This window comes from Phalacrocorax aristotelis, chromosome 13 (assembly GCF_949628215.1).
Source record: "Phalacrocorax aristotelis chromosome 13, bGulAri2.1, whole genome shotgun sequence".
Taxonomy (NCBI): Eukaryota; Metazoa; Chordata; class Aves; order Suliformes; family Phalacrocoracidae; genus Phalacrocorax; species Phalacrocorax aristotelis.
In genome coordinates, this window is record NC_134288.1 from 3838518 (window position 1) to 4126875 (window position 288358).

Genomic DNA, 288358 nt, shown 5'->3' on the forward strand with positions numbered 1-288358 from the left:
TGCAACATGAGCTTGAAATGCTGGATGCTCTCCTGAAGGACTGGTTCCTCTGTCCGGTCTGGGTCCCCACCCCAAGCATTTGGCAAAATAAATGTGAAATTACTTAGTCTGTGCAGGCAAAACTTGTTTTGCAGTGGCTTCTGTTCCACAGGCAAGTCAATGTGAGGTGGTATTTGGAAACAAAAATATCATCGAAACAGCAACAGCCCATCCTCGGTGGGGCTGCTCGCGCCCTGTCTGCAGCAGACGGCTGCCTCTCAGCTCCCTTTGAATTGTGCTCAGTGCATTACTTGGTTTTCAATTTCATTCCCTTTCCTAGGAGCAACCTCAGCTTTATGTTTCCCTTTTAAGCTGATTGAAATAAAGTATTTGAACAAATGTCATGGGCACTTAGAAATCTCTTCTCTGTTTACTCTCCTTTGCTTTCATTCTGTCCACCTTCTGCTGTACCAGCTCTTAAAGCCTTGAGTGCTGTCTATCTAAATTAATGCATCTTGTAGGCAGGATACCGTACAAATTCATTAATTTTTTGTATATTGGAAATATGCCTTTATTAAGTCTCTGTTCATGTTTTTCCGATGGTTGAATAGTTGAGCTGCTTTATAAACCATCAGCAAAGAGATGGTGGCTCCTTGAGATCCATTAGGTATGTACCTCTGGGAGCATGTTCTTCATCCAACAAACATTTACAGTCAGTACAGAAAATAGGCCCAAAGATGAAATTTTTAATTCTCCCAAACTCCCTTCAAAGCACCTGCCATTGCATGCATGACTCCTGGAGGTCTGGGAGGGGAAATCCAGGAGTATTTCCACCTCAGGGAGGTACTTCTGCATGCCCAGCTCCCCCAGGGGTTGCATGCTCCCTGGGCAGCCCCATCCCTGGAGCCAGAGCTGATGGGCCTTCTTTCAAGCCGTGTTGTCACCATAGCCACCCAGATCATCCTTCTCATTCCTTCCTCCCCTCCACCCACAGGAGATGCCTGCTTCTCGGGTACAGAGCTACTGCCCCCCAGTTACATCTGCTTTGCACGGTGGGCATGAGGTCTGCACCCACCTGGGAGAGTGTCCACAAACCCTTGGTTCCCAGGGACAACGGGAGCAGTTCCATGTATTATCCATTTCAAAGATGATTGTCAGGGCACTAATAAGCCTTAATGGCCCTGATCAGCCCCACCTTGAGCCTCCACCCACATCCCTTGGGCCCAGGAGCTCTATTTAAGCTCAGCAGTTGGCCTTCAGTCATAAGCCATGTTAGAGGGGCTGATGGCTTGGTAGGCGTTGAGGCTGGCCCTAAATGTGATGTGAGGGCTGACTCCTAGGGTTGATCTAGGACCTGCTTCAATGCAGTGATATTGCCTTATGAGCTGGACTCTTGGTTGGACCTGGCTACTGTCTCAGGGACTGCTCTGCCCACCTTGTCCCTTGAGGAGCAGCCCTGCTCTTGCTGCTCTCTCACAGTGACGTGGGGACTTGAGGCTTTGCATGGAGGGCTCTAGAGTAAGTTTCCCCATTGCCTGTTCTTTTGCTGATGTTGCAGGTTCTTTTTGGAGACCTACTCCTGATTGCCTGGGGAGGTCAAGGGCAGCAGACTGGGTCACTTGGTGGTGGTGGTGCATGGATGTGGAGGCAAGGGCTGAAGTCTCTTGTCCATGTAGGGCAAGGTAAAGGAGAGGCACCAGCCTCTCCTCTGGACCCTGACTACATATATGGAGCCAGCAGGTGAGCCAGTGATGGTGCAGGCACCCAGAAGTTCCCACCCCACCTGGCTATTCCAGGGCCTGTTATAATTAGCCAAGATATTTTATGCCTCTGGCTCGTGGCACACCTTCAGATGGAGCTGTAACTCATCTAAGGTGTCTTTAGCATGATGAACTGTTTCTCTTTCCTTGTGGATCTTCTGTTCATGCTGCAAGACAGTATGGGAGCTATCTGGTGGGCAGAGAGCAGGTCCCATGCAGGGCAGAGGCCGGAGTGAGTCTGGCCCAGGGTGCTCTTTGCAGCTATCCTGGGACAACAATGACACAGTTCCCTCTCTGAGGGGAGGCTGCCAAGTAAAGTAAGGAGCAGGAAGCCTGGGAGCATGTACAATGTCCCATTTCCCACCACAGAGAAGCATGTGGGGAAGGTAGCATAGGCTGTACAGATGCAGCCTCGAGTACCTAACCCAAGTGGGAGTCCAGGAGTGTCTGAGCCCTCCTGCCAAGGAGGGAGTGAATACCTATATTTCAGGGTAGGGCTTGAAATTGTGCAGCAACATGCTTAATCAGGCATGGGACCAGAGCTCCTGTAGGAAGAAATGAGGCTGAGTTTTCATTAGACTTCAGCTTCAGATCTAGTTTATGCCATAGACTAGGGAGGGGACAAGGTGGGGAGGACACACCACTGGGCTGGGAGGACTTCTTTTTGGGATGGTGGTGTGTTATACCAGCAGAACCTGGATGCAAAGCAAGGGCCCCTGTTCCTGCAAGAATTGATGATCCCAGGGAGGAGAAGGACATGTCTTTGGCAACCTCTCAGACCATGTCAGTGAGGTGCGGAAGGTACACCGTGTGACTGCCACAATCTTCCCACAACCTGTCTGTGGCCTGGGCTTTCAGACTTGCTCAGCTGCTCACACCAAACAATCCTTTCCATGCAATTTGATTCTTCTGAGGCGAAATCTGTCACCAAAAGGGTAATTCTAGGGAAATCCCAGCCTCTTTCAGGTCCATTCCCCCTTCCCAGTAGCACTTGTTTGCCGTTCCCGTGTTTCTGCAGGGACTAATGGAACTACATTAGCACTATGCAGTGCTGGTGATGGGTCTGTCACCTACCTCTCCCTATCCATCCCCAGAAGAGCTCAGCAGAAGGACCATGGTGTTAGGCTGATGGTGAGGGCAAGGGCAGTTGCAACACAGCCTCTGGTGGCTGAAAGGCAGGATAGGAAAGACCATGCAGGATGCCCTATGACACTTCTAGCCACGCTGATGGGTGGCTGTGCTGGCACCGTGCTTCCTGCGCATCAGGCTCCGGGCACCAGGCACCAACCAAAGCAGAAGATGAAACTCTGCATGTTGCTACAACGTCCTTGGTTTGCACCCCGTTCATGCCTCAAGCTGAGGTCCTGATCTACATTGCTTCCTCTAGACGTGGTATTCTTGAGCCCCTGTGTAGATGAGAGCTCTGTTTCTGGACTCTGCAAACCACTCTCGTTTCCCCAGTGAGATGCCCACTCTGCATTTCCAGGGCTCTGGGCACAGATATGTTTATTTAACTGATTTTTATAGCTTTCCTCCAGTGATGCAGAGAGAGTGAAAAAGCTGTGTACACTAAATGAAGGCAGTGTAAAAAAATCAATTTAACTCCCATCTGAGTTGCACAGAGAAGGGAATAAATTGAAAATTATTTTTAAAATGGCAGTTTTGATTGTTCCCACTGTCAGCCAGACCAGTTCCTTCTACTGCAGGAACTGTAACCCTGGCCAGCAATACTGGAGACTTGTCTGGGTCAAGCAGATTCAGAGAACACAAAGAGCATCAGAAATAGTTGAAAACCGCACACATTCATACTGGTTTCAGGCAGGAGTGAGGAGCATTAGCTGTTTGAGCCCATGGCTTGCAGGGGCGGATGCAGACACACATAAAGTATTTACCTTGATAGTCCTTGAGGGTGGGCCCATGGGGAGGAGGCTGGTGTTCAGCTGATTCTGCTTTCCAATCCCTGGTGCTGGTGGCCACACCAAGGGTGTGCAGGTCCCACCCATGGAGCAGCTCCATCGTCATGCAGTCACCACGTTGTCACTGCAGTGTCACATCACAGTGGCTCTGGGCACAGTGCTCCAGGATAGGAACTTAGTGATTAGAAGATATTTGTGACTTCTTGTCAGCACTGTGGAGCTTTTAATGTGAAACTACAAAAGTAACTCCAAAAAAGAATGAGATAATTGTGGTCAGTTTGCTTTTTTATTTTGAACTTCCTTGGTCTCAAGAAGTCTTGAATGTGCTTTTTTCCTCTGCTGCTGTAAAGTTAAATGAAAACACCACGATTTCATTTGAAAGACGTGATTCGTTTTAACAAAAGATTGAATTTGAGTGATTTTCTCTGCAATTTTGGCCTGAAATGCGAAGTGTGATTATTTGTAAGGAAAACAGGCTAATGGCTAAACTAGATGCAGTGACCAGACGCAGAGGTAGCAGTGCTGGATGTGGCATCTGGCCAGCCTTGTCCTCTTGGGCTACCACGGGTGGCAAGGAAGCCACTGTCCCCGTCACTGTGGCATCCCATGGAGGAACTGCTCAGCAGGGACCCATGCCAGGAAAGGAGGGGGTGAAGGGTGCTTCTTACAGAGTGTGTTGGGGTGGGAGTTTGGGATTGAATAAGAGAACCTATGGGTTGTCCAGGACTTCTGGTATGTTTAGGGCAAGGACCAAAGGAGGTGAAAATATCAAGGTGGGTCAGAGAGGCATGAACATGGGGGACAAAACCAGCTGGTGTTGAGAAAGATGATCTCAGCAGCCTGTCCCATTGAGTAGGAAAGAGGTCCGTCAGGACAACTGGGAAAGGGATAACAGATGGAGAGGGGTGTTGATGTTGATCTGGCTTTGCCCATGGGACGGGAGACTTGCAGATCTGGACGCTTCCCTGGAGACTGCTCATCAGCCGAGGGTCACAGCGGGGAGCGGCACGCCCACAACTGCAAACACCAACTGTGGCTGGGTGCTTGAGGAAGCCCAACCGGGGGTCTTCTCCAAGGAGGGTGGTTTTATTTGTTCTTTTCCCAGTGTCCTCACAAGGCAGCAAGGAGGTGGGTGAATGCTGGGCGCACACCTGGCCTTGCCATGTCCATCAGTGGGTTGCAGGGAGAAGGGGCAGGGACTGCAAACAGAGAAGGTAGGAAATAGGAGCTGGAGGGACCCTGGGGACCGGGTGTGCAGGGGAGCAGGGGTGGGTACACTTTGGGAAGGGACATGGGCCAAAGCTGAGCTGTTCCCAGCAGGAGGCACCTGGCAAGTCCTCCACAGGAATGACTGCTTTTCCCGGGAAGGAGACACTTGGCTGCATGCAAGGATTTTAGCTGGAGACCTGAACCCTGTGGCCCCTGCTGCCCCAGGGACCCTGGATTCACCCCACCACATTGCTGCAGAGCCCAGAGCCTGCCCCAGACCTTCTGAGGCTGCTTCTTGCTGTGAGAAAAGGGGAAGTCCCAGGTGAACTTTCTGAGAAACACTGCACATCCTTGCTTCTGCTTATTAGCACATCTCTCACCCAACACGCTGGTTGCAGAAAGCCTGTCCGGCCAGCCTCCGGCCAGCCTGCTGGAGGACTGCAAGGGTGCAGGTGCTGCCTCTGCACTGGCACATGCCTGGGTTGGGTTTCTCACTGCCCTGGTGACCTGGGCGATCCTCCAAGCCCAGGGGACAGGCCGTTGCAGGCAGAGCTTGGTAACCTGGAGTTGATACTGAATGTTCAAAAATCATCATTTGTGACACTCATGGTGGATGACTAGAAAAATCTGTTTTTAAAATAACACATCTTGAGTTCTGGGTACTCAGTTTTGCTTTTTGAGCACACAGCATTTCCATTTTCAGGCTTCCCTCTAAAACCAAAAGGCAAGCTTATTTTTTGCCTTCGTGTAGGTAACTGGACACTAGCCAGAGGAGGGGGTTTGTAGCTGCATGAAAAAGAAAACGCCAAGCCCTGTGATGCAGAGGGACCAGCACCCCATCTTTAGGGATGGATTTAGCCTCAGCCTTTGCAGCCAGAGCGGTAGGTCCAGCTCAACCCTCCTCCCTCGCAGGGCTGTGCTTTGCAGCCTCCAGCCCCACTGGCTGCAGAGCTGGGGGTGACCTTTTTCCCTCCAGGTTCTGCAAGTTAGGGGTGCAGGCTGTTCCCTGGGCTGCTGACTGGTTTCCGAGCTACAATGTGAACCCATCCCTTTGCCAGGGAGGCTGCAGTAGTGACAGGGGAGGCAGGTGGGCTTCACTGAAGTGATGCCAGAGTTTGCTCCAGACCTTCCCTCCATACCTGGGACACCGTTAGGGCAGGAGATGCTTTGGCACCAGAATGATTCAGCCCCAAACCCAAGGCCAATGCTCAAGCACTAACACTTGTTCCCACTCTTTCTCTCCCTTCTGTGAAAAGGCTCTGAGAAAACATCCTACTCACAGGACTCAGCTCTGATCTAAATGGTAGGAATTTGGCTACACTGAGTTGAAATGGGAGCAATCAGGGCACCAGACACTGCTCCGAGAGATGGGCTGATTCCCCTTACCTTGCTATGCTCCATCCCAGTTAAACCAGCACATACTTGTGCATCATCAGCATTTGCACATGCCAGCTGAAGCTTTCCTTGGGCAGTCAAAGCATTTCCCTTGGCTCTATCCCCATCTGGTAACCAAGGGGGGAAGGACTGCAAAGGGTGGAAAAGAAAATGGCAAACTGCGTCTCCTGGAGGGCATGTTCCTTGCTGCCTCGCTCTTTTGAGGACGTTTGCTCTGTGCAACAGGAGGGGACAGGGTGAGAGGTTACAGGGAGCTTTTGGCTGGTGGTGCTGCCCTGTGTCCCAATGGCTGCGCTGTGGCATGGCCCAGGGTTGGAGGGGGGAAGCTGGCAGGAGCAGAGATGGAAGACAAGGAGGTCTCCCACTGTTTCCCTTTGAAAGGGAATAACTGGCAATTCTGGCATATCTCCAACCAGCAGTTGCAGAAACAAATATCTCCTTTTCTCATTTTGAATGGACTTAAAAAAAAAAAAAAGGAGGTTTTGTAAATTTTCTTTTGCTAATAGCTAAGAAGTCAACCTCATAGTAAAACCCTTTGGACCACCACAAACATGTCTGTCTGGAAATTCCCCTTTTAGGGATTTTCTCTTTGCTCCAGTTCAAGATCGCAGAATGTCTTACACTGTAACTCCTGTCCTCCGTGCATCTGGGCACCATAATGACCAACAAAAATCTCACTTGGGCTGGGGTCTGAAACTGGGCATGAACTCCTGCAGGTTTTTTTTGGGAGAGAAAGGATTATGAAACCCTTCCAGTCGAACCATTACTCTTGCTCTGTGGGGTAAGAAAAGTGGGATTGATAATGCCTCATCCTGATAGCCTGGGGCTGACCCATCTACCCTAATCTCTCATGTTCGCTTACCCCCAGACTCAGGTGCCTGTGGGATATTTTGGGGACATTTCTGAGGAGAACTGCCCATCCCATTGTAAACTCCCCCCAATGCACAAGCTCCTTCCCACGTCTGCTCCCAGCACCAGCATTGTTTATGACCACGATGTATTAACCTGATAATGTGTCTTTGCTTATTGAGTTTACATTTGCTCTCTAAAGAGGTAAATTTATTTATGTCCTATAATAAAATCTGTTTGGTGACAGAAAAAAATTGCTTGTAGCGATTAAGCAAAATTGCTGATGTTCCCACAGCAGAAGGCTGCTCTGGGGAGTGCGGCTGGAGAGGCGGCATGGTGGTGCAGGTCCATGGACGTCCTGTCGCTTGGGGCGAGACGGTGGCCAGTGTTGGTGCTGGCCATGCATGGGGAAGCCTGAGCTTGGCCACATTCAGTGGTAGTCTCAAAATCCCCCAGGAAACTCAGATTTCCCCTTGGCTCACATCTTAAAGGAACATGAGATATGGCCGCGAGCATGGGCACGACATGGGGAAGATCCTTTCTGTCTTGGCATGTCACACCCGACAGCCAGTGAACAGCGCAGGCACCTTTTCAGCAAGAGAGCACCTTCAACCAAATGCCAAAGGTTTCTGTAAAATTTTACCAAAGTGGTTACCTTTCTGATAGTTGGGGTGGGGGAGCAATAAGGTTTCAAAGCCAAAACATTTTATTTTTGTAACCAAAAATTCACACTCTCCACCCAAACCAACATTGAAGATCAGGGTATATTTGAGCCTGTCAGCTCTGCTTTGCTCTCTGTTGTTAAAAACCCCCGCCACTCCCCACCTGAAAAATGTCAGAGGGAAATTGAAAAATAACATTTTCCCCTTTTCCTGCTGCCACACCTGCTTTCCTTCGACAGCAACTGGCATTTTTCCAAGCATCTTGACAGGCTCTGCACTGGTGGGTGCTGCCAGAGCTGGGTGCAAGCGGCTGGGGGGATGCTGGCACCCACAGAGCCCAGGGACACCCAAACACATTTGGGTGCTGGTTCTCCCCAGGGGTGTGGGCGAAAGCATGGGACCTCATCTCTGATGAGCTCTTCCTCCATAAAGGAAAAGGAAGGAATGAGTTTGGTACAGGTGTATTGTGAAGATGGAGAGACTCAGATGTGAATCACAAGTGCCCCAAAAGTACTGGAATAACATCACTGTGATACTGAGAGTGGGAGCACAAAGAGTGGCTCAGTGCAGCGGCAGTTGCTTCACCTACTCAACAGCCTAAAAGCATGGAAATAAGTTAAAAGCCAAGTCACTCACACTGTTTATTACCTTGCTATCAGCTGTGCTGCAGGCGCTGCCACCTCCCCAGCTACCTGCAAGGACAGCAGCCTCAGGTTTGCCTGTTTGTGTTGCATGGCTGAAAAAGAAGGGCTGCACCACACCTCCGAAAGTGGCCACTAACAGAGGTGGGATGGGGTACGTACAAGCTGAGCACCTAAAGCGCATCAGGGTGCAGCCAACCCACCCGGCCTCTCTTATCTCATCTCACCTGGCAGTGGATGCTGAGTGCTGCTGGAGCTGGGACAGCCCAGATAACAATGTCCACTAGAAACCCACCAAGCTGTCTTGCTAGTGCTTGTGGACCACGTGCATTATCCAGCTGGGTTGCTTTTCCTGTATGTAAAGGAGCATTGCCCTGCTGAAGTGCTGGCTCACGGTCCCGGAGCTGAGGAAACCAGAGCGGGACCTAGGAAGTGCTTTGCCGGCTCAGGGACAAAACATTACACTAACATCAGGGAGAGTGAAGGCGCCTTGGCAATTACTTCAGAACTGAGCTTGCAAGTCTGCCGGTTTTGTTCGTGTTCATCTGAAAGCCTTTGACACATCCGTGCTGTATGTTTCTTTTATGAATATGCAAATCAAAGCAGTGAAATTACAGATAATGATATGTAGTCAAAACTTTTCAGAAGTTAATGCATATTCCTTATTTTGCAGATTTCTATCACATTTGTATTTGCAAAATAGATGAGATAATGCCGCTCAAGAGAACAGCTTTCCTGTCACCAAAGCAGCGATACACCTTTCAGATCCCACCCTGGAGAGCCGCCAGCTCCCTTCCCGGTGCCAGGGTCCCTCCTGCGAGGATGGGTGTCATGCTGAGTGCCTGGGCAGCGGTGCCCCTGGACCCTGAAGCAGTGCCGAGCTGCCGTGTGGTTTCAAGGGCTACAGGGTTGGACGGAGGCACTGCTGTTCTCCCACGGCCCCACTGCGGTGCCATGGTCCTGCTGTGGATTTGGAACCAAACCCTGTGGGGGAAAACGCATTGTGCCCCAAGCCTTGCAGGCGCCATGGGATGCATCTTCCCAGGGAGATGGATGGTCGCCTGCGTGGGGTGCCTGGCATTTTGGAGATCAGCCACAAGGGTCTGTGCAGCTGGAGGGATTTCTCTTGGAAAAAAAAAATACTACTTGGATAATTTGTTGCTGTCTTGCTCTAAGCCCAACTTCAGATGTGACAATAACATAATACTGATGGTATAAAATACTTCTGAAGCTGAGGATACCTTGCCAGAAAGAAATGAAATATTTTTCCAAAGTGAAGTTTTCAAAATAATGCTGGTCTGGTGGGGTTTTGTGTAAGGGGGAATGTTATATACGATATGGGGAATTTTAAGAAATATTTGGTTTTATTCTGCTTTAGAAGAAATGTCAGAATGCCACCGCATAGTGGAAATACGGGGTTTGACCAGAGTGCTCCTGATTTAGACCCTTTTGCTGCTGTTCCTGTGAAGTTCCCCATTACCAGATGAGACGCAGCACTCACCCCTGTCTGTTCCTCACCGTTTTCACTCCTTCCTGAGTGCTCAGTGCGTGGCAGACACCATTCATTGGGACCTACGTAGGCTGCACTAGCAAAGTCCATCCCTTTGGCCATCAAGTGTTTCATGGCAAATCACAGGGGCTGACCTGCGGCCCCTGGGCCCCTGGCAGCGCCTTGCCCAAGCTCTCTGCATGCTGCTGGGCCTCCTGCAGACCTTTGGTTGCTGGCCTAGTTTAATTCCTCAATTTCATCCTCTCATCCCCCCCCAGCGGCTTCCTTTTGATTTTTTATTTAACTTGATCCCAGCCAAAACCAGGACAGCTGCCATGGAGGATACCCATCACCTGTGGCTGAGTGTACTCATGAAAGCATCTTTGCCCCTCCCAGTCCAGCTCTGGTGGGAATTTGACCCTTTTCTGCTCTTTTCTCCCCCAAATTAATTTCATCACCTGTAATAATGAGCGTAGGCGAGCAGTTTCCAGCAAGTGACACCCGCCGAGGAGCCCGGCAGTGGCTGGTGAGTCCTCCTCCCTTCCCCCTCCTCTTTTTCTTCTTGCAAACACCTACATCCTTCCTGTATTGTTTCAAACCGCAAGATAATAAACTGAGACGCAAACGTTGTCAAACGGTGAGTGGAAAGGTCTGCGGGGGGAGGTGGACCTCTGCACCTCGGGGGCTCCACCTCTCCCTGCAAATATCACCGGAAACCTCTGTCCTGGCACTTGCATAACTGGGGCTGGAGTGTTGGGGTGCTTGCGATGCTTGGTCGAGCCTTTGATCTCCTCCAGCCTTTTTTGGTCATCGTACCCCTCATCGCCTCTCCTGTAGCCCCAGCAGCCGGACCCAGCAGCCCAAGGCTTGTGGCATGGGGCTTTTCTGCTTCTGGAGCCCCTTGCTGGGTTCTCACCAGCAGTTATTTTAGCAAAGAGTTTTTTTCAAGAGTTTGAACGGCTCTTCTTCCTCCCCCCAGCTGTTGTTGGGCCATCTCCGTCCTGGCTCTGTGTTTGCCAGGGGAGAAGGGCTGGATCCCCCATGGCAGAGTGGCGAAGTTGGGAGGAGGGTGCTCCACGCAGCACCCAGGTCCTGCTCGGCTTTGGGGATTTTGGCCTAAGGGTGCTAAAGTGAGCAAGAGCGGCAGCGCAGCAGTGGTGCTGGAGGAGACCGCCGAGGCTGCTGGCACCCACACAGCAGGCAGGGGAGGCACCTCCAGGCAGGCACAACCCAGTGCTTTGGTGCTGGTGCAAAATTCCAGGGAAAAATCAGGAATGCCTCCTCGAGGCAGCTGAGGTCCCCCTGGGTCGGGTGTGGGTCTGGGGGCAGAGCGATCCTTGTCCTTCATTGCACCCACTGTCAAGTTTGGGAGCCTGACTACTGCGTGTGGTCTGCTCCCAGAGAAAGGGGTAAACTGGGGCCTGCCCATCTTGCTACCCCTCGAGATGTCTCAAAAATGAGACCCCAGGTGACTGTGTCCATGCCCAGCAGCTCCAGGGTGGCCAGCTGAGCCGATCCTCTGCTGCAGCACCCAACAGCCTCATACCGGTGTGGCTTTGGGGTTGGATTTATAAAATGCCAGGCTTGCAAGAAGGGAAAGGAAAGGCACTGAAATGCGTGAGGGGTGGACATGGTTGAGCCCCCCGGCACCAGCTGGGCTGGGTGCTGGTCATGGCCCAGCCTGGCTCCTGCAGCGGGCCAAGGACTTGGGACCACTGCAGGATAAGGGCTGCTGCAGGACAGGGACCACCACAAGGACTGGGACTGCTGTAGGAGAACAAGTTTTATTTTCACCCAGGTGTAAACCCAACACAAAAGTGAGCATGGCTGTCTAGGCCACAATAACTTGTGTTTTGGGGGCTGGGAGAGCAGAGCACGAGAAACACTGCTGAACCGTTTCTGTGCAGAAGATGGTTGCAGACAGTCACATATGGTCGAAGCCTGCGAGATGCATTTAGCTCATTTTTTTGGCCTTGTCTCTGTGAAAACCCTGAGGAGTCTGCAAGGCACCTCTAAGTGCTTCTTGCACGCAGTGCGGAGAGGATCAAGAGAGCCACAGAGACAAACTCTGCTTTGAGGAGGACACTTGAGAAATACAGAGCAAACCATGTTGTTGTGACATCAGGTGGACTGAGGTCTCTACACATCCAGTGCTGGGGCTCTGAAATGCTACCTCTCCCCCACCATGAGCAACGAAGAGATGGGATAAGACGTATAGTGACGCTGTGGGCTGTGTGCCCCAAAGCTGCCTGCGAGGTGGGGTGATAGCCCTGCCCCGCATGTCCCCCAGCTCTGCCCCGCTGAGCCCTGTGTACATTCAAAGTCATGTTGGCAGTAGATTATACTCACCGCTGCTTGAAACCCCAGAGCATATTTCATGCCTAAAACATAATTAGGAAGAACAGTGAAGAGCTGTATGAACAGAAGGCTCCTGTGACTCTCCAGGAACTGCCAGCTGAGCGCCAGCAGTTCAGGCATGCACCATATCATCTGGCTTTGAGGAAAACCTTCGCTCAGGCTGGTTTGTCACAGCCAAACAGTTCCCTTGCACCTCCGATCTCAGGAAGCACCTGGGAAGGTCAAGTCAGTTCCCAGACAGGCAGCACATAATGGGGTTTTGTTCTTGGTATACTTGGAGGTTATCTTAGGGCAAATACTTAGGTCGCGATAAGACAAGGCAGGGCTTCAAGGGAGCTTGGAGTAGTGCTGTACTCTACAACTGATATCCCATGCTGTACAGGGTCAGAGAGATGGCTGGTGTCTCCAGAAGCAGTGCTGGGTGAGGCTATTTCGGGAGTGCGCATGGGCCTGGCCGTACCCTGCAGTCCATTCCCCATGTGCTCCACCAGCACCAGCGCCTGCAGCGCTGAGCATGGGCGTGGGAATGCCTCCATTGGCCTCGGTCGCCACTTGTGGGGCTGTTGTCCACCAAAGTCTCTAAGCTCTTTTTAACCCTGGTGGTACCTAATGGTACCAGGACCACACCAACCCCCTTCATGGTAGGTCCTGGGGACGCAGAAAGGAGTGGAGCTGCCAGCCCAGCTGCTAGTTTGCAAAGGCAAACTCTGTTCCCCAAATGAACTTATTTTCTTAAAATGTTGTCCAGAAATGCACAGGGGAGTCCGACAGGCCCATGGCCCACCTTGTGCGCTGGGGTGAGCTGATGCTGAGCAGTGCTCGGTGCAGGGACCCAGAACACAGCCATGAAACCAAGCCCTGCAGTGGTAGATGCTGCTGTAAACACCGGTGCATTTTGGTGCGTTGACTGTGGGCTGACCTACTGCCTGAGCATGCGAATAAGCCTGAGCTTTGTGGTCTGCACCCACTGAAGCTGGGGGCTCTCTGCACTTGTGTCGTGGTTTGGCTTAGTGCAAAGCCGGTGGTTTAAAACTCAGGGCGCTCAAAGGTTACTATGCTACAGCTTAAAGCTGAATTGATCTAAAACCCACCAAAAGCGCTGAAGGATCACCTGTTCCTTGCAGTGCATGTTGAATCAGGCCTGTAGTGCTCAGGCTGGGTCATTATACCCTTAGGCAAGAGAAGTCTGGGGTTTGGGGGAGCAGTCCAAGCAGTGGGGCTAATATGGAGTAAGCGTGGGCATGACCCAAGGACGGACAGGCTCATGGAATCTGGACAGCATCTGATGATGGCTCGTCGCAGGGTGTGCGAAACTAGTGCTGCAGTTACCCTTCAGACCAGCTAAGACCTTCACCTGCTTTTATCTATGTTAAACCAGGCAGGAACATCAGTGGGCTGGCTGCCATTACTGAACCAGGCGAGGGGTGTAGGAGCTGAACTTGCAGGTGGGTTGAGGCTCTGCTGTGTTATCTCCTACAGAAAGTCATCTTTCTGGTTCAACGTCCAGCAGAATATGGCTATTTCCACCTACGAAGGGCAATATGACACAGTTCACTCTAATGAAGCAACCGTTCCCCCCCGGATATTCTTATCCAAGTATGGAAAAAATTACCCATTTTGTGCTCACTCCACTCTTTAAGAGCTGGGCTGATTATTCGCATGGCTGCCCTACCTGGAGCATCCTGCAGAGACCATATCTCCAGGGTGCTGATGTCTATGCAAATCCAGAACAAGAGACACCCCAAAGGGTTTTCAGTCCCTCCCGTGGGAGGCTCTGCAGTCCCCTGCCTCCCTGCCGGGGCTGCGAGGGAAAGGATTTGCATGTCGGAGGAACTGAAGAGAAGGATGCAGTGGAGGTGCATTATTATCTTTTCATGGGAAATTTCTAGATGAAAGGAAAAAAATTAAAGTTTACGTCTCGTTCTGTAGTCACATTTTCTTTTCATTTCAGGTTTTGAGAAAGAAGAAATTATTCATGTCTCCAGTTCCTCCTTTCTCTCTCTCTCTGCGTTGTTTCTCTCTTTCTCTCCCTTTGTGCCAAAAACGAGAACACAAAGGGATGGATGGCAAATATTTATAGGGAAGAGAGGAGGCATTCTCTCCAGGTTTTTAGTCTTTTCAACTCTATAGCTTTAAATAATGCCTGCAACTGTGTAAAAACGGGAACTTGAAATGGAAAAAGTGAAGTGTTGAGGCATTTCAGTACAGAGAAAAGAAAAGAAATCAATTCTTGGGCATTTCTTGCTTTAATGCATTCAGTGTTATGAAAGGGTCAAAGAAAAAAAAAACAACCTAGAAACATGAAACTCTTGATTGAGAGTCTTGAATTGCTGAGGGGGTTTAAGAAATCAACATCTTCTTATCTGTAAAATGGGAACAGTGCATTTGTTTTGCAACATGACTTTAGATTGCTTTTCAATTTTTCAAAATAAGATATTTAGCTATTTGTTCTCATGATATTTGGAGCCCCAAACCTGATGTAGGCTTTGATCTGTGGATGTTTCCTGTGGGATTACTGATTACTGAGAAAGGCTCTGAGTGCCCAGGGTGTTTTGGCAGAAACACCCCCCAAAATTTGGGGAGTTTTTGTGGGTGGGTTTTTTTTCTGCCTGATTTGAGCCAGCATTTTGGCGCCAGGGAAGGGAACAGCCCTGGGAAGTAGCCAGCTCCCCTGTGAGTGCTGCTGAAGCTCCAGCGGGGAAGCTGGGACTTGCCCACCTGGGTGACAGCGGCGAGTGGGACCGTTTGTGGGCTGAAGCTCATTTTGCCCATCCACAGGGCAATTAGTGTGACTTGCTCTGGGCCTTATTAATTCAGCTTCACTTTACAGGCTGTCTCTCCCTAGAGAGGGCAGCAAAGCTGCGGTCCTTCACAACGCCCACTCGGTGACTGAGATGGTATGAGAAACTCCCAGGAGATGCATTTTGAGGGTGGAAAATGCCTTCAAGTCCGTCCTGTCCCACCTTTTTCCTTTGATAATTTTAGAAGCTGAAAGAATCTCTCCATGCGCCATTTCCAGAGTGTTGGCAGGGAAACTGGGGGAGTGCTTGAGGTCTTCTTTTCACTGTATCCCCATCATTCAGGTGAGCGGGAGACAGCGCGAGCCCTCTAAGGGGTAGTACCACTGAAGCCCTCTGCCAAAAGACCAGCCACAATTAAAGCAGTCAAATAAGGTTCTAATTATAAAAACTCCCTGCATAACTACAGAAATATTTTGTGTAAATTGCTAGAGAAAAAATTTAGTATAAACTGTGCTCCAAGCCAATAAATCTACTTGCAGTGTAGTGCTTCCGGAGACGGTATCTAGTGAATGTCTGTGTGTTCCAGAAAAAGAAAAAAGGTTCAATATGTTCTGAAATGCCTTTATCCTGTTTCCCTGCTAACTTCCCCCAAGCCGTTCTGTCTCCTGGAGGAATCCCAAATCCCTGGGACTTCTTCCAGCCCTCCTCTTTATTGTGGGAGTTACAAGCTCCTAATCAGGAAACAGAAATGATTGCATGTTACATGTGTGCCCCAACAGGATGGAGAGAGGCAGCCTGACTTTTGACAGCCAGCTACCAGATTCCTGATGCCAGTGCCGCACAGAGCACAAAGGGATCTTGCATGAGGCTGACTGCAGCAGAGATGGGGCTGAAAGCCCACGTGGCTGTCTCCAGCCAGCTGCCCTTACGCGCTCTTGCTCCCATCAGATGTAGGGTGAAACCAGTGGTCCTGGTGTTCCCCATGGGCCTGAAGTGCGGGCTTGAATCAGGGATGGAGGGAGCCTTATCCCCCTAGACGTGACTGCGGTGAGACAGGACCAGCCCGTGGCTGAACAGGAGAGAATCTAGAGGGGATTTGCCATTCCTGCCTAGATACTTCTCGGAGACCAACAGGCCTTGTGGATTTTCTGCTGTTTATTGCTAATAGCAATGCCATTTTTGCGTAGCCACCGGAGGTGTTGAGGAGCTGCCCGGCTGAACGGTGTCCCAGTGGCGCGGGTGCCGCAGGGCAGGGATGCTCACCCATGGGACGGATGGGTGTAAGGAGGATGAGGACATATCAAAATCCAGAAGACCCTCTAGGATAGATGCATCTCAGGCTCTGTAGTCGGGCTATTTTTCTACTGTTAAATTGTCACCAGACTGGCAGTGCCTCTAACAGGTGGGCTTATTCAGTTCATTTCCTCTGGGCTAATCCCGTCAGCCGCTTCAAACCTCTGGATTTCTGTTAGTGGGATGTTGCTGTCTTGCCTGCGGGTCTCTGGGCCAGACCCAGGCAGCTGCACTCTCCGTCTGCCTTCCCGTTGCAAGCACCAGCCCCGCAGGAGACGGGCGGCACAAGGCACACACGCGTGGCCTCTCAGCTTTGCAGAAGACACTGACCTATAGTCTTTATCCCATCAAAAGTAACTGTCATTTTATAGTCTTAGCTATCTCCCGTGACCAAAAATTCATCTGGAAAGCAATGAAACGTACATTAATTACATATTGAAGAGCAGTAAAAGTGTTGCTCTTTCCCACAGACTGGCAGTGCAAGAGGCTTCATTCATAATAAAATTTTAATGTGATTACAGGCCGAGGAATTGCAGTCTACTGCCGTGACTGAGCGCCATCAGCGACTTAAGGCAGCTGCAGGTGCCTGACCTGGCTGACCTTAAAAGCGAGGCCATGGGGAGGGACAGCGCTGCAACACCTCCTGGTCCTTGCTCCTGCCTCTGGGTGAGGCTCCTGCAGCACGAGGGATGGGGATGTGCCAAGTGACCGGGGGGACGTTCAGGATCCCACCACGGGATGTGTTCGTGCCCCGTGATCCTTCTCCATGGGTGAGCTTGCAGTCAGTGCTGGAGTGACAGATGGGTCAGAGTGCAACACAGATGCTCGCACGCCCCACAGACCATCAGGCCACGATGCAAATGGGCCAGGGCTTGGCCTTTCCTCACATTACCTTCTCATTTAAACCCATCCTAAAGCTGGTCGAAGTGTCTCCCTCCACTGTGGCCACAACCACTGCAGAGCCACGGTGGCAGAGGCGTGGTGCTGGTGGCTGGATGGTGGAGTGGGCTGGGGGCTCCGAGTTGCCAGGAGCTGTGGGAATGGGGGCTCCGAGTTGCGATATGGTGAAGGAGTCAGGGCAGGAGGGAAGCAAGGGGGTCCGCCCTGGCAGAGGCGTGAAGACCCTGAGGACCATGGCAAGAAGAGGGGTTGGGGACTTTGAGATCCAAGGCTTTCCATGCCAAGAGGATATGGGATAGTGAGCAGCGTCTGCCCACCTCCCACAGGGTCCTGGCTGGGAGGTCACAGAAGAACACACAGCCCCACAGCATTTCTTTTTGCTCTAAGAAATCTGATCATCACACGGAGGCAAATAAGCAGCAATAGGCAATGCACTGTCCAGGGAAATTAAACAGAATCCTGGGCAGAGAGTCCCTGGTAGGTTCGCAGCCTTTTGCTGCATTGAAGCCACAATGGGAGCATAAACACAGGCAGAAAAGCAAAGCAGTGTGTTGGCAGGAGCCGTGGAGGTGCTGGGATGGAGGGGCTGAGCACTGCTGAGCAACAACTCATTCAGCTGCACAAATACCTGCAAATGAGCTCACCAGTATCATCTGCAAAAATACCCACCTAGTAAGTTCTGCATTATTTGACCTTCTGTCCCCACAAATAATAATGGCAGAGCAACAGAAAGCTCTCTAATGTGCTTGCAGTGTAATAAAGTAACCCCACTAGGAATAAAATCTACAGCAATTACCATGCCAGGTATTATGCTGATTTATCAAATTGCAGTTGAGTGTCAAGAAGAGTTGAGGATACAGTGATAAAATGTCTGATCTCAAATCTGACGCTAAATTACCCTTCTGGCCAGCATAGTGTTTCATCCAGAAGAATTATTATTCCTCTCATCTCTCTTCTTCAAAAATCATTGTTCAAACCAATAATTTTGCACTCCTTGTGTGTTGGAGTAAGTACTTTGCCTGCACTGTGCGATTAGCTGCTAGGGTGATGCTGAGTATTTTGGACCGGGCCACACAAACCTCCCACTGCAGGGTGGAGCATCACAATGGAAGCAAACTGTGGTTCATTGCCACAGGACACAGTCTCTCTTTTGGGCCCGTCTTCCTCAGAAAGGTGGCAAAGATGCATCGTGTCATGTTTGCTTGATGGGTAGAGTTTGTCCATCGCCTGGTGACAGCAGCGGGCAGAAGGCAGGCAAAGCGCAGCAGGTCCTGCTGCCGAGGCTCGCATCGCAACTACCTCAGCCACTCGCACTGTGCAGCGAGGACCCCGTGCCCGTGCCAATGGGCTGGGACGTGACACAGGTGGAAGCATCTGATGGTGGCCACCACCTTTGTGAAGCACAGGTATGTTCGGGGTGATGAGCTGGGGGTGCCGAGCAGCCAACGCTGAGTCTGACATACAACGTCTTTGCCTTGTTACACGGCACTGCTGAGCCTGAGCTTGGGGGTCCCCGTGCTGTACGTGGGGGCTGTCCCAGGAGCTGGGTCCCAGTGATGTTGTTCTTCCTTCGCCATGGTCTGGCTCTAGGTCTGACCACACTGCTTCCAGTAGGAGCACGGTGGGGACTGCTGCTCTTACCACTAGCACCGCACAGCAGCCCTAATGCTGATGGGACCTTTGGGGAATGGGGACACTTGTCAAGGTGCAAACCTGCCCTGGGTGGAGAATCAGGACCTTTCTGGGGCTGAGACAAGATTTCTGCCCCTAGCACATGCCGCTGCTGTCAGGGTCCTGGGATTTGTCAAATGAAGCCCTTTCCTTTAATCCTTCTTGCGTAAAGTTTTCAGTATTGCTTGTCAGGACTGTTTTCCCTTCCATTCCATCATCTTAATAATAATAACAACACAGGTGTAACAAAGACAAACTGTCCTCCTGGTGCTGCTGGGGCATCTGTGGCCATGGCCCCGTGCTGTGGGGGCAGCTCGGGGTGGTGCCTAAGGCAGAACCACAGGCAAACACTAAGTCCTTTCTGCACACCATCAGCCCATGGGCTGCCCTGGGCATGCAGGAGGCTGTGTTCTGGTGGGGTGGTGGGATGCTGGTGGGTACCCCTGCTCCTGTGCAAGCCGGGTATCACCGACCGGAGATGCCCCATCCCATCCCAGCCAGGGGTGTGTGGGCTAGCCTAGAGCGCTGAGTCCCTGGGCTCGAAGGGTTAATGCTGCTGAGATCCTGCTGATAAGATTTGTTAAACTCCCCATTACATCCTACAGTGCTGCTAATTACGTCTTCATAAACCAAAGTCAATTAGCTAGGTGTCTCCCTGCCCTTGCCTCTTAACTTCCCTCTCCATCATTAGCCTGATGCCTGGGAACACCTGCCTGGGTCCCACCTTCCCCACGGTGCCACAGAGCACGTCTGCCATGTGAGCCCCCTGCCCCAAAGCTGTTTTGGAGCCTTTTGAGGATCTAGCTGGTGCTTACTGACTGAAGGTGGAAGCTCCACAGCTCATCCTGCCTGGGAACATGACCTCTGCAATTGTAAATGCTCAGGCAGGAGGAGAGGAGGGGTTTGTGGGGCCCAATATCCTTCTTCAAATATGGAAAAATTACCTCAACAAGAATAGCAATAAGTTTTTCTCTATGTTCAAAAGGAAGGTATTTGCTTCGTAGGGAGAGAGATTTAAGTTATCTGCCTGGAGTTTAAAGGTTTCTAAAGGGAGGTTAAGTGCACAGGGAAGGTTTAGGAAGAGCTGACCCTGCCCTGAGGTGCAAGGGGTGACTGGATGGCTTCTTGAAACCCAGCTACCACATTTTCTACTACTGTTAATAATAGACCAAGGGTTCCGACCAAGGAGAGACTCACCTGGCCACGCTATCGCTGCCTGGCCATTGCTCCTGGGTGCTCCCCCTTGCTTGCCGTGGGGCTGGGGCTGAACCCGTTAGTGGAGACTGGATGCCTTTTGTGAGCCAGCTGTGATGGTAGATGGGAGGCTAGGCTACCCTGGGAGTTGCTACCCTGGAGCAACTCCAGGTCCACAACAAATAGCCAACATGTGGAATACCGTTTAAGAACAGGTGCCATCATGCAAATTTAGAGATTAGTAGGGATTAAAGTGGACTGGAACTTCTCACAATTTCTCATTAATGCCCCGGGCTCTATAATAGCCAACTGCCCTGCAGCCCCGAGGCGCTCCCACATTGCCACGGCTGGAGATCGGTCGCTGTGCCCTGCACGGATGCCCCATGGCAGCCACCAGCCCTTGCCATTGTCTGCCCACAGACTAGCAGAGACAGCCCACAGTAACACTGGTAGGCTGGCTAGAGAGTCGTTAAAAGATGGGTATTGCTTTGCACAGTGAATCCTAAATTGGCACGGTCACCTTGCCACCAAGGAGACCTTCTTGGTGGGGGCTTTTGAATGGCTTGAAAAACCATCATCACAGCAACAGAAAGAGGAGGCAGCTGGGGGCTGCCTGCTGGGGTGCAGGGCCACGGGGCTGCTCGGCGTTGTGGACAGGCACATTCCTTCAGAAAAGGCAAAGCAGGGGAACCTGGTGTAATGCGATGCTTCCAGTGAAGACCTCTTTCAGATCGCATCCCAGGGCTGGAAACGGCCTCCCTGTGATTTCAAAGTCTCAAAGCCACTTACCTGCTACACACAAAAAAATCAGCATTTCAGAAAGTCTCCCTGGAATAAGTCCTATCTCCTTGCTGGGATAACTCAAGGTAGGTTTTCATCTTTATGTCCTATTTCCGCCCCCCCTAGTTTCATAATTGCATACTTGGAAGAAATCTCCTGGCTCTGATATTGCAAAGTAATTATCTGCTCACCAGTAGCTAGCCAAGCTGGGCTGAGATGTTACTGCTCGTGCTGCTCCTCAGGAAGTTATATTTTGCTCCTCATTTTTATTTTCAAATGGCACAAGATTGCAGAGATAACAGGGGGGCTTCATGACCTTATGCTGGCCACCAGCAACAAAGAGTCCCACATTTATAGCTTTATCCAGCAGCTCTCCTCACTTGCCCATCTCCACAGCTCTAACTGCTGTGTTGGTGAGAATTTTGCTGTGCTTCTACCAGAATAAAATATAGAGTCACCATGGTCAATGGAACAAGGAACAGACACTTTTTTCTGTTTATACTCGCAGAGAGCAGGAAGCTTGGGGTTAAAAGTGTGACTGCTCTAATTAAAGGACTCACAGAGTTACAACTTGATTTCATGTCTCTCTCTCATGCTGAGAAGGCAAATGTTCTCAGCAGAGAGGACTGCCACTCAATCGCCTTGCAGTAACACCATGATGACCTCAGAAATGGAGCAGAACATAGATTTTATGTCAGGCTGATTGCTGAAGGAGTTTGTGACCTGCCTGTACTTCTGTAAGCCTCTACGGGGTCCTGCAGCTCCAGGGACTTACCGTCCCTTGCCATGGTGCCGTTATCTCCACCCCTCCTGGCATCCAGAGTGCTCTGCTGGGGACTGCTCGGTCCAAACCCACCATGTCCCAAGCTACCCCTCCATCTCACAAGGTCTTCCTCATCGCCCCGTCCAGAGCAGGCAGCTTCTGGGTGGGTTTTTGGGGTGGGTCTTGTTTGATGTGCCGGCAGAGTGTGTGGGATGGTGCTACAGCAGGCATCAACCAGAGGACACCACAGGACAACTCCCACCACGTGTTCCTTGCCCTGTCCAGTGGCCTGTGGGCCAGCAGGAGCTGGGGCTTGGTAGTCTAATGGGGACTTATTGCAATAGGCACAGAGCACTGCAGCACATTTTTGTAGCATATGTAAAACCATTAGGTGATGAAAATGACCATTTACCTCGTCAAAAAAACCCTTATGGTGAGCTCTTCCCTGGTTTATTAAAATGGTCTGAAAGCTTAAAAAAGTTATTGCAAGTCATTAGAGGACATAGATGTTAAGGCCACTTTCATCATAGACGCGTAGCAGTGGAGAAAAATAGGACCTTAGGTGCGGTACTTGGACCTGAACAAGACCCGATGCCCCAAATTGCATGGGAAACGCAGCCGTGCCCCAGCTTCATATATTTCCATTTAAATGCACACGGGAAGAAATTGGGCCTTATTGAAATGACAGGAACTTGTGTGCTAGTGACACAGTGTGGTGAGACTCCTACAGCCAAGCTGCATCTACAAACGGGCTTAAAATGGTACATTAATTAAGAGGTTTCCTCCAGGCAGGTGGCTCAGGGTGTGAAATTTCACATCACGTTATTTGTCATGCATTTTGATTTTTCCATCCTTGCTATGGAAAGGATGGAAATGCCAATTCCGTCCTTATGCATTTGAATTTTCCATCCTTTTCACGTCCTTCTCATCCACGCTTCCTAGGACAAGGTGGAAATGGGGCTCTTGTGGGCATTTGCTGGCGCCCACCAGGCAGCTTGGTGACCCCCATGTCCGTGAGGACACTTTGTCTGCTCAACGGTTGGCAGAGGGAGGAGGGTCGACAAGGCTGGGGCACGGGACAGCTTTGTAAGCAAGTGCATAGGGCAAGAAGTTATTCTTTGAGAAAGGAAAGTGCCCTCTGCTGAGTGTCAAGTTGGCATTTTCCAAGAAAATGAAAGAAAAATGCCTGTCTGTGTGCCATGGCTCAGTGACAGCTTTCATGGCTGGGGTGGTCGCAGACTTATTTAATTAAGTAGTATTGGCTCAGAGCAAGGGGGGAGAAAGAGCAAGAAAAAGCAAGTGAGAATGTGACGGAGTGGAGCGAGGGATGGGAAAGCTGAGGAGGGCAAGGACAAGGCAGGGACCTCGCTGGCCGGGACGTTTCCAGGGTGCGCCCCCAGAATAAGACGAGACCGGTTCAGTTCTACTTTTCATATGTTTTATTATAAAGAAAGGTAAGATAAGCATTGTGAACTGAATGTGCCAGGTGCTGCGAAAGCAGCACCATCAAACAAAATAAAAAATAAAAAACAACCCCAAAATGCACCTTATGAGAAACTGTAATTATGCTCTCTAATTTTTCATAAATAGACAAAAATCATTGTCAGCAATTTTTAAATAGATGGACACATGGCAGAAAAAATATAATAATGCCATACAACATGGGTATAAATTGTCCATTTCTTGCTGTACAAATAATAGAAACATGTTTGGCAGGCTTTTTTTTGTTGTTTTTTTTTTTTTTAATACACATCTCCCTTCTATGTATAACTAAAAAATGTGCTACAATTAATATAAAATGCTTTTACTATAAAGTAAACTACTAATTTTTTTCACAAAAAAATCTTAAAGATGTCTTTAGCACAGCTCTAAAACACTTAGTAAACTACTTACAACTATCCAACAAATTATATTTTCATGATCTTTTTCACATTTTCCCTCTCGTATTTTGCCTTCTGCTCTCTCCCCCCACCTACCTAGCAATAGTTTTTATTTATTTTTTTTGTATTTTTTTCGCCAGACATCCAAGGCCTTTGCATGTACAATATTCACACAAACTTCACATTTTCTTGCACAAGGTTTAGTGCTGTTAGCAAGTCAAAAGAGTGCATCCTCCTACTGAGCTGGCCTAATGCTGTAGGACACCAGACCTGGGCCTATGCTGCGTCTAAAAGCAGTTCACTAGGAAAATAGTCTGTAGCTAAGCTGACGGCAAGCAGAAAAATGGTGTCCTTAGTTTTTTTTTTTGTTGGTTTTGTGTTTTTTTTTTTTTTTTTTTTTGTTCTTCATGATTTATGAAGTTTTGGGCTTCCACAGAAAGTAGACTTTAGAGTTCAAAAATAATAAAAGAAAACTGCTCTTAGAGCCTGGAAACGAAGCCAGCGACGAGGTGCAGTGGTAGCTCTCTCGTCCGTACGACTTGCTTGGTGCCTCTCCGTGCAGTCTGTAAGATAGACCTTCTCAAGTGTCCTTCATGTGAGCCTCCTCGGAAAGAAACGTCGGGTTTTAGGTGAGGTAGAGTGCCTTGTCCCTTGGCAGCATGCTGTAAGAGAAACGAGAGGCAGACGGTGAGCTGGACCGGGAAACGGCCAGGAGGGCGCCTGGGGGAGCTGGAGTTGGCGTTGGCACACCCAGCTGCACACCTGTTTTCAGCCGTGCCATGGTTTTTATGGCACTCCATAACGGAAAACGTAAAGTGGTCTGCACCGAGCGGTGGGTGTGCGGAGATGAACCAAGCAGAAGGCACTTAAGAGTGAGAGCCTGGTGCAGTATTACCTCTTCCTGAATTTCAACAACAAGGGCTAAGACATAAATTCCTTCCTGTGGCTTAATTTTTGCTCTTGCTGGGGCTGCAGGGGAGGGCCAACTCTGGATATCCCTGCAGAGCAGCGTGATGGTACCAGCTCCTCCATCGTGATGTGGAGCGTTGTGCCTGGAATCAGCCCCTTGGCCACTAGCCCCCTTCTTCATCACACACTGTGCTTAGGCTACGCCGTGGAGAGTTAGAAAATGTACGCTTGCTTTTGGAAAAATGTGTCATTCTGCCGCTGCGTAAGGAGTAGCGGGGGGTGTCTCAAAAATATGATTGAGGGGCTTATGCATGAAGATGCTTGTGGGTGTCTGGGAGGATTTACATAAGTTTCATGGCTGAGGAGTGTGGGAGTAGGAGACCCCATCTCCTCAATGCCTCTCTCCTTCTCTCCCAAAATAAGTACAACTAGAAAAACTAATAATCAGGAAGGGGGGGGGAATCTTTGGTACAGCAGGATTAGCCAGTCTTTCCCGTGGGTCTGATAAGGACAGCAGGAGGTACAAGGGACCCAGGGAAGACTGCAGTGCTGCCTTACTCACAGGACCAAGGAAGAGGGCTGGTGGGACAGCATCCAGGCTGTGTGGACTGCACATCCCAGGCCCACCAGATCTTGAATTCACGTTATTGAAGCAATGACACTGATTTCAAGAGATCCAGGTGTGTCCTGGAGAGGGAAGCCAGCTTGTGCCACCGAGACACCCCACGTGCAGACACCCCTACAGCAAGGTGTGCAAGTAGGTATCGCCGCTCCCTTCCCTGCTTGTAGTACCCGGCGCTTCAACCCTCCGTGTGGGCTGGCTGGCACTTAAACTTGCCATCAGCAGTGTCCTACGGGGCAGCCCAGATGCTCTTTTTTTTCCAGGATATAGTAGAGAGAGGAGTGGCTGAAGTCCCTCACCCCCGGCTGACGTCCTGTGTGGGTTTTGCTCTGAAATGCAGGCATTTCAATGGGTTTTATGATCTACACAGACCTGATGGAAACTTCACGGGCTCCATAAAGACACCTTGGCCTTAAAAGGTGGTGAATAACATTACAAAGCTTTGGGAGATTCCGGTGTGGGTGTGCTTATGAGTGGAATAATAGCGAAATAACAGACAGCAAGGTAATGCTGCTGTTGCTAGAGCTGTCTTCTGATAGAGTGCAGAAGAGTCCACATGTTGTTTACCTCCACATTTTATAATCTGCATTTAAAATGCAGTGTCTTCTCCACTGCACTCAGCGAAGATTTAATGCCACTGAGCAGGAGCAAGGTATTCCAGTACTAAAACTTCATTAATTTTACAAAATATGCTACAGAACATTTCCCAGTTCATTAGAAAGTATTACCATAAATAATTGAATCCAAACTAAGTGCATTTGTGATGGTTTATCCTTTCCTTTTTACAGTGTTTGTTCATTTAGTTTCTGATTTGGAAAATTCCTCCATCTGGAGAGGATCACTTCATCGTTAGCAGGAATTAGCGAGGTTATATGTGTCCGGATGAAGTGGCCGTACACGATTTTGTGTGTCTGGACAAGGCATAACTGAGAGCATCCCATCTTTTATCCCAAAGGAGACTGGGAATAAAGGAGAAAAGTTGCTAAATGATGGTACCCAAAAAGAACCTGATCCGTGCCTTGCAAATGAGAGGAAGGACATGGAAAGATGAATTCAGTTCAGTGTTATCGCTAAAATACCTAAATGCTAGGAGACAAATGTAAACGAAACCCCGGAGACAGCTTCGATATGGAATGAGCTATAATCAGAAGATAGGGCAGAAAAAACAAGTGAGGTGCCTTGAGGAATTAAGAAAGACCTGCAAGTGATCGTAAACCAGGCTGCACCCTTGATGCAGGCGAGCTAGTTCCCTTGGAGAAAGTCACTGCAAAACACAGGTATTCCTTGGGGAAGAGCAAGTGCAAGAACAAGGCCGTCAGGCGAGGGAGACGGGATTATAAAAGCAGTTTGTGATACGATGGCAAAAAGCAATAAAATTGTATGCTGCCGTTGCTTGTGGGAAGCGGTAGTCATGTACTGAGCAGGAACTGAGAAATGCTACCCATGCCTTTGCTTGCCATCTAGGGCAGCTTGGGCTTAAGCCCAGAGAGCGCTAGGAGAATTGGATGGAAGTCAGTGAGCGCAAAATCATTAAGAATGGGGAGAGCATGAGCTAAGAAACATTTAAAACTCTCTCCCTAACATGGCTGATTTATGAATTAAGGAGTGTCTGCTCACAGGATCCTAGAATTTGAGGGGCATAAGGGAAGAAGTGTCATTTAATGGCATTTTAACTAGCACTGATAGGCTGGGGGAAAACCCAACCTACAGCAGTTCCCTTATTAGGTGGAGAAGGACAGAGACAACCTTGTTAGTTTTTCAGAAGTTGTCTGGATGACAAACACAAAAGAAAATGGAAGATTGGGAGGTTTTACCCCAGCTAACCCAGTGATAGCACATGTTGGAAGCTAAAGAAATATCAAGCTCAGATATAAAATAAAAATCCTAACCCAGAGAGCAAGACAGGACTGCCCACACGCTCAGGAGGTTGGTATGATCCTCTTTTTCAGGAATCTGGGACTCTACAGCTGAGCCACATCACAACAGAAAACAATCCTTTTTCTTTCCAGCCAGTTGCTGATTTTGCTCCTCCGAGCGCTGCTTTAATTGCAATTAAGCTGAATGCAGTTTTGAGGTTGAAATGGGCAATTACATGATCCAGAGACTTCCCGATTATACCTAAAACTGCACTGATGAATCAAACCCAACCAGATCTGCCTTCCCTTTATCACTGCTTTGCCTAAGTCCTGCTGATCGCAGCTCGCCCTGCGTCCTCACGCCCAGCTCATGGCAAAGTGCCGTGGAGGAGCCCAAGGGTAGCTTTTTGAATGTCTCTCGCAAATAAGTGTGAAGTGCATGGGAGAAAGCAGTACGGACAGGAAGGTGACGGGAAGCAGATCCTCTCTTTTCTTGCCATGACTGTAGCCCTGAGGCACACCGGGGCTGCAGTCCTGCAAATGCGTGTGGATGCCACAAGCAATGCAGAGCATGCACTTAGGCAGCAAATACCCATGGCTAGCGGGAGCAGGAGGTGATGGCACTGCTGATGCACCAGGCTTTACAATAAAATGCGAACAAGCCGGCAGCTCATGTGTCTCTGGTCACAGGAGATGGGCTCCTTCCTTAACACAGACTATGATTTTTTTCGGTGCACTAAGCAGTCTCGGCAGTACTGATCTATATCCATCTGAGTTCATTGCTATAATCTACTCTAATAATTATCTGGAAGTCTCTGCATAATCTGTCTGGTTTTAGAATGATTTTTTTTTCCAGGAAGCTGCGATAAACCCATGAAATTCGATATTTCTGCTGTGACAAAGGCATGAAATGCATGAGCTTTGATCATGAATTGCATGGGCACAATACGGCACTGCAGTCAGATGCCACAGAGCTTGTCTTAGCAACCCAAAACCCAATCCTGACTATTACGGAAGCATTTCACCCATTTCTAGAGAGCCCTGAGTTTTCTGCATGGGGCCCGGACAGTGGGATTTGCAGAGGGAATCAAGTGTTTTCCCAGCTGATCCCCCGAGTAATGATGCTTATTTATAGGGGTGCTAATTTCTTTGGGAGCTGCCACTGCTCAGCACCTCTGGAAACTGGGATCCATGTGCCATAACCCTCCAAGCATCTTTAGCTTTTTGCCCACAGCATCTAAAGTGACTTTTATCTTCAAGTCCCAAACAGGTTCCTTCTTGCGGGTTGTCTGCAGAGGCTTGAGGAAGGACCACACAAAGGTCGCTGGCAGAGCCCAGAACAATCCATGTAGCTGAGCCCCCTCAGGCAGGCCAAGAGCAGCAATATTCTAATGGCTCAGCAAGATATTTATTTCCCTGAAAGACATAAATGTCTGTACAGTCTGTGCCCAGCCCAGCAATTGTAAGTGCACTGCTGGCACAGACAGGAGCTGTGCTCTGAAAAGGCTGGGAGCTTGCTATTATCTTCAGTGAAAGCACTATGTTCCAGTACTTCAAGCAAATCAAACAATACTCAGAAGCTACCAAGCCTCCTTCCCTACTTGCTCTCCCAGCAAATCATGTACCTGTTTTACAGAGCACAAAAACAGTCTCCAAACTATTATAACTGAGCCAAGAGCAGTGGATTAGGCGGAGGTTGGAAACGGCTTTCACACCCTTGCTGTTCCCCAGGTTTGAGACTATCCCGATGTTTTTATTTCTTGGGGAATTTGAGCAGACCTTCATGCTGGTCTGTTCATGCCAGAGCTTGCAGGGCGTGAGGGTGAAGATCTGTGCAGAAGATGGTGGCCTTTTCCTGCAAAGCGCAGGGGACCGGAGCATTGTGGGGCTCTTGGGAGGATGAGGCTTCGTACCGTATTGTGGTTAAAACCCAGGACTAATAAGGGACCCATCGCTAGAGACCACTAGAGGAGGTTGTGGCCTCAGCGATAACGGCAATCACTCCAGGAACAGGACATTGCTCAGGGACACGGCCACCCTCAAACCTCCAGAGACTCTGCCTGGGAGACTGGGCTTCCCTGTCCTGCTCTGAAGGAAACAGGTCAGACTCATCCATTGCTAATGGGATGGAAAACTCTTCATGCCCAATGAAGAATTTATCTGTGATTTTTAAGCTACCGGCTTCCGTGGCATCACTTCAGTGAGCCTACGAAGAGGAAACCTTGAACTTCACTGACCATAACAACCCTACCAACGTGCTGCACATTTTAGGGCAGATTCTCAGCTGCTGTACCCTGTCACAGTTCAGATAATAGAAAGTGCATTAGCAATGTGCTATTTTGTCTACTAGCCTGCAGTGGTTAATCCCACACTCTCTGCTGGGGTAGTCGTTGTCCCACTCAGTGCTTCCCGGAGGGTTTGATGCACCAGGCGAACGGGGTCCAACACTGTTTTGAAACTCAGACGAAATATGTGAGAAGTCCTGCAGGGCGGAAAGGAAAGGAGGGCTTACAGGAGTATACACAGCAGGAGAAACAGCAGATCGAATAATCTTGCAGAAACACGTTTACACGCATTGCCCCAACACCACGGCAGTGCAGAGCGCAGCGGGAGCCCCAGGGACCCGAAACCACCGCGGTGGGACCTTTCAGAGTGCGAGATGTCGCAGGCAGGTGTCAATGCAGCAACATCTGTTTTACAACCCTCTTCCCCCGTCTTGTTTCTCAGGACCTCCCTCCTCAGCGGGTGGTGAACGGCTGCAGAAGACGCATGGCCGTGAAAGCCTTTGCGACAGCACGCTGGCAATCAAAATTGTTTTTCCACTTCAAGTGCAGCTCCCTTTGCAGTAATGCGCTACCCCATCATAATGTACAGTAACAAGGCAAGGAACATCCACCCAAGCAGTGCTCTCTCCATCAGCTGTCACTGCCGGCAATTTAACAAGGATGCTGCGGGACTGTTTGATCTGAAAACTGATTAGCTTTCCTATGTTTTGGGGTTGGCTTAATTAGGTAACATTAGCCAATGTATATAAACACGAGCCATGGTAGTTACCTGACCGACAACATGATTTTCTCCAAAACATCCAAATTAGGGCAGTGGGCTTTTTTTTTTTTTTGCCTTTTTTTTTTCTCCTCCCATTTAACTTTTTATTAGCAAACATATGTGGAAGGAAGCTTCACAAAATGCTGCCCTCAGCAACAGCAACCGCCCCAATTAAAGTGATTATGAGGATCCCCCTTCCTGCTCATTTCTGGATTATCACTGAATTACAGAAGCCACTTTTGCTTCTGCAGAGCCAAAGCCCAATCACGGTGCCAGAGAAGTTACTTGGGATACCCTGAGCAGGTTGGAAATTAAAATCTGATTGAGGATCTGACCTTCCCACATGTGCTGTCTTTTTATTATGGCCAGGGATAACTGTCCTTCCACATCCCTGCTCTCCTTTGGTTTTCTTCTATGGCAATATCTGTTCCCAAATTAAAAATTTCTGTTTTCTCAAAGTTAGCCCCATACTGAATCGGTCACATTGTAGGGGAAAAAACCCTTTGTTCATTGCTAAAGCACTGTATGAATTTTGTGATATACAGCTAGCAAATACGTGAAACAATTATTCAGCCAGCTGGGTGACTACAGCTAAAGGTATCATCAAGTAAATGGTAGCAGCTGTGACTTCACAGCATATGTCCTCCACTGTGAATAGTTTGTCCAGTTCATATTCCAGATGGAGAAACTCTGGAAACCACTCATCTCCTCCTTCATATACTGGCAACTTCTCTATAAGGTATAGGACATGCTTTTTGCTATAGCCAGTTTTTACTCCAGATACATTTTCTTAATAGAAGGTTTAAAGAGGAGAGACTTTGACCCTGCAGGCTGGCTCCCTGACCGTGGGCTGCTGGGCTGAGCCTGGGCATGGCTAAGGAGGTTTGCTTCAGCAGGTTTTACACATTCACAGCATCGGGCTGTAAGATTTGCCTTGCTGCTCTGCCGTTAGTACAAGCATACATGCAAGCCCACATTGCACGCTCTTGGCTCTCTGCCACAAAAGTGATTTTCTCCTATTGCCAGGCAGTTTTTTGAAAAATACTGATTTTAGATTTTGTTTGTGACATTCCCTCTATCCTTTTTCTCCTCCTCCTGGCAACCCCTGCCCCCCCAATCCCTGCTACTATCCCATGCCCTTCCAGTACCCCCTTCTCACAGCGATACCACGAGAGGGGTTTCTCACTGACTCTCCAACCCATCATTTCAGATGACCAGACAACGCTGGGGGATCAGGTGCACAAAGAGCTTTTACCAGGGGCATCCCCAATTCCCATATCTACCCCCGCTGAAAGAGCCTTCATTGCTACATTGCACAAATCTGCCCCATTTGTGGGGTGCTTGTGGTCCCAGCTGAGCACTCTTTAAAATGTCACCCCCAAACTACAAGGTCTGCAGGCTGATGGAGCCAGGAGAAGACTCCCCTGGGGACAACATCTACACCCAACATCCCCAAACCACCCAGAAATCAGCAGACCCGACAGAAAGTGGGGAAACGGTGCGATTCATGCCGCAAACCTGCTCTCCTGAGCACCTACCTGCTGCCCAGGAGGCGAGGCGTTCATGGGGGGCTGTACCTGTAGTGCCATGGGGGGGGACAGGAGGGGCTGCTGGGGGACCTGCTGCATGCTGAGGGGCTGGCTGAGGAGGGAGCTCTGTGGGTGGTGCAAGGAGAGCTGCTGGTGGAGGGGGGGGCTGATCTGGAAGGAGGGTGGCGGGGAGGCACTGATGCTGGGCAGCATGGGTTTGGAGGTGAGGGTCCTGGACAGGCTGGGGTGGGGGTGGCCACGGTAGTTCTGCAGGTCCGATGGGGACAGGAACGAGCCCAGGCCGGGATAGGGCGAGGAAGCCTGCGGTGGCATCGAGTACATGGGCTGCTTGGGAGGGATCATTTTGGAAGGTGGATTGCTCTGGGCACTTTTTGTCTCTCCTTGGTCGGCAGAGCTCTGTGGGAAAACAGAATGGAGGGTGATGAGGAAGGGAGAGAAACATCGTTATGTGTCCCGAGACGTCCACCTGTCCAACTGAGCTACCCGGACTCCCCGCAGCTCCTGCTCCTCTTCCACCTGCCAGCACATGCACTTCCAGCCCTGCGGCTTGCTAGGTGTAGTATCCACATCTGGGAAATTAAAGTCACTCAGCAATGCCTGGCGTGGAGGCAAACCGCCCGCCTGCAGCTCACTCCTTAGGTCCACACCGGTGGGTGACAAAATCCCTTTTGCTTCCAACAGAGAATGAACGGGACTGTAACAACTCTGCTCTCCTGATCTTGTGCATTCCTGCAGTCCTGGTGGGGTCTGTAATGCACAGGACAATGGTGGCCTCATTTCTGCAGGAAAAAGGGAATGACGGGACATTTTCTGGCTTGGACAATGAGGTTTTTGTCCTGCGATGGGCTCTGTAACGATACTCCAGATCCTTTCTCACCCAGCAGCCAGGGTGTAAAACCACAGTAAAACACTGCTGTTGTACTCAAAACGAAGTTGCTCTTCTGCAAAGAACTGGTCATTGGAGAAACTGGAAAAAATGAAACCACGGAGCACGGTGACTCCGAGCCTTCCACGCTACCTGCCCCTCACTGCTGCTAAGCACATTCAAGGCAAGACCCTCAGAGGTTTTCAGAGGGACCAAGAAGAGCTTTTAAACCCCCAAACAGTCCTTTCCATTCCCTTTTTCTGTCCTTGCTGCTGTTCTGTTTACAAGTTATGACAGCTAAGAGTTCTCATGTCTGTACAGGGGCCTTGAGCCCTTCCAGCCCACCACCACAATCCCATGGATCCTGCAGATGATGGGTGATTTGGGACATCACGTTATTCCCCATGGCAGCTGAACGCGATGATTAAGTACTGAGGGTGTGGTATAGTACCAAGGAGAAGCTCTGAAGGGAAAACAACCTGATACACATTCTCACAACCCTAGGGCAGCACATTCCCCTGAGCCAGCAAGCCTACGAGCTCCATAGGAGCCACCCCAAATTCACAGGCAGCAAATGCCTGTGTCCCCTCTCTGAAGGCATGGAGGAAGGCAAGGTGGGAGGTCCCCTGGGATGGGCATCCACATTTGGAGGATTGGGGTGGGCAGGCACTTGGCCCATCATTGCTGCCCCAGGTACAGCCTTGCAGCACCGCGAGTTGCTGTATAAACCTGAAATCCCCTGAAAGTTCACTATTGGGCGCCAAAATGGGCCGCAGTGTGTTTCATGTATGAGCTCACGTGCTCATCAACCCACAGTTATGGGTCTTACTCCCTAAAACCCCTCTCAGCTCAGGGTGCACAGGAGAAGCCGGACCCAGGGTCCTGAGCAGCTGGAACAGCCCAGGTGCCCGGCCCGGGGCGCAGGCAGGACGCTAGCGCTTGGCTGCTGCCCAGCACTGGCCAGCGAGCCCAGGGCTGGCCTGTCACCTTCCCCCGGGTCAGTCCCCGGTGTCGCCCACAGCGAGTCCCATCCTCCTGCCCTTGCACGTGCTCCCTTGTTCGCTGCACTCACACCCGGAGAGCTGGCTGAGGAACAGCTGTTGGCGGTGGGGACAGGCAGCAGGGACCCCCTTTGCCCCAGGCAGGGACGCTCCTCCCCTGCGGTGACACCTGCTGATGAAGGTAAGCCAAGCGGTCTCAGTTCGGGGTGCTAGAGGCAGAAAGCAGCCTGGCACCCACCCTAACCATGCTGCAGAGCATTACTCTCAGCTGCTTGGGAAGGAGGCTGACACTGATATCGGTTCTGACAGCACGATTACACTGTATTTCTTATGAACTTGCTCCTCCCCGGAGAGTCCCGCGACTTGCAGCTAATTCAGCATTGCCGCGTCCAGCGACCTTGCGAGCGCGGGCTGTACCTTGGAGACGAGGCTGGCCCGGTACGCTGCCAGGGCTTTCAGGTACTCCTTCTTCGCGGCTTCTGTTTTCCTCTTGTAAGCCTGAAAGGACCAAGCAATGGATAATAATTAATAAAGCAGGATAGGCTGCTGCTGGGCTCGGCTGCACCCCGCAAAAACGTGTGCATGAAAAACTCATTTCTGCTGGAGGGGAATTTACCCCAAATCAAGCGAATGAAGCCCCTGGATTGGACCATGCTGGGATTTTTGGAGGCATCACAGGCCAGAGCAGTCTGCGTGCCTAAGCAGATATTTATGCACGTCTGCTGTAAGAGACTTAGCATGATTTTATAGGGTGAACTCAATGAAATCACTTCCCGAGAGGAACTGGGGGAGAGTGTGATCCAGGCTTGGAAGAGCAAGACAAGAGTCAAAACCCACAAATGATGGGACTAGCTTAAAAAACGGCGAGATGTTCAGAAAACATAAACTACTAATTAATTTTCTTGGCTTTCCCATTATTAAGCCTGTAGAGCTCAACACCCTCCAGCTCTTCTTCACAGTCCTGACAGCTGGGAAGTCCTTTCTCAGCATATAAAAGCTGAGATTTTTGCCTAATCTTATGACTCTGGGAGATGGGGCTTGCAGGGAAACAGCAAGTATCAGGACAGTTTGCTACCCCAAGAAAGAAAAACATAAAGCTTTTTAAGACTTTATTATTGTTTATTCTTCCTTCTCTCCCTGTAATGAGACATATTTCATGATCATTTCACAGTTTGGTCCTCCACATATGTAAATATATCACCGTAATCCAGCCTGTCCCAAGCAGCATGAGTCCCCACGGGGTTAAATAGATTACACTGAGCAAGTGAGAAGAATATTTTAAAATAGAATAAAAATTTCAGCAAAAAGGCAGAAAATCCCCCCCCAAAATACCCATCAGTCCGCTCCTCTGCTGGAACTCAAAGGCCTCCTCAAGTGGCACACCGAACGTTGATTTCAATTAGAACAGATTTGCATACGTTTAATTCTGCTTTAAAAACAATGACAGCTTTCGACAACCAAGACGCTGAAGCCTAGTGGACATATTTAGCTGCTTTCCCCTGCAAATTTCCACGGCCACGGCAGCACCCCAGACTCCCTCCTACCACTGACCTCCGAAGGGAAAATAACCTTCCAGCAGTTAAACTAGCCAGTTATTTGATTTTCAGTTTAAAAACAGTACAGATAAATTCTATTAAAATTGGTTTGGAAACCTTATTTTTATTGCTAAATCAGAGAGATTCCCGCAATGAAACGTTTTGACTTGACACACTGGAGGTGTCAGATGGTAATTCTCCAGAACAGAGCATTTTCCTAAGTTTGTCTTTGGCTTTATGGTACTCGGGAAGTATTATATTTGCTCCATTCAGAACAAAATTACATTTCAAAATGTCAGCCTGAAGAAGAGTTTGCCTGTGAAAAGCAACTATTTCTTCAAACCGTATCAGTTCCCCTAATAAAAGCTATTACCTTTCTCTACAATCCTCACCTCACTTAGGTCCGTAGCCCACCGCAGCAACACCAGTGCTACCGCTACAGTTACTGTAAAGCAGAGATGTGGGGTGTCCACCAGCTCTGCTGCTCACAGCTGCCTGCACAGCCATGAAATATGGATTCCCGTGTCTCAGGCTGGTGTGACAGTGGCCAGAGCTGGCTGCTGATGTATTGAAAACAGGTTTTTTTTTTTTCCCCCTCTGTAACAGCAAAATACAAAGTGCACTTTTGCTTTTATTTTTAAAATCTGGAACGGTAGGAAATCGAAGTATGCACAGCTACGTGGAGACAAATTCAATTATTAGGAAGACTTGTCTGGAGAAAAACCTGCAATTTATGGACAGTGAGAGGGCAGGTAAATGAGCCTTCCTTAACCTAAATGCAAATAAATGAATAACCAATAAATTCCGTGACTATCTTCATCTCTAACACTTGCCTTTCTGCCACACCTATTTTTTTTCCCCACTCTTCATCTATCCTTGTCTTTTTTAGGCAGTGCTGTGCCTCACTCGTATTTGGAAGGTGCTGCCGGGTGGCGTCTGTTGCAGCGGGACTGGGAAGGGGCGGCCGAGCAGCGCGTCCTCCCAAAAGGAGAGGGGGGTCGCGCCCAGGAGCAGCCTCCGTGCTGCTTGGGCCAGCCCCTGCTCCAGCCCTGGCCGCGAGCAGGGCTACGGAGGAGGGTCAGAGGACAAGCGCTCCTCTGATGCTCTCTCCAGCTCTGGAAGTTTCCTGGTGGGTTATCTGGTTTGTGACCACAGAATCACAGAGTGGTTTGCGTTGGAAGGGACCTTCAAGGACCGTCCAGTCCAACCCCCTGCCATGGGCTGGGACACCTTCCACTAGACCAGGTTGCTCAAAGCCCGGCCCAACCTGAGCTTGACCACTTCCAATGATGTGGCATCCACAGCTTCTCTGGGCAACCTGTTCCAGTGCCTCGCCACCCCCATTGTAAAAAAACATCCCTAAGTGTCTCCCGCGGGACTTCTGCAGTCCTGCCCTGCACGCAGGGGGCTTTCTGACCCACACAGTGCTCCGTCGCGGACACATGTGGCAAGAGCGGATCCGAACAAAACTTCTCATGAATCCTCTCCGTAAAGGCAGTTCCTGCACAGTATTTATAACCTTTAAAATTTTAATTTAAACATTGACAAAACCATGTTACTTTCTAATTAAATCTCATTTTCTCCCAGGGATTTTAATTTCAAAGTAATTTATCAGATTTAAGGATCCTCAAAACATTTTGCATGTTTTTCTTTCTAACCTGTCATGCCTGCTGATTTATTTTCCTTATTCGTTAGCAGGAGGATTCATTAGTCATTAAGCGAGTGGGTGGGTTGGGGGGGGAGCAAAAATGGTTAGTGATTATGAAAACAAAAAATCAGAGCTGTAAGAAGCATATGTTGGGATCGTAATCCTGACACCTTTGTGTCTCAGCAAAGCAGCTAGTAATTGTACCGTAATGAAATGTTCTTGTTTGATAACCAGTTAATTAGAGAAGACAATTATTCCAAACCCTGCTGACGCCCACGAACGGCTCCGTGTCGTGCAGGCACTGAATGACAGCCGGAGCTGTTATTGGTAACCTCTGCATCCCGTCCTGCCTCCTTTAGCAGAAACCTGCTTCCCAAGCCTGGGGAATGATGAAAAGAACCCAAACTCTCCCCCCAAAATCAAGGGCTCCACTGATCCCAAGTGAAAAGGTCCCTGCTGCAATCCTAGTTGGAGTTTGGGGCATTTTGCTTCAAAAAAGAGACAGACCGTCAGGAGAGAGGAGAGGAAAAGGGCAACAAAGGTCTCCAGGAGGAGGGCGGAAGGACTCAGTTTGTTTAGCTAGGAGAGAAGACCAAGAGGAGCCACAGCCTCCAAATGCGATGCAGCAAAGGAGGCACTGAACGATCCTCTGCATCTACTGCAGATCGGAAAAGAGGCAATAGGCTTAAATTGTAACATGGGAAATGTTGGCTAAGCAAGAGGTAAAGCATTCCTAGCTAAGGATAACTAAGCATGGGAAGAGATTGCCTGGGGAGATGTGTAATCTCCACCACTGAGGGTTTAAGAACAGATTAGGCACACATCCATCAAGAATGGCATAAGTAGAGATGATCCTGACTTCAGGAAGCAGTATGGTCTGGTTGACCTCTTAAGTCTCTCCTTGCCCTCCTTTCTATGATTCCATGACTGTTTTTTTTTTCCCCCCAAAATGTATAAATTTGGCTTTTTTTTTTTTCTGCCTGTAAACCTGGAGTGTTTTTCTTGTAACTATTATACACTCTCCTGCAATATATCTCTTGGGATCATCATAACTTATGGCTTATTCATAAGATGACCTGAAACTACTTCCTCCTGCATGGCAGTATCTGCCACACCACCCTTCTCTTTGCATACGGCCTCCACATGGCCATTGGAAATGCATATAGCAAACACAGCCACGTCATCCTTATTCCTTCCCAGATCTTCCTCCTCTCCACACACCCTCCCCTGTACCCCTTCTGCTCCCTTCTTTGGGAACACTTATTCTGTCCCTCTGCCCATTAAAACCAACTAATCCAAGCTACGTTTACTGTGTAAATCTCAGCACATCTCCTTCAGACTAATACCTGTAGTCTGGATTGCTAAATCCTGAGGTCAACAAGCTTGGACAGGGGAGGCATCTGTCAATGATGCCCAGCATGAGGTTGCTGGTTTAGCAGTGCTCCAGTCCCCCAGGCTCTGCCAGCTATGGCACGGGAGCTGCTGCACAACTGACGTCCCTGAGGGCACCTACATAAAAGGTTCTGACTATGGGAACTATTTGCATGGTTTGAGGAGAGCTCTTCCTTTACCCTGGGGACGCTACACTGTTGTGAAGGTCCTTTGGAGAATCAATGGGTAAACCCATACTCAAGCAGCAATTGCCATTGATTAAAGCATCTTGAAAGATTCCTGTTTTCCTCTGCCTTGACTTCATGGTGCCACCTGGGAGCAAGTTAACAGTCACTCCATGTGAGGGCACAAGTGTGTTCCCAGGACAATCCACAGAAGACTCCAAATGAAACGGAGGAGGAGGGTGACAAATCCAACCCCTAACCTCCAATGAAAAGCACACAACTTTCATCTTCCACACTTCTGATCTTGGTCTCCAAGAAGAGAAGTCACACTCCTGGAGCTGCTTTTAAGAGCAATTCTGACCCTTCACATCTTCCCTATCATTATCCTGGCCTCCACCAGACCTCTCTTGAAACCTTGCTTGGGATTGGTGCTTTCATCCTTCTCTGGTATTTGGCTTTCCTTGACACTCAGAAGATGCTGAAACCCTACAGGCCAGGGCAACTGGCTGGACCCTTCCAGCCCCTCACTGCCAGGGCTTTGGGGTAGCAGCAGGAAACTGCAACCAGTGGTGGCTCCCCTGCTGACGGCTCTATACAGTGCTGGAAGTGGGCTGTTTGATGGCCATGCTGCCAGGCAGCACCTGCTGCGTGCAATTCCCATGGGATCTCTCCCCTGTGATGGCTCTGCCATAATACAGCTTTACAGCTGCTCCAAGATGCCTCTGTCCCACCGCAGACACATGCAGTGTCCTGTCACCAGGTGATGTATCAGGTTCAATGAGCAGATGGATCTGATTAGATGGGTGATCTATTATTTTCTGCTGAGCGAGTAATTTTTCTGCTGGGTAATTTATCCCTGGAGTGTGAACGCTGTGTTATTCCCCAGGCTGTGCACTGGCATGGGAAAATCACACATGCATTTGGCCATGGAGTGACTTAGCATTACTGAACTGGTCCTGGGGAAACAGGGCTATCGTAAGCAAGAACTCCTCTCCGGTACCTTTGTGTCCCCAGTGAGCCCCTGGCCCATTATCTCAATTGGAAATGCTGATTTTGTCTGACTTTGCTTGTGCTCAGTGAGGATGGGAAGCCCTGGGTTAGCCTGAGGGTCACTCAACAGATTGCTCAGGAACTTCTTGATGACTCTGCTCTGAGTTTCCAGGGTCTAGTGAAACACTGACCCAAATGCTTTGAATTTGTTGCTGGATTTCCTAATGAAAAGAAGCAGGCTCCAGAGACATCTGCAACTGCCAGCTTGGCAGTGTCCTCCGTGCTCCATCATCATGAGGCTCTAAACAAACATCCTTTTCCCCCAAAATACAGTGGGCGACGGGAAGGTGCTCAGAGGGAATAAGAGAAGAGCAAATCCCTCCAGTGACTTCTGAGTATGCTCCGCAGAGTTTCCAGACTTATCACCCAAATGAAATCCTGCTGATGCGGGACAGCCACCCAGGGCTGGGTATCACCTGCTCTTGCACAGGGATGGCCCGCGGCAGGGCTGGGGCCCCTGGAAGGAGTTGGCATGAGCTGGGACCAGGCTCTGAGCACTACATCCGTGCCGGGCAAAAATCCCTCCTAGTGAATTAGCAGAGTTTGCTCCAGTCTAGTGCTCAAATTGTTCTAATTTCTGTCAAATCAAGCAGCCCTTTTAAACCTCGCTGGATAACGCTGCGAACGCTGGTCTGTATCTGCTAATGAAAAAAAATAACACCGAGGCACAGGATTCTGCAAGTCTCAAGTAGGGACCTGGAGCTGCAGGCGGATTACTATGGCAGGTACCCCATTTGATGATAATGGCTGAATTAGCATTTCACTCTCCACCAAAGTCTAAGCTATCTCTACAGGAACAGCTGCTAAACTATTTGCAAAGTTCAAAGAGTACGTATTAATAATTTTTTTTTTCCCCGAGTCACATTCTTCAGATTCCCACGTAAGCTTCTTAGAAAGGGCCACGCCAGCTGTTGAAGAATGAAGATTACAACATCCTGCTAATGCAATGCTGGAGATATTTAAAGGTATTCTTGTTTATTACTGTTGCGTACGCACGGCCGCACTGGAAGGGGTTAAAACGGGGAAGAAAACAGCGCTTTGCCGAACAGGTGTCCTTGAGCAGTACCCAAGGACACAGAGATTGCTAATCCTGTATTCCACAGCATGATCAAATCACCAGGCAACAGATATAAATAAAAAAAGGCAGGAAATAAGGAAATTTAGATACAAGTGTGTCAGAGGGAAAATGAAGATTCATTGTGAAGAGGCTGAGAAGAGAAGAAGAAGAAGGAACAAAATGACAAAGGCACAAATGATAAACCAGTAAGAACGGAAGGAACCGGGGCGGGAAGCCTCTCTGCGAAATGCATGTCTGTGACAGCAGCAGCCAAATCAAAGATGCTCCTAGATTATATGGTTTCTTGCATAATATGTGTTCTGGTTCCCGCTCCGTGTTTGTCTTTCAGCTAGTGCACAAGGAAAAACCGTATCTGAAATGGGACGTGAGCAACCTTTATTTTGCTTGTTTCATCAGGAGGAGAAAGCAAATTTGCTTTGTGGGAGCAGCAGCACCTGCTCAATGGCAAATAAATAGATACAGCTTTGATATTACAGTGCATATAATCATTAGCAGCACAAATGGCAGAGGATTAACCCTCCACGTGCCGGCCTGAGCTACCTGGCAAAGGGGCAGCATCTCCCTTCTGCCTCAGAAACGCTCCGTGCAGCAGCTGTGGGGCAAGCACAGCTGGAGCGGGGCTGAGGCTCTGCCTGCCTGGGGGTGGCACAGGACCACCCTTCCTAGCCCGAGGCACCGGCTGTGTTGCACCAGCAGCGTGGCTACACGCCACCAGCACTGGGCTTCCCCCCGCCATGTAGCGCTGGCCCAGCGGCCACCCCACGCTCTGCATAACTCCTCTGTGCACGATGAAGCTAGGAGGGATAGACGGACACATCTGCAGGCACAGCGGGGCGTGTGCTGGGGACTGCTGACACAGGGTGGGGGAATTACAAGTCCAAAATGCCCTGGCTGAGGTTGGATTTATCAGCCAGCTTGCTTTGAACCCCTTTCCTCGCTGCTCCCTGCCTGTTCTGCCTGCTGTTCTCCCACAAGGCAGGAACCGAAACACACCCGAGGGCTGGGGAAATGCTGTGCCCACTGGAAAGCAGAAAATAACGTTTGTAATCCTCATCTGAAGCAGAAATTAACAGTGATATAAACAAGTGCTTAATAACTGGGCCTGGGGCCTGCACACCGGCCCTCTGGGGATCTCAGGCTCTCAGGGATCCCAGTGCAAAATCACACCCTCCAGCCTCAAATCCACCCTCTTTTCTCATGCCAGGAAGAGCTTTCTTTAGCTAAAAGCTTGATCCTAACTGAGCAAGAGGATTTGACCTCTTGCTTGTCGACTTTGCTGTCGCTCTGTTGGCTTTTCCCTGGGTTGTCTTCTGCACTGAGGATATGAAGATATTCAAAAACAGTCGTCTCTAGAGCTAGGAGCAGCGCACCAGGTGAAATACTTCCCTTTTCCACCTTTCCACCCCTGCCTAGGGCACGAGGCTCCTGCCTGGTGATGAGCCGAACCGCGGCCCGGTGCAGCCACGTGGCAGCCTGGACTCCCAGGTCCCAGCAGGATTTTGGCCAGCGATGACATCACCGCGTTGCTGTCCCCTCCCGAGACGTGCCAGAGAGGGCTTGGCATGGGCTGCTTGCCTTCATCATGAATGCATGCTTCATGTCCTGCAGTCCTCATGTCCTTACCTGCAGGACATCCTCAGCACTTGTTTCACATATTAAAGACAATTTGTTAATGCTTTTTTTTTTCCCTTTTTCCTTTTTTCCTTCCCATTGCATTGCCTTATGAATCTAAACAAACTTGACTGGGGATGCTGGCAGGGGAAAGAAAACCGGGACTAAATACACTCTCTTCCAGCCAAACACTTCAAGAGTGAACGTGCCCCATTGCACAAACCAGCAACACAGTGCCAGAGTCAAAGATAAATAGTGTCCCTCCAGCCGGAGTCCCAAGCAGGGAGGTAGCTGTCACGGGAGAAAAGTATACAGCTGGAGACAAAGCCAGGAAGTTAATATTTAAGCATTCAGACAAGGAACAAATGACTTAATTAAATCAATTACAGAGGGAGAAATGGAGCCACTTAGAAAGCATGTGTAAAGAGACGGCAAGGCTGCTCCTATCTCATAAAAGAGAAGAAGGGAGTTAGCGGGGAAGATAAACGGACTGGTCTAATCCCTGCTGTTAATTAAGAGCTGTGCATCCGCACTGTGCTGAGTCAGGGTTGCTCCAGCACTTTCATTATATAAACCACATTTGCAGCTGAGCTCAGTGCCCAATCTATAGAGATATTTGTAACCAGACGGAGTAAGGAGAGGTAGACTGAGATGTTGGGAGGGATGAAAGCAGGAGAAAGAGGTGACAAAAGCTCTTCCGTGCTTCTGAACCTCCCACACCTTGCACCAGTAGCCCAAACCCAGCCCCTGCCCTGCAGCTTCCCAGGCAGCAGCGTGGGGGTCAACCTGCTGCATAAGGAGGGGACCTTCCTCCCTTCTTCAGCATGAGAAATTCCTGCATGATCCCCCAGTGATCTGTCCAAAGAGGAGAAAAGGGAGGATCATGAAAACATCAAAGCAACACTCTGCAGAGTATGGAGACTCCCAATTAATCAGCGAAAGGGATTTCATCCCAGACGCCTTGCTCTTATTCCCAACTTGGTGCAGGGTGGAAAGCAAGGCTGTTTCCTAGCATGAGTCCCATTTAAATGACTTTTTTTCCTCCCCATACATAGCTGCTTCAAATGCTGGCCATAGACACCCAACGGGAGATAGAACCAGCCTGAAGTTGGCAGCCAGGGTCTATGAGAAGGGCTCACCGCTCATGGGAGGATTGTCAGTTAAAGCATGTTTGGGTTCAGAGACACATCACACACAGTGTCAGAGCTCGCTCTGCCTGATAAAAAGACATACTTGCTACAGAAAGTGTTCCCTGGGGTTTTCTCAATAGGCAACAAGCAATTACAGGCTTTTGTAACTGACTCAGCATCAACAAAACAGTTAAAGCAGGACCTAGAAGTCTCTGTGTAAAGCAGAATGAAAGTGGTTGACAGCTTTGGGGCAGGAAGGTTTCCTCTGCGAGGCCACTTCAGACATCTCCTTCCTAAGCTTTTAAAACCTGAACGTTAGATTTGAGGCCAGCGATGTAGAGAGTTAATAGTTTTTAGCTGGTTTGCTGTCACTCCTTGTAAGTAAATAAGCAAATACAAACCCATCTCCCATCTAGGGCTGTAAAAAACCCTCGTCAGGGAAAGGCCACTGATGTTTTTGCAAAGTATGATCTTATCAAGAATAATTAGTTGTCATAAAAATTTTCTCTTCCCCATGTAGAAACAGATTTTTCTAAAAAGGGGGCAGAGGCAAAGCAAACAGTGCATCCTTCTGCAGCCCCATCCCTGCACTGCCTGTGACATGGGTCAGACCCTCCTTCCTCGGGGCATGTGGGGGGCAAAGACCTGTGCGCAGGGCACCCCGAAGAGGTGTCCCAGGGCCAGGTCAAATCCTGCTGCACCGGCTCGGGGCTGGGAGCGTGGAATGCACACCGCTCCAGCATCTCTCCGAGTGGCAGTGGGCACTTCAGCCCCGCTCCTGAAAACAGCCTCCATTTCTGCACTTCTGTGCATGTACTTCAGCCTGTTTAAGCCCCTGGCCACACTCCGAATGCGCTTGGGGAGACTCTGATGCTCTGCACCATGGGAAAACACATTCCATCTGTTGAAAGAAAGAAAAAAAAAAAAGATCAGCAACTCACCTGTTTTTGTTCTTCTCCCAAACTGTCCCACATTGATGCAACAATTTTCGATACGTCTCCGAAGGTAGCATTGGGGTTTTGCCCTTTGATGGCTGCTTGTGTGTCTCTGAAAAACAGGGCGTAGGCTGACACGGGCTTCTGGGGCTCATTGGGATCCTTCTTTTTCTTCTTCTTTTGGCTTTTGGGCTTTTTGCCCAGGTCTGTCGATGGTCTTTTCTCTCCAGTAACCTGCAAAACCAAGAGATGTCCCTTAGGGGTTAGCTGGGAGCAGTCTGATACGAGTCCTTGCTAGAGCTTCTTAGCAAAGGGGACAAGAGGGGGCAGGGGCAGAGAAGGGCTCCCGGCGTGGCGAGGAAGGCAGCAGCCCTGGGCCCCCAGGAGCCTCCAGGATCATTACACAAACTGCTGATGGGTGCCTGAGCCCGGCTTGGGTACCTCCTCACAGCCCATTCACAGCTTGGGTTCACCCCTTGCTGCTCCGGTGGTCCCTGCTCCAAAGCTGGGGCTTTCCAGACACTCATCCTCGGCCACTCCCCTTCCCCCTCCTCCTCCCTGCCATCACAAGCTCACTCTCTCCTTGATCCTCTTCTGAGACCTCTCCTACCACCTTGCTCCCCAGCCAGGTTCTTTTAGCAGTCCATGAATTTTTTCAAACTCGGCTTCCCCATGGTTTCTGATTTCCAGCCCAATAATCCCCCTCTGCATGCTGCTCCTGACTCTTCTCGCCCCCACCTGTGCCGGTGGCTCAGCCTCGTGCTCCCGAGGCCGGAGGGTTGCGAGCGCCAACCAAGCAGCACCAGCATCACGTTTGCCATCACACTGGAGCCACCCAAAATTTGTTTCACCCTGCTAACAGGTATGTACCCCTACCCAGGAAAAATATCCAGGAATTAAACTATGCATTAAATGCTTTGCATACACCGGGCCGGGTGCAGCCGGATGACTGGGTCCGGCTGTATCCACACTTGGTGCCCTGCGGGTGGTTGAACCAAGGGAAGCAGCACACAGGCAACAGTAGTTGGACTTTGTGGCTGCTCAGCACGAGACACTGCCACCAGGCTGGGAATTGAAACAGCAAGGTGGAAACAAGGATGTTTCCAGTGAAGGTAGCACAGAAAGAAGATCCTATGGCTGAGCCTCCTCTGGGATGCCCCGGGCGGTGTGTTGAATATATGGGGCCGCAGAAGCCTCTGTGTGATGGTGTGCAAAGGAAAAGACCCCTGGGGAGTACTTGGACATGCACCAAAGCTCTCAACACATTCGTGGTGGTCAGTGAAAGCTTGCACCACAGGGAAGTGCCATTATCCTTATTTTATAGCGGAGGAAAAACTAAATACACAAGTGGTTAGACATGGCAGAGAATAAAACCGCTGCCAGCTGGCTGCTGCAGCCTGGATCTCTGCATCCTCGAGGGCAAACAGGGCACCAGCACCTCCGCCTGCAGACCCACTGTGCTCAGGCACCAAGTGCTCAGCCACTACCTGACTTCGGCAGCCCTACTCTACCAGGTGCTAAAAAAAAAGATTAAAAAAAAAAAATCAATTGACACACATCTAAACACTAAGCCGTTGTGAAAACTGTGCCTCTAGGTGAGCTCTGGGAACAAACGTCCTTTTCTCCTGATGGATTTGCTGATTTGATTGCGTGCTTGGAAGTGCCGGGATTTAAGAGGCTTCACTTCAGCTGGCACAGGCCAGGCACGGGGAGAAAAGGGCAGCAGCGCTCCAGTTCTCCGCTCAGCAGCTCTTGACTGGTCATTAAGTTCAGTATCGATGCAGTGACATTTGTCAAACAGACAGTGACCATTAGTGAATGAGCAGAGAGACCAAAAAAATTGCATTTAATTTAAAATTGCCCAATTGGGCTTGAATGGGAGGCCTGGAGGTGAAAGGCCAGCTTATTAGGAGAAAAAGAAATGTATGACAGGGCTTCAGCCCATTAGCAAGTGAGATGGTATTTTAACGAACTGTAATTCTGTTTGATTCACTTAAGTGCCGTGGGGGGGACCTGCTCTCCTCACAGCTGTTGACCAAGCGAAGGAGCCAGGAACAGGCGCAATGCAATCCCAGCCACGACGACGGTTTTGCAGTCGGTCCTGCTTAGGCAGCACCAAAGAGGAAATGGTATTTATGGAAAACAGATGCTGCCTGCAAGGCTGCTTGGAGCCATCCGATCCCAGGAGGCAGCGGAGCAGATCAGGACTTTGCATGGTTTCCCTGGGGTTTACCAGGTGTGACGCAGCCCAGGATGAGACAACAGCCCAGCCCTGGACTGCAGAAGATGCTCGAGTGACCTAAGGGATGAAGTGCACGGTCACCAGCCCCTGCATGGACCTGCTCCGGAGAGGCAGCAGAAGGTATGTTTAACACCAGATGTGGACTGGGCCAATTCACTGGTGACAGACATGATCCCGTAAACTGGTGGCTTGGTGCCTTCTTAGATGTTGAACCTGTGAAGAGCAGGAACCCCATGGGCACTATGATTTTAATAACTATGGAGAGAGATCACTAATCCAACTGGAATCTGGGCTGTAACTACCTCTCCCTCCCGTACATGTGCACACCCCCCTGAAGCAATGAAGCAGGTAAATACATCAGTGAGGCTGGGACACCTCCTAAAATCATAACCTCCCTGGCTCAGAGGAACTGCTGGACCTGGACTACCTGCTGGCATCAGACACACTTCTCTAACGTGTGACCTTCTTAGTCACAAGATTAATTTCTGATTGTTAGATGTTGCTTTGATGACTTGTTGCAGAAAGGCCCTTAATGGTCATATGAAAAATGACCGATGGGTGAATACAGCAGCTGTGTAGACACAGAAAACAAACAGAAAACTGCAGGCCACACAGTGGTTCTGCTGCTTTCTTTACACTCATGATCTCCTTCCTCCATCAAATACATCACTCCTGTTCCACCTGTCTTGCTGGGTAGTTTACCGGGCAGAAAAATGAGGAGGCAAGCCTTTAGGATTAGGAAAAACTCAAATGTCGGCAAGTTGTCATAATATGGACATCTCTAAATTCCTCCTACTCCCACAGGCATCCCTGGCTCAAAGAGGACAGAAGATCCAACCCCAAAGCTGTGTCCTCCCAGGTGACTCCTGCAGCCCCAGACGGCCGGGAGGAAAGCTGTGTGATGCTGAAAGAGGGGCAGAGTGAGAGAACCTGGTGTGTAACTAAGCTGAAACTCATTTTCCATTGAAAGATTTCAGCTCCCAGGTAATTGCCTGGAGCTGTGTGACACAGGCTCTGGGGCATGGCAGGCCGTGGGGTCCAGCGGCACAACCCATCCTGCAGCGTCCCCCAAATGTAGAATCACAGAGGTTGAGAAACTCCATCTATTTTCAATCACGTGTATCCCTTCTTTTGACACTTTTATTCCACTGAAGCTCAGTTTTTGCATCCACGTGTGCACTCTGCTTTGAAAAGTCCCGATTTGGAGGGAAAGCTGCCGACAGATGAACATGTACAGGATTGTTGGGAATACATTTGCCTGGATTTCCATGGAAAGGGAAAGGGGTTTGCTCAGTCCCAGTGTTTTCCTAGTTTTCCAGTCTCTGCACTGTTTGCTGCTCTGGTTATACATTCAAAGCCTGTCACAACCATCTAATTTTGTGGGACAAGGTTACAGTACCAGTACTTCGGGTGTCATCCTTGGATCAGCACCTTCCAGGAGAAGGTTTTCCATGAAAGGCTTTAATCAAAGTCCCCCAGGAGGCCCAGTGATTGATCTGCAGGCACAGAGACCCAGGGGCTGTTGAGGCAGCAACCCTGCGATTGCTGCAACTTGCCCTCAGTAAATAACAGACGGAGACTCGTGGAACATAGAATGTGTTGTTTGCTTTGCTGGTGCATTTTGAGAAAGATGGGCAACAACCAAGATGTCCCCAAAACCCTAGGAAATCCTTGGTCTTCTTGATGCCATGCTCAGCAGAAGTTCAGTTGGCTGCAGAGGCAGACTCTGTGCCACTAAGACACTGCTGACCACCTAAAACACTGCCCGGGTGAACTAGAAGGCAGAAGACTCTTCCTCTTTTAATTTCTGAGGTTTTTCTCCTTAGCAAGCCATGCCCGGTGAGCTCAGTTAAATCCCAGCCTGTGTTATTTTCCTTCCTTGTTTTAGCCTTCTCTACCTGCCACCAGAAATCTAATTTTGCACCCAAGCATTTGCAGAACCTTAGCCTTGAACCTGCTTTGCTCATCAAAACCCTCATCAGAGGAAACTCTGCAGCTCGATGGACCTGGTAAACCCTGGAGAGAAAAGCCCAACTCTCAAGCAAGCAAACTTGCCGCATGCACAACCCAAGCATGCGTGCTAGCCTGCCGTGCTGCACCTCACCCTAGGTTGGAAACAATCTCCACGTCCTTGGGAAAGTCTCCCACCATATACACATTTTAAAAAAAAAAAAGACCAGAAGTCTGTGCTCTTATTTAGTACAATTTATCCCTCACTGAAAAAAACATCATCTGCTGTTTTCTTGCTGTCTGTTAAAACAGGCGTGACTGAACGTACCTTATAATGTGACTCAGTCTCCTCTTCCTGAGTCGAACTGGAGGGAGATGGTGTAGCAGATTTACTTCCCGGGGGCGATGGGGAACCGTGGGTAACACCGCTCCGCATCCCCATCTGAGAAATCAGCTGTGACTGGCTGAGAGCGCTCATGGGGCCGGCTAACATCCCAGGGCGATTGATCAGGGGCACTTGACGGTTGGACTCATAGGATGTGGCGTCCGAGTGGACCATCTCCTGGATCTGAGTTAGGAGAATATCACTTTGTAATTAAAAAATGTATGTATTTATTTAGTATAGTGTCAAATCACTTGAAAATGAACTCCTATTGACTGATTTAAAATTATTCTACACAGCTGGTAAAGTCTTCCTTGTGCCCCCTCCAAACAAGCCAAGAACAAGAACTGAGTACTGTGCACCGAGGGCTCTGCTCCTGCCATCGCCCTGCCCACGGGGACTACAGAGAGGTGCTAAATTGTCTTTGTACATAGGTCTGTGTGTCCAGGAGGTGCCCCTGCCTGCCTCAGGGACCAGTGGTGTCTGGCACCTACCAGGGATCTGAGAAAAAAAGTTCAGAAATCAGCAATTTTTGGCCAAATCACCAGAAGGGAGGGTGTTGCAATGTCCTCGGCATTTCTGGGGCCAAGCCCCGCTGCTGCACACGTGAGGCCATCGCTGAGCACCAGCACATGTTGTGCCAGGGTATTTGGGGCCCACGGCTGACAGGCCAGCCCTGGGACATCAGTGATGCAGCGTACAAGGCCGTAGATCCCAAACATGCTCTTTCTGAGCAGTACTCGGCGTTGACATTTAGTGACTGCATAGGTGAAAAAACATCTGCTTCTCTGAGTTTACGAAGGTACCACAACCAACCCTTCTGCATCATCTGTACAGCTCTGGGCTCGCTAGCGGTACTGGGGTTAAACTGAGAAGTAGTGAGCACAAAAGCAGTCAGTGGAAGCCCCAGGACCCTACTCCCACCACATCAGTCTGCCCAGAGCTGTGGCACCACCATCAAGCCAGAGGTTTGTACGTCCCCGAGCCCCAGAAGCTCTGTGCATCACAACGCGCCCCGAGACGGACCCCAGCGTCTGGGGGCAAGCTCTGCTGGTGGCTCAAACCTCATTACAACTCCTCCTGGAGATGAATCTCCCAACTGTAAATATTGCAATAAGTTCCAATCCCACTCGAAATGAATGTAGCAGAAAAAACCAACAAGTCCAGACAAGGGCTAAGAAAATTATGGGCTGCCTGTTAGGATTCCCCAGCGAGGAAGGAAGCAGAAGCGATGTATGTGTAAGGATGCGTGCAGGTAAGAGACGAGGGAGGTGGCTACATGATAGAGCTGTCCCCAAAAATGAAGAGTTTCCTAACGCTTATTTATCTGTCCTCACAACGCGAGAGCGAGGGGACATCTGATGGGACTGAAAGGCGACTAATCGCACACGGCTGCAGGGACACACGGCCGTGGCACAGGCCACCGGCACAAGCGCTGCCTCCTGAGGCTGCTGAGCCCAACGCTCTTGAAAGATTTGAAAGAAAAATGAAACATAGATATATGGCTAATAAAAATGTGAGACAAAATAAAAATATCTTGCGGAGTGTATATCCCCTCGTGTCATGGACAAGCCAAACTTCAAGCGTTTGGGTCAGGCGGGAGCAGCAACAAACCCTGTCCTTGCCAGGAGGGAAGACGAGATGAGACGGGGACAAACCCGGACGTGCTGTAGGTGCATGGAAGGTTTTGGAGCTGCCCTGCTGCCTGCTGAGCCAAGACCCCATTCCCACTTTGTACCACCTCCCCTGAAAACCCCACTTTCACCCCAGGATCCATCCCTGCCCGGCCATCCCCCAGCAGCAGGGCTCAGCCCCACCGCAGCCCCCGCAGGCAGAGCCAAGCTGCCGCGCAGCCTCATCCAGCCACGGAGGAAGCCAGTGGGAGGGAGAGCAAACCCTGCTGGAAACGTTTTCCAGACTTTTTCCCTTTCGTATTAATCCGATTAATGTTAACATGAGTTTAAAGACCCAGGCTTTATTTATTAACCATCTTCATTTCCGATAAGCCCACTGAGGTGCGATCTCTCATTACCAGGGGAGGCTTGCCAACTCCGCTAGCAGCACATACAGGAAGAAACCCAGGGAAGACCTGCAAGGGCTTGGTAGGCTTCAGAGGAAATAAAACCAAACGCAAAACCAGATTTACTGCTGCAGGTCAGGAACCAAGAGCTTTACACATGCAGACAGCATGTTCTGCTCTCTTTCGGCTTCTCCATCAGTAGATGAGTGTGCGTCAGGGGAACAGATTTTCCTAGATCTGCCCTTTTTCTGTATTAATTACAAAGTGCAGGGATTTAACTTGCAGGAAGAAAATAATGCCTTGCATTTCAACAGCACGAGGAGTATGACCGAGGCTGACTTAGGGGCCATGCTGAATTGCTGTCCTTGACTTTGGTGGTTGCAAGGGAACACCAGCTTACAGAAGCAGCAGGGTTGGCTTTGCTCCGCTGCGGAGCCAAGGAGACTCGCTGCTGCTGAACTACGGCAAGTTTTATGTGCCCTTAAAACCCGCCTTATTGCAGAGGTCTGGCCTCTCCTTGCCACGTGCTGCTGTGTGAGAAATCCCGGCCAAAAGGACATTGCATGCTGCAGCCAAGCGAGACGGGGATGGCCAGCGGGCTTGGGCAGCACAGGAGGCATCAGAGAGGCAATTTTTGCATTTGCAATTGAATTTGCAAATGTCGTGGGAATGGCCAGGGGTGAGCTAGGCAGTGACGGGGAGCCTGCAAGGTGGGGAGACGGGTCAGCACCCATCTGCCGTGTGAGCAGCAAACTCCTTCCCAGATTCCAGTGAAAAAGGTACATTTGTCTTGGATTTTGTCAGTTTAATCCAGACCTTTCATGTTGGAGAAGATCTGCCAGCTGCTAAGGAAAAGAATAATTTATTGTCCTTATTTTAAATTTAAATGAAGCAAAAGTTTAGAAGATGGGTGTTTTAGAAATGGGGAAGGCTATGAAACGTGGCTTAAAAAATTTTAAAATTTAAAACAGCTCGTTCACGTTTCCAGCCATGGCACTCTCTTGGGTAAATACTGTATTAAGACAATTTTTTTGAAACTTTTATTATGTGGCCAATAGACCACAACGGCTCCGTTTATCCATTAAATATGTAATCATACACTGTTTCTTTACAGTGCATGTTATTTATGCATCAGAGCAGAACAAGTCCAGGAGTGCAATTATGGATATGGGACACGTGCTGCAAATGCTTATGAAAATTTGTAGGAAAAAACAGAAACCTGAGCCCGGGCTCAGAGATCCATGCAGAGGCCTCCTGCTGACAGCAACCCAACCACAGCCCTCTCTTAAAAAGCAGAGACTCTGCATTTTTCCTGGGATATCCCTCTCACAAGGATATCTTAGCCCAGAGGCCTCCTCCCAAGCAGCTGCCTGTTTGTTGTCATCATTAAAAACTGGTGGTTTCACTCAATACCTTTGATGAGTATTGCTGGTTCTGACCCCGTCTCTCCCTCTCCCATGTCTCCATCTCTCCTTCCTCTGGCCAGGAGGTTTTGCAGAAGGACATGTACAGCTATGCCCCTCGCACGCAACCCTGCTGCCCGCTCTCCGGAGGGGCAGGGTCTGGCTAGTGCCGCTCACTAAATTGTTTTCCACTTCCATTTTTTTAAAAAAAAATGCAGTTTTGGGAGCAACACACCAGGCTGCCACCTCCCCATAGCACCTGCCCATGGCTCCCCGTGTCCTCAGGAGCGGAGGGGGCGAGCAGTGGAAAGGCCACTTATCTTCTCCAGATGTAAAATGTTCGGGGTGAAAAGGAACGAGCGAGAGCCTCGTGTGCAGCCTTCTTCCGTGGGCTTTAGGGTGACGATGGCCTTTGCTCAAGCTGGGGAAAGGGTTAGCCCTGCTTTCCGCTGCCAGACACTGAGCTATTTCAGGGGCCTTAGTTGTGCACCCAAAATAGACGGTATCCCCTGCCCCAAGAAAGACCCAAGGAAAGAGACACCCAGGAGCAGGATTCAGAGATGCTCCCCTGCAGCAAACGGCCTCAGTAGGCAAGTAAACGATGAATGAAATTGTGATGACGGCAAACTGAAGTGAACAAAGGTAATGAGTGCAACATTCCCCCGTGAAAGCAAACAACCTCTTCTCCCACAGCACTCCCGTCCCGTGGGACGCAACCCCAGCCATAGGCTCGCTGGGGCTGCACCCGCGCCTTTCCCCTCCACAAAGCATTCAGCATCCCCGCAGAGCCTGACTGAAGCACACACGTAATTAAATAACTGCCCTGCAAATGTGATTAGCTCTGTCACCAGGAGGAGCCGCTCCGAGAGCCAGGTCAGATCCTGTCTCCTTCCTGGGCATTCAGCACAACAAGCTTGCCGCGAGGTGCTGCAAAAGGCTCGGGACATGTTTGCAGCCTCCGCTGAAAAGATGTTTTGCATCTCAGAGGAAACATGAGTGAAATGTGATGTAGTCATAGCTAAAGTAATTAAGTGCATCTTACTTAGCAGATTCCCAAAGGCTGTGCTAACTCAAAGACAGCTTCTTTTTTTCCACGTTATTTCAATTTTTTTAATGAATATGCATATCAGGCCTATAAACGCTCCAGCTAATCCTAAGAAGGAGAGAAAAATAGGCTGACAAACGGCACATGCTCTGCGCTCCTTGTTTCTGGGGAGAAGGTTAATCCAGTGCAAGTGACAAAACGCCACGAGGAAGAGCCTGGCTGGGGACCTGGGAGCTCTGCTAGCAAAGATTATGTTTTGAAATGTGTCAAGCTGAGCTTCAACTTAACTGCCCCCCCAAATGCCGATGTAAAAGGCAGCTCTTTCCAGCAGTAAGGGCTACAGCACTAGCCAGCAGACCAGCTTGCCCTACAGAGTTGGATGATCTCCACCGCACTGCAGCCTCCGGAGCTAAAGCTGAGCTGTGTAAAGCGGGACGTGCAAAAGATGATGGCCAAGGCCAGCGGGAGCGGGCAGAGAGTGCAGCTGCAGCCCAGGGGCATCACCCAGCGCACCGGGGAGACCAGCACATGGGGACCACCAGGCTTCCCTGGGGAGAAGGACTTGGGGGTACTGGTGGATGAAAAGCTGGACATGAGCCGATGTGCGCTCGCAGCCCAGAAAGCCAATGTTACCCTGGGCTGCATCAGAAGCAGCGTGGCCAGCGGGGCGAGGGAGGGGATTCTGCCCCTCTGCGCCGCTCTGGTGAGACCCCCCTGCAGCGCTGCGTCCAGCTCTGGAGCCCCCAGCACAGGAGGGACATGGACCTGTTGGAGTGGGTCTAGGGGAGGCCACTAAAATGACCCGAGGGCTGGAGCACCTCTCCTGTGAGGACAGGCTGAGAGAGTTGGGGCTGTTGAGCCTGGAGAAGAGAAGGCTGCGGGGAGACCTTATTGCGGCCTTTCAGTACTTAAAGGGGGTTTATTAGAAAGATGGGGACAGACTTGTTAGTAGTGCCTGTTGTGATAGGACAAGGGTTAACAGTTTTAAACTCAAAGAGATTAGATCTAGACTAGATATAAGGAAGAAATTTTTTATGATGAGGGTGGTGAAACCCTGGCCCAGGTTGCCCAGAGAGGTGGAAGATGCCCCATCCCTGGAAACATTCAAGGCCAGGCTGGACGGGGCTCTGAGCAACCTGATGTAGTTGAAGACGTCCCTGCTCATGGTGGGGGTTTGGACTAGATGACCTTTAAAGGTCCCTTCCGACCCAAACCAGATCCTATGACTGCCACCCTTCTCAGAGCAAGTGCACAGGGGTGGGCTGAGCAGAGCTGGCGGAGCCTTCCCAGGCCAGGGTCTTCCTCCCCAGGTGAGGGGAGTAGCTATCCCAGGGGCAGCCACAAGGCTTATCAGCAGCACAGCTTACCTCTCCTTAGGTTTGTTCCTGAGAACAAGCCATTACAATTACAATCAACCAGGGAGAGAAATTATCTGCTTTGAAGGAAACTTTTCCCAGCAGGCTTTTTCTGTATTGAAGTTTAAATGTAAATGCATCACCATAGCTGAAATGCTTAAAGATGATTTACTTAAAAAAGAGAGAGAGCAGGAGAGAGAGAAGCTGATAAGAAAATATATCCCTAATTACCACCCCTCCTCTTCCCGATTTGTAACTGCTCCTAATAAACTTTCATGGTCTGTGTAAAATGCTTTAGTGCAGTGACAAATTTCTGCTGGAATTTGAGATGTCTTGTTCAGAGTAATAGCTATCTCACACAGGTGCCCAGCTGCTATTGTAAAATCAGTAAGCATTTAATTGAAACAAATGACTATAATAATAGTACATTATCCCTGCAGGCTCATAGCAATAACAGTTTTAATTATTGAGTTAAGAGTCAAACTAATTTATCCTTTAAAGTAACAGCCACATCTTTGGTTCCACCGATCATCCTATTACAAATATGAGGGGAACAGTAGGAAAGGATTTAAAAAGGAAGCAATTTATTTTTTGTAGGGGCGGGGGGCATTTATCATATGGCAGAGGCCTCCTAGATGCAGTGGGGTTCCCAGCCATGGCTGTCGCTCCCTACGACAAGCCCCTCTCCCAGGTGCTCCTGGTCCTCGGAGGGACAATGCACCCCCCTGCCAGCTCCTGGGGATCTGTAACCCCCATCAGGAGATTTGGGCACATGGAAAATTTTTTGAACTACATTGAAATTGCAGTTTTTCTTCATTACACACAGTGCAAAAAAGGTTTTACAGACTCAGGTTTGCAAACGTCATCCGAAGGAGCATCTCTGAACTCAGAGCCAAGGCAGCAAAGAGAAAAAATCCACATTCACGATTTAAAAATATTATTTCTGAGACACAGACATGCCCTAGGGCAGATCTGAAGGCACAGCTTTCCCAGGCCGTCGGCTTCATGCACTTACTTTTGTCCCAGTGGTTGTGACACAGGGGATCTAAAGCACTGCTGTGAGCCCACTGGGCACGACACGGGAACCGCAGGTGGAGGGGACCGAGCGGGACAGGGAAGGGGTGGCTGCAAGGAGGCAGCAGAGGAGAGCAGGCGCTGCCCACTGCCCAAACCCTCCCTGCCAGGTGTGGTTCAAAAGCTGCCCATGAGGCCAGATTCACTTGCTAAATCACACAGGGGGTGATCCCTGGAGCAAGCCCTACGTGCAGCGCGCACGGCCAGCCTGCGCTGGCAGCCCCTGGAGCCCTGCATCCCGTCGCTCGCCAGACTGGAGGGCTCTCACCAGACTGCCCTTCACCAGAGCACTTGCAGATCATAATCAAACCCCCCCTGCTTTGGCCAAAGACACAGAGCAGGCCTCTGCACTCTTTCCAAGTTTTCCTCCCTGCCCATTGCTATGGATGCTTTTTGGACTTCTCCATCAGCCAGCACCCGCCCCGCAGCGTAGCTGTTGCCCGCACCTCCCGTCCCTCTTCCTGAGCCGCCGTCTTGAAGGAGAAGAGTCCTCATCGTGAAAGATTTTTTTTTTCGCTCCTGCAGGTGGGACAATATTGGTTCTCCAAACACATAATCACTACTGGTGATCAGTTTACCAGGCCGTGCTAAAAGCTCTGCATCTCCATCTTCTGCTGCTTGCCTACTCGCTGCATCATTTACAAACTTCACTGGCAACTATGTCATGCTTTCGTTGGCAAAAATGACAAACTCGGGGAAGACAGAGTGACAAGCCGATCCGCCAGACTTGTGTAACATTGATTTTGTATTCTTCAACTTTCTCAATACACTTTGTGCTTCCAAGTCAAATGTCTTGCAGATGTCTAAGTATATTATGTTAACACTGTTACCTTTATCACCCAAACCTGTAATCTCATCAAAGAAGATATCAAGTTAGTTTGACAAGATTTGTTTTCCATCAGCCCATGTTGATTGGCATTAATTATATTACCTTCCCTTGATTCTTTATTAATTGAGGCCTGGATCTGCCACTGCACTATTTTACTGAGGATTGATGACAGACTGACAGGTCTGTAATTACCTGGGCTGTTCTGTTTCCCTTTTTAAATATTTGCACATTAGCTCTTTTCTAGTCCTCCAGAGTTCCCAATATTCCAAGAATTACTAAATACTAGCATTAGCAGTACCAAGAGCTTCTCAGTCAGTTATTTCAAGCCATGTGCAGACAAGCTAGCTCAGCCTGGTGACTTAAAGAGGATTTGAGCAGACATATATGAGAAAAGGTTTTACGGTCTGCTTTAAATGCTACATAATACGAAATCCTGACCTTTCTAATTAATATTGGCAGGTTCAAATGCAATGTTTTCAAACATGAAGTTTTACCGTAAAGCCATACAGCTGACCCCAGACAAGGCTCCCAGGGCTTCTCTCAGTTCAGTTGTGTTTATATCTGTCTCCTCACCCGTCGGGTTTTTTTTCACTCTGCTTCTGTTACTACATAAATCGCTCCATGCCTTTTCCAGCCTTGATCACCTCTGCATGTTTTTTGCCCCCAAAGAGAAGTTCGCTGCAGCCTGCATCCCCCGGGTGCCTGGCGGGCAGGGGGAGGCAGGACCAAGGGCTGCTAGTTTTGGAAAGCACCTGCCTGACAAGCTGAATTCAGCACTTTGACAGGCTGTGATCTTGTGTGACGATAGCCTGCTATTATGGTGGAAAGAATCCTCCAAACACAATTAACACTTCATCACGAAGATAAAGCACTGTAACTTCTGGGTGAGACCGGCGGTGTGAAACAGGATAGAGACTGTGTTTGGCAAATGGGAAATATTTCTCATTAATATTCCCATTGCTCCCAGTGCCGGAAGGGCATGGCCAAAAGAATCAGACCAACTCAGTACAGCATGAACTCAATCTTTTTGTTTTCCTGTGATACAACCCCCCACCATGGTCATCTGCCAATAAGAGCATTATTGTGGACTTGTACAGCCAGTACAAATCCAAATCCGGTACCAAATCCAGTAGCTCCCACCCCCAGGGAGTGCCAGCCACGTAGGAGCCCTACTTCAATGTGTGCTTCCCCCTCTTGGACTAGTGGAGTAGTTATATGGATTGCAAAAGGTTATGGTTTTAAAGCACCTTGAGATGCCAAAAGACAAATCCAAGCTAGGTGGACCTCCAGACCTGCCCTCCACCTCTGCACTGCTGCAGACCTGCACCCCTAGCTGGGATGTTGCTTCTTGAGGCGAAGACCAAAAAGTATTGTACAGTCTTGGCCCACCCTGAGTCCCAAATCCCACCAGCTGCACATGGGACATTCCTGTGGCTGACCTCCTGCAGTCCTGCTGCCCTGCCTCGCCTGCGCTATGCAGACCCCAGGGCTGACCTGGGCTTCCTTCACGCTCTTGAGCTGCCTCATCACCAGCGGACAGGTGACACCATCCCTGTACACCAGCGTCACGCAGTGTCCCTTTGCCTTGAGGGAGGGATAAACCCTGCTGCTTGCATTGGAGGTGCTTGGCAGTAACTTGATGGGATGGACACTGCAGGAGAACTGCAGAAGCAAGCGAGACTGGTGGCAGGACTGCTCCCGGGCACGAGGAGCTCAGACTTCTCCCCTCCCATAAGACACGGTTCTTCCGAGGTGGGTTCCCACCCAACCTGCTGCCTTCGCTGCAGGGAGATGTGCTGCTGTGGCGACCCACCAGGCAGCAGGTCTAAACCGTCCACCCCCAAATGATCCCTTGCTGCTTGCCAGAGCCAGGCACATGATGTGCCAACGCTACACAAAACAGCTTCACTCCCCTCCACTGACTTTTTTACAGGTATTTTGCCTTTTCACTGGGAGCAGCATGGAGTCTTAGAAGGTGATGCATGAAGGAAAGCATCCGTTGTGACTCTTCCCATGGGGAACAGGGGAGGGCCAGCATGTGTCCCTCTCCAAACTCACTCTCCTGAGGTCAGGGATGAGCAAAATGGTGCAGCAAAATGCAAGCAAAGTCCTGGACCACGCATCTGTCTGGAGTAGGAGCAACAGCCCCTGGCCACTGGGAAGCAGCTGGGCCACATGCACGCTCCATCAGTGCTCCTGCAGCTCTCAGCTGGAGAACAGTCTGTAAATAACGTATTCAATAAACTTCATTTTTTTTTTAAGTACATTATTTTACGGATAAAGAACAAGCCTGATAATTCAGTGAACATGTTTGCAAATAATCTATTCCATTAATTTCCAGCATGTTTTCTGAATACATTATTTAGTGATTTTGTAAAAACCATTTGTAGATGAAGGCAATTGCGCTCATCCAGGCATAACACCACCACGTTCCCAAAAGCTGGGGCCAGAATCCCCCTGTAACGGACAGTGGGAGGTAATTAAGTAACACCAGACGGTGAGCCCCCCGCCAACCCATGCCGGGTATAAAACTTAATAAAACTGTCACATCCCCTTTGCGTGTGTTGGCAAGAGGAGGAAGGCCAGTGAGATCCAGCTATGTACAGGAAGAGAAGCAAAGGGGATAGATGAGAAATACCTGTAGGTGTGCAGGTGTAGGGACTGAGGGGGGCAAGACGGTCCTGGGAGAAGGGAAGGGTCTGCACCAGCCCTGACGCGCACCCAGAACAATTTCCTACTCCAGATTTCTGTCTCCACACTTGAGACAGATGGAGGAGCAGACAAACTTTTGTCTTGGGGAGTAGTTTGTTGTATTATATGGGTCTGACAGCAAGGCACAGCTGTCCCCATGGGAAGCAAGGGGAAAACTCTTCAGCATCAGACCTGTTTACACATCAAATTTTCTTTAATTTTTAGCTCTCACTTTTTAATCCCAAAGATACTGGTGGGGAGATGGATTCAGAAGACAGCGTTAAAACCTTCTATGAAAATAAGTATCTCTATAGTGGGACTTGCGTGCCTCCCAGGGCTGGGATGAGAGACCACATGTTACATGGTGCTACAGGTGGTTCCTGGCCACGCTTCCCAGGTCCCCGCTGAACGTGGATCTGATCCTGAGCTGTGCACTCCAGGGGACCATCACCTGCCCAGCAAAGCTGTCCCACAGGTTAAAGACAGGATTTGAGACACACAGACAGATTCCTGAGAAGGAGAGATCTGGTTTCATGCAAATAACCTTAGGGATAAAAAAATGGGAAAGCAGGAAAATACTAGAGCAGGAAGTTTTTCACTTCACGTCTCCAGCTCTACAGAGGCTCCTCAGGGCAGTTTGCTTTTCCTAGTGGATTTACCAGATCCTTGATGTTATCATACATTTAACATCTTGAGTTACAGCTCAGCCTCCTTTTTACAAGATTCTGAACTGCTGAGATGAACAGAAGTCCAACTCATGGGCTGTGCTCCCACAAACGCTTTGGCACTCCCAGCACTCCCAGCAAGGCTGTAGGGCCGGCCAGAAAGCAAGAATTCAATTTCTCAGAAAGTGCAATGGATCTGACATCTACTTCCATTCCCTACACAACAAAGGACAATGCCAAAAACTAAAAATGAAAAAATGAGCAAAATGGAAAAAAGGAGCAAAATGAGCAATGGAGAAAGCCCTTCTACCATCAAGAATCCAGTACCTCGGTGGGAGGCACTGGGGGAGGATGGAATGATTCAGCTCAGGGCTGCCTGAAGGACGAGAGCTCCCGCACCGCAGCCGGCCCAGCCGAGGCCGTACAGAAGCTGCTGTTTTGCAGTCCCCAGTGGGGCTCTGGACGGCCGAGGGCTCTTGGTGGATATGACAAAAAGCTGCTGGTGGATTGGAGGCCGCTCATTTCATTTTTGCCATCCTGCCCATCAAATGGGACAACAGCACGGGCAGAGACGAAGCGTGCTCTGTCATGTGTCCTTGCCAAGGCAGGATCATGCCGAGCCCTTCTCCCTCGTGCCCACAAGGGAGAGCACCCTGGGGGACCCCTCAGCTACATGGCTCTGCATTGCTCGGTGACAGTGGGCTGGGCCTGGAGCCATGTTGGCCCCATCACCTCCCGCAGCATTTGTTGGCCCCTCCCTGTGAGCTCTTGCAGCTTATTGAAGCATTTCTGCACAGGCCGGTTCACTTTGGTTTATGTCTCTCCTGGCTCTTCTCAGACATTTTAGATATTGCATTCACATAAAGCAATAGACTCAAAAGTAATGACAGGCCTCCAAGTTTTCTTGCATGGAGCATTAAAGAAGAATACGAAGAAGACGAAGAAGACAAAGACGAAGAAGAAGAAGAAGAAGAAGAAGAAGAAGAAGAAGAAGAAGAAGAAAAGAAGTAATTTTAGAACACAACAGGAAAATGTGAAGACTACACAGAAAAATCATCCCTGTGGGATAAAACTCTGTGAATGAATTGTAAAAGCTTTTTCTTTTTTGATTGCAAAGTTTAACAGCCCACTTTTCAAGAACTATAAGAAATGTCTGTGGTATTAGAAAGGGTTGAGTCCCCCAGTGTTGATACCACAGCTGCACACAAACCACATCACTTCACTTCTCTTACACGTCTGCAATGAGCTGCCCCCTTCTTGCCCCCCAACTCAGCATCCCTCTGCGGCCAGATATTGCTGGGGTTATTGTGTTGGTTTGTAATAAGTGTTTCATGAGAGTCTATTACTACCGGGAACACAAGCATCCAGTGAAGAAGGATGCTCTGTGGCTGAATATTCGCTGAGAAACTGAGTTTCAAAACCCAGCTCTGCCAGAGCAATCTGAGACAGCAAAATGATGATCACAGCATTTACCTGCTCTGCAGAGGGAACCTCTGAGAGCTGCAAGGTATGCAATGACTTTGCTGCATCACGCAAACTGTTAACAGACGGCACAGTCTATTATCTTCTCGTCTTTAATTATAGCAAATGCTGAACACTTTTAAAAGAGGTGTGAAAAGCCCAAATGACTCTGTATGTACAAAACTAATTGCAGGAGGGAATAGAGAAGAGAAACTCGAGCACCGACTCTTGCCACAGGAGCCAGATGCTGTAACTTCTGTGCTGACTCCCAACAACGACAAACCCTTCTCATTTCTTAACTAGCTAATATAACTGCAGGTGCTATTCCAACACCAATTACAGACATGCAAGAACCTACATAAATGTGGAATTAAAGCCATACAACTTTAGGAAGTGCTTACGTAGGTTCCAGCAGCAACATTAACCTGGGCTCCTCCGCTGCCTGCATTCTGCAATACAGTTTATTAGATTAGCTGTAGTGTATTAAGGAGGACCGGTGAAAGAATATTCAGTCCAGCAGCATCTCTGCCCTCCTGGGCTTCTTCATGATGGATAACAGACACCTCAGAGATTCATTTATTTCCTTCTAACATCAAGACACTCAGTTCCTGGAGGTGAAATATGCCATATTAAATGAGGCTTGGGTCTGCCCAAGACGGGATTGCCTCAATAACAAGCATTCCTATTGCCAGGCTTTATTTAGTCTAGGTAACGGTGGGGACTTGAGCCATCAAAACCACTTCCTTCCCTCCCAAAACATATAACCCCAAGTGGAAAACCAAGAGTAACACATAACCCCATTAAAGGTTTGATTTTTTCCACTGGGATTACATGCTGGCACTGGGAAGCTTGATCAATTGAGTCTTGAGGTTCAATCAATAAGTGTCAACGACAACATACTGCATTACAGCGATGCTATCCATTTATCAACTTAAATAACTCCAGTCACCCAAAGGACAGAGGCACTAAACCAGCAATTAAGGTCTTAGGGGAAGTCTGAGCACTGCCTCTCCTGTGTTGGCGGCTCCCGGGAGGGCCCCGGGTTTTTGGGACTCCCGAGGGAGCTGAAGGCGCTTCCACCTCAGTATCAGGCACGTTACCCTTGGTGCGAAGCTGTTGATTTGATAGATATGGCAGTACTCAAAGGCAATGGAAAACATTTCAATTAGGCTCTTTAAAAAAGTGATCGTTATTTCGTCTTACACATTGTGTCACTGAAACATTTTGGATGGCATGCCACGCTCAGCGCCGCATTTGCATTTCCATCTGATCAGACATCAAGGACACATGCCAAGCGAATGTTTACATTCCAGATCAAATTGCATATCCCAGACATCTCATTAACCTGCTGACCTGGAATTAAACAAAACCACCTGGAAAGGAAGTGCTTTCCTCCCCTGCGCACACCGAAAGACACCTTCTGAGTTTCCCAGCCAAGCTTTGAGCATGGGCAGCTTCACGTAGGTGTAAGGATTTGCATTCCCTGGAATACTTCCCAGGTTTTTTTCTGTCCAGAGAGATTCAGGGCAAGCGTTCAGGTTCTTCAAGAGCTATGGCTGTCCCTACACGTACAAACGGGCTTTACAGCCGAACGGCATGGCAAGGACAGGCGGTTAGGGGAAGCAGGCAGAGGGGAAAGCACAGACAATGTTCATCCACCTGAGGAGCCTGGCATCTCCATGGGGGCCTCACAGCTGATGAGGACCTCAGCTTTTCCTGCTCTTGAAGACATTGCTAGCCCCTTTTTACCACTGGAAGCCAGGGTGGGTAAAGCCATGACAGCTCAGCGCAGCCCCAGCCCCTACGTGCACCCTGGCAAGGGGCTGCCCTCCTCGCCCTAGAGAGGGGCGAGCAGGGGGCTGTGCAGCCCCTGTTGCTATAAGCAAAGGGGCCTGTCTCCCACAGAAAAAGCACTTCACAAACATGCCAAACAGAGAAAAAATATTCCTGTTCTGCTCAAAAAATTTGCAGCAATCTCAGCTTGAACTTTAGGGTTTTGACTGTTATTTACAAACTAAAAAAAAAGCTGCTTATAGAAGACGACTACCAAAAACTATTATCGCTTTCACAGACTCGCTTCCCAGGAACAGACGATATTTCCCAAGTAGCCAGAAGTGTATTGAAGAGGACGTGCCGTAGCACATAGAAGCTACAGCAGGATCCTGGGATCCAGACTTGCAGGAAGGGATTTGATCTCACTTGTCCCAGCTTCCCCAGCTGGAAATGCAAAAAAGTGATTACTCCAGACCGGAGGAGGGCAGATATAAATGCTGTGTCACGATGGACAAGGTTTGCAAAGGTCGGGCTGTTCCACACTTTCAACTTCCTGTTCCTGAGGTGCAGAAGACGTAGAAGAGACAAATACACTATCTGGGTAGAAAGGGTTACTTTTCAATGGAAAATTAATGCACTGAATTCTGAATTAACGTGTGGGATAATTAAAACCATCTTTCCAATGAATTTATTATAGGATATACAAAGCTAATTATAAATTCTCTGTTGCTTAATCCCTTGCAGTTTGCTAATGCAGCGTTGAAATCTCTTTGGCCACACTTGTTTAAATTATTCATTAGACACAGCAACAGTTGTGAACTGTAATTTAAATTGGCATCTCATGAATATTCAATTAATACAATAAACACTGGAATGTTTTACTGCACACTGCTCGATAGTTTGTGCTCCAGCCTGTGTTGACACATTTTTATTAAGTCTTTATAAAGGTGTTACCTATTTATGTCACTGATTACAATGAGAATAAAAAGTCCCACTCATAAATATTTGTGTCATTGTCTTAAGAGAGACAATGTAATTAGGCAAAGCTTCAAAAGTCATAATTAATATCGGGAGGATACCCTTTCCCTCCTGTTTGCCTCTGAACACACGGACTGGCACGTTTGCAAAGCCTGGCACATTTACCCACATCATGGCTTTGGTACCCCAGCTTTCCAAACTGCCCCAGCAGGTCCCCGGGTGACACCCTCGGGGTGCCCCGAGTCACTGTCCACCCGCACCCCCCAGACCCCGGAGACGGCCGCCGACCTGGCATCCCGGTCTGCCACCCACAACGTGCTCTGCCCCCACCGCACAGAAGAGGGAGATATAGAAATTAGTAGAGATAGATGTAAATATTTACTCTCTGATCTCAAGACTTTGGCCTGCCAAAATCAGGAAATAAAATGCAGCTGGAAATAAAATCCCCATGTGTGGTAGCCTGATGGCACTCTGCAGTGACTTACAGTCTTTTAATGGGGCATTTTTAGGAGCAGCACTAAAAAATAATTATCAAGTGGCTGTATAATTCAGTGTGGGTTTCTATTTTAAGACTGATTTTTTCATTTAAAGGCAAGGCCCCACTCTGAGAAGAGACTGTAAAAACAGCATTGTGGGACTCTGCATCTGTGGCTTTTCAGCCGCACCACATAACACTGGCTTAGTTCAGAAATTAAAATATTCCCCCGCGCCCAACTGCCACCCCTGCAAACAGGGCCGGTGACATGAGACCGAAGGTAGCAGAGCTTCACCGTCGCACAGGGCTGCGAAGTATTCCCAGCAATGCGGTAAGGCTCAGGGAAATCCCTAGTACTCAAATACACCCTTGCGGGCGCTGACTTTCACCCGCACAGATCGGAGCTGCCGGGTGAGAAATAACAGCTTTTGCAGGCATTGCTTTATTTCCAGAAAAATAGGGATTTTTTTTTTTTTTTTGAGAAACACCCAGCCATTCTCACATACATGACAAAACCCTCCTGCTTACTTGGGGGATAATATCACTGTCCCTCTGTTGCATGGGGTAATCTTACAAGCAAGTAGATGACCGAAAAGACCAAAGGCCAAGCAGTTTATCCCAGGAGGAGATTTTGCTGATTGCTGATGTGACCACAGAGCGGCTCGTGTCCTGAGGCGCTGTAACACCGCCGGGAGAGCTGGGCTGAGGGCTCCCCATCCGCTCGCAGCTCATTCCCGAGACCCCTCGGCCCCTCCTGGGGGCAAAGCTAATGAATATTCACAAAATGTTTAAACACTAATTACAAATGGATCAGCTGAGCGAACAACTTCAAATGTGCAGAAGTTTAATGAAACAACATTATGATAAAGTTATTACTGTGTCAACACCTTTTAGCTGGCTTGGGGTCATTTGAAGGATGTCACATCCCTTAGAAAGTAACTTCCAATCATGCTTCTCCTATAGCAATCTATTCGGAGTTTCATAACCCCGAAAGGCATTCACAGTAGCTCCAGCCAACACCTAGAAGTATTTTATATACATTTACTTTCTTCTACCAGTGAAGAGAGTGGACTACTCCTAACCACCCATGGCTTCATTGGCAATACTCACCTACTTAACACTCAACATTGAACAGATTCTGGTAAAAGATTTTAAGGCATTAAGGTAATTTTGTCCCTGCTCCTTTTTTAACAATATGCTTCCACCACAGGACTCAACATTCAGCTGGCATTTTCTTGTTGGTATCTGAATTTGATTCCTCATGGGGAAGATTATTCCCTCCTCTATTCCCCTGTGTGCACGGCAGGAACCGCTGTCTCCTCCGTGAACTTTGTATTCCCTTTTTGTGCCCCCTCTAGGACAAAAAGCTGGTTTGGCATCTCTTAATTATGGCTTTGTTGCTGGCAGTTCCTCTGTTCACCTCGAGCTTTATTTCCAGTGACATAAAGCATGCGACTGTTACGCTTTTCTGTTGTGATGCCTCTTGTTCCAGATCAGCCGCCTGTGAGTCAGCGGAGGATGGTGCACCCGTTGTACTTCCCCATAAATTAGTAAGTGATACCTTGGCTTGAATTGCAAGGGTCTTTCAAGAATAATCAGCGCATTTTTGTTGGTGTTTCTTCCAGCTATTTCTCATGTACCACAGCTGGCATCTCGTTTCAACCTTGCGGTAGAACAGAGACAATCATGACACTTTGTACTGCTAATGCCTTTCTTTTTTTGGTCCATGAATAATTTTTTCTGCCACTGTAGCAGCTCTCCCAGAATACTAAAAGCCACGCAGTCTCCTGTAACCATGTCAATTCAGCTCTGACGTGAGTTGGAGAGCTGCAGTGCTCCCGGTGATGTCAATGCATGAATCAGACACGCTTTCCTTTATGCTCCCAGTTCCAGGGCCCGTTCTGCCCCTCTGAGAAGGGGGGAGTTGGCTGAGCTCCTACAAACTCTGCCATAGATTCACCCAACCCTGCAATCTGCATTCACATAAACTGGAAACTGCCACTTTACTCTGTTCGGCTTGAAGCGCCTTCTCCCTGAAGGCCTGAGGAACTGCACCGTGTAGATCCCGGTATCCAGTACTCTAACTGGGATGGATCATTACTGGTGTCCCCTTTTGCTCCTGCAGGACCTCCTCACCTCGGGGACCTTGTGAGAGCAATGGCTCCCGGGGCTGCCTCCGCACCATTAGCACAATCTGCAGAGGCAGGATGGATGGTTCATTGAGAGAGTGAAATTTGGCAGACTGCAGACATAGGAGAAAGTGGGAAAGACGCTCTTAACCTGTGGAAGAATTTGGTTCTTGCCATTTTGGCAACCCCCAGATTTTGTGGGGAAGCGCCAACGCTTCCTTTTAAATTTCTTGCTCCCTGGCATTGATGCAAAGCTCAAGACACCCCTTATTTCCCCCATGGTTACACATGAATGGACGTACTGACGTCGGTGATGCCATCTGCTAGGATGTTCTGCCACTCTTCTAAATTCCTTGGTAAAACTGACTGTCCCAGAGGGCAGGATACACGCTGCGTATATTCATAGCTCCCGTTTGTATGTCACCAGAGGTTACCATCACCCTGTGAACACACAGCTCTATGTGGCTAAACCAGCCAGGGCTGAGCTGCAGTACCATGGTACAGAGTAGGCACCTAGCTGCCTCAGCGCTTCAGGAACACAAGCTGAAGACAAGAAACTTCCCTTGATGGGAAGGGTCTTATCCTGTTGCTTTGCCTTTGCAGTCAATGTTTGCAGGGGGATGATACACCAAGGAATATCCCTTCCCATGATACCAGCAGGAGTGCTGCCATGTTCCTTTCTCGTGTATTGGGTGAAGAGGTTGCAAATGGTGGCTATCCCCTATCCCCCCCAACCCTTCCCTTCTGCATTTCAGCCACTGCTCATCCCACAGCATCGGTGCCTGCCCACTGAGGACCAGGACTGGTTGCCCACAACAGGATCTCCTCACTTTACCTGCTCCTTGTCATGTTCACGTCTGCTAATGTCTCTTCAGTGTGTTGCAGAGACAGAGCGTGAATTATTTTATTACCCTTCACTTTCAACATGCAACTGTTCCTTTCTGCTGAATAGCTGGAAAGATTAACATCTATACAAACACAGGCACCTAAAATATGGACTAATGCATCTGAGCTGGGTGTCCAGTCCTTCCTGAGTCCCTACAGAGACATTTGCTCCATCCCAAGGTAGGTATTTCAGACAGGTCCAATGAATCACACTCCAGAAGAGCCTCTTCACTGTCAAAGAAACCCAGGTGACTAATTCAGGCCTGATGAGCGACTCCCACCCTGGTTATCACTCCACAAAGCTGGCTTATCGATGTAGGCATTTTCAGCATTTGCAATATTTTTAACAAAATGTCCAGATTCAATGCTTAGTATTTTTCATGCTCATGACTCAGTGCTGACACTGACCTGCGCTTGGCAATCTTATTCTTGGCTTCAGCTGGAAAACCTGTTTTTTCATAAACAATTTTTTTTTCCTGAGGGCTCTGTAAGCTACTGTCTCCCAAGGACTTTTCACAACTCCCTTGTCAGACCCTCCGGCAATAAGGGAGCTGTCTATACTCAGTACCTCTGGTCCAATCTCCATCAGGGGAGATTTGTCCTTCTCTATCTCCATGTTCTTGGTCTTTTCGGCTTTGAAGTCACCTAAATGTCTATTTGTACTACGACTGGGTGCCCTCAGTTTTCCCCATGGTGGGCTATCTGGATGTAGGACGCAGGCTGACAGCAGTCAGCTCAAAGGCAATGTCCTCCCTCAATAACACCAACCCTGCAGACCTCAAAGATACTTGCTGCTCCATGCTGCCCTGTTTCAGGTGCCTTGGACTCCTGATATCACACAATGTTTCCTGGCTGATCAAAGCACCATCCTGCAGGACCAGCTTCCCGTTCCCCAGAAAACACGTATCACAGCACCGGCGCCAAAGGAAAGGGCTCACGGAGCCAAGCCTCACAATCCTGTCAATGAGACACATGCTCAAGCCTTGTCCACTTAGCAGCACTGTTGGCCATGCCATCTTCATGCCAAATTCCAAGTGGCTGAGAAGTCCACTCTGCTTGTGTTAAATACCTGCATTTCTACTCAGTGACAATAGAAGAAAGAAGTGAACGAGGAAAAGTTTTCCTGGAGGAAATAGTAAGCCCAAGCTTCCTTCAGCTAATGATGTTTTCCATAACTTCGGCTCTCAGCTCTTGTCAGGACTGACACGTCTTCGTGTAAGGGGGAACGAAGCTCATCAAGTCTGGTTGCAATATGTATTGATTTTAATGATCCATGTTTTTTAAATTACTGTAGATTATATACTACAAAGGACCCATCCTGCTACAGCCATAATTGTAGTTACTCGTCTAATTTTTCCCCAGTGAACCTTTAATGTAAGATATAACTGAAGTCCAGTTATTATTATTCATGGTGTACATGGCATTAGAGTGTGCTAAGTGATTGACTGGGTGTTAAAAATGTCACTGGCTGCTTCCTTATACCTATTTATTGTAATCATATGGCCAACTTCCCCCACAACACAAACACTGCAAAAATGTAAATACAATGGAACGTGATCTAAAATTATTGCAAGAACCCCACTCCTGACTCCTCACAGTGACCTCCAGCTGGAGGGGCAGCTCCAATTCCGTGCACACATCCTCCAAGGACAACTGAATAACAGAGTTCAGCATCACCCAGAGGACATGAGAGCAAAAAATCTGGTTGTAATAACTAAAACCTTTGACCATTCATGGGCAACAGTAAAAATCAACATGAAATTCATGGGCACTAGCACTTCCAGAGAAGTGCAGTACTTCTCGGTGAATGGCTCAAATAAATCAGCATGGCTGAATTGTTGCTGACTGCACTAAATTCATTGTACTGTATATGACTTTTCTACTTCAGCGAGAAAGCAAAGCAAAAGGGAATGAAGCAAGCTGTCACTCAGAATAATTCCAGCTCCGATCAACCGTTATGGATCAGGAAATCCAAATTTTCAAAGGGGCCCTGATTTAGTCCTGAATTTTTAACTCATAAGATCCAAAGCCTAAAATCAAAAGGCAAGATTGCCACAGACAAAAGTTTTCCTGTGCAGACCTGAAGTTGTCAGTACACAACAGCAGCGCATACAGGCATGCTCGTGCAAACCATTCCTTGCTCAGGGAAGGAGCTTGGGAATGCAGCTCTGTGTGATCCTAGCAGATTCAGGCTTTTCCCCCTCCAATTCTTTGGAAATTCACATCAGAGAAGCTCTATCAGGTCACGTTTCATCAATGCTCTGTGACTGTGAGAAGCCAGAGAAAAACTACTTGTAAAAGTCCCACTTGCTGGACCTTGTACTGTTCCACGAGAGTCCCTTCCACAACCAGCTTAATGTTACAGATGTTTACTGCAAAACGAACATCCACCGGGTTAGCAGAGGAAATGTTTGCGGGCCCGTGCTGCTTAGCCACACACGCACACACCCCGTAAATCAGCAGTGGTATTGCTCTTCCACTTGGCATTCATACAGTACCCTCATCAGGGCATAATACTCAATGCTGAACTTTGGCTTCCATCCCTTCAGGAATTGGATATCTGCCTTGTAAAACAGCATGGCAGAGGCACAGATGCTGAATTATGAAAGAAGGGTGTTCAAAATCAGCCGTACCCCGGGTGGGCTGGGTTGCAGATCCCTGACGCAGTCTGTACGGGTCCCTAGTGCAACCAGGACTCCACCAGTTCAGTCTTTGCTTTTGTGGAACGATTAAAAATCCTTTGTCTTTCTGTCTTAGCCTCTACTGCTTGGATTTCATTCTTAGGGCATCTCTTGCTTTGATGCTCCGTAAATGCTGTAGAGCATCTACTGACCGCCACGGAGGGGCTGGATTTCTGCCAGCAAAGGAGAGCCGCTGAAGAAGAAGGACCCCTTGCAAGAGGACAAAGCAGAGAAAGAAGTGCTTTGTCCTCTCAATGAGATGATGGAATGGAGGCAATAGGAGGACCCAACAGTACAGATCTTTCGGTCCTTCATTCTGCAGTGCAGATGTATTAAAATTAAACTGCTTCTTCAGTTGTAGCTGCCTGGCATCTAAGACACCCCGGTGAGAGTCCTGTAGTCACTTCTAGGGCCATAAAGCCAATTCTGCTCCAGCTCAATGCCAAGACCATCTCTGAGCTCCACAGTGTGGGTCATTTCTGGACATTTCTCATGTCCCTCAGAGAGGCATGATTGTACCTTCAGCCCTGTTATAGGAAAAATGAACCCAAATGCATGTTCTTAGGGGACAGCTGCAAGGGGAGCTAGGCTGTGGTACCCACAAATCCTACATGAAACATAAGGTCAAAAAGGAATGGATTTCCCAAAAGACAGAACTTGGCCAGTATTACTAACCAAATCAAAACCAGGTGGCTGTGGAGGCCGAGCAGTGACCCGCCCCATCATGCTGGGTGAGAAGGCAGGTACTTACTATCTCACCATGCCTGCCAAGACATAGAAATCAAAGCAAGAACTCAACTTCATTTGCTGATACCAGCTTTGGGTTTTGCAAGGGGCAGCTTGGAAGGGAATGTGTCCTAGCTATCCCATTTTCACCTCTTTTCCTCTCTTGCCAGAACTGGACGTCCTCAGTTCAGCTCAACATGATTGTGCAAGTTAACAGGACTCATCCTGAAAGGAAAGTGATTTTACTGCAGGTAAGCATGCCATCTCCTCCTTCAGATTAACGCTAAGCAGATGGCCAACTGTCTGTAGACTGTAGCTAAAAAACACAGGCTGAAATAATCAGAGAGTCTCTAGGACAGACATAGAAAACTGATATAGAACTGGAAACATGCCATGAAAAAGCCCAACTAGTGAGAAACTTGGAGCTGTGCACAGGATTGTCTCCAGCACTGGGCAGAAACCTCCTGCGGTACAGCAGGTGGATTGGCAATGCCAGATGGATGTTTTGCACTAAGAACATGAAACCTGCACTGTGTTAACAACTGGAGCTCGGCTCTTCCAGAGACCATTCCTGCACATGCAAACCACGTGCACATGAAAACTACACCTTCAAAGACGCGGCCTGCAAAGCCTGGTCTATCCCAATGGGCTGGCATTAGTACGGACTGGAAAAGAGCAACGCGGCGGACCTTCTCTTTGCATTAGAGAAAATGATGCTGATGAGACACGTTAAAAATATTTCAAGTAATAAGAACTTATTAATGCTACGAGGTTTGATTTCGGAATGTGCCCAAATCTCCACCCTTACTCTGCCAAGGTAAAGAGGCTTTGGATGCAGAGGGAAACCACACAGACCTGGCTCACGTTGCAAGGACAGCAGAGTCAGTAACAATTCGGTCATTTTTTTTTAACAGTGGGCTATGGCAAAATCAGTAGGTGTAAAGTGTTACCAGTAGCCCAGAGCAAACATGGCCCGATTGCACACCCTTTACCCCAAATGAGCCATGACACTGGGGAGGTGGGACCTGGCGCTCCTGAGCTTCAGACTAATTCCAGTTGGAAATTAGCTTTGGAGATATTACATGTAACAGCTACCACCTCCTCGCCACCAACGTGCACTTTAACATTTTCTGGAGCAGCTCCCCATCTTTCTGTTACCTCCATCACCATTTAAGAATATCTTTTTGGTGTTTTCATTTTCACTTTTCTGGGGCAGAGTCCCAGAGTTTGTCCTGGCCTGTGTGGAAAAAAGCATTCCCTTTTACTGCTCTGAACTTCCAAATTGCAATTTCTGTGAAGTTTCCCTGTTAAGGGATATTCCTGACCTAGCTGCTCTGGCTTGTTTGTTCTATGCACTTTTATAGTTTCTGTTATTTTCTTCAACTCCTTCTTAAACTTACCCTCTACCATTGCAGAGGAACTTTTCAGGCCCAGGATAATTTCTGTTTCTATTCTCTGAGCCTCTTTTCTTTTTCCTTCTCTTTCTTGCCTGAGACAGTGTACTGTCTCAGTACTGACCAGCACTGTACGCTGTATACAACTCTCCAAAAATCCCCCATGAATTTCTCTTGCCTTCTAACACCTTGACCCTGCACAGGGTTTTTTTTGGGAGCAGCCTTTGTGCTTTCTGGAATTTAATTTAGAACGTTACAAGCTTTACGAGTAGTGAATATTCTTCTCCCCAGCATGCACTAATTCACATTTATCAACACAGAACAAACTGCCTTAGCAACACTGCAGTCCATTTCCCTCCTATGCTTAAATCTCTCTGAATTCCCTTTCTCCTGTCCCAAATATGTCCAATCTCTTCGTGTCACCCTCAAATTTTATTCCTCACCGCCTACATCCAGCATTGTTAATAAAAAAGCACAACCAACATAGCATCCAGACCAACAACAAAACCGTGAGGCTCCCACAATTCAGGATGTGCATGGGTCTTTAATTACTGCTTTTTTTCTTGTTAACCAGACAACAACATAATAAAGAATGGGAGAAACTAGCAAAACGTGCTGCTTCTCTGCAGAAAACATCCTGGGTCAGGGCAGCCATTCCCTGACTAACCCCACTCTCTGCTCTTTCCTTTTCTTGCTACAACACCTCAAATCACCCCAAATTCATCCACTTCATGCAAGGAGAAGGCATGCTCTTCCCAGCTTGCCAGCTCCCCAGTGATCTCCACTTGCTCTGCTGCTGATTTCTGCAGAAACCAGATGGGAGGGGGATCGCTCAGTGGGGGGAACCATGTGCAATGCAGCCCCAGGCTGCAAGGGCATCATGCCCACCATGGGGCTGCCCGTGTTGGCCACTAGGTATCTGCCTTTGGACTCCAACTCCAAAGCAATAACCAACACAAAAGCAGCAGGCTTCAGACAAAATAACATCAGTGCCTCTGCTGGGTGCCTGCCTTGGGTGCTGCATTGCCGGCGGCTGGAGGGGAAGGGAGCAGATCCTGCTCCCTCTGCCAGCACCATTGTGTTTAACAGCTGCCTACTGCAGGTTACAGGACATCTCGATCCATAATGAGAAATGCCCACTGCAAGAGAGATAAGTGAGAAGTATAACACTGGCAATTTCTGCGGATGTTGAAGAATTGCAGCAATACACTTCTCCCTCCCTCGTGCAGCCGTTCGGAGAGACCAAACAATTTCCATGGTGTAAACGGAAGGTTCCTAATGGGATTCTGCAGAGCTGGGAGACAAATATAACAGCCATGCAGAGCATTAAGGAATGCTTTCCAGCCGGCAGAGCCAAAGTGAAACACTCGGACGTATAACATTACCAACTGGCTCGCTGCCATGCATCAGATGCAGAAACATTTTTCTCTTTCTGTGACAAGCTGCATCTGTAGCAATCATTATAATTTCTCTTGACATTGCATCCCACATCTCTTCACAGAGGCAGGATTCAAGTAGCATTCGTCATTTAAATGGTAACTTTGATTTTTCTGGGCTATGGGGATGTAAAGTGTTTCAGCCTGTTCCACTAGGCAGAGGAGAGGACTGCGGGGAGCTGCGTTTTTCGGGGTGGGCTTCAGAGGTTCAACACTTTTGGTCTTCTGGGAGGGATTGAATTTGGCAGCTGGACCTATCCAGGTCCACCCCCACCCCACGGATAAAATGCAGGTGGAGATTTGGGGGTGTTTGTTGAAGAAAGGGAAATCTGACTCAAGATTCATGTTTGTGTTCTTCCTTGCTCTCCACCATCACTCACACTGACAGCAAACCCCACCGAGTCCACCGGCAGGAGAAAACTCCTCTGAAAAGGCTAGGATTACCATTTATATTTATCAGCTGAGGAAAGCTTACCTACCAATTAGAAACCATTTCTCCCTTCACTCCGAGTGATCGGCTGAGTGGCTGATGTAGCTCTTTGATCTCCTCATTGCATAACAAAGCCCTTACAGCCTATTATTTTTATTGTAAGCACTTTCTGTTATTTGCCTCTAAAAATGGCTTCCATTTAAATAATAAAAAAAGACTTACTCAACGTGCACACACCTACAGCAGTGAACAGTCATCACAACCTCAACAGCTGAAACAAAAGCTGTGGAAATTTCCGTCCTTTTGTGCTCTCCTGCCCCAGGCATGTGCTGGCAGCAGCCGAGCCGTGGGGATGGCACCGGCTCTGCCTCCGAAACCAGCCACCGCAGGGCCATTTGAGTACGAAACTTCTGGAAAGGGGACTGAACGAAGGCCATGTAACGCAGCACGTGTGCTGATTGGAAACGAGCCTCTAAGTCGCATGGACCCTCCTTGTCAGCAAGGGAAATCAGGGCGATGAGTAATTGCTGGAGCAGGTTAATGCAACCTGGTAACATGCAAAGAGGAGGCAAATGACAGCTAAGAGATAAATATGATTGATCTAAGGGATAAGGGCAATTAAAGACGGGCTGCAACATTGATCAAAATGTGCAAGATGGATGGTAAAGAGTTGCCAGACATGCTAATTCGGTGGGATAACTGACAGCACACAGTTTTTCCTGCATCCAAGTTGCTGCTGGTTAGAACTGGCAAAAGCTATTCTATTTACAGCTGTCTGATGTACTTCGAAAAAGACTTTATGTGGCAGTACGGTGTGGGGTGTAAACACACGTGGGAGCATGAAGACTTGACAGTGCAGCAGAGGTTATGATGCAAATTAAAAGCCTTCACTTGTCCTTCGGAGGCTCCTCTGTATGGCACAGACCCACAGCCATCACACCTCCTCGTTATTCCCATGGAAACAAGCGCCCGACGCAAAGAGGGGAGCATCGCACCGGACGGAAAGGAGACCAAGCGAGGGGCGGGAGGGAGGGGGCTCTGTCTCTTTGGCAAAGCGAGCTTCCCCACATTAGACCACTACTATCACTCCAGAGAGGTGGCAATGAAAGCTCAGCTTCGTTTGGCACCCCCACGCTGACAAGCGACGAGCAGCGAGCAGGAACGGGGCACAGGGCAAGGCACAGAGCCATGCACAATTGTTGCTGCCTGGAAATTATTCTGCTTTCCCACGCGTGACCAAAGGCCCGCGTAAGTTCTCACGTAACTTGCACCATTGACCCACGTGCACAAAATAAGGCACGAAGACAGTATTTTGGGGAGGGTGGAAGCAGATTCTGGTTGACCAGCTGCAAGAGGATTGAACACATCCAGTAAGAGGCAGAGGAAGCTGTAAGAAACTGCAGCTCTCACATGAACCTTTTGCAGTGCTGCTACACACGTATAGCCCCCATCACCAGTGAAGCGCAGGTCTTGGTTAGCAGAGAGTCCCTGGAAGCACATTAGCATTAACTTTACTTACCGTTTCCAAAGGGGTCGGGGTCATCAGAAGGTCCAAACTGGACCTAAAACCTTTGCGCCAAAGACCACCAACCTTTGAGCAAAGACGGTCTGACACGGTTTACCTCAAGCTACAATCAAAGGCAAAGACACTTTGTAATGCCCCAAATAAATCTGCATGGGCAAGGGTAATTCTGACCCTTTCTGTCAGCTGACTGGTCAATCTTTTTAGCTTTTCTCATGCTAACTTCTGACGTAATTTCCTACATTTCTACAAATTGTGACAGGAGGGAAGGAGATGGCAGAGATGGTCCCACAAGTACGCCAGAGCCTGGGCTGCTGGGGAAAGCCCATACAGGCACCGTCCCTGGGGCCACGGTGACAAATCCTCCGTGAGGAGACGGGGAATTGGCCATGTCAGGGCACTCTTTCCCCAAAGCCACATCCCAGACTCCAGAGAAACTCTCTTCCAAATCTCTAGTTCATTTTTTCAAAACATGGAGGTTTCATATTATCATTTGCTGGATTTTTTGACGTCGGCAGGATGCGTTTTTAACCTCACCCAGAAACACTGCTGAAGTGGGGTTGTATGGTAAGAAGGGGAAGAAATGTCATCCCGCAGGAGTACGCCACTTGAGTCGGCAGGGTTAATACCGGCTAAGTAACAGGCATCCATCGCATGTCTGCGTACTAGAGACAAACCCATCTTAAGATCAGAATCAGTTCCTCAAAAAGATCCACCCCATACCTTGAACATATTTACTCCAGTTATTCGATAGTGTTCCGAAAACCTCCTTCATCCCGTGTTAATCTTATCTGCTACTGTAATTCACAGATTTTATTTTCCACTATATTTTTAATTTATATCATGTTTTATTTATACTACTGTCTTTTATGAAACCCCGAATTTCAAAACTGACATGAGCATTACACACATAAAGTAGACTTCTTATTATCAACATGGCAGAGGAGACAAAAAATGACAGGAATAAATCTTAGGTTTTATGTTGGCGAGACGTTCTGCAAAGTAAGTGACATTTCTCAGCAATACAAATTGTACATTAAAAGATAATTTTCAGAACATGATACCAGCTATGGAGTGCAGCACCATTACGCAAAGCAATATCGAAGCTGTGCTTTAGCAAATGCTGTTTTTATGTTGTACTAGTTTGGCATCAAGATTGCATCAGATCTTGTGAGCAGACTTTGGAGTGATTAAGTTTACTGTGCACAAAAGCCAGTTATTTGGCAAACTGTCAACACGGTGTAATTGATATTTTAATTACACTACTAATACATACATGCTGTTCACAGCAAGCCTCCTCGTTGGCGTCACACACACGGCGTATTTATAGCACTGATTATTGTTCCAAAGAAGTTTGCTTAAATGCAAACTTAAATGCAACGGGTAATATTTTAAATTGCTATAAAAGCAAACCAAGTCGTTTCGCAAACGCTTAACGGCCGGCAACGTACAGCACAGTGCAAACACTCAGTTGACATATGTTCTGGGGAGAAGATGTGCACCCTCCCCGTGACTATGGCATGGTTATTTTATGGCTGATAAGGTGACTCTTTAACTAGTGGGACCATCCTGGAGCCAACAGCTTATCAGAAACCCAGTGACCAGCTCAAGGAGAGGAAAGGAAAGATTAGGAGGACAAATTTCTATGGAATAGTTAAAAGGCACAGCACAACTGCATCACCACGTGGCGCAGAGATGCCGCTTAATGGGAAGCAGAAGTTACACCACGGTGGGATAGGGCCTGCTGTCTTTCTGGCCAAGCGATGAGCAGGGGGAGATAAGGACCCAGTTTGCCCCACGAAACCAGAAGAGACACAGACAAGAGAGACACTTCTGCAGGCAGACTTACACACACACGTTGGCTCCTTCCGTGCAAGACCCTTCCAGCGTGGTACGATGCGGTGTTGTAGGTAGGAGCACGTTTTAGTGCTTTCCTACAGCCCCTTGTTATGGGACAGAAAGGAAAGGGTGGACATGCGCGCACAGCAGTGGCAGCAGCACGAAGAAGGACGGATGGGGAAGAAGAAATCTAGATCAGGGGTGTGATGAACAGGGAGTGTGGGTGCAAGAGCACTGTGTTTTAAAGGATTCAAATCTCCTGTGTACCTCTGGCTATTGCTTTGCACCTGTATATTATTTTTCTGTCTTGCTTCTGTAGGTAGTAAGTTCTTCAAGGTATCTCCTCCCTGTAGGTTTTGCACTGTGTCAAGCACCTGTGGCTCTGGCTCAGGTATGTATAATATACATGACGTTACAGTTGTAACAGCATGTAACTGTAATAATAACAACAATCATCATCATAGTGACGCAATAATATAGAGAAAAAGTAATTTATAGGTGGATATCATGGAAAAATCTCTTAAGGGTGAGACCTCCTAGAGGCTGCAGTAATCCCATGTGACTCATCCTCTGAGAGGCGCCAGGTGGAGTTTGTCACACTGAGGCAGGACCCCCCAGGCAAGGAGCCGGCACTGGCTGCAGAAGCCTGCAAAGCTCACAAGACCTTTGCTACCTCCCAGGAAACACCAAGTACTTTGTGCGTACTGCAGGTCTCAGAGCCCACCTCCATATAGATATGCCAAAGGGAAACTGGGCCTGAGAGGTGCTGACCATCAGCCAGACCCTTCAGCCTCCCACAAAATTTGGAGGCTGCAGTCAAGCCTCTTTTCTCAGAGCTGTTAGGAGGAGACTGTCTGCAGAGGGGAAAACCCACTTTAAAAAGCACCAGGGAAGAGGTACACAAAGACATGAAGAGGAGCAGTGTTCTCCTCCCCAGGTTGGGCACCTACCTGCCTTCTGGAAAATCACTTCTAGAAAACCCGCTGGCCGTCTCCCTACGAGCAGCAGCAGCACCACCTCCTCATCTCCTCGGCTCCTCCCTGGCCCTCCTCCATGCACAGCCCCGGCCAGGCGCAGGCAGGAGGCATCCTGAAGTAAGGGGACTTCACAGGATTTTAAACTACCAGAAAAAGCAACCTGGCTTACTGCGACGTAAATTAATTTGTTACGTGCCGTTGCTCTGCTGGGGGCTGACCAGAGCATTAGGGGATGGACCAGTGTGAAAGGGGAGCTGGGACGGCATCTGCCCCTGGAGAAGCTGCTCTGGGTGAAGGTTGGGGTGTCACCTCGCTGGGGGTCACCGGAGTCCCAGCAGCCTCTCCTTGTGCCCAGCTCAGCTGCTGAGATGTTCTCTTGTGGGGAGGTGGCTCTGAGAGGTTTTCAGGAAAAAAGGCAGGTTCCCATGTAAGATGCCCACCCTGGCATGTGAAGGTCACCCTCTTCCAGAGCCAAGGTGACACCTTGCCTTCTTCCTTTCCCTTGTTCAGGGAGTAAATCTTGCATTACCAAGCAAAACCCACATCTGCTTTGCTTCTCAGCCACCACAACGGTTCACTTGTGTGAAAAGTGTAGCACGACACCTTACTTTCCTGTATCTCAGAAATGGGATGCCTGTGGGTGAACCCAAGCACCAACCACGCAAGCACACTGATAGGAGCTTGGTCCCTCAGTTCCCTCTTCTCATGCACAGCCCAGTCCTCGGAAGCTCTGCTGCTGTCTGAGCACCGCAGAGCTGGGACCCAACTGTGACTCCATCACCCCGATTCTCTCCCAGCAGCGCTTGGCAGGGACCACTCAGAAGCAACCGCATCAGCTGCGTGAACAGAGGGGCTGCTGCTCTGCATCCTGGTGTTCAGGATGACTGGGAAGCTCAGGGAGGAGCTCTCCCACAGAAGGAAAGGACCCGTATTCCCACAGGGAGTCACACTTCTGCCTGCAGGCACCAGCTCTGCACCTGCATCTCCAGCGTGCAGCCGGTGCTCTGAGAGCACGGGCAGGAGCAGCAGCGTTCCTGCTCTCCCGGAGACAGAGAGCTCAGCCACGGCAGCTAAAACTTCAGAAAGTAACTATCAGAACGCGCCCCTTCCTCTGAGAAAGCGTGTTTTTAAATACACACAAGAACAATTTTCTCTTTGATTGGGAATCTTGTCTCCCAGGTTCCGACCTGGAGGGAAATTTTATGACCAAGCGGTAAAGCTCAGGGGAGGTGTGGAGGGAAGGGGGCTTTCAAATGAAAATGCCAACAGATACTTAAAGCCAGAAGCATGTGTGGGTGTTGCTAAATTAAGCTTGAAAGTAGGTGGGGCAAATGCCTTAAATGAGTTTGCGAAGGTAAAATAACGTTCATTAAAAATAGAAAAACAACTGAAAAAATATCCTTTGTATTCAACTTTACACTCGTACATCATAATGTTCCAGTAAAAGCCCATTTTCCCTTGAGATAATAAAAGAATTGAATTTTTCCTTATCGGTCATCTATTTTTCTAGCTAAAGCTATTACTCCCTCTCTGCGGTTGCTAGGCAACAAGAAATATTAATAGCAGCTTTTATTAGCTTAGCTTTAGCAGTGGAGTACCAGAATGAGAAAATGGAAAACATAAATGTGTTACATAAATCTTTCAACCTTTCAGGGTTTGTGTTAGTCTCTGTTTTCATAATGATTTATTGAAGTGATGGTTCATTTATGAGAAAAAGGAGTGTGAAATAAGAAAACGGAACATTACCCTGAAGGACTGTTTGAAAATAAATAATTATAGGAGGTGAAGAAAAGCTGTTTAAAACCATTTTTCTGAGTTTTATAAAATTTAAAAAGACATATTTCTTTCATTTATTGCCTCTGAGAAAAACACTAGCAGGGAATTGCAAACAGGGCTCTGTTTAATACAAAGAACCCTTCACGTATGGTTGTATTATTACTATTTTCCACCAAGGGCTCATGTCCGGGAGTTTAGTTTTTAAATACTCAACCATTAATAAGTAGAAAGACAAATTAGTCAAAATCTAAAGCACACAACACAAAATTACTGGTGCAAACTTATCCAGGACTGAAACATGGGGGACTCTGCTAAGTTTTTGCTACTGGTGACGTGCTGCCAGCCTGCGGTTTGACGGAGCTGGCTGAGCACTGCCCGACGGCCGCTCCTGCTTGTTTGTTTATTTATTAAGTTGCTTCCCACGAGCGTGAACACGCTCTAAAGGGTACTGCTGCATGTACGTTGCACTGGGAGATAGGTTACTTTAAACAACTTGTTTTAACAGCCAGTGATTTAAAATTATTGAAATATTTATGTATTGGAAGTATTTACCCACAACACATAAGCTGTAGTCCCTACTGGAATCATGTATTTCCAATGACTTAGATTAAAGACTGGCATTCTTACTTGGCTTTTGTACCAACACCTCATTATTTCCTTTCTTATATCCTCTATTGGAAAACTTTTAACACTCGTGGGCCCTGTACAGCCATGTCCAGCCGTGTTGCTGCCCACCGAGACCCCTGACCGCCTGCCTAGGGCTGCACCCTGGGCCATCCAGAGAAAACTGCTGTGATTCCCACTGCCTCTGGCCTAGGCTGCACATAAGAAACGCTGCTGTGTTTGACGGGGAGCAGCGGTCTTGGGAAGGATGGGTGCTGGGGAGAGACCTGCGGAGCCAAGAGAGAGGGCCAGGGGGCTGGTCCTGTGACCTGCTTGCAGCAAAACCTCACCCGAGGTCTTCTGGTGGGAGAGGATGGTTCTTGGAGCCCTATGCCATCCCCACAGCCTGGGCTTGCACACCCCAGCTCTGGGAAAGGGCTATTTTCCTTTACATTTCCCACATGGGAGACAGGCAGGTGGGCTACCGCTGCGCTGTTTTACTGTCTTCCTTCAGCAAAGCCCCGTAGCGTTGGGAAACAGCTATTCACGTTGCAAAGTTAACCAACCAACTCTTCAGGAATTTCTGGGCTGCACTCATCCTTGGTACAACAATTCAGCCCCCATTTACCATTTACTCTTTCTCCTCTACATAAACAGGTTCCACAGGTAACTGGAAAATTGAGAGTTTTACACCACCAATGTGCTTTTCATTACTGGTGATTTTTAATGTTTTTCAAAAATCTGTTTTCACCCAACAAACTGAAACAAAGAACTTCCAAGCTGTGGCTGCAGCCTTCTTTTCACTCAAGCTGATGCTCCAGCTTGCTGCAAGCAGATAAAAGTTATCCCACTGGGCTCAAGGAAATGCTAGTGCCTTTAAAAGAGTCACAAAGCTCTCTCACTGTGAGAAGCACCAGGCAGACACAGACACGGGGATAAATGTCAGCCTCTCCAACCAAACTCTACATACCTGCCACAAAGCCAATGTTTGCTCGTAACAGCTGCCACATGTCCAAAGCGATGCTTCCCCCGTGCAAAAATACACGGCTCTGCCTTAATTTCACCTGGACGCGGCAGAGCAGGAAAGGAGCAGGGCGGCTGTAGCCCCGCAACACGTGCCGTGGGAAAACAGGCTGACTTTTCACACGTCCCAGCGCGGCAATGTCCGTCAGCCAGGCTCGGAGGAGCACAAAGTTTCAGGGTTTCCGAGTGGCGGGGGGGGGGGCTCCGGGCAGCGCTGTGCCCCTGACCAGGGGTTCCCGGCTCCCCCCAGCGCGGCGCAGCACCCAGGTACCGGGCACTGCCCCACCTGATAAGCAGAGAGACCCCCAGCCTGCTCAGCTGCTATCTAATATTTATGGAAATATGTTTGCGCTGCATCGGAGATTCTTGGGCTCTGACCTTGATCACCCTTTGATTCTGTCAGATGTGTTCTGCCAAACCCCTTCTGAAATCTCATTTATTCACAGCAGCTCCTTAACCCAGCGGGCACCCCATCTTGCCAGCGATCGTTGACGATTCACAGCATTTCTCTGCCCCCTCTTCTGCTTCCCCCGTGTCCTCGTGGCCCCCAGGCCCCAGCCCCGGTGTGGCCCCAGCCCAGCAGGTCTCTCTGCGGACCCCCGGAGGGCTCAGCAGCCTCTTGCCCACACCATAATGCTGCTGGGATGTTCACAGTGGGCAAAGTCATTCTCTTTCCAAGGAAAACATCTTTTTGCATCTTTGATTATTTTTTCCTAAATATTCCCATTTCTTAGTGAAAATCACCTCTCTCTTATTTTCTTTCCCTCCTGTCATTCCTCCTGTTTCCTTCCTCTTTTCCCATAGCAATAGAAAGGACAGTAGAAAAAAATATCCACTGTAAAAAAAAAAATCCAATCTATTAAGAATTTTCTGGTTTTCTTCCCACCAACATAGAAAATAACATGCCTTCCCCAGACGAGCCAGCCCTGCCTCCTCCCCAGCATCCCTGCACCCCACTCCATCGGTCTTCCTAACGTCACATCTTCTGCCATCTCTTTGCTTACTCTCGTCCACCCATCCCTGCTTCTCTCCAGCTTCCTGCATCCCACCTTCAGTGTTTGAAAATTCCCTTGACTCCTAAAAACTGATGGGAAAAAAAATAATAGCAAGGAAATAAAGTGATCGAGCCACCAGCAGTGAAGAGCCGCGTTATGTAAATGTAGGCTCGGTCCATGGGGCAGAGCGAAGCATGCAGAGGGGTCAGGGGCATGGGGGGTGCTCTGGGTGACAATGCTGAAGGGATAAGGAAATGTAGAGCTGACAGTGGCTTTGGTTTTCCCCTATCAGGGTCCAGCTCCTTTGCTTGAACGAAGGGCTCCAGCTCCTGACACCCCAGGGACGGGCTGGAGCCAGGAGCAGGGTCCGGCACACAGCAAATCCACCTTCGCTCTCCAGCTCTCAGCCTGCCATGGGAATTTCTGCGCTGATTTAAACCTGCTCCGACTTGGTATTCATCTGCGTAATGGGAGCAGCAGCCTCCTCCCTTGCGGAGGCACTGGGAGGCTTAATTCAGTCTAAGGATAAAGCTGGGACTTCCCAGGACAAGAGACACACAGACGGCAACAGCAACCTGCTCCAGTATTTTCCTTACTCAGTCTCAGCTGTAGAGGAAAATACTGATCCCATAGCTCTCAGTGGGTTGTAGCTTACATATTTTAAGCAGCTCAAAATTTTTTCATGAGGATGCCTTTAAAAAATCCCAAGGCTGAAGATACTTTTATAGAGGAAAAGTCTAACCAATGTCTAAACATTTTACCTTGAACTGTTTGTCATTTGTGACTGTATTCAAACCAAAAGACATGGCAGCCAAGGCAGGAAATAGCTGCGTATGCAAAAACCCGTACGAACTACGGCAAAGAGCAGCAGCAAGGAGAGAGGCTCAGGGCTCCAGCATTTGCATGAGCAACGTCGGCCGTGGGACAGACAAACCCTCTGCATGCCTCCTCTGCAGCACTCAGGCAAGGCTCGCTCCCAGACTGGCTTCCCACCACGACCCATACGGCAATAAATGCCCTCTTTTTGGAAGTGTTAGCAAACAAGCCCTTTTCTTGATCTGGAAGTTTTCTGCTGCAAACACCCACCCGAGGGTGGTTGATTTTGGGGCAGGGTTGTAGCACGTCGCGTGCCCCGCGCCGTCACGCAGCGATGCCTGAAGCACGACTTCACGGGACCACCGCCGAGCAGGCCACGGCTTGCCGGGCATGTGGGCGGGAGGTATTAACCAAGGGTTTAAAAACCTGCTCTGCCTCTGGGATTTTACTGTGTTCTCACGTGCACGTGCTGCTTCCATTAATGCTAACAGGAGTTATATGTGTGCTACGGGATGAATGCTGCCGTCGTGGCCTGGTGCGGGAGAAGGGGAAGACTCGATTAGGGCATCCAAAAAAACCCCAGGGACTAGAAGGCGTTGCCTTCCAGTGGGAGAAGTCTGATGGCACGGAAAAAAGGCTTTGACAACAGGGTACAGCAGGATTTAATTTTGACCTGAAATTGCAACATACTTCACTCCCTGATCTACTTCCTTTGCTGCTGGGACCTCTGAAGATGTATGGCAGCTCCAAGGGTTTCCACTCAAAACTAAACAGTTTCAATTCACTATTGGCTGGAAAATTCTGGGTTCACTGGACTTTTTATTTTTGTGGTAAGGGGCAAACAAATCTTAATCTCTCTATTCTACGTTTACAGCCCACTAAGCCCCTTTCTTATCTTCTCTGGCTCAGTCCTGATTTATTGTCACGGTGCTGCATTTGTAAAACAGTACCATAAAGTAAGAAAGAGAACATTTCCCAAGGACTACTCCAAAATAAATTATTTCAGACGTACAGAAGCTGCTTAATAAATCCCACCATTCTTGTTTCTTTAGGTATTTTAGAAAGTGATTTATAAGTGCAATATCACCTCTCAAAAATGAGACAATCAACACAGGATAAAATTATCGTGTTATGAAAATAGGGGTCAGGCAAAGGGGCTGTGCTTTAAATTAAACCAGCGAAAAATATTTCATCTGAAACGGACTCTTTTTGTCTCAGAAATGAATGTTTTAATCACCTAAGAACCTACAAGCTAACAGAGAGGCCTAAGTAATATTTAATTTCATAGAAATATGCCTGTGTTCAATATTGATGGGCAGAACATGATATTTTTCTTAAACACACCAACAATGAAACTTGGAGACACATCAAGCCTTGGGATTTTCCTAGACTAAGAGATAATATCCCATTTAAATATTTAAATATCAGTACCTTTCAGACTGTTATCTATTCAAGCAATCAACACCAAATGTTCTCCAGCTAGTGCTGTGGCAGACTCGCAGGCATGCTATTTAAGCAAAATTAACTCTGTTTGATATTGATGTCTTCCAACAGCATCCATGAAAATCAATGATCTTAGAGAGAAACAATGTAGAAAACTAACCATAGGGCTAAATCTGCTAAAGAGGAAAATATTATTAAACAGCAACAGTATTAATTCAATACCACTGTCAAAATCAAGTCACAACCTTTCCTCAGTGCTGCTGATACAGAAGCGTCGTAAGGTCTAATTAGCCCTGAAGTTTCCTCCCAGAGCTGCACTTTACTTCATTACCCCTGCCTTATTTATCCCTACAGAAGAGTCATTTGAAACCGCACAAGGTATCCCCTTGCCACGCCTTGAGCCAAGAGGCAACTTGAGTTTGCAAGTGCAAGAGGGATCTTGATCCCCTTGAAATCAATATGACAGCTTTCCCGTCGTGGAGCATCCGTGCCCCTCCTGCTGATGCCACTGGGGCCACCCAGGCAGCAGGACACAGGGGTGGCAGGCTGGGGGCTTTTCCCAGCAGGGGAAAGGATGTAGGGCGTAGGGGCTATGAACTAGGGGCTTTGGCTGGTCCCCTTCCCATGGGGTGGGAGCACACACACTTTGCTCGGTTTAGTGAGGATATTACGTACCCAGAGGAAAACAACCTTCCCCCCTGCTCTTGAGCAGTTAATAAGGCTCAGGAAGACACCAAACTGGAAACGTGAAATTGCCACCATGACAATGGCCATGCAGGTGACTGCAGCATCTGCCACCGCACCCCGACCTTGGTGGGCAGCAGTGCAGCAAGGCAGGGCTGCATGGCCGTTCTTCCCCACCCCCAGTGCAACATCTCATCGTTAACATCCGTGTTCAGTTGAACTCTTAACACGACACCCAGAGCGGCTCTAACAAGAGGTAGTAAGAGGGGAAAGTCACTGACCGTGGGTAGCTGGCTGGAGAGAAGATGCCCGTCCTGACTCAACATGTTGGAGACCATGATGGCCGGCAGGTCCATGTTCTGGTAGGGGTATGCTGGTATCAGGCTGTTCGGAGGGAGGCTGTGGCACAGGGAGTGATAGCCAGTTTCGTGGTCCACCAAGTGCAGGAGGGAAGGGTCGGGGAGATTAGGAGGCGTTATGGGAGGGATCTCATAGTCTTCGTTATTCTCATTCTGACCGTTATACGTCTAAAACATGAAAAAGACATTTTGCAATGTGTCACCGCCTAGTTGCTTCAGCAAAGAAAAACGATTATTTGTGTAAGAAATGCAAAAGCACATTCCAGTGGAAATGGGTTTGTTTAACTAAAAAAGACATCTCCAGCCCTGGACACCAGCAGGTCGTAACTATGTAGGAGCTGGGTAGTGAGTGTGGCAGCGCCGCACCATCCATCAGGGACACCAAGGGTCCTTGCACACCTCGGACCTTCCTGGGGCATCTGCACTACTCCCCTCTCCCACGCGGCATCTCTCTAGCACATCTGTAGCTTGCCAAAACCTCAGCAGAAACCTCCACACCCGGATCACAGCCAGGCAAGCGATGCTTGCAGAGCCCACAGCCATGGAAGAGCGTGGCCATTTCCCAATCAGCTGCTGCATTTTTAAGGCAAAGTCCCTCTCTGATTACCCAGCTCAGCACTTACAGTAGCTACAGTTTGTATTTTCAAGAGTGTTTATGAGAATTAGCTCTGTAGAATTAACTAGTACTTGGGAACAAAATTCCCGTTGATTCCTCACAAACTCCAGCACAAGAGCTACAACCAGGGAGAGAGATTTGCAAACACAGCCATCACATGTTTTTTAAATCCTTTAAAGAAAGCCTGTATGACTCCACCACACACAGAGATTTGTCCTTCCTTATATCCTCATCCAAATTGTATTTGGACAAGCACTCCCTCACCTCCCTATCAACGCTCCCTCGAGGTGACCACGAACACGCGGAGATGTTGGTACTCCTTGCGTTTCCCGTGTTTTCTGGTGGCTTGTTTACTTCTAAGCATTCCAATTTATATGGAGAAAGAATATGTTATAGCACCTGTGCAATCATTTTCACTTCAGACAAAACCATATTCGCGTCATAATGTAAGTGTGAATCTATCCAAAATTATTAATTATCACAGCAGAATACGATGAGTCTCTGGCAGAGGTGGCTTATTCTAAACATCTACTGTTTCACATATTATTACAGCATATGAAATTCTGATTCGCCATAGTATTATACACATGGATTTTAAGCTAAATTTCTCAGATCACCTAGTTTCATGGTTGGATTTTGACTTAATACTTGATTTAAGAGCAAAACGCCAGATATGTGCAAAGCCAGTTAAGCACTGTAGGCTTTATTAATCCATTGCCCCAGAGCTCACGCTCGGATTCATGCTCTTCATCACCCCAAACTGCAGGGGGAAAACTCCTAATAAAATAAAATAAACCCCGTATTTAATCAGAATACAGAAGTCAGCGGGAGAGGCGGCGGGGAGCAAGGAGGTGTCTGTGGATGGGTGGAAGGGCTCCCAGCGGGAGCGCTCCGGCACTGCCTGGGGGAGACGCGTCCCCGCGGGGTGTCAGAGCCGGGGGTCACCCCCGCCTCACCCCTCAGCCAGGGCTGGAAGCGGCTCATCCTCCGCCACGCTGGAGACCCTCACCTCTCGCCTCCCCGCGTCCTGCTGCAAAAAGAGACAGAAAAGAGCAGGTACTGCACGTCCCACCCGAACCTCCACGTTCTCCTGAGATTCCCGCTGACTGTGGGGAAATATGAGTATGCGAGAAATACAAGACGGAGCCCCGACTGAGATAGCTCTGTACCAACAGTTATTGTTCGGGGGAAATTCAAGCCCAGCTCTTTCTCCAGCCAGCTTCTGCCTAGCAGCAGTATTATACGGGGAAGGCAGGGGGCTGAGCGGTTGTACACAACAGCAGACAGATAGATCCCATTTAATATGTCTAGCGGTTAGGTTTCTGTTTAGGCTACGCACTTCGAGGTACACCAATTCTTTCCCAGTTATTTAAGAGGATTTCGCTCCATGCTTTATGGAAAGGGATTTAAATAAATCATTGCACAGCCAACCTGTTCCTCCAACTGGTTTATTTTGGTATCAGGTATATAAGCAAGTGGCTTTGCTGTACTTAACTAAATTATGTAAAACCCACTCAAAGTTTCCTAAAGCTCTCTTCAAAACTACAAGCTCCTTGTGTCGCTGCAGAGCAGCTCACTGAAGGGCTTTGAGGTGGTTTTGTAAGGAGCGCAAAAGCCCCGTTGCCCTGCTCACCCCCTGCACATTTCTGCCTCTGCTCTGTTCAGTGGCGGGGAGGGGGGGCGGGGGGGAACAAAAGACCTGTTTAAATCACAAAGCTTTCCGAATAGCTACAGTATTGTGCAGACATATCAAAATTACAATCAAAGCTGTACACAATCAAAATCAGATTAGACAATATCCAATCAACATAATCAGACTCGGCGCCTGCCAGCTTTTACACCCTATCGCTAAGAACAATTTTCCAAAGCAGGCCGAGTTTATTCTATATATGTTTTAAATAGACCGCTAGAAAGATAAGGAGGGGAGATGAGACAGATAGACACTCGGAAGGGTGGGAAAGGGGGGTGATTTTCTGTCACACACTGTGCCTATTGACACGTTGGAGGTGACGTCTCTGTCCCCACGAAGGGTGGTCTCATGCCGCGTGCACAAAAGCCGTCATCTCAAACCAGTAACATCCAACACCCTTTCTACCACCGTGTGGGCTACGCTGCAAATTATATTTTCTATTCTTATGTTAATTTGAATTAAATTAAACAGCCAATTATACGTTATACGGATACATTACAAATTAGATTAGTGAGCTGGTCTGAACCCATTCATCCCACCAGGACTCCAAATACGAGTGCGGAGAAGCTCAGTCTGCTAAAAGCCTGCCCATTATGGTACACAGAAAACCATGGAAGATCTAGGATTTTCCACTGCTAAACAGATGATAGTTGTTGTGATTACACATTATTCCTCTTCAAATTAAAACACCGACATCAGCTGAAACAAGAAGCCTTTTCTTGCAGACCCTCTCTCGGCTTGCACTGCAGGGCAGACGGGTGCTGCTTGGAGAACCCCTGCTTCTGCCTGCAGCAGGACGGAGCAAGAGGATCGAGCCAAGCACTCTCAGAGAGGGGACAGTGCCTCTTCTCTGACTCCCTCCTTGCCCTCAGACCGCTGTGCATCTCTGTGCCCCTGCTATAGGGGCTGTGCTGCAGGGACAGGCACCGGGCACGGACCAAACTGCCCTGAGCACGGCCCTGGCGCTACGCTTGCGCAGGGATGCCACAGGATGCCATTGCAGCAGGTACGACCAACCTCCAACAGCAGTGAAGTCATATTTAAAAACGAATTTTCCTTCTTGAAATCCAAGTTTGAACGGGGGCCCCTGGACCATCTCCATCCACCTGCAGATTCAGGAGCAGAGGACAGAGAGGTGGAGGGGAGATGGTGTGGCGACATGAAGAGATGCATCCATCTGGCAGCGCTCATGCCACGCACCTTCTCCAACAACCTTTTATCATGTCTTGCCCAGACTTTGGCATGGGGAAGTCTGGAAGGGTCTGTAACGGGGAGAAAGGCTCTGATTCCCAGCAAGGTGACACCCAGGCTACGTCCAGGACCAAGAGGAGTCAAAACAGGCAACCACCTTACCGGCTGCTCCCTCCTAGCTCACAAGCACAGGGCTGCGGACATGCTGTTTGCATTAATTTGAGAGGAAAGTCAGTATTGCCGAACCCCTGGCAAGAGCAGGGGTGACTTGCACAGCAAGGTCCCGTTACCAGAGCTGCAGTGGCACCAGCAGGCACAACCTGTGCTCCCAGAGCACCAGTGGGCCTTGGAGACACCCCAGCGTGGCCTCCTGCCAACGCTGCTCCCCACCACGGGGACAATGTGCCACGATCTCCCAGACTTCCCGTACTCCCTGATGCTTTTCCAGAGAGGGAGACAGAGATGGACAGGAGACACCCAAACCCCCAGGATCTGCAGGTGACCCACAGGAGGCTAGTGGGAGGGAGGACAGGGAAGCGGTAGGGCTGGAAAAGGGTAAAGGAGCTGGCAGGAGCAAGTCCCTGGGGGCAGAACGAGGGAGCGAGAACAGAGGGTGACAAAGCAGAGTCCTGCAGGATGGCCCTGGCCACCCAGGGGGAGCAGCGCTATTTGGGGATGAAGAAGGAGGACACGAGTCCCTGCTTCTTGCATGCATGCTCAAGCAACAGCACTGTGCACATCCTGAGCAAAGCTGTGCTGACTGGGACCCAGGTGGTTCTGTGGTGCATGTCGGTGGGGGAAGAAGAAGCAAGAGTTGCAGTTAAAGGGACATGGAACTGAGAGTGGGTGGAGAACAAGAGCTTTACAGGGCAAGGAGCTGGTCCCACTGCCTGTCTCCTTTGTCCCAGGTATGGGAAGCCTGAATTTCAACAGTAAAACTAGATCTTCTTTTATATGGCTGGAGAAGCACCTGAATTACAAGCTTATCAAGCTGTGGACATCTTCTCAACATGCCCTTAAGCTGCATCTGAAAATTACTGTGGGTCAAGGAGAGAAGTGAGGAGCTCTCACTCGGGACTATCCGCATCCAGCTGATGAGCAAGCTGGAAATAGCGCTGAGCATTTTCATGGCAAGTATCTACCGTTGCTGTAATGCAGTGCAAACGCCCACAACAAAGGAACACGCTTTTGCTGCTGCTCCAGGGCAGGAGAGAAACAATCCCACCTTTCTTCTGCTCTTATCAGCCGGCTGCACCAGGCAGCGCTGGGGGAAGGTCAGGCAAGGGGTGCCAGAGCCGGAGCTGCCTTGCAGCCACCCGGGCTGGATGTGTGGCAGCTTGGGTGGCTGCCCTGGGAGGAGGCAGCAGGGCAGGTAGTGAGAGCTTCAGCCCCGATGCCTTCCTATCTGCTTTGAGAAAGCCAGGCCACATCACTCAGCTGTTTTACAACACCCCTGAGATGTGTTGCATCCGATCATCAGCACACCTGAGACTGATGGGATGGGAATGGAGATGCCTGTTCCCAGCTCCCACTTTGATCTAGTCAAAGGATTGGACCAGATTTCCACTTCTTCTAGCTCATGTATACTGAGCCCAAATATTACTCTGCCTTGCAGCACGCAGAGCCCAGCGCAGGAGAAGGCTCTCAGAAAGGAGGTGGCTTTGGGGACTGGTCTGTCGATGGCAAGCAGCTTGTCTCTGCTGCAAACACGGAGCACATCTGTGGGTTATCAACACGCCCTGGGTGTCCCTCACCTCTGCAATGGGCATTGCGACCCTGCACATCTTCTGCCACTGGACTCAAAACCACACTCAGCATTGCTGCTGCTCTGTCTTTCACTCCTACACCGGATCTCCTCTTGAATTGCAACTAAAGCCAAGTCCTGGTGGCTCCTGCCAGTCACCCACTAACAAAACCACCCTGCCTAACCATGGACCTGAGCCCAGGGTAGCATTCCCTGCAAACACAGTGAAGAGGGGCTGTTTTAGATCCATCCACCCACCCCTGTGCAGTGGCCGGGCAGCTCCACACGTCCAGCTGCTCTGAGACTAAGGGATGTCCTGATGCCTTAACGCAGGGCAGCTCTTGAGGGACCAGCTGTGATTCAGCCAAAGCCATAACCACAGCTGTGTTTTAAAGGACACTGAGAACTCGCGGTGCAGATGACTCGAGAGGGAGCTACAAGTATTGAGCACGTCTACAAATCAAGCCTTTAGCTTTCTCCTGCCTTTCCCCTCTTGGGAGGGGAGGAAAGTGCTGTCCTCCTTTATGAAACACTCCGCAGCCGGCCAGCACCATCTCTTCACTGAGCGTTGGTATTAATCATAGAGGACATGACTTGATCAAGGACCTGGGAAACTTCTCCTCAGCAGCACAGCAAATGTCCAGTGACCCCAATTCTCCACTGAGTCACGTTCCGTGTGATTATCCACACAGATCCAGGTGTTGCAGCCAAGCATTGATTCACAGAAATATTATTCACAGGGAGAAGGATAGAGATTTGCACTATTATTGCAGGTAAATATTTGCTCTGTCAAATAACATTCAACAGTAAATATGAGCCTAAGAGAGAACATTTATTCTTGGTAAGGTACAAAGAAATACGTAGGCCGCTGTGATCCATCCCACCCTAATCATCCAGATGACACAAAACCCCACGGACTTGACGATCCTTATGGGTCCCTTCCAACTCGAGATATTCTATGATTCTGTGATTCTATGACTCTGTACCATCCCTCATCTACTAACTAGGTTATTCCTGCAGCTAACACAAGAGCTTACTGCTGTAGGAATGTGACCCTCTAGACACTTCAGAGATTAGATGGGTCTAAGCAGACTAAAACCAGCCTGGCAGGTCTGCAAAGTGAGGAAAACATTGCTATTTGTGAGGTTGAAAGGTATGAGCAAGGGCTACACCTCAAGCTCCTGGTGTGCATGAAGAGCAGGGAGGACATGGAGATCATGGGCTGCCCACGCTGTCCCACGAGCAGCGGTGGCCCCCCCCTCCCACCCAGGTCTAGCTGGACATGGGGATGGCAGCAGGACCCGGGGGCCCAAGGGCTGTGTCCCCAGGGAGAGCACTCCTCTCCTACGAGCTCTACCAGCACAGCTTGGGAAAGGGGATGCAGAAGCAACCAGGTGGTTTAGGGGGAATCTCAGCTGCACCAAAGCTGGATGATGCATCGGATCAGGTCAGAAGCCAGATAAGCACGTTGCTATTTCATACAGAGACTTCTCCTACTTCTCTTACCTACATACAAAAGGATTCACCGTGTGCTAGTGTTCACACAAGCTGCAGAGCACGCCAGGTTGAGAGAAGATCTTGGGCCATTTAAAGCAGAGAAGAGTCCAAACACAATAAGTGAGTGAAAACCAAAGCTTAATGAAGGTAAGATACCCTGCATTTCCTTGAAAGCCTCCAAACTGCTCTCCCAGCACACACGTTACTCAGCACAGGCACAATCATATTTGCAAGAAGGGGATTTCGATATGTTTCTCCAGCACGTGAGCCACAGAGGTGGCTCTGCACTGAATCCACAGGGACAGAAACGATAGTTCAGGTGGTAGGAGAAGATGGAATTAACTCAGACGTTGCAAACTACAGAGAAATGCTATGGGGCCAGCAATAGAAACAGCCCAGTGCTCGCTGCAGGGTGACCTGGGGGGCAGGGGTGCAGACCCCTTTGGCACCACTTCTCCAGGGGGGATGCCGGAGGGCTTTGCTCACACCTGTGATTCCTAAAGCCCTTTGCCAAGCAGTGAAGTAGCGCTGATTTTCCGCGTCAGCAGCTCTGGGTCTTAGGAATGGAAATTGATTTGCCCCATCTTCGCACATGGAGATCCAGCATGTGAATAGCAGGGCCAATGAATTACTTGGGTAGAGTTGGATAAATACTGTAAAGAAGTATTTATTAAGTCAGTCACATACAATCTCCAAATTGTCTTTGAAGTGTTCCCAGCCCCTTTTACATTAATTTTCACATGCTCAGGTTTTTGACTACGGGAATGTGGTTGAAAAGGGAAAAATGAGTTCTTGCATGAACATAAATGTGCATTGGAAGCGTCTGCACAATATTCAGTAACAAGCAGGAACACCGGGGAGGTTGGGAGCGCAACAGAGCAGCAGGTGACCTGCGGGAAAGCTGAGCTCTGCCTACTCCTGTGCTCCTCTTCTGTACCTGTAGTAGTGGGTTTTTAAATCCCGAACAAATGTCAGTTCACCCAAAGAGCAAGCACGCACCTCCGCATCCCCCATTCCTCACCATTGCCTCTTATCGTGCAGGCATTGCTCTGACGCAGACCCTGCATGCTACGACCGCATGGAGCTCGATCTGGCCTTCTAACTTCACATGAGTTAACCCCACCCCACCTCCTATAGACACACATCCATGCAGTAACACAGCCACGGGTCTTCCAAAAGCTGAGCCTGCCCGATGGTTTCAACCAAATTTGACAGTGCAAAAAAAGTCTCTTTTCTACAAGTTTCATAGAACCACATGTGCACAGAAGGGAGATACCAGGGTCCTAAACATTCCTGCTTGCCCTAATAATCTTTGATATCCTTGGCCAGCTGCTACAGCAGCGAAGAGACGGCTGTGACGCGGTTGGCGTGGTGCTCAGCAGGACGGGGACTGTGAAGGGAATCAGCCAGGAATATTCAGAGGGAACAGAAAATCTCAGTTCACTCAGCAAGATACAGTTTTAGGAGGCATGCACTCAGTTCTGCTGCTCACCGGGGAAGTTTTTCTTTGCCTTATGTGCCACTGAAGCCAGAAACAACATTCTTGGGACTCTCTGGCCTCAGCCTGTCCATTGGTACCTCATTTATGTGGGTTGGAAATAAAGAACAAACTGCCAGTTATTGATACGATGAATCCCCGAGATTCAATCTGGGGCTGAACGGAGGCAGCAGCGGTGCCGGTCCCTGCCCCGTGCCCTCAGGTACAGCCCAACAGGGCCTCTTGGGATTCACGATGTGAAGCAAGTGCGTGCGTTTCTGCCGCATCCCTTTTGATGTAAATAAGAGATTATAGTCAGTTTTTATATTGTCCAAGCTGTGGTTGACCTGCATCACCACTTCACTAAAAAACCCTAAAAATAATGGAGTTCTATGAACAATTTATAGCAAAAGAAATCAGCCCTATTGTAGGCTTTTAAAAAGGCTCCTAACTCCCTCTCTCCCCCCACTTTTTTTTTCAATCAGTATCTTATCCAGAACTGGAATCCTGTCAAGAATAGTGGATAGCAGAGAACTATAACTTCTTATTATGTGTATAGTGATTTTATGAATTCAGTGGGGAATGAAATGCAATTTTGTCAGACTTGTCTGTGTTCATAATGACCAAGTCAAATTAATCATTGTGGATAATACTCCTGTGTCAGCCATTCAAGAGATTTTTTAATAGAATTTTTCTGATTCATGTCTTGCAGTACATCAGATCTGTAGTAATGCAGGCACTTCTAAAAATCAGTGCAATTATGGCTTCTTGTTGGCCTGTCATTTTCCTGGAATAAAAATGTCTCTGCAAAAGTCATATACTGTACATAAACCAAAATGGAAAACAAAAATATAGTTACAATTAGGCTTGATTTTTTTCTAAAGATTTAATATCTTTTTGAGGCCATTATTTACAGGCAATATATAAAGCTACGGTGCATGATGCTGAAGATGGACTGGTTTATCACAACACATACCAATTTTGCCCTGGTTGTCATTCTTCCTTTGATTGCCCTGTGAGTTAGTGGTTTCTGCAGGCATGGAAATGACTATCCCATAGAACAAACAGGGATAGGTAATGGGCTTGCAGTCAAATTATTGTGTATATTAAAAATGTATCCAGGAAAGCCCACATAGATCCCAAAGGGCTCTTGTTCAGGAAAATCTCTGGTTCAAGAAAAGGTTACAGTTACCATAAAGGCAGATATACATGCATGGAGGCAGCAGTGCAGCATGCAAGGGTACATCAAGGACTAGTAATGCTGCGTTTATCCTTCTGAGGAAGACAGCGAGAGGCGGCCCTCTAATTCCCCAGTGACACAGACAAAAATGAGTTTTGGGAGTAGTTACCCCCAGGAATAAAGAGGAAGAAAAAGGTAATCCGCCTCAGATATCTCAGCCTTTCCTCCTTTCACAGCAATTGCCTTGTAAGAGGGTGCAGGGAAGGACTCTGTCCAGAGCCACAGCATGTCCCAGAAGAGAGCTCCACTTGAACCTGCTGGGACAACTGTCCCTCCAGGTCCACCTTCCCATGCCACCAAGTACATCCTGGGGAGAAAAGGTCTCAAACACACGTGCAGGGAGGAATGGAAACCCACGACCACATAGTATCCTGCCATGAACTCAAGACCCACATAAACAATCACGCCAGCAGTTTGACTGGTCAAACATGCTGACCTAAAAACCAGCCAACACCAGCTAGCATTTTGGAGATCTAAAAACCCTTAGTGAACAATTATGGAAGCTCCTCAGAGAACAGAACAATTCATCCCTCCCTTTCACCTACCTCATCTGGTTTCACTGTCCTTCCACCTCCTTGCATCTCTATTATGTTCCTGACATCAACATCTAGCAGCAGGGAGTTCCCCAGGCTCCTTACAAAATTCGCCCGAATCTACCGCTTTGAAGATTTGCTGTTGTTCCTTCTCTGAAATGCCATTTTCACAAGACAGAGCATGTCCAGGCATCGCCTTCCTCTGCCCCAAGCTGTCCTGACCCATGCTGGGTTATTCACATTATAGCACACGTGGAGGTGCTACATTTGCAACCCCCGCCATCTCCAGCTCTGGAGGCTGAACTCCATATGGCAACGCCACGTCCCTGTAACAGAGACCTTCAACTTCTAAACAAGCAGATGGGATATTAAGGCTCAAAGTCTGCTGACAGTGTTTTCAGAAGCATTCCGTATTGGCTTATGCAAATGTCGGCGATAACCTGAGCTCCTGACAACTCTTTGTTGTACCTTCATAAGCAGGGCCAGGACTGTAAGGCATATTTGATGCATTGTTGCTCCTGGATCACCCATAGTGATATCTAGCTTCACCTGTTTTAGCTACCTACCCACACTGTCACAAGAACTGTTTCATTTCAGTATATGTTTTTGTGACTATTCTTCCCTATTTTTTTCAAAGCAAACGTGGCAGTGCTCCAGGGAAAGCTAGGAGATGTGCAAGCTCCACTCCACGTCAGCAAAGTGTACCCTCTGTCATCTGCCTCACAATCAGCCTCCTTAAAATAGTTTATAATGATTTTTGTCTGTTTTTAAAACATATTGAAGGGACTGTACATCCAGCAAGAGAGGAGTGGATGGGGTTTGAAAATTAGACTGATTGGGCTAGACTGATACAACCCCTTTCCTTTCCTTTCCTAGTATCTTGCCCGGAAGCAAGTACAAGGAATATGATAATATTCTACTGAAGAATATCATGCATTTCTGGGAATTATTTGAGAAGTACAGATTTTACATAATTGTCTTTTTTGTCTCATGGCATACTGAACTTGCATAATAAGATCAGTGCACTTCACAGAAATTCATTGTTGGACTGTACGGATTTGGTGTTTTGTGTTGAGCCGAGGGTACATTATATAATGATGTATAATGCACTGTAAGCAGGTCAAGAGATAAGGTGGCCTAAAAACAGTAATGGAGTGCATGCAAGGAAGAATTAGCAAAAAGCACTCTAAGAAATTAATTCAACCTGGCTTCAGTCGAGCAAGAAGGACCCAGAGCAGGAAGGAAACGATATTGTGTACCACACTTGTCCCCTTTCGGTTTTCGTCTTAGAGACTATTTCCCTTATGCTCAAAACTGAAAGTGTGGGGTTAAGGAATTAAAAAAGCCTTTGGGGCACACTTTGCATGGATGCTTTGTAGCAAGTTTTTCAGAGTTTTATCTCAAAGGATATGTCCTTGCCCCCGGCACACGGCCAGCAGAGCCATACTCTGTGCTGCAGGTAGCGTTGCAAATACTGCTTTACGTAGGCACCTGCAGCAAGATCCTCCAGCGAAGCCGCAACACAACACAACCTCTCTCGAATGAAGTCTGTTCTCTCCCAGATGTGCCGTGATTATGTCTTTTTCCTCCCATCAGCAAAGTCAAATTTTCAAACGAAGCCCTGCGTGGCCCTCCCAGCCCAGGGCGCACCTGCAGCCGCCGGCGCTGGGGTTGGCAAGGCGCTGAGACATGCATGTACAGCTGAGAGGGCACGACCAGCACACGGCAGAAGCCAACACTGCAAATCCTTTGCTAGAGCCTAAGGGGGCAAGCTGCAGTTTTTTCCTAAGTGCTCCTACACTACACCTGGTTTTCTTTCATCACTATACGTGTGCACTGTCTTCCCACATGCAACCAAAGTACTTAACCCCAGGCTGTCCCTTTAGCACGAAAACGCATCTTCACAGCTCTCCGAGTGTCGATACTGATCATGATCCCGGTCCAAGCCTACGAAGGCAGAGCAAAGCTACTGTTCAACAGTAACAGCTCTTGATTCTCTTGCCTACAAAGTGAGGCTATCAGCCAGACGAAACCACAAACTGGGTCAGACCCAGTACATTCGCTAAATTTCTAATGTTTTAATGTTGTGAGCCAGGCCAGCACGGCCAGCAGCAGCAGGAATCAGGCTAGGACCTTCGAAGCCCAAAGCATCGCTCCCCAAAAATGCGCTCAGACTTGAGCCCCCGCGCTTCCCAAGTCAGACTTGGGACCCCAAAGCAAATTGACAAGAAAACTACATGCAGGGCCACGAAGCGGGGGAAGGATTTAGAGGGGAAACTGTACAAGGAGCAGCTAAAGTCCCTTGGTGTGTTCAGCTGGAGCAGAGGAGGCCGAGGGCAGCCTCATGGCGCTCTGCAGCTCCCTCCCAAGGGCAGGAGGAGGGGCAGGGCTGGTCTCTGCTCTCTGGTGCCCAACGCCAGGCCCCGAGGGAATGGCAGGGAGATGTGCCAGGGGAGGGTTAGGCTGGGCATTAGGGAAAGGCTCTTCCCCCCGAGGGTGGTGGAGCCCTGGCACAGGCTCCCCAGGGAGGCATCACGGCACCAGCCTGGCGATATTCCAGAAGCGCTTGGCCAAGGCCCTCAGAGACACGGTGTGAATTTGGGGTGTCCTGTGCAGGAGTTGGGCTCGATGGTCCTTGTGGGTCCCTTCCAACTCAGGACATTTTTATGATTCTATGGATCTATATTTAAAAAAAAAAAAAAGTAATAAAATCCAACAGAAGCAGTGGCACCCCCTCCCCATCGCCCAGATTTGACGTGTCTGATTAGCACAAGGAAGGCAGAGATGTGGGGAGAGCTTGCATAATATGGAGCAATCTAGCACCTCCCCCAGGGTGCCCAGCTGCTGCAGAAGCAATTTCACAGCTCATCATCCATTATGAGATTAAAATAATTTTTTTTTCCTCCCGTGAAGTATTAATAAATTGTGCAGGCAGACCAGAGTTAGTGCCATTTACACAAATGGTAGTGAATCACCCACCTAGTTATTTCTTAATGGACTGAGTATCTGTGTTACTCCTTATCCTGTAATTTAAAAAACTAAATACACAAACCTGTTTATTTGTCTCATCAGGCCCCGAGCCAGCTTTTATTAAGCCTGGGGATACCAGGGACAATGGCAAAGCTGCTGCCGCCTGTGGACCTGCCCCAGCACTTTACAAGGGAACAATACCAAAACATCCACATCAATCAATATGAAAGGGGAAATGCACGGCAAAAAAGTCTAAGACACATTGAAATCCCTCCCAGAATTCGCTTACTTTCCCTTCTGGGGGCAAAACTCACTGAGGCATTGCTGATATAATGCAGCTTCCTTGGTAGATATAGTGAAGATGTAAAGCCATAGTCAGAGCTCCACTAATGGCTCTTTGAACATCTCTGCTTTATTATGGTATCAGGCGAAGCAGGCATGTTTAATGTTTAAACTTCCAACGACAAATGCCTTCAGCAAATATGTTTTATGTATTTATTCAGTGCTTCTTAAGCGCCTGTCGCCTTAACAGCTAAGGTGCTGCTTACCTTTTTTTAAAAATTTTATTAAAATTAAGAACATACCAATGCTTTGTAATATGCCACCTTCTTCCCTCCCCTCTCTCCTCTTTATCCCCAAGAGGAGCTTGAAATCCTTTCTCCATCCATCCACTGCAAAACATTTCAGACTGCCAGGAAGTTGCCGAAATGGGAAAAGGAAATTAACTGAAATCACCAGCACAATAAATCAGCCTCCCACGTTATCCCAAAGACCCTCAGCCCCAGAATCTGGCTCCAGCATGTGGGAGAAGTGCCAAAGCCAGACACCCTGAGTCAGCTTTGCCAAAGTAAGCCCTGAGATGAGACGGCAAGAGCATCTACCTGATTTGAATCTCAGTGACTGGGTTTGGGCGGGGGCTGTCTCCAAAGCCAGGGCAGGCAATGCCTGTCTGCAGCTAAGCATGACCTGGTTTTGGTTGGTCAAAGAAGATATTAAAGATTAATTATAAGATCGGGATGCCTTACTCCTTGCAGACCCTAAATATGCAAAACTTATCGTTGTGCCAGTCCTCCCAGTCCATGAGATGTCAAGATAATCACCCGGGATCTCTCTCTACCTCCTCTGCATTTACCGAGCTTCTGAGTGCTGCAATTACAAGTCTTCCTCCACAACCATGAGTGCAAGAATTTTATTCATTTACTCATTTATCCAGAGCAGAAGCTGTCATGTCATGAGAGCGCAAAGGTGCCGGGCTGTTAGGGGAAGCACAAAGCACCAAGAGACGCATGACAAAACTGCGAGAACTGTAACACGCTGCATGGCCAAGTATCCAAATCCCCAGAGTAGGTGTGAAAATCTCAGCCTTAAGCCTCCAATATGTGAATTTTGGAAAAAAAATCCCAGATTTTATCTTTAACAATTTTAACAGTTTTTTTCTTTAATAAAAACAAGCTTATATATGGTATCTAAAAAAAGGCAGGAACACACACGTTGCTGTGAGGGGCTCATTTATGTCCTAAATCACAGATACTCATCAAATAACTTCTAAAGCACTAAGCAACCTGGACAAAATGAATAGTTAGAGCAGGTACCGTTCTTTCAGGACGAAGGCAAAAAGGGAAACCATCAAAGTAGCAATCAAAATAGCAACGTTTTCCTGTAGTAACGACAACCCTCCATCTAGGACAGCCGGGACACCTGTGGCAGCGGTCACCTCCAACACTGGCGGTGAGAGAGGACTGTTGTAGGCACTGGCAGTTCTAGAGGCAATGGACAGCATTTGTTGACACGGGAAAGGGCTTTGCAGAGGTGATGAAGCTGCAAGAGGGCTCACATCAACAGCAGCACAACCTTCATCACATAACCATGAGGGACCCAACCCAACACTCGAGGCATGAGGCGGGAGGCACTCCGCTAGCAGCTGCATCCAAAGAAAACCAGCCCCTATCTGCAGGCCAAAACAACTGAAACATTATATTTGTTAAGCCACCGGAGAGCTTTTTCTATTATTTTTACTAGTTTACAACATGCCAGGTAGAACCTGAATTGATCCAAGGAAAATGGGCAGAGGTGGAAGAGCAAAAATGAGAGAGATGCTAATGGAGAGGCGGGGGAGGTTCTGAGCACAACAGGGCTGCAGGTAACAAAGCCAAAACATCGACCCCATGGTAAAAAAATCATATTTGCCCGGTGTACTCAAGGACTTCAGCTGCCATCTTTCAAACCCAAGCCCACGCAAGTATTTCCACACAAACCTAAGCCCATACAAATATCTCCACAAATCTGTGATGACGCAGAGCTGAGTGCTTCTATTGCTGTACTGGTACCTCAAGAGTCCTACTCGGTGTGAGCAAAAATCACCCCAGTTAGCCCCTAATATGATCAAAATGGGACAGAGCCTTTAAAGGAAGATTACTAGAGAAGCCTGGCTGCCAGCTAAGCTGCGTCAGCTTTCACCAAATAACAAATATCAAATAACAGGAATCTCTTTCCAGACTGGAATAAAGTGAGGCAGAAGTCGACAACTAAGGATCGCACGGACAAAAGAAAAAAACACGCAAGTAGAAGAGAGTAGGTGCCTCTAATACGTATTTTGCAGAGACATCCTTGATGCAGGACTCTGGAAACCAGGGCAAGCAGAAGAATTACACTGGATGTTCAAAACGCAATGTTTCAAAAATTGAGTGCCATAGCATGAGTTGCTCAAAGAGCTTCAGAGTTTTCTGCATTTTGACAAAGTGGCTTTCCCTTTTTGATCCCAGCATCTCTGCGTGAGCATGAGAAATTCATTCCTGAAGCTGCATTCAAGTGCCCAATAATTTCCATCCTTTCCTTGCAGCTCCTCTCTTGACATCTCATGACCAATTTTCTCGGGAAAAACTTCAAGGACTGAGCTCATGGTGTTTTGCTAACTAGTCCTTTGTGCATGCAAACCCACGCACAACTGCACACAGAGCGCTGCACTTGTGCAGGGAGCTGGAGGAAGCATCACACTCGCACAAGCATCAACGTTAACTGCACCTGCAAGAAGGCATGCAAATCTTAATGCAAAAATACACAGCTTTCACCTTTCTAACACTTGGGTAAGCAAACATCCAAACATCCTGCTGACTTTATGAAATGGGGCTCCTACAGGTTTGCTAGTTTCGATGTAAATAATTATGTTTCCCTTTCATGTGTTCGGTGCAGGGAAACCTGCCCTGGGATGAGGGGCGGGCAGGTGAGGACCACGTATCTTCCCTTTGATGCCGGTGTGGGCTCGCAGGCATGCAGCACCCTGACCTGCACGCAGAGGAGCGTGACCTGCTACTACCTCATGCCCCATCCGCTTGCAGAAGTGACGGGCATCCTCCTCCAGCTGGGTCTGTGGGGGAAACAAGCACCTTTTGGGTATTTGCTTCCCAAATGCACCAGGAATTGCTGAGGCCTGGGAAAAAAGGGTTCCTCGTGAGAAAAGCAGCCCCCAGCTTTGAGCACAGTGTGGAGAGCACGAGCCCTCAGCGCCACGTAGGAGTCTGGTTTTGTTTAGAAGTCATCTGGAATTCTTAAAATAAATTTGCTAAATTGTCTTCCAGAGACTGATGACTTTTTTTTTTCTTCCCCCCTTAATAAACTTTCAGGGGTATCTTTATTGTTATGTCTAATTTTAGAGAAAACTAACATTTCCTGAGATTCAATTTCTCTCATAATTGTTGGAAGGAAACTAAATTGTCTGCTGTAAACATTCACTGTATTGTGTGAAAAGTATCTTTATTACAGCCCACTGGGAATATTAATAAAATCCCCAATCCTAGCCCTTCCTCACTTTTTTTTTTAAGCTCACTCTTTTCTCTTATATACCCATTAACGTCAGTTCAAACATTCTGCGTGCGAGATATGAGAACTTAAAATATATTATTTAACAATCAAGGGTAGAATAAAGACTTGTGAGCAGTAAGATCCTTTCTGCCTTCTCTTTCAGTGCTTTCTATTACAGAAAATGAGAATGGCTATTCCATTTGTCTGTGTGCGTGCTTAGAGTTGATGAAAAAAATCTCATTAGTTTAGTCTGACATATACTCAATACGGTCTATGTACATATTTTTTTTCATTTTATTCTACAGCTGCAAAATGATACTAAATTTCATCAGATTGGAACGAAAACTGTGGTCTTGGAACATTTCCCTTTAAGGGTCTTATATTTATTCAGAATTCATGAATCATTTTCCAGTAATACAACTATAATTATTCTTAAAGTGTTATGTTTGAAGGTTTAATATGAAATACTTGCAAAAAGCTCTTTTTCACTTTGATAGTTTGTAATCTTCATGGTAATCAGATCAGTTAGCTCCTTCACACAGCAGCCAGGAAAATACAATTTAATATGAAACTCACACTCTTCATTCATGTTTTAATTAAAGTAATAAAAGCCAAGTCATATTTTGCCCTTTACAGTGTACACAGATGTATAGACCTGAGCTATACAGCATCAGCTCAGACACTTTTGATGGCTGCTGATGGATTTCCTAGTTTGAGGCAAATTTCATTCAGGCTTGCCCAGAGGTTGCTGACCATGAAAGCAGTGCCACCAACGAGCGAGACCCAGCATGGTCCTTGGCAGAACCACGACACGGGTGATGGTTGCACGGGCCGAATGCAGAGCTGTGGGTCAGCTTGGCCACCTTCCACCCCGCTGGCAGGCGCTAAGACTGCTGTAATAGCCGTCCTTCAGCTGGGTCCGGCGCCAGAGCACACCCCCCTGCGAAAGACTAGTGCACCCCTAACTGCCTCTGATTTTTGGTTCCCATCATAGCTCTGAGCAGCCTGGCCTGGTGCATCACCACACAGGGAAAGATGCAAGCCTTCCCCAAAGGAGCAGAACCGCACAGGACTGGCGGCACCCACGCTCCCCACCTGCGGTACGCACAACGCACGCTCGCCTCCTCCCTGTACCTGCATCGCGCACTCCCCCTCCCAGGCACCCATGGTGCACGAGCCTGCAGGACGCGCTCCCCTGCCCGGGCCACCCGCAGCACCCACGCTCCCCTGCCCGAGTACCTGCTGGCTGCACCCGCTCTGAGCCACGCAGCCGTCGGCAAGGGGGATGCCCAGGGGTCTGCTGAACAAATCCCGCAGCAGAAGAGCATAAGAAGCGTAAGAGCTACCACAACCGACCTACCGTGTGCAGGTGCCAAGCCAGCCCATTCTCAGGGGCTGGCTCCCCATGAGGTCCCACCCCCTTCAGCTGGAGCAGCGGGGGGTTGGGTACCACTTCACGCTTGCAGGCAAGCTGCCAGAGCACAGCTGGACACCAGTTTGGGTCCACAGCTCTGCCCAACCGCAGGAGCGATAGAGGCTGGAATGAATGCCTGACTCTGAGCGTGAGGAGGTGGATGGCAGCACATAACCCTCATCATCCTCCAGAGATGCTCTGCTGCGTGGGTCAGGCCACCGTGGGGCTAGAGCAGAGCCCAACCCCGCACGAGTGAAGGGCTCATTCTGCAGCCACCTGAAGCTATGGAGGTGTCTTCTTTTCTGCACAGGCCTTCATCCAAACTCTGAAGTGGAAAATAATTCTTTCCTCCTGGAAGCAAGCGGCTCCCCAGTTAATCATGCTGTTGTGATGGCAGACCCAAACACCGGCTCGGGCTGGGGCTCTGATGAGAAGAGAAGAAGTAATCAATCATTTGGGAAAGGAAATCCCAAGAGCAACAGGCTGGGGCTTTTCTTCGTACTCCTGCAGCCCACAGTGCTACATTTCCACAAATAAACACAATTTTCCAAAGCCACTCCCCAGAGGTCCATTACAGAGGCAAACCAACCTTTGCAGGAGCCAAAACCAAATCCCCCAACAGGACGCAGTAGAAAATCTTGCTCATCACAGCCAACCGACAGTGATGTTATCGCATTATCAGAGCCCACCATCAATCATTAGCATGTAAAGACCTGGCTCCCAATCACACCGTGTCACAGCGGGGTAATTCAGGAGACAAGCGGTGAGGAATTAGCACAGTGCGAGGAGCTGGAGGATCTGAAGGCAGAAACAGCTTGTGCATAAAAGCTCTGGGACTGCCCTTGTCTGAAGTGACAGCCACCACTCAAGGACAAGCCAGCACTCTCCCATGAGCAGCGGTAGCTGACCAGAGGAGCACCGTCAGGGGGTTTAAAGCACACATAAACACCATATTATTATGATACCTATGCTTTGAAGGTGACCTGCTCCCTCCAGAGGTGCCCCAGGTTCCCCCATGGAGGTCTGCACCTTGCCCCGGGCCATGCTGACCATCAAAGGTGGCAGCTCTGCATACACCACGTGCAGTCCCTTTACAGTGGCATTGAGCACAGTGGGTAAGCTTTGATAAAGTGACACTTTGTTGGCTAAAGGATACTGCACACCACCTTTCTCTATATTTTGCTGCTATTTTATGAGCTGTTGGCTTTACGAGCTCATCAGCACTGCTGGACTGCCAGCCCACACGTCCTCACGCCACAGGAGTCACCACACACAGCAGCAGATCCTCTTGAGTTTTATTCAGTCTGACGGGACCTGAGCTGTGCCCCGCAGCGCTCTGAAGCAGTCCCAGTTACTCCATCTCCTTCACCCTGCAGCACACAGTGAGCATTTCTGGAATCTCAGCCCCGCTGGTGGGCATTATGGCACTCTGGCGCCAAGAAACACCCATGTCCGACCCTCTGTCAGAACTCCTCTTGGCACCAATATTTTCTATATGTAAAACTTCAACTCAAGGAGCAGCAGCAGCAAATGCTGCTCCTCAGTGGGATACACATCATCCTGCTGCTCCCCTTGCTCTGTCAGCCCTGGGTACCCACCACCTCCCCAGCCCCCAGGCAGCAGGACCGTGGACTGGAGCTGTGTTGCCTCCAGCTCTGGATGACTCTCCTGCATTGATTGGGTTTTTATTCTTTTTTTCAAATGTTATGCTGCTTATGGACTTCTTCACCGCAAAAGACATCAGAGCTCTGTTTGAAGATGCTCATGCACATTTTGATCACTCCTTGCAGACTGAGGGCTACGATCAGGCATGCTGCTTAATACAGATGCTCTTTAACATTGGGGCAAAAACAATCTCTGAGCTGATTCAGATCACAGAAAACCTGGTAAAGACTTAGGAAAGAGAAGGAAAGATCGCTTATCGGACTGACCTGAGGGCACAGCTGGCTGAGCTCCCCTGGAAGACCTCGGAGGAGGGGCAGATGCTGTGCCTAGCCCTCAGGCTGCCAGCCACAGCGTGTGCTATTCCTCTGCCTTCCGACCATGCTCTGATGCACCCAAGGACCTCCTTCTCCCTCCTGCCTTTCCTCCTAAACCCAAATCTATTTAGGAACCTCAGTTCTTTGACGAAATGTATGTCTACGCACAAAACTCAACCACTGCGACAACCTCAGAGTTTCCTGTCCCTACAAGGTGCTGTGTCACCTTTCAGGTATCTTCAACTGTATGAGATGCTATTTCATTTTTTTCCCCCAGAGTAAATGTAATAGCAACAGAGACTATTCATTTTGGTCTAGGAACCGCTCAGTTACATTAGCTTTTCACTCCCTGATGCTTGGTGGCTGTTTTTCAAACACCCTATTGTTAACAACTTAGGAGTCCTTTGAGATGAAGGGTTGAAAATTATGCTCGTTCTGCTCGTAATACCAAGGGATTTTTTAATTATTGTTTTAATTAAGCACTACAGCCGACCCTACACCAGCAATAGAAGCTTCTCTTGATACAGCTAAGTTAGAGGAATCACTTTCTGACCGCACCTTTCAAAAATGTCACTGTCACATAGGAATTCATGCAAAATTCACGAGCCTGGATCATCAGCTGTAGTTGTGCTCACCTCTACAACCCCTCCTGGATGGGTTTCCATTAGCTGCTGATTATAATAAATGACATATAACACTCTATTGTTCATTCTAAAATAGAACATGAGATTCTTCCTGAATTGTCTGCTGAGAAAGGCATTCAATATCTACCAATGTCTTCCCCCTATTTTTTATTCTCTAGCACAACATACGAAATTATACAGTATTACTCAAAGAACATCAGGGAAAGAGCAAAATGTGTGTCTTAGCATAGGTACCTGCTGCAGCAAGCACTCCCAGCTCCCAGTGCACTGCAAACTCTGCTTAATCCTCTCTTTCAAGCCCGAGTCACTATAAAGCATTCACTTCTCTTTACCAGGGGCCTTCTGTATATATGTTCCATCATTATTTGCAATATATCATTGTAAAGGGATTAGGGAGTCATCACTTTTTTACTTTAAGGTATACTCTGCCCCTGTTGTCGTTGACTTTAGACTTCAAAAATACAGACTATTTGCAGATTGGAAGAGACCAGGATGCTGTACAGGGGCAAGAGAGTCAAGCCCAAGGAGCACAACACTGCTGGAACGTCAGGAGCACCAGAGCTCTCCACCCCTGGGGGAAAGGGTATCTTCTCTTTTAAACCCTTCCACTTATATCAGTGATTTTCTCTAGCTAACCATCCCCTGACCATCATCTGTTCCTGTGAGCAAGCCAGTCAATAGCCAAAATCAAAAGATTTTGAAGACCTTGAGACATGTCTCCTCAAAGTTAAAACAAACAGAACGTTCTTCATATGCGAAGACTGACAAGACTCCTTAGAAACACAAAAGTTCATTAGAGAAGTTGAGTGGAAATTGCACCAAGAATAGCCTCATGGTGGGCTCTAATTTCTCCTCCACGACTCTGCTGTACGGTCTTTTCTACAACAAGACTCGAGAAGGATCGCCCTAAGGTATTGCTCAGCCATGTGCATGGTCTCCTCGTTTCTTCCAGCCTTTCTTCTGGAGGAAACCCAGGTCTGAGACAGTGGCTGTGGCGACCACAAGCAACCTGCTGCGCCTTACGAGCTTCAGGGACAAACAAACTGCTGGAAACTCCTTCACTTTCACACATCCTTGCAGGTCAGGGACCAACCAACATGAGAATACATCATGCTCGAGCAACTGCACACTGTCACTTCACTGCTAGTGACAGAGCACCTCTTCTAAAGCAACTGATGGAGGGAAAACCGTGTCGGGGAAAGCCCACATTCGTCCTGTTTTTCAGCTTCCTACCAGGGAGGAAGGCACAAGAACTAGGGGAGAATGACCTGTGTCTTCATTAGCGGCACCTAATTGTCCTCACGCTGCCTGGGGCTCCATGGCCACTTCGTGCCTGTGCAGTCACTGTGCTCTGGCCCCGCAGCCCCCAGTGGGGAAGGGACCCCCCCCCAGCACTCGCCCTGAATGGATCTGCCCCAGACCCAGGTGTATTTTATCAGCTTGTTGACATTTTGCTGCAATTCAGTCAAGATCGGTGGGCGGCCCAGGAGGTGGGAGGACAACACGTCTGCCAGTATGATGACAAGGTTTGAAGACATATTTTATAGCAGAGGCTGCCAAGATGAGCTCTGTCTAGTCTGGAGCACTAGCAGAACATGAGGAAGGTATCCGTAGCTTCCTGTACTGTCATTAATTCCTAATTATGCTATTGCTTGCTTTCTACATTATTGCTTATTTACCAAACACAGCGTTATTGCACCACCCGGTTCCTTATAACTAGCAAACCCATTGTTATGCTAAAATGAATGTTCTAAATGTTATTTATTATTTGATAAACCTTGTGTAACCCTGAATGAGGACATTAAATGGCAAGAACACTACTTCAAAATCCCATTTTAAATAAGTCACCAAGACAGCTGTGCCTTTATAAAACACATTAGAGTGGCACTCAGAGCACATATGGCTCAGGGATATATACAAATTATACAATTTCTGTCATTCGATCAAATAAGAGGGACGTTTTGACCCCAGAAATGAGTCAAATGTAAGTTGTAATTCAAGCCCCACCGGAGGCCCTGGTGGTAATGTATCCTGACGGCTGATCAAAGAGCCCTGACCATTTGACCCACGAGATCAGCGACTTACTGTATCTATTATGGCTAATACAAACCCAAGCTTGAAGATGTATGGAGATAAACAGATAAAGGGCAATAGACACAGTAGATAAATGTTGATTTATACACATCCGAGCACATGGTTACATACTCAGATGGATTTCATGCATGCAGAAAGGGGCAGACAGGTATAACTCCACACTCACATTTATACAGGGACTCATTTGAAGACAGATGCTGTATATGTGTGTGCGCACGTGACAAATACAATCAACCTCTCTCAACTCCATTTCCCTTAGTGCATCGCTATAACCCCTGCACTCAACCGAGCTCCTGCCAACACACACAGCGAGAGAAAACCTCACCCCCTATTTTATGCACGTGCTGCCACGCACAAGCACGTCTGTGCCCACGGATCTACCTTCTCAGCAGCATAAATCTGAGCAGCTCCATCCAGGAGTTACCCAGTCTTGCCCTAATGCACGCAGCCCAAACCAAAGCCCTCTTGGCTGCTCTCCAGGGTCACCGACATCAGGGGTCTCACCAGGGTTGGGTCAAATCATGCTTTTTCAATGCTGCTGCGCAAACCTGCAGCCCGCCGCCCCCCCCCCCCCCCCCCCCCCATTTCCACAGGACACGTGTGGTTCCTGGCAGCCAAGACCTGATAGTTTTCATGCATAGATGGGCAGTGTGAGCGTGCCAGCAAGAGCCTCTTACAATAGCATTAGGAGAAGGAAATACTGTGCAAATAACGTCCTGTCAATTTAACCATCGCATTTTCAACACTCACAGTTGAAGCAGTGGGGTCCTATCTGTGCTCTCAGATACAAAAGCAGAGAGTTGCTTATGCAGATGTATCTCCCTGGCCTGAATAAACTAGACTGGTGTATAACAGCATTTGCACAAGGAGTCACACAAATTAACTTGTTGGTATAGAAACAGGCATGTTGCTCAGCTGGAATAAGCCGTGCACTGAAAGCTCCTGGGATTAGGCAGGATCAAAAATGCCCAGTGGTAAGTAATCAGCTCTTTCCTCCTTCGAGGCTGCCCATTGTCCTGCCAGCAGCCAGAGGCGTGCGATGGAGAGGAGAAATGAGGCAAACACGCCCCTCTAAGGCTTTCCATAATGTCCCTCCATGGACCGGGACAGTCGCAGTCCGGCTCCCAGCAAGCTGAGGGACAACTGTTCCCAACCCCATGCCAGGGCCTGGCTGTTTCCACGCCCTGCCCGAACACCGCATCACCCCCAGCTCCCTGGCAAGGCATTTCCTGCGTTTGTTTACCCGTAACATGGGATAACGATACCTTATTGCAGGGTATTCCCGGGCGTAGTTAATTCATGCTTATAAAGCACCTGTGGACTTTTCCCGCAAGCGCAAAAGTCTTGATGCCAAACAAAACCAACCTCATTCCTATCCAGCTACATGAAGAATTTCCCAACCTTCCCCTTTCCTGGGGTTATTTTCTCCCTATCACGAAGGCCTTAATAAATGCCTTCTCTTACTGATTTTGCAGTTTTATTTCTTTTAACAGCACCACTGCATTTTCACTCATCTTTCAGAGTACCTCGCATGGTTGGTAATCTGTCCATTGTTTGGGATTTCTGCATTACTTAATTCCTTGTCTTTGTGTGGGGAGGGGGGGGCAAAGAAAGAGAGAAAATTGACAGGGGTGAGGAATGATGCTCTGCTGACTTCATGAGACACAACAGATACCTCACTCATCTCGGGGGTCAAATGTCCGTGATGGTTTGATCAGATGTCAAGTTGCATTTATACTCTGGCCCCTGTTGGGGGTTGAATTACATTTCACATTTGACTCACTCCTGGGGTCAAATGTCCCTCCTATTTGATAGAACAAGAGGAATTATTTTCCCCCAGCAGGCTGTGCCGTCGTGAGTCTGGATCTGTCAGCGTTCTCATTATGTTTTAGGCTCCCGTATTTCTGCATTTCCTTCTCAGCTGAGATGAACCCTTTCTGAGCTGACGAGAAACACAGCCGATAGCACATAAGCAATCGCATCCAGCAAGATGAAGGGAGGGAGCAGATCAGCTGGCCTTCAGATGGTTTTGATGGTGTCTTGTTTGGGTTTTTTTGGGAGGGTTGGGTTTCTTTTATTCTTCTTCCCCTCCCAAGTTAGCAGCTCTGCAGGGTAGGGAGTGATGAAGGAGAAGGAAGCAGACCCTGGTCCTGACTTTACCATGCTCTTGCTATGAGATACCGCAGAAGCTCCTTAGGATCAAAAACTGTACAAGGGGCTGAGATAAGGCTGATGTCAGGGTGCTGCAGGATTGTGATGCTCTCCAAGGACTGCTCAGCACAGGAGGTGCCCTAACCGCACTGTCTCTCTAGCTCCAGTTGTAAAATGAGAATAATCTTATCTGTGTGATGGGAAAGGATGACTGAAGAGCTTAAGCAGTTGCTGGATCTCTGGGCAGAAAGTGTAAAGCATTGCACTGACAGGCAGGAGCCATTTAAACCCCCCTGGGATTAAACCAAGGCAGGGGGGAGAGGTGATAAACTGAATTCTCCTTTCCGCCTAACTCCTTCTAGGTATTTTGAAAGAAAAATCAGAATTTCCTATAACAAAGACTATTGACCTTCTTCCATCTGTGGACCCCTAGAAGTTTTCCAGCTGAAATGAGGCCACATACACAGATGAATTTCTTGCTCTCCCAGCGTTTCCCATCCATCCACCTCGAAGCACAGAGGGGCTGGAAGCGCTGCTGCAGGTCCAGGGGATGTCATCGCGACAGTCTCACCCCAGGCCATCACAAGCGTGCTGGTGCTGGGAGGGATCACTGCGTAGCGCTAAACTGGAGTAAATAAGCAAGTGTGCCCCAAAACACGCAACGTGAAGCTAAGATTTCCCACTGCTAATGCTGGACGTCCCAGCCCCTGTGCCTGAGCTGGGCTCAACATGAAGCTGTGTCTGCTGCCAAGAGCTGCAGATGCCCAGTGCAACCAGTTTAAGAGAAAAATGGGGGAAAAAAACCCAAGCCACCAGGCCCACCTATTACAGTGTGACGGTTTCAGTAATTAGCATGTATGATTTTTCTTTGTCCCCAAGGATCCCAAGGGCTGAGTGATATCCAGCGAGTGCTGTGCAGGCATCTTGGGGTCGGTGATTTAGCAGCCTCTGAAGTGGGACTGTGAAACCGCGCTCCTGCTGTTTAATGTACTCGTTCAGGTTACCACAGGTTTAGCAAACAATAAAAAACATCTGGTACCCCCATTTAAATAGAAGAGTTGTGTTATTAGTAATGAAGTCACGACCAGTGCTATAAAGTGCTTTCTGGTAAACAATCGCTGATGTGCAGGTAAATAAAGGGAGATGACGAACTGATGAGGGTGAGGGAGGAAGGCTGCTCCCTGTCTTCCTCGGCCAAAGCTCATGCTGGGTGTGAACCACACTAACATCCTTGCAGGGTATGAACTGTGATGCTCACCTATCCCACCCACTCCCCTCCTTCTGCCCTGGGTCAGGTATGGGGTTCACTGCAGCATCCCATGGGGGCACCCACCCTGGCAGAGCCCTGGGTGCCACCCCGCACCCTTGCACCCCTTGGTCCCACTCCCAGCTCCTCTCTGACCATCCCCAGCATAGCAGTGCAAGGAGGGGAACCGGGACGCAAGACAAGACAAACTTCCCCAACCAATTTTCCGTGTTGGTCCCCACTCTCCATAGAGCTTTTGCTCCAGGAGATAAAGCAGCTGCATGGCCCTGTGCACAAACCCATCCCTGTAACGGGGGGCACCTGCCCCCCGCCCACCCCCTGCCAAGAGAAAGCGACTTCCTCCCATTCCATCCTTAACTGGTATTTCAAAACAGGAAATAAAGGTCAACAAGTAAACGGAGAACAAATGAAGAGTAAACTTCTACTTCCCAGATTGCAGGGATCTAAGCTGGTTTGGTTTATCCTTCTCCCAGGATCAAACAGTACATGAACCTCCATCACTTGATAGCCTCTATTTTTATTTGGAAGTCAGGCCTCTTCTTACTTGATTGTGGTGCAGCAGGCCATTCCCCACTGTCCTGGTTTCAGCTGGGATAGAGATAAATTTCTTCGTAGTAGCTAGTATGAGACTATGTTTTGGATTTGTGCTGGAAACAGCGGTGATAATGCAGAGATGTTTTAGTTGTTGCTAAGTAGCGCTTGCACTGGTCAAGGACTTTTTCAGCTCCCCGTGCTCTGCCGGGGGCACAAGGAGCTGGGAGGGGGCACAGCCGGGACAGCTGACCCCAGCTGACCCACGGGATATTCCATGCCATGTGCCATCATGCTCAGTGTATAAAGCTGGGGAAGAGGAGGAAAGGGGGGGGACATTGGGAGTGATGGTGTTTGTCTTCCCAAGTCACCGTTCCGCGTGATGGAGCCCTGCTGTCCTGGGGAGGGCTGAGCACCCGCCTGCCTGTGGGAAGCGGTGAATGAATTCCTTCTTTTGCTTTGCTTCCGCGCGCAGCTTTTGCTTTCCCTGTTACACTGCCTTTATCTCAACCCATGAGTTGCCTCACTTTTACTCTTCCGACTCTCTCCCCGATCCCACCGGGGGGGAGTGAGCGAGCGGCCGTGTGGGGCTTGGCTGCTGACTGGGGCTAAACCACGACACCCACCCAGCGGCATCACTTCTGATTTCTCTCCAGCTGCCCACCCGCAGGGGAAGTGGGGTGTGACAGGGGCTGCGAGGCGAATTTTGTCACTGTAGAGGAGGAAACAGAAATGGTCCCGTGGGCCGTGGTTCGGCTCCAGACCAGTCCAGTTATGCGGGTGGGTGCATCACAGCCTGGGAATGCAGCTGGCTGCTGAGCTGGTGCCACCAGCCCTTCCTGAAGAGGCCGTGAAATGGTCATCCCTTGGGAGTTTTCAAAGGCAGAGTATTTAAGACAACTGTCCCCTTTAGCACCCACCACTTGCTCGTAGGCTCTGCACAGCCCTGGGGAGCACGGAGCGGGGGCACAGGGCTGGCCCCCAGCCAGGGCAGCTTGGGGTCACCCCGCTCCTTTCTGTATTTATTCAACCTCTGGCAATTCCTGGCTGTAATGATCAACCACACACCATTGTTGATTGACTACGTATTTGTTTCTGCTGAATCACTCGATAGCACAAAGTCTATGGTTCCTTCCCCACTCTCTGGAAATAAATCCTTCTCACATGAGAAGAGCCCTTTCCCCACACCTTGGTGGCAGCGGCTTTGTGTGCCGTCGTCGAAAGCCAGAGCAGGAACAACTCTCCCGAGCAACAAGCCAATGCACTGCCGCACTCTAAGAAGGCAAATGACAGGTTTTCGTCCTGTTTTTAGTTTAATATGCAGATATTTTAATCGCCACTGGCATCTGGCTTCGATACACCATGACTGCTTCACTAGCCTTACAATTCACAGCGATGCTGCAGCATCAGGAGCACACCGTAACTTCACCCCAGGCCACACGCACAAGGTCCAGGGCAATAGGAAGCCGGCAGCACCTTGGGCTGGATGGAAACCATTACACGGCCACCTTTCAAATTTTGCAATGCATGAAATTCACATGACACAACCCTGCACAGCTCACGATGAGCATGGCTGCGGTCAACAGGGCCCTGCAACGAAACGGCCCGACACAGCCCCAAAAATGGGATGCTGAATAATATTAGTGATGAACTCGCACTTTTCCTCATGAGGCAGCAGGATGTGATGAGACGCTTTGCCCCGAGGGTGCAGCATCAGGTACCTCAAAGATGCACCAAGTCCCCGGCATGCTCTAGCCATGCCAGGCCATCTCAGGGGGATGCTGAATGGGACCATCTCTCATCTCCTGGTCAGGAAGACAGGTAAGGATGTGCTGAAGTCCTCACCTCCCAGCAGGACCTAAGCACAGGCTTAACTTTTTATATGTTTAGGGCTCCACTGAATGCACATTTCTGTTTCATGTGTATCCAAGCCGAGAGCAAGCCCTGAAGGCTCAGGCATCTGTGAGATGCGAGCACTTCTATTCTGGTCCTCCACGTGTGGGTTTATAGCTCCAAAACAGGAAACCTTTGATTCCTTTTTCTCCCCAAGCCAGCTAACTGTTAATCTATTTAGCTACAGGAAATACTCTACGTGAGGGAAGGAGACACCTGAACTACACACAATACTTGGAAACCTCACCGCATCCAGAAACACCAATTATACCTTCATTTCGAGCGAAGGATGCCTTGGGGGAGAGCCGTGGCTAAGCTGGGCTCCAGTGATACGCAGCAGCACGAGCACACAAGCGCATCCCTCTCCCTGTACCAAGCGTATCCGCCACTGCTCCTGGGCAGCAGCCGGGTGGGCAGCCAGCTCTGACCTCCTCACTGGACACTCCTGATGTCCCAGGAGTGTAGATTCATGGAGAGCTCCTAGAATTTGTGCTTAGTCAAACCTTAAGTCTCCTAGAAAAATCTATCCACACTGCCCAGCCGAGCAAATCAGCGCTTACCTGATTTGCCGATAGAAACTCCTGGGCGTTGTCGTTCATTCCCATGTACATGTTCTCCCCATCAAACTAGAAAGACAAAAGAAAGTTAGAGTTAGTGAAATATCACCTGCATGTGAGGGCCATGTGCATACCAAATACTTTCCTGGCTCTTCACACCAAGATTCCCAGAAGAAAATCCTGAGCTGGTCCTTTAAAACTTTTGAGCACGTATGAGCACACACACACATCACTGTTATTGCGATGGGCCATGGTAACACAGCACATTTATGTGAATTTTTCAGCAAAATAATGAACAAATCACTCCAGCTCAAACAAACCGAACCTGTGCAAAACCACAGATCTATCCAGCAGCAAAGATCACCCAGATGAAATTCTTGCTAAAATTCCCACTAGATCGGTCAATCAGCTTTAGATAGGCAATTTCCACCGATGGAAATTTCCAAGACAGGCAGGTCCCACTCCATCCTCTTCCAGACACCCACATCCTCCTTAATCACCAAAGCAAACCTACACCAGCAATGTAGAAAGTCACTCCAGACCATACACGAAGAGGTCTCTACGCAAAGCCTGATTCCCTATCCTGACAGTTTGCTGTTTGCAACTCTGGGTGCAAGAAGGCACATTTCCCCCCATCTATTCCACTACCAGGACCCTGCCTCCACGGCTGGGCTTTGGGGCTGGGCAGGAGGCAGGGCAGCCTGAGCACAGCGCACTCGCCTCTTCCCCTGCAGCTCCCGCAAACACGCCTGCCCCCTTCGCCCTGTTCCGAACCACTAATCCACTTATTAGGCTACAAACCCCCCATGGAGAACTGCAAAACTCTTCTCATTAATTAGCTAGAGCGGGAGCTTTTCACTTGCTCAGATTCCAAACGAAGGAAAAAAAGCCCTCCAGGACTGTCTCTGGCTCGAAGTATGGCCGGGGCAGTTCTCAAAGCTAAGTTCACAAATTAATTATGGCAATAAAATGGGCTATGCCATAAAACACTCCCGAGACAGGGATGAAGGTACCAGCTGTGAATGACACCATCTACTTAACAAGGCAAAGAGCCAACCAACCCTCTTGCCCTTACAAGCCAGATGATGAATTGAAGATTGTTCACCCCTAATGTTTCCTCTTGCCCTCCGATATGAAGCTGATACCAGTTGTGGCTTAGCAGAAATGGACCGTATTAAGAACAATAGAAAAGAAATCTAAATAAAACCAGGTGAAGAGTTTTCAGTGTAGATTATTAATTACACATCCACTTCTCAGAGCGCTACAGAATTAGCCGTTAAAGCCAGCAGAGTTAGTAAAGCCAAGTGGGGGGAACGCAGCTCTGCTCGGCATCAGAGTGCAGACACCCTCTAATTGCCCGACTCTCCTCTGGGATAGCAGAGCAAACCAATTAAAAGCAGCAAAATTAGAGCAGGTACTGTGACACTCGTTAACGAATACTGATAATGGCTGCAGGAGGGTGGAAGGGGATCCCTGCGCAAATGCAGGATTTCGTTAAACCTATCAGTGAGGCAGGAGCCACGGGATGCAGCAAGCATTGGCAGCTCTACGGGTTTGCCAGGACAAGCAGCTCTCAGAAGCCAGGCACGTGCTATCCACTTTAAATGAATTTCCCTCCACCTATAAAACGATCTTTGGCATAGCTGGCTCCTGCTAACATCGTTCCAGCTGGAGCTGCCGTGCTTCCAGGCACAGAGACTCAATTAGCTCTATGGCCTAAATACCCTCCGCCGACCCGACCTACCCCAGCGGAGAAGGCTGAATTTGCAGAAGAGGTGGCAGTTTGGTGGAGATGCTCAGCCCTGCGGCAGCGGGAGCCAGGCTCTGCGGGAAGAGCCTGCCTGACTTGGCACGGGCAGCAGCATGGTTTTGGGGAGTCAATCTTTTTGGAACAGGCAACATTATAGTCCTGAGGTCCCACGCCCAAGCTCTTTTTGGGACCACCCCGGCAAAAAGCCAGCATGTGGGTCCTGGAGCCTGAGCAGACACCCCAAGGCTGTGCGCTGCCTGGGTGGGGGGCCCTTTCTAGTGGTCCGATCCGCACTGCCAGAGCTTTGCGCCGGGTCGTCTGCCCAGACACGCTGTGCGGCACTGCGGGGTGCTCAACGGCTATCGCACCTCGAGACTGCGCTGAGCTGCGGCAGGCGAGCTGCGCTGGAGCTTTGCAGCAAGCCGCCCTGAAGAGACATAAAATATTCCAGTGGGGAGGTAGTTCTGTCCATCCCTGGAACCAGTCAGAAATAAGCACTGCAGAAATATTTATTTCCACACCAGGGAAGGAAGAGCGCTTTCTTAAGTAAAAGCTTTGCCCCTCTGAGAAATTTAAATACGCGTCCATCCATCCACCCCCCTTCCTTGCACACAAGTGCCTCATTTTTGTCCTAGTCCAGCACAGTATTTTGCAGATCTAGACTAAGACCTGTTTGAAACGACTCTTCTTCGGAAAACAAGTGTCACCTGGAAATCTACATTCAGAAAACAAGAAGTATCTTTTACCGGGGAGGCCCAGGGCAGGACAAGCACTCTGCTTTCTCTGGCTCACGCTGTTTGTCAGAATGTATTTTTTTATGGCTTTCTACTATTCCTCTACCTCCGCTCCACACTTCCTTGTGCCTTTGATGACTTCATAATAACTGTAATGAATCCTGCCTTCAAAATTACTGTACCTCTGATTGCCAGTCTGAGCAGTGAGCCTGAAAATCAAGACTCAAAATGCAATGGAAACTTTGGAACTTCCCCACTGCTGATTGGATTTTTTTTTTCTTCTCCTCCAGGCTATGGGGGTACAAACAAATTTATTAGAAATTCTCCCATCAGGATATTTTTTCAATTAGATGTTTGCCACTTATACACCAGCCAGGTAGAGCAGATAAGTAATGCGCTCTCCCTCTTCTCATTATTGTTTCGCTACAGAATGCACTTCAAAACAATCAGCCCCATCATTCCACGTAGATTTACGGCAAAACCAGACATTTTAATATTTCCCTTTGGTTACAAACACTTCCTCCCTTTCGCTTTGGCCTAAACCCCAGTGCGTGTCAAGCGCCCCAGGCAGTTCCAGACCTGGGTGCACCCATTCATCACCCTCCACGCCCCCCAAAATTGATCAAACCCGTACTGATCGATGTGCACACGCGGAGTGGCAGGTATAATTTTCAAGTCCTAATCTGGAAGGAACATACTCTCATGCAGTTGTCTTAATCATCCTTTTGCTCTTTTGTAACTATTTAATTTTTGTTATTGTTTGGCTAATAGAAGCAGCCTATTAAACAAATTAGTGGCTGTGGCTAATTCTCACCCTCTCCTGCATGAAATGAGTACAAAGCAGAGGTGAGCTGGGATCACTCTCTGCTCACAGCAATTTGCATGGCGTTCACTCGAAAACCTGGGAAATAACAGACCCCGTGTAGCCAAGTTGGGAAACTGGGAGAGGCAGGAAGATGTGATTAATTGCTTTCCCTTCATCTGAGACTCGGACCCATTTTTGTCTAACTTGCTGACTTCCATCAGCGATGGCTGCCTACAAGCACAGCTGGAATCAAGGCCCTCTACTTGAGAAAGGACCCATAAAGCTCCACTTTGTCAAATCCCAACTCAACCTTCTCTCACGTAACATGCTCAGGACAGAAACAACTCTACTCACCCCATATAAAACCGACCCAACAAAAAATCCTCAGAGGAAACTCTAGAAATTCCTGCCAGCTCTGGAAACAAAGGCATGCTGCCAAAGGAACGCCTGCAAGCTGCTTTCGTCTGCAGGTGACATGAACTCCAACCGAAAGGAAGGGGAGCGCAGGTGTGACCCGATCTCAGGTTGTAGGAGGTGACATCGCCTGGCACCGACAGATAAGGGGACAGATGCCGCCAGCTGCATTCAGACAGGGAGCCCCACGGAAATCAGGGACACACAGCCATGCCTCCATGAGGGTGCCTCTGCATCGGTCATGCTACCGTGTATTTTGGGTCCAAGCAAGAGATAGGAAGACAGTTCTAGTCTGTGAGAAAACACTCTCTGAAATCTAGTTGTCATGGACAATTTACTTAAAAACACAATTCTTTTACTACAGCTCTTCCCGGGGAGCTGTGGCTGGCAGCACAGAGCACTGCTGTGCGCCCACCAGCCCATACAGGGAGACGAGCGCACGCGTATTCAGCTGAATGTTCTAAGCAGCGCTTGTTTTATTTTCATTGCTTTTCTAGACTTACCTTGCTTTGTTATTTTTGCGATACGACATTATTTTCAAACCTGCAAATGTGCCCAGAGGTCACGCAGGGCCCATGTTAAGAAGATGAAAATGAATAAGAAAAACAAATGCATGCTGCAAGCTGGGACAGACCCCAGAGCAAAGCAGCTGTGTGATCTCCGGCTCTGTGCAAACACAGAGTATAAATGTTTGTTAACTGGGAAGGACCCAGTGGAAAGAAATACAACCTCCTGCCAAGATTCAGAGAAGGTGTTACTTTCTCATGGATGGCACTGCCAGCTTGTACAATTTTATTATGAATCTCATCACATCCTTTTATTTCCTGAGAGTCATGAGCTGAGATGCAAACCTCAGCTTTGTAAGAAATACATTGGCACTGCTCATATCAGGAATGGCTTCAATGACACTGGCAACACCGCAAAAATATTCCAAACTTCTTATTTAATTTTATTTTAATTTTTTAAAGTGTGGTAGGTTTTGGGTTTGATTTTTGGGGGTTTTTTGTTTGTTTTTTTGAGGGGTCTTACCTAGATTTTGACACTCATTGTCAAAAGCACCTTAACTCCAAGTCCACTGAGATTGCGGAGCTTTTAAAAAGTGGCTTGTTAATGCAAATCCAGCGGTAACTAAAAGCCATCATCATCAGGGAGCTATTAAACGCCCTGTGAAGAACAAATTGGATGCTTCCAGTGATTCCTACTGCTCAGAGCTATAAGCATGTGCCTCTCAGTTTTGCTCCCCTGTGCCAGAACACAGGCAGCAGGTCCCCTCTCAACCCATGACAACCTGATTTCCAGACTGGGTGCACTGGGGTTATCACCTTTCACCGGAGATGTTTGGGATGGAGCTGGTTTCGGTGTCCAACAAGCTCAGCCACCACTAGCATCACGACACAGAGTGACCCAGAATAATGCCATGCAACAAATTCCTTTAAGTTTTTAGATAATAATAGTTAGGATACAATAAAACTTGCAAAACACAGTCAATGCCATATTTAATACTCCCCATTACAAAAAAAATAACAACATTGTTGTAGCCCATGTGCTGCTGGGATTTACTCAGCTGCCTCCAATGGCATCCTACTCACCATGTGGAAATATAAATTTGCTTTATAAAGTTTTACAGGAGTATTTTTTTCCACAATTAAGTTTTACCCGGCAAGCATTATTTGAGTGGCATAACCACATTCGACTGTAACTGCATTTTGGCCATGGTCTTTCCAGCCCCACATCCCCGCGACGCTGCTCCTGCACAGCGCGAGGCACCGCTGCGCCCCAGGCTCAGCCCTAGGGGCGTGCTGGGCACCAACACCGAACCCAACGACCCCAATGCTGGCAAGGATCGTCTTCGCCATCACACGTCTCTGCCACATCCCTGGGATGTGAAATATTCACTTCAGCCCTGCCCCTGCCAGCGCTGCTGCCTGCAGAGCTGCTGCTGTGATTTCCTATAGAAGCAATTTAGCATCACGCTTCTTCAGGGAATACATCGCTGAGGTTAGCTCAATCTCTTTAACTGCAGTTTCCCCATTAAGGTCTTTACACAACCTCTGGCCCAAAGTGATCTACTTAGCATTATTTATTTGTCTGCTGAAATGCTTGGATAGCCCCATAGTTGATCCTGTCAAAGAGGGTCAAAGGTTCAGCAATAGATTTACGACCCCCTCCCAGGACCCTCCCATGAGGAAAGCTCTGCCTCTCCAGCCTGGCCGCCCGCGCTGGCCACGCACTGCGATTTGCTTCAGGACAAATGCCCTTAAGAGAGCGTGACACCGCGGCAGGTGTCAGGGGCAGCACATCCTTTAAAGGGCTGTGCAGCTGAGCGTCTGCAAGAGTCACCTGGGCTTTACGGGGGCTGGGTCCTCTACAAGCAGTCAATATCCTCATGTATTATCCTAGGGTAAAATCAGATTGATACAGATGAATTCTTAAGGCTTAAAACCATATGGTAAAAAGCAGCTTGGTTGGTTTGTTTGAGAACAATTTACAAATAAGATAAAAGTCTAGCAACAGTCATTTCTCAAACACGCCAGAAGCAGGAAACCTACTGCAGAGCTGGTGGTGCCAAGGGCTGCCCAAGGTATGGCAGAGACTGTCAGAAACCAGGTGGGAAAGACAGGAATGATCTGCAGTGGCTTGGACACTGAGGAAATATTCAGTGGTTTCCAAACTGGAGCATCTCCCTTGGAAAGACCCATCTGAGCAGCTCTCATGCTGCTCTCACAGCCAGTAGGAAAAAGTATAAAACAAACCAACAGAATCCTAAGGAACCCCCACAGCCAAGTGGCATTCACCCACCCGCTCTAAAGCAACGCAAGGTAACAAATGCCGTGTGTAGCTCACTGCCTCTGCTCCAAAACAAACGGGAGCGGCAAGGGGAAGGTGCCAGACCAGCAGGTCCAATTCCCTCAGCACGAAACCATCTCAACCTGCAACGTACCACCGAGGCGGCACGGAGAGACCCGAGGCGAGGGATGTCGTGCCTCGCAGCCCAATTCTGTGTTTGCTGAAGGGTCGACGTGCACCTAGAAAAGGTGAAGCGATCTCTCTGGCTGGACTTCTCACAAGGTTCCTCAAAAACAAAAAAAGCTCTAAAAACCAAACCCAACTTGTCATGGGACAAAAGGGAAGGTCCTCTCGCTCACAGCCAGTGAAAAGATACTCATTACGTTTTAGCAAGAGGGAGGATCATGGTCCACCATCCAACTGCACTAAAATCTATCCAGTTCATAATATAAGTGATCTAGAAGGACTCAAGTTTATTAATGAGACAAAAATTATTCAGGCTAGCCAAAACTAAAAGCGACTTTGAATGGCTTTGCATTAAGACTCTCGCAGTACTAAGTAGCAGCGAGAAAATGGAAGATTAAATTTCATGTCAATAAATGCTAAGTAATGCGCTGGAGAAAAGCAATTCTAAGAATACAGACATGACGACGGGCCTTAGAAGAGCTGTTACTGTCCAGAAGAGAAACCGTGCATTCGTTCTGGAGAGTTCACTTCCAGCTTTTGCTCAGTCCTCAGTGGCTGCCAAAAATGCTATTCAAGTTTTAGAAACAATTAGGAAAAGAACAAAGAGTAAAAGAACAAACATTATTTTACCATCTGTACAGTTAGGAGAAGGAGAGGGGGCAGTCGCGGGGAGGATCCAAGGTATGGAATGGCGTACATGGGCAAGGAAAAGAGGTGATAGATACAGAGGGACTAAAAGGGATGTACATGAAGTCATGAGATGGGAACAGGGAGTGACTCTTCACTGGTTCTCATAACCTAAAACCAAGGAGGCAGACACTGAAATCATTAGCTAGTGGAATTAGACAGAGTTGTTCTTCACACAGGGCCCAACAGCAAAACCTCTTGCCGCAGGACGCTGTAGCCTAGAAGGATCCAGAATAGCAACTGGACAAATTAGAGGGGAATAGTAAAGCCAAACCACTGAGCTCAAGATGGCCCTGACCTGTGGGCTGCTGGAAGCTCTGTGGGTAGATGCAATCTCATTAGGTATTAGGAGAAACAATTTCCAGCGTGTAGGCGGTCAAGCATTAGGCCACAAGGTTGTGGGTTCTCCATCCCTGGAGATGCACAGAGCTCAGCTGGACCAGGTGCTGGCCAACCTCATCTGGTTGGCCCAGCTTGCCCAGGGGCTTGGGTCACACAGACACCCCTCCCAAGCAGCAGTATTTGGTGTTTGGGTGCTTCTGTGATATGTGATCATGCGATGCTTACCCTGGCAGCCGCACAGATCTCCAACCCAAGAGCATCTCCAGCATCCGCTTTTATTCTCCTGTACTCGAGGCAGGAGAAATCTTGAATGCCAGCACTATTCAAGTGACAGCATTCATTTATCTAAGAGACTGGCTGGTTTTCTGTGAATGCTGCACACAAAATTATTGTTATTGCATTATTTGGGGGGAATGAGGACTTAAACTCATTTACCTGGACCTTTCAGAGCCTGCAAAGGAGTTCAGGCTCTTCACATACACACACAAAAAAATCCGTCCACTGAAAGCTACAGGGAGCAGCAGAATTTAGTCTTAAGACTGACATGGAAATAGATTAATTTTTTTCCCCATTTCATATTCTAATTACAATTCTTCTCCCCCTACTATTTTCTGTTCTCATTACAGTCTTAAAATTGCTCTGCAAATTCTGTACCTTATTCTGCTCTTCCTACCATCTTTGTCATGGAAATGAGAAACAGAATGTATAAGCATGAAAATATTGCCGAGATCAAAATTCTGCTTAACCCTTTCACGTGCGACTCCGAAAAAGAAGCAAAAGCAGCACAGACCAGCTAATCCTCCATCCCAGCCTCCTCTCCTTCTCCCAGCCACAGCGAGGGAGAAGAACGATGCTCAGAGAAACGCGCTATTAATTTAAAGGCCAAAGTTGCTCACGATTACACCTCCGCTGTGCGTGGAGGAGGGGGAGGGTTTTTTTCTGCCCTGAGGGCAGATTTTGATCTAGTATACTTTGATTGTATTCAGATGATTGTGTTTAGCTCTTAGCTTTCAGCCTGCCAAGCAGCCTGATGTAATGCTGGCTGGGAGAGGTGTCGCGTGGTGCCTCGAGCACCCCAGTGCACGGTGTGCACGGGAGATCTCCATCCTCTTCCTCTCCCACGGCGCAGAGCGCTCGCCAGAGCTGCACCTTTGGCCAGACCAAACCCTTCCCAATTTCTCTCTACGTTTGGGCACAGATAAGGGAAAATGGCTGCCTGGGAGGTGAGCGGCACCTCCTGACACCCTCCCCCCCAGCACACCCCCGCTTTACCCAGGACCTCTCCAGCCATTGCTGACCATGCTCAATGCTGTTTATTTTGCAAGATACGATCGCGCCGATGTAGCTGCAAGTCTTGGGCATGTACATCACTTCCTTTTGAAGTCAAACAACAAGCACATCCTGCGTTGTTTATCACACTTACGCAGGTGCTCGAGGAGTTTATCTGCAAAAAAACACCAAACGCAGGCCCTTGCTAAGCTGCTCCTTTTCCCATCAGCAGCGGAACAACCAGGAGAGCTGAAGGCACCAGCTCGCGCTGTAAATGCGTGGTACGTTGCTGGGGAGGGAGGAAGGCAAACGAATGCAGCAGGTTTCCTGGCACTGGGCTGGTGTGTAGATAGTCTGAAACAAATACAGTAAGTGATAATGAGACTTAATGCACCGCCTGCTTCACTGGTAACACTTGTAATTCACAGGAAACTTAAAAGAGGCAGAAAATGTACAAAGATCTAAAAGAAGCCACGGAGGCTCTGTGCAAGGAACAGTGCCAGCGTCAAAGCCACCTAGAAACATTGTTTTTTGCAAGATAAAACCTCAGGGTTAAGATAAAAATAGAACTTATACCTGCCTGCCTTGGCAGCAGCTACCAGCACGGCTCTGCTCTGGAAGTCTGTTATGGAGATGCTGATTTCGATACAAGAGTAACAGCCCTCGAAGCAACAAGAGGTGTCACTGAAGAGGGGTTACATGCAGCCACCGGCACCAAAATATCTAGGGAAGCAAGGGATCGGTCGGGAAGAAAGAAACCTTAAGCCAGAAAGGTTTCCCATCCTATAATTTCAAGGAGGGTTCGTCCCCCTGGCCCAGGGAGCGAGCAGGGGCCCTGCCTGGGCAGTGATGTTTGGACACACACCTAAGCCCGGGGCTGAAAGCGAACGCCTGGGTTGACTAAAAGTAATTCAGCGGCGAGGAAAAGCGCAGCGCGAGCCAGCAAAGGAAGCAGCTGTTGCCACAGCAGCCCCGCGCGAGCAGTCGCTGTGGTTACGCCGGGTTTGACGTACGCACACGGCGCGGGAATAATTTTGGAAATCTCTATTTATCTTTTCTCAACTGCAGAGTAAATAAATAAATAAGTACGCGAGCGCACATCGCAGAGAGGAAGAGAGCTGTCAGAGGAGCGATGCAAAGACTGCTTAAAGCTATTAACTTTTGAAGACCATGTATTACGCTTCTGATCCCGATGCCTTGTTGACAGCTGTACAAGTTAACAACCTGGCTCCCAAGTATCTCCTAACTCACTCCAATAATTCACAAAAAAATCACAGGTTCTACTCAGTTGCCATTCAAGAAGAAAAAGAGTAACTTTAATTCTCTCTACAGCCACTGCTCCTTCAGCGAAGCCAGCCTGAACCACAACCCAGAGCACGCGCTATTCACTTGCAAGCGCAGGCAGGTACTTCGCTAAACACTGCCGTCATTTAACGCTTTGCCCCACTAGCGAAAGCAAAAGTACATCTCTGCCCCCCCGAATTCAAGATCATGGGTTATTTTTCTTCTGTTGCAAAGCGTAAGGGAGAAGAATAATCGATTTTCAAGACAACTTTAGTGAGAATGGGGAGTGTTATGCAAAAACAGCTAGGCAGGAGGGGTGGAAAAAAATCAGAGAGCTTCCACGCTAGTCATTTAGAGAGTAGTTTCCAACACACAAATATTTGGTGCTGGCGAAAACCTGCCTTCTGTGGTTCTGCGCTCAACTGTGTATGCAAATAACTTGCAGCGGTACATAGTATGACTTGCAAAAAAATGGGCTGACAAAGTACTATCCATTTCACAACTTTACCTTAGATGGCTGGACATGTTTGTGATTAAAAAAAAAACAGCCAACCCAACCTAATGAAAAGTGACATCTCCTTTAAAGGCAAAAAAAACCCCAACCCAAAACACCCATGGATGATAGGAAGGTCATTTCTGGAATTACATCCTGGAAGTCTGGGAGCATCTTCACTGCCCACTTTTCATACAGCAGTATAGCTCTCTGTGTTTTTTCCCTCTCTTATTTGGTCCTGTCTTATTTAAATCATAGACTTCTGTCCATCTTCTGCAAGTGTATTTACCCCATCTAACCAGATCCTAATCCTAGTGAGAGTCGGGAAGGTCCAGTGTAAACAAATAGTAAAGAATAATGCAGCACACAGCTTCCTCTATCAGAGAACTGGCTTTTAGCCTACCAGCATCACAACCGTGTTATTCTTTCTAAACCCACACAAATCAAACCGGTGGGGACCACTCACAACCTCAATGTGTATTTTGCAGTATGCAGGACAACGGCGAGCTCATCCTGGCACACTTGGCTGCTGCAGGAAGGATGCACATGGGAGCCTGAACCCCCGTGCCGAGACCACCGGGGAGCACAGGGAGTATACCCAAACCTCCCCACTCTTCAGACGAAAGTCTCTTGTAGGCTTGAAGGTAGCCAGATTTCAGACCCCTACTCTGCCAGAAAGAGCATCATCTCCAGCACATTAGACCTCCTTTTGACTATGCTGATAATGATGCCTTTACCAAAAATTGAAATAATCCTCTTAAACAAAGGCCAACAAGCCCCCCAGGCTGCACCCATAGCCTGCACTGCACCCAGGGGACCCCACTGCCACCCGCAGACCCCGGCTCTCCGCCCACCCCGTCCAGCAATGGAAGCAAAGGAGCAACACAGGATCTTCATCACCAGAGGATTTGCTGTTGAGGCATCATTGTGGGGCCAGGCAGTCAGGGGCCACACGGCCAGGCACTGCCTCGGAGGCTGAAAGCCGAGCAAACCATTTGGGGAAAACACCCTAAAAGCCTTAGAATCCTGGCCTCTGCAGAAAAAGCAATTTTACTAGAAGCTTGGTGCAAGGAGCAGTGGAAATACACCCCCAAGCAGCGATGGGCAGCTGCAGGGCTGGGAGGGGGAGCTCTGCCCTCGGTGGCGACCCGAGCAAGCGTGCTGCATAGTCGGGTTAAATAACCCAGCCCTGGGGCTGCTCTGGCGCTGTGGTCCCGCGCCCGTGAGAACAGCAAAACCCCGCGAGGCGGCAGGCGAGGCGGGTCGGGAGCGGGGTCGTGAACGAGCAGCCGCGCTCAGGGCACGGGCGCTCACCACCACTGCCAAGTGAGAGGCTGGAGCCAAAACCCGCCGGCTGGAAGGCCGCAGGGACCCAACGCAGAGCTGTGCAGGTGTCGCACGCACAAAGCTGCGAACGCAGCACCGGCGTTGCAACTTTGCACGCTGGCGACAAGACATGCAAACCCATGGTTTTACCGAAGCAGAAGCTCAGCGACATTTCACACGGGCGCTAAAATCACATCAGAAAGGTACCTCCACAGGCAGCATTACCACATCCTTGTATGTCCTGTTTCATGAAGTGCTGAGTTAGGTTTCTCAAAGCTGTTTGGCTGCATTTCAGGGGGCTGTGCACGTAACGCCCTGCCACTGCATCGCCCTGGCCTCGATTCCCTACCCAGTCCACGCGTCGTATCCAGAGCTGGTACCTTCATTCCCAACCTCAACCTCTAGTTATTAAAAAATGCCTCAACAAACATTCCTCCCAAGCACTTCTACTTTCAGATCTTCTATATGGTTTAGTTTTTTGAGACCTTTCTCTGTTCATGTTATTAATCTTCCCAGCAAATTTTATTGCCGCGTAACTTTTTCTCATTAAGGCAAGAAGGTGCTACTACAGCCAAGCTGGCCTCAGGTTTGCTTCTTAGAATATTTAACTTAGAATTGAAAATTCTCGATGACTTAAGAAGACAGCTGAAAACTCATTAAAATCAATGAAACGAATCAGAAAGAGGCATCTCTGATTATTATTATGCCCCTGCCTCACTGTAAATAATTGAATAGAGATATTATTACTATTATTATTATTACTATTATTAACCCTAATGAAGTTTAAAGCACATTGATGAGACAGAGAAAAAAGCAGTTTTGCCTGACTAATTAGTGACTTAAATAAAAATAAACAAAGGGAGTCTTCCTGATTTTACCAGAGTCCTGCCTTTTTCCGAGCAGTGAAAAGCAAGACTGACAGCTTTATAGATACGGAAATGGGCAGATAAGATAAACACGCACAATACAAACTTGTCCAAAGCTTTTACAGTCTTTCTCTGCACCACTTCCAACTCATTAAATTACAGTATTACTATAGATTTGCAGCAAAATTATCTTTTATCTCAGCTTCTTTTAAAGCTATTTGGCATTTGCTAGTATTTTCTATTATAAATCTAATTGCAGATTCCAAACAGACAAGGGCTCATTAAGCCTTAATTATGCACATGTTGTTTTCAACAAACATTTTCATTTGGACTGCTGTGAGCTGTAATTGTTCAGAAGGCACCGCAGCCTCCGATTACCCACTTTCCTGGGATGGCAAAAGCTATTTTCAAGTAGGTCACGGCGCAGCTTAACAAACGATTTGCAACCTGTGGAGCTGGGGTTGTGCGGCTCCGGCAGGAACACCGGCATGGCAGCATCGCCGGAGCCCGGGGAGCCGGCAGGAGCAGCCGGGATGCCCCCCGCGCCAGTACCTGCCAGCGCCGAGCCCTGCTTGTGGGGTTAACCACACCTGCCTTGGGCAGGTGGAGGGGAGCGGGGGGAGCCCTGGGCACAGGATGGGAAACGGGGCACAGCCACCCCTCCTGCGGAGCAAAGTCAGCGGGCACGATGCGCAATCAGCGCACGGAGGTGCTGCTCGCTTTCGGCTATGGCTGGGAAGCGAAACTCCTGCGCTGGTACCTCTGAGGACGCTGCTGTCTCAGCCCAGCAGCTGGTCTCCAGCCCAACACCAACCCCAGGTCCTCGTCCAGCCACATCGTGCAGCATCGCCACAAGCACCATGGACAAAAACATTTCAGTCTATCCAAAAGTATGAGAGGGTGGAGGGGAACCCTTTTCACTTTGTGTTGGAGCCACGGTTACATCTGCACTCTGAAATAAGAAGTAACCCACACAAACAGCCGAGCTTTTATTAGAAGTTCAGGCTTCCTTCTAACAGCACGAAAGCTGCATCTGCTCAGACTGCAGCATTGTTAACAGAGCAGGCATAAGCCGCGAGACCATAACATCAAGGTCCTGGGTCCTTCCAGCCTTGGTCCTTCCAACTTCACCCATGCCCGTGACTCCCAGGCCGCGGTGCCCAGGTTAGCAGAGCATGGCTCTGCCCCATCCCACCTCGCTAGTGAAGAGAGTTATTCCATGCAAACCTCACCAGCCTCCCCTGAGCCTCTTTAGGGGAGAAAAAGCTCCTTCTAATAAATAATTTCCCATCTAATTAAGGGTTAAGACTCCTTAGGTAGGCTGGAGGTGCTGGTTGCTGACGGACCCAGGAGTTGGGTAGGTTTTAGCACTGCTGGAAAACAGCGAGGTGCTAATACAGTCAGTGTTGCAACTTCTAGCCTAAAATCCTGCTGGCCAGGTATCCAATATACTATCTCAGGAGAAGAGAGGTGGTCAGAAAATGCCTCGTTACATTAGAAATTAGTATCCCCCTTCTTCATGTTTCTTTCTCTCTTCTTGGTGTAGGAGATGACAAATTCCCTGCCACGTCCCAAAGACTCATGTCGCACTGTTAGAAGGAAAATGTGTCAGAGTAAGCATGAAATCTTATGGCCTTGCCTTTGAAAAAGACAACTTTTCAAGCAATAGTTTGACCTAGAAAGGTTTTCTAGGTCATTTTGACTTGGCATGTATATGCCTGACCTACTAAATCTAACACAATAAAATTACAGGGTTTTTTCCACCTGTCAGTGTCAGATCATTCATAAATTCAGATGCACTATTTAGAAAACTGCTATTCATATATTCACAAATAAGGTCTCGCTTAGGGTCCTTGTAGTGGGGAAGTATGTGCCCTGTTCAACATTAACTCATGCTGACAAAGGGAAAATGTAAAAGCTCCCTTGACAAGCTCAGATCCCATCTTTCTCACACAGCCCTTACTCGCAAATCCCGCAGGATTTATGGCTGTGCTACCCCTTCCACTACTGTTGAAATTCCCCAAACTGGCCTGCTGCTGGCATTGCCATGGGGTGGGAACCCCAAGGGCCTGGCCGGTCTCATTTCTATGGGTGCAGCCCACTAACGAGCACAGCTGCAAAGGGAAACGTCGGCTGCTGTCGAGTGCCCTGTGCTCCAGCACCCTGCATCCCCCCGGCGAAGCTGTGGGCATGGCGGTTACACTGGAGCTGCCACCACAATGGCCCTGAAGAGACCAACACAGACCTCGCAAGAGGAGGAAAAGCTCCACTGGGATGCACAGAGGAGACGCACCGCAGTGCTGGTAGCTGAAATCACCTGCCTGCTCTGGCTGGCAGTCACGATTCCTGGCACCAAAGGTTTTCCTTAAATCCACTTTATTAAGTCTTGTACATAACCCAGGCAATGCTCTGTTAAAGGAACGATTGTGAGAGGTATTATGGAGTGTGGCTCTCCATGTTCGTGTGGGTCTGGCTGTCAGAGCAGCTGCCTGCATGGGCAGAGGAACAAACATCATCTGAAGAGCCAGAGGGACTGCAGGGCCGGGTCCTTGCGAGCAGCCTCCTTGTCACGAGACACGCCTGAGGGGTGCTGTGTCCACTGATCCGCAGGCGGTTTCCCTCCAGATAAGCATGCTTTCAGCCCTGAAACGGATCCCAGCCCTGAGCACACCTGCAGCCAACACCTTCAAAAACAGAGGCTGTAGGGCCAGGTACCATGAAAACCCGAGGAGCTGGGTGCGTAGTCCCCTGCACACCTCCCAGGCTGCCCACCCCATGTGCACCAGCTGGGTTGAAGAGCAGTTACTGTCCTATAACTGGTGTGCTCATGGCACTGCCCCACCCCAGCCGGGCACCAGAAAGACTTTACCAGGCACTGCACAAAGTGACAAACCCTTCTGCAAAGAGCTCACGCTCTCACTTCTGAGACTCATGCTTAGCTGCTGGACAAAACCAGGACAGCCAAGGTGACTACGAATGCTAGCACAGGGCCTAAACAGCAGCATTTCCCTCTGCCTTGGCTGCAGTTTCTGCCCAAGCCACAGGATCAGGAGTGTATCTCCAAAGGCACAGCCAGCTCAGGAAAGCTAGACCCACTGACCAAAGAGCTCACAAAGCAGCACAACGTTGCCATGAAGCATGACCACTTGCCATGAAGAAGTTGCCCGCAAGGTCAAGGCATGGGTAGGAGAGAAGCCATTTTTCCTTCCCCCCATAGGGGTGAGGGAAGAGGGGGACCTCCTTACACATGCAACCCCACAAGCACGTGAATGTAGAGGTAGGACCATGCCAACAGGGACATCCAGCAGAGCTGCACCTACTCCTGCTGCTTCCCGAAACGTTGCGGTGCCCATCAAGGGCACGCTAGGGATGGGCACCACCCTACAGGCTTCCTCAGCCCGGCCAGGCTACTCGAAGCCTTGTGAGGGGTTTCACAGTCCTCCGGTGGCAGGGAAGGATGCACTGTTAAAACAGACCAAAGCATTACACCTCCGGATTCAGGGGTTTAATGAGATGATACTCAGATTCAGCTTTGCTGTCTTGTGCGGTCTTTTTGAACCACAAATTTCCAGAGACTGGGACCCTCTGGCTCAGGTCCTCATGGTGCCTAAGTCAGACACCTAAAAAAAAAAAAAAATATCACATTTACTAGCTAACAAGATTATTCTCTCATGCTTTCTCCAAAAGCATTTAGTGGGGGAAAGTGATTTCCACCAAATGCTCTGCATCCCAATTCTGGAAGTCACGCCAAGATTTCAGGCCCTCCAGTGGATATGTTTCATTTATATTTCAGCCGCACCTCTATAAAAGATATGATTTTTTTTCCCCACTTTCAAATTTTTCATAACTGTTAAGAGAACGAATCCTCCTTGTTCTGAACCCACAGGGAACAGAAGGAATTATACCAGCACCATGTGCTACGTGGTACAACAGCTGCAGACTCTGCTTCAGTTAAACTCCATCATATCGATGAAGGTTTTCTTTATTTGAGTTTGTATTATAAAGATTTAAGCATCCTGGAGAGATGAAAACACTTAATTTTTTCACTGCCTGGCCATAAGCTCTTGTTTCCCTCGTTTGCCCTGCAACCTGTCCCTCTGCAATCCTCTAATGCTACATGCGCAGCACCTTCTTCACCTGCTAATTATAGGCTCCATTGTGCCAGGTAATTCAGCCCCAGCAAGGCTGCAGGGTGGTTATGTATCACCAGACTGCCTTTCGCTGTTGACTACAAAACCAGAAGAATTAATCACCTTCTCCAGTCAGTAAGCGGGACCAGATACTTGTGTGCTCAGTGGAAAGGAAAACCAGTTTGTTTCCTTTAAACAAAACATAATGAATCTCCCAAAGAGCAGAAAGCTCATAATTTGTATTTCTTGAAAAATAGTGTATTAATAGATTAAGTGTAAAAACATATACCTAAATCTTTGCAAGTCATAGCAGAAACAACATGCAACATGGTCGGATCTGAAGGACGCTGCAAGTGCTGACACAGACAACCCTCAAGCAAACACTTTATGTGCAAATCGCGTTTACCTTTGCTGCCTGCCGGGGCTGTAGTTTCAGCCTCCGTGGAGATATTTACTGCAGGCAGCACAGAAACCATCATTTTGCTACACCCCTTCCATCCATCCATCCACCCATCTATCCATCCCTCCCCCTCTCCCTCCCTCGGGTTTCAGAGCAGCCTGGGACATGCTGCCCACCAACCCCTGCCTGCAGCCGACAGCCCCCCGACTCAGCACGACACCTGAGCGTGTTTAATTTTCCTCTGAATTCAGAAATTAGGCTGTCTTCCTCCTGGGGAGTTTCTGCTCCCCCCACCACTGCAAAGCCACGGTCTGATCAGCCAGCGAAGAGGGCACATCAGTTGTGCTGCTCTGCCTTTTTCCGAGGGTTCCCCCGGGGTCTCCAGCGATGCTGGGGGAGGACCGGAGCAGCCCCAACACAGCAAGAGGGCACGGGATCTCTGAATTCAGACCACCCACCAAAACATCCCATCAGGACAAGATGTATGGAAGCATTTTATCAACAGCTTAAACTCCAACTTATACCATAGCAAGATCATTTTTACCTCTTCTTCTCCAAGCACAGCCCTCGAGCTACTAGGTGAAAGCAACAGGGAAACACCAATGCCAGCATCTCCAGCCCAAGGCACACACCAGAGCCAAGCCCTGCTGTGAAATACTGGAAGCCACAGCCTGACGGAAGGGCCACACACTGTAACACATCCACCATGAGCAGAAAAGTGAGAGGACTGAGAGCCAAGCGATGGAGAAGCACAACCCGGGCAGGCAGGAGGCAAGCCAGATGGAGGAAGCTTTTGCAGAAGACCTGCTGGGACCGCAGGAGACACGGGGAAGGCAAAAAGACTGAATGAGTTTGTAGGAGCCTTCTTTCCCCCTGCCTCCCAAAGCACTGATGAGATATGTGTATTAACTTCCTTTTAAGTACTAAAGAGATGGTCAGGGATGAGATAGCAGAAGAGGGGATGGATTGGGTAAGTCCCAAGGATACGTGTCCCCACTCGCCGCTAGGGCCACAGCAGCTGAATTGTCCTTCACATGATGCCCAGCCCCAACACCCCAGGAGGGCTTGAGCCAGTGAGAAATAAAGAAAAAAATGTCTCGTGGTCATTATCTCTGCATCAGGCCCAGCAACAAGCACTGAGCAAGGTTCCTGTATGCACAACCCATGGATGATCGCAAACAACAGCTGAAGAATAGAGTAAAACACAGGGGCAGCAGAGCTGCAGGGGAGGTCAGTCTATCTCCCCCCAGAGAAGGTGAGCACTGATTTGTTCAGGCTGCAGATACGTGAGGGTTAAGACACTGGCTCCTTCACTGGCCAGAAAAAGGTAAAGCAGTGACTGGTTGCTAGAAGTTGAAACCCATGAATGTTATGGCTCAGTCCCAAAGGAACCTACAAAGTTCACAGGCATGAAATCACCAGCAAAATCAGCTGCTCTGCAGAAGAGCTCCGGGTTAGCAAACGCTACATCTGTCCTTGAGAGAGACTTGGAAAGCAAACCTGCAATTTGGACAACTTAAGCCTTATTGTAGGGTGAGGAAGACTGGTGACAACAAAACAGAGCCAGAGGACGTGTAAGAGATCATGACGGTCCCATACTGCTGCAGAAGAGCACGGCGCTTCTGAGAGGGGAAACGGCACTTCTGCAGCTCACCCTCAGCGACCGCGGGTAACGGGAGAACCGGCCGCTCAGGTGTGTTGCCACTTCCCAAGGTTCCTTCTCAGGGCTCTTTACAAAGAAAGAGGTAAAGCTTTGAATCTACCTTGATTCGAGGTTCAACCCATTTCAATAAAGGTGCTTTTTCTTTGCACCAACCTCTGCTGGTGTGGATGCTCTCAACTTGAGTTTCATTTAAATACAGTTGTTCTGTGAGGAACCGACTTAAGCTTAAATTAATATAAGACTGATCTCAACTGTATGAAGAGTTCCCATACTGAGCTGTGCTTCAGTTTAACCAAACTGGGGTTTGGATGCGGGTGATGCTGTATGCAGTCCCAACATTGCTGAGGGCCATGACGAGACTAAGCACACCACTTGTTTTTCAAGGCAGAAATTATTTACAACACACCAACAGAAGTATTTAACCAGGTCTCCTCTTGCTTGATGTCTTTATTAATGACCTGGAAACTAGGCTGCACAGTGAAACAAAGTTTGCAGATGAAAAGAACATTATTTAGGTTAATTACAAATGGAAGGTCTTGGGAATTTCAGAGCCACCCAGCCAAGCAGAAGGCAACATCAGAGCTGGAGAAACCCTGCGCTGACAAATGCAGAACAGCCCATACAGGAAGGAGCAGTTTGAAATCCTTCTAGACTTGTTAGCAGGATTTAAATTCACTGAACATTAAGCAATAAGACCAACTATCATGTCAACTGCCCCATGCAAACTTCTACTGAAAGCACTGCAATATCAAAATGACACAGTGCAAAAATAACAGGTCAGAAAATAATAGAGAAAATACTGTAATGTTGTTATCCAAACTGTCAGCAAACGCTTGCTTCAGGTGCTGAATTCAGCTCCACTCACCCCCTTCTCAGAGGAGAGAGATGGGGAAACGAGGGTAGAAAGACAGGAAAAGGCGGCCCTGGGCAAGAGAGGACATTTGAAACATGGAGGTATTTCATGGAAGAAGAATGGAAAAGACCCTGCTTTGTCAAAAAAGGAGGAAGAAGAGACCTGATGGTGACATACAAGATCATTAATTTTGGCAAGGATGCAAGTCTCCAGCATAGGGTCTGTTCCTGTACTCCTCCGGGAAAGCACGGCAGCAGGCGCTGGCCGAGACCCCCAGTGTGCTGGGGAAAACTGCTCTAATCTCACCCGAAACGGGCTCATTTAGAGGCTATCGGTTTCCCCACGTGTAAAACGTGGATAATCGCACTCATCTCTGGCGTGGCAACAAGACGTTTCGCGATGCTCCTGCGAGGAGCAAAGCACACCCACCCACTGGAAGGAGAAACCCTCTGCAAACAAAACCCGTGTCCTGCCATTTCAGTTTCATATCTCCAAATAACAAGTTTTGTAATGTAGATGCAGATCCCACTCGGGGCTGGGTCAGAGACCCGATTCATAGTGAAACAAATCAAGGCTTTGATCACTGAAAGCAGAATTTCGCAGCATGCCAGGCTAAAAAAATACTTATATATCTCAAAGCAGAAGACAATACTTATAGGAAAAGAAAAGGGGACAGATTCACCTCTGGGTTTAGATTTATACCTATGAGAAGTTTCGCTCCCACCACCTAAACAACCAAAAAAACCCCACAGCGTTTTCAAGATCATTCATTTCAGAGCAGTAAAATCACATTCTGAGCCAAGAAGCATGAGAAACTCATAAGCACTGTAAACCTGTCCCTGCTTCGGATTGTTCTGGGGGCTTTGTTTCCACAGCTGTTTCCTGAGCTTCAAGGAGACAAAGCTCTTCCTACCGGGGGGGCAAAGCCTGGCTCGGAGGGAGGGGAGCAAACCCAGGTGCCCAGCAAGGAGACCTGAGATCCCACCGCGAGGTCCGGCCTCCCGGTGCTCAGCACCGGCTGCTCCCCCCGTCCCAGGTGTGGTGACAGACAACGGAGCAGCACACAGTCCGCGATGACTGGGTTCTTGTAATCAGGACAGAACGACTGTGGTTGCACCAACAACACACAAAAGATGAGCAGAAAAGCTGGGCATACTGCATCGGTCTCTGTCTTAGCATCGTGCATCACCGATGAGGTAACCAGCAGCAGAAACGTTTTCCTTCAAAAGGGATGCCGCAGGTGACCACGCTGCCGCTGCTGTTTGCCAGAACACCAGTCCCACAGCTGCCCCAGCCTGTGGGACAGGACAGACCTCTGCACGCTGCTAACACCAAGGTCAAGGGACCAAGGGAGTGGGTCATTAACTGCTGCTCCCTCCTTGGACGCATTCAGCATCGGCACTGATGGCTGCAGGCCTGGGAGGTGCATGGCCAGGCTCATGCAAACCACCAGGGTGAGGAACAAGGGCTGAGCCACAGCAAAGAGAGAGAATGCAAGGTAAAACCCCAGGTTTTGGCCATTTTGACCAGGTTTCCTTCCCCTCCTCTCTGTTTCCCGAAATGGGACAGCTCTTCCAGCATCACCCCAACATCTTGCACCAAAGCGAGCCATCGCAGCGGGGCTTCGTGCACGGGACAGCAGCAAAAACACGGGACAGGAGGAAATGAGCTGAACAACACAGCTCCACAGAGCCGCGGCTGCTTGCTGGCTGCTGGTTAGTAATGGTTGCATGCTGTGCAGGCAAACCCCGCCTTTGCATGCGCTGCTGCGGTTGTAGCAGACTCCTGCCAACTTTGGCTCCAACTTTCCAGTAAGCAGTGACTTGAGTATTTTTAACAGACTCTTCTGTTTGAAGATGAAATTTGCAAAAACAACAAAAACAACGGCAACCACAAAAAAAAATAAAACCAACAAAGCGCCAACACTCCAACAAAGCAGCCCCAAGCCCAGAGACTTTTCAGCTCCACAGCAGGTGAAAGCAAAGCACGTCTTTCCAAAAAAAAAAACCAAAAAAACAACAAAACACCCAAACCAAAAAAAAAAAAAACCTAAACCAGAAAAAAACCCCAATCTCCTGTCATTCAAATGGCATTTGAAAGTGAATGAGAATGCCAACCAATCAACTCCACGGCAGGATTCAAAGAACGATATATCCAAACCTCAGTGCTGTGGCCAAGAATATATTTGCAAGGCAGGAACACTACAGCAGCAGCAAGAGAAGCTGCCTGCAGGAGTAAATGAGGTTATTTTGGCAGCAGAGCGGATGTAGCAAACAAGCCACTTTAACTGACTATGGTAAACAGAGATGGAGTGATTGTAGCAAGAATGAATGTAATAGGGTTCTGAGTTGCTTTGAATTGCCTTGACTGACCACAACATCTGATAAAACCAATGGAAAAAGTTCTGGTTTCCTCTTGCATATAATTGATTATCTTACTGAGATCTACTGTTTTATATACACACACAGACACACTCACAGCCCTCTGAAATTCAGTTACTTGGTGATGCTGCCAGAAATAACCCAGAGCAGGAACAGTTAGATGGTATTTATTCTTGTCTGAGGCCATGGACTCTAGAAGTGAGAAAGGATGCAGAGCCCTCTCCCAAAATAAGCACCTGGGAGGTTTGCTTTGAGTAGCTGAGATGTAACTGCTCTGATCCATACACAACCAACACAGCTCCTTACTTGCTTTTAAGACAGGGAGAGAATAATCCCTGGTGGGAGGGAGCATGCTGCATGCCATTAATCAGATCTACCTCAGGGCTCTCTTCCTTGACAAAGAAACACTGGCTTTGATTTAAAAAAGAAGATTCAAACCTGTCACCAGAATTTCCCCAGTGCCAAGAGCTGGCAAATAAAGATGATGGTGCACAGAAGGAACCGGCCCTGGCGCAGCCCTGTGCCTGGGCAGGGCCATGGGATACTGCCAGCTGATGGAGAGCAGCGATTCGGGATTGGGAGGATGAAGAGGGGATAGGAGAGATGGGTCCATGCTCTTTCCTGCCTGCTATTCCATTCCTCTCGCACAGCTGCGGCACAGACCAGAAGAGTTTTGCACAGGCCAGTTTGGAACTTCGCAGCATCCCGTGGCCGCTACCGCCTCCACTGCCTTCTGCCCCAGCCACAAAAGGCATCTCTTCACCTTGGCTTTTGCCAGATTAAAGAACAAAAAGAAAACAAAAACAAGCAAAAGAAAACCCAACAGGCCCTGCAAGCTCTGCTTGCTGCGGTGAAGGCGAATGCCGCAACCAAAACGCCCCAAAAAGCCTGTCGGGCAGGGGACAGCCCGCGGCTCGGCAGGGCGCCGGGACGCGCGGCGAGCTCGCCTGCCGACAGCGGGAGCGAGCCAAACATCCACGCAAACAAGCTTCCCGTCTGAAATTAATTTACTTACTGAAACAGCACTCAGCAAAACCTGTGATTAATATTTTCCTCCCCGGGCTCCTAACATGACAAAATAATAATTAATGAAATACGAAACTGAATTTGAGTTACAGTAAGTGTAAAAACATTATTATTTCTTTCATCTTCCCTTCTCTTTGCTCTCCCCAGGAGCGGGAGACCCCGAGCCCCATGCAGGCAGCACAGGGTGTGCTCGCCGCCTGCCCTGCTTCCCAGGGCAATGCTCTGCACTGGCAGGAACACAGGGCCGATTTTTAGGCACCTGTCCCCGGTTACCTGGCACCCTGCTTGACAGAGGAAAACCAGCTGGGAGTTCAGGAGGAGGGTGATGGTGTAGGGGAAGCAGCGCTGCAGGCACAGCTGGGAGCGAGCCCTTGCTTTTTGTTACTGTGTCCATCCCCACAGCAGAGTGATGAAATGTGATAAAACAACTGAAAGGCAGCTGGAGGATTCAATCCTAAATACCGTGTGCTGTGTTATTTTGCCCAACGTTTTCCATACCTACCTTCCTTTTATCTGTTCCCCTCTATGGCGCATCACTCCCTGGCCAGGCTCGGGCCTCACGCTGCCTTCATCCCAAAAGCACTCATGGGCAAATAGCAGACAGGGTTTCTAAGGGACCACTCACGGCTGGAATAAACCAACAGAGGAGGGATTTAAATAACAGCTTCAGCAGCAGAAAAGCTCCTCTCCGGAAAGCTGAGAGTGGACACGCTGGGAGCGGGTGCCAGCCCCAGGGGGTGGTGGCACAGCACCCACGCTCACTCCCACCACAGCGGACAGCAAGGCTGCGACGCTTTCTCCAAAAAACCATGTCCATCTCAACTGGTAGCTTATCATCCAGCGTTACGTCTTACTTTTCGTCAGCTTGTGCTTTCTCTGCAATAATGGCAGGACCTGTGTGGAGAGAAGTGCAGAGGGCTCCAGGCACAGCCCCCGTGTGCAGGGCTGCCTGCGGGGTATTTTGGTAGCACTGTCCCTGCAGGCGCACGCACCAGGGCAGCAACACCCAGGAGTGCTCAGAAGGGATGTCGGGAAATGCACAGGTAGCTGGTGGATGGGGAAAAATAAAAAAAAAAGGTATTGCTTCTACCTAAAAATATAAGGCTGCCTTGAATTCTGTTTACAAAGCAAATGTTTAAATAAATCATTGCTTAAGTTTTCCAGTGGACTTTCTCAAATTTTCATTTTTTTTCTGCATCTCTAAGGCATACGCTTATTGTGTTTCTACAATTAGAAAACACAGTAAGTGAGGCTGACTGGGGCTAAAATACTGCCGAAGTTATACATATACACACACGTGCAAATTCACACACTCACACCTATTATTATATACATATATTTATGTCCATATATATATATAGAACCACACACCCACCTATATAACCATATACATGCACAGACACACTGAGCCCCCCATTTCTCTCTTTTCTTGCTGCGCAAGGCCAGCTCGCACAGGGTCGGGGCATCAGGAGCCCGGGGCCGGGCGGGTGCTGCTCTGCACTGGCAGCCTCCTGCACCCCACTACAGCCCCGCTTCCACGTCACAGCCACAGGTACCCAACTGCCACCATACCCGGCTGGCGGGCAGCAGAGCCCCCCACTGCACTGCAGTCAGCTGGAAAAAACAAGGGAAAAGGTAACTAATAAACAAAATTTGTAAGAGTCTTCCAGCTCTTCTCTTTTCCTTATAGTTAACATGGTTTGGGGACAAGCATAACCCATATTTGACTCACATTAATAAAAGCATCTGCTGATGCATGTTCTCTGTGAGGGTTGCGCGAGGCAGGGGGACATGTCACCGTGATGGCTTGTACTTTCACTAATGACTTCAAGATCAATGGAACAGAAGAATAAAGTGATATAATTTTCAGATCAGCAGATTATACAAGTACACAACGTATTCCCTGTCAAATAAACATGTTACCTTGATTCCTTCCATCCTTCAGTAGTAGCAAAATGCTATCGAACTGCCCATTTTTCGTTCCTTCACCCCGTCTGAAAAGCTGTCTACATGAAAGGTCCCCCAGACTTTTATTGTTACGTAGAAAAGATACAAAGCTGATGGAATAAATCCCTTGCTAGCAGGGCACTTGGGTTGCCCTGCTAATTGCCCAGATTTGAAAACACTCGGGAGAGGAACAAAAAGAAAAAGGAAGACTAAAAGCTTAAAAAACCCAAACAAACCTTACAATAACTAAATCTTGACATACAGGTCCCAGGGAGCACGAGGACCAAACCTAATAAGCAGATGCACATATGAAAAACGTGAAACTAGCGGGGCAAGACTGCACCAGAGAGCCCCAGAGCAGAGCAGGGCGATGAGCTGGGTGCAGGGAGGCAGGGCTTCACTCCCTGCCCTTCGTGGGACCTTTCGGTGCTGCTCTAACTCACCTGCAGCCACAGGATGAGGAACAGTGAGGTGAGGAGCACGGCTTCCCACCACCCTGAGCTTCTGCTCACCACCTAAGGGCGTTTTGGAGGCCTCATCCAGGAACTGATTCAGCTGAAAACATCAGCTTCAGCACCCAACCCTTCCAGTCAGCACCAATTTCTACTCAGCATTGGGTTAGCATATTTTTCAAGCTTGGTAATTAAAGCCCACTTAAAAGACTTTCCTCCATCCCCAAGAGCCTCATGATTTACTGTATCTCTTACTTGAGCTCATATATGTCTTGTCTTTCCAGACGTTATGTTCTTTAGTCCATAGAGCTTTCTTACTGATCCTCTTGTTGACGCAGCCAACAGCAACAACTACACGCACATTTATAGAAAAGTTTTCAATATTTTACACTAGATATTCCAAAAACTGTCGTATCACACACAAACACATACCGAAAAACCTCACCCCAATCTATCTTAACATTTAATGGCAAGCCAAGGTTAAATTGATCCAGGCACACAAGTTTACGTTCTGGTTGACCCAAACTGTATGAACTGTGTTGACATCGTTTCCCACTCACCAGAATTCCTCAAACTGCACTTTTACAGCACTAATCACTAAACCTGATGGAGACGTTGTGGCAGATCACACCGAACCCAGGAAGGTGATGGGTTACCCCACGGGTTCTGTGCCCGTTTAAGGTCACGAGGAGCTAGGAGGAAACGTTTCACAGCTAGCCCTCTGCAGCAGCACAGCTCCCGTCCCTGGCAGGATCACCGCTTCAGTGCGGGCTCACAAGGAAGAGCAGAAACTCATCTACTCCACTTTTAGCCACAGCTGCTTTTTCTCAGACAACTTCTGAGACTTGAGAAAAGCATGTAAAACTCAAAACTTTCCTTGAGTCTACCAGGTCACAAAAGAGGAGAACACGGACACAAAAATATGGGGTGACAATTGCAAGTACCTACTGATACTGAAGGGTGGAATTCAGTTTGGCCAGTCTTTCAGCACTTGGCTCCCACAGATTTCTACACAGGTCCCTGGAAACCAGCGTCTGACATATGGAGATAACTGGGCTGATACGGCCATGCTTAAATTGCACTGAACTTTCTGCATCAAAATCAATGGCACTGGTCAGTATCCAACAGGGAATGGGCCAGTTTTATCTACAAGTACAGCTTGTGCGAGGTTGCTCGTCTTTTTGCTAGCAATAAGAAGGATCTAGTTTTCATAAGCACCAAAAGGTTAAGGACAACCAAAGCTCCTAATTTCTAGGAAAGCCTAGAATTAGAAGGGTTTCCTGAAGTCTGGTTTCTGGGTACCCACTTAAATCCCCAGGCACAAACGAGGAGTTAAGTCAACTGTGCATCCATGATCATTTGTGGATCTGATTAACTATCACTGAGCCCTCTTAAGGCGCATCACTGTTGCAAAATAAATGCTCAGGCAAAGGCTGTGAACTGCAAACATGAAAAGGGAGGCCAGTGTGGTACTTCTGGCCAACATCAGACACGGAGCCCTGTAACACAAAGAGAAGGGCTCTCACCCACCAACATCCCTGAGGAACCACCAACCCCATTGTGCCTCACCTGGCGCTGGCCAAACTGGCTGCTCCCCTGTGCTCCAGGCCTCCCTTTCAACTGGGGAGATGCAGGTCTTACTACGACTTTCCTTTATTTATGTATTTATTGAAACGAAGTCCTTCACACATGTCTCGGCTGGAGGAATAACCAAGCAAACAGCTATCTGGTGAAAACGGGAACGTGGTAGCTCTGCCAGCCCAGCCGTGATGGCTCTAACCAGTATGGCTGGTGTCAGGTGATAAATCAGATGCCCTTTAACTCCACAGCTGAGCTACGCGCACACTACAGTACCGAAAGCACAAGCTATAACCAATATTTTTACTGACAGGTGATAAATCACATGCCCTTTAACTTGTCTGTACCAGTTGCAAATTTAGTTAATTAGAAATTCATTCTCACTTCTTTTCATTTATTATTTCTGGCTTGATTTACATGAGCTGTTGTTATTTGAATGCTTGCTGGGATTAAGGCTCTTGGATGCTGAGAGAGCACAAAGCACAGAACTTCGCTGCAGAGCACCACGACCTCTAGTGCTTTGCAGCCCGGAGAAATTGTTGGCAGCGTAAAGAGCAGCAGCAACTAAGAGCGACCAAAACGTTTTATGGATAGGTGACACGAAAGTGGTCTCCTGCCTGCAAGCCCGGCAGGTACGGCTCTCACATGTAAACCCAAGTCCTACCACTGGGACCCTTCCCTGAAAATATAAAAAAAGAACAGAAGACTCTTTCTCAAGTCTGGAGAAACATAGCTTTTGCATTTTCATGTGTTGCATTGCAAATAGCTTTAAAAATCTCCTTCCTAATTGCTTCCGTAGGTCTTTTGCTAACCCCTGGGTACCCTCAGCCCCTCAGAGCACCACTGCCATGATGCCCACGAGCCCAAACCACACTCCTGCTGGGCTGGTGAAGGAGAGCTCGCTGGGATCCTTCCCCATCCCCAGCGCCCACCGTGCCAGGTGCCAACGAGGGAAATGGCCACCCACTCCGGTCACCCTGCTTTACAAAGTCCACACCAGAATTTGTCATTCTCATTTGGCAAATTATACCAACTCTCATTTCCAGCTATTTTGTCTGCATTTTTCCATGGACATTTTTGCGCTACCAATAGTATTTTCAGCTCTGCTACAAAAGGGCATTTGTTAAAATATTCCATGACTGCAGAGGATTCATAACAGATTCAGAAACCTGGTGATAATCATAATAATTTTTTAGCACTTGTCTGCCAGACAGAATTAAAAGTGGGGCCCTGTTATCTGCAGGAGTGGTACATGATACGTTCTTTTTTTTTTTTCTTCCCTCTATAAACTTCAATTATTAATGATGGAAATTTTTCCCTGCCTATTCTTCCCTTGGTAGGAAAAACAGCCATTACTGACATTTGCCGATTTAAACCTAATCCTCCTCATCTGCATGTAGACGAGGCTCTGTTTGACTCTACCCATTGACCCAGCCAGGAGAGGATACTCTATAACTTAATCTGATGTCAAACCATGGTGTGTCCTGTAGGAAATCGGTGGTGCAGATCTCCGTGCTATAAATATGTCACCAGAATTAACTGAAAGCACTAATAGGTCACTCAATGAGCTCCGCAGTGCACACAGGGCACCATGAGGCTGCCGTCTAGGTACTTGTGATTGATGACACCAAAAATTACCCAGAACAGACGGTTGTCAGCCAGCCTGGAGACAAGGGACTTGCTGACATGCTTTGTTCTCTGCATGTGCTGGGTCCCATCCCAGCCCTGGCACTTCTGAAACGTTTAACACACTTTACACAGAAAAAAAAAAAATCCCTACTACAATTTGAAACAGCAGAAAAGAAGTAGGATCTCTTCCAGCTCTCCCTTCCTGCAGGCTTGTCCTCCTGCACCCACTGCCTTAGGTGAGCAGCTAGAGCCAAGAGAGAAATCCTGGAGTCTTTCTGCAGGCAAAAATCCCATGGAGGATGGTGGGCACGCTCTGCCTGCACAGGGGCAGCATCATGTCCTGAAAATGCAGCCCGTGCTGCTCTGGGGATCAAAGTGATCACTCCTTGCTCACTCTGAGCTGGTTTCTGCACACCGTGCTCCAGCCAAAAGCCCCCGACCCAGGCAAGCGCCCTCGCTGTTTAACTGTCTTCCTTCACTCGCCGCTCTTTCTTATGTACATACATTGTGGGCTTCTGCATGAGAGGTTACAAACCTCCGTGCTCAGATATGTCTAATGCCATTTCTCATCCTGGTTCGTTAAGCTTCATGACCATTGCTGTTGGGTCGCTCACCACGGCCAAGATGGCCGAGCCGCGCTGCCCCAGAGCTCTCCAAGGGGTCCCACAGTGTGTCACCGTGCCAGGGACTCTGGGGCCACCAGGAATGGCCACCACAGCCTGCAGGGCCCGGGATTCTCAGCAGGTCAGACACACGCTACAAGATGTGTGACATCGCCAGAGGGAGAGTTCCTGCTTAATCGTCTCCATCATTAGTCCTGGTGCTGAGGGGTTCATATCCAGCATGAGCCAAGATTCACCACGGAGCTGCTGACAACCCCATTCATTAGGGGTGACAGGGCTGCACCGTTCACTTCACCTCCTGCTGTCAAAAGACCGCCAGACTAACCCCAAACTTAAATCTGTCCTTAGATCCCCAGGAAATCCCCAGGAACACTCATGGCTTCCTGGAGCACACCAGAGCTGCTAGAATTTCTTTCCACCGCTGTCCTTTTCAAACACATGGTGTTGCTTTTGGTGCCTGACCCAAGCCCACCTCCTGGTCCTGCTTCGCCTCACTGTGGCCATGTCCAGCCCGTGCCAACTGCTGGGAGAAGCGTCCATCATGGCTTGAAAGCTTCCTCTCACTTCCCAGGCTGAGGCATACCCCCACCCCTGCAGGAACCACAAACATTTTGAGGACAAAAGCTGCTGCTTTTCAGTGCCAGTGCCAGTGGGACCACCCGAGCTATTGCTCAGAAGATGGCTCCAGCGAGCAGAGGCAAAAGGCGTTTGACTCCTGCACAGCACTTCCAGTGCAACGCTGTTTTCCTTTACACATGAATACGCCTCACACATGAATAAAGCCCTGGAAAAGCATCCAACTCAGTCCTGAATAACTGCCTTCCCCTGTGCACGTGGATCAGCCTGCAATCTTCTTCCTGTCTAGCTACAGCCAGGCAATGCCTTTGGGCTCGTGACACAGCTTTGTTCTCTGGCTGAGAGGCAACTCAGACCCAATTGTCACTATTTTCCTGTACCAAAGCAGTTGTGACAGTGCCAAACTTTACCCTTTACAGTTTTGCATCTCTGGTGATATACCATAGTGCAGAGACAAGCCTCTCCAAACACATCCAAGTTCCCTCATGTCCCCAGAGGAGCTGTGACTCCAATCCACCTCCAGTTATCTTCACAAAAGTCAAAGCCAAGCAGAAGACCTCATAGAGTCAACAGGACTGCCAAGTCCAAAGCCAGTCCACCCCTCCCAGCTCTCCTGGATGACCAGGGCTCCTTCTCAGGGTTATTTTTATGGCTATAAACCATTTGTGCTGGGCAACTACAAAATGGAGATGTTGAATCGGTCTCTCTACTCAACTAAGTGCAATCAAAGCTGTCTTCAGATGGAGGCTTTGAGGACTTTTTTTCAGCTCATGAACTGGGCCTCCTTGTTAAAACCAAACAAACCCAAAACAGTTTCACAACATCAGAGAACCAAAATTCATTTGGATTTAAAACTTGACCAGAAATAGCCGGATGGAGCAGCTAGCAAATGAGAACAGAATCTAGGCTTGAATTTATTGGAGTCTCACCCATTTTAGAGGGCTCAAACAAAACAACAACTCTTTGGTAATCTGTCGTCCTTAAAGCCAAGAACGTGGGTTATCCTCAGAGCTGCTCCTGCAGTAGCAGTTGTGGTGCCACGCTGCAGCTAATGCTGGGGAGCCACATGTTCAATAATCCCCGACCACAGATAATATAATTGTTAGCATGGCAATGATAGTGAGCAGTTTTTACAGGCAGCCTGCATTAACAGACTCACCTTAAACAGAGGAGCAGGCAGCATTTTCAAACAGCAGCTGATTCGTCCTCGTTATTTACCTGAGCAGATGTTCGCTGTGATACTTCCCGAATCCTGGAGCTGGATATTTGTCAGCGTTAATGGGATTTCCAGGAGCTAGTTTGCTTTAGGAGCTCATTTTCTCATTCAAATTGTAACCGTCACCATTTTCTGTTTTGCGTTGCCTCTTTCGCTCATGATTATCTTCCTGGGTTTTCACTTTTCTCTGGGTCACTGAGTGCGGATCCATTCTAATTACTGTCATTTTAGCTTTTGTGCAGCACTCTGTCACACCAGGATCTGGGCTGCATAAATAAGTAATACATCTGCTCTTTGTAGTCTTTGCTAAGCAAGACAGAGCCCTGCTCATCTCATCTCATCTAGCGTTGACTGTGTCCCTGTCGGCCGGCTGTGCCACGAGCTCACCTGAAATGCAGCCCCGGGGAGGAGCCCACCGTGCTTGCCATGGTTTGGCTTCCCCTCACGGCAGTTTTTGCATCGTTTCATTCATCTCTGTTCAGACATGGATGCCCTACTTCCACTAAAACCCCCTGGTGTGGATGCTGATCTGCTTGCCCGAGGGTATGAAGTTATACTAATACGGATCACAGGGCAGCAGTCAGGTTTGCTAAATTAACAGTATCATTGCAAACACCTCATGCCTTACGGAAAGGCTTAAATCAACACCAAAACACTGCCCAGCTGGGAAGGCCGCTGCCCTCCGACTCCCATGCTGGTCCAGACCACATACCATACACAGAAGCATAAAAGCTAATTGTTTTTAAACCCTCAAATCCTCTCTGATTGGGAATTCACAGCCCTTCCCCCTCAGATCTTGCATTTTGCTCACAGTCGCTATCGGAAGAGGAAGGGGGGTGGTTATGGGACGTGATAGAACTGCAGGATAACAATCTACAAGTGATGACTTCAAGCATTTTGTGTGTGTGGTAGCCAAAACAATGAGGGTGCTGCTGCTCCGGTCCCTCTCGCAGGGTGCATCCTTCCGGCTTCAAGGGAGAGCGCATAAGTAACTGCAAGGCAACGACGTGCTTCTGCATCACGAGCTGAGGGGGCACAGAGCTTCTACTAGGGCTAATACACACCAGAGGGCTACAGAGGATCAAGGCACGCCACCGTCCCAGGAACAGGGGAAGGGCTGGCACACGTGGCTTTTAACCAGACCCAGCTCCCGAGGCCAGGAGGACAAGTCATTTGTGAATGAAGGGATCAGAGCTGCGTTGGCCAGACGCAGATCACGGCGACTGCCAGGGAGATGGGACCGCTTCTGTAGGATGGTCAAAGAGTTGGTAAGCAAGAGCAGGATGGACATATGCATAATGAGATGGTCTCATTATTACTAAATTTCTTTAACATGTATTTTTGCTGTAATAAATAGCATTTCCATTAAGAGACGCTTCATGGGGCCAGCACACGCGATCACTGCTCCCAGGAGTGGTACACGACCGCTGCTATGCACCAGGCTGGACCTGCCATGGCTGTCAGTGCTGACTGCAACGTCCCGGGCTGGCAGGTGGGACAGCCACAATCCAGCCTGGGGTACCTGGCAGCAACACACCTCTGACCACAGCAGGCATCCCCAGGAGAGGCCAGCAAGGGCTACAGAAGCGGTAAGCTGTGTCAGGAGCCTTAAAATAAAGTTAAAAAGTATACAGAATTGCCAACCAGACTTACTAACAAAACAACTATATTTTTTCCTCTCTCCTTTCCAGGAAGTGACTTTGCTTTCACCTCTCTTGATGTAGTTCAGGATGGCTGTCAGGATGCAGAGCAATGCTGGAGGCTGCTCAGTCAAGCTGGCTCCGAGCTGCTTCTTGCAAACGCTCGAAGGAATGAGCATTCGTTTATTCAGCTGTGCACCAGTCACACGAAAACCAATAAATAACCACACCGAACTGCTTGCAAACATCCAACAGGTTGGAATTCAGTCGCACAAAACTACTCCTTAAACAATACCTCCAGGCAAACACATTCAGTAAAATATAACAGCGTCAACACCCAATTTGCGAGCAGACAGAAGAATCACAGTCACACGGGAACCTCATTCACAGTTACAAACTTGGCCCGTGCTCCTGGCACACGAACTGACTGTAATTCAGCATGTCCTTCAACTGACATCTGCTACTGTTCTGATGCACAAGGACTTTCTGTCTTGTATCACACGAGAATGGTGGTTGAAAACCTTTAAGAATAACCTATTTTCAGAGAGGCCTCATAACTCAAGAGAACCCTATCTACAGGCTTTGTTTGCATATCTGTATCAGAAATCTCCCGTTCATCTGATAACACATAGACACAGTTCTTTGCAACGCGATGCCAATAACAGCAGGAGCTGGCATCTCTTAGGGCAAGAGCAAGCGGAGCTGGCAGCAGGAGCTGCCCCCAGGGGCACACCTGGCCTTGACTGGAGGGCAGGACGGAGACCTCCCCGGGCTATACGCTAACCACAGAGGTGGGCTCCCTGGCCCTGCTCCAGTGAGACATGCTGACGAAAACAGAGATGGAGCGGAAGCATGATACGAGCAGTACTAGCAACAAACCGACAAGCAGCTTCTCTCTGAGCCTACTTCAATGCCAACCACGAGTAATAACTAACACTAAGCATATCCTCACCAGAATAAGGCCAAATCAAAAACCACAACCAAGTGTTAGAAGTATTAGACCGAGCGTCGATACTCCCTCAGTTGCTGGCAATACCAGAGTCAAAAGTTTATACAAGACTTAGGCAATTTTAATCCATGTTTCATTATACCGGTAGTTTGGTACAGCCACTTAAGGACTGCAAGGCTGCAGAGAAGAAAGGCCGAAGGCCAAAGGACAAGCCCAGCTAGAATATAGCTTTCCTGAATCAGCAAAAGCTGCTAAACCCCTTTCTCAAAAAGATCTATGCTTGCAATAAGGTAAAACTCTTCCAGTGAAGAGTATCACCTTGTTTCCACCATTTAATAGCAGCACATTGAAGAGTCCACGTATCTTCCATTTTCCAACTACAGCAGATCTTGAATTTCACCTTTGCCTCTGCTCTAGGATTTAGTCTCAATACCCACATGCCAACTTAGTCAAGCAGGCACATCATTCTAGTTTCAAGTAATCCTGCGGTGTAGGATTTGCTGCAGCTGGTCAGACCAATTAGTTCAACACCTTTCCTTTGGAAATAACCACTGTGTTGTGAAGCTTCCAAAAAAGCTCAAAACACCCCACAGCAGAAGCCAAGACGTCTGGATAATGACACAAATTAAAAACACATACTGCCTGGAACTGCAAACGGCTGAAACAACACTGGGGGATCGGCTCTGACAATCTCTCTTGCTGGGTGTTACTGGTCCCCAGGCAGCACAGCACATGAGCAACGCTGAACAGGAACAGCAAGTCCAAAGGTACATAAAAATGAGGAAAAAAAGTACAAAGCAGAAGCGTTCATTGTAATGACCAAAAATAAAACCCAGACCCATGTAGCAGTTACTGGCTTGACCCGTTCAGTTCAGCATGGGTATGTCTCTCTTCAGTATTAAGAGTGACTGAATGTTTTTTTAACTCTTGGCAGATATTTAACTCTTAGCAGAAGACTGGATAGTACCTTATGCCCATACTGGAGGTACTTGGCTCCCACAGGCACTTGGAAACCCCAGCCCCGCCGACTGGGCACAGCAACCTGCAATCCTCATCCTGCAGCTCACGTTATAGCCATCAGTCAATACTAATGCCAAACCCGTGGTGTGTTACACACGCGCTACTGCAGAAAGGCTTTTAGAGTCATTTAATATCCTTGCTGGAGGTCACATTGAGACCTTGCACGTGCACACGGATTCGGAGCACGCTGGCTTACATCAAGCATGAACACGGCCGCTAACAGCAAGGCTGGGAACAGCAGGGTTACAAACTGGCCAGAAAAAAATTCTGCCTTCCTTCGTGCAGGGAAAATAGAAAAAGAAAAAATAGACAAGAAAAACCAACAGAAACGGTTCATCAGATAGTTATAGCTAGCTAGAAACAAAAACCACAGCCACTTAAAGCTTGTGCACAGTGAAGTTTCTGGGGCACTTACCTCCTGTTTTTGTTTCAATTAAGACAAAAGCAGGGTTTTTTTTTCGGTTACTGTATTAAAAAAAAAAAAATTACCACAGGCCAACCTAGAGCTCTGAGTGCTGCACGGGGTGGGCAGCCTACAGCACATGGCTCACCTGAGCAGGCACAGCCACCCACCGAGCTTTACTGGTCTTACTGGAGGCCACCCTGATGTGTGCAAGCCAGTGATTCCCTTCCACAGCCCTCCTCAAAACCTATCCAATCTTGCTTTTGTTGCAGCAAGGTTCCTAATTCCCTGCCAGAGGGGACCCTGCACACCCACACTTGTCTTATCTGGTTTTCTTCCCTTCATTCCTGATTTCGCCACAGTCATACGGATGCTGCTCCCCACATGGACCAGCTGCTGCCCCACAGAGTGGCTGGTCCAGCGGCATCAGGGTATATTCTTTTTTGGGAAAGGGGAAGGAGCATCCAACATATTTCTTTGCAGGAAGAAAAAGTGCAACGTGATGGAGTGAGGTCCTGGTGTCCCAGCCTGTCACCTACAACATGAGGGGAGAAGCTCTCTTGTTTAAATACTCAGTGTCTCTGTTGAATACAAAAGCACCTTATATGCACTATGCTCCATCTTTAGTTACATCTGGAAAAGCCTCAGCGTGCCGGGTCCTGGGGCAGAAAATCAGAACTGGCAGAAAGACTGAAAGAAAAGGCAGGAGAGGGTTGGGCTCAGTGCTACAAAACAGCAATGCAATGAGTCTAAAATGAAAGTAAGTGCTGCTTCTTGTCCTAACCCCCCTTCACTATCGTTCCTCCTCAATGCTGCCTGCTCCTCTTGCCCATTTATCTTGCTCCTGCTGCATGCCGAGCTACAGGGGTGCAAACCAGCTGGCTCACCCAAACAGGTGATGCTCTGACACCCCACACATCTGCCAGCCCTTTTCTCACCGGCAGGCTCTCAGGCAAGGCTTGGGGCTCAGCCTGTGGCCGCTGCATGCTACGGGCAGGGATCATGCTGCGGTCTCATCCTGCACTGGAAGCGTCCAGGCAGTCCAGAGGTCAGCGGGCAGCTCTGCTCAGTGAGATGTTCCGAGGTTCTTATGATACTTTTTCAGTTTTTCTTATAGTTTGAGGACATCAGCAAAGACAACACGAGCAGGAACATGCTGCATTTTGGGGCATTTGAAGACCAGCAGCACTGGTGGGGCAGCACAGGACAGGTAAGGCTCCCTCTGCTGCCAGGACATCCAGCACAGGCTGCCGTGTGCCCCACGCACATCCCGGGATACCTCACTGCTCTCTATGTCTTCTGCCCTGCTCCTCTATCCATGGCCAAACAGACCTGCCAGCATCCAGCTCCAACTTCTGGCAAAGGCAGGGATTTAACAGAGTTACAGCAAGCTGCACCAAAACCCAGTTATATTCAAATTTTAGCAATGCTCCAGGTTCTCTGTCTTGACTTTGGTTGATTTTGAAAATCAAGAAGCGGTCCTTTTCATACCTCCCTCCTGAAAAATAACGAGATAGGGACAGACAGAGAACGAAGCCTTCCTTCCTCCTCCCCATCAATATTTTATCACAGCAAACACCTGCCATGCAAACAGGCCTGGGAGAAACAGGAGGTTCGTGGCACTGCCTCAACAGCAACACAGACACCACAGGAAACAAAACAACCTGTACGAAGAGAAGAGCCACGCTGCATCACAGCCCACAGAGCAAATGTTTGCGCGCTCTGAGACGAGACAAATTCTGCTTTTGCTTATGAGGGGGTGCAACTGCTCTGTCCCCACCGGTTTCTGCTACAGCTTCTGCAAAAGGCCTTGCAAGCAGTGCAAAATCTTTTTCAAATATGCTCAGCTTCGGGGGTTTAAGTCGTAGCCAAAGGGAGAAAAGTCACTCCCTGCACTGAGTTTGCAGGTTTGGCACCAGGAACCTCCCTATGAAAGCACTGAGATTCACAGTGAGATGGCCCACGGGGACAAGGGACATCAAAGAACAAGAAACATGGGGAATCCTTCATGGTTTCCTCTGAAGGATTCAGATTCAGCTTGCAAGAGCTGATCAGTCCCCCCTGCTCAGCTACAAAGTACTCATCACCTTTTTCTTTTCTTTTTTTTTTGACCTTCAGAGAACAGCACCATGACAAAAAAGAAAAACAACAACAACAAAAAACCCCAACCATAAACAAACCAACCAAACAACAAAACCCCAAACAAACAACAAAACCCCAAACAAACAACAAAACCCCCTACTACTACCGACTCCTACAGAGTCATGAGCTGCGTGGAAAACATCCCGGTTCCTGCATCTCATCCGTGAAGCAAGCGCTCCTCGATGCTGGCGCTCCCGGGAAGCGGCTCTGCTGCTGCCGGGATGACACCTCCGGGGAAGTCACCGTTTGTTTATTATAGAGCACACAGGTATCGGAGAGATCGGAGGTTATTATTTCTATTTGAGATGTGATTTCAGGCTGTGAGACAATTTTAGACTGCACAAGCCTGAAATAAGTCCCTAGGCCAGATTTATAACTTGTAACAGCTAGAACTATCATACCCACTCGTCATTTTATTAAAGACCCCCATGACCCCCGGCTTACACACACACTGGAGCTGTCAGCCCAGGAACTGAAAGCATCAGTTTCAGCGAGGCTGGGTCCGCTTCTCACAGTATTGGTTTTGTTTCAATGGTTTTTAAGTCATTAAAGGCCGTGATGGGACGGCTCTTCTCCACGGCCGCATCCCATCGCTTATCCCCAGAAATGGGACCCCAGCATAAAATCCGAAGCACCGCCAGGTGGTGGGGGGCAGGAGGGGAGGCAGCATCCCCTCCGGAGCACATTGGTATGTGCACCCCCGGGACGCTCCAACACCTGCATCTCCAACCGTGGAGGACGTAATGTAACGAACATCCGCACATCTTATCGCGGGTGGGATGCTGCACAGCACCTTGTTTGGTGGTAACAGTCCAGTGGCACTGTCTCTTTGGCTTTCCCCGTGCAACTATCCACCTCAGTGGTTCCCCCCAGCCTATCGCTGTACCCAGCGTATGCTTAAAAAAAATACCCCCTTTGAAGAGAGCTATACAGAACAGTGTGACAAATAACAGATCATGTTCTGCTGATACGCTACACACTCAGCCGTACTTATATGAGGCTGAAAGACCAGAGCACGTTTTGGGCAAAACCCTGCCCTTTTTTTGGCAGGTTATGCCTCCCGGGACACAGCCTTGTGTCATGACTGGAGCTGTTTCACTTGTGGTCCTTGTGCAGGCTGCAAGCAAGGACCGACATGCATGGACATCTATGGCACTGCCTCACGTGGAAGAGTCTTCTTGGGTCAGCTGTGGAGATAAGAAAAAGTCCCTCCTGACTGATGCTATTTATTTTACCTTCTCTCTAAAAATAATACCGAACATGAAGTTCATGAAGTTGTGGTCATCAACTGCATTAAATCCACCTGCAGTCGGAACTGCCACTGTGGCACCTACTCTCCCCTCTCCTGCCTGTAAGGACAGACACTTTGCTGCCAAGATCATCCCCCCCCCCCAGGCCACGCAGTGCAGGGACAAGACTAAATTATACTCTACAGGAAATATTGAGAAATCCATTCTCTTTGGTAAAGTGATCCTTCCTAAGCATGAAAACCACACACTTGTGATTGATGGAGCGGCTAGACTTTCAAACAGTTAGCTCGTGCAGACAATCCCAAAAGCCAGAAACAGAGCCCATAAGTGAACACGTACAACTGTCTGCAGAGACAAGGGTTAACAATCTTATCTAGGGTCACCAGAAGAAATTCCAAGTAAAACCCACAGCACGCAGATTTCCTGCTTTCTAACCCAATGCCCTATTTATACCTCTCTTTCTTCACAATGCCAGTGACAGCTTTTTCCTCGCTTACAGGCATGTTTCCTGCTTTTTGAGTTGTGACTTTCATTTGTAGCTCATTTCCATAACCTCAGAAATATAGTTTCAATGGAAGTGTTAAATGTACTGATAAATTCTTCGTGAATCTTAAAGTTACTGGCAGAGAGAATGGGGGAAATTTACCCTGTATCAGCCAATTGAAAATTATATATTTCAAAATCCTCTAACAGAACGCAGCAAGGTTTATCTCTGACTGATACGGTAACGCCTTGCTGCTGGTGAGACAAACAACAGAGCCTATCTCCAAAATATGAAGTCCCCAGTATGATGGCAAATAGGGTTCATCTGTGCACAGTGACCTTCACAGTCTTCAATCTTTATCGCAGAGTACAGCGTCTAACTCTGTAATCGCGCGCGGGCACTGCCCCCGAGCAGCACCCAAACAGCCCTTGGTGTCACCTTTTCCATCCTTCCATCTGACCGGGCTGCACTTTGATTAACAAAGCATTTCTCTGTGTGCTGCTTGCACGTTAACCAGGACCGTAGCACGGTCCTGCTGTATGCCAGTCCTCCTATTTCTCTATTTTAAAAAGCAAGATAAAGAAGAAAAAAAACAAGAGAGAAGACAGTCTCATCCAATCCTTCTCCCTGCCGGAACATGAGCGTCTTCAAAAACGCTGGTTGAACGAGTTGCACTAAATAATTAGGACACATGGGGGGACTAAAAGTAAAGAACGACTAAAGCACAGATTTGCTGCAACATTTCCACTTCACTGGACTTACAAACAAGACACAAGTTGCCTATTCTGGAGCCAGACGTGGCTGTAACTAAACAAAACGGTATGGACAGGAGGCAAGTGGGGAAAAAGAAATCCCAGAAAAGTCATCATGACTTGCGTTAGCATCTGAAGGTCAGACACAGACGGAGAAGAGAGGGATGGGAGCCGCCTTGCAGGAGCGCAGGGGATGCTGCCTGGGTGAGGCAGGACTGCAGGGTGCAGGGGGCCCAACTAGAGCTACGGATGAAGTTAAGGAAATGAGTTTTTTAGATTCACTAGCAGGAAAAGCACCCACCGAGGAAACTCCATCAGAGTGCGGTGCACCTTCCCCAGAAGGGATGCAGGGAGGGAGAAACCAGGGACAGAGGCATTTGAAATGAGATTAAGTGCCAGAAGCATCCTTTAGGAGCTGCTCGCAGGACCCCAGGCCAGGCTGAGGCATCTGAGGGGGCTGTGCCATCCCCTCCTCCAGCACTCCAACATCGGATGCAGCTCAATCAGAATTACTCCTGGACAGCAAAGCCGCGACAACAAAAGCCACAAGCACGAGGCCCCTGGAAGCACGCGAGGTACCGTGCGGTGGCACGTCCTCCCAGTGTGGCAAGTCCGGAGCAAGGGGTGTGAACCCTGCAGCAAGTCAGCTGCCTGTCCTCACCCTTCTTCGAAAGCTTTCAGAGGTTATAAACTCAGAGGTTATGTGCACACTCATCACAGTCATGCGTCATGAAGACCGGAACAGTGTTATCTCAAAAATTAAGTTGAAAACGTTAACACAAATCAGAGGAGCGAGGGGACAGGACAGGACATTAAAGCAACCATCTGACCCCAGCAGAGCTGCTTCCAGCTTCTCCTGCTCTCCTACAGAAACACATGCAGCTCTGTGCCCCATATAAAATATTTGTGCATCCTACATAATTTAGAATCCTATTCAATAACTTGAATCCCATATTTTTCATAGCAGCGCAAATTCCATGAATTTTGCATTGAATAAAAATTTAGCAATCATAGCAGTTGCTAATTTCTGTGCTGCGCTCAGAGCAGCCTTTCACTTCCCCATAATGATTTTAAAACATTATCCTGCTGTTTCCTTTTTTCTATGCCTGGCATTGAAGAGCTCTGCAAACTATTTGAATAGAGCTGCTCTGAAAAAAAAAAATCTGTAAGGGAGAAAAAAATTAAATTCAATCATCACTACCCTCTGTGAACTGTGAAAGTCTTGGGAACATGAAAAGGTGCTTTCTAAAGGATGTTAAGCATTCAAAAGATTAGACTGCAATGTGCAATTAAATGTGTTCCACAAACCTTTGTCAGAGTACCCAAAACCTTACTTCGGCATGAACTTAAAATCCTCCCACTGGGAGCTTGTTCAAGTGGTTTACTTTAAACCCGTACTTCAGATATTCCATACCTTTCACTTTTATAATTCTTCAACATATGCTAACACTGGCAGAGTTAATAGTAACCGACTAATTTTAAACCCTATGATTACTGGAGCTGATTTATATAGTAGCTTCACTTCACAATACTGCGAATCATGCACGCGGTAATTGCCAAGTTCAATTTTAGCTCTGTCATACTGAAGCATTAGTTTTTATGCCTCAGCTGTTGCCTCCTCCATGCTATAGAGGTAAGTTGATAATGCAGCAGGTTTTGCTGTTAAATATCATAATATTATGATACTCCGTGTCAGATTCTTGCAAGCTTTGTGAGCCATGCATCATCTATTAACTAAATACTTTATTAAAGGAACAGTTTGAAAAGGTTTCTAGTCTAATTTAGCTCAGAACACTGAATACTGGAGGGGAAAAAAAAATAATGTCATGATTTAATTCATCACCAGAAGTGACTTGGTGGAGAGAAGCACTCACCGTCATCAAGGCTTTGTGGCAGGAGCAGCAAAGGGATCAGATAAAGCCTGTAAACAAATAGACTCCAGGTGAGACCCCTCTCCCTGGCCTCGGGCCGCAGCCTCGCGACACCCATACGAGCAGTGCCAGGAGCTGTTTTACCCGCAACACGGGGAGCTTTGGGACTGTGGGGATCTGGCCGTGCCCAACAGCAAGTCGCTTCTTGACCAAAGCCCAGACCTCTCGGCACAAACTTCCCCCCTGACCCCACAGATGCAGCTGGCAGAGCTCACGGAGCAAAGGTGGGACAAGCAAAGAGAAAAGGGTAGAGGAGACAGGTGAAACCAGATACTGCTCGCTACCGAGAGCCAGCGCTCCGCAGCCCGGGAACCAGGGGCACTTGCAAGAGAAACGAGAGAATGTTGCTGAACTGCTGGTGCTGCTTAGCTGAATCAATATACACGGCTGGGCATTAACCAGAATCTCTTAATAGCACTTAAATTCACCCATCTCTTGGGCTTCATGTTTTAAGATTTTCTTTTTTTTTTTTGAATGAAGTCTTCTCATATCAAATTCAACAAATGTGGGCAAACTGGAACTGCTCCCTTTTCCCATTCACACATGCCATTGATGCACAAGATGAATGAAAATGACAATGTGAACTGAAGTCCCTGAGTATCAGAGGAAGCTTCATGCCATCGAGGGATTGGCAAAGCACAGCCCCGGGGATGGAGGCTGGGTACCACCTCTGTGCCAGGGAGGACCTCCCCATCAGGCGTGGATGGGGCAGAGGAGTGGGGTTTCTGCAGTGGTCCAGAGCTGGTGATTTTTGCAATCTTTTGAATGAAAACAGCACAAGGTAAGAGAGAAGTCGGTCTTCCTCAACACCTTCCTACGTATGCTTTTTGGACAGTCTGCATTCATTTTAACTCATTCCTCCACAGCTCCCCCATCCCCAGGCAGATGCAGAGACCCCAACCCAAGCCAACACCTCTGTGCTGGCCCCTGCTGGGGAGCAGGGGACCCACTTCTGATGCCACAACTCAGAAGGCGCTTGCCCGATCACTGCATTGGGGAAATTACCTCTATCAGTGCTACTGCTCCCCCATAAACCACAGCTTTTACATACACAGGACAGACATGCAAGTCATGATATTCACCAACAACATGAATCTCGCTCCAGCTCTGAAGTTCCTGCATTAGGAATGCAGCGAAACCCATGTAGACAGTGGCTACCAGTTCAGTGGTCACCTTTCCTATGAACCCTCTCATCATTGTAGCAAGGTGGTGAGCATGGAAGCGACGAGCTCCTCCCTTACTGGTTTTTTCCCCCGGTTTTCCAAAAGGAAAAGAAACAAGATGACATGCCAAACAGGGAGCATCACGCAAGGGCGGAGAGCTGCAGCCACGCTCCGGCATGGCCCAGAGCAGCGCCCGGGGATCCCGCACTGCAGGTAGCCACGTGCTCTCTGCGGCCTTTCGTACAAGAAGGTGGGACATTTCACACAGAGAAAAAGGAAGGAAGAATGTGAAAATTTCACCAAGCGTGTGGTCACTGGGAGAAAGGAATAGGATTGATCAATTTTTCAGCTTTGATGATTTTGGTAAAACCATAAACCACGTGCCTCACGCTTCAGGAGACTCTATCGCAAACTAATTTGCCATAGTGCCCAGGGAATTCAGCGGTGGAAGTGACTCTGATGTCTGAAGTCCCATTTTGGCAACCCACCAGGGATGCCTCACCAGTCCTATTTGTTTTAGAGCCTCTTCTGAAGTCAGCGCTGCTGACACGCAGCAGCCTGATGCAAACCACTGGGGACGGCATCAGACTCTGCATTATACAGCTGTAGGATGCTGATGGCATCTGTGGCTCCAGAGGTCTTCTGGAGCTAAAGACGAGCTTAAACCACACTTTCTCACTTGCATCACACCTGTAGTTTCTTATGATCATCTAATGATTTCCCCCAGTGCAAACGCCCCATCAAAGCCAGATGCCACAGCCCAGCAGCAATCTCACCAAGCGTATGACTTGCAAGAACGACGACACCCCCAGCAGCAGGCCGGGAGGACCAGCCTCATGCTGGACGCCGGCCTCTCAGCACAGCACACAGCGCAGGACCGTGCTCTGGTCTCGGGTACCACGTACCAGGCACACTGGTAATGCAGAACTTGCAGCACTGAGTTTCTTCTGAAGTAATCCTGGAAAGAAATTCTTCGGTAACAATAGCATTTCTCTCTCCCTTATATACACACATACACACACCCTTTGTCCATCTTTGCTATTTTTCTTAGGGACCATCCTTTACCAGGTGTTTGCTTAGTGCCCTGTAGAACCCATTTCAGCTGGGGCCTCAAAACTCTGCTGGACCACACAGAGTTGCAATAACACCCAGCCCCAATTTCTGTGATCTCCTAAGTTTAAACAAAGCCTTGAACCCACATTAGCCACAAAAGGAAGCCAGCAGAGCTCGCCTGTCCCCTTTGCTCACACAGAGCTGGGACTCTCCACTGCTACCGCTATGCACTTGCCTGCAAAGCGGTCAGGGAGGTTTGCATCCTACGGGCACACCCTTGCCACATACGCAAGGGCTGGAGCTCGCACAGCACTTGTAGCACCCATAGTTTCATGGCTTTGCACCAGCTATGAGCTCTGTTTCACTTTTGGAGAGAGAGGGGGCACTGCCACATCCAACGCTGGAAACCCGCGTCCCAGGGGAGGCTGCAGAACAGGAGCTCCGGAGCCCAGACCCGCACGAGCAGTACATCACACACAGAAAACACCTCCCATCCACAGCCGGGAACTAATCCCTCCAGCGGGATATCCAACTCATCCCCACCTGTGTTTTACAATTCAGAGATAATGAACTAAATGCAACATTAAGCTTAAAATAAAAACGTTGACACCTTTGCACAAAGAGATGTTGACTTCTCCTTCTAATGCTGCTTTTAAAGTGTCACTTACTGCATCGGAAACAAAACCAAACAAAAAATGTCCTCATTATTTTATGTGAAAGGAAAAGAGGCAAGCAGGTGGCCTTGACTGCACGAGTCTCTTACCACACTGTTCTGTGACTAAACTGAACATTTACACGGGTCTGAAAAATGGTTTGCAATGGGCATGTAGACAGCAGAGCTACCAGATGTTGTGCTCCTAATATTTGCGGTATTACATCATTGGATACCGTTTGAAAACCGGCCTGTGCCAAGTTTTCAGAGGTCTCAGCTCACTTTCCATGTACGCATCTGCAGCTCTGGTGAACTGGCTGGGACTTGGCTGCGCTCGGGCTGCGCGTGCAGCCGGGCGGCTGTTTGTGCAAGCCACCTCGCACGCCCACGAGCTGCGTATGCAATTACTGACACGCACTGCATCAGCAGCAAGCGCTCTCCTACTGCATCCGTAACGTGCTGTCAGACTTAGGTATAGTTAGAAAAAAAGAAAAACAAGAAAACCCCCCAACTGCAAGTGTAAGTTGGTGATCAGATGAGGGGGGAAAAAAAAAAAAATAGAGATATGTATTTCACCAAAGTCTATTTACTCAAGTGCTGACATATGGGGAGGCTATGTTTAAAACATTTAAAATTTTCTTGGCTCCTTCCACCTCTGGTTAGTGCCGTTGCCCCCCTTCCATGCTGCTCAGTGCCTTCCAGTTAGAGACGTAAGTGCTTTAACCAGTTCACTGGGGCGAGATGCCGCTTCACTGAGGTGCGTGAAGGGAGGAGGGAAGAGAAGGAACAAGAAGGACATCCAGAACTGGCCCCCGGAGCCCGTCTGCGCTGCACATCCCCACCTCAGGCTGTCAGCTCCCAGCACCCAGCCCAACCGGGTTTATTTGCTCCGGAGGAGGAATTCATTTTGCACTCAAATAATGTAACCCCAAAGTGCTTTAAAACAATACAGACATTACAACAGCCATTATTTTCTTGTTTAAACTAAGAAAATACAAAGGTAACTTTATTTTAAACAAACTACCACCATCAGAAAAAAATGATACCGAATATCCTCCTCTGCCATATGGTGGATTTAACTTTATTTTTTGCTCTTCTTGAAGGAGACACTCATTGGCAAACACCAGCTTGTGCAGCAACATGATAAGAAACTGGAAAACACTTCCCGCAAAATCCTCTTGCTTAATGACAGCTAAGAAAGCTCTGTTTAGTAATATATTTAACTTCAAGCTCTCTTCCCCCCCTGCTTTTTACAAAAGTGTAAATTCCAACGACCCACTGAAAAAAACCCGTTATTTCTAAATTATTCCTAAGTCCCAATACTTCCAAGTTCTTGAAAGTATTCCTAGTTGTCTGTGGCTTCATTCTTCCCGTGCATCCCACCAGCACCTATAATGATCGGGAGGGGTCTGTGCTTGCTGCTAGAGCCGTATAAATCCAAAGCCGCTCAGAGGAAGCAGATTCGCCCCACAGGGAGCGAGCCTGATCCCTGTACCCTCCATGCCTCGATACTACTTGTTCAGACCAGCTTTGACTTCAGTCCTATTTTACAGAGCCTGGAACTTCAGATCACACTCAGGACAAGTGCACCTGGCCTACGCTAGCATTAACAGCACTCTCTTTCATGAGATATACAAGTCATCAAATTACAGAGAGCAGAGAGCTCTGCAGCAGCAGCCAACTTCCCTGCATTCCCTTCGCAGCTGCAGCCTGACCGGCTTTGAAGCGAGCAGACCCATCAGACACACACCAGCTGTCTCTTGCACCTCCAGAGTTACCACAGATTTATTGAGCGATTACTGTGAATTAGTATGTAGGGTCCACCACGCTCCAAGGTTCCTCAGGCTTCCAAGATGGGCTTTGCATGAGCACGTTTGATCTCTTTAGTCAAAAAGGTATATACGCAACTTTACATGCATCCAGGTGATTTTTAAATGTCAGCTTTGCTAAGCAGCACGAAGATACCTGCTGCTTGCAGGCTAACCTTCTCTGAAGCATCCCAAAGCTGCCGCTGTTACTGCTCCGGTGCCTATTTCTCTGCAGGGAAACTCAGAGCCGAGGTGGGCACCGGTTTACAGGTGGTATGAAATCCTGAGACAGCCAAGCCGCTCTGCAGCCCTCTTGCATGAGCAGTGCCAGCGTAAGGGATCCAAACAGGGCTGCAGTCATAAGCTCTTCTTCTCCAAAAGCCAAAAACGCCGAAGTCATTTTGCACAAAGCTTCTTCCTTTCTCTGCCTTGTCGTCTCCTCTGGATGCCATGGGCAGTGCATATCCGCAGCACTGCCCTAGCTTACAAAGCTCTTCCAGGGTGGATGCTCCACCGCGGCACCCCCGTGCTCCCAGCAGGTCTTTTTGGTCCTCAAGAACTTCATTCGACTATGCGCAACACAGAGAAGTAGCAGCAAAGACTATTATCATTTCTCCCACCACCAGGACAGTTGCTCAGTGCTGCTGCTGAGCCTTGTGCTGAATATATCCTTGGCACCGCTGCAGAGCCGTGCCCTCTCCCGCAGCCCCAGCAGGATGCCCAGCACAGGGCGCTATGGGCTGCTGGTGCAAGCCACAGCGCTGGTCCTCGGCCCAAACAGCAACACTGCAGGTCTCAGTGCTCCTCTGAAGACAACCTTTCTGATGCTGGGGCACCTTACAGGAGCATGCTCGAGAGTCCCACCATCCCCATGCTTGTGCCCTAGACTGCATGCAGGTACACCAGAAGGTCCAACAGCTGCTGGAGGCTGACAAGTACATCTCCTTTAACCTCCAGTCCCACTGCAATGCCACCACAGAAGAAAAACGGTGGCCAGGACACCAACACAGCTTTGGCTGGATCTGTACTGCAAAGCATAGCTGCACCCATTCCACTCCATTCCTAGTTTGAGAGATGGCATTTTTTAGCTGAAAGTCAAGTGACACGTGAACACGGCGTCCTGTGCACAGAGATTGGCTGTTGCAGAGCATCTCACAGCCATGCTGCAGTGCAGCAGGAGCATCAGGCCAGTTTCCCCCAGCTAACGAGCCAGCCCGGGCACCTTTTAATTCTGTGGCAATGCAGATTAATTGGACGCTGTGACAGGAATAGATATACATCTATCTTAAGGATTCATCAACCTTATAAAGGTTAATTCACTAGCCCTTCTGCTCCAGAAACAAGTTCTGCCTTCATTTACACCTCTGCAGATTCACCAGCTCAGAGGAGGTTTCAGAGGTGCAACCTGGGCAAATTTTATCAATGACTTCAAACCTTGAGCTAAATCTGAAGGAGGAATGGATTTACCCTAATCCCCTCCAAACATTCATCAGCATCACCTGCCAACTCAGCAGGGTTTAATCTCTTTCTAATCTCCCAAAAACAGTGAAGTGGAGTTGGGAACACAGCAATGGTGGACCCCTCTCTTTTTTTTTTTAAAGTAATTCTGGCTGCCAAATCACATGAAGCAGCACTTGGAAATTCATTAAGATCTTTGCTAATATCCCTTTCCAGGTAAACAACAATTTGCCACTGAGACAGCACGCACACTTCAGAGGAGGGCCCACGCTATTTGGCACAGAAGAAGAGGTACCCATCCAGCAGCTTCTGCAGGAACACAGTATCTCCATGAAGATGCTCCAGGAGCTCAAATCCCATCAGCTGGCCAGCGGTGAGCACGGGGACTGCAAGCTTTGCCCTGGATATGGGCAGTGATGGGGCAGGGATGCAGCAAGCCGCTTCTTGGTGCTAGCACGGAACCACACGCATAGCATCCACCTACGCTGCTGCAAACCCACCAGCAGAAACACACCCCCCGGTGCCAAAAAACAAGCTTTGCTCTGCAGGTACCGCGCTCTGCAAACAGCTTAAATCCCAGCCCTGAGTGACTTACAGGCTGTTTTCATGCCTCCCACTAAAACTACCAGCAACAACGGCGATATTGGCTCAGATGGCTGTGGATGCCGTGACCAGTGGCACCCCACCCCCGGTGGCTGCTGAGCCAAGGGGACCCCCGGCACAACGCGCCTGGCGGCAGCGGAGTCAGCACGGGGGCGAATCCGATCCAGCTCGTTCAGGAGCACCCGGATTAGAGCGTTAGCGTGTGATTCTAGGTTTACATAACACCACCAAACAATTTTGGCAGAAACAATTGGTATTAGCAAGGAAAACGAAGCATCAGGAACAGCCGGCAGAGCAAAGAGACACCTCCCGCAGCAGCCCCCAGGCTAAAAAGAAAATAAATAACAAATGCAACAGAAGCAACACTTGGACAACACGGAGGAAAAGGAGAAACCTCCACAAAGGGAAGTGAAACCCGAATCACAGCTGAGATAAGCAGGGAATTAAGCTTTCTTTTTTCACCTTCCCACCCGCGTTGGACTAAGCTTTCTGCTTTATTAAGGCACTCCAGTCAAGCCTGCGCCACTTAAACACAGCGAAGGGAAAGCGTCTGGCTCAGGGCTCCAAGCTGTGAGGTCTGAGCAGCTCCTGCCGAGCCGCCTCCGGTCCCGGGGATGCTAATTGCAGAGCTCAGCAACACCCGGGCAAAGACCCAAGGCACTGATCACCTTGGCTCACCAGCCCTGCGGAGCCTGGCTCCGTCGCTGCATTGGGCAAAGCACCGACAGCGACAGGCATCGTGCTCGGAAACGTTCAATCACACAAACTTCAACGCTGTAATTTTTAAGCCAATTCAGCCTGGATATTGCTGGGTTAGCAGCATTGGAGGTTGTGTTTATCCCCAAACAAATGTGGCAGAACCCCCAAAGAAGGCTGGATCTCCCCCTTGGCCTCTCCAGTGTCTCCAGCTCTGGCCAAAGGGATGAGGCCACCAGTTTCAGGTGGCCCAGCTCGCCCTTGTCCTGCTGTATGTGCCACGCTGCCGCTGGGAGCAGCTGCGATGCGCACGCCCACGTTCAGAGAGCAGGACGGCAACCATCAGCCCTATTTCGCAGCGTCTGAGGGCGTCTGGCCCCTCAGCGCTCTGGCCTGGGGACCTAGCGACAGGAAGAGCCATAGTAGCTCTTCAGAAACCTCTGGGTCCCGCAGCCTTCCTGCTGTAACTGTGCTAAACAAGGAGGCAGCCTGCTCCTGAGACCGTTTTTCGCCAAGCAGAGGATCCCTTCCGAACCGGCACCGTCCCCACGCTCGCAGCACGATGACAGTGACACGAGCTAAAGCCCCAGATCCAGCAGCACGCCCTTCCTCCCTCTGAGCTACCCAAGATTTCTAACTCTGGGAGCAAATGAGAAACTCCATTTGAGCTTCGGAACATCATAAGACAATTCCACAAGACGAGAGGATGTTGAAATCCATATTTCCCAATTAACTTAGCGCGGTGCCTTCCTGCAGACGGAAAGTGCATCTATGGCTTCACATGCAGCTTGTGGGGGACGGCTCTGGATAGAAAGACTTAACAGGAATCAGACTTGGTCCAAATCAGAAATAAGTTTCCATAATAACCTTGGATTTGCCTGTTATATGAGCATCCTATTTTGATAATGACTATCGCATATTTGCATTTAGATCCTGCCCATATTCCCTGAAATTCAGTGCTCTGGGAGCTTATAGAGGACCCAACAGTTATCACATAGGTCTAGCGTGCAGCACCTCACATTCAGGAAGTCAGTCCTCAGAGCCTATCAACATCAGGATGAAAACAGGCTTTCGGTCCAGCTGGACATAGCAGGAATATTACAAAGAGCCTTAGTGCGACTCCAGCAGAGCCCAGGGCCTCGGAGCGGGGAAGTGGTCTGCGCTGGGTGGCACGGCACTGCCACGCATGGCATGCAAGGGTGGGAGAAGGTGATGATAATTTGGATGAGGCTGCCCTTGCTTCCAGCTCTTCACTAATTTCATCTCAAGCTTGCACACTGTGACCTTTCCAGCCAACAAAATAAATGAAACCCTGCACTCAAATAGGAACGGTAACACATGCAGGGAAGGGATGCCGGAGCCAGCTCTGGAGCCTGCAATCTGGATCCCTGCTCCTGCAGGATGTGTTTCTAAATCTCAGTCAATATCTCATGTTTTCCAATGAATGAGGCATTTCACATTTTATTAATTCTAACTAAAGCCCTTTTTATTACAAACTTCCTATTTAGCATTTGATTGCAGCCATCACCATTGAGACTCTCACTGTATCAGAGCAGAAGATCCATGGCTCACAGTTGATACGAGCTGTATATTGATATTTTTCTCTCCTGCCATCTCAATCCCAGAAGGTGCTATTGGAATTATTTTCAATACACTTCCAGAGGTCCCTTCCAGCCTAAGCTATTTTATGATTTTAAACATGTATTTGTTTCAGTCTTGCTCTCACACAAGTTTGGTACCCTACTTCCACAGGTGACAACATATTGTTATTCCCCCCAGGGTTTGGCCTCCCCCGAAAGAAGGTCACTACATGCCAACCACCTTACTTCAAGGGCTGCAAGTTTATGAAGCCAAAAAGACCATTGCATTAATATTTTTCCCCTTTTCAAAGCCCAACTCTGAAGTGGAAAAACTGATTTAATATAGTTTTCATAAAACCTACACTCTGATCTGATTTAAATCAAACAGTTAAATACTCCACATGTACAGTTTGGCACAGCCACGACAGAACTATCTGGTTTGCAAACAGACGGCCACCCACAATTAATTTGCCACCTTGACACAGAAATGCAGGTTGTCAATTAATTAAAAAACACATGCCACTAGTCTTCAGTTCACAATGACCTGCAATCTTTCCTCGTTGGCAGACTCTTTATCTTAAGGCGGAAACAAACAAACAAACAAAAAAAAATATATATATATATAAAACTACCACCTAATAATGAAAACATGACTCTGGTTTTCTTGGCATCTAATAAATGTTGTTCTCAGCTCTAACAGATTTATCAGGTTTAAAACCACCATGTCGCCAACATCCATCTGGGGTAGAGGAGGCCAGACTGTAATTCCAGTGCAGGTTCCTAAATATACACAGATTGAAGCCTGCGTGACCTCACTGTCTGGCTGCAGGGTTAGATCCATGGCACTTGCTGGAAGGTTTTTCTTCTGCTTTCAAGGGCTGTTTGATCTTCAATCAACAATGCTTATCAGTGGTAAAGTCTGCCAGCCATTCCCAAAAGTTTGGTATTTTTAACAGCACATTCTTCTTCTCCTTCGAATGCCATTTAGAGACAAGATAACACATCAGGGGAAATGTTGCCTCCCTGGGTTTAACACGGACACACAGAGCAGGATCCTATCAGGAGGAACACATATTCCCCAGTGCTCTAACAAGCCCCAGTTTCTCTGGTTTACATTTTCCCCCTCCCGTATTTCTGCTTTTTCTTCTTCAGATGGCATCCAAATGCTTTTTTGCACCCACTACATAAGCTGGGACAAATCAAGATAATTCAGTTAAGGGTTTCCATACAAAGCTTCCTCTGAAGTTTTTGTAAATTTAATTTCCACGCTGTCAAAGTTTCTTTCCTTTTCGCTAAGGACTCCAGGGCATACCGGCCCTCTTCTGACACTGGGGACTAGAAATTCAATTCCCTAAAAATACATCATTCTTCCACACACCAGGCATGCTGCGCTGAGGTGGCTCACCGCATAAAAACCCACTGCTCAAAGAAGCACCCATGAAAAATGAGAAACATGGAACGGGTCTAAACTGGTATTTTTTTGAAAGAGAAAAAAAAATTTACATTTATTTTAGGGTTCAGTAACTGTAAGCGGTGAAACAAAAAGTTTTTTAATTCAGAGCTAGCGGCAGCGCCTGCCAGGGAGACCTGAAGCCCACGAACGCCTCCGTGGGTGCAGCAGCACTGGACTCGGAGAATCCAACCTTCGGCTCCTCACGTCGCCCTCCCGCCGACTGCAGAGCCTCGAAGGTCCCTGGGGCCCTGGCAGCATCCTCCCCGTGGCGTTAAGCAAAGGCGAGGGCAGAGGTGGAATGAAACAGCTCATCACTGACCCAGAGAGCTGCTTTTGGGGGAGAAAGGAGCTCAGCCTGCACACTGCTAGTGACGGGACTGAGGTCCGCCAGCTCCCCACACGGGGAGCAAGCGGCTGCGAGACCAGCACCACGTGCCACCAAGCTGTCCGTAACCACCACCTGCCCCATCTCCTCCGCTATGCAGGGTCATCCCTCACATTAAAATTCTTGTATTTCAGGGTTTTCAAATGGCTTAACAACTTCTAATGAGCCGTACAGCTCTACCACCTTCCCAGGGAGAGGGAGGAGATGCTCAGGGCATAAATGGCTGGGTAAATCAGGCTGGACGGGTGAAACTCTCATAGGTATAAACATGGAGGTTTACATCTCTGGAAAAAGAGAAGCCTTTCGGGGTGCCCTGGGCTCTGCTTGCACCTCTCCAGGTACCTGGGTCTCCTGCAACAGATGCTCAGTGCTCAGGGTGGCTCAAATCTTTCATAAAAATAACCCCCCAAATGCCCGGGGTACCCCGAAACGACCTGCTGCTTCTGGAGACGGAGGCCTAGACCAGCCCTTACTCCTCCCAACCCCGGCCACAGGCGAGTGCAGGCTCCACTCTGCGAGGAGAAGGGGACGAAGAGGAAGACGATGATGGTTTTCTCTAAAGCCGAGAGGAGAGGAGGAGTGCGGCGTGCAGACAGACAGCCGGGGAGCAAGGGGACGGAGCCTCCCTGACAAGTCCAGACGCGAATGGAAACTCTGAGTCATCGGCAGGTTTTGTGGGAAGAAAAACCTGCTAATGTGATCCAGCTAATCCGATATAAAAAAAAAAAGCGCTCCTTGCTGCCGCTGAGGTGGAACAGGATCCACGGGGAACGGGCAGCCCAGTCCGGGGGGGAAATACAACCTGGGTGACAGAGAGGATGGTGGCGCATCACCAGAGGCGAGGGGGGCACGTGCCAGCGTGCCCAGGGCTTGCTCCTCCGTCTTCCCCGAGCACCACGGTGCCGGGGCTGCCCGTCTTGGAGCAGGGGCTGCCCCAGCCCTTCTCCACAGGGCTGGTGGCTTCAGCCGCCTGGAAGCGAAGGGGCGCATCAGGAGTGGGTTGGAGAGGCTCAGGGTGGAGCCACAGCAAGTTTTACCATCCACCCTGCTTGGGAACAGGGCCCCATACTGCTTCCCCCCTCTTCTAGCTCCTGCTGGCTAATGAGATCCTTAGAAACACAGAAAAAAAAATAAATGCACCATGAAAGCAAGAAGCTGGGTCCTTAAACCAACAGAAAAAGAAAGAAAATATCTATATTTTAAACATTGACACAACCCAGCCTCCTGTGTCCAGGCTACAGCTAGAGGTCAAGAAACTGCCTCAGACCAAGAGTCACCCAATTTCTGCAGATAAGGCTCCTCAGAAGCCGCACATGGCGACCAGCCTAAACCAATGCTCAAATGATCTTTCATAACAACAACTACTGGTCCAGGGCCCTAACTGAGCACTTACCTAACGGTTACATTCGCCAGAGAGAAACTGCACGGTCGTCGGGAAGAGATTTAACTGTATCTGCAGAGGTCAACCAATCTATGCAAAAGATCACGGCGGAGGAGGGAGATTCTGTGGCATAATGCAAAGACTTTGCCTGCAGGTGACGCAGCAGCGAATGCCATTTTTCAAAGAAAAAACGGCATCCATCAGAACAAAACCAGCAGAGGAAAACAACAGAAAGAGGGGGGGATGCAGATGATTGAAATATTTAAATCTGGTCACATAAGTGCAAGACCAGGCAATTTAACACTGTTTTCAATCACTTTTTTTTTCAAAAAAAAAAAAAAAAAAAGGTTTGATTAGTGCTTGTTTCAGTAAGTTTTGTTGCAAGGTTTCTCCCCCCGTGCAGCTGAACTGTGCATCCCCAAGAATAAGCTTTAATTACATGAAAATGTGCGTGTGAAATCACGAAGGTGGAACATCAGGGCTCAAACCTCCAATTAGGAGTTAATGGTATCAAAGCTGGAATCACGAGAACACTTTACCCCAACTTTAGAAATGCAGAACAAGATATAAAGAAGAGGCGGAGAAGGTGGTGCGCAAGAGCTTCAGGCAGAAGCCTTGCACTTGCTGGATGGAAAATCGTCAAGGAAAACACATTAGCAGCACAATAACTTATTTTTAATGTAAAGCTGTTAGGAAAACACAATTATATGCTTCATTTATACTGAAAGATATAAGCCAACTTATGGTAAAAGCATTTAGAGCTCCTTTTGTAAAGAAATGGATGAGCACAAAGGTAATAGGGAAAAACTGTGCACCTAGGGGGGATAACGCTCCCCCACCACAGCGCGCTCCTGCTGGGCCGGCCTGCATGCAGCAGCACAGTGGTCCTCACCTCCCGCTCCTTGCGCCCAGCAGCAGAGAGATGCAAGGTGAAGGCAGAATGAAAATGGAGATTTTTCTTCAAATGCTGCAGAAATACCATGACGATGACAACAACCACCAGGAAAAAAAGCCGGCAGCGCCCATTCTGACAACCAGCAAAAGAAGGGCCCTGAAAGAGCTCTGCAAGGGTTACAGGTGCTCTCCCCGCTGCCCCGGCACGAGCAGCGGGCACGTGCTCTGGGAGCTATAGGGCACTCCGGTCTGCTACAAGCAAAATACAATTTATCAGCAGAATGGTTTCTCCATTGTGGATGCACAAACTGATCCCGGTGCCTGTTGCAAGCTCAGAGGTACAGAGCGAGACCAGAGCTGGTCGTGTATTTACCCTGTTATGGCAGTGTAACACGCAATAGGCTTTAGACCACTGATTTAGGGGACAATGTTTATAAGTGATTTGAACCACTGTAAATAAATCAGAGAAATTTGCAAAATTTTCATCCTGAGTTTTGTTCTTTTGAAGCCTCCTTTGCTACCGCGGCTTTCAGGGGTCAGGCCCTTGACAAGGTTATGCAGAAGGGGCCCTAACAAAGACATTGTAATATACAAGCCAGACCAGTCTTCAAAATATCTCAATTGTTCCAAAAACAACCAGATTAAAGCCTTCCCTCTGTGCACACAGAGAGAACAACAATTTCTGTGAATGGACGGACATTCATGATTTAGCTCCCAATTGCTGACTTAAAGCCCAAGGCAAAACGGAGCTTCAAACGCTTTCTGCTGTGCAACCCATCAAAGATCGCTCTGCCGAACGCAGGGTTGTCTCACTGAGTAGCTCAAACACTGTTCAGAGGAAGCCCTTGCCCATATTCAGGGCCTAACAACAAAAAAAAAATTCCACATTTGCAAATCAACAGGAGCTGCCTGCCAAATGAGAATGAAAAGGGCCCCAAATTAAAAATTTGCCTGACTTTGTTCCCCATCCAAAAATCCTCCATCTCCAAAGAAAGATTTATGCTACTTCAAAACAGAGTTGGCTTAGAAAGTAGAAGGGAGAAGAATATATTTTATCTTCCAGAATGGCAAAGCAGTTCTGGAACGATGAAAAAGGGACCGTGTTTATCACTGCAATGTACAATTTATGGTAAAAGTCAAAACAAAACAGAATGTTCCACAGAAATGTATTCGCTACATCGACCCGGGCTCATACCAGCAGCTCAGATCCCATTTCTGAAGGGCTCTTAAAAGAAGAAGAGAGCGTTTGTTGCAGATTAATACTCATCTCATGACTAGTAGATTTTTAATTATCCATAATTTATGATGGCGTATTGGCAAAATAGTTTTTGTCCATTTAGCAGCGTAAAAGGCAAGACGCAGGGTGTGTTTGGAGATGCAAAACCACAGAGCCCTATTAGAAAAATTTGGGACAAGTTTTGATAGTGCTGTTGAATCCTACAGCAATGCTACAGGCTTAACAGAGCTCCCCAGCACGTATCTCCCATTAGCTGCCAGAGGTTCCCTAGGACCACGGGCACTCCCAGCGTCACAGCAGTGTGCTTGCTCTGCAAGGATTAGGTATTCCCAGGCTGGGCCCTCCTCCTCCCCATCAATCACTGCCCTAAGTGGAAATCAAGCATCGTGCTAACCAAGTCTGATCATCGATACCCCAGAAGCAACTAAGAAGAATTTATACTTAAATTTCTTTCTGCAGGAAGAATAGAAAGATGTTAATGCACTCCCCAGAGTTTCCCCTAGGGAGGAGGGAGCAGGATTATGCCTCGTGCATCACAGCACAGCATCACTGCATACACTGCGTGAAAGAGCACGCGGTACCGTGCTCAGGCAGGATTCCTGCTGTACGCCTCCCTTGCAAAAGCAATTTTGCCTGGGCTAAGAATGAAAAACTCCCTCCTGTACTTTGTGGACTCAGATTTTAAGAGCTGGGAAAATCCTTTCGTGCTGGTATATCAGACAGCACATTAAATCATGTTGCTAAAGCTCTGCTAAGAGCAGAACGAGCCCCTGTGTTACTAAACTGCATGCTTCCCCCCCCCCCCCATGGTTTACTTATTGTGAAACACAAATGCAAAGGGACTTCCTAGAGTTTCAGTGGGAAAAATACCCAAGTTTTCATGAAGCAACTGTGGGAATGTGAAAACATCCCACCACAGACCAACAATCCCCTTACGTGGTGCAGAAACGCGTTGCCTTGCCCCCATAACACCATCACGACACCCAGGCAGCAGTGAGACACCGTGAAAGCTCCACTTCCCCAGCAAGGGAGCAGGAGCGGGGGTCTGCAGCGGGTACCAATGTCCCAGGAAAAAACGCCAGAGGGGTAGAAAAAGAGGCTTTAAACCCAGATTTAGAAGAGGAATCCAAAACGGAGGTAGGTGCTCCCTTCAGCAGGGCTCAGGTGGCCACTGACAGAGATGGGTGTCACAGTTTGGAACAAAGGCTCCTTGCAGAGACGGTCCCGCTTTCAGCTGAACCCCCCCAGTCCCCCATGGCCGCTGTGCAGATACAACCTAATGCACAAGCAGCGTTTCTTCTGTGCAGTCCCAGCGACGGAGCAGGTCCTGGATCCGGCCCATGGGAAGGAGGCGAGGGGCTAGCACCCTGGTGTGGGAAATGCTTGCTGCAGTGTGCCCTTAGGGAGGCTTTCAGGTGGCTCCGGGAAGGTGTCACTCCTTATCGCTCCTGCACCTTGGGGTGAGCCCAGTGCAACCCTAAAAATCCTGCCAAGGAGCGTCACTCCTCCAGGCTGTGAGTGGCAGCTCCCAGGGCACCGGGAAGTTTGGGGTTGGCTCCTCTTCCCACGTGCCATGGCAAGCCGCTCCGTACGAGGCCACCCATGATGGCGACTGGTTTACATGGGGAGTCCTCTTCCCCTGCTCCGATGCCACCAGCACGCCCGATGCACAAAAACTCCTCACCAGATGCAGTCAGCAGAGGGGAAGGCTCCTTCTCACGCTGCCTGCCAGGGCACAAGGGACCCCATTCTCCACCCACGGGTGTCCAGCCCCTTGCTCCCCCCCAGTGGCCAGTCCTTTGAGGAAAAACAGGGATGCTCCAGAAGCAGTTAAAGAAAGGGTGCAAACGCCCCGCTTCGGGGGAGGCCTCAGCTGAACGTACGCTCCCATTTCATCACCCCTCTAAACATCCCTTGTCCTTTTAAAAATGGAAATGCCGATACCCAATAGGACCCTCTGTGGCCACAAAGAGAAACTGTGACTTATTGCAGTGCGCAGGCGAGGTCGGAGACCTCATGATAACAATATGATGTTCAGTAAGTGCACAAAACAATTGCATTAACATTTCAGGACGCTTTGGGCTAAAGCGCATCTCCCCAGCACGCTTGCTGGTGAGGGCCGTGCGGGCAGAGCTCTGCCGTGCTCTCAGCAAGTTATTTATACACAGTGACACTGCACGCTCCTTCCTGGCTTCTCTGCCTCCCCCTAAATAAATAAATAAACAAAGAAGCCCTTCAGGAAAAAAAAGCCGAACCTGAACAGAACAAGTCCTTTAAATCAAAGGGCTTTAAAGCTCCTCCATAAACTCAGTGAAGCAGAAGGACAGTGAAGAGCCTGCAAGCACTCCTTGTCCAGGTCCTTCCTAGAGCTGGATTTCATCTGGGATACCTGCATGTGATCATGGAAGAACAACTGATTTTTCCACTCCACCCTACCCTGCTTTGTAGCTCTTTAAAGTAGAAATGTTTTGGGGCAGACACTGTCTTAGCCCAGCTCTGGACTGAGCCACCGGCACCAGACAGGAGCGATGGGGTTGGGACCGGTGTGAGTTTTTGGAGATTCCCAGAGGGTCCCATGCGGCTCCGAGGAAGCAGGTGTGCTCAGACAGCGCTCTCCATAGCAGGCACAAGATAACAGCATGTTGGTGGCAATCCTCAGCCACATGCCACCCCACGCCACCGGAGAACTTCTCCAAAGCAAAGTCTGCAAAGGCGGCAGGCAATACCGCTGCCCGCTCCGCACCGGGCCGCATTGTGTACCGAAGTTACGACCGTTATACCTGCATTCGGTCAGGAAAATAAAGTCAACCGATTTAATCTCTGGCTTTGTTCCAACAGCCTCATCCCACAGACAAATGTGCACCGCTGCGCATAAGCAAATGACATTTGATAACTCGGAAAAGAAGACAAAAAAAAAAAAACAAAAAAAAAAAAAAAAGAGAGCCCTGAATAGCAGAAAAGGGTAAGTCACTTCCTTTCTTCCTCCCGCTGCCTTCAGGTCCTCCGTAGCAGTGACAACAGCAGCATCTGGTGGCAGTGGTCAGTACCTGGGGTGCTCCTCTCCAGTGTCCCATCCACCCTGGCCAGCCCCGAAACGCACCCACTCCTTCTCCCAGGCTGCGCTCGCTGGAGCCCCACGAGAGGCGATTTCCTCCAGCCTCCCTGTCCGCAGCACCGCACGATGGCAAGGATCCACCGATCAATTGCACCGCCTAATCCGGGACTAATCTCAGGGATTCAGGCCACGGATGAGCTGACGACGTGGGGCCTTGTGCGCCCCAAGGCTTGGGCAGGCACTGCCGGGGGGATGCCGGGACCGCGCAGACCCGCTGCGAGGGCCTGCAGCGCTGCCTGCACGACTGCGAGTCCCAGCTCCCACACGAAAAACTAGAAGGCAAACCAAATCATGTTCACATCTAAGAACTCCCTGGTAAAATCAAGTTCCTAAAGCCAGCAGGATTTGGGGGTTGCTGCAGCTCCCAGGGCACACGCTCGCGTGATCCCAGACTTTCAGCTTTTGCACACTTTATCGGCTGACGTTTCAGCCGCATGGATGACCTGCTCCCTGGTGACCCATCCCTCGTTAGTATTTTAAGAGCATATTTAGTATTTTAAGAGTGACGGCAATACTAATAAAACAGTTTGAAACTAGCAGCACCTGAGTACAGAAACAATCAATTTAAGTTGTTTCCTTTCAGCATAATCAGGCATCTCAAAATAAATGAGAACTATTAGGTTTGCTGCAACTTAATAAAAAGAAATAAATAACCCAAATGACAGAGAACAGTTAAATACATATATTGATACATAAAGATTAATTTGCGGCGTCTGGGAAGCCACACAGGTTTCCCTCTGCTTGTTTCTAAAGAATTTGATCCTGAAGTATCACAACAGCGAGATGAGCCGAGGGCATCCTGAGCTGCAGTCCCAATGCAGGACAGCATTTTCTCCCTTTATTAATGTTTTTCAATGCAATTACCCGAATTTGGCCCGGGAGGACACAGCCAGGGTTATGCCTCGGAGCTTATCGCGACAATCCTCCCTCCCTCCGAAGGGCTCTGCTTCCTACGGCTTTGTTGCCGAAACATCAGCGCTATTTACCTACACGCGAGGAAGGCGAGACTCGCAGGGAACCCTGTATCCCTGGCGTACGAAGGCGATACTTGCAGAGAACTCTGTACCCCCGAAGTACAGCATCCATCCCTTTCACTTCGTCTTCTCTCGGATGAAGGAAATTTCCCATGGCACGTCCGGTGCCCTCCAATATCCCCCCGCGGATCCCTCCCTCGTTACAAGAAGAGGGTGTTTTGCCTCGCAGCTGCAGCGAGCGGGGGAAATGTAGGTTCGGGAGCCTTCCTGGCCGTGCTGCGGCTCTGGGGGAACGGAGGCACCCCAAACGCGGGGCTGGGCGCTGCACCTGCCCGGAGCATCAGGGCCGGGGGAGCGCGGGCAGTTGGGTGCCGGAGGCCGGGGGCAGAGCTCGGGAGGTGCCGCGGAGCCCAGCCCGGCGGCTCCGCAGCCTCGCAAAGAAGGTGCAAAACAACCCAGCGAACAACAACGACAAAAGTGCTCGACAACAAGCCCAAGAGCGAACACCCCGCGGACACCGCTTCGGGCCAAACGCTCCCGCACGGAAAACACTCGCTAAACTCCCCCACCACCCACCCACCCCCCGCTCCGAGCGACCCCACGAACAAACAGCCCCAAAGAGCCGCCCTCGCCCCGGAGCGCTTCTCCCCCCGGGCGCCCCGGCGAGCAGCGCCCCGGCCGCGGGCTCCTCCCGGCCCGCACCCCCGCGCCCCCGCCGGCGGGGCCGCACCGCGGCGGCCCGCGGACCCGACGGCTCTCCCCGCACCGCTTCCAGACCACTTTCAAAATTCCCTCCCGCAGGAGCCGGGCGCCGCCGGCACTTTCCTCCCCCCCCCCAACGCCCCCACCCCCCCTACACACTTCACGCCGAGAAGTTGCGGGACGCGCCGAGCGAAGCCGCCCGGGCAGCCCCCGCCGGGCACCGCCGCTCGCTTCCCCCCCCCCCCCCCCCCGCCCCGGTACCTTGTTGCAGTGATAATAATCCAGCGGCCCGAGGCAAGTGGGGTCGGCGCCGGGCAGGGAGCCCACGGCGGTGGGGGCGGAGGGGTAAAACCTAACGTCCATGCCGGGGCTGCGGGCGGCGGCAGGCGGGGGCTCCAGCGGACATGGACCCGGCTGCGGCGGCGGCGGTGCCTCTGGCGCGGGGGGCGGGGAGAGGGCGGGCGGCGGCCCCCGGCCCGCCCCGCTCCGCACCGCACCGCCCCGCGCCGGGGCCGCTATTGTTCGCGGCGGGGCAGGGCGGCTCCCCCCGGCGGCCGGGCACCCCCCTCGCCCCGCTGTGGGTGCTGCGGAACGGCGGGGCGGCGGGGATGGAGCCCGGGGAGGGGAGCGGGACTCCCCCCCCCCCCCCCCCCCGCCACCCCCAGCCCACCCGGGGAGGGAGGGACGGCTGCCACCGCCGCCGGGCACCGGGAGCGACAGCGGTTCCCGCTGCCTGGCCGGGGACCCCCTCACGCCTCCTCTGCCCCCAGCCCTCACCGAAACACCGCCCGCTTCTGCCCTCCTCCCGGCACAGGATGGTGCCAAGCAGCTTTCTCTCCCATGCTGCCCACCCCCTGAAGCAGGGCGATGATCCACCCAAGCCCCCACTCCACCACCCAGACCTCACTTCTCAAAGGCCTGTGTCTCCCCACTCCCTCTCCCACCCGGGAGAGAAAACCCCGTCTCAGCCTCTGCCACTGGTGTTGCCTTCCTGCTCCCCAAGGCATGGAGACCTGCGGCCTCCCGCCACTCCAGGCTGCCGGGCTTTCTGCACCTCCCCATCTTTATAGAGCCCACTGTTGGCGAGTCAGCACCCATCCATGGCCAAGAGCCTCCCTGCCATCCCTCTCTGGCTCCCCATGGACAGGGTCGAGCAGGGCAGGCCGGCACGGAAAGCCATGGTGGTGAAGAAGGATGCTCCGAGGTGGAGAGGCTGAGCCCTGCCCGGCAGCCCTGGGGCGTGTGGGGTGACCCCCTTTCTGCCACGGCACCACGGGGTCCGCGCTCTCCTGCTCCCTTCCGCAACAGACCCCTTAGAAAACCAGCCCAGTGGAAGATAATATTATATATGGAGCGGTTTGCAGTACGTTATTCCATTCCCAGATACATCGAGGTACCACAAGCGATCCGTATGCTCACAGACAGCTAGGACAGGGCTGACACAGTCAGTCTTCTAGCAAATCTCCGATGAAAATGCCCTTTTTTTTTCCCTTAAACATCATGACTATGAAGGAACATTTGGAACATGCAACCTACAGGACTCTCTGTAGCTGAAAAACTGAGCTAAATAAATGCTGAGTTCTTCCACAAGCCCCTTTCATTGCAAGAGCGCGCCCAGCTCCTGCCAACTGCCTGAGGGGGGAGGCGGGCTGGGGTTTCGAGGGAATGCCAGCTCCGGGAATCAAGTGATTATGTAAAAATCGTAGCTCTCATTTAAATTAAAAACAAGCTTTTAGCCCTCATGATGGTGGAAGAAATTGATTTGAGGATAAAAATTGATTTGGGCACAAAAACTACTCTACATTTATTATTCTTTTTCAAACCATATGATTTTTCTGGAGAATCATCATCGATCCTTCTGTGTTTAGCAGCGAAGCAGGTCAGCTTGCGGGAGTTCTCCACGAGGCGAGCTGCTCCGAGGGCTCCCCATCAAAGGCGTTTTAGAGACGTGTAATATTTTGCATTACAACTTTGAAGATCTGCGTTCAACGGATCTGCGCTCTTCCCGATTTGCACACATCCAGAAAGGGCTGGTTCTCCTCCCTCCCTGTTTCAGCAAATACTGAACTGACATGCAAAATTATTAGAGCTTCATTATTTCTGTAAAACCCTCCCAAGTAGAGTGACTAGTATATTATGAAGTATAAATAATTAAAACTAAACGAGAGTTGTCAAAATAATGGAACAAAGTGTATTTTATGATGCATTATTCTGGCTTGTTTATACACAAATTTCAGTAATTAGTAAGCAACCTCTGAGTCATTAGTATAAATTAGCAAGGTTTTACTGTATTATTATCTTTATTAATTATCATAATTATTATATTTCATATATTGTGGAGTCATTGCTAGCAGCTTTACTGTTAAGGATGAATTGGCTTTTTTGCTTAAAGCAGGATTTAATTCTGTTGTTTCCTACAAAAATTAACATATTTTGTCACCAAACTTGCAGCGTCTCCCCAGCAGATAAAACCCGATTTCTTTTCAGTGCCGGAGACACCACAACGGTCCCATTCAAACCATTTTAAAAGCTTGTCTTTTCCAAACGAAGCACCGTTTTCTTAATGCCTCCTCAGATCCCCGGGCACAAGATTTACAACAATCATCCCTGTCAAACTTTGCACATTCATCCGCCTTCATTAGACCTCAAACAGAGACGGCTCTGAAAAACCCGTCGTCACAAAGTGTTATTGCTATTAATATCCATAAATGCTTTTTTTTTATATATATACATGCAAAGGGAAGCTGGCAGAGGAAATGCTCTTCATCAGACAACTGTTCTTACAGCTCACCTCGCGTCTTCGGTGTTTCTACTCGTCAGACTGTCAGGAGAAGATAACCCGGTGGAGCTGAGCACCAGTCGGCTTCCCGGCACGACCCCTGACCAGGGCCTGGAGAGTGACACGGCACGAGGTGCCCCCAGCCTCTGCGGTGCTCTGCCCCTGCACCAGCAGCTCCCGCTGCGCCGGAGGGACCTGCCTGGGCTCCCCACGTGTTCAGGGAGCCTCCGACTTGTACCTGCTGTTCAATCCTGCTTCAGCCTGTTTTTTTACCCATGTTTCAATGTATTTCGTCCCTTGTGGCCGTTTGGTGTCTGTCCCATGGAGCAAGTGGGGGTCTACAAGGAGATGCAGATTTGTCTGAACTCTTGCTCTCCTCTAGCGCCTTGGTGCCCTTCTCCGCACAGGACCAACACTATACAACCACTCCCCATCAAGGCAGAGGGATTAATGGTGCAGACCACCTTCCTGGCGGGCGTAGAACCCACAGTACATCCCACCCGAGCAGCATGGGCTGGCCAGACCGCCCCGAGGGGACTGCAAAGGTACAACCAGCGCTGGCCGAGTTTCCGATGAGGATGGCTGCATCTCCTGAGCTCCACGCCAGACGGTGTGCGCACACGGCGGGTGCGCTCCTGCCGTGTCACCCACATCTGGATTGCAGCAGAGCTTAGGAAGGAGCAGGGTGTCCTCATGCCCCTGGGAGGTCTCTCTTTGGGATCTCTGTTGTCTAAATGGAAGAAGCTGAATGAATTCAGGCACCTACTAGGTTTTTCCCAAGTGGGGGAATTTCCTGTGCGTGGGTTTGAATGCAGGTATATAAATTCCACCCAGACCCCGCTTTTTGATATCTCTCCTGCCTCTGAGTCTTTCCCAGCAGGTCAGAGAGAAAGCAGCCTCTCCTTTTTCAGAGCTGGTGATAGTGGAAGGAAGAGTGAGCATCCTTTAAAAACCCAGCTCCGCAGGAGCCAGTGGAGCAGGGGGATGTTGAGCCTCACAATGACAACATGCTTGTTCTTCTCTACCGATGCCCTCATTGTATGGGTCTTACCTGCCAGCCCCAGAGACTCAGCTCACTCTGCATTAAATATCACCAGCTGAGCAAAGAGTATCCCAACAGTGCAAAGGGTTGCAGGGATCAGCCCCAGCCCATGGGCCTGTTATTGGCACCAATATAACCTGTAGGAATTATTCAGGTCAGTTAGGCCTCAAAGCACCATCCTTGGTGGATGTCTTACTGCAAGGAGATCTAGGGCAGGGGGAAAATAAAGGCCAAACCTCCAGGCAGGTGGAGTGTACTCACCTCCCAGTACCACGCAGGGCCACTGCAGGCACAGATCTGACCGCAGGGCTGGGACAGAGGCTTTCCCCCTCCATGGTGTGCCATGGCTCAGCTTCAGCAAAGCTGGGTGGTGTCCTTTGTAGGGTGCCAAAGGGGACGGGGAGAGGTGGTGCAGACCCTCAGCAGAGAAGCAGTTTTCACATGGCTCAATGGATCAGCCATCAATTAGCAAAACACCCTCTGGATCCACAAATAGAGGACGAAGGAAAAAAAATGAGTCAAGGCCTTGTGCTTTGGCCAAGCGTCAAAAGGTAAGAGGGATGGGTCCAGGATGGGTCCAGGATGGCTGAAGGGACAGCAAAGCCAGCAATACGAGCCGAGCTGCAGCATTCACAGGCCAAGCAGCTAAACACAACTGAAAAGATGCTGTTCTTTTCACAACTGGCTCCTCACAAAACCCAGAATATTTTTAGTCGCTTTGGCCAGGTCATTGAAAGAGGAGCTCCAAACATGACAACTCACATTTCATGCCTAACATTAGCCCTTGAACAGAAACAGCAGAGTGTGATTATCTCCGCAATCCCATTTAAGCCACACAGACTCCTCACAAAGAAGAGAAAACTCTACAATGAGTATTTCTAAATATTAGGCTAAACCTGAACAGTCATAATTTCAAAGGCACCTTACAGAAGCAGGAAAACTGTCTGAATCTGTCAGGTTTGTTATTTGTTTCAGAGCAGTCCTCTTCTCAACACGTCATCTAAAATGCCTGCTGAAATTATTTTTAAGATAATTTAGCACAACACAGTTTATTACTTTAAAATACTGGTATCATTTTTCCACTGTATTACGCAGCTATACTTTGACATTTTAGTCTTATCCCCAGTTTATGTCTGAGAACTATTTAATTCAGGGCTACACTCCTCATGCCTGCTAGGAAGTATATAGATCTCTAAATATTCAGTAGTTGCATTGGTCATAAAAATGCTGAACAAATGGATAAAACAAATTGCCAATAAACACAATGCAAATGTGTACATTAAAATGCAATGAAATTGGATTAATTAAATCCACATTGCATCTGGATTTACATGTAATACAAAACAAAATTAGATGCAACTCAAGAGCTTCCTATTACTTTAAAATGGGTCTGACTGAAAGTGTGTTCGCTTACCTGCGTGGGCTCTGGGTCAGGAACTGTGCTAGTAAATAAAAACATCCATGATCTAGATAAGCCAGATTTGACCCACAAATCAAGGTTATGAATTTGGCATTTCATGTCATTTAAAGTTGAATGTAAAATTGCGTCTCTGCTAACAAAACAGATGGTATTAGGCCTTCTTTTTGGCATTGGGTTTTGGTACCTGTCCAAAAAATCTTGACATCCTTTAAATGCAGCTATTTAACCACCTGTCACTTTGCTTTAGATGCCCATTGAATTTCTGACAGGAAAAACATTATTTTGTCTACACATTATTTCATGACACAAGAAACGTAGCACATATACAGCAAAGTTTACACATTGTGTGAAAATCTATTTAAAAAAAGTGGAGAGTTGTTACATGCTACTAAGGCAATTACTCCATAATTAATGTCATCGATAGGATAAAACATTCCAGAAACCCAAATATAACAAAACAAAACAAGCTCAAACATGATGGAGAAGCGTTAAGGATGCTCACACATCAGCTTACATTGTTCTTCTTGCCCAGGTGAAATCTGCTCTCCTTTGGTCAAATAATGGCTCCTCTTTGGTCAAATACCAAACTGGTCGATGCTTATGAGTGAATTGTTTTCCCCAAAAAATCTTCATTAATGTGAATACTCTGAAGACAAAAGGTCCCAATACTGTAAAACACATCAGCAAGTTTCTTCTTGCATTCAAGGTGATACAAGTGCTCGGACACCTTGATCCATCAAACCCAGGCTCTGTGCTTCCTCCTAACCGTTAGGGTATTACCCAAATGGAGTTCCAGGCACGTAGACCCTGCAAGATCCTCATCTGACTTTCTTTTTATGCAATGAAAATATAACAAAGCCTAAGTTTAGCACATTTCATAGAGGTGAAATGAAGGAAACACAGCTGCACTGATTACCTAGTTGGTCTGCTGCCGCCTGGGGAAGGACAACCAGAGTTTGAGGAGGTAATGCTCATCTCGGTCAGCAACACACTGGTCAAGGGCAACGAGCCTATAATCCAGCCCCCAAATCCAGTGATCAAAGACCTGCCCCTTCGCCAAGGTGGGCACGCCAAGGTCCACATTCCCTCCTTGACCACCAGTCGCCAGATGGAGGTATTTTTTCTCCATGAGAAATCAGTAAATTCTAGCGGCTTCCCACCTTTCGACCACGTGAATGGGGCAGGAGTCGCACCCCGTGGGCTGTGATTAGCCCAGCAACCCACCATCGGCGAGGCAGAGCTCGGAGCCACTCGATTTCACGTGTGTGGGACACTTAGTGAATAAGGTTTCTGTGACTACGTGGTACAAAAAACATTCAAAATAATTTGTCAGGGCCTTGTGCTGCTTGTATAATAGAGGAAATTAATCCCAGGTGCCTCCCCAGCCACTGGCAGGAGTATTACACCAGAGATGAATTTGGCTTCATATCTTTAATTTTACTGTGCAGTCGCTGAGAAGAAGTATTGCTTTTGATTTCAAGGATGTCACATACTGTGACCAAGTTTAACAGTTTCTTCACTATTCTTCCTCCTAAAGTAAAGGAGTCATTTCTTATAACTACGCTTTGAATGAATGTCTCAGGCTTACGCACTGAAAGCGATGCGATTGAATCATCTCGCTGGTTCATTTTGAGGGGTGAAGCTGATGGTCCCCTCCTCTACTCAGAAAATTAATCTTTCTGAGAGCATCTCTCAGGGTCTTCAATGCAGCAGAGGTGATTTTTGTTTTATAAGTGATCTCCTGAGCTTGCAGTCGTTGGCTTCCTTCTCTAAACTTATTCAATATTTTGGCAGTGTGAGGGGGCTCCTGTGCTCGCCCTCAGCCCAGTGAGGAGGTTGGCGGCTCATCTTAGAAATTAATTCTTTTTCTTTTTTTTTGTTTTAACCAGTTTCAAGTGGCTCTGCTTTGCCAGGGTGGCAAGAAAAAGTTATCTATTGTGAGATTTGCCAATTGATCCAGGATTAAATGTCAAAATTCTTTTTAGCTCAGTTTCATTGCTGCATTTTTTTTCTAATGTTTCCAAACCTCTGCTTTTGCTTTCCCCTGACATATCATTGCTGGGCATTTCATGGTGGGGCGGGAATTTCCCAGGGTAGCCTCTGACCTGAAGTTAGGTACATGTACTACACTTGAAAACTGTTTTTGCATGTAGCCCCCTGCATCAACACATGCTGCACCCCTACCTGACAACCCAAAATATTATTGCCTTAAGAATCAAGGCTAAAATTATATCCCAGATTCTGCTTGCTGTATATATTATACTTTCCTAGTGACAGAAAGGTACCTTTTTAAAAACAAAAATGTTAATGAACCTGGAGATTATGAGTGGTTTCTAGCTATTTCAGCCTGACCTGAGATGACTCCTGCTTCTTTAGATGGTTTATCGTCGTCCTTGCAGGGCTAATGGAGTGAGGGAGAAGAGAGGTTTGACACAAGTCTAACATTAGGGCATTTGTAATGGCATCGCTAAAGCATTTGAGAGTCCGAAGCTTTGAACATGAAGAGGAACTCTGATTCTCTGGGCTTTTGGCAGCCTTCCTCCAGGGTTTCTGCTGCCTGTGGAAATGCTGGTCGGTGTTATTAGCTGAGCCGGACAAATAATGGATTTTCATTTCAATGGCAGAACTAAAGACTCCAGCAATGCCAGAGAGGGTGCGGGGAATTATCACGTGTTAACCCCCAAAACGTCCTCTGTCTGCAACAAAACTTTCAGCTAAGTGTCAGGTTACTTCCTGCCCTCTCTATCTTAAGATAATTACATTAGTCAGGAAACTGGCTTTCCTTCAAAGTGAAAACTGAAAATGTCTCATTTTTGAAAATGTTGAAATGAGATATTTTGAATATTTTCAGTCTGTTCCCCCCTCTTCTTTTTCTTTTGCAGAAAGAAGTTGCGAAATTAATACAAATCACAAGTTGTTTAACAGTGATAAATTCAGTCTTCACTAAAAAATACCTCCTCCCATCGATGTCCAAGGATGAGCCCTGTCTGCTTCAGGCCCAGCTGCAGAGACCTTGGTTCTCAACTCTGGACACCCTGATAAAATATCCCAAGACACAACCCTCATTCTTCCTCCTTTTAGTCTCTGTCCCTGTTCTTCCTCCCCTACCTGCTGCTGCCCCGATGTCCCTTCTGCCCCGATAGTCCCTCAGTGCCTTCTCCATCGTGCCTTTTACTCCTGCCTCCTCTCCTTGGTTTTCTGGGCTTGAGTTTTACCTTGGCCAGCTTCTCTCCATGGCTATATAAGACCTCCCTCCCAAATAAAAGCAGCAAGTATCACAAGACTTGGCAAAGCTTTTTGTCTTGGTTTCCTAAGTTCTGCAGGCTTATTAGGAAACTTTTACAACATGGGTGTTGTACAGCTTCTTCCATGCTTCCATTTGTGCTTTGACTCTTAATAAACTTCATCCCAGATTCTGCCATTTTACCACTATTTTCCTCTACGCAGTTAAAAAAGCCAGAAACCCAGTCCCTGAGCAAGGCAAACAGCATAAGATCAGTGTGGGCTATGCAGGCTGAGCCACTCAGAACATGCTCCAGATCAAACAAAAAGAGAACTTTCAAAAAGCCAAACCCCACCGCTCTGCAGCTCATGACCTGACCCCTTCAACTTGCCAGAAGAGTTTGCTCTGAGACATGGGCTGGGGGCTGTCGGGAGAGGTGACTTCCAGGGGAAGTCAGACTGTGGGTGAGGAAAATCAGACTTTTAGAGGGAAGTCAAGTTAAATCTAAACGAGCAGTGACTCCCATTCAGCAGCACCTGTGCTCACTGGCGCAAAAGCAAGCACCCAAACTCCAGCCATACTGGGGATCTGAAGCATCCAGTTGCTCCTTGTCCCGCAGCTGCTGGAGGGCTTTGTATGTGAATGCAGCACGGGAAAGAAGGATTTACCCCATCCTGATATTCCAGGGAGGAATTTCAGAGGATCCCACGTTGCAGTGACACGACAGCTGTTCACTGTCCCACTGGGCAGGGGAACAAGGCTCCGGGGGGGTTTGCCACAAGAAGAAGTGCCCTGGGAGCGCAGGCTGTGCCAGCCACTGCTCACCCTCCACATTCAAGGAGTCTTTGGAGAGAGCAAGATTTTTGCCACATACGATCACCTTAATAAAATGCCACTGAAACACAATACTTCATTATGGTTATGGGCCGGAGAGAGGGATTCTCTACAAAATAAGTTTTGATAGTTTGTTGTTGTTGTTGTTTTTAAAGCAGATAAAATAGTTTCTGTATGTTAAATACAAAAGGGAAAAAAAAAATCCCCCACAAAAAGCCCAGAGCATTTTTTTCCTGTGGATGCATTGCAGCCTTTGCTCATGGGCTCTGGGCTGGCTGAGCCCCCCAGCTTGCTGGGCTGTCATGCCGCGTCCCGGGCCGTGGCAGGCCGAGCCCCGTGATGCAGAGCAGAGCCCGCATCTCCCGGAAATTCATGTTTTCCCCTGAAAGGGGAGAGTCTCGAGATTTCAGACAAACCTTTGCCAGCTGACTGTGCACCTAAAGAAAACACTGATGTAATTCAGTGAACAATGAGGAACCCAAACTTAGCACAATGATCATTCTGGCTTTGTTTTCTATTTCAGCAGCTCTGCACAGCATTGATTACATTCGCAGGGGCCACGTTTGCAGAAACCAAGGTCTGCAAGGGAGTGTACTCCTCACTGGTGGCAAGAATACACCTCTGCTCCATGTGAACACAGGCATGAGCAGATTTGAACATGATGAAACCCACCTGCAAATTAAATCATGTCTGAGTGTGTGCGACAGCTCTGCTTGTTGCCCTATCCCCTTTCTTCACAAATGCAGCTCCAAATTGTGTCCAAGGGTCCTTGGCTTGGTGGCAGAGCTGAGATGCCTGAGGTCTGTGGGAGCTGGAAGGCATGGAGGAGGAGCCTGCCTCATCCCCTGCTGGAGAGTGAAATTATAGTAGCGAAATCATTCATGGCCTGGGTTCCCCAAGCACCCACTTCATCCAGCTCTGGGCTTCACTCGGTCTGGTTAATAACATGCATCTCAGTATTTCTGCAAGCAGCACCCTTCAGCATAACGGTCGTTGCATTCCTCAAAGGCGGGGAGTGAGCAGCTCTGTGCAAGAGCAAGCGCATCACTGTGGCGTTTGCAGGCGTAAACTGCTTTGTTTCAGCGCTGCTGAGCGGTGGCTGCAAACACCAGCCACTAAACCCATATTAACAACAACTTAATGAAGAAAACCTGGCAAACTCAGTTTTCTCCGAGTCTTTGAATTTAGTACGCGTATTTATGGTGGTTTGGTTTTTTTTCTGCAAGGAAATGTTTTTCCCTCTCAGGTTTTAAATGGGGGCTAAAAGGAGCTGATAGTATATCTTTAAATAACAATGTAAGCCCTGTGTGAGTTTCTTTTCCCTGGCTGCTAAGGCAGGGCTCCCAGCCTGGCCAGCTATTAAGTGTGCTATTTCAGGTGCTTGCATCAGTACCAGCCTTTCAACATACGGAAGACAAGGCAAAAGAGGATGTGAGAATGATGGGAAAAAAAATCTGTAAATTATTGTTGAATACTTAATTCCACTGAGATTTTTTTTTTCCTGGTAATCTTTGCCTGTCTTTCAGCTGAATGCAACTTTCTGAGCTCACTGGGAGAAGCAAACACACACTCACACTGCGGCTCCCAGCCACTGTCGTGGGCCTTGTAGAGCTAGATAATTAGTTTTGAGATGGGAAACAAAGGACAGGAACAAATGGATGGTCTCACCTGAGCAGGGGGGCTGGCAGTGGAGCCCCACGGGGATGTGGGCTGGGCCTGTGCAGTGCAGCGTGTTCATCAGCGATCTGGAAAAGAGAGCAATTAACACAATGAAGACGTTTGCAAGATAACGCAAAGTGTTCGCGTATTTTCTTAGGCCAGATTTGCTGCTTGAGGAAATGTGTTGTGGAACAACATGGGCAGCGTGGGGAAAGATGCTCAGGAATAACCATTTATTATCTCACATAATGGAAGAAACAGTGGGACCCATATTAAGTTATCCAAAAGAAAGTGGTTGTCCACCCTGTAGGAAATTAAATTGTGGAACTCATTGCTGTAGGGTGCTGTGGGGCAAAAAGTACAGGTGGGTTTAAAAGGGACAAGTTCTTGAAAGCAATTAGTTGTGATGACCTGAATATACAGCGTCAGGAACTGTCTACATCCCTATTTTCCTAAATCTGAGATAACACCCTGGGGAAGTGTCATTCAACACAGGCTTTGTCTCTTTTACGCTTTCCTTAAGCAGTCATTGTTGGAGATAGGATATTAGGCAATATGAATATTTAGGAAACATTTATGGCTTTAAAATCATGGAAACAATAGGAAGAATTTTGCTGATATTCCTGAGCACATGTAAATAGGATATAATTAACTTCAGCAAGTTCTGGGTTTAGTCTGACAAGAAAACGGGAGGCGAGTGTAGAATGTGGGAAAGTGCTATAAAAACTACAAATTTTATTGTTAGTGATGAACGTGGTGGTTGTTTGTCAATAACATATTGGAGGAATATTTGCACTAGCCTAGTTACAGAGCTGACCCAATAACATACAAACATTATTTATGCTCCGATTTATTCACTAGGTAGCAACAAGATCCCGTAACTAATTTGTGAAGCAACATTCCAGCCACACGGATCGGGCAAAGCCCCAAGAACGACGTTTTCCCTACACAAGCCACTTTTGCAAATACTGGGCCAAAGGTCTCTCCTGTGCAGGAGTTTGTCTAGATCGCTTTAGCTAGGAGCAGGGTTCGCATTAATTTGCAAATTCATACCTTCAGGCCTCTCACTTTGCTACGTGTCCCCAAAGTGGGAGTTTTGGGCCAGGGACAAAGACTGACAGATTTTACCCAGGTTCAGGCTATGTCCTGAATGGAGCACCGCTGCTGCGGAAAGCCTCTCCTCTCTACACCGTGTATTTGGTACATTTGTTTGGTTTAATATATAAAGAATATCTTCATTTAAAAGCTGTGAACAAGATGACCTCCCCTTATTTACTGAGTGACAACTTAAATATTTGTGTTGAGCGCGTTGAAGCAGGCATGGCTCTTGGTGTAAAGTCTTTGTTCAGAGCCGCGTAGCATTTACTCTGTGTTAATCCTGATACACTACCCTGAGCGATAACTGTTTGCCTTAGCGGAGAAGTGCTTGGAAAGCTCAGGCGAGGCAAGACCTCGGAAAGTTAAACCATTAATAAATCTACAGGTAACTTCCTGGCTGTGAGAGTTCACTGTCTTAAAAAAATAAAAAATAATGACATCTAAATTATACCTCTGATATTAAGAGCAGTTCAGTGTTGCTTGCAGTCTTTGAGTCACGGAATAAACAGGGAATAAACTAGAAACGGTGTGAACCTCGCCGGTTTTACATTTACAGAGCTGTGGATCTGAGATGAGACTTAAGCTGGGCATGTGGAGAGATGCAGAAATCTTTAGATTTGCATATACAATATTGAGATCATGAGAATGTCACATTTAAATGCAAAACTCACGTGTCTCATGAATAAATCATGAATGGTGGCAAGACTGATTTATTCTTTTTTTTTTCTCCCTCCAATTGTCATCTCCCCCCCTTCCCCACCAGCTGAATAGACACTGATCTGCAAAGCAGACAATTCCTCCTTCCCTTCCCGAGGAAATGCATTGATAGATGAGACTCGATAAGAAGCTGAAAGCGCTTCCAAAACAAAAACATGTGCGTGTGTTTCTTGTTTATACTTGGCTAGGAAGTAAAGAAGCATCATTTCCTCTCTCTCTCTCTTTTTTTTCTTCTTTCTCAAGAGATACCTTAACACCATGGCAACAGCCTTCAACCCTTTTCTTGTATGACACAACCAGATTTGGAAAAGGTTAGCTGTGTGTTGTAATCAAATCCAGGCAGGTCAATCATGTAAAGAGATGACTTCCCATGCACTGTGGAATAATGAATGAATAGATCACATAGGTCTTCCTTCCTTCCTTCCTTCCTTCCTTCCTTCCTTCCTTCCTTCCTTCCTTCCTTCCTTCCTTCCTTCCTTCCTTCCTTCCTTCCTTCCTTCCTTCCTTCCTTCCTTCCTTCCTTCCTTCCTTCCTTCCTTCCTTCCTTCCTTCCTTCCCCTCCTTCTCCCCTCGCCATTTGAAGTGCCAGGGTATTAGCATTTTGTCTCTGGTGAATAAAATTGAAGTGAACAATTTCCAAAGGTTACTGGAAAATACAGAGTGTTGCAGAGATGGAGAAGAACTGCTGGTTATGTTGCCTAAGAACAAAAAAGTCTCTGTTGTGGACATGTCCCTCATTGTGCCATTAATGAGTAGAGAGGTTTCATGTGCAAAACAACAACAAAAAAAGACATGTCTATGCTGTGAAACATGCCCCCTCTCACAAACTAAGCATGTCCCGCTTCCTCTTGCTGCATGTGTATAATCTTCAGGCTTAAGATATCACTGCCAATGTCACGCTTTGAAAACAGCTATTCAGATCTCATTAACATCAGGCTGAGATTGTGGGGTGAGGTTTTTTTCGATGACATTTTCTAAAAATCAGGCATTTAAGGTTCATCCAAGTGATGAGAATGTATTAATTCTCACAAAATTTTCTTGAGAAAAGATGTCTCTGGTCAGCGATGAAATTTCTGATCAAGGCTGGGAACCCACAGCACCAACTATCGAGAGCTGGGCGAAGACAGATGCTTGATTATGGGACATAGGAGCTCCTGATGTGTGGTGCTCCCCATATCTCCTGCTGAAGCACCTCCACATGGTAAATATAAAGCCTTCATTGACTTGATGACTTTGTTTCCTTTTCCACACCAAAGGCTGGAAGTCCTGACGACTTACATTCAGCCTCCATTGATGCACCTCTACTGAACGCTAAGTTTTATGGGGAAAAGCTTCACCCAGCAGCCCCACAGTCAATCACACAGCTGCTCAGTGCATCACTTGGGTTCAAGTTCCTGGCCAGAAACATACTTTTCCTAAGGTGTCACATAGCTTTTAAGTAAATATTTGCTGTTTCAGGGGTTTGAGCATTAGTCTCTATCTTCCCTAGTATTGCTAAGCTCTAAGATGCTAGTAAAGCCCTCTTACTTGTCCCATTCCAGGAACATTCTGGGGACGTTGGAAGGTTTTGTGGGACACGTATGTTCTTCACTGAACTAGCCAATGTTCTTACTGTGCAGCATTCACCCAAGCAACTTTCAACAACAGAGGACTTTGCAAGCTTTCTACACACCTGGTATTCGTCATGGCTATATTTTGATTTAAAAAGAAGAGCTTTCAGCCTGGGTGTTAATTTCCAGGACTGTTTGCTGCTTGTATCTGCAACATGGGGTTGCTCACATGCTGCAGTTTGTAGCTGGAGACTGGCTGGTGGAAATGATTTCATGGCTGTAGCCATGAATGCTGCAGCAACTGCGCAGGATTCCATAGCAGTGGTCCCTAGTGATATCAGTGGACAGGTAATCGTCTGGCAGAGTCCTGCTGCAACCCAAATAGGGCCAAGGAGGGCTCCAGCTGCTGCGTGGCTGTTTCTCTATTGAGCAAGAAACAAGCAGTCCAAAGGCAGTGGGTTTGTCCACTGGCTATTTGCTGACACTAACTCTAGATTAGTGTCCAGCAGGGAATGGAGAGACAGGGACAGGGAAACCTGAACCCCCCAGAACACCCCCTCAACCACCACTTCCAGCTCAGGTTAATTCCCCTCCCCGTTGATATTAAAGATGCAGTGAACGCAGTATTTTCTATTAACTAATGTATCCTGCTCTGGGTGCACAGCTCATGGTTGGGGGGGTGGTGGTGGTGGTGTGTGTACACACTATCACGGATGCTTTGTTTCACTCTAGAAATGAACTAAAACAGCCAGAGCATGAACAGAGCAGACCTTCCTTCCTCTGGTTCCCTTCAAAACACACATATTTAACCAAATCTATGTTATGCACATACATTTTCCTATGGTTTTGATTCAGGAATCTCCAGCTGGTGATGCCGACCCAGCTGTTGGCTCTAGTGAAACTATTCCAGTTCATACCCACCAAAAAATTACAGTAGGCTAGTTCTTTCTATTAGACAAGACAGTTTCTTCCAAAAGCTTGGGCAGACCTTTTCAGATCATAACCGTAAACTGTAATGGATGTGTATATCCATGGATGTGTATATCCATTACTCCAATGTAAATTGCACTGAAAGACTGTTGAATTTGCAAAGACAAGTATTCAAGGCCACTCGTGCATCCTCATTCAACCTTCCTGTGAGTGTGCCCGACAAAGTCTGAATGCTAGTTTTTGAAACAGGGAAACTTTAAGCATCTTAAAATTGTCTTACAATAAAACCGGCTATCAATCTTAAACCTCCGTTCACCTACAGCTTTCTCACCTACTAGAAATCTCCTAGACCTAGTTTTGGTTGAATTTTAATTACAAAGATAGTTTTGATCTCTGGATGTTAGCTACTGTAGAAAGACAATGCTTAAATGTGGAAGCTCAGAATGAAGAAGGTGTCTTAGAAAAGTAGGAGCTACTATTTCAGGAGAAGGCCTTATAGCTAATATGCTTTGTTCAATCTGCAGTAGGAAAATATCTATAAAAATGGCAATATTAACCAGTGCTTGAAATTGAAATTCATCATTTTATTTTGAAACAGCTTATCTTTCAGCACTGGATCCAAGTTCCATGTCAGAAAAATTTTTATCATTTCCCCTCAGCAAAGGATAAGAATGGAGAGCGTAAGAGGGATTAGGATGAAACCATTGCAGGCTTGATAATGGCAGAGAGGTTTTTAAAGATTGACTTTGAAGTGAAAAAAATTAAGCAAACCCTTAGAAAAAGATTTCTTCTTAATCAGAAATAGTGTATTTATAAGAGGCATCAAATGTAAACAACAGAAATAGCTAAATGCCAGACTGAATGAATGTCATCTGTCTCCAGTAACCTGGAAGCTGAGTACCTTTTTCTTAATTTACATCCTGAAATTAATGGAGGCAAAGTAGAATTGTGTGCTACTGAGCAAAGCTGGGCACTAAATTATCTAGTACCCGTGCTCCTGTCCCGTCCCACCACGGTACCATCCCTAGCAGCCAGCTGCAGCTTCTCCTGAGCATCCTTTTCCAAAAGGTCACTGTGGGAAAACCTGATTTTAGTCCAGTTGCCTCAGAGTGCCCTGAGTATCCACCAAAGCCAGGCCACGGGAGGAAGAACTTTCCACCACTGAGCACCACTTCAAACCTGGTTGGTATCAGGTGGGCACAGTAATTACATGGGGCTCAAGTCACATCTGTTAACATGGTATGGACCAAGGCCAGGAGCCATTTGGACAGCCAGACTGACAGGTCCATGTACCAAGCTGTAGGGCTTGGCTGGACAGACAGCCAGCCTCAGTAGGTAGTGCTTTTCTGAATATATTTAAGAGCCTTATGACTGGACAGCTCAATCACATGGAATTTGTTTTACTCTCTAATTTGATGCCCAAAATTCCTTAATCAGGAGAACTTTTTCCACTCTTAAATTACCTGCAAACAGTCCTAGTTGTTCATTACTAATCTATTGTGTGACTAATAGTAGTAGCAGAGAGAGCTTTGCAGGGGAAAGTTTTGAGTAATACAGTGATAAAGGCTACTAAAAATCCCTTCTTGCTGTTTGCTTCCTCTTCTTCCCTGTGCTTAATCATCCACTACCCTTTCACTTCAGTTTGGTGCTTTCAGGCACTACTCTATCTGATGAACAATTTAGTCCTTTGTACCTAATTAAAAAGACTTTGTTTTTTCAGCTGTATTGCTTTCTCCTTTTTATCCCCACTCAGTACCAATGATTGCTCCCTTTGGCTGGAGGGAGTAGTACCAGGCATGGGCAACATCAAAGTTAGCAGGCATAGGAAAGCACTTAAACACACTTAATTTTAAGGTTGTGTCGATATCCTGCTGATTTCAAGAAACTCTACCATGAAAATTAGGTCCCATATAGGATTGTTATCCTGACTATGAGATCTAATAGGTATGTTCTGGGAGAAGGTGATCCTTTGTTTCTAGCAATGTTCTGAGAATAAACATCACCCACGTTTAAATACCAGGTATCTCCTGAATTGATCCAGCCATGGTCTTAGGCACGGCGTAGGAGTCCTTCCCCATTGCAGTTTGGCCTTTCCCGCAGCTGAAGTTCATTTTAATTTATTTTCCTGAATTTTAACGTACCAAATCCCTATTCAGCTTTAGAAGTAATTATTATGTCAAAGCATAAGGTATTTTGAGACCTACTAACAGATGCTCTGCTGTTATTTCATATCCACCTACGGCACTGAAGCCTCTTAGGCATTAATGAGCACCGTCTCTGAAGGGGACTTATAAGCAGCCATGTGGGAAGGAAACAATTTCCTAGGCTTGATCTCTCAATAAATGCAAAAATCATCCCTGATATCTACTCCTCCCTTTGGGTTGGCTTCATTCCCCTCTCATTTCCAAAGGATCACTACATCAAAGATGTGAGAGAAGATCCAGACTAGAAGTGCTCGTTTCAAATTCAAGTCTAGGACAAATGAGCAGGATTTCCAGCAAAGTTAATGACAGCAGAAACCACAAACACCAAAGAAGCCACTAAGCATCATGCTCCAGTGAGCTCTGAGTCTTTTTGTATCCACTGCAGCTGGGGAGATGGAGATATTTATGTGACTGTGTTCGTACTCTTCTCTGGTTCTTTGATTTCTTTAGCAAATCCTGGCCTTCCCATGGTTCCTCCAACCAAAATACCCACTGATTGCAAGGTGCCCTTGTGGGACCACCACTGATGTCATGACTTGTGGGCACTGGAGGGTTAGACCATCTTTACTTGGAGCTGAGATCATAAAATGGTGTAATTCCCTCCTGTGGTTACTTCAGTGCAAGTCTCTGTGCAGTCACTGGCGAGGAATCTGGGTCTTTTCTCAGGATACAACAACTGCATTTTAATTGAATTAAGCTATGTCAAAGTAATCCAGACATCATATAATCATACTCCAGTCCTGCCCTGAAATAGCTCACAGAATGATTTACAACTCCTGCTCCCAAGTAGAAAGGGCAAAAATTAATTTCTCCCTCATTTACAGGCTGAAAACTTGCATTTGATACTTGAATTTTTCAGAAGTGATTTTCAATATTCAGAAATTGCTGACAGTGAAGAGTCAGGTGAAGAGCGGGACATGGAAATTTGCACAGATCGCAGACCCTCTTAACCTCCTTCAACACTTTTTGCTTTCTAATGCTCTGAAAAGGTCACAGCTTGAGCTTATTTTTTCCTTTCATTTGCACCTTCTATGTTGATCTACTTAATTTTTCTTGTGTCTGCGATTGCAGAGAGTGGTGCTTTGCTGTGCTCCTGCAAATGCAGCTTATTTTGCCTAAAGGCCATGTTAACTGGTGCTAATTTATTTGGGAGCAGAGGGGAAGACGAAGGCAAGTGAACCATCCTTGGTTGCTCGTGTCTTGTTTGATTGCTTTCAAAGCATCTGCTGGATCATCTGCGATGTGGCACTTTTCCCTTCTCTGCTGAAGGATGCAGATTTGTGCCCTTTACAAGTAACTCCTCTGACCCCAACTTCTCACCCACCCACGGTGATCTCTGAAACTCACAGAATCACAGAATCACGGAAGGGTAGGGGTTGGCAGGGCCCTCTAGAGCTCACCCTGTCCCACCCCCTGCTGGAGCAGGCACCCCCAGAGCAGGGGCACAGGGCCGCGTCCAGGCGGGGGGTGAATGTCTCCAGTGAAGGGACCCCACAGCCTCTCTGGGCAGCCTGTGCCACGGCTCTGGCACCCGCACAGGGAAGAAGGTTTTTTCTCATGTTCACCTGAAACTTCCCGTGTTCCAACTTGTGCCCGTTGACCCTTGTCCTGTCATTGGGCACCACCGAAAAGAGTCTGACCTCATCCTTCTGACACCCACCCTTTAGACAGTTATAGGCATTGATAAGATCCCCCTTCAGTCTTCTCGTCTCCAGGCTGAACAAACCCAGGTCTCTCAGCCTTTCCTCACAAGGGAGATGCTCTTGTCCCCTGATCATCTTGGTAGCTCTGCTGGACTCTCTCCAGCAGTTCCCTGTCCTTGAACTGGGCAGCCCAGAACTGGACACAGCCCTGCAGATGTGGTCTCACTGGGGCAGAGCAGAGGGGGAGGATAACATCTCTTTACCTGCTGGCCACACTCCTTTTCATGCCCCCCAGGGCACCACTGGCCTCCTTGGCCCCAAGGGCCCGGTGCTGGCTCAGGGTCACCTCGCTGCCCCCCAGCACCCCCAGGGCTTTCTCAGCAGAGCCGCTCTCCAGCAGGTCCCCCCCAGCCTGTGCTGGTGCAGGGGGTTGTTCCTCCCCAGGGGCAGGACCTTGCACTGGCTCTTGTTGAACTCCATGAGGTTCCCCTGGGCCCAGCTCTCCAGCCTGGCCAGGTCTCACCGAACGGCAGCATGGCCTTCTGGAGTATCAACTCACTCCTTTGGAGCACGGCACTTACGTGCCCGCTGTGTTTCACCTGCCCAATCTGTAATCTAGCAGCCAGCTCCCCTTGGTGAATGGGGTCACAGAGCAGGAGAGGGTCCAGGATGCTTCTTACCTGACTTCTCAGTGTGTCCCCTTTCCCCAGCGCTACCTGAACCCCAAGCACAGTGTTCACTGCACTTGCTTGGCAAAAGGCTGAGAGGTCCGAGAAGTAGCTGCAGTAAATCCTGGGAACAGGGGACCAGCTCCCCTGATTTCTGAAGAATCGCTTCGCGTGCATCAGGTAGGACTGGGAGCTGATAAATTCACGTGCAAATCCTGTTTCCTGTCAATTTAAAACTGTGCCTCTCGGTTTCGTTTCCATGTGTACATTTATGAGAGAAGCTTATTCCAGAAGTAACTAAATCCCCGTGCATCAAATGCTGCCAGGTGGATGGGGGTGATGTAAAATAACACCCAAAGTAAACCAGGGTCACTCTGCTCATCTCCCTTGAGTGTCTCCTTTCCAGTGGACGATTGTCACCCCCAGGGCTTCACAAACACGGTGGTGTGACGAAGCGCTGGGGAGGTACCAGAAGGCTTTTTGGATGGCCTCATGGCGGGAGACACCTCACCCACTTCTACAAGGAGGTGTTATGGCACCCTGAGCCATCACGCCCTTTGCTGTGGCTGAGCGGAGGGGATCTCTGCTACCCTTGAGACTTCTTAGCGTCGGTGCTGGGTCACCCTCCTCAGCCTCAACAGCCAAAGCTGCTCTGTCAGATGCTTTGGTGCAATGGGATTGATAAGGCAAATGACATCAGGCTATGTTTTTCTTCCAGTTGGAGAAAGTGCCTGGATTTTACTCCCTCCTGCATGCCCATTTGCCCACAGAAATCAGGCAATTGTGATTTATCTCATTTTTAATGTACTTTCTGCTGAGGATTTCAATCTGATTATCCAGAGCTTTGGCCAACCACTTCTAGCCTGGACCCTTGGCCTTCTTTCATGAAAGGCTGCTTTTAGCTCTTTGGCCTAGTTTTAACCCTCAAAGATAATCTCTCCGCAGCACATGGCAATGTGCCAGCAGGATTAAAATCTGCTGGGGTTATTTACTCTCTTAATGAAATGCAATATACCCAAGTATATCAGCTCTAATTAACACCCCATCCGCAACATCTCTCTTTAGCTCTAATTATGAAAAAATCCACATTCTCCCAGTCACCCTGGCCATTAGAGAGGAAACAAATTTCAGTAGTTTTTCAATTTTATTACTGCAAATAGAGTTCTTCCCAAACTTCATGCTAGCTCAGTCCTCCTCCTCTAAGCTGATTTTTTGCCAGGAGTTGTCTGACGCTTTTTGATTTTATTTAGGTTTGGCTGAAATGGGATGCGGATGAGGACTGGAAACTCAGCTTGCCCCTGGGCCACAAACTGCAGGGTGGCACAGGCATGGCTGGACGGCAGCGGTCGGTCCTGCTGGTGGGTGCTCCTAGGCAAGAGCTCCTGAAGGGCAGCTGCTGTAATTTGGGGCTGGGAAGAGGGAAGCGGGGTTGCGCGGGGGTATTGGTCCTGTCTGCTATAGCATTTCCCTGGTGAAACCCTCCGGGAAGTTTAGTTTTTATAGCCTCTTTTCTAGGTCTGCATTTTTGGTGGTTTTTGGAGAGATCGCCAGGAGCTGAGCTTGTGCCCCTGTTATCTCCTGTGCAAGGCTGCACTCGTGCCTGGAGGAGCTCTGGTGGGAGCGCAGCAGGCATTTCTCAGCCTCTCCAGGGACAGAGGCTGGGCCACCCCTCTCCGCGTGTGCTCTGGGCACACACAGCCACCAGCCTGTGCTTTGAATGGGGCCGAGCCCGTTTCACCCCGTCTGCAAATCCCTCCTACCCAGGAATACATCTGACAAGAAAGCAAGCAATGCCAGAATGGGGCACAGAATTCAGAAGGAAAGCCCTGTTATTTGAGGAAGAAAGCAGGTTTAAGGAGGTCTGGATGATGTAGACATCAGGGCTGAATTTGGTTTCCAGTGCACCTTAGCAGTCCTTGCCCCAATGTTGTTGTGGGTAAAAGAAGTCTGACACAGGGATCCTGGAAAAGAACTCCAAGGATGCTTTGCCAAAGTCTGGAAAGCCCGTCTTAACTTTTCACTGTCACAGCTGCTGATAGAAGACTAATATATTCGTAATTTGGAGGAGAATAACTCCAAATAAGCACTGCAGCCTCTCAGAAGGCCTCATCTGTGCTAGATTATGTCAAGGGCTCTTGAATTAAACAAATCTGAAGTTTCTAGGCCAAGCCATTTTTGAGATATGACATGAAAAAGCATTAGGAGATGCTTCAAACGCTCTGAATTACACTTATTTTCCCTAAGACCCATGTCTCAGAAAGGGATTGTCTGATATGACTCAGGTTTTGCCAAAAACAATCCTTCCCTGGCTATAGACCACATCCACACAGTCCGAAGAAGCGCACAGCCTCTTTATATGACTCCAGCAGCGGGGCCGAACCCAGCCATTGGAAAGCTCATTACGAGCTTCATCACAGGGAATGGGGAGAATTAGGAGAGTCAGTCTCTATCGAAACCCTGGCACTTTGCAGCCCTGCCTGCCGCCTCAGAAACCCTGGCCTTGCTGAGCCAGGACAGAGCTAGCAGCTTCTCACTCATCAGCGGCACTGCCAGCATTTTCCCCCGTCTTTTGAGAAATAATAATTGCGTTGAGCATGCTCTGAGGTTTTCTCCTTGGTACCTCAACCTTCTACCATCAGATTAAAGAGAGGTTAAAAAGTTCTGCAGAGCTGCAGGGAGGAGTGCCTGGACCCAACGCTGCCCACCAGAAGAGGTCACATAATTAAGAGGGAGACAGATGTACGTTGCAGGTAACTGAGAATAATTTGTATACGCACACGGGCAGTTCCTCCTTTACTCTGCAGTCCCTGAAGGAAGGAAGGGGTATAGATTTGAGCCAGGGCTGCATGCAGGTAGATGGACAGCAGAATCCTACATGTATCTCTAAGGTCTCTCCACCTCTGCCAGACACAGGCAGAACTGGGCAAAATGTTTATGCAAAATTGAATCGATAACACTCATCCCTCTTGTTGAAACAAAATAGAGGTAAGGTGATGACGTGCATCTGACAGCGTGCAGGGCCCTATCTCAGGCAGCAGAAGCAGCGCTCCATCCTGCCTGGTTGCAGCAGGAATTAAGGCTCAGTTTTTTGTGATGATTCCTGGTGGCCTCCCTCCCAGGAGAGGTTCAGGAAGGTAGGTAAAAGCAGAGACATTAGTAAAGTACCCACATTCCCTTGCACTTATTTCTTTTCTGCTAGTGAACCAGGAGAGCCTCAAAAACTGCTTTCGCTAAGGAAAACAGTGGCATACAGAGAAAAAAACCTTATTGGGTTCTTCAGTGACCTCTCAGCAGGAGGAAGGGCACACTCCAGGCTTATTCCATGTGCTGGGAGTGCCCCATGCCTTGGCACCAGCAATGACAGAGCTAGACTAGTTCCTCAAGTAGATGTGTTGTCGAAGGCTGAGAAAGAGGAGATGTGATGCTGCGGGCTCCAGAATAACATGAATTGTTTCTCTGCTTGTGAGTTGATTTTCAACCACCATCTAATCCAGAATATGTAGGAGGCAGGAGGGAAAGCAGATGGTTAGAAAGGACCTGGAAGGGTTAAACATCACAGCTGAGGGAGAGCAGCTCAGTCCCTTGTGGGTTTTCAGTAGGATCTCTGCGCTATTTGGACTGAAGAAAGAGGGGAGGATGAAGAGTGCCCTGCAATGGCCCTGGGCCCATTTCCGAGTGATCATTCCAGAGAGCACCTGACGACCACCTGGGACATGGAGGTACCATCGCAAAGCGCCCCAGAGCCCTGCCAGTCCTGGGGACACTTGGAAGACTGCGCAATGTGTGCCGAGGCTGGGAGCGATGCTACCCTGAAACTCAGGAGGGGGAAAGTTAAAACTGAATAAGAAATGAGCTTTTTTTGGGCAAGGTCTCACTGTGTGTTTCTGCCAGCTTGGCCTGGGCTCACCGCAGACAAATTCATTGCAAAGGACTGTGTGGAAAAAGTTTTTGGCATGTGCATGGGAGGTGGGCTTTGCTGAGCGGTTCAGCTTCTCTACAGAAGAGGTAACGAGGTGCCTGCAGACCCCAATGCACCAAACCCTTGGCAAGTGCCTGTGCACCCACCTTCAAGGTAACGTCCTTCTCTGTGTGCCGAGCTGCCTCTTCCTCCTGCCCTGAAACATGACAAGGACTCTTTCATGGCACTTGCCCATATCCAGCTCCCTGGAGACCGTGGTGCACCACAGCCTCCATCAGGATAACTGATCTGAGGGATAACGTCCTGTGGTTTCAATGCAGTGTTAAAATGCAGTCTTCTCTGGTAACTTGGGATCTGCAGCTCCACATCGCTTCTCCTACCCGAGCACGTTTGCATGCGAGCGCCGTGGGAGATCTGGGCAGCTCTCCCAAAGCACGTCCCGGGACAAGGGCATGCCCAAAGGGCGCTGTGAGGAAGAGGTGCAGCATGGACAAGGAGGCCAGAGAGGCTCAGAGGAAGCTGCACATACCCCAGCACAACCGTGCTGTGTTTCTCCCCGCCTGACAAGTGCATGCCAAGCTTCTGGCAGAGGCCACACAGTTGGATGCCATGACTATTTATCTGAACTTCAGCTTGGCTATTTATGGACAGAAATCATATCCAGAATCCAGGTTACAAAAGTGTTTAAGTGCTCTTTGGGAATCTTCCAGGGAATGTCAGAAAAAATTCTGATTAGACAAAATCAAGATTTTTCGTGGGACTGTACCAGTCTGTTCAGCAGCGGCATGTAAGGAATTTCTGATCGAAAGCAGAGGCAGGCAGTGGCATGGCAGGCAGCTGCCCGCAGGAGAAAAGGTCCTCCAGGGAGGACCCCAACTTTGGAGCAGTGGTCCTTTTGCTCCCTGGGAACAGCCTCCACTGGTTTCCATTGATGTTCAACCCCAGCCCTGAGAAAAGTTTGCCATAAAATTTCCATCAGAGAGGTGCGTTTGAGGACCGTGCCCTTGGACAACTGCTCCTGCCTCACATCAGACCTGCTGCAAAAGGCTAGGTGGAGAAAATGAAACATGAAAATGAAATATTAAATTCAGGCACGCTGTGAATGTTAGCGAAAGGCTGCAGCCTGAGGAGAGGAGCTGCAAGGCGCCCCTCCACTGCAACCCTAAGGATTCAAAAATCGTGAGTCATATATCCCCAAAGTGGGTCTCCGCCTTACAGAAACGATCTATATGTATTTATGTATATCTCTGCGTGCATAAGGGATGGGGAGGTGTTTTTAATTTGCTTTCTGAATTTTGAAGACTGTATTTTTAATTTTTTCTCTGCAATGCTGAGGCTCAGTTTTATTTCCTCTTTTTTTTATTGGTGGCTGAGACTGCTGGGCAGTTACCAGCTTCAGGAGCCACGGCTTCTGAGGGACACTCGTAATGAAGAAAACAGCAATGCCGTTGGAGATTATTAGCAATCACGTAAACAACGTGGGATTTAATTTGAGGTAGAGCCTCCAAATGTATTCTAAGTCAGGTGTATAAATAAGGTGTCTGTCAAAAAGCTTGTGGAGGGGAAGAATTGAATTTCTCCTTTCCCTGTTAAATACTTTCCTCAAATTCATCTTTCATGACATCAGGCACCAGGGCGGTAGGGAGCTCTGCTGGGCTGGGACCTCAGTCCAGGCTGGATGCCCAGGCCAGGTGAGGTGCAGTCAGCAGTGCGTAGAGGGGAGGAGCTGCAAGGGGCAGCATCTCTGGGGAGTGGTATCTTCCACCACTAGGGAAGCGTGGGCACTTATTTTAAATTACAATCTAATCTTACGGTTACAGTTTTACGTAGGATGATCAAAGCCTTAGATCTTTGCACTGGTGAGATATCTCTTAGAGACAGGCTTGCCGTCTCTGTTCTCATGGTGGCTTCAGCTTCGTCCAGCAAAAGAAAAGAGGCCAACAGGGAACGCTGTCTCCAGCCATCACGATATGGGTGCCAAACCTTAGAAGCACGCTGGGCCTCAGGCATAAAATACAGCATTCAGGCAGGCAAATATGAAGTTGTTCAATCAACTGGCCTATGCTAACTTGCCTATACGTTCACTTAGTCCTGCTGAAATCACTGGAAACGCCCCTCTGCAAAATTAGACCTTGAAAGGGTATTTTGCAATGAAGTGTTTTAGCAGGGCATGCCATGCTGAAGAGCAGCCTTATAACAGAGGTGTGCGTATAACACCCCCCAGGGGTTCCGGTGCCCAGCGCTATCCCCGTGGGCTACCCACCTCCCTGCTCCTCAGGTACTGATAATTACCTTCCCCTAATTGCCGGCTCCTGGTCAGTAGTTATGTCAGATGTTTACCAAAACCATGAAGGCAGGGCAGGAGTACTCCATCCTAGGAGAGGGTTAATCTCCCGCTGGATGCAGGATGCCCTCATGGGAATGGAATGTGTAGTGTTGGTAAGTGGTTGTGCCCCAGAAGCCTTTGAGAGCCCACTGACTACTGCATGCTAACGATTGGTATTATTAAAGAACAATTGATGGCCTGTAACTAAACAACAGAAACTAATTACTGGAAAACTTTTATTGTCCTTTAATTACTGGGCCTCTTTGTCAATTAGCAGAAGAGAGAGGGAGAGGGAGGGGAGGGAGAGAGAAAGAGACTCATTTTATAGCAACAATAAATTTTCCAAAACTGCAGTCATCAGTAGCTTAAAAAGCAAGTCTATTAACACACAATATTAAGGCATGATATTTACTCTAGCTGCTAAATGTAGGTGCTTTTCTTCTGAAAAAGTGCAGAGCTCTGGGAATACTAATCAGGGTTTTCTTCCTACGGCTCTGCCGCTGCCTGACATGACGGCTTTCATTTTCCAAGTAATTTTACCCTTTGACCAAGGGTTTCTTTCTGCAAGGCTCCTCCAGCAAACTGGCCCTGTGCCACCATAAAGCATCGAAGTGGCCCGGGGGGCTGAGAGAGAGGGAGGGAGCAGGGACGGAGCTGAGCATCTCCGTGCCAGGCAGATGTCACTGGACCGAGGACAGGGAGCTGAGAGGGGCCAGCTCACTGCTTGTCCCTGCAAATTCCTGTGAGTGCAGGTGCATGTGGGACCCGGTGCCTGATCGGGCTTGGCTGCACAGACCCATGTGTCAATACGTTCTGGTGCTTGTTCCTGGCTCACTAGCACTATCCAGAAATAGTTTATTCAACTTGTTTTTTTCTTTTCTCATTCACTGCCAAATAAATTATTTCTGGGCATATTGTCACGAGTAGTTAACCTTCTCTGAGGATGTTTGAACTACAGTTACCCCCAAAAATGAATCACAATTCTTTTTTTCTGTCACTTGGCAAATAGAATTCACCAATGTAATTTTCTCCTATTTGACTTTCTCAGATTAACTAGTTAGTGCCTCCTCCAAAAGAAGTGCTGCAGGCACCACGACTCCTGTGCTAGTATGTGACTCACCAGGGGACTGGTCCCCGCTGGGCCACGCAGCCACTGCCGTGTGCGGGCTGGGCTCCGCATCCTGGATGGTTCTTCCAGGTCCCCTCTCCCACGGGGGAGCTGTGAGAGCAGAGAGGGCCACTAGACCTGAAGGCACTTCTGCCAGGGATGAGGTGCTTCATATTACCTAATAATTGCCAGACTCCTAAAAGCTTCAGCAATAACTTCCATCTGGGATGGATGTCTTCTCCCCCAGCAAGGGCATCTGGATATCTCTGAGTACTCAGGAGCTTCACGAAGTTTTATGTCAGCTCCTACGTGTGCGTTGGCAGAGGCAGGGACAGAGGTTATTGCAAGGAGTTAAATTACTCCCCGGAGTAACTGCTTTTAAAAGTAGCTTGTGAAAGAGCAAAGTACCAACCTTTTATCAGAAAACAAATATCATTTCAATTCATGATGGCAAATACTGGAGACGCCTGATTTTCCCGTACATTGGCCTGCCGAGCCCCTGCCTGCGCTGCCAGGCTCTGCTCTGCCTGCTCAACACACTGACGCCGGGAATCTGTGGCTGTGGCAGGATAAGCGGTGGGGAAGTAGCTTAGAAATTTGTCACAGCCTGTCTTACTTTATGTTACTTGAATAGACTCGGGTTTTGTGCTATCAGAGAGAATCCAGAGTAGTTCCTGCAGGTGACCTTAATAGTGACAGTAATCGACAGTCTTTTGACACATCTATCTGTAGGTGATGATGCAGAGGAATAGCTAATCCTATAAAAAGCAAGCCAAGCTATACGGGATTTCTGGAGTTTACCCGTGGGGTGTTTTTATTTCAGCACTGAGGGTGGGCACCGAAGCCCCCCTCCCAAATTCCCCTCCTCTCTTCAAGGGGGCTGGGGCAGGATTTAGTTAAAGACAGTGCGATGAAGCCAGCCCCAGCAGAGGAGTACAATACACAACGTCTCTCATCACAGATGGTTTTGCAACCTGGGACTGCACACCCAAAGGTCCTCTAGAGACAGGAAGAAACAATAAACCCAAGGGGATGAGGCCAGTTTTCTTGGCAAAGGTCCTGCGGGCGGTTACCTGCAGAAGAGGGCAGGATGCGGGGATCAGCAGCACCTGGCGGCACAGCCTGCCGATTAACGGAGCACAGATCACAGCCCGCAGTGCCAGGTGGCTTTGGCTTTCCCTCACACACCCCTATCCCTTCTTTTTTCCTTCTCCTTGCACTTGCATTGTCTATCGCCTTCCCCATTTTCTTTCTTCTTTCCAGCTATTATTTTCCCTTTTTCTTTTTCCTTCCACTACTCACACAACACCCTTTCTCTTCCTGTTTTGCAACTTTTTTCTTGCTCTGGAAAAAGGGAAGGTGTAGTATCTCCCTTTGTCCTAATTTCCTGGCAGGACTGATTTCAGAGCTCCTGTTTCTGAGAATTTCTCTCTGTGTTACACACGCATCTGGTACCGACAGAGATGCAGAACCTCTGCGGGGTGGGTGACCTTATACAAGTAGGAAGGTCCTTACAGTAGTGTATTTTCCTAGGAAATTGTACAAATGATGGTATCCGAAGTAAGGTTCTGCCTGGATTGGTATTTCAGTGGAAAAACTGTTGTGACAAATGGTCTCCGTGAAAGGTGGGAGGAGTAGTAAGAAAAAGCACATACAGAGACAGCCAGGATTACACAGACACTGAAACTGTGTTTTGCCTTCACCTGCCTGGTAGCCTTTTGCTCCCTGTCACTTCCTTAGAGGCCTGTGTCTTGCTCAGTGCTAAGAGAAGGTGTCTCCGCTGGGGAAAAGGGCCACATTGCTCCAGGCAGATGCTGAAGCAGCCTGACAGAAAGAGCTGTAATAGTAAAGCAGTCCCTAGGGCCAAGGCATCCAGTCCCCAAGGCCACCCCTGTCCCCATCTGGGGACTGTCTGCAGATCCTGGCACTGCCAGGAGGGTTACTGAGCAACTTCGGGCTTTCTCTGTTCCCCTCTGGTGTTCTTTACTCCTGCCTTTCATCCAGCATTGCGCAGAACTGCATGTCACAGCACTCTGCCAACAGAAGCAGCACCCATGTGCCCATTTTACAGGTGGGAAAACTGAGGCACAGAGGTGCAGTTTCTTCCAAAGCAGATTAGTAAATCACATTCCACAGCTTCAGCGCTGTGAGTATGGCACTGCCCATCTCAGCCCCTGAAGGTTTCATTTCCAATTCATGCTTCTACCAGGTATTCAGCGTCCTGGACGTGTGGCCATGCCTCATGTAGGAGTTACTTCTAGAGCTGTTCAGCACGAGCCAAGGGTTTGGGAGACCTGGGACCTGCGTCCCACATTTCCTGAGAAAAGGCACATGAGCCAAGGCTCATTTCCCTGGCGGGGGATGGTTACACTTGCTCATGTGCCCCAGCTTGTGGGTCTTTGGAAGCACAAAGCTCTGCCGGAGCTGTGGAGCCTCCAGAAGCTCAGCTGAGACCATGAGTGCCGTGGGTTGGGCCTGTACATCAGCACAGGAAGTGACACAGGCTCAAACCCTGGGCTTGAAATGCAGCGGTTGGATGGTGTTTGCTTTTAGAACCCCTGACACACAGGGTGGTCACTGCCGGGAGTGGGGTAGACACATCGGGGACCGTCAGGTGACAAACAAAAAAAATAGTTGTCTTTCTCTGGGGCTCTTTCTGGTGGGTTTTTTTTCTAGCAATTTTGGCAGTGAGAGCCAATAGCAATCACGTACTCTGTCCCGGCCACCGCTGCGCTGGCCTGCGCTGCCGCCAGCGAGGCTCAGCACCGAAGGTGACATCCCCACCCTCCCTGTTGCACGTCCCCTGCTCTCACCGCAGGGACGTGTGAACTTCACAGCTTACTTTGACCCATTTAAATGCAGGTGTTTTTCTCAAAGAGCAAGAGGAGTGATTTCCTCCTGCGGAGCTCACTGCCTTGGCTCTCCCTGGGAAAGGACAAAGTTGCATTTTGGGGGGCGTGCTCCCCGCTGGGAGCAGCTGGGGGGGGGCAGCGTGAGACGCGCACGGGCACACACCGCTGTGGTCAGATGAAAACAAACAGGCACCTGCTCAACTCTGGTGCCACTGTCATGACACTACCCCCTGCCTGACATTTTACAGAAGCCCCGTTTCCTGGAGACATGTGATCGTGTGAGAGGTTCAGGTTTCACTTCTAAAAACCAGACAGTTTGTGTTTCATCGTGATTTTTCTCTGCAAATAAGAACATGACCCAGTGGCTCAAAGCCAGAAGGAAAACAAGAAGGAACTCCAATTAAAAATGAAAATCTTGTGACAGCTTGGCCGGTTCTGTAGTTTGGGAACCTCAGAATTTTTTAGCATTTGGGGTTGGCAGTACTCTCAAATTACAGGGGATAGCTTGCCTTTTTATAGAGTCTTTCATCTGGAGGATCCCAGCCTGCTTCACCAACTAAACCCAGAAATATCGCCAGCTCATCACAGCAGCCCATCTGTCCTGTCCACTTGAAAGTGCAAGGTGAGACAAGGCTGGAAGAGCATCGCTGTCAGTGCCCAGTCGGCCAGAGGCTCCCAAAGAACCCTCTGCAAAGTGTGATGGGATCATCACTGACTTGTTTTCGTAGTTTTCAAAAGCTGGAAAATGCAGCACAGGTATCGGAGGCAGGGACACTCGGGTGACGCGCAGGGACTTTGCAGCGTGGGTCCCTCTTTCCTCCTGCTCCCTGCGGTCCTCACCTAATTAGCTGTTTCCAGACCAACCCGTTGCTGTTTTGCCTGGACTAAGAGGATATTGCATGTTTCCTCAGGGGGCCAGCGGAATTCTAGCAGCAGACTTGATTTTTAGATAAATCTGTCCCATGCTTTTACAGTCATTGAGCTTGAGTGTGAAAACTGGGGGACGGTCTGTACACTCGGATATGGATGGTGCATGTTACGGAGCTCATTTTAAACACAAGCTTCATACAATAATGAACACGATTTACTGGATTTATTTATATAAAATTAGATCATTAACTAATTAGACTACAATTTCATTTTAATTTTCACTGGAGTTTATAACTACAAGAAATTGCCAGAAACACACAAAATTCGTCATTTCACATAGTTAAATGATTCAGAGCCTGTGTGGCTCCCCCCATACCAACTTGAGGTCAGCAGTTTGGTGACACATGCTTTCAACCACATCCAAGGACATGAGAAATCTCTCCAGAAAGTGGAAAAGCATAGATGTTAACTACTTCACAGAAGAAACTGGTTTCAGGTCAGTCACCAAAGGACTTTTTAAAGAAATATCTCAAACCTGGGCAAGGAAGAGCTACCCAGTGCCAAAGCCCAACACTCCACAGTAAAGAGCCCTGGACCAGGGTCCAGATGCCAATGATGCTATTCCATTCAACAGCATGGTTCTTCATTTTAGCTAGGCTGGCTTGCTCCTGTCTAATGGTTGCAGCAGATGCTGGAGCAGGAATCCCATACAAAGTACAATAGTACAATAGACCTGCAGTATAAAATTATCATGCTGTATCTGCTTTCATATCATAGGTATTTTTAGACGTGTCAGTTTGAAATCTAGGATTTAGTGCACAGAGCCTAATGGACTGTTCTTTCTTTCTCTCTCTTTTAATGTCAACTCTCAATATGCATGAAACAGACATAAAAGCACTTTTGTGCAGGTGCTGTGAATCTCTTAGCACAGATGACAAGGAGAGATGGTTTTCTAGATTCATTGAGCTTCAGAGGAGACAGGACTGGATGATCCAGCCTGAGCTCCTGCATAGCAATAGCTCAGGTTGCACCCACAGCCCCCTCCATGGGCCAAGCAGCTCTGCACACCCCGGGAAAGGCGCAAAGGATCTCCCTTCGGCTGAGGTGGGTTGTTTCTCCCACATGGGTCCACGCTCCTGGCTTGCACAGCCTAGGAAGGAGACGGGTTTGGGGGGAAATCACTCCAATTCTGTGCAGTCCAGCAAGGCTGCCCAAATTCTGCCTAGCTCAAACCTGGCAGCTCAGAGGCCAGAGCTGAAAGGCTGATCTGCTCTAGCCTGTGGGCACCTAATCCTGTCCAGAAGGCAAAATACTAGTTTGGGCCTAATACAGAGATTGCAGCAACCTGCTTGGCCAAGTGTGCTCTATTCCTGTTCCCGTCACAGGTATTGTGTATTTTGTAGCATCCCCACAAAATGGGTTAACAAAACACTTGCTTAGCCTTCCTTAGGGCTCAAGCACTCAGAGGCTCTGTCGTGAGGTATGGTGGGGGGACAGGGTGGGTATCAGCTCACCCTATAACTGTGGGCCATCATGGTGGGATGCATGAAAGAGAAGGAACAAGAAGGAGCTGCCAAGAGTGGGCTGCTCCTCCACAGCTGGCTGCATGCATTTTATCTAGTGACCCAAGAGGAAAAAGGTAAAAAAAATTGGTTGGCATCAGTTATCCTGTAACCTTTGCTTTTTTTACCAAAATGACATTCCTATAGCGGAGTTCTGGGTATGCTCTATCTCACCAGGCACTGTTCTCTGAGGTTTTTTTGGCAGACATGCAAGAAATCCCTTGGTTTGGCAACTGATCTTGTAACAGTCCAGTTGTCTGAATTACACAGAGGCCACAGTCTGTCTTTTACCCTACTGATCTGCTACTGCACCTGGCCTGTGGTTACAGGCTTTGGGGAAACCTGCAGAGGTGTATAAGCACAGACGTATGTTCACTCGGCTCACAGAGATGTCCAAAAGCCATTTACACGCCACGCAGCTTAAGCTAATATACCTTGCCTTTCAGCAGAGCTTCCCCGTGCCCAGCACACACTCCGCGAACATAACCCCAGAGCAGGCGCATCCTGGAGGTGCGGGGGGGCTTTGCATGGCACACCCCCAGGGACAGGCACACAGGAACCAAACCCTACTTATCCTGACCTACTCCAAATCAGACCAAAGATTACCACCAGGTAGAATCCGTATTCCTCTGCTGTTTCGCTGTGTTTTTCAGTTCAAATCATGCAGGAATCAGCCATGCTTTTTTTATTTTTTCCTTTAAACCAACTCAGTATCAGGGTAAATAAAGGGGCAGCTCTAACTGGCAATTGCAGTAACCGGCACACTGGCAATTTTTGATTGTGTGAATGATGCTCTGGGATGGTAGTAAAGGCATAGCTGAGACAAGAAGAAAATCCTTCCAAGATATTTCTGCTTATTTTAGCTGTCACTACCATATAACAGAAGTCTTTGTGGAAACCAGTAATTCATGGTAGCAGATTTTCAAAGTCCCCCTCTTCATGCGTCTCAACCCAAGGTAAACAACTCTGTTCTGATAGTCAACCGCACCCTGTTTGAGGTTGAAGTGAAGCATTTTTTTTCCAGTATGTGGTATTTACATAATAGTTGTTATCAAGCTATTATGAGATCCCCCTTCCACCACCCACAGCTGTGTGCTGGATGTTCCCCACCGGTCCCACAGCAGAACGAGTCACCCGCCCTGCAGAGAAGAGTCACTGAACAAGCAAGTAAAGAACAAGGCAATCAAAGATAAGGTGGAGGTAGGGGAGGGCGAAAATTTGTGTTTTTATGAAGACAACAAATGGTGAGAAAGCAAATTCATCTGGAGCACGTTTTGTGTGCACAGGCAAACTGCACTGAAGCGCAGGTGGATTTGGCATTTTCTTGCTTTGACCTGGGGAGCACTTGGGTGAATTTGTTCTCCAGCACACCAGGAAGAAGCTTATCTGGGATGTGCTGGAGCTCAGGCAAGTGAAGACAGTCCCATGAGGTCTTCCCGTGCTGTACTTCATGGTGGCAGGCTGTCCAGGCAGGGTCTGTCTCTGGGAGAGCACAGAGCCCAGGGCAATGGATTTGGCAGGACCAAACTAACGTTGGTCAGCTGCAATGGGGAAGAGAAGACAGGTCCCAAACCCGCCGCCCTGCACCTGGGGTGTGGACCCAGCTCTGCACCTCGCTGCTTACAGCCCTATCAGACTAGTGTTTGGGCATCAGAGATTCAGAGATGTACCAGCAGATGTACCGCGTTACGTGTGGTGCCAAGTGCATTCTTTTGCGGAGATAACAATACCAGTTGGTCTATTTTTAATTCAGTTCCTTGACAGAACATTTAGCCGTTCCTCTTAGAGAAGAATTTTGTAATGGGTTCCTATCATGTCAATTTGGAAAGCGTTCCAGCCTCCCACTACTGAGAAGTGTAAAACTATTGGCAACATATGGCATCCCCGTGGAGCTATTTAATTGTACAAAGGGCTGCCAAAAGATAAAAAGGGACTCAGAAAAAAAAATATACTACAGCTCCGTTCTTCCCCTTTCAGCATCTAACAGCAAAACAGCTTGCTAGATTTCCTAAATCCTCTCTCAAACAAAGCCGGGCTCCTGCTTCAGTGGTTAATAAGCTGGGGACTCTCATGGTGTGACTGGGGATTTGACTCAAACCCAAGTTCTCGGCAGCTGAATTTTGCTACTCCCTGGTGGTGGCCGCTGGCTGGCGTGGGATCCATGTTCCACCTGGCCCTGTGGCCCAAGTGCTTGCTGTGGGGCTCAGCCTTGGGGGTGGGGAGCCTGTGGGGTAGGATGAGCCATGGAGCAGGCTGGACTGGACATGGAGCCTGGGGGGTGAAGGTGGAGTCCCAGAGCAGCTGCCCGGGGCTGCTGGGGATGGGGTTGCCCCTGATATGCCTACATCTCAAACTAGGCCCCAAGAGAAACCTTGCAAAGGCTATTTCTCAGGGCCTTTGGGTACGTCGTTATTTAACAATGCTGTCATACAAACCGGGGACACATCTCAAGGGTCCAAAGAAGCAATATTGAATGTATGGTAGTTTTTATGACAGCTTGAAGGGTTCTCTTCAGAGCAACTAGCTTTGCAGGAGGAAAAAACAGCTTCTAAATGTTTGAATGATCTTCAGGCACTGCCTCACTAGGTGTGGGCACAGCCCCGCTGCACCCCCTGTACCCCATGCTGCCCCAGGCTCAGCCCCATTGCCCTTCACTGTGTATGTGCTGGACCATTCCTGGCCTGAGTCTGGGGGATCCAGGTTGTTCCCTTGACCACGAAGATGTGGTGAGGGACTCGGGCACTGCCCATACACAGCACAGCACCAGGGTGACCCTGGCTTGGGGATCTCTGCCCGAGTAAGCCCACCAACACAATCCCTGGGTGCCTCGTACCTTCAGCTACACCAGCACATCACTGCACCTTGCACGGGCACGGGCACGACGCAGCCCCAGGATGAACGCCAAGTGGAGGATGCAACACAACGCTCTTGTTATTTGCTTTTTAAATTCACAGTCCTCTCCAGAAGACACCTCCACCCCTTCCTTGGGTACTCCCTGGAGGTGGTGGCAAGCCAATATTTAGGGGATGAGAATGGCAGTCCATGGTGGGGTAGGAGCCTCACATTTGCCACTGATCCCTGGCCTGGGAAAATGCCTCTCCTACCCCATGGAAACTTAATGACTGGAGGGAAGAAACAACCCTTGTGAAGGATGTAGGAGTTTGAAATGCATGAAGATGGGGTCGAAAATCCATGTATTGGGTGAAGAGTTTATGGGCTCCATGGATGGTGCTCCCACATGCACAGCCCCTTGCACAGGGGTGCAGTCCCCACCAGGGTGGATTATCCTTACCCCAAAACTGCTCAAACCCGCCAGTGTGCGGGCTGCTCCCCAGCCCTGTGCCAGGAGCTAAACATGATGAACGCTAAGGGTGACCATGGTGCCTTAAACCCGATGTCCTGCTGGGGCCACATGCTGTGCATGGTGCAGGGCTGAGACGCCTGTGGTATGGGGGCACACCACCCCAGGGTGGGCATCACCTGCTCTGTCAGGTGGGCACGAAACTCCTGGCTGTGGACAGGAGTAGTCTGGCCACACCACATAAGTTGGCCCAGGGCCATTCTCAGGAAGAACAGCATTACAAGGATGTAAGAGGAATTAAAAAAAAAAATTTCAAAGAACATAAATCCTTAAACTTCTTATGGAAAAGAAGCAGGAAAGAAACAAGGGAGGAAGAAAACACCAAGCTCTGTTCGGTTTAGTGAGATAATTCAAGAGATTATTAAACCACAGTCATTCTGCTGAAAATGGAAATCCATCTTTAATTAATCCTATAAAAGGGAACATTGAGGATGGCAGGCAACAGGTATGTTTGAAACTCAGGTTAGCAGGGGCGCAGGGCTTGAAGCCAAAACAGATACCCATAGAGAGACAAGCAGCAAGAGATCTTATTGTATCAGATACTGCAAGTCTGCAAGAAAATTTGCAGCACCATTGAAATACCAGTAAAGGGAAGGGAAGAAAGCTACAGGGAAGCTACATTATTCATCACGAACAGTATGGCCCCACGCAGCCTTGGGACTCTTCGTGGGTAGAAAGGCCAAAGCTCCATCAGGGTTTTGTAAAGGGACACAAGAGGGAGTTAGCTCAAGAAATAAGGAGGAAAAAAAAACTCACAAGGCAGGGAAGGTGTCAGCCAAGATCTCTTAAGATCCTTCAGAAAGAAGAGGTGGAACAGAAACAAAAAATATTCAGTCTGTCACTAAAACCACCCCCTGTACTGAAAACCTGGAGAGTCACAGACTGCACAGCTCCGTAGGAGAAGCTCTAGGTTTCACCCCAATTACCCAGGCATTGCAATACTGGGAAGACCAGATGACCTGGGTGCTCCTCTTGGATGGGAAAAAATATATTCAAATCGATTGTCAGAAAATATTTTGACCACATTTCTCAAAATTGTTTTTCATGAATTATTTTCTCATTTTCCAGGGCGTAGACACAGGTCAGGATGTGTCCTCCTCCCCACCCTTGCCAGGACCATCCTGCTGCTTCTCCTGGGGGTCTCTCAGACCACCCTCTCCAGCAGCACTAGGGGCAGTGCGGCTGAGACTGTTCTCATCCTCCCCTCCCCTGCAGGGATCTGCTGGCCCTCACTGGAGTGAGCGGAAAACCCGGCAGGGAATCCATGTCTCACCCCTATGGAAAATCCCAAATAGATCTTTTGCCTGCTTTCTGCTTTTCAGCCAGCATTTCCTGCCAATAAAGGAAGAAATAGCCTGACGGAAATATAAATATCTTGACTGAGATAAAAGATGCCTAAATCCCAGTGACTTTCCTATAATGATCCTAAGTCACCGAGGTGGTTTTGAAAACGTTCTCCTTCGGTACCAGCACAGATGTGAGGTTTGGCCTCTGTGGGAGGAAGAAATCCTGAGTGCATTACTCCACTAAGGGCCATTGCAGCTCCCCATTGGCATGCATTATTTATAGCAGGACTAGCAGAAAATTAGTATCCGATGAGCTCTCAGATTGAGCCTTTGTGTTGGCTCAGTCCCACTAATGCAGCCGATGGAAAATCCTGCTGCACAGAAGTGACGTCGCAGGCTCTATCAACAGCACTCACCAGAACTTCCCTGGACTGTTAAGAAGATGATTCCCTGGTACTGTTTGCATGAACTAGAGCAAAAGATGTCCTTGTCAATGCCAAGCTAGTCTTTATTAGTGCACATTGTATTTCACTAGGAAAAGCTTTTTTTGCACGGCAAATAATTAGATCTGGGAGAGCACATAGAAAAAAAAACAACATGCCTAGGAATCCTGTTTTTGTTTAATCAGAGGAGTAACAAAGGTGCAGCTGCTGAATGAACTCACTTTCTTCTCTTAAGTTGGGCTGATCTCATTAGTAAAGGAATCATTTTTCTCTGCGGAAAGATGATGGCTTGAACAAAACCTAGAACTCTCTACTTGACCAAATGCGTTTTAAAAAATTGTCTCTCTCCTTCCCATTTGCATTAGAGCTGACTCGTCGTTTCAAAGACAAAGATTTATCTCGTTATTCTAACAGCCTCTTGCCTTATGTCATGGGTTGGATTCAGCATTTGGTAACGCCATAAATGAGATCTGCGGCACATACACTAGCAGGAACAAACAGGAGGGCATCCTTCCTCCACAGCCCTGATTTACATCAGTATTGTGTGATTGGACTGGGCCCCCACACCAAATGATTCATCAGTCAGGATCCCCCACATGCGAAATCAATCGCTGGAAAATCTCTGGGCACCAGGGGTGGCCAGTGCCCATGCTGCTCTACTTAGATTATGCTCCCCTGCATTTCAGCAGTCCCTTTCTGGGGACTACTACTATTCTAATGGCCTCCCCTTCTCCCTGGGGTGTCTGCTCCCACCCATCCCGGTCCCATGCTCGCTGGCGTTTGCTCTTCCCTTTGTTTCACCCCACACCTGCGCTCCCCTGGCTCTGTGTGAGAAGAGTAGACTCCCGTCCCTCCTCGGCATGTTGTGTAACTGTTGGGGACAGCAGAGCATGAGCAAGTCCTGCACCTCCCAGGTGAACACGGGGCTGGGTTAGATGTGAGCTTCTGGTTTAGCTCAGGCAAAAGCCAGAGCTGGGACCAGGTGTACTGCCTAATGGGAGTGCCCCTAAACACACGGGAATGTCGCTTTGTTCTTTTTAACAAGAAGGTCTTGGTTTCATCTCAGTATAAACTGGGAAAGTCTTTAACATCTCAGCATTTTTCAGTGGGGTGGGAAATGTTTCCCCCTGGACTCTAAGAGTTAGTGGAGCTTGTTGTCTCTCCGTAGTTGTAAGAGTTCAGTGAAATAATGAACCTCATTAAAAAAAAAAAGAAAACGTATAAAAACGCAATGTTCCAACTCTGTCATGTCGCCTTTTACAGAGGATGAGGATGGCTGATGCAGGATGCCTTATTTTGCTGCAGAATATCTCAGTGTGGAACAAGGCTGTCTAGGATCTCTCCTCTAACACTGACCTACCTTAAAACTGCTTTCTGTTTGGTTGGTTTTGGTAATTTGAAAACCATCCAGAGACACTGGACTTGCAGACACATGAGAAATCTTGAAGTAGAAGAAATGCAGATGGGAAACCTCAGCTTTCTACAGAGGAGCCTTTTTTTAATCAGATCTGAATTGCTATATCAGTAACATGAGTTCTTTTAAACATTAACCAAACCGCAAGAACCATGTGTGCAGGGGAAGGGTTGCTAATTTCTTAGAAAAGTTTGTTTCCTCTTTTATTTTATTGTTGCCATAAGACTTTGCTGTAGGGCAGGCGGAAGAATGAGGTTGTTCTTACTGTTACAAAATAAGAACAGAAGAGAATCTGGCTATTTTTTATTCAGCTACCCAGTGGTGTGAAAAGTAGCAATGCTCAGAGCATTCCCAGAGGGCAAGGGGACAGGGTGACGTCAGACACTATGAAGAGTGCTTTCTGGAGCTTGGATTCCCACCTGCTGTCCTGGCCATGCATGGTCCTCAGGTGGGATCATGGGCTGACCATGAACCTGGACTGTCCCATCAACCTTTTGGCAGATGTTCCTGATGCTGGCCAAGCTTCGAGCTCCAGCCTGTTAAGACCCCAAACTCCTCGGCTGAAGCTACAGCTCCCCAGCCTGCATCCAAGCTCCGGAAAGTGGGGGCATCTACAGGGGAAGCTGTTTCACAGGTAGTTTTGGTAAATCAGTGAGAACATTATAAAAATGCTGGATGTAGAGAAGAACTGGGATGGGGTGATGATAAATTGGTTCAATTTAAACAGGAGGATGAACTAAACTTCATCTTTATTTGGGAAGGGCAGATTTTGAGAAACAGAGCACAAATGCAGTCAGCTCTACTCGTGATCCCTACAGGAGAGCACTAGGGCCTGGGTGCAGGGGAGACCTTGGGACATCAGAAGTGCAAAACTGATCTGGAAGGCGTATTCCAGGCAAAGGGAGTAAATACACAGCTGGTCTCCTGGAAGAGATATTGCAGGAAAACAGAGACCCTGAAAGGGACAGAAGAAGAGATCAACAAACTCCCTCAGAGTCCACAGACCGCAAGACTATAATGAGACTTGCCAAAACTCAAGCCAAGCTACAACTTGCAAATATATATATATTTTTAAAGTAAAAAACCCTAGGTCACACAGACAAAAAGGAAAGCAAGATGGAGGAAATAAAAAATAAATGGAGCTACAGCAAAAAAGCCTAAATGACTACTTTGCTTCAGTTTTCAATAAAGATGATGCTTCAGGACACAAGGGCACAGGGATGATAGCTAACAGCCATAAGATTTATAAAAATGGAAATTTCAGCACCCAAGGTGAAAGCAAAACTGAAAGAGCTTTAATGCACTGAAGCCAGGGGGAACAAATAATCCAGCCCAGACTCCTGAAAGAACTGGCACATGAAATCACAAGTCCACTCTTAAGGATTTTTTAATACATGAATCAAGCAGGAGAAAATGGCAAGCCCAGTCTCCTGTTTAAAAAAAGAAATAAAGGATCCAGGCAACCAGAGACATCGACAGTATGCAAAGCTTAGAATAAATTTGTGAGGAAAGAATAATTAAAGACCTGAAGGTAAATGGAAAATCGGATCAAATATAACAAATAAAACACTCGGATGATCCTGACGAGGGAAATAATAGAAACAGAATGAAATGTAATAGTACAAAGTGCAGAGCTGTGCACGCTGGGATTAATAACACGAATTTCTGCTTGAAGCTTGGGCCTCATCACTTGGAAATGACAGAACAGGAGAGAAAGTTGTTTCCACTCATCTGTCACAGGGGGATGGTAAGACGCCAGCGTGGTGCAGCTCTGAAAAAGGCAAATGTGCTTATCCCAGGCAATGTTTTCCCACTAGGAATGGGTGAATATGAGTACTGCGCCCCTTCCCAGGTGCAGCCGCATCCAGGACCACTGCACAACTCTCACATGCGCTGTTGGAGGGCAGCAAATGGGAAGGCAGAGGAAGGGCTTGGCTGGCGTAATAGGAAAAAGCAATGACCAGAGAGATATGACTGTGACGAGGGAAGGGGGAATAAACAGAGAGGAGGAAGAAAGCTATTTAAGCTAAAGGACTGTCTTGGAACAAGAACAAATGCAACATGCTGGCCATGAAAGAATTTAGAGGTTATAAGATTTTTAATAGAAGAGTTGTAATGATCTGGAACAGTCTCCTGAAGATTAGGGGAAGGAGGAAATTAAACCTAGGCTTGAAGAAGAGATGGAGACATTCCTGGTGGGCTACACGGTGTGGATGCTGGAGGTCTTTTCTCATCCTCTGATCTTACAGCTACGGAGGGGGCAGTCAGACAAGTAGCTGGGCAGGAGGTGAAAGGTGTGGGTCACAGCTCCTGCAGCACAGCCAGACTTGCCTGGTTGCTTCGCCTGGAGGTGCAGCAGTGATGGTCACCACCCAAATGCCTCTAACGTCTCTGCATGTTTCATCTTTCACATAAAAAGTCCCATTATTCTGTTATAAAAATCTCCTGGTTTGGGGGTAACTTTTAAATTCCTTTGCCACTGGAGTCATGTTTTGGGTGTTAGTGTTGATGTTTCTGCAGAAAAAATAAAGCTGAAAGCAAGAACGTGGGGAAAAGTAGAGCTGCCAGTAAATTTTCCCCTGGGAGAGACAGAGTTTGAAGGACCAGAAGCCAGACCTGGGCAATATTCACCTGGAAAAGACAGGACTCGGCAAGGACTTTTTACACACACACACACAACCCCCCCGCCCCAGGCCCCTGCTTTCATCCAAGGTATTGGTGCTTGAGTCTCGTGCATTGCTAGAAGGCAGCTGATGCTGGGGCAGAAGGGACTTCCTCCCATCATGTCTTCGAAAAAATATTAGTCCTTTGTGGAAGGGCTCTACTTTGAGGCTGGACATAAAAACACCAACTTTCTCTTGTGTGCCAGTATTATCTCGGCTTTCTTCCCCTTCCATGGCTCAGAGTCAGCTCCATGGACAAAGAGCTCAAAACCCACACAGTGCCGAGCTGCGGCAAGCATCGCAGGTTGGGCACATCTCTGCAGAGCCCTTGGCAAATCATGGTGTTGGGAGGGTTACTAGTGCAGGAGAGAGTTGAGAGACAGATTCAGCTTTCACTTGCACTGACCTTACCTTCGCTGGCTTTCACAGTGGTCTTTCCAATTCAAAATACATAACCGAGACATGAGCAGGATTAGCTGATCCTGTTGCTGGAAGAGGAGGCAGAGCCGAGGCTCGATTTTTAAGTAGCAGTTGTGTGATTGATCAGCTGAGGTGGGAACACCATGGCTGGACATGCAGGATGAACACGGCAGTGTATTCCCATAGACTGAAGGCACGTGAACATTTCATCTGTTTGGAGCGAGTCTGTGGAACAAGAAAGTGCTGTTCTCCATCATCACTGGCGCCACTATTTAAATTCACTTGGATCACAGAGTAATTTTTCCACTCTGTTAAAGGTTTCTTTGTAAGTGCCACTCCATGTCTCTTGATTTGATTTCCTTGTACCTTTTTTCATCCGTTTTTAATAGGCTTCCAGATTTTTAATAGCTTTAGAGATTTCTTTTCTCCTTCATGTCTATGTTGTTGATTGTAAGACTGGCTTTTGGATGTCTCCTTTCTTTGATACCCTGCTTGTCTGGGTCGTCTTCGCACTTATACTTTAAACATATTCTCAGTGTACTTGGTTTACTTCATTGAGCATTTTTGAAAGCATTGCCTTTGCTTTTCCTCTCAACTCTGTTATCTGAATACATCTTAGGTAATTAATCAGCTCCCATTGATCTGAACATAAATTTCCAGATTTTTCAGACATTCATTACATGTGCTGAATAGACGTGAGAGTGGCTGGATGAGAGAATTCATACCTGACAAACAGCCCATCCAGATCTGAGCTGTTCCTTCTCCTCATGCTCATTGAGTAGCTGGGTGGGGGAGTGATGTTTTTCAGGCAGCTGTGAGTGAGAAGTAAAAGCTCAGAATATAAATTCACTCTCTTAAGAGCTCTTTTTCCCAGTTCCTCTAGATCAGCAGCCATTTCTGATTTTAAAACAACCAGGATTAGCTGGTCCTACTAGTTGCTGTTTCATTCCTAAACCCACCTTCAGTTGCAATATGTTTGGATCCCAAAGCACCACAGCATGGCCATAGGAAGCTGGACTGGATGATCTCAAGCTCCTACCACCCTGCACAGACATGTGTCTTGCTGTGAGCACCAGTTACCTTCTTTCACACTGAATCCCAGCCTGTGGCTCTTTACCTGTACCTTGAGAAGAACTGAGGACCGGTAAGAAAGGATAATCATAGATCCACATTACAGGATGTACATGGAGATGCAGGAAATCATACCGTACCTTTGTCTCTATGTGTCCACTGTCAGGGGGAGCAAGCTGCAAATGAAGAGAAAACCCCATATGATTTACTGTATCAAGGGAGAAACAGTGTGCAGCCACACAGTAAAGCCCATACCACAGAGCATTAACGTAAGGGGCTGAATGAACCTTTGTGTAAACTCAAGAGTCCCTGATGTAGATTCTTCATTGAGTTATAACTTATATCGAGCTGCATAATATTATATCCTCATTTCCACTGTCTTGAGCACTCCTGAAGGTACAGGATTTCCTGACAAATGGATTAAAAAGCAGCCCCAGCTTTCACATACCTGGGGCAGCTGCTGCCACCTTCGCCCTAAGCATGATCACCCATCCCAATCACATCGAGTCCAGTGAAGTCACTCCTGTGTCGCTGGCACTTCACGGAGCAGCTCCAAAGTAGTGAAAGCTGTTTGTTAGGGGAACATTTCCTGCATATTTAAAGAGCTTTAAGTCCTATACGCATGTACTTCATTGGGCTTCATTGCCAAAAATGCAATTAATGAGTTTTCTACTGCAGTGCAGGGCAGAAATAGCGCTGCCTCACTTATTATTCTTTATGTACTCTCATGCTGTGAATAATGAGGAAAGTGTTGTCAAACTGGAATGAAAAAAATGTATGAATTGCCCATCTTACTGAGTGAACGTGAACGACAAGGGCCATAGGTAGGGTATGGATCAGATAAACTGTATGTAAGATCTCATCCTCATCTCCCTGGCTGACCAAAGGGGAAAGTGTTTGTGAGGCAAACAGCTTAATTTAATCAACTCTCTCCCCCTCTCTGTGAATATATTTCTATGTATACTAGTTAGTGTATCCTTCCACTTTGGTTTCAGCAGGGATATTTTCAGAATAAGCTACAAACCAGCATGAATCAGGGTTCTTGAAACTGGCTCTGAATAAAAAAAAATAAAATTACTTCCGGTAGGAAAACGCAGTTTAGTAACAAAGAGAACAATGCCATAGCAGATCAGTCCAGGATGGCCAGCACCATCTTTCAGAAGGACTATTTTTTTCAAAGTCTAGTTATTATGAACTATATCTGTTATTCATCCTGTCTATTGATCCTTTTTCCCTAAGCATTGCATTTGCTCATGCAGTACAACTGTCTGTCAGAAATCACTGTTGCAAACTAATTTCCAGTTGCCAGGTCCAAAGATATTTCTATTTTAGTCAAATATTCTGTTCCACTAATTCAGTCAGTTCACCCACAAAGTTTTTAAAAATAAATCTTCATTTTTGTCCAGCAACTGCTCCAGAGAATGTGTTTGTGAATCTGGTTTGCCGGTGTTTTTGCAGCTCTATGCACTGCTTTTTGAAATGGGCTATGCCTGGTGTCTGCATGAGAATGATTTAATATGTAAAGGGAGTGAAGAAGATTTAAGGAATCCTTATAGCTAAGGAAGTTTGTGAAAAATCTCTTTTCTGGTTTAAAATGGATGAGAAATATGGATCCTGTTTATTGCTGTGGACTTTGTTTTCCCATGTTCAGACTTGGAGACAGCCTAGGCAAAAGTCCCATTTCATTATGCACGTGGATCTGATCCTGCAAGATCTTAAAAAACAAACCAAAACAAAACAGAAAAAAGCCATTGAAAATAGTGGTATAGCTCATGTGCATGGTTTTACATGCACTGGGGTGCAGAGATCAGACAGTTCAAGATGCAAAATCAAACTATATGTACAAGCTTGGGGAAATCCTTTTCAGGACCTAAAGGCAGCTTGTGGGTGGCTCTTGCTTCATGCTCATCTCCAGCTGAGCCTCAGCCGAAGGAGCCCTCCCTGCCTTCTGCAGGCAGCGGTGCTGACGGTGGAAGGAGTGGAGCATCCGGCTCTGCCCATCTCTCGGGAAGTCCCTCCCGCTCTGGCTCAGCAGACATGCAGATTCTGTTCCCTGGTCTCCATATCCTTTAATAAGCTTAGCAAAAGCCCTCCACTGCATATGGTCAGATTGCAATTCTGGAATGCTTGTAGCATGGGCAAATCAAGCCCAATTTCCTGCAATACAAAGCCCTGCACTGCTCCCCAGTGAGGGCTATTCTCCTGCCAAATTGCATCTTTCAAGCCACAGCCAATTCAGCTGTAGGGCTGCCAAGAAAAAAAGGTCAGAAATATTTTAAAAAAAATTTTTCTCCTCTTCACTGTATTCAAAAGCAGCTCTCCTAATTCTGCTCAAACTTTCAAAACAAGGGAAAAATCGCTCTGGGGTAGGTGCTGCTTAAAGGCATTTTCAGCCCAAAGGACAACATTCTACAAACCTATTAAGAGTACCTGAAAATAACAACTTCTAATGAAGCCAGTGCTGGAAACACTTTCCATGTACCCCAGTTTGTATGAAGAGTTGCTCCAGTGAAGCCAGCAGAATTATGCAGAACTGGGACCTTCCTTACTGCAGAAATCACTGCTACCTGTACAATATTTTACATGCATCAGTTTTATTTGAAAGGCTCTACCGCAAATACCTGCTCAGCACCATACTTTATAAGTATGCAGTAAGTGGGAAGATGGGAAAAGCATCTCTCCTTTTCTATACAGGAAAAAAAAGACTGGACTGGAAGGTGATTTGAACAAACAATAAAATATGTAGAAAGAGCAGAGTAATGGAAGATTTTAAGTACCCAAGCAGAGAGTAGAGGACATTAGGGAGAGAATGCTAGCTGGAAGCTTGTTTATGGAATTGGCATAAAATTGCATTTTAACTTACAATGTGTATCAGCTGAAAAGGAAGAGAGCTACGTGACTTGTATTAAACGCTGCACTACATGGAAGGTGATTGAAGACAAGCTGTACTCCAAGAGAAAATATTCTGCCAAACGTCCGTGTCCGCAGTGGTAGGCTTAGGAGAAGGGAAGGTCTTGGGGTAGGGAACTTGGAGAACTTGCAAGTGTTTGCTGACAGGTGCTCTAACAGCCAGCGCAGAAAGCCAGCACACGAGGCCTGGGTCTGATGAAGTCATATATAAAGTTTTATAATCCAAATCACCCAAACAGCTGCAAATACCCAATTCAAACAGATCGCACTGGTGTGAAGGCAACTCTAGGGCATTCAGGGTTCAGGGCAGGTGAGGTAAGAGCCTCTTCCTGTAAAGAAAATGCGAAGTTTATTGTTGGCTGAGGTGGGGAGCAAAAAAGACTTGTGAAAACCACCGAAGACCCAGCCTAGACAGTTCTGCAGGCAGAGATGACAGAAGCAGAAAGGGTGATGGAGGAATCCATGTGGAAAGGGGTGAGATGCGGGATTGGTGCTGCTGCCTGGGATTCACTGCCGCATGGTGGGGGTTTTTTATGCAAGAATTAGAAACACACCTCCCGGTGACAAGTACTCATTTTCCAAAGGAAGGAGCCCAGGGAAGTGGAGATTAAAACATTAAAGTGCTTCACCACAGTGCTTGAGCAGATAATTAGGCAATTAGTACTATTAAAGGATGACGAAGCACCTGGTTTGCTGAAGGACATTGCTAAGGCCAACAGCAAGGGTGGGGGAGGAGACGCCAACTCTGGAAGAGCATGGTTCCCTACATGGTGGCTGTTACTTTGGTATTAACAGTGCACAGGGCTGATGCCTGCCATCCTGAGTTGATCTGATGGAGGACCAAGGTGAGAAACACTAGGGGTAGATGTGAATAATCTCCCCTGTGCAGGAGGACATCTGACCTTACGACAAAGGTACATGCATTTGTGTCAAGGCTGGAAAACAGGGACTTCTCCCAACCATTGGTGGGCTGAGGTCAGGAAAGCCTTCTCTTGGGGCTAATCTGTTGTCCAAACTCCTGCTGCCATGAGCTAGGGGAGGTGACAGGAGCAGTTTTGCAGCACGGTGCTGTGAGAGCTGGGAATGGGCCACCAAGCAAGGCGGTCTCTGGCAGCGTGACCCTCCTGGACCATGTTTGATTGCATTTATTTCTAGCTCCCTTTCTTAGCTCACAAATTTTGTTTACTTTTTGACAGCTTCTGCACACCAAGCAGATGTTCTTATTGCATTTTCACATTGACGATGAGCTTTTATTGAGCAGTTACAGTCAATTTAGAAACCATTAGTGGACGTGAATAGTTCAGATTGTCCCTTCCAATTTCCATTACTTTGTCTTTTATGCACCAAATTTGTTCAGCCACTGCACTGCCCCATCATAGAACTTCAGAATTTCCTAACTGAGCTTTCAAGACTTGACCATTACATATAGTTTCACATTCATCCACAAATTTTCTTTTCACTGCTCATGCATTGAAATGAATGCTCAGGCATCCGGGCTATTAATAAATACACTTGATAACAATGGTCCTCGTGTGAACCATTAAGACATTGCAGTATTAATAGCCTTTCCTTTTGGAGAAGGACTATTTATTCTTACCCTTTTCCTTTCTTCGGGCTGGATCTGATCGAATTGTTCATTGTGAGTAATCTCCTTTGAGAATATAGTTCTTATTTCTCTGCGAAAATCATTCATTAATTCATCCTGTGAACTTTATGCTAAAACATTCAGCCTTTTACTTTCACCGTGTGCTCCTTATTACTCACTATTTATTCTTGGTTCACCTCTATGCTACAGTATGGCTCCTCCTATGTAACTGGATGATGAACCAATTAAGCAAGGAGTGACTGACTGGCAGCCAATAGCCAATATTTTGTTTCTCTGTGATTGAATCTGCCTTTAGCAAAGATCCAAAACTTGAGAGGCCTGTGAACTTTTCTTTCAATGACCAACAGCTGTCTCCTTGTCATAAAAAGCCAACATGATGACTCTAGTGGCAAGTATGTGGGTGCTCTCAGTCTAGCACAGAAGCAGCCTTTCCTATTGCCAAACCACAGCAGCAATGTACTCTTGGGCTTGGAAGCCTCTTGGGAAATTTTCTCTTATTTGTAAGCACTGTGTAAAGCCCAATGTTACTGGGTGAGATTCATGGCTATGCAAGAGGACAGCAGTGTTGGTGACAGTGATCTTGGGAACGAATTTTGCCCTTTCCCTCCCTACTTCTTTACACTTTCCCTACTTCCCACAGCCTGAGTAGAACCAGGAGCACCTCAACACCTCTGAGCTTTCAAACATTTTCAAAATGCAGCCATTACCATTCAAAGTCAGTAGCTGTTTCTACACATTTCGATGATGCTCAACACCCACCCTTGCTAAAAGATACCACATCAGTCACACTGTTTGCCTGCTCACTGTTAAAGCTCATATACTACTTCTTCTAACATGATCTCTGCTGATTGTTGAGCCTGTTTTATGCCAAGGGTCTGGATAAAACAATCTACCCCAGCGTGGAAGCGGACCTGTGAGCTCTATATCTGTTACACTTTGTTTCTTTACACAGTGTAACTTAGAGCACTGGTTGGTAGTGAATTTATTTGCAATCAATAAGCTATAATTTCCCAAACTGCCAAGAAAAGAAAGGTTAACTTGAGAGCATCTTCTATTCACTTGGATTGTTGCTGTCTGAGACCCCACAAGGGAAAAGACAAATAAAGAGATAACCTTAATTAACTGCAGGGTAAGCACTGGGCTTACAGGCTCAAATTCCTGCAGCTTTTCAGCTCACGCTCGTATAAATTATTACACGCCTTTACACATAGATGGTGGTTTGGGTGATCAGCACCTTGAGTTAAAGTGCCTGTAGGCTCACAAACCCAACCGTTTTGACCATAGTTCTCACAAAAGCCAAGAGGCACGTCGGTGTTGATTCAGCAGTAACAGAGCTCAGTGCTTGTGTCCCCAAATTGTATTACAAGACAAGCCAGCACCTGTGAAAAACAAAGGAAAATCTCCTAGTGATTCCAGTGGGAACTAATCTAAACACTTATTAGACAGCATCCTCCTGTGTAGATTCACCAATCAAAAATCTGTCACAACTAATTGGAAATGTGTATCATCAACATCATTGTTATTATTATTTTGATTCCACCTAGGAATTTGATTAGAAGACAGCACTACTGAAGCCTAAAGCGTAACAATAAGCCAAGGAAAAATAAAATCGAGAGTACAGACAGAGGAGGCAGTGCAAGCACACAGCCTGACTTTATCGGTTAATGTGATAGATGGTGGCTATAATGCACCCAGGATGTGTGGGTGGCTGCCAGGGGAAAGAAAAGTCTTCAGGGTGGATCTGCAGAGTGGTATCGGGGTGGTTTGCAGGATATTTATGAAGACAACTACCTAATGCAGACATCTCAGACAGGTCAGGCGAATTGTTCTCAACAAGGACTTCCCGTCTCTTTCCAGGGAAAGATGCTCACAGTGGCTTGCTGAGTTGTACACGTCCAAGCTGTGCACCTCCCCAGAAAATGAGATGAATCTCAGGCAAGGCTGTCTGGGGTGGAGAGGTGGATGTGCACAGCGTGAGTGGGGAGGGAGGCTGGGCTGTTCTTTGGGGGCAAGAAATGGTCAAAGAGGACATTCCCATAGAAACCCCAGGTGAGGTGGCCAGTTTTCTGACCAGCTTCAGGAAAGCGATTGTGGAGCCAGGATGAAAATCAGGAGAACAAGGAGACAAGGAAATGCAAGGAGGCAAGATTTCAAGAGGAACATGTTCAGTGCTGTCAAGAGGGAGATTTGATTCATCCAGAAGCAAAAAGATTCTGTACTGCATCAGAAGGAGGAGGTTTTCTGGGTTAGTGATAGGGGTTTTACTGATCAGAACGGTTTCCATCAATGTCCTTATCATTCCTAACCTACAGCTTCCCCTTCTCCTCAAACTGTAGCCTCTGGCATAGCCATCTATAACTTGCAATCCCAGCCTGCCCTGGATCTCTCTGCAGAAGAGGTTCTTATTCAGGCCTGAGAGTCATGTGAAGGAGTAACTTTTGAGAGATTAAAAATGTGCAATCCACTTTCCTCTCGGTTTGAAAATCCCTCTCTTTGTGATAAAAAGGCTTTATATAGTCCTTCTAACCTTGCTCTTTCAGGGCACCAAGGGCAACTGGATCATTTTAGAACAGAAAAAAAGCAGAGACAAGAGTGAACAGGAGCTGACTTATTTAATGAATTTCATTTTCGTTTTGAGGTAAGTGTAAGTCTAAATTTGCTGTTATGTAACAAACTGTATTTAAAAGCAATTGCTTTTGAAAATACACTATTGAACTTTAAAATGACTGTGATAATGCAGCTTTAGTCTGTGAATGCTCCAGTCTGGGAGGAAGCACAACAGCAGCCTTTGATGAGGACATGGATTTGTTATGACAGGCTGATTTTACAAATCCATGGCTGCCTTATGGCAGAATTATAAAGATATATATTAAAAAAAAGAAAGCCCAAGAACCAAGAAATGTATCATGTTGCTAGTGAGAAAATGTTCTCGCAGAGTCAACTCCCACAGGTCAATTCAAGGTAGTATCCAGCTGCCTCTGATAGCTCAGGGAGCAAAATGTTTTGTACATTGTGCATGTTTAGACTGATGGGTGACTTCAGTCGTCAGATACGTGTGTGCGTATGCGTGTGTGCTGTGATATGAACTGCTTCACATAAATAGCAAAAGACAGATCTTTGGGGAAAGAGCAATGAGGAAAAAAATAAATCAATCTACCAGCTCTTCCCCCCCTAATAAAATCTTATACAATAGAAATCATGCCTGGAACCTTCCTGCAGCCCGGCTGTGCCTGAGCGGAGCTGACATTGTGAGTTAGCATCAGGATGGCGTAAGTGGTCTCCTAGAAATAATCTCATTGCAGATATCCTCACTAATCCTCTAGCGGGAAGGGGCAGGAAGGCTTTTCTGGATGGGGCTGGGGGAAATGCTGCTGTGGAGCTTGCAGATGAAGTAAATAAGGAGGTGGGGGAGAGCGTGTCAAACTGCAGCTCGGAGATGCAGGGAGAAAAGTGGCTGCCTGGAGAGATGGAGAACAGGAACCTGAACTGAATGGTCTAAGCAGGAATGCAGGAGGCAACCTGATGGCACAGCTTGGGGTACATGCAAGCCGGGGCCCTTAGAGTGACAGTCTTAGCCAGAGCCACCAGGAGATAGGGACCAGGGAAAGGCAGGGAGCGCATAGGAGAGAGGAGAAATGGTGTGGTGGTGTCCTTATTCAGTGCTTCTTGCTCCTGTGAAGTTCTTGTCACCAATGGCTCATCAAAACACCTCCTACAATGTTTGCTGAAAAGGCAAGCGGAGCTTTGGGGCTTAAAGAAATGGGCCGTGGACAGATGCCAAGATGCACTCAACTCTTTGCCACTAATTTTGTGTAATGCCATATCATACAGTGGCCAAAGCAGCCCAGTTTGTGCTTCTGACAAAAGCTGTAAGGCTCAAAGGCTCTGCCAGAGACTGAGGGAGTTATTACAACAAGCTCACATCTCAGTGTCACTGTGTAAATCTCTTCAGCCTGTCTCTGATGGAAGGGTCTATGTGACAGGTGTCACCCATAAATCCCATTTAAATACATCTATTACCGCACACTGTATCACTCACAATCACCCATGAAATGTCTCTCTGGAGTCAAGAATCAGACAGGGATGATTTAGGGCTATTTCGCTCGTGCGATGGGATTAGCTGAATCTTGCAGGTATTAAGATGCTGCGCCCAACGCTGGCCCCAGAAGGGACGAGGGAGAGCAGGCAGCAAACAGCGCCATTAGCTGGTTTCCAGCAGCCTTTCACACATGGGCCTGGAGCTGCTTCAAAATGAGACTTTTGAACGGACCCTAGAGACTTCAAAACCCAGTTCCCACGGGCATATGCACTGCAGGTGCCTTAAGTTTTGGACCCAATGAGACCTGCTTCTCACTTTCTGTCATTATTTCCACCTTTGCAAGTGGAGTGCAAACAGCTTCCCCCCCACACACGGACTTTTGCATGGTGTGGAAGACAAGACATGGACAGAATGAGGCCTTTTGCTAGTCAGCAAGTGGTTTTTCTGGTTTCTGCTCCAAAAGGAGCAGGCAGTTTGAGGCACCAGTCTGCTCCAAATAGAAAATTGGTAAGAGTGTCTCATTTAATTCAGAATAACATGAGAACATTTGTGAAGTAAAAAGAACAATGTAGACAGGCAAATACTCATTGGGAAACATCAGTGATAGCTGTTATTTAAGCCTGTGCTAGACAGGAACCATGCTGATATAAGAGGCTGGGAGACATCCCAGATGAGCAACTTTTTTAGATACTGCTGAGTAAAAGCAGAGGAGGAGAGGTGACCACATATCCTGTCTCTGAGCAATGTCTGGCAGGAGCAAGTTCAAAGGAAGAAGAGCTGAGACTGGTCCCAATGCAACCGAGACAGCCAGTGGCTTCCTAGCCCTGATAAGAAGCTTCTGCTCTGAGCACTCTGCCGATGCTTCAGCCCAAACACCAGGAGAACTTCATTCCCCTGTAGATACTTTTCTCGTTATCCACAGAGACATACAGTTCTTTTTATCACCATGGCCTCAATAACATCTCTGGCACTGAGATAAAATGAGGAGCATTTGTGTATGGGAGAGCAACTGGGTCTGAATTAGGATTGTGGGTTCTAGCAGCAGCAAAAGGCAGCCACCGTTGATGTGAGGTTCACGGGTTCAGCTCTGCCTTAATTTGCCAGAAAGGGTACACAGAAGGAAGAGCCATCATCAATTCTTTTTGTCCGTGGTGCTCAGGATGTGCTGCTGGAAGGCGATCAGAACGCTCAGTCAGAAGCAGGAGGAGATGAGAGGGAATGTCAAGCGTGCGCAGGAGGAGAGGGTGTGGGTGAAGCGAGGAGCAGGAGCATTGCCACTTTTAATGAGGAGGGTGATTATGTATCAGCAGCTGTTTGCAGATTAGAGACTGAGGACTTGGTCGATCAGGGATAATTATCTCTCTCTGGAATGAGGAGATTTTCTCTTTTCTGGCAGGGAAAGAAGTGCTGGGCAGCTCTGTGCCCAGTGCCCAGATCTGCCACCCCAGGAGGGGAAGCCAGCAGTATCTCTCTCCCCCACCCCAGCAGAGGAGGAGTCCTGTCCTCAAATCGGCCCAGGAGGATTGCGTTACAATCCGTGGATTAAGCCAGTGTCCTAGGTCGTCCTTAGCTCCTTAGCTTAGCACAGAGCCATTCTGGCTTCCAGGCAGCTCCCTACAGGGGCCTGTGTTGGGTATTTTCCAGCCTAATAAATTGCTCTGAAGATGGTGAACCAGGACGATCTGCTTTGTAGGTCACACGTCTGCAGGAGCCGGTAAGGGGTGAGGGTGAACGTCAAGCATTTCTGAAACTGCACCCAAAGGCTGTTGGTTCATCTTCCTTGATCTACTAAATATGGAAAAATGAGGCAGGTCTCTCCAGTTGAAAAAAAAAACCCAAACAACCTGGTATCAGCTGCAGTGGATTTGTCAAATGACTTACTTTTGGAAATAAAATTTTAATTGCAAAAAGTGTTTCTCAGAAGAAATGCCATTCCCTTCAGTTTCATCAGCAACACAAACTGACATGGCAATCATGGCATACTGAGAGCATTTCAGTTAGTTTTTATTAAAATCCTAACCTGACTCCATAGGTAGCATATAACTCTAGAATATGATCTTCCCAACTTAAAAGCTGTAAATGTATGGGCTCATCTATTGCCAAAAAAGTGAATAGAAGGGATCTTTTAAATACGCTTCCCAAGCAAGCTATGGGTGCTAGATGATCCGTGTTTTCTGCTTTAATTAAAGGAGGTTAACTTGATTAGCAGAGAACACTTAGGGTGGTTAGCAATCTGTTCCTAGTGCTGAGCTGGATTCAGTCCCATGGTTTGCAGTGTGAAAGTGGCAGCGGGGTTGGTGGGAACGTTACCTACAAGTCACCTCTTTCAGTCATCTCCTCCTGGTATGAATATGTAGCTTATACAAAGGCTATGATGGTGATCTCACCCACAGAGGGGAGAAAAGCCCATGCCCAATATTAATGTCTTCACAGAAGAAAAATCCTTTAAAATTTATTGCTCCAGGAAGTTTAAAATCTTCCTCAGGTTGTCTTGAAAAGGCTTGTGGTGAATCCAGGCGTTCTCCAAGTGGCCTTGCTCCTGGTACGGGATAACCACAGGAACCTGAGAACAAGGCAGTACCAATTAGAGCATCATTCTGGAAGTGCTCCACTTCCACGCGCTGGAAGGCAAAGTTTTCAGTGGCTTTAAGTGAGAGCAGGACAGGATGGTCTGGACAGGGTGGTACCAGAGTGGTACCACCAGAGCTTCTGTGGCAAGTGACAGTAACCAGCACAGTAACCTGCCTCTCTTCTCTCTCTCTCTTCTATCAGGCACCAGAGATTAATGAAAAGTTCTTCCTACTGTGGAAAACTTTTCCTATAAAAGCACAGGAGGTGCTTGGGATGGAGACGCTGAGGGGATGGCAGTAAGGAATTAATTGGGGAGAAGAGGTGAGCAGTTGGCTTGGGACAAAGCTGGTCTGGTGGGAGCTTGTCTTTGTGACCTGTCCCCCCACCCCCTGTGAGTGCCAGCTGTATGCCAGGGGCAGCATGGTCTGTGGGCAGTGGTATCATTCTAGGCATCTAACTACAAACTAGGCTAAAAATCATTCTGTGGTCAAAAAAAAAAGTCTTTGAAAAATAAGCAGGATTTTCTAAAGTGAATGGGATAATCAGAATTTAAACCCAAATGGTGAGTGTTTCTTTCAGCACTGTATGACACAGTGAGCCAGCCCTCAGGGATTTCTCCCTTCCATATGCAGCAGTACAGCTGCCTGCTGCTCGCTGACTCTTCTGCATGCTTGCCAGTGCACTCACAAACCTGCAAGGGAGATGCCAGACTTGCCAGATGCAACTTCCCTGCATTTTAAAGGTGTAGGACCAGACTCTGATCCAGGTTGTGGAGTCTCCTGCACATTGCAAAGCCAAAGAAAGGGTTCAGGAGATTCTATTGCCCTTAAATCCAGGTCTTGCCTTTTAGATGCCAAAGGAGTGAGTCAAAGGTATGAGATGAGCAGTCATCTGTATGAGCTGGCGCTGAATCAGGCACCCAAGACGTGGTCACACAAGGCACCTCGAAAGGTTTCCATTTAGCATGACAAAAAAACCTAAAGGGTAGGGCTACAAGGCACCTCACAAAGTTGATCCCGAAGAAGGTCAGCTTCATGTATGTTCTTTCTCACAGGAGCCTATCTGACCTATTTCTTTTAAAATTCAGTGACAGATATTCACAGCCACATCCTCTCCCTCGCCCGCCAGTTCTGCTGGGTGATCACTGAATCACAGAACGGTAGGGGTTGGCAGGGCCCTCTGGAGATCCTCTCATCCCACCCCCCTGCATGAGCAGGCACCCCCAGAGCAGGGGAACAGGGCCGTGTCCAGGCGGGGTGTGAATGTCTCCAGGGAAGGGACCCCACAGCCTCCCTGGGCAGCCTGTGCCACTGCTCTGGCACCCGCACAGGGAAGGGGTTTGTCCTCATGTTCAGGGGGAACTTCCCGTGTTCCAGCTTGTGCCCGTGGCCCCTTGGCCTGGCGTTGGGCACCACTGAAAAGAGTCCGGCCCCATCCCCCTGACACCCGCCCCTCAGATATTTATAGGTATTGAGGAAATCCCACCTCAGTCTTCTCTTCTCCAGGCTGAACAAACCCAGGTCTCTCAGCCTTTCCTCATAAGGGAGATGCTCCAGCCCCTGATCATCTTGGTAGCTCTCTGCTGGACTCTCTCCAGCAGTTCCACATCCTTCTTGAACTGGGGGGCCCAGAACTGGACACAGCCCTGCAGATGTGGCCTCACTGGGGCGGAGCAGAGGGGGAGGAGAACCTCTCTTTACCTGCTGGCCACACGCCTTTCCATGCAGACCAGGATATTGTTGGCCGTCTCGGCCCCATGGGCCCGGTGCTGGCTCAGGGTCACCTCGCTGCCCCCCAGCACCCCCAGGTCCTTCTCAGCAGAGCCGCTCTCCAGCAGGTCACCCCCAGCCTGTGCTGGTGCGGGGGGTTGTTCCTTCCCAAGTGCTTCACTAACCTCAGAGTCAAAAGCCACTTTTCCCTTATACCTTGCCTGCTTTACTGAGCCTCCCAACATGACTTCTGTCCTCTCCACCACAGACGTGGAGAACAGGTGGTTACTTTCCTCTTTACAACTCTTCTGTTTGAGAACATTTGCTGTGCATTTTCTCCCTTTATATAGGTTCACTCATCTGCAAGTTTGTAGATAATCAACAGCCCAGAGAACAGAATAAAACGGTCTGAAAATAATAGAAGAAAACCACTTGAAGAGTCCCTTTCCTGCTTTGGGATACATTCCCATGTGGATGACAAGTTGCTGTTAGTGCTGACTGGTAGGCGTAATTGGCAATGCCTAATTAAAATGCTTTTAATTACAACACTCAAATTATGATTTTATGAAACAATAACATTTTGCTTATCTGAAAGCTAAGTATTTATTATTCTCCAACTGCCAAATATTAGTCAAGTATAAGCACACCCCTTGGATTTCTCTCAAAAGGCTTGGGTGATCCTTTCCTAGCAACAGGCTAAGAGATACAGGTGCAGACTGAACAATCTCAGTTGTTGCACCTCTATTAGAGCTTTTTTCCTCCTCTGCCCATTTTGGGTTCTCTCATCCAGACTCTCTCCCAGGTCCCTTCTTTTCTGGACTTTCCAGGACAACAAAGGACACCTGGGGATCCACCAACACTGAGTCCAGCTGAGGAATTGTTGTTGCTGCCTCTTAGGTACACTTCTGTTGTACATCCCAATATGACATCTGCCTTCTCCATTTGCCCTCTTTGCACCAGCACCAAACCTTACCCACCTTGCAATCCACTTTTTTTTTTTTTCTGGGTCTTTCCAGTGGTTTCTCGTTTGGTATGAAATATGTGGCTAATGGGCACTGTAAAAGCAAAACTGCTTTCTGCAGGCTGCTACAGGGATTTTTTTTTTGCCTTTTCTCCACCCTAAAAGGTCAGGATGTCAGCTGCTATTATCACTGGTCTTTTAGAGCTGATTGATTGGAAAGAGAAACAGCCCCAAAACATTGACAGATGAATGGAAGTGCTGAGCTTGTATTACTATGAACAGTGAGAGCTGGGGCCAATGTTGCAGCCTTATGTTGTTTAAATCCCGGGATTTTTTCTTTTCTGGTGCAAACACACCCACCTACAGACCTCGAAAGGGCCTCTCCATACAGGTCAGGAAATTTGGGTTTGATATCAAGCAACCAACCTGCTTGCACACGGGACACACTTGCTCGCTGTCCCGGCTCCATGGGCTGTCCAACCATGCTGGGACACTCAGGCCAAGGGCTGGGCCAGCCAAGGAAGCCAAGACGTGCAATTTCAGTCCATAACTGGAGGATTTGACTTATTTTCTTCTTTTAGTGTGTAAGTCAGATCCTTGATGACCCAGAAACCTAACACAAGACAGTAAGATCGCTACCACTTAGAAGAGGACTTTTTCTCTCCCACAAATATACGGGACCTGCTGGAAAATATTTTGAGAGGAGAAAAATAGGCACACAATGACAGGTCTGATTTCAGGGAGGGGAGAGACTGGGAGAAAGAAGAGTTTACATTTGTGAGATGGCTCAGGGTGGGGGGGTAAAAACACACGCTTTGCAAATTCCTCTTATTATGCTCAGTTAAATAAGCTCTTAGCCTCTCTGTTGTCTGACAAAAATCATTCTCTCAGGAAACCATGGACATATTTTCTGCCTCTGTGACACACACGCACTCATGAACACATGGACATGAAGAAGCTGCTTGTTTGCAGCATTTTCTCTGCACTTTGTTGTATAACTTGTATGTTTTAGAGAAGAGGTGGTACCTTGGCTTTTTTCTTCTATCTTTTAGCTACCAGGACACCTACCAATTCTGGGAGATTAGATCTACAGCCCGTATATATTGAGAAGACATTAACCTCTTGCAAAAGTGACCTAAATTGCTATTAATTGTAGTGGCAGTACTAAATAGCTGTCCTCAGTGTGTTTACAACTGTAGAAACAAACAGTTTGTTCTCAAGAGAATGACAAACCGCTTATATTTGGTCTGCAAAAGGACTGTTTGTTCCCTAAATACCTGCACCAGGAACTAGTTTGTGAAAGAAAAACAAAATGTCTTCATGAGCAATCGCTTGCCTGTAGCTGTCCTCTCTGGGATGCTGGATCTGCTCACTCAGCTCTGCTCGAAGCAAAAAAACAGATCCAGTTTTCTGCCAGGGAATGGGGATTCAGGAGCAAGCCCTGGTCAGGTCAGAGATGTAAATATAAAGTGACTTGGCTCCCTGATGATTTCCAGCATCGCCACAAATTTCTCAATGAATGTTAACCACCAAAGCCAGCCTGATCCCAGGGTTTAGCCACCTCTGAGACACTGGCATCCCTGCAACAGAGGCTAGGTAGAAACTACAGCCGTTCTGAGCGATGCCATTCACATGTCAACACTGTTTTAATCTCTGATGGCTTCCGAAAAATCTTGCAAAATGAATTATCCGAATCGGTGCCCATTGAATCACAAACCTCGTGAAGTCAGATGAAAGAAAGGCTGAGGCCCCACAATCTAACCTTAAACCACACCTGCTCTGCAAATTCAACCTCTACCCTGTAGTCAAGGTGTAACTAAAATTAAATGTTTAATTTCTTTTTAGACCATTCCTCAAGATGTCCCTTTCAGAAGCTGGTATGATTCCTTGATTTTGAAGGCAGTTTGTGGCCCAAAGGCTGATACATCCTGTCCTTGGCAAAAACTCCAGTGTGTGTCCATGTCTCACCTTTCCTGCATTGTTATCAAACAGAAGAAAACCAGCTTACAGAAAGAATGATTTTCTGGACTGGAGTCCCTTAGGCCTGTAAGTCTTAACACAGACTCAAAACTGAATTCACTGTCAGACATCTATGTGTATCTCTCAGACATGTATCAGAGACTGGGCAATTTATTGCAGCAGCAAAAATACATCTGCTCTGATTAGATGGAATAAAGTAATGCCACAGAGATGGAAGTGAGTACCAAAAATCTTTAGCAATGCATTTTTCAATCTCCTGCTCCCCTGTTTGAATACACCTGTGGGTATGAACTCCACTGCATTGTGCATGCAGATGAATCCACTTTCATCTCTCCCAACCTGTGAGACCCCACATGGGGTCATGTATTAAATTCTTGCTGATGCGTGGGGCTATCTGACAGGTGAGCATCTACAGCAGAACGCAGGGCTGCGAGCTTCCAAATATTCTGGCAATGCTTTTTCCCGTACTGAACGGCTTTGTCATGCTTAGTTGGCCTGTTCCTCACTGGCCCCACATCTACGTTACATGGAGTCTACAAAGATCTGGAAGCTGTTCCTCCAGGCTTGGGACTTGCCATTCAGCTGAACTGCCACCTCTAGGGTGACGGAGAAGCGCCAGGGTGTGGCACACCAAGTGCTGGGATGCACGTGGTATGACGGCAGCCGCTTCTGGGCAGTTTCTGGTCTCCAGCATTCCCGCAATGCCAGAGAGCTGGTACGTGAACACGCACAGGGCAAAGGACCAGCGAGAGGACGTACAACAAGTTGGGACGTGGGAGAACAGGGCCCTGGCATGCACCGATACAAGCAGCAGGAAGGTCTGTGAGATAAATGGCTCCTTTTCCCTGGACCTCACCACTTCCAGCAAGGCGCTGCATGTCTCCTGTTAAACCCAGAAACAGGACTAGATTCTTCACACGGATTCGCACATGGGATATTATGTGAAGACCAATGCTAGCAATATTATCAATCACCAGGCAAAGCTGCTGAACTCTGTAAATAAACACCACCCTCGCAGCTCTCCAGCTTACTACACCAGGCTTCTGGGGACTGTTTCTGCCAGAGGTCTTCGGTGCTTCCTTAGCATTAATTCTCTTTTGAGAGTGATTCACCTTGAACAGAGAATATTTTCTCGAGTGTCTCATTCTGATGAGAGTGTTTCCTGTGACCTTATAATCTGCAGCTCTGTTAATGCCTTAATGGCACCTGGTTATCCCAGCACAGCGGGACAGTGCTGGAATGACCTGCCATCCTGGATTATGAGCTTTTCTGGGCTTTCTGGGAAACCCTTGCTGCTGTTTGTAGAACAGTATGATTTCTTTATTCCTTATGGAAAAGTACAGGCTTACGGACCCCTCACTATTGCCTGTAAAAATATCACTGTCTCTTTCAGATCCAGCTAGTTTCTTTTTTTTCTTTAGTTTAGTTTTAAGTTTCTTTTTTTTTCTTTATTAGTTTCTTTCTTCTTTTTCCCCCAAAATTGCCTCTTTTGCAGAAGAGAGCTTTCCTTTGCTCCATTCTGCTGGTCTCTCTATATTCATCCTCAAGAGGCTGTTGTGGTGCATTCCTTCAAAAGCATCAAAAATTTAGTAGAAATAGCCACCTTTTGCATCCCTACTGACACCTCATGTACTTGCACATTCCCAGGTAGGAAGGGCTAAACCTGTTCTTGGGGCTTGTTCTGCTGGGACTGGCTTTCCAAAAGCTGACTGCAAGAGCCCAGATCACTGCAGATTCCCAGCAGCGCTGCTGCAGTATTTAGGGTCAAACACTTAACCTTCTAATGAGCAGTCAGTATGTATTTAGGACCTGTCCTTTCATTTCTTGGCTTCTACAAGAATTTTGGGTGCCCTGAATATGAAAGCCTTAGAGGTTCGTAGTTCTTAACTGTGGAGAAACACACAGCAATGAGTAGGACTAGTTGAGTTTATAATTTCTCTCTCTGAGTTTATAATTTGTTTCCTGAGCCTTGTTCCCACTGCGGTCAAAGGAAGTCCTTGAACTAATTTTTTAACAGCAGGAACCTGCTGGCCTTGCAGACCCACATTTACCTTGCAGACCCAAGTCTTCCAGAATTTGCCCAGTTTTGCCGTCAGTGATTGTAGCTGCTAACCTTCCTGACACTCAGAAGTGGGAGCCAGAAACATTTTTTAGGTAACAAAGAAAGAAAGGCGGAAAGAGCTGAAGGCATCGCTCCTGGGGCTGGGATGGTTGTGTGCAGTGGCATGCTGGTGGTGGATGGCTCTCCAGGGCTTCCTTAGATGCATTGCACAAGTCCCTGGGACACTGCAATTGCATATGTTCAACAGACCATTGTGGTTCTCCTTGGGATTTTATAACACTTCTACATCGCAGCATTTACACATACAGCATAACTGTGAATATCTGTAACATTCAGATGCAGACATGCTTATGGAAAAGTGCAAATACACATTATAAGGAGAATCTGTAACACTAGAAATTTTTTTGAGTGTTGCAAGAGGAGTGAAGTGATATGTGGGCAAAGATACTCACCAGTTACATGCTATTACTACCACTGAAAAAATAAACTTTTTCCATGCATTTTGCAGGGTACATATAACAAACATGCATGTCTCGACTTGGTCCTCTCTTCTCAGGCAACACTTCCTAATGGTTCTTCACCCTGAGAAAGAAATTGGGATTAAGTCTGGAATTTACAGCCAATAATGAAATGGGTAATTCTGACATCTGTGGAGGAGAGAGCACAGACATTCTGCTCTCACTGCCTCCCAAGCACCTTCAGCTTCAAGTTTCCAGCCACTGCCACATTCTCTGGCAGGCCAGAGAGAAGTACAGATAACATAATATGGCACAGCACATCGTCTACTGGTCAGGAGTAGGAGGAATTGATTTCTGACTAACAAAGAAAATTCATTACCCAGACTGAATGAGTCACAAGGAAATGAAGGCTGCTGTTAAGAGGGAGGATGGACTCATGCACCCTGTTATTTTGGGCTCACTTGGCTGCAGAAAAGGTCTGCCTATACAGCATCACAATCTGCTCAGCCTTGGCCCGTGTCCTACAGCATGCTTGCAGCTCGGTAACTGCAGCTGCTCTTCATGAGGGAGAGGTCCTTGGTGTAGCTAGGACTTCAGCACGATTTGTTCACCCTTAGCAAACAAGCACCCTTTACATATCCACATCACTCCATGAGGGCTGAAAGAAGGGTATTACTGTTGCCAAGCAGAGCCAGCACGCAGAGGAGAGGCGGAAGGAGGAGAATCCTCAGGAGCACACAGATGCTGGAGAAACGATGCCTACTGCTCCTCCACTCCAGGGTGAACTAGACTTTTAGCAAGATAGACCTCATATATGCACTCAGGTAAGTGAGATCAGATCCTGATCTGATTTTGGATTGCCATCAGGCCTGGATTTGTCCCCTGGTAAGATTTTACTTCCCCACCTGCCTTTCTTGGCTGAGGTCCTAGGCTTGAGAACAAGAGCAGCCTGCCAAGCTAGAGGGAATACAGACCAGCACAGTGCAAGGTTGGGGGTGTCCAAGAATATGAATAACACCAGAATTTGGGCTGATGAGCACTTCATGTTTCTGCAGCCCCACACCCATATCAAAGGGCTCTGCCCCCACCAAGGCATCCTTGCAGGGAGGCAGAAGGCGCACAAAGGACATGTGGGAGGGGAGAAGATGCTGCAGTGTGCTCCATGGGCTTGGTGGCTGCAGCATGGGGATTTCTGCATTATCCAGGATAACCTGCAGCGCTGTCTGTGGGGCTGCAGCAGGTCAGGGGTTTCCTCAATGCCCACAGCTCTGCAGGTGGCCCAGCAAGGTGATAGACCACACTGGGGCACATCTGCTCCAGCCGCCTTGGGCTGGTGGAGTTTTGATGCTCGAGGCAGGGGCACATGGTGCCAGGGCCTCTGCCCCAGTTAGAAGAGGCTAAGTGTTGTTAAAAGGTTGTGGGATTTCTGACCAGAAGCCTCCCTTCCATCATACGGAAGTCTCTGTCCTTGAAGGCATGTTCCCTGTCCCTCACTGCTATTTGTGTCAGGACCGATAGCATCTTCTGTGGCAGGGAACTGTATCTTCTTACTTAGAAGCCTCCTTGTTTAGTCTTACAGCTGTCAATTAAACCCACATTTTTGCTATTCAGACTAGCTGGTGGGTAGCAACATTTCCTGCTGCAATGAAAATTTGTTGTGAATAAGAGCTGGAAGGGAAAAAGCATTAATATTTGACAGCAGTTAGTGCTGAGGGAGTCTTTGCACTTCACAACCCGAGACCCACAGGGGTTTCTCAAACTAGCAGTAGTTTAATAGCACTTAAACAGGCTTTTGCCACATGCAGCCCAGCTGGGGGCTGCTGCTGGCCCAGGCATGCCTGTGCCATCCACAGCTCAGCTGCGCTTCCCGGCTTGGGCTTGTCCTTTAGATCAGAGGATTTGGGACATAGGACGAGTAAAAGCAGCTGATCAAATATAGCTACTTCCTTTTTACCCCCTGCTTTAAAATTGTGTGATACTGGCCATGTCATATCTCAGAATCTGCTGATATTCCCTCTCGTTTGGAGGAGAGATCTGCCCCTTCCCATCGTAGGCTTCTGGCTTTGTGGAGTTCAAGACTGAAGCAATGGCAGTTCTGCTGCCAGCAAAGAGATATTCAGGGTTTCACTCCAAAAACAGGTTAGGAATGGGAAGGAATGACTTTTTTTTCTTTCCGCAGATTAAACTTTTCACATCTCAGCTTGAAATTTCTAAGTAATTTTCTGTAATTTTCGGTATTTTAAATAGGAAGTATCTGAAACTTGGTTGTGTCTGAAATTTTCCCTGTTCAGCCTGATCATCTTTCGGTAACAGGTATAATTTTCAAATCCTTGTGTATCTCTGCAGGATCTTATAGCAAGAGCTGTTCTAGTGGATTTTGCAGAAACCTGAAGTGTGAATGTTCATTTTATCAGCTTTTGCATCACTTGGGATTGTTATTTGTTAGAAGTGGAAGTTTGCGTGGCAACTGTTGGAGATGTAAACTCTTTGGCTGCCTTCATACACTTTATATGCTGCCCTGAAGAAACTGCACAGCACAGAGAAGGATTTTATGTGCAGCTGTTCTCATATAACAGGCGATGCCCAGCGTTGGGTACTGCTGCCCTCGCACAGTTACCCGCAGCCGTGGGTATACAGACTTTGTCTTTCTGCAGCTGCATTAGTACCCACTAACATCCTGAACAGCCGGAAAGTCCACATGCCAACAGACCTTGCTAGATGGCAGCTGGGAGCCATGACCTAAGCCACCCAGTGGTGGTTCAACCAGTAAATATAGGAAGAAATCTTTGTGGGGAAAACCGAATGCTTTGTTTGACCCAAAATAGAGTTGTTCATTTCAATTTTTTCTTCATTTTTTTTTACAATGTTTTCAATAAAACTGCATTAACTTCAAATCATAAAAGGGATATGTTTCATATTTTTCAGAATTTGAAAAAGCTTTCACAACCATAATGAGTCTGAATGCATTTCGTGTTTTCAGACGCCTGCAATTTTTTCACCCAAATAAGGCTTTCTCTGAAACTGCTCCCCAGTGGTGTTGCTGACACAGTAGTATTAACTTTGAAAGAAAATGCACAAAATGCCCCTGCCAGCTATACAAACAAGGTAGTTACATCCAGAATACCCAGAGGAACGAAGCAAAACCAGTACTGGACCTACATCTAGCAGGTTCTTAAGGCAGCAAAGGTCTGTGTAGGGCACAGCTTGTCCCCAGTCCCTCCAGCCCAGCCATCTCCACAACCAAAAAACGCTCCCTCTCACTTTTGTTTTGTCAACATGGCAAACTCCCTCCCAGAGACTCCCATGGCCGTTATGGAGAAGCAGAGCCTCGTGATGACTCCTCAGCCCTTGCCAGGCATTTACACCATCTTCACGCCCACGAGACAGGCGGCCCAGGGTGTTCAGGCAGCATGTGTGTGAACCCGCCACCCTCCTACATCTCTGCTCCTCTTGGCAGAGATAACAGCACCGGAGGAAAGACCTTGGGACACAAGACATAGATTTATTTGGTCTTTAGGCTGCGACAGGCTGATGGCTGCTGTGTGATCTTTGATAAACTCAGGCGTGCAGAGAGCCACAAGTTTGCAAAAAGTCACTGCCAGCAGCTGACACAGATGCTTCCTGGCACAACACCAGGGAGCTGTGACACTCATTTGATCATATGTTTATCCACATGTCCCGTACATACTGATAGTCACAGCGTTAGCCTCTGGGTCTACCCTCACAGATGACGAGCATCTGAATTTTTGTGCCTGCACGCAAGGTCTACAAAGGATGGCACAATATTTTTCAAGGGCCACTCTACATGGTGTAGGAGCCTTCCAAATGCTGCTGGGGCCCAAGACATGGGGAATATAGGTCAGACTTTTGTCTTCACTATGGTAGAAGCCATGTCAAGTCTACACTTTGTGACCGCCTAGTCCAGATCTGCTCCACAGCATTTCTCCCTGTGTGGCCAAACATTACCCTCCCCAGACACTGTCTTCATGTTTGCTTTTAGTGTAGCAGTCCTTGTTTCCCAAGCCTTCCTTGCAAAGCAGCCCCACCGCGATGTTCCTTCAGTCCCACAGCATGAAAACAAGACAGCAGCAGCCTTTTGGGTTCAGAAGGCCCTCTCCCATCACCCCAAGAGTGATGACATCTGCTGCAGTCAGTCCTCTGCCCTATGACTCCACTCTGTTGACCTCTGGTACCTCTCATTACTTTAACTCAGCCCTTCAGCTCTGCCTCTCTCTTTAACCATCCACCCTACGCACATCCTTTTGCAAACACAGCTCACCCCACCACACTGCCAGCAGTGCTAGAGCTGGGGAAGTGCCCCCAAGAGTGTGGGGGGGGGGGTGCGGGTGCGAAGGGGCTGGGCGTTAGACAGGGTTTAGGGTGGAAGCTTATATCTGTGCTTTCCATACCACTGTCATCATGTTCTCCTGGAGCAGACACGTGCTCTGCCTCTGTATCAATTGCACAGCCAGCTTCGTTTTGTACCACTTATGAATTATTGCTAGCCCCTGTGGCTCTTGTCAGAGGTTCTCCATGTCTCACAGAGACATTGATTCATACACCAGTGTTTCCAGGCTTAATTACACTTGTGGTCCCTTCCTTACATTCTTATTTTTCCTGTGCACAAAGGCAGCTGTCCAGCTTTCACTCAGCTGCCGATGTGCTCATGCCATCTTTCCTGTTTCATGCCTCCTTTGCTAGCTCTATGCTCAGTCTCCATTGAATTTCAAAATCTCCATCCCACCTTGAAATGCCTCCATCATCTTCCTTCCTCTGCAGTCCAGTGTCCTCAAGTTCTGTTCCCCTTGGCTCTTTTGCCCACCTAACCCCAGAGCCTTTGGGTAGCCTTATAGTCCAGGCTCAGACCACACTGGCCTTTCTTCCCTGGATAGGAGTATTCTCCAACTCGCTTCCACCATCCATAAAAAGCAGTGTATCACCGGCAAACTTGAGATCAAAACTGACAAGCAAGCTTTTTAGATGAGTCTGTTCTGCTGTATGTAATTAACGTGTCTTGTTTTCTTCATTTATATTTTATTTATATGCTTTTATGTATTGTGAGAATCTCCAAGAGGGTTTTCTTTTTATGATTTACGCTTTGTAAAACAGGAGAACTGATGTTGACGAAATAGTTATTATCAGCTAAAGACTGCAGTCCCAGACTGAGCCTTCCTTCCAGCTGGCAATCTGTCACTCTTCAAAATGCACCAGCTTGCCGTGACCGACAGACAGACAGGCAGGCAGCTCCTGAGGAGTCTCTGAGCCAGAAGTAGAAGGATAGTGCAGAGAAGATGATGAAGGTTATTAAAAATAGAGAAAGATTCCTTCTCCACAAACCACAGAGAGAAGTTTCAGAGAAGAAAATAGCGAATCTAAAAGATGTTGCCTAAGGGGGCTTTTACTGATTTTAGACTCTGTTGCTCAGCTCAGTTCGCTCTAGTGAGTGGCTGTACCAGGTTTTTAGGATGGAAGAAATAATTGCCAATACGGGGGCTGAAGGGAGGATTTTTTATTTTTTATTTAGTTTCCCTAAAAATTCCTTCTTCATTTAAATCCTGGAAGCAGGAGTATATCTGAGGGAGAAGGTGATCAAAAATGGATCATTTAAAACTTAGTTCTCTTCTTTGTGTTCATTAAGTGTTTGCCAAGCTCCTGCCCAAAGGAAATTTTGTAATTCTTTGTAATAAACTCCTGAAAAACATGTGTTTCAGTGGGACCACTGAGATGGCAACCAACGCTTGAGTGCTGGAAGCAGGGAGTAGGAGCACAGAAGCTCTTTTATGTAATTCACCCGAAGAAAATGGAAACAGCTCTTCAGGTTCAGCAGCACCCTTCCTGCTAAATACATGGGTTAACTGGGACAGCCATTCTTCCAAGGAAAAATCAATGAGTTACCACCACGATTCAAGAGTGAGGTGATGACAATGAGGTGGGAAACAGAGTCCTCCTGTCTGGGTGCTTTGGAACATGGACAGAAGCTGGGCTGTGCTAGGGATGGTGTCTGGAGTCTTTGGGGTGAGAGGATAATGAAGAGGGTGGTTTATATCTGGCCTCCACAAGCACTCATGAAGTGCTACCTGAGCAGCCCAAAGTGGGCAGAGATGCAGCCAAGTTGCCCCAGCACGTTGCGGCAGCCCAGGGCAGGGAAATGGCAAGAGGTCTCTGGAAACACCCCAGGGGAGGTGTGTGTGCTCTGAGTCAGGCTGAAGCACTCTCACATTTAGGCACGGTTTGGCTTATTAAGTGCCCTTTACCGCATGTCTTCTGATGAGACTCCTCACAAGTGATTTGGATTATCTGACAAGCTCCTGCAAGTCCCCACTATCAAGACAGCTGGCTTGAATAATGCTCTAAATGTCACTGCTGGGGCAGGAAACCCAGCCATTTTGAGACTCTTTCTTCTGTCCTGATGATTCATGTTGACATTTATATGACAAAACGGAGGGGGGGAAGATGCCGAATGCATTGGAGTGCCCGCGAAGAACTTCACGGTAACATGATTCAAACCAGCAGAGCCCCCAAAACTCCCAGGAAATACCCTCAAAAAGGGAGAAGAGCTTGAGCAGGCTGTAGAGAGCTGCATCCCCTTGCAGCTCTGCGGAGGACGAGCTTCATGTTCATCCTGGGCTCCCCTTAGTGAAGGATGCTGACTGCAAGCATCCAGTCTCCAGGACTGCAAACACCACCCTGGCTGAACAGCTAACAAGGTGTGAAAGTTCATGTAAAGAGATTTAGCATGTGGGATATCATTGCCCTTTTAGGATATTTTTCACTTAAGATGTTACGAGTGTACGTGAAGGCAGGCCATAATGCTGCTGAACAGACGTATCTTCAAGAGAGGCAGGGATGTTAACTCATCAGTTGGAAACCCAGAGTTTTGGTGTCACTAGGAAATAGCACGATCTTTACCACTCTCATTACATAAAGTTTCCATTGTAAAAGAAATTATTTTCCATCTCCACCAGTGCTCACGTGCCTCAGCAGGGCACCACTCATGGAAAGATCTGCAGGCCATGTTGTACCCTTTCTAAGGACTGTGAAGCAAAGGCACAAACCCCATATTTCCAGGTTATGGTAGAGCCTGGGGGAGAACAATACACAGCAGATTCCTGCCCTGAAGCTCATGGTCTCATTTTCAAAGCTGGGCCCTTGCCCATGTGCCAGCGCTGGCTGTGCCTCTGTTTTGAGGACATTGCTAGTTGAACTTTCCCAACAGCACGCTCTTTGTTTGGCTTCTTGCGTGTTGGGAAGAAGTAGTCTTTGTGATACTTTTTTTGGTAGTTTCTGTGAGAAGAGTTATTCCCACAGCCTTTGCAACATCAGCAGAGCCTCTAACTAGGCCAATTTACCAAATTCTGGGTGAAATTCTTCACTGTGCAGGTCAGGAAGTATAAATATGCAAGGGGGCATTTCGCATCACACGCATTGTGTGTAAGCTGGAAGCCAGACATCAAGAATCTCCATCCTTAGAAATTTTTCAGAACCTGACTGGTCGTGTTCTTGAGCAACCTCACCTTACACTGAGGTAGGCCCTGCTCTGAGCTGGCAGCTGGACAAGACACTTCCAGAGGGCCTTTCCAAACTATATTACTGAGGTCATTATTGCAACCTACCTATTGAGGTGACCCAGAAAACAATTATGTGTAGACAAAAGGATTCAGGTTGGTTCCAAATTTCTTTTAGGGAATGTTGCTGAAAATTGGTGGACTTTCTGCCCATGACCCTGTGAGACAGAGGTCTTGTGACCATTTGGTATCAGCTCCTATGGTGCAATCTCTGTTCAATATCTTTCCAATGAATTATTGGTAACATTTCTAGGTGCAAAATGCTAGTCTGGTCATGTGGGGCAAGGCGTGGCCTGAACCAGACCACCTCAATGTCCACGGATCAGGAGCACCTCACATCTTCAGGTTGGATAAACCTTGAGTGCAACGAACATAGTAGCAGAAAATGAAGGAATGGTGGGGAAACCAGCCCTGCCAGAAAGCAGAGAAGAGCCTCTGCATCTCCTACCAGCAACAGGGAAACCACCCACTGGTACCTCCTGATTATTTCCCATCCGATTTCATGACACAAATGCAGCTGTCGCCACAGCTGCCTTTGTGACTCTAGGGCTAGGAATCAAAGAGGGGTGTTGTGGTACTGCTGTTCCATGCACACATCTGTCACATAACCATGTATGCATGGTGCGTAATTGCACATATATTTGGGCATATAATCCTGGGCTTCTGCCATTCAGAAAATGAAACTTAAAAGTCCTCAGGGAGAGAGAAGGGTGAGCTCATCCAATGCTCAGGAGAGCCTACTGTTCAAAGGGTTTATGGAACTAGACTCAGAAGAGGGGTGTGAGCAACTGCAGTAGCATTTTGGGGCATAAACTCAAAATGTAGCTTCTCAAAATCCTAAAAATTTCCTCTAGTGTTCTCCCCACGCTCACTTAGCTTGAGACCGAGGATGCAGTGGAAACTCATTGCCCAGCTGTAAGCCTTGGTGCTGCCTCCTCCCCTCAGTGTTGATGGCCTGGAGTCATGCAGACGCATCTTCAGGGGGCAGAGCTAACCCTGCAGACCTCTGCCCAGCACCTTCTGTCATTTCAGAAGCTCCTGGTTTGCTCTTTTATAAGCACTTCTCCTAAGCAGCTACTTGGCTCATGCACGCTTTGGGGCTAGCAGGCAATGAGGTCTCCTCATGCCATGCATAGGATACCCAGCTCCTATGATACAGGTAGCAGCACTAAAATGTATTCACTGTGTCACTGAGTCCTTCTTCTGAATTTAGGCCCCCATCTTCACTCCCAGCTCTATATTTAGCATGTTGAGCAATCACAGACATATGAGTTGCTCTGCCATCTGCATCAGTTGTTCAAAAGTAAGGCAACTGAATGGCAATCCATGCTGTACTCTAGGAAGAGGGATGATTTTAGCACATTGTTAAGAGCTTTTCTTCTTCTGCTCATTTATTTATTTATTTTGTTCCAAAAGAGAGATCCAAAGATACAGAAAGCTTTCATTCAAGCATCAGCCCCAGCAATTGTATTTGTCAATATGTGGAGGGTGTCTGAAAGTGATGTATTTGCAACATATATGGTCCATTGCCTGATTAACTCAGAATGAAAACCACCCAAGCTTCGTGCTAAAATCAGTTAGCAACACAATATCTTCAAAAATTGAGGAATTACTTCTGTTTTTTTTTTTCTGAATGGTTGCCAATAACTGTAACTTTCACACAAGATAAAGATCTTTTCTGCTTCATTACTTCTGAGATGGCACATTAGGATCAAATGTACCGTCCTATTAAATAAAACTCCAGGAACACTATATATAGCACCATACCAAATGTGGTCTGCAAAGCAGCATTGATCAGATCAGCCCAGAATGCTGTTTACATGTTGAACAGTTAAAATATTCTGGCTATTAAAATTTACCTTCTTTTTGGTAAACGTGTGTACAAGTTGCATGTTGTACTCACACAACTGCTACTTATCCCCTCCATGCACTCAGACTTCAGCAGCCTGGCCTAACCTCTGCAGGGAGAAGAGGTCATGTTTTTACCTCATCTAACCTACTCTTGACATGCACTGCCAATTATCGTGGACCTACGTGTTTTACCAATCTAAATTCCCCAGCTGGTAAAGGCAGAGACCAGTGAAGAGGTGGTATTTTTCCTGTACCTGGAGAGGCTGAGGTCCTTTTGTCCTCGGGTGCATGTCAAAGACACAAAGGAGTATTACCATATAATTTTTCTGCCAATGACAAATTGACAGTCACCTAAGGACAGTGGGTCAGAGCCAAAGCTTGAATCCTGAGTAACAGCCTAATCCCTCTCGGAACAGTAATAGCCTATGAGCCACTTCTCTATGCACAAGGTCCCGGGTTTACCACCCGAACTTCATTCTTGTAGAAGACCAGAGCCCAAACCTGACCCAGGTTTTGGCCCATGGGAGATCACACTTCCTTCAGACAGGTTATACCCACATCACTGGGGTTCCTGACATGACCTTGAATTCACACGTGGCAGTGACGGCTGGATGCAGCTGCACATGTGAGGCAGCAGTTGGAGATGCTCACGCCTCCCTCGGTGCTGCGCCAGCCTGTCGGGGTTTGGGAGTGGGCGAGAGATCCCTGAGCGCCCTCCCTACGCAGGGGCAGGAGGAGCAGGTGTTTGGATACTCGGCAGGGTCTGGGCATGGTGTTGGGCTTGCTCATCTCACAGACCTCACTGCTTGAAGAGCTAGCGGAGGAGAGCAGCTCAGCCAGAGGGCAACCTGGCTCTTGTGAGCCAAATCCTGCTCCCCTTGGCACAGACCCACGGGAGCAGCACTGCTCCCTGCTGTGCCCAGGGACAAGCTCCTCATCCTGGCGCCTTGCTGCCTGCTGCTCCCGCCGTGTCAGAGCACTGCAAGCTGGCGATTAAAATGTGGTTTGCATTGTGCGAACACTTGCATTCAATTATTAAGGGGCAGATCCTGAAAATGCAGAAAAACCCTCTGAAATGGTATTCCAGTGCATACACAAATTAAGTAAAGGCACATTTAACTGGATAGGCATTTACATATAAATTGCCATCTAATTGCACTAATTGCACACGTTCACAGATGTGCTATTGCACAAACAGGTTTTGCACAGGGATATCAGGTGTCTGCTTTGTTCTGTAGCAAAGATGGCTTTAAATCAATATGAATTATTGGTTTGTCTCTTGCCAGACCATGGCTTAGGTCAACAACTGTCCGAGACATAGCTAGGAAGACCTTTTGAAGTGATTTTCCAGCTTCTGTTCTGAGTCACCCTGATTTCATACCCCCAGGCTTGCAAGCTTTCCCTTCCTTTCTGGGTCGTAAATACTTGTCTTGTCGCAGGGAAACATTTGGTGCTGTTAGGTACTAAGGACACGGTGTAAAGATGTAATGTCTTGGCATTTTATTTTTATATTGGAAACTGATCAAATAGTAAAACTGAATCTTGGATCAAGAAAAGTTTAAAAGATAGTAAGTAGGAGTTAATGTACCTCAATAACATCTTTTTTGTAGACTCGTTACCTCTTCATTTACCCTTCAAGATATTTGCTTCTGGTTTATAGCACAATATGTATTGAGGAGAGACATAAACTGGGCAGGGAAATGCCAATGAAATGAGAAAATAGAAAGTTAATGGTGAAACTAGAGTAGGCTAAATTAATTTACTGATTATATGACCATATCCCATCAGTAAGACATGAATTATTTTGTTTACAGTCTTCAGGTTGTTGCCGGTCTCTGCTACCCTTCACTGTTTTCAATTTAAACTGCAGTGATTGTAAAGAGAAGAGAAAATAAACCAAACATTCCCATTCCACTTATAAATTTTATGTTTATAATCTTGTAGCCATCCATGGAAACCATGCCTGTTATTCAAGTGCCTCGCCTCCCCAGGCTGAGCATAATTATTACTGATACATCTGGATGTTTAACTACCTACTACAGACTCTTGAATTCCTTCCAGATTTAAAATATCCATTAATAGAGGAGTGGAGAAGAGTGGAGTCACAGGGGGAGGAAGAGAGGGGAGGGTTTATGTCTATTACTTCAATTCTCAAAGGATTTATGCCTTGCTTAGCACCGCAGGGAGTAAAATACTGTTACCTAAGCTAGTGTCATTCAGTTAAAAGGATGTAATGTGCTTCTTTCCACATTATTTTACAAAGAGTTCTTCATGCACAGAGGGAGAGATCCACCCTAGCTTGATGTCCAGAGAAGATGGAAATACCCTACCACAGTGCAAGTCTCCCCAGCCCAGGGGCATCACTGGAGATACGTCCCATGCATGCATGTTCAACAGACAGATTCTTAAAGCACCTTGGCTTGGGCTTTCACTCAAAACCCACATATTTTTGTAGCTGATAGGTCAGTCTGTAAAAACACAGCTTATACTTTCATCCCATGCAATGCCCACTGCTCGCGTGGGTGTCAGCTCCGGAGCAGAGTCACACCAGACCAGGTAGGTCACAAATTGACTGTGAGGATCCCAGCAAGAACAGAAATAGCTGGTGTGAAGAAAGGGAGTCACTTTTGTGCAGTGTCACTACAGGTATTGGTCCCTGAGTCAAAGATGAGTATCTCGCATCAGGGAAGACCCAGCTTTTCAGGAGCATGTGTAAATCCCTCCTCCAGGGGCTGTGTTCTCAGGGGTAAGGCACCCTACTCAGCCCCTCTTGAAAGCAACCTGGAAACCCCATTTGGGAATTTTAGCTGTTTTGAAAATATAGTTCTGCTACCCAGCATTTCTCCACCATATCAGCTCCATTACTATGGCCCAGACTTATTGATTACTTTCTAATCTGTGCCCTATTAAATTCACACAACCGTCTAACAATTACATACATGGCATCATTCACTTTTCAGCAATGCCCCATTAGTTCCTATTACGAAGAACACAATGGTAGTTGTGTTGTCGCTGCCTCATTAACTGCAGAATGTACCTGATCCATGGTACATCGTGCTGGCCCAGGTCCAGGTGGCAAATTCATCACAAAAAGCAAAGGCTGACTCCTTGCCTGACACCCAGCACTTGAATCATGATTTTCAAATGTTTTGTATGTGAGAAACACTTAGGTACAGAGAGTGTCAGATCCCTTTCTGTGAAACTATTATTTGCCTCCAGATAGAATGGGAAACAACTTGTCTCTGATCATAGCAGTTACTTATAAGCTGCCAGACTGGAGGGATAAGTGAGATAAATTAAACTGTGAGAGCTCGTTTTCCAAGAAACAGTTCACTATATTTGCTCATGCATTTAAGTACGCATGCAGCTTTTAGCCTGTAATCAAAGCACGGTAGCTGGACCAAAAGGATCATGTTTAGTACACCAGATCAAGGAGTAGCTAACTGATAGTCATGTGCCAACACAGTTCCTCCAGGTCTTTCAGCACTTGTCCGCTGCTGCTGCTACCTCCTCTTGCTACCAGAGACAAGAGCCTGTAAGACAGCTGCTCCTTTGCTGCCCTTTAGACCTTATTGCCAATAGGGTAGGACGCAACAAGAGTCCATAAAAGAACAAGCAACCAAAACCTTATTCCTTCACCACCTCCATCTCTCACCGTCCAATAAAATCCCATTTGCCAACCATGAGAGAGGATGCAACTGGTATTATTTCAAAGGCGAGGCTTTTCTGTGCCCGTTTCCTGTCGTCTTTGATGGCATTGTGAATGGAGCTTCTGAAATGCCTCCTACAGCTATGTAATTTGTCTCCACGTAAATGTGTTTCGAATGCACATGGTTACCAGATGGAATTTCACATTCGACGTATTAAGGGGACCAGATGAGCATGGAGAGGCTGTACAGGCCGTGCATTGTGCTTCCGATATTAGTGGATTCCTTCTCAGAGAGGAAGTGGCCGTAATGGGAAGTCCCATCTGTCACTGAGATACTTGTTGAAATTGAATGTTCTGATTGAGCTTTTTTTCAAGACTGGAAATATTTTGGTCCCTTCAGCTATCCTTTTAGCTCTAATCCTGCATTGGAGATAGAGACAAAACATAAGAACATAAGAACATTTGCTTTACTGCAATTACCAAAAAGGATGATGTTTTTTTACTAGTAGTTAGAATTTTAAGAGGTGCAATACAATCATGTTCATATGACCTGGAAAACTTTCTTAAAGGAGAGATTTAGGCACTTAGTACTGGAACTCCTGGGGCTTTCGTTTCATTTTTAACTAGGATTCCCAGATTGGCCTGTGAAGCCTGTCCAAAGAAGAGCTAAGCTGGCATGATTTTTAGCAAAAAAAAAAAAAGAAAAAAAGAGGAGATATGAAGCTGAGGGTTTAGACCCGAAGTGGATTTAAGGTGCACAAAGAGGACTGGAAGACAGGAGTATCAGGAGACTTGTCTTAGTAAACAATAAAGGTAATGGGAACATTAAAAGACTGTTAAGTCTAGTTTGGATCAAAACTGCATACAGTGTGAGCCCAAGTAAGATTTCTGGACATGCTCTGGGAGCCAGAACTTCAGTGTCTGAGGTCAGCCTGAATTCATTTTTTCCTTATCTTTGGCTTGGGGTTTTGAAGACAAAAAAATTACAGTGAGCAGAAGGCCAATAGCATCATAACTGTGGCTGGAAATCCTACTGGTAGGATTTGGTGAGGAGGAAATATCATCTGTGAACCAGATCTGGCCATTCACTGCAACACCCTCAGCCAGGCATTGCTTCATCCATTCAAAGACATGCTTCGATTTCTGCAGGGTTCCCCTAGCAAGCCAACATCATGCTTGGCTGACTTACAGGTGAGAACTCATTTTTCAGTGATAATGATCAGCATCATCTCCTGAATCACCAGCATAAACCCAAGGGGCCAAAAAAACCCACAACAAACCCCAATGAAAGAAGAAAGGTTAACTCAGTGAGACAGCAGCATCTGAAAACCGAGGCAAGATCATCATCCCCTACCAGTGTAAACTACTACTGGACCAGTCCCCCCCAAGTGGTGACAGGCTGCTGAGCTGTGCAGCCACTCCTTTCTTATGTACAGAGCTTGTTGTGCACCTCTGGGGCAGGATGGCCTCACACCGTAACAGACAGGCTATTGCTGGGGGTCTGCCCCCCAGCTTATAGGGAGCTCAGAAGTGTGGTCCTCCTTGCAAACGGGACGCTACAGCTACTGTGTGAAAGGTTTCAGCCCACCCTGACGGTGCTGTCACCTTTCCCACCCCATCCCTTTGCCATGCTTTTGCTCTGCTAGTTACCTCAAATACCCTTTGCAGGGTCTAGCACCGGGGGAAGGAGCCAGTGCCATGTGGGACATCCCTGCCCAGAATGGCACTGCCACTGGATGGAGAATCCCTCTCTTTGCTTTCACTCTCCCTGTGCTGCCACCATGGGGGCTCCTTTGAAATGGGGCAGGGCACCCGGGGCAGCATTCTTTTGTCTTAATCTGGACATAATGCCTTACTCTGTTTCCTCCTTGAATTTTCTGTGATTTTCTTTTATTTGAGGACTCACAGATCCCAGGCACCCTCTGTTCCCCCAAGGGTACTGGCGTGGCCCTGCCATCAGATTGTCCGCTTTTTCTCGTGGTGCTGTGCCCTCTTCCTCACAGCTCAGCTGGTGGGACGATCCCCAAAGGACTGCCAGTGTGACCATGTCTGGTTCTGTCAATACCAAGTGATCATGGCTCACACTCCAGACGATACTGCCAACTTGGGTTTAAAATTTGATGGGATTTAAAAATATTAAAAAATGTTGGTGTCAGGCTGCCCAAGGATCATATTCTCAGAGTCTGCTTGGTGGTCGGAACTACAATCAAAAAGAAAGCTGAGATGAGCTAATAACTCCTGAATAGCACCCTGGGACTGAGAAGGACCCATCCAGTCCTGAGAACCAACAGCACTGCCTTCTCCTTGGCCCTTGCATCTCTCCTTGGTGCACTCCTTAGCTTGGAAAGAAGCTTTCCTCTCCCAAATCAGGCAGCAGCTCTCATGTCCACATGTTCTCTGCAGTCTGGAATTCACAAGACAAGAATGACAGCTGGGTTGAGTGATGTTTCATGACATGTGTCATGAGTCTTTTGATAGCTGGTGAGGCTGCTCCTAATCCCAAGCGGGCCCTTCACGTTCTACATGGTTATCAACCACAGGGTACCCCTTCCAGATGAACCACCAGTGGGAGCAGCAGTACTTGTCCCTTCCTAGTTACCCACAGGCCTGGTTCACTAAGCCATGCAGAAAGAAACCCCAGGCTGGGTTCAAGCCCGAGGAAGCCCTAGTTTTCCAAGGACGTCTGACAAATGCATCAGCTCCAGAAACTGCTGCTTACAGACACTTGTGGCTTTCCGTTAAGTCAAGCTTTCTGTGGCTAGAAGTCTGCTCTCTGAAGGTGCCTATTTCTTATCCCTAATGCACCCACCCCTATTTCTGATGACTACTTTCATCTCAAACCAATACCGAGAAACCCTATTAATTAGCGATGTCTGTGGGCACTGTTCTGGGCTGATGCTAGCCAGGGTGTAACTTATAACAGTCTCTAGTCAAGTGAAAATTGGTGTGTGGGAAGTGAGCACTATATTACCAAATGACCTTTTCACTTTGTGCCTGGCTCAGGTCAATATCTTAGCACTGCTGAACGGTGCTTCAAAGCCCATTGGCAGGGAAGGGGGAGGACAGGCTGTCCTGCATGGGCTGGGGATGGTTTTTTGTCAGGGCCTTGCCTAGCTTAGCCAGCTGGACCAGGAGGATTTGTCTCACCCGTGGCAACTCACTTGCCTCTTCTGATGGTGGGTAAAACACAGCAGTGAAGACCCCATGGGGGAGTTTTTGGGCAAGCATTTCCCCACAGCAAGCAGGGTCTGAGAGATGCTGTTTCTTGCCTAGCAGCAGGAAACACCCACTCCACGCACACGCATAATAGGGCTAATGGAAGAAAAAGTATTTCTTCAATGAGCCTTGAATCCCAGCTTGCTAAGATCATCAAAGGGTAACCTGGACTGGAGTGAGTCCCCCAGAGTCTTACAGGATAGAGCTTTTCAAAAGCACAAGGTTCAGTTAATGATAAATACCACTAGTGGGGGCTCAGCATTGGCTCATGCTTTATTTCCCCTTTGTTACTGGGGGTCTGGTGCTGCACTACATTCTCCCTCCAGGGACAGTCGTTTGGAAACAGCAGCCTTTGTGCACATCTTCGAAATGGGAGCTCAAATCAGAACTATCCCCCAGAAGGGTGGAAAGCACTTGGGATTAGCAACCACATTTGCACCAACCTCTGCATAAAGTTTAGCAGGATTGGGCCCTGTGCCTGCAAGTTCTGCTGGCCTCCGTGCTGGAAGGCTACGTTAGCAGCTGAGGAATCTGGGACGACATCTATGTTTACAGTGGAAAATTTAAAGCAAGGGCTGATTTACTTGAGCTAATTGCAGATCACTTTGTTCAACTGGGTCCAAGACATCCTAAGTCTATCCTTCAAATATAAAAGCTATGAAGATAACATTGATGGACCTATTTGCAACTGCACTCTGCCACACGCTGGCAATCTTGTCCCTGTATAGTGTTACATGCACCTATAAAGTGGTCAGCTCTTGAGTATCCTTCTTTCTTGCCACAGGTCTGGAAATGAAACAACAGAGGCTCTCAGGGGCTTTCAGCAGCTTGTTTTTCATTAGGGCATTTCTGTTATTGTTAGTTTTCCCCACTGAAGCCCCACCCCAACCCAGCAAAATTTTTAATCTACTTTCTTTTGAAGTAGTTGATTTAGTCACTCAGTAAATACACACTTGCTACCCTTTAAAACTATTTTATTCCTTTTGAACTTGCTTTTTTAACAACACATTCTGTGAAGAAAATGGTGATGGTGGAGGGATGGTATCAAAATGAAACCAAATCTGCTTCCTGGATTGAAATGTTGACAAAATGATCTTAAAGTGCATTTGTTACCTCTGAGAGTTTAGGGGCTCAGCTCAGGTGCTGCACAGGGAATGAGGTTTCCTATCACATCCTTGGAAGCTCGTGCGTGTGTGTAGCGGAGAGAATTCAGTGTGTGCATCCAGCTCCCTCTGAGGCCTCGTCTTGGCTGTAGCCTCTGAAACCTCCTTGAGCTCACTCTCTCTACAGTAGTTTTAGACTTCAGCTTCCTTTAACGCTGGATTTCCAAGTTCTCCTAACTCAGACACCACAAATTTTCATGTTTTAATGTTCACCTAGAGAAACTGTTGTTTCCTGAGCACTCTGGAAACCTGCACAGGCACTTCAGAAGATCCCAAGGCACTGATGCCAGCAAACACCTTGGGATCAGCCTTCTTAAAGATCAAATCTCAGTGCAACTGAGCCTTGTACAAGTCCTTATATTGTAACGGCAGGGCTGTCCAGAGCACATCCACTCTCTCGGTTTGGGCAGTGTTTTTCACCTTGACAACTTGCTAATTTACAGTTTTCAGGGAAAGACATGCTGGGATAATGAGCCTAAGTGACAGAGGAAATGGAAGGAGTACCACAATTTTATGGGCTGTCTTCTATGTGCACTTTCCACCCAGAAGCTGAAGCACAAGCAGTTAATCTCTAGAATTTGTGGCACAGATTCTAGACAAGGCTCATGAGCCCTATGCTTGAGATGGGTTTGCTGGGGATGGTCCTACATCAACAGAGAGGGCGTGGCCATGTGAGGAGTCATGAGGAGTACAGAGATGGGGCAACTTTGTCTTTCTGAAAGAAGCAGTGGCAAAATTTGATGAAAACACAACTTTCTAGATGCATGGCGGGGTCTACGCGTGGCTTATTAGTGACTTTTTTATTTGCAGCAGACACCAGCGATACTTTCTTGAGTCTGTGTGGGCTACTGGCCTATGTTACCATTTTCCACTGTCTTTGCTCTCACTCACATTTTAAGTTTTTACTCACTTTTATGTGCTTGAGAACAGAATCCCACGCAAATGTCTCACAGCCTTGCACGAAAAAAAAAAAAAAGACTCAAACCCCTATTGTCTTCAAAGAAGGTGCCTTTTTTGGGGCCTTTTCTTGTGCTTTCCCACTAGTTTGGGGGGAAAAAAATGCCTCCAACTTAGGAACATTTTATAGAGACTGGTCATGGTGATGGGAGTTAATCCAAGACATCTCTCTGTCTTTCCTGAGCACCTTTCTAGGCTGCAGGGAAAGGCACGCACCTTTTTGTTCCGTTTGTTCCACCGTACAATCAGATGGGCACAGCACAATCCAAAGGGAAACTGTTTTCACCCCTTTCACTGATTCAGTTCTGGCTTGGTGGAGTGTTTTGAGCCTTCAAAACACTACTTCTCAGCATGCTCACCTGGTCCTTGTCCTTTCCTTCTCTGACCTCCCTATCTACTTCCTTCCAAGGCTCTGTTGATTTGCCTTTTTACAGGCTTTGGAGGAAAGTTGGGGATGGATGACTCTAGAGCAGGTCTCTTCGCTTGCCCTTGAGCTTTCAGATTCCTACACAATGTCAGGGCTCCCTGATGAGCCAGGACTCCTTTGCATGCAGATTACAGAACTGACTGAAAAGTCAAAATCTCAAACATTGTGAATCTGAAAAGTTCCGTTTGGATTAGCTACAACTTTGTAAGTATTTTGTGACTCTCTTCATTTTAGAATTCTTAATAAAAGCCTTTATGATTACAGTACTTCTGAAATTTGAACCCAAGTCTTCTATTTGAAGAGAAACATCGAGGACTGTTTCTTATATTTTCTCCAAAAGAAGTTTTTACGCACATGATACATCAAAACTGGTCCTTAGTCTCCACAAAGACAAAGTTCTACCTTTAAAGAATATTTTTTTGAAAAATCTTTTCCCCCTTTAAGGGGCTCAGTGGAGCCAGGCAGAAAACACTGGTCCTTGAAAATTAAAAAATCAGAAGGCAGCAAAAGGGAGTAGCATGACTGACTTCTCTTGTAAGTCACACAGCACTTTTGTTGCAATGAAAGGAGGGAAACCAACAGCTTCCAAGACTGCTCCCAGTGTTATAATAATTGCACACAGTATGATGAGATGTTCAAATTGTTCTGAAATTTAATTTAATCTTATTTCTCCCTCCAGTCTACTACTTCCTTTTTGTGGCCCACATCACATTCTTTCAGAGACTTACTTGTTTATAAAAGTGGGGTTTTTTTATAATGGAATAACTATGCTTTCTTTCCATCATTTCTGTTGGCCATATCATTCCTTTATGGAACTAACGCAGACTTACATATGTAATTACCTCCTTCAGTCTCATCATCCTACATATATAGGAATCTCCCCTGAGACTCTTGTACGAGGTCTTTCTTCCACGGACCTATAATGCCTTTTCTCTGCTTTCTTCATCATTTTGGGTTCAGTGACAAACTGACACTGTGTGCACATGTCGTTGCTTCTTCGCCATCTGCTTGCCCACTCCCAAGCCAACAGAGTCCTCCTCAGAGAGCTTCCATCTCATTGCTATGTTCTCAAGGTACAAGAATGCAAATATAACAAGCAGGGATGCATTGATACTGATGTTTTGTTCACTGAATCTAGCCCAACTACTTGTTCTGGTAATGAGCTCATTAAAGGTCCGACATGGCATGCCAACATTTCAACCTTTTGCTCATTGTTTCTTTTCAGTCCTGTCACAACTTACGTTGAACTTCCAGGATGTTGTCCAGAAACCTTAATTGATAACCAGTGCAGTGCTTTGGGAGGGCACTGCACATTTCATCAGCACTGAAGGACTCTCTCAGTGTCTTCCAGCACTGGAGAACTGGAATTGCTTCTTCTGTTTCTGCTTGACCCCAGTCATGATTTAGATGGACAGTGCTAGATTTTCATTCACCTTGAAAGGCCTTTCAGCTCTAGGGCTTAGCTACTCCTACAACTATGTTTTATTCTTATTATCATGCTGTAAATCCTGTATTAACCTGCAGTCTTCCAGAACACTTTTAGCTATTCATACAGGCCATTTAGATAAGTAATCTTGCCTTGTATTCTTTCCTGACCTTCATGGGAGGTATTACTTCTGAAAACAACATGCGTGCATGGACTCTACCTCTTTCTGCCCCATCTAGCAGGTTTGAGCGCAGGCCAGATCCTGTTTTAGTTAAATTAGCATGGTCATCTATAACCGATATCTTCTTTTTAATGGGTGAAAGTGGACAGGTTTGGATAGGACTTCAGTACCTATAATGAACCCCAGTAGACAGGTGGAGCTAATAGGAGAGCTCAATGAGCACATGGAACAGATATCTTGTTCATATGGTGCTTCAGGAATGGTTCTTTGTTCAAAGAAGATGAACTGAATGATCAGCATTTTACTCTCTTGGACTAAACCAATGGACACAAAGCACAACATAAGGTGGGACACTGTGCTATGTTCATCCCAAGGCTGATCATGAACCAGGCTGAGCCTGCTTCATCTCATGCAATCCCTGGATTCTCCCATGTGCTCTGAGGGTAGCTACAATTTCATGTGCTGGAACAGGGAGAAGCTGGGCGATCCCAGGACAGATGTGAACTCAGGCTGTTTGTGAACCATTGTCAATGTCCTTATTCCAGCACAGAGTGAAAAGATGGTTTTTATGACCATAACAAAACCTATCGGAAAAAACTGAAAAAACCCTAGATTTTCTGCTTCAGGTCATGATGTGCATAAAAAACTCCTTTCTGTGTTTTACACTCAATAGCTAATTTCACACTCTTTGTCTCAGGCAGTGGTGTCTGATATGAGCTGATATGCTGCTGCCTTCAGCTGCTGGAGGCTCCTGGTCTCACCCCATGTGTAAGTCTGCAGTTATTGATTGACTCCAGCATGATTTCTAATAATAACTAAAGAATAACCTCCATCCTGTGCCCAAAGTGTGTGGAAGTAGCCGACCTGCCTGCCGAGGTGCCAGCCACTGCAGGACTGAAACTCTCAGTGCTGTAACTAACTCTGTGCCTTTGTAATGGAGAGCAGGCAAAGGGCTGAGCAGCTGCCAGAGGAGTCGCTATGGGGAGGGGGAGAAGGAAAGGTGCTTGGTGGCTACATGCAGGGACCGCAGGTAGTCAGAGGGCCGTCCACCTCCAGCCCTTCCACCAAAGTCCTGCCGATCAGACCTGCAGATCTCACAAAGGCTGGGGGCCTGGTGTGTAGCAGAGACCCAGTCCCACAGAGTCGTGTGGAGCCATCCAGGTCACCTGGTAAACAGGGCCTGATTAAAAGAAAGGAAAGGAAAACACTTTAATGCAGCTGAATGTAGAGTTGCACAGGAAGCAAAGAACACAGAGCCAGCCTGGAAAAGAGGAGCTCCAAGCAGGATCTTCCCAAAGCCAAATCTCTTTGGAGGATAGTTGAGCACTTGAACATGAGTTTCCACTACAGCACACAGGGTGTCGTACAGGGAGTGGAGGAGGGAGGGAGAGAGATGCTGTGCTTTGACCTCTGTTCCTGGCACTACTGAAACTAGCGTGGCCAAACTGTGAAGAGCTCTGGCATTTTAAATCAGATGTTGAAATGTTCAGAAAACAGACAAATATATTGTAACAGGGCAAGAGAAAATGTCTTGAAAGGAGAGGTTTATAGAACTCATTGTTTATCTTAGCAAAACAAAAGTAAAAATTAACTTAGAATAGAAGTGCCTGGTACTTTTGTGCTTACATATCTGCCAGGGAAAGGCAGAACAAGAAGAAACGGCTGGAAGCTGAAGGTGGACATTTTCACCCTAGGAACAAGGCACACATTTTCAGGAGAGATGGCATTTAAAAACATTGGGACAAATTCCTAAAGGTAAAGGTGTTCCTTCAACTTCTGGTGTATTCATGTGGGCCCTGGGGACCTTTGCAGAAGACACACAGGAATCCACCTCAGTGGTCCAGAGTTAGCTGAACAGGAAGAGCTCAGCCCTCTGTCATGAAGATAACCACAGCCACCTGCGACAGTGTGACCTGGAAATACTTCCAACTTGGGAAGATGGCATGGGGGCTGCTCCCCCCATGCTTTTCACCTTCCAGGTTGCCCGTAACAGCTGACAGGAGACAGATTCTGAGTGACTGTAAAGAATGGTGGGATCCTCGATCCAGAGCCTCATCCCCAGGGCACACACCGCCTCATCATCTGGGAAAGGGCATTTTAAGGGCCAACACTTTCCTCCCTTCCTCAGGAGGAAATGGAGCAGAGCAAGGAAAAAGAGAACAGAGAAGGGGGGTAAAGGCATTGAAAACCGGAGTGACAGAAAAGAGCAAGGACTGAAAGAGAGGGGCATGACAGGGTGCAAGGAGAGCAGGCAGCACAGTGCAAGGGCAGCGCAGTGGCAGCACAGCGCTGATGCTGTCTGCTGGTGACGGTGGCATCTCTTGGCATGAAGTGCCAGCGTGAGCACGCGTGGCTTTTGCAGATCTGCCTGGTCTTGGGTGGCCACAGGTACGTCTTCCCCACCACTTGCCCTGGGAGTTTTCCCCTGTGAGTCCCCAGGGCAAGGCAGGAGGGACTCCACGGGTGGAAGGAGCCTAGCAGAGGCTGAGTCAGCCTCCCACCTCCCAAGATGAGGAGGAGGTGGGCTGGGTGAGAAAGGAGCCATGTGAGGGGGCTGCTGGGAGTGGAAATCACTCTTTCTAGTTTTCATTTCCTTGTAGACACAGGCTGCCCTGCTGAGAAACGAAACTTAGAGAGATATGCCAGTGGTGCCTGAGATGCAAGGAGCCATAATGCCAGGTCATACGATGCAGGGACAGGGCAGCTGCTGGGCTGGGTATGCGCAAAGCGGACTCAGCCCTTGGGGGACACATGAGGATGGCTGAGCTGCCACTCAGCTCTGAAGGAGAGTGTAAATGGAGGCAAGATGTTCTCAAGTGCAGAGGAGGGGTCTAGGAAGAGTAGAGAGGTGATGCTAGAAGGGAAAGAGCTTCCCCTCCACCTGTCTTTGCAGAAAGCGGCGCTGGAGGGGTTGAGTCTGCTTTCACTTCGGAGCTGTTATGGATGTGGAGTAGCTTTTACAAGCCCTGGAGCATCCCATGTGTGCTTACGCTTGTGCTTCAGGCTGCTGCCCTGGGGAACTGCCTGCTTTGCCTGTAATCCAGGAGGGCTGCCACGTCATCTCCCGTTGCCCATACCAGGAGATGCAGCTTTTTGCTCTGCTTTGTTCCAAGGCAATACTTTTCAGTCTTAGCCCTGATAAAAATCACATGGCAATCCCCTGTGCACTAAAGTTTGTCTTCCTTGAATGGCCAGAGATAAGTGTGGAGACCATATATGAGCCAGAGCCAAGCTGCGCAGGAGTACAGCAAACCCAGGCAGCCCTTACACGAGGCTGCATGATTTCCACAATTGGATTATTGGGAAAATGCAGAAAAAGAAAGCAAAGACTTTCAACTTGAGAGTACTGCCTAAGGATAGAGGGAGAAGAAGGTTAGGCTAGATAACTCACTGCCCATTGTGGAGCTTTGGATGGAGCTTTTTCCTGTGGGGTGGGGAAGAGTTAAGTCTTTATCACTACATCTCCTAAGGAAGAACCAGTAGTGTTTCTCATCATGGAGAATAATTTCTTTTGTAAGGCGAAGACAACATCTGTATTCCAGGTTTGTGCAGTGCTCCAACAATAGAGCCTTCAAAATACAAAACCAGATGAGCACTGCACCAACACACAGAAACTTTGAGTCTTCAGACAGCCTGGACAGGAGTCCTGCTTCCACTCACTAATGTGATGTCTTGGTTTTCTTATTGGTGGTGCAGCTACTTACCCATAGATTTGAGATAACTTGCTTATAGAAGCAATAGGCATGCTCATGGGTACAAAGTGAGAATTTATCAATGAAAAACAAGCGGAAATGCCCATCTCATCCCAAACACATGCCAAATAGCGAATGTCTCTTTGCTGCCCTTTAAGAGTCAAAGAAAGCTCCACAGCCATTACAGTGCACTGACTTTAAACTGGTTTCAATTTCCCATGCACCCATGTTCATTCAGAAAGGAATGAAGGCTAAAATATTTGTCCAAATGACTTCAAGGGTTCTTTAGCAGATTAAACAAAACTATTAAAAAACAATACAATTAAAATTTAAAATTTAAAAAAAAATACAATTAAAAAAAACAAAAAACCCTAGTATTCAAAAATGGGCATTTTAATTGTAGAGCTACAAGGCAGGCAGAGGTATGGTGTTCAGTGATGCTTCATAAATCTCGCCAATTTGTACAGTTAGCTTAAAATGAAAGCTGTAATTAAAAGCAAAGGAACAGCTAGTCCCGTTACAGAATAAATGGTTAGATTAAATATTATGCTGTATCTGATTATTAATGTGCAGGATAGCTTTTAGCAGCTCGATATTTGTTCAGCAGGTTTTATTAATAGCACCATGGCAAATATTTCCTGCAACGTAGGATCCTTGCACCAAAGTTAAATATGAAAAGTTGCACACTTTTCCTCCAGTGGTTTCATTCTGCCTGGTAATTTCCACAGTTTTTCTGCATTTTTTGCTCTCAGTTTTAGTCAATGTGACACCAGGCTACAGCACGGCTGGGTTTTTTGGTGGGGGGAAAGGAGCCCTTCCCTTTCCCGTAACTGCAGAGCCGCAAGACTGATTTCATTTTTCCCCTTACGTAAATGGAAGGTCCCGCTCCCTGTGACGCACGATCCTTGATTTCAAGAAAAAGTAACTCCAAGGTCACCTGCAAGAGAATGATCCCATCCCAGCCTGCCTCGGCCACCCACCACCACCAGGCACAGGAGCCGTTAACACGAAGGCGTGAAACCTCGGCTGAGAAGCACCACAAAAGCACCAAGCAACAAGGAAGAGTGAGAAGGGGAGAGGGCTGTTTGCCTCCACGCAGTACATGAGTGGCTGGTTGTGTTAGTTTAGTTTCAGTAACCTCAGAGTCAGCATTTCAGATGTCAGTAGTTTCCACTGACAGCGACTAAGCTCAGGCCAAGTCAGTGAGGGACACAAATAAATAGGGGTAAAAATTTATGCTCAGTCGATGGAAAAGTCTCATTAAACAGAAAAGTGACCTACATGAACTATCACTCCACCCAGCCAACTTTTCTCACGTGGACTGCCAGAGTGGGTCTTGCCCAAAAAAAAGGCAGAGAACTGACTTGGGTTTGACTGTTGCAATGGCTGCCAAGCCTTAAACCCCAGACTGATCCTCCGGCTGCCCTTGGAGGGAGCGTTGCAGAGCTGGGAGCACCAGGGTCAGAGCTGGCCGTGTCTGCTGGCAGAACCCTCTGTGGCAGTGGGGGAGCACCTTGTTCCTGCATCACCATGGCTTCTTCAACCCTATCCCAAGTTGGGCAGGTATGGTACAATTTCAAATACAAAAGTGCCAGAGTTTGGGCAGCTCCAGTGGGAGGTATCAGCCATTGAAGAGCAGCTGGGAAAGCTGTGGTGGCCTGGCAGTTTAAGCTCAGATGCCTAAATTGCAGCAAGTCCTGTGTTTGGGTCTGGGCTTTTGTGCTTTCCAGTCATCCACCTTCGTCTGGGCACTGCTCTGCTCAGGAAGCACATGGCAGGAAAAATCTGCCTTTCTGATATTGACAAACTGACCCAGTTTGGTGGCTGTGTTCAAGGTGTTGGAGGCAGGCACGTGGCTCCCTACTTCCCCAATGAGAGCCAAATGGGAGAGCCTTGCACAGTACTAGACTGGTTGCATTTGACCAGTAAAGGGGTATTAAATTAATGAATCCCTAAGCTACAGGGCTGCAAACTTGGGTTAAGGAGGAAATGTTGTGGGGAGGGCTCTCCACTCACAACCCTGTTACATGGAGCACCATGAGCCTAGGTGGGATCATCATCAGGGCCTCAGTAGGAGGACTTTTCCTTGGTGCTGGCTGGTCCTCTCTATTGTCTTATTTATTATTAAAACCTGGATTAATTTTGAATGTCCACTCATAAGGAACCCAACAGAAGGTCTTACAGACTGGGAAAAAGAACCCATTGGCACAGTGGTTGAACAGGCATCGTGCATGTGTGAGTAATGCACTATCATCTCAGTTCTAGGAGAAATTATGTCTTTTATCATCTCAGGTATTCCTTCTACCAGGAGATGTCAGGCAGTTAGAAGCCACGTTCAATTTAAGCATGCCCGGCCATACCACCTCAGAAACTCAAACATGAAAAAAGTGAATAATCAAGGATGTCTATAGTGGAGGATCCTGAATAAAAGTTTCTGTACCTCCCCTGCCTTGCCTAGGGTTTTCTTTCCTAGCTAACATCTCAGCCATCTCCCTGACCACCACAGGAGACAGGTCTCCCCTCTATGCAGTTTCACATATGTAGGCCATATTTTCTCAGTATCAACAGAAATGTCCCAAATTATTTCAGAGCAAAGATGCAGACAGGGCCTCTCCTCATTCTCCAGCAGGTGTGACAGATGACTCACTTGCATAGGGATCATCTGGAGACTGTAGGATGCTCCAGACCTCTCTGGTCCTTGCTCCACAAAAGGGGCTAGAAGTGAGCTACATGCTCCTGTAAAGCTTCAAGCTACTTTATTTACATATGAAATAAAACTAAAGGAAAAGAAAATTATAACCATCTTTTGTTCCCTGTCATTCCCTGCTTCACACTGCTAAAAACAGCACACTATGAGAACATGGAAGTCTCCCAATAGTAGATGTCGTGTTTCTATTGCTGCTCTTGTTTTCTAAAGTGGTGGGCAGTAAGTAATGAGGAGGACAGGGAACCTGTGGCATTTTGACCTTGATTTGTTGAGTTTCTACATGTTTTGACGTTTTTTAGTGCATGACTTTTACAAAAATCAGCTCTTTGAAGTAGGGTCCATATTATTAGTGGATACTCTAGGTATGTTTTAAAACTCACGTCTCTCTAGACCTCCTTTGCTCAAGCTTTGGAAAGAGAATAAAAACAATGAAGGCGCAGGTGTGTCTTGCTGAAGGAGTAATTTCTGTTAGTCGAGAGAAAGACAACAGCTTCTAGCAGGGTCTGCTGGCTTCTCTGAACAGTCGGCATATCTCCTGAACAACGCAGATTAAAGGTTTTCTTCCTACCAGGAGAGAAATCTAAGCCGTAATGAGAACTTCACCAACTTGCATTGCTGTGCCAAGGTGTCAGAACCAAAACACTTCTTGGGATCTCAGCATCCTCTTAATGTACTCATGAGTCACCCAGTGCTTACCAAGGTTTTATGGCCTGGCAATCCTCGTTTTTAGTGCGCTTGTGAATTGAGTGTTGACGAGCTCCCTTGGCGGAGCAGGCTCTGGCATATCAGACGAGACAAATGCTCCAGGACCATGTGTTAAATAGCATGAGCCTTGCGGTCAGTGGCCTGGCACATGGTAAGAAGTCCCAGGACAGGGGGCATCCCAGCCCAGGGATCTCCAATGGATATACAGGAGTGAAAGCTTGTTGGAGGACTCCGTCCCCCTGGATCTATGAACTGCTGCTGTGGTCTGGCTGTATGTGCTTTTAGTGCCCTCAGCTCCTATGTCTCTTCAGGTTTTCTTGGTTCTTGCACACTACCACCTGGGCAATAAGTGCCTAAAATACACCTAAAATTCTTTGTCTCTGGGCTCACGTGTTCCACCCACTGCAGGACACTGCAGAGCTGCCAGAGCTGCCTCAGTGCTGAAATCAAAAGGATGGCAGGGACTGTAGGAGAGGGAAGATGATGCTGGTGCTTGGGGAACCAGCACGAACACAGACTGACTTGGCTTCACACCACCACAAACATAAGAGGGGGACACAGGGACTTCTCAGTAATACTCAGCATGGCTCCCACTCCTACCGCCCTTTCCCTCTCTTCTTCATACCTTTAACCTCTTTTTGTGGGGCCTTTCCCAATCCCCATTGTAACTGTGCCATCCTTTTGGCTAACTCTGTTCTTTTCTTTTGTACAGCCCTTTTCTCTTGATTTTCTTATTTTACTTTCTGTTCCGCTATGTGTTCTCAAAATAATTATTTCCTGCTCTTCTTTTTCCTCAGAGTTCAGCAGAGATTTCTTCTACCTTCTTTACTTCTTCTAAGCCCATGGGGAGAGGAGCTGGAATCCTTCTTCCAGTGCATCGGTCCTTTTTCCTGAGTCCTGATCTAGTGAAGCCTCTGAAAAACTGATTATGACAAGTGTAGCAGTACAGGTACCCAGTGATAAGTTTTATTGACAGTGTCATGGACCTGCGGGAAGAAAATAGCCCAACCTGAGCGTTCCAGACCAAGCCTGCAATATGTGCAGTGGCTGGACCTCCCACCGATGCCCTTCTTCTTTTAAGTAAAAACCTCTTTACTAGGTTTGCCTTGTTATCAGTTGATGAGATTAATCCAGAACCCACCTCTTGCCCCCAGTCCTGCGGGAATCCAGGCTGCCTGCAATGTCAAGCAAGTCTAATAAATAATTTGGATGGAGTCACTGCATTTAGTCAAACAAATAACTTCATTTAAAGGGCAGAATGGATTTTGTCAAAAGCCTTTTTTCATTATGTCAAAGTGAAGAAAAAATTGTGCGGCCCTTTCATTCTGTCACCACAAAGGCATTTGTTCAAGCTTCTGGCTTTGCTTGACGTAAAAGATGTAGTTGTCAAGCCCCACACAGTGAATTGCTCTTCCTCACCCTGTTAGCATGAGCACAAAATCCCACACTTCTGCACAGGGATGAAGGGACATGAGTCTTGTCACTGCACAGAAACGTGCTTGGATGGGGCTCTGGTGTGGTGAACAAATGGTAGATGGTCCATGGGGAGGAAGAAGCAGCGTACCCAGGTTGACTGTATCCAGTGCTGAGGAAGAATCATTCCAGTCCTCCCAGGTTTGTGTGTGTCCCTTCCCTTGCCCCGGGTCACCTCCACCAGCGTCCTGAGACATGTTCTGCAGCAGGGTGCAACACAGGGTTACTTGGTAGCATAGTGTGTTCCCTCCTTTTTTTTGTTTGTTTGTTTGTTTTTGTTCGATGTTTGGCATAAACTCTCCCTAAGGTGAAAAATGTTCTTTCTCTGCACTGGTCCTGAGGCCATGTGCCCCTGCAGAATATGAAAGGCGATGTTCCTCAGTGCTGAGTTGGTCAGGAGCAGCTGGAACACCAGGCTGACAAAAATTGCATGGATGAATTGTCCTCCTCTGGTGGCTACAGTGCAGCCTGTACAGTGACAAGAAACTAAAACAGAGCATGACTTCATTGAGCAAAGCCATTCCTCCCGTACACTCACCATATTGCGTTCAGCCAGCAATGGGGCCGGTGGGGGGATCTACATGCCAGCGCTGATGGCTAGCATAGCTCCGGGAGCACACTTTGAGGCAGGGCAGAACCTGCTGCTGGGTTTCACGGTGAGTGGAAAGCAGAACGCTCTCTGAGTGCCCACAGGAAATTCAGACATCCCACACTATTTTGAAAAAATCTCTCTCCACTTCATTGAAATCACTTTGCTAAATTAAGCACGTGCACATCAAACACACATGTGAGCAAAAAATGGAATATGGGAATTATGGGTATTTTTGGCATGTCTTTTATTATAGTTCTTAAAAGTAATTAAAAAGAAGACTAAAACCTGCCAGCAAAATGCTGGGCACTAAAAGTCCTTTTATTTACAGTCAAAGTTGGGAGACAAAGAGAGGGTCCAACAAGCAGGGGACACTAGCTGATGGAGAAGAGTCATGGGCTATATCTCCTCCATATCTTCTCAGACTATGTGAAGCCACCCACTTGCACCATCTGGACTGATGTGAGTTGTAATTTATCACATAAGTCTTCATATTCAGGGCAGTGTGTAGCCAAACTTCCAACCTTCCATTCAAAGCCAGCAGCCCCGCCAAGGTCTTCCAGGGCCATGATGACAGTTTAGCTGTAGTAGGACCTACAGCTGCCCAGCTAAGCACAGTGAGTCACAGGAATGGGGCAGGCACTGCACAGTTCCTTTCAACAAAGAATGGTGCGTCCAGAGGGTCATCACATCCTCTAGCACACGTAAAACTTGCCTACCTGAGTGCAATAAATTCCTCCAACATAAAAGGTGCTCCACATATGGCAATAGCCTAATCAGACACCTGACTCATAACTGTTGGAGAGAAGAGAGAAGGCATCAATACTGCATGCTATTTTTGCTTTTTGATTTGTGCTCTGTTGCCTCAGGGGACATAAAGAGCTCAGGAAGACGTGCCTGTACTGGACCAGCACAAGTTCGTGCTACAGCATTCTTCTGCCTCACCTGAAGGAGCTCCACCACCTCCAACCTCCTCCACCCTGTCACTTCCCACACCACAGAGGTCTCAGACAACTGGCCCTTTCCTCCCAGCACAAGCTCATGACCCTCAATCCTCTCTTGGGCACCACAGCTCTTGCACACCAGCCTGCATGGGGCTGCCGCAAGGTGGGTTGGTGCTGAGCCCTCCGTGTTGCAAGCGGTTGGAGCAGTGGCAGTGCAGAGGGGGGACCACAGTGACTCCTGCACACCCACCCCCTCCCCAAACGCCACAGGGCTCCTGCCTCCATAGACAGGGACAGGGACTGCTCCCCTGGCTGGGAGCGAGGCACTTCACATCCCCACCGCAGACCTTGGGGCGGGAGGCACACGGAGCCCCACATCCATGCTGAGATAAATCTAAATCTAACTACCAGGAGAATGGCAAAGCAGCCTTTCATTCAGATGTAGCAAAAGAATAATGAATTCATTAGATACCAATTGATTGATAAAGAGGGATTTATTGAAAGGTCTAATGTATGTAGCCAAAATTAGTTTGCCATGTAATTAACTAAAAATGACTTAAGCAATGCATTCTTAATTATTATCTTAGTACAGCCAACTTGTAAGGAATTTCAAGCATTTAATTGACATTTGATAGAATAGCTATAGCAAGCTAATTAGGTACCAAATTATGGAATGCGCTAATTGATATTTAATAAGTATGTCAATTGGTATCTAACTAGCCAATATGTTATAGCTATCTTGGAATATGTCAATTAAGTGCCTAAAGATCTCTTTCAAGTAGATTATAAATGTAATCTATTAAGGATGTAATTTGCAACATTTTTTGATTATGGTTTGTAACATACTTGCTTCCTGAATATGTTATTGCTATTTGTAGGCTCATTCATACAATATAACGTACATAATTTTGCCTACATGAGCAACTTCGACAACTGATATTTTCCGGGGCTATACTCCTCTCAGTTACGCTGGTGTAAAGATTTACATTCCCTTCAGGGGACCCAGAGGGGGACATCTGAAATGTATACCAGCACAACAGCCACAGCCAAACTTGATGGAGTTTAAACTGGTTTAGCTGCAATTGGTGTCTAACCACAGCATTTTGGTTGCTGTCGAGGGGTGATGAGTCGGAGAGAGGCCGAGACGACTGGCACGACCCATTCACCTGGAGGGTGGTGGCACTGGCTCAGCCCTGAGCCCTTTGATATGTGGTCTTTTTCATCATCGGGAATAATCAGGGGGGTGCTATTAAAGTCAGTGGCACCGCACACGTCTGAACCAGGCAAGAGTTTTTCTCTGCAAGTTTGTTTCCTCAAAGATCATCAAAATTGCTGCTGTCAGGACAGGAGGAAGAGAGGGCAGTGAATGAGAAGTGGTTTAACTTAAAGGGTAAGATGCCCCCAGTGTCTCTCAGGAGGCAAGCGTTACATCTCGGGATGTCAGGCTAGCTCGCTTAGCTCCTAACAGGATTTACCTGTTACTTGAACACTCCAGTCAGCCTGAATCCTCAGGGAATTTCACTAAAGAGTTAATTTAAAGCACAGTGATGACCACGGTTATTTTCTTTTGATTTCTTTGATATAAGTTGCCATTTACATTATGCCTTCTGAGGTCTTTTCCCTAAAGCAATCCACACATCTCTTTGTATCATGTGCAAGTATAAGGTTTGTATTATGAGAGGTGCAGCACATAACATTAGTGTTGTAGCGATCTGAGCACTTTATCTTCATGAGTAAAGTACCCAGCTGCTCTTGAATTCAACTGAAAAAAATATGCTGCCACTCGTAACAGCAATACATTTTCAGTTACTAATAACAACTGTTGTCATGGAAACAGCCGGTCCAGCATGAATGTAAGGATTTGCTTTCAGGTCAGTGCTGTATTAGTCAGCAGCCTTTCAAAACCTCATCTCCCCGGCACAGAAGTCTCCTGTCCAATTTACTCTCTACAGCACTTTTTCTTCATTGTGAATTACTCAAAATTAATTATGTTTTATGACAATTGTATGCAGCTCCTTTTCAACTCTCCTCTTTGTATAATTACTTGGAAATATTTTACGGAGGCCAAAAGAAAATTTCATAACTATATCCAGGTTTGGGAGTTCTTTTTTTAACAGGAAAAGTAACAATAGTAATAGGCTGAATTATTGTTATGATCATTAATAATAATAGAGCATTTGGTGTAGAGATGGGCAAGCAGTTGGGATGTGTCTGGGTTCCCTACCCCTTTTGGGGTCTGCGAATTGGCTGGTGAATAAGCAGAGCAGGGGGCTGCAGTCCCTGCTGTGTCCACATGCAGATGCAGCATGCCTGAAGAAGGGTGAGGGGGAATATATATACACACACACACACACACACACCCATATATGTGTGTGTGTGTATATACATGTATATATACGTAAACCCTGCCATAAGGCTCATTTTGAGCCCCTGTGGTGGACGTGGGTAAAAGGAGTTTGCTCCATCTCAGTCATGTGGAGTCATTTCTGCAATTTCCATGGATCCCATGCACAATCAACTGGAAGAAGCCAATGTCCTTCAGCTCCCAGCTGACCACGTTACAGCCACAAAAGCCTCCCTCCCCACTGGGAAAGCGATGCCTGTGGAGCCCAAGTCCAGGCTTTTCACCAGGGAAACCTTCAGGTTGGAGTTAGGCTCCCAGAAGGCGGTTTGGGACCATTTTTTCTGGCTTTCAGAAGCGTCAAACACCCAGAGCTTCTATTGATGCCAGCAGGAGCAAGAAGGGTTTCAGCCCTTTATACAGCCTGATTTAATTCTCCATTAAATGCTCTGCCTCTCCCACCAGAGAGAAGCAGACCCATTCAAAGTGTGGGCACACGAAGCCTGTGAGCCCCCTGCTCCTTCTCACGTACCTCTCAAAGCTCCCTCCTACACAGACATGTCCCTGCTGTTTCCCAAGAGGCAGAAAAAAAAAAATTGCATTTAATTTCTACCATTCTGGGACAAAACTTGCTGGAGAATATCCCCAGACATGAGTGCAGAACAAAGGGGCTGATGCTGCTCCCATACATCACCTGTGACTGCGGTCCAGATTTCTCATGCAGTGAGGAGCAGTTTCTCATCCAGTTTCTTTCCTTGTAGATCTGCTCCAACCCCCATCCCTGTACATTTCCTTTCTTCTTGGTACTCTTATTCTTCTCCATAGTCAATCAATTTTTTCCTCTGTTTTAAATACTATAACCCACAAATCAAATGAAATTACTATGTCCTTTATTCCAGGGATGGACAGACAGCCCTGGCTGGAGGGTGAAGTCCTTGTCTTGCTGTGAGGATAATGGACATGGTGAAAATTAGCAAGGGGCTGGCAGTTAAGGAAGGTTTTCTGACAAAAGAGGCAGAATACACTTTTGGGAGGGAATGACTGATTTCAGGGGAGTTGTAGATTTCAGTGTCTCTTGGTGCTTTTGGGCTTTTCAGGTGCTTGCCTTGGTGGGCTGGCCTATGGTGGGGACATGTCTCTGTCCTGGAGCCTCGCTGGAGAGCAGGTCTCAGCTCTGCATGGGAGGAAGGAAGGAATAAAGAAGAAAGACATCAAAATCCTTACTCAGAGCATTTTTGATCTGGAGTCAAACTTCTCCAAAGACACCAGCTGGAGTGGAGGGCAGGATTTTAAGTCAAAAGCTGCAGAGGGAGGAAAGGCTCTGACTTCCATGGTCAAGATGCTGCCAATAGAGAGGGGACAAAAAGGACTGAAGTGAGCCGATCTCCAAGCAAAGGGAGTTTGCTGTATAGCCTGTGTACCTCCACCTTGTGGAGGTCTGTCTCCAGACCTGCCTCCTTCACACCTAACCCAGCAAGGCTGAACAGTGGAGACAGTTTGCTTAACCTTGAATACTAAGTAAAAAGTCAATGTTGTTAATGATAACAGAAAGAGAAGGAGCCTGGCAAAGATTGCTGAAGAAATGTTTGATTTCTTATTTCACTCGAAGTACTGCTCACCCAGGTGGAACGCATGGTCTCACCTTTTGCCTGTTAACCTGACCCTTATTGATTTATTCATGGCTGTTTTGAGGGTTGCTGGAGGTACTGCTCTTATATTCTAGGCCATAGCTAGTGCATTGTCCTCGCAAAATCAGGCTGTGCACTAGGTGGATTAGAGTAGCTATGTCAGACTTGTTTTGATATTGTTCATATTACCTGAACCACAGAAAGGCATTCTGGTTCAGGGGCCCCCTCTGCTCTCCACAACCATCCCTCCCACTCAGGAAGCCCCCCTCTAAACAAATCACCCATCCTAAGGAACTGTGGGTGGCTGGAGTTGCCCAGAGATTACTTTAATAGGGATATTGCAAGCTTGCACCCAAAGTTTGTGCCCAAAACTGAGGTGCACACCACATCTGTGAGGTCTCTGCTACCCTGCCCAGCGCTGCCACAGCCCCCAGCCCACCCAGAGCCCTACCTACTGCTCCCCAAAGGTTTCTTCCTTCTCTGTATGGGCAGGCCAGCCTCTTCCTCTTGCTTCCAGATAAAAATAAATATATGTAGGGCAAAAATGAATAACGGTATAAACCCGCAAACTGTAACATTTCCTTCTCTGGGTCATTGGTAAGAATATTTAGGAGATGCTGCAGTGACTGTGGTCTGAGGGTCTCTACTTCCACATGTTAAGAGGAACTGAGATGGATCAACACTTGCTCAGGAGATGCTCAGGCACACCCTACATGATGGTGAAGGGCTTAGACCTGTAGTTCTTCACCCTGAGATGGCAGCCTGGGCAGGGATTAAGGTCCCAACCCAAACTTTGGGCTCTTTGTGCCAATGGTAGATTCTGCCAAGGGGGACTTTGTGTACGTGCACAGCTCCAGTAACCACACTCAGCCTCCTCCATGCCATTCCTGGTGGTAAAGCCATCTGAAAGGTCGCTGACCTAAACTTACAGCTGCCAACGAAGGCTTAAAAACTCTTTGGGAACCTTTGGGAAAAAAGACATGGGAGAAAATGGACATTACTCCATGCTGGGATTACGGAGGCCAAATCCAGAAGGTGATAAACATCAACGTGAAGGCTTTGACATTCCCAATATTCTGGATGAGATCCCCAGAGTGCTGCACTACCCTGTAAGCTGAAAAGAGCCATGTGCTCATGTGCCCTGTGGCGCCCACAGGCGGCAGGGCAGGTCCCTGGCTGGTCTCGCCCACTCCACGGGATGACCTCGCATGTCTGCTGCCTGTTTGGGGCTCCCATCATATCATGGATGAAGTGAAACACTGTCAGCCTCCTGAAACTTATTGCAGCTTTGAAACCTCTTTGCCAGGCCATTGAGCCATGGATGGAGGCTGGTCCCAGGAGTTATTTAATAAATTAAATTTGGACACTTAGAAATCCCTCCTCATTCCTGGATTATTTATTGTTTACTCAGTAATACTCAGGCCTTTATCAACTACACATGAAGTAATCTGATATAAAACATTCGTAACTGAAGCCTCAGAAAGATGTCTTCTAGGATTATGTAAGATATATCTCATGCTGTCAAAAATCTTTTCACAGACTAGTCAAAAGCAGAAGGAAAAACGAGACTAGAATATACAACCACCATGGCTCCGCCTCAGCCAGAAGACCCCTATCTTGCAAGCGAAGCATATTAAGAACCTAAAAATATAATAAGAACATGACACATGTGATGAGAGCCACCCCAAAAGGGCTGAGATACCTGCATGCCCAGGCCAACTCAGCCAGACCTGCCTGTGTTGCCTCCCAGCACTTACCCAGCGGTGTCCTGCACTTCACTGCAACATCTGTGACTTTACTGCTGCGACATCCCTTGTATTGGAGAAAATACAGCTTTTATTCTTAGCTCACTACTATCTACCTTTTTATTATTCCGTTTTATGGTCTGAAAAGCTTGAAAAAAGTGTCCTGGACAGGATGCAGATGAAGTTTTGTCCTTACCAATGTATGATGCATTGAAAAACAAGATGATAACAAAAGGAGACCTAAAAGTCTGGCTCTTATATAAGTACAGTGTGTGCTGAAATAAATGAGTCTTCAAAATGATAATGTCCTTATCCCCCAGGCCTGCTTTGCTGCGAAGCTGGACTTCTGGAGCAGGAGTTACATTTGCAGCTCATTATGTACGACGGAGTTTTTCCCTTTTCCTTTTCTGAATTTGTTTGCAGACTGTAACGGGACCCTTTCTGGTTCTTCCTCATATCCTCTGAGTTGTTTTATAGGAGTGCAGTGGAGGTTTTTGATATATTGAATATATTTAATATTTAAATGCTGAGAATTTGCAGGACAGAGCAGAGACTGCCTCTTGCGATAAGAGACATTATTATTGTTGTGAAGAATTCCTTTAAGATTCCATCTTAATCATTCTGCTATTGAAATGGAAGAATAAAGTAATAAATGGTTTGAATAGACTTGATTAAAAAGAATAATTATATTCCTTGGGTGGGTTAAATATATAAATTCTTTGTGGTTTTGCATTCTTCTAGCATTTGCCTGTTAGAGCAAGCTTTTCTTTTCAATAAGCACATGCCTCACATGTGGGAAGGAGGCCTCTTGGCAATGAGGTTTGGGTCCTCGGTGGCCTTGCCACGCTCTGCTCAGGGCAGAGGGACGGCTTGTGGCAAACAGCAGCCCTTCACCTGAAGCGAGGCACTGCCGATATTTTCCTGCCCTGCTTTGGTGCCAGATTTTTACCAGAAGTCTACCCTGCCCTCGGCGAGATGCCTCACCTCCTTTGGGATCTGCCCTCTTTCCCCACCTCTTTGGGGCAAGCACAGTGGGTCCAGGCACCCACGGTGAGTTGTGCTGCAGGGAGGGAAGACCCACGGTGCTCCTATCTGCCTTGCGGGAAGGACCCCCAGGACCTGGGGCAAGAGCAGGTTTCCCATTGGCAAGGAAGCTGTTAGCAAGCTGTAGAGGCTGCTAAGATCTCTTGAGATGCTCACCTGTGCACCCTCTGCCATGGGCAAGCTGTGCAGCCTTAACCTTGCCACTGGAAGGGACTGGGGAAAGGTGTTTCCCTTCTGCTGGGAATCCTGAGATTGCAAGATTTTATTGCACCCTGAGTTAGGAGGAAATTCGGGCTATCTTGCAAAATCAAGTATTCCAAGGTGTTTCTTACAAGTCTCCTGGAAGTTATGCAGGACAATGCTTCAGGTAAAACATTCTCACCTAACTGCAGTGGCGTGTGCACCTTACTGAGGTGTATTTTGCCTAGAATAGCTTCATTCTCTTCCTTAATTCCTCATTGATAGCTTTCCAAAGGTGAATACACGATGGCCAAAAATCCAGCTTTGAATCACCATTTCCTGAAGGAAGCTGCTCTTCTGGAATTCATCCTCACCCCAAAAAGTCTCCCTTTCACCCTTGCAGTGCTGGGTCTCCCAGGTCTGTCCTTCTCTGCTTTGGTGCTTGAAAACTTTTGCTAGTGAAGAATTTGCTTCCAACCTACATTTCACTTTCCGCTCACGTCAGACAGTGACTGCCTATCTCCCCCTTCCCCTGCAGATCTGATCGTGGATGCTATACTACTAAGGCTTCATTATTTTTACAAAAATCTACTCCAGTGCAGTATGAAGTGTTATAAATAATTAAAGAAACACTAGAGTTGTCAAAATAAATGAACAAAGTACACTTTGAGATGCATGCTCTTGGCTTATTTGGGATTTGTTCAGCTGGCAGTTGAATCTCAGAATTCAGCCCATGGAAATACCCACCAGAAATGCAACCAGTGAGGTTCAGCCATCTACCAACAAGGAACCTTTGTCTTTCTCCCAGAGCCATCTAGGAACAGGGCTGGACATCAAATAACATGTATAAAACACCAAGTGCCAGCCTCCTCTTCCTGTTTCCAGGGAAAGCAAGGACCCAAAACACATCCAGCCATGCATCCAGAAGTTAGCAAGACCTCTTGTATGGTCTGCTTTGTGTGATGCTAATGTTCCAAGTGAATGCCTCATTGCTCTGCACAATAAACCTTCTTCTCTTCATTCAACGCTTTTTTCCAGAAGGTCTTCTTTGTCACCATGACGACAAATAAATTGCTTCTTGTTCACTGAAATCTGCTAAAAAGCTCGTTATTAAGCTAATGTGCCCAGGGTGGCAACACAGAAGAGGAAGACAGTCCTGCTTCAGTAAAGGATGCTTTCTTCTTGGTTTCCCATGTGGACACCACTTCTCTGGGGTCTCTCAGTATGACTGCTCTGGGCATTGCTCTCATTTCCTTTCAGAGATGTTTCAAAAAATTAAAGACATTTCAGAGAGAAGAGAAAAAACTCTTGAGTCGGAGCCAAAGACACTGATAACTGCCTGCTCACCCTTTCCATCTGTCTCTCTGTCTACTGCTGTACTCTTTCCAAGCACACCAAACTTTCGTACCAGGGTTTGTACTCCAGCACACGGAAACACAGACAGTGTCCCAAGTGCTGGTGCCAGTGCCACCACTGTCCTACTCACCGTCACCTCTAGAGCCTCCCCATACGGTGCTCCAAAGGGAAAATGCCAACAGGGGAAGAAGAGATAAAAGGAAGTGTGTGTTGGGGAGCTCTCTGTTGTCCTGGCAGGGACCGCCTGTTGGGGTGAGGATCTGAGCAAGCTGTGGTGCGGGTTTCTGAGGCCTCTGGTGCATTGCTTTGGCGAATGGACCTGAGCGCCACAGTGCAGTTTGACGTGGTATGGGCGAACCTCATGAAAATCCCCAGGGGATGATGATGTCTTCTCATGGGCTGCCAATACCATTTAGCATTTCAGGGCTAGCTTGTTCCTTTACCAACCACAGTATTTTTTACCGGCTTTCTTGCTCTCCCCACAATCCAAAGTGCTAAAAGGTCCCGTGAGAGTAGATGGTGAGAGCTTTCATGTGGTTACTGTCACTAGGGAAACCACTTCCTTGTGATTCACATGTTCTGTGAGTCTCTCTTCATTTCCCTCTGCATTCAGAAAGGTAATATTGTGCTGGTACGTGTCGGGGGGATGGGGCAGGGAACAGGCAGAGGCAGCAGGAAAATGTATTAGCATGCAATTGATTGCAGTGGTTTGGAAAAAACCTGAGCATCGTGCCAGGGTGAGGTACAGCTAATCACTAGGAAAGGGTAAGTACTCAAAACTAGCAAAAATACCAAACTGACTGTGTGGGACTCGGTGCGACAGTCCCACCACAAAAATGGCCTTTTCTCTCCTTTTGGTATTACTTTCCCTTTCCTTTCAACCTGATCACAAGTGTTTGAGCCCAAAATGAGCAAAATTAAAGCAGGCAGACAAATTGCCACCATTTCTCTTCTCTTCCTAAGATCAGCCTGGTGGGAAGCGTCGCCTGCCCGCCGGGGCAAGGGGGTGAGGATGGGGAGGTTTGCCCAGCAAGTCACCGAGGTGCAGAGGCACAGTGCTGTGGCTTGTGGCAGTAGAGCAGTACAACCGGGGCTGATGCTAGCAGCTGGAATCAGAAAGTAATAGCTGGCATATTGGAGGACTAGCAGAATCTCAGAATTTGGAGAACACCCCAAAACACACAGGTATTTGAAGATCAGAGCCCAGGAAGCAGTTTCCTCAGGGAAGACCAGAAAGTCCCTAGTTCTGCCTTGTATCTCAGCCTCCAGGCTGGGGCCAGCATAAAGAGATGCAGAAAATGATGCTTTCTTCAAGCACAAGCAAACATATTTATTCTTGCTTACAGAAAAAAAAATTACTATCCTTTGTGTTAAGAGAAAATTTTTCATGGAGATTATTTTTGATCTAAAACCACTTACAAATTTATATTAGTTTTTGCCAAACACGACCTCTTTCAGAGGAAAATTGTGATTGAGGGGAAGTGAAAGAATAAAACATCTGAAAACAGAGAGGCTGCAGGCAGCCCTCAGCATAATCAGTCTCACGGTGTGCACCTAGCACAAGGGAAGGCACCAGGTCTTTCAAATGGTTCCCATATAGAGCCTTGAGATGGGGATGCCCATCCTGGAGCTTCACTTCATCCATGTGTCTGATCCTTTCACACCACCTGGCTGAAATCAGCTTCGTGCTGGCTCAATTTGCCACCCTGCAAATAGAGTTAACACACAGATACCTTTTATAGCCATAGAAGGTGGGTGCTTAAATCAAATGAAGATGAATATATTTGCTGACATATAATTGTTTTCTTTAGTATTTGCACTCAGGTCTCTTTACATCTGATCATTAATGCTGGGCAATGATTGTTTGTGAAATGTCTTATTGTTTCTGATGAATCCTATGAAAAGTGACATTCTTGATTATTTTACCATGCAGTGGATTACGCTGGGTTTCACTGCTAAGCAGTATTGATAGACCTTGCGCTGCCTTTTGCTGTTTAGCTGCTACTAATAAATCAGAACTTGGTTTCTTCTCCATGTGCTGAATCCTTTATCATGCACAAATAAAAGAAAAGAGAGTTTTTGATGTTGCAGCTTCCCAGGGACGTTTTCCTGGCAGTAGCCTGCCCCAAGAAGCTGGGCAGGGAGCTGGAGAGCTTGGTGCTCCTCCAACATTGGGCTCGACGAGGGGTCCTGAACACCTTCCTGGTGGTGGAAGCAAGGTGTGACCATCCATGGAGGCTGGGAGAGCTGGGCGGCCACACTCAGCATTCCCAAGGCTCCTTGTTCACTCATGGGATTTCAAGCTTTTCTGCTGGTATTTTACACAGCTGCTGAATGGGAAGAAAAGGGTTTGGCAGAGGCATAGTCTGATACCAAAAGGGAAATCTCAACAGCTCTTCACCTGCTCAGGCTGGCATTATGGCTGCCTGACCTGCAACGCTTCAAGCAGAGGCAACAGAAAAGCTTCAGAAGTGGCCGTGATGTTTCTCATATTTGGGAGATGATGTGCGCTGAGATCCCGCTTTCCCGTGACAAACCCACAGCCGAAGGGAAGCCAGAGGCAGGGAAATTTGCAAGGAGGGGAGGGTATAATTTGTCCCATCCCAGAGGACAGGGATACCCTCCCTCTGGCCGTGGTGGCGTGGACTCTCCCATGTGCACTGCCACCAGCGACGCCCGATGCCGGGATGCCAGTGCTCGGGGCACCGGACCCCTTGGGCAGCCAGGAGGGCTGTGGCTCCAGCCACAGCTGCAAATCTCCTCTCTGCCAAAACGTCAGCCCCCAGCCCGAAGCCAAGCTGTGAGCAGGATCCTTAGGCTCGAGGATGCTCAGTGCTACAGGCTTCCAGAAACACACGGGGCTGGGGAAACCCCCGGTGCTGCCGGGGATGGCCAGTGGCTGTGCCTTGCAGGCAGTCATCTCAAGGGGGGTGGGAATGAGCTGGTGTCTGCTGTTCATAAACCTCAGGGCCTCCAGGAGCAGGTAAGTGATCAAAGAGGGAGAGCGAGAAGAAGCACACACACACACGCCTCTCCATTCCTCCCAGCCTAATTGAGCTAATTAATTTAGCAAAGATACAGTGCACTGTAATTTGCCTAATTCAGTAAGAAGATATGCGGCAGCAGAAAGTCCTGCTAGCAAGGATCACCTTCCAGTGGGCTGGTCCTGCCAGGGGTGGAGCACCCTCCGGCACCTGCAAACCCTTGCAGGTCCTATCAGAGCCACCAGTGCCCGTCGCAGGCTCAGCACCATGCCGTGTCTAGCCCCTAAGGAGCTACAGATAAAAAAAAAACCAAAACCCAAGCGTTCCTCATTGCAGGGCTGCAATTTCTAACCTGAATGAAGTCACTTGAAACCGTGCCTCTGATTGTCAAGAGCAGTTAAACCCTCATCTGCTCGCGCTTGTTTATCCTCCCAGAGTTAGGGTCCCTTTCCTGTTGTGATTAGAAAGCTCCTGGCATAAGGGGGATTGCACAGATTCCCCTCTTCCAGAGGCTGCTTTCCTGCCTTCCTTGCTTTTTCTGTCTCTCTTAATGAAAATGTTGTGTGCTCATCAAGGAAGGGTTTCTGCATACGGATAAAGATGTGGAAACTGCCATAATAGGAGACTGAAGTTAACAGGCAACTGCACGCTGATTAGAAACCATTAAAAACCCTTCTGCAACTGGCACTGGTGTAGCAAAACAAGAGGGACTTCTACGCTGAAATGGAATGCAAAATAAAAATTACATCTAGCTGAGGTCATTTCTTGCATGATGTATCTTGGGAAAAGAGGGGTTTCTCGTCTTTCCCTGAGATAGTCAGAAATTCAAAATAAAAGCTTTTAATTTAGGTGAGCGTCAAGGCAGAGCAGCACAGGCAGGATCTGAGACCGGTGTTAATTTTGTCTCGCTTTTTTTCTCCCTATCTGGCAATCTTTAGGAAAAAAAAATCTTGACATTTTTGTTTCCTTATTCGCTTGTCTTCTCAATATGCCAAGAAAGAGACAAGATTATAACACAATCCCTGCTTTCAGCAAAAGACGTATATTTGCCATGCAAACAGGCTGTTTTTTTCCCTTTTAATGTAAACTATCACATTTGCCCAAGTTATTACTATAGATGTAGCAAGCCACATTTATTTTAATCAGCTTGTTTATGACTATCCTTACATTCCCAAATTGCACAGGAGCTCTCTTGCTAAATACCCCTTTCTTTTTCAGGTAAGATAATTTCTAGGACAAAATGTCAGCAAGCTCAACACATCCCTTCAATTACCGTTGTACAGATTTTCTCTGAGCTACTGGACAATAAGTAGCTTTCAGGGAAGCATTAAGTAGATTTGCCCTCAAGGGTTTGCATTTCAGTAGAGTGACAGTTATTTTTGTAAATACAAAAAAAAAAAAAAAAGGAAAGGAAAGAAAAGAAGGAAAAAACCTACATAACAACATAACGCCTTCCCCCAGCCCCAGTAAAATAGACAGACATGGGCTAGACAACTGCTTATTATCTGAGAACCTTGAATCAGATAGGAAAACCAGAGTTTCTAATGTCTTCAAATGTCACAGCATTATGATTTATACCAGTACACAGTGCACCATGCTTCATTATAGAGAAAAAAAAAAATTTAAAAATTGAATTACAGAGCTAATGCCTTCCCCCTTTTTTCAGACGGCTTCGATACTAGTCTGAGGATATAAAATACATCATTAGTTGTTTTTAGGCTTGTCTCTAATGATGAAAAAAATAATGGGGCATGAAACCCAGACTTAACAAAACAAAAATACAAAACACAGCATTTTACAGACTTTACGTAAACATAATGTGACAATGCACTTCCTTTCATTCTCTGCTATGACAGTTAATTCCAGACCAGGAAAACTGTCAAAAATATTTAGTTCTGCTTGGGTTGAGTTAATTACAGGCCCTGGGGCTGTGTTGACTTTCTCCTGCTAATGGCACTGTGCTACAGGTAAAAATCCATTTGCAAGAATGTTTTCAGAGCTACAGATCTAATTTACTGAATATCAAATATTTATGCCATTGCAATTAAAGTGACAATGTTCCACCCCTCTTCACCATGCAGGCTCGGGCTTTTTAATAGAATTTATTATACAGTAAACATTTGGTAAAAAGTTTTGCTCGAGCTTATAATGTAAAAGCTTTGAATATTTTATTGATTTTATTTCTTTTGCACTCAATCCCTATCAACACTGGAACGTTATGAACTTCTGCAGCACATAAAAGACCTTTTTTTACTGTCAGAGCCTTATAAGCTTGCATGTAAAGACTGGGGCTGAAGGATGGAGGCTTCGTTATCGCTGCCGCTTTCACTGTCACACAGGGAGGAAGAGGAGGAACAGTGGCGAGGAGGGACAAAACGCCAGGACAAACCTGCCAAGGGAGGAGTTGTGGCACAAGGGAAATAATTTTTCCTCATTAGATAAATAGGCGAGTGGATTACTCCTGATTTACGTGGGGATCGGTAGGACCCATGGGGGGACGCTCCCTGGCGGCGCGGGATGCCCACAGCCACCCGTGTCACGGCACGCCGGTGGACGGACCTCTGTTCCCACAGGAGCAGTGGAGGTTCTGGCGAGCACCTTGGGAGTCTGTGAGGCTAATGAGACTCTCCGTGACGTAGGTGAAAGCAGAGGGTGTCCAGGGCAGGGGAGGGGTTTCCTTTCTCCTTTGCTGTTTTGTTTGGGTTTTTTGGCAGCGGAGCCCAGGTTGCAAATTCTGCGCTTAGGGCACTTTGTGTGTCTCCGTGCAGCCGCCCCCATTCTTACCGGCAGAGCATTTGCCCATTATTTGGCTCTGTTTACCATAAACCTGGTAGGTAACTATTATTTTTTTTCATGTGAAGGATTTGACAGACCTGCTCAGGCTTATTTTCTTTCACTGAAGATATTTTTAAGTTGCAGAGAGAAAAACAACAAGAAAGATATTGGTTCTGAGCACCCATTTCAAAATGCTGCCTTAGGTTAAAATCCTAAATGCTTTCTGTAAAGAAAAGGGCTGCGCAAAAGGCAAGGAATCAGGATGAGGGGCCACCAAAAATTGTCTGTTCTGCTTTAGGAGCAGCCGATGGCTGCAGCATCCCCGCTAGCCCTGACGGGTGGCCCGCAGCCTTTGCATTAGGGATGTTATAGGGATGTCAGCAACATCGCTCTGTCTTGTTCATCCATCCAGTGACTTGTTGTCCATGAATTTGTGCCAGCCCTTTCTGACCCTGTTGATACCACCACCTCCACCGCTTCCTTGGGGCAGTCAGCTCCAAAAGTCTGCTGTGAAAAGCAGTGCTTTCTCTGACTTCTTTTCAAACCAATCTCCCACTGGCTTTATTGAATTCCCCTTGAGCTGCTCTGCAGCTTCTTGCTTTCTGCACTGATCCTTTGTCCTTTTGCCTCATTCTTATGTAGTTCTCTTCTTGAAGCCAAACATCCACATAGCGGGGTGATTCGGCTTGCTGCCTGTAACAACATGCCAAGCCTGACCGAGTCGAGGGGTTGTCCCGCTGCTACCTTTGGAATCAAGACTAAATGAGACCAGCATTGCTGCTCGTGGGTTGTAAGGCTGGTCGCTCTAGAATGCATCTTCTGTCATGTCCAAAAGTGCAATCTCTTCATCTGGGCCCAATGAGGCACCGACCTGGCCTGTGTGTGGGTAACTGACATTTCCCACAGTCACTACCTGGCCTAAATTTGCAGCTTTGATCACCCCACAATGTTTCCTCACCACTGTTGTCAGGGTAGTATCGTCCTGTAGTACATTTTTATTACTAGACCTTGGGTTTTCCACCCCCACAGGGATTCCCTAGGGCTCTTCTTTCCACCTAGTATTTTAATGCTTTTCTTCTTTATATTATCACATGCCTTGCCACCCTCCCACCAACCTGCTCTGTCATTCCCATAACGCTGGTGATGCAGCAATGCTGCATTTCTTGGATTAGCCTCCCTCCACCAGGGCTCCCACTGAGTTGGGACTGGTGTTGATGCCAAGAAGCCTACGTCCCTGTTTTAACTGTGGACCTCTGATGTTGGCACAGGAGCTTGTGGAAGTTTTGCTATGGCTCTGGTGCTTCATACTAAAGCTGCCAGTCAGCTGGATCACAGGCTGCCTCATTTGCCACCTTCCTTTATTTTAATTGTGATGTTCATGCCCCACTGGTCCTTTCTGAGGTGCAATGAGCTACATCCACCAAGCTGAACAGGTCAGCTGAACCAGGTGCTCTTCCTCACCTGTCAGGTCTTCCTGGTCCCTAGCCTAAATACATCCCTAGGACCCCTTGGACCATGCTATCACCCTGGCTCTGCCATGATAAAGGTGCAGTCCATCTCTCCTGTCCTGTGTGCTCAGCTCCTACCTCTGCCAAATTTCTCCTCTGTGCACCATCATCTCACTTTCATGCTGAGCATCCTGACTCCTGCTTGTCCGTCAGACCTCAGGTGTGACATTTCAGTACCACTGAAGGATGCTACTGTGGTGGTCCTGGAAATCAGGCCCTGCATTTAACCTCCAGGTTAATCTTATTCTTTCTTACATCATTGGTATCAATATAGACCACAGGTACCAGCTGTGCCCAGGACTGTGCCAGTAATTTATCTGGATCTCTCCCAAAGTCTGCTCCCATTGTACCCAGCAGACAAATGCTCACAGAGTCCCATCTGATACCACAGACCAGCACTGTGTGTCTAATAATTGCATTTGCAGGTTGACCCAGAGCCAGCACCGTGCCCTTGTGGCCAAGAAGGCCAGTGGTGTCCTGAGCTGCATTAAAAGGACTGTGACCAAGATGATCAGGGGCCTGGAGCACCTCCCTCGTGAGGAAAGGCCGAGACACATGGGTCTGTTCAGCCTGGAGAAGAGAAGGCTGAGGGGGGATCTCATCAGTACCTATAAATATCTGAAGGGCAGGTGTCAGGGCGATGGGGCCGGGCTCTTTTCAGTGGTACCCAACGCCAGGCCAAGGGGCCACGGGCACAAGCTGGAACACGGGAAGTTCCACCTGAACATGAGGACAAACCCCTTCCCTGTGCGGGTGCCAGAGCAGGGGCACAGGCTGCCCAGAGGGGCTGTGGGGTCCCTTCCCCGGAGACATTCACACCCCGCCTGGACGCGGCCCTGTGCCCCTGCTCTGGGGGTGCCTGCTCCAGCAGGGGGTGGGATGAGAGGGTCTCCAGAGGTCCCTTCCAACCCCTACTGTTCTGTGATTCTGTGATTTCCCAATGCCACCACTTGTGTCTCCTTAACTTACAGGATCATCTTTGCTGTGGGAGCATCCTCGATGTAGTAAGACCTTGGAGGGCAACTCTGAGCTACCTGACACCCCTCCTTGCCAGCAGATTTCCTTCTTCTCTGGTACTTACACCTTTCTCAGCAGTACAAAGGCTGCCCCAGTGGAGCCAGGACTGCAGTGTGACATCCCTGCAGACCTTGAGTAGGAGCTGCTGCTCCCCTGAGTCACCTCATTAAACCTGTCTCACGGCAGGAGAAAACAAATGCAGGAGACAGGGAGGTCACCAGACATGCTGCACTCTGTGCAATAAATTGGGTAATCCCCACTCCTGGGGAACACCCACCTGCCTCTTGGGCTTATACTTAGTGTCTCTTTAAAGGAGGGATTTAAATCACTCTTTTGCAACTCTGCCCTCATTAAACAAGTTAGCAATAGGTAAGAAATACCCAGCAGCAAAAAAGCACCCTGCAGCCCTCTGAGCTGCAGTTCTTAGAGCTCAAGTCCTCCTGTGACCCGGCTGCTCAGCTGCCTTTTGTCCTGCCCTGGATCCAGGCAAGCTCTGCCCCTCGGCAGGGCTCTGACTGCTTTCAGGCTCAGAAGCAGGACAGCAGGAAAGTCAGGTGGGTGGGAAAGCTCTTATGTGCTGAGTGGAGAAAGGAGAAGAAAGGAAGGAAGTGACGAAGCAGTGTGGTATTGCAGGGGCTACAGCGAGGGGCTGGGGTGTCCTTTCTGCTGTCTCCTGTGGCTGGAGCAGGAGGGCTGCCTGAAGCTCAGAGCTTTCTCATGGAGCGGGTTGGTCAATGAGGAAGCTCACTGCCACCTTGATGCCAAGGCTATGGCAGGGACGTTCAACCTGAAAAATCAGGATTTAGGCCAGGATTTCTAACCATGAGAGGAGAGGAGATCAGTTAGGATGTACCCCAGCATGGGATAATTTGTACACTACCTGCCTCCAGCCGGTCTCTGTACTGCAGCAGCAGATGGGATGGAGGGGGCACAGCACACAGGACCCATGGATACCTGCTGCTGGGGCAGCAAGGGGAGAGCAGTGCTGGAGATGGCTGTATAACCCAACCAAGTCTGCATGGTACAAATGACACAGTTCAAGCTCCAGACACATCTACAGCTTCAGTTTGCCTGGCCATGGGCAAGGTCCCCTCTGGGTGAAGGATGCTCAGAAGGCACTGGGGTCTGGCCAGGCACTGTGGCCATGCTCCTGACAGCACAGGGCTCTCAAGTGCCCACCGCAATGATTACTGTGCTCTGCAAGCACTTTGAGTCACTTGACCTTCAGCCTCAGCCTCCTGCCTCTCTGCGTGCCTGAGACAGGTGCTAATCACTTCAAAACGCAACCGCTGTCATGTCTTATTGCTTAAACACCAGCTCTGCCAGCTGCACATTTACATCCTCAGCATTGACTCAGCTAATGTATCTGTCATTTAAGCGCTAGTGATCTGCCAGAAATAATACTTGGTACAGCAGCTATCGAGGGTCAGAGACTTGTGGCTTTCAGTTGCAGGGAGTGTTCCCTGGTCATCCCGAGCAGCACTTATGGCAGGCCCCAGCCACGGACCTTTGCAGGATGCAGGCAAGCGGCACGTCCTCACGCCCTGTGGTGTGACGTGCTCCAGAGCCCCTGCAGCCCTCCGGGGGAAGGGCACGAAGTGAACCCAAGAAGATGTGGGATGAGTTCTGCTTGGAGGGGTTGTCATGGGGTCAGGGTCAAGATGTGTGTGGTAGGACCCCTGGGAAGGAGACGTGAGCAGGGCTGGCAGAGGCAGAAGCAGAAGCCCTGCTGGGCAACAGCTGAAGGTGGAAACTTGCTCTGAACTAAAGTGTCTGAAGGCAGTTAGGTAGTTGGCTGTTCAAAGCAGCTGCTGTGGAAGCTGCTTCAAACACAGGCTGCTCAGATGTAATGCTCAACAGGTATTTGTGCTCTACTTCCCATCACCTCTCCTCTCCCACCATAGTGTCTTCAACTGGCTGATTAGAGCCGAGGGCAGCACAGGCTTTTGGGTGGAGCTGGGGAGAGAAGGACAGGCTTTACACCAGGACCCTGTCCTGGAAAATGGCCTCTGCATTGAGTCAAGCTCAATTTGATTGCAACCTGCTCGTGTAGACTTCATGCTGCTCATCAGCCTCACAGTCTGCTCACTGACATCCTACTGAGGAATATGTCAATGTGGAAAAATCAGCCCTCCGTGTCCAGGTTCAGAGGCAATCCAGTAAAGCCTGGAGAAAAGGAAATCTTACCTAACCATCACTGTACCATACAAAGCCTCTTTCAGCCTGGAAACTGGTTGGGAGGTAACTTGCTTAGGTCGGAACATTTCTGTCTCTAACACTCCCATCAGGTAGCTGCAGGATGGTAGTAGCCCCAGGACATCTCTCCTGGGGCTTAGCAGATGGCAAAGAAACCAAACTTACCTTGCTCTAATCTCTTGCTTCCATCTGTTCCCGTGCCAAGGAAACATTCTTGGGAGGCCGTTTAACTACCTGGAACTGGTCGCTGCTTTGCAGGCAGAGCAGAGGAAATCGCATTTGTTCCTCAAGCCAAGTACTGGTGTAGAAATGATGAAAGTCTCGCCTGTGATGCTTTTTTTGTGTGAGCAGCTGCCATACAAGTGTTAAAGATATCCACAGGAAAGTGTTCCCAGAGCTTGAGATGGGGAGGGAGGTGTCCATTCCCAGCCCGATCATGGGTTTGGGTGGAGGAGAGGGTGCAGCTCCTCTGCTCTCAACACAGGATCTGCAGGGGAGGAGATGACAGGACTCTCCGTCCTTGAGCCTGCTGGAGCAATGAGTGATGCCAGCAAGTTTCCAAGATCTCTGGGCTTTAGTTTCAGCCTGGTGGTTCCCAGAAAGGTCCTTGTGCTTGGGGAGAAAAGCTTCAAATGGGTGTCCTGGAGATACCAAGGCCCTGAAAGAAGAATTCACAGATAAACCTTTTCTATGAAGTCTCCCACTCATCAGTGTTTGAGCCTGTAACTGGTGATGGACAGTGGGGTGGTGACAGTGCATAACTGTGGCTCGTCTTTCAAGGCCACTGTGCCTGAGAGCACGTGAGACTTGTCCAGGCACTGCAGCAGCCCTGCTTTGGGAGGTAACTCCAGCCCCGACACTGAAGAAATACAGAAGATTAATGGTGCTTGAAGACAGCTCTGTTAGTCACTAAATGTCACTTCAGCCTGCTCTCCTCCAACTTGGTGCCTACGCAGCTCCCAGGGCACAGCACAGCCACCAGGTAAGAAATAAGGATGGGAACAGCCTCCACTCGCTGCTTGTGCTAGCCAAGGGCTGCTGGAACCAATGCAGGGAGGAGCCACGTGAATCCTCCAACGGAAAGAGCACCAGCATCCCTAACGGTGGAGGTCACATCCTCCAGTGAAACTCTAAAGAGCTAAGAAGTCTAAACACAAACTTGCCCTGGAGTTGAGACCCCATCCTTTCAAGCTATCTTATCTCTGGACTGCCTCAATATATTCTGAAGGTCAAAATCACGTACTGGTGGGACAAAGGAAGATTTCAGAGTGTTAATATGGAGGTGCCGTGGACATATGAACATCCTCAGGAGTACAGATCA

General features: G+C 48.0%; 1 protein-coding gene across 2 annotated transcripts; it reads right to left on the reverse strand.

The window, feature by feature from the left end:
- Positions 1–23886: 23886 nt before the first annotated feature.
- TOX2 (TOX high mobility group box family member 2) lies at positions 23887–176971 on the reverse strand. 2 transcript variants are annotated; one of them, XM_075108724.1, is made up of 9 exons: positions 176622–176971; positions 115222–115287; positions 85855–86100; positions 48392–48631; positions 43878–44105; positions 33746–33826; positions 31451–31858; positions 29219–29349; positions 23887–24142 (listed from the first exon to the last, which is right to left on the reverse strand). In XM_075108724.1, exons 1-9 carry the CDS (start codon positions 176721–176723, stop codon positions 24106–24108), a joined length of 1539 nt encoding a protein of 512 aa, XP_074964825.1. In that variant the 5' UTR covers positions 176724–176971; the 3' UTR covers positions 23887–24105. The 2 variants fall into 2 exon arrangements, with proteins under 2 accessions (XP_074964825.1, XP_074964824.1); XM_075108723.1 differs by lacking the exon at positions 48392–48631 and having other exon boundaries at positions 176622–176799.
- Positions 176972–288358: the final 111387 nt, after the last annotated feature.

Excerpts from the sequence above, each read along its gene's own strand:
- TOX2 (XM_075108724.1), bottom strand. The coding sequence starts at position 176,723 with ATGGACGTTAGGTTTTACCCCTCCGCCCCCACCGCCGTGGGCTCCCTG. Across the intron at positions 115,288-176,621 it reads ATTATTATCACTGCAACAAG|TTTGATGGGGAGAACATGTA; the intron begins GTACCGGGGCGG and ends TTGTCTTTCTAG. Across the intron at positions 44,106-48,391 it reads AGACTGAGTCACATTATAAG|GTTACTGGAGAGAAAAGACC; the intron begins GTACGTTCAGTC and ends TTGGTTTTGCAG.